The following is a 274219-nucleotide window of genomic DNA, read 5'->3' as shown; positions in this document are numbered from 1 at the left end:
CAGAGAATACCCCGAGTTGGAAAGGACTCCTAAGGATCATCAAGTCCAACTCCTGGCACCGCACAGGTCTATCCAAAAGTTTAGACCATGTTACTAAGTGCACAGTCCAATTGCTTTTTAAATGCGAACAGGCTTGGTGCAGTGACTATTTCACTGGGGAGCCTGTTCCAGTGTGCAACCACCTTCTCAGTGAAGAACCTCTTCCTGATGTCCAGCCTAAACTTCCCCTGACTCAGCTTAACACCATTTCCGTGGGTCCTATCACTGGTGTTTACAGAGAATAGGTCACCTGCCTCTCCACTCCCCCTCGCAAGGAAGTTGTAGACTGCAATGAGGTCCCCCTTCAGCCTCCTCTTCTGCAGGCTGAACAGGCCCAGTGCCCTCAGCCACCCCTCATACATCTTCCCCTCCAGGCCCTTCACCATCTTTGTCGCCCTCCTCTGGACACTCTCCAATAGTTTAATGTCCTTCTTGGACTGTGGTGCCCAGAACTGCACACAGTACTCGGGGTGAGGCTGCACCAGCGCAGAGCAGAGCGGGACAATCACCTCCCTCGACTGACTAGCGATGCCGTGCTTGATGCACCCCAGGGTACGGTCGGCCCTCCTGGCTGCCAGGGCACACTGCTGGCTCACATTCAGCTTGCTGTCAACCACAACCCCCAGATCCCTCTCTGTGGGGCTGCTCTCCAGCATCTTGTCACCCAGTCTGTACATATAGCCAGGGTTACCCCGTCCTAGATGCAGGACCCAGGACTTGCTCTTGTTAAACTTCATGTGGTTGGTGATCGCCCAGCTCTCCAATCTGTCCCAGTCTCTCTGCAAGGCCTTTCCACCTTCATCAGAGTCCACAGCTCCTCCAATTTTTCATGTGGTCAGCAAATTTGCTCAAAACACCTTCTAGTCCTCCATCTAAATCATTTATAAAAACATTGAAGAGGACTGGCCCTTACATGGAGCCTTGAGGGACCCCACTAGTGACCATTTGACAGCCAGTTGTGGCCCCATTTACCACAGCCCTTTGAGCCCTGCCTGTCAGCGAATTGCTCAAGAATCGTTTTTGTTATGTTTTTGTTATGTTGTAAGCTGGACATTTTTTCCAGTAGAATCCTATGGGAAACCGTGTCAAAAGCCTTGCTGAAGTCCAAAAAGATCACATCAGCTGGTTTCCTTGGATTGACTAGACGGGTGATCTTGTCATAAAGGGAAATCAAATTTGTTAGGCAGGACTTACCCCTCATGAACCCATGTTGGCTGGGACCAATGACAGCATTGTTCCCCAGGTGTGCTTCAATAACTTCAAGGATCATCTTCTCCATAATTTTACCAGGAACTGATGTGAGAACGACAGGCCTGTAATTGCTAGGGTCTTCTTTCTTACCCTTCTTGAAAATTGACACAACCTTTGCCAGCTTCCAGTCTACTGGGACCTCTCCAGATTCCCAAGATCATTGAAATATAATTGAGAGAGGTCCCTCGATGAATTATTTTTTTTCGCACTTGTTAGTAGCCATCTGAATTATTCACCAAAAAGTCTCCTTCACGCTTTTGCCTCAGACTCCTTTCTCAAAAATAAAATTAAAAAAAAAACATCCCTGAAAATGCAAAATATGACCGGAACACAGAACTCCAGCCCACTCATCAGAAGAAAAATCTACATTTGCTGCTAAGCTCTTGAGGAAAAAGATACCTTTTTTTCTTTGCCTTGTATCTTACACAGACCCCTCTTTTTTTTTCCTCCTGCTTGCTACTGTGTTTTCTGTATTCACCCTTTGCCAGCGCTCACTAATGTGGACTGAAAAACACTACTTTTACAGCAAAGACTGGAGGAGGGACCATAGCACCCTATTGAATGGGTGCTGCATATATCCACTCACTGCATGGGGAGTAAGCTCCACAAACGATGCACTGCAAAGAGGCAAAGCAAATACAGACTGACAAAAGCCTCATGAGTCCTGCCTCACAAGATACAGAAGGCAGCAAGGAAAGGGAAGAGCTTTTCTAGTTATTTCCTTCCCAGAATGTTCCCTTCACAGATAAAGGAAAAGACAATAGATTCAATAAATAATTGCTTCAGTTCAAAATGGCAGAGAACAAGACCGCTTTCTGTCCCTGCATTTATTAAACATTCAACTGGGTTTCCATAACATGGTTGCTAACTCGGAATCCACAAACATGAAGGCTTAGGCTAATCTGATGCTCAATACCAGGAAACAAACCACAAAGCACATTTGGCTAAAAAAAGACTCTCCTGTTCACAAAAGGCTTGCATTCAGAAAAGGCATCCAGCATTTTGTTCCTCCCACAAATTTTATCATCAGGTTGTGCTCCTAAGGTTTATTGCCCTAGTCCAAGCAAAAAATACGACAGACAAGGAGCTGTCCTCGAGTCAACGCTAGGTGTCACTTCTGCTTAAGAAATACAGCAGGAAAACAAACAAACAAACAAACAAAAAAAGAGTCAAAAAACTATCTGTTCAGCATCAGATTTTCAGGAGATCACTTAACTACAACTCTTCCTAAGGTCATGGCCAGAGTTCTGAGTTCTAAGGTTCCAAATGTCTGAAATCAGGCATCTAAAAGCATCAGAAAATACCAAAGTTTTGCTACACTAGGCAAAATGGTGATGGGCAAAAGGTTCTCTCCTTATCTGCCGTAGGAGCAGTGAAACACATGCCTAGGTAAACAAGAGATATGGGGAAGCTGCCAAAGTCTGCTCTGACAAAGTGTCCTTTCGTGCTGGCCCATCTCTTTTGCTGCAGGTGTGGAGCACTGCTCTGCTTTCTGTTCTTCCACAGCAACGACCTTGCCTGCCAAAAGATTTTTGAGGATCTGAGTCTGACTCAGAGAAGGAAGAGGCACGGTGTTTGTGTTCTGAGCCCTTGAAGCAAGTTGCGACATGTAGGATATTAGAAATAATACCGTAAAAGTGAAAAGATACAGAAGCACAGGGTACAGAGCTAGGGAAAGAGCTCCCCCTGGAGAGAAATGGGCTGTACAAGCGCCATCCTATTTAGAAAAGAGATGCTAAAGAAGGGAGTGAAAAGATCGATAAAACTACTGGAGGTTGACCCCAAGACCAATTATTTGCCACATCACACAGTACTAGAAGTAGGGGACCACAAGAGGTAACAGTCTTAAAACAAAGTAAAATACTTTGCATATCTAAATACAGTTCTTCTGTGCACCCACAGTGCTTTGGAGAGACCAAAACCACCAGCTGGTTTAAAACCTGAAGAGACAGAATAAATTCACCAAAGGCTGTTAAACAAACATCAGAAGTATGTAACTTCTACATCAGGTAGCCTTTAAGCACACATTCCTGGACAATAGTATCCACTATACGTTTGCCCTTAAGCTCTTTCCATGACTCCTTCCTCAAACTACTAATCCTAGAGCCTTCATTCTTCTAGAGAAGGGTGGCTCCGGGCCCCTCCAGAACTGAAAAGACACAGCACTCACAGACAAAAGCAGGAGGAGCCTGGGATCCAAAATGAGAGCTCAGAGTGCTGTAACTCAAGAAAACCCAGAATCATAACAATGATCAGCAGCTCAAGAAAAGGGAAAGTATATAATAGCAGTAAAGCCTCTATATGAATTTATAAAGAGTAATCAGTCAAAGTTAGTCTGGACTGGAGAAGCATGAAAAGCCTTTAAACAACTTAAATGAGAACTGATGCAAGCTCTGGCTTTGGGATTACCGGATCTCTCAAAACCCTTTTGGTTGTTCTCTCATGAGACAAGGGATAGCTTTGGGAGTACTAGCACAAAGATTGAGTCCCTATAAATGAGCAGTAGCTTACTTCTCTAAACAATTAGATGAAGTAAGTAAAGGATGGCCTGGATGCCTTTGGGCTGTTGCAGCTGTTGTTATCAATATACAAGAGGCTCGGAAGTTTACAATGGGACAGAAATTGACAGTGTTAGTCTCCCATACAGTCTCAACAGTTTTGGAACAAAAAGGAAACCATTGGCTTTCACCACAGAGATTTTTAAAATATCAAGCAATATTAGTAGAACAAGATGATGTGGAAATTGTGGTCACTAACATCATCAATCCAGCTTCTTTCCCTAGCGGAACTCTGGATGAACCCATAACCCATGATTGTATAGAAACAATGGAGACTGTGTATTCTAGTCAACCCGATCTTAAGGAAGAACCTTTAGAAGATGATGACAAATCTTGGTATACTGATGGAAGCAGCTTTGTGAAACAAGGACAACGTAAGGCAGGGTACGCCGTTACAACCACTCAACAGGTAATTGAGTCCAAACCATTACCCCCTGGAACGTCTGCCCAGAAGGCAGAGATAATTGCTCTTACATGAGCACTGGAACTAGCAGCAGGAAGGAAAATAAATATTTGGACAGATTCTAAATATTCATTAGGCATGGTACATGCTCATGGAGCAATTTGGAAAGAACATGGATTGCTGACCGCTCAGGGAAAACAGATAAAACATGCTGAAGAAATTTTAAAATTGTTAGAGGCTGTAAAACAACCAGAAAGGTAGCTATTATGCATTGTCGGGGACACCAAAGGGGGAATGCCGATTTTGAAATTGGAAATAGATTGGCAGATCAGGAGGCTAAGCGGGCAGCTTAAATAACTGAGGTGAAGGCATTGTCTTTGATATCAGACGGTAAAATCCAAGCTGCTATATACATGAACTAAAAGCCAAATTATACAAAAGAAGACTTAAAATTAATTGAAGATTTGAAAGGTAAAATGAAACCAGATGGATGGGTATATTTAAAAGATAACTGCTTAATAATACCCTCTAATTTGACATGGCCCGTAGTTCTTACAGAACACAACAGAACACATTGGGGAGCTGACACATTGCATAAGAGTCTGAGTCAGACATTAGCGGGATGAAATATATATGCAATGATAAAACAAGTAATTCAACAATGTAGCATTTGTTTACACAATAACCCCAATACCAAGAATAGAATAAAATTTGGAATAATCAGTAAAGGAAATTATCCGGGGCAACAGTGGCAAATTGATTTTTCAGAACTCCCTAGAAAAGGGGGGTATCGTTATTTACTGGTTCTGACTGACAGTTTTTCAGGAAGGCCTGAAGCCTTTCCCTGTCGAACAAACAAAGCAAGAGAAGTGGTTAAAGTCTTGTTAAATGAAATTATACCATGCTTTGGGATTCCAGTAGCAATGTCTTCTGATAGAGAAGACATTGCGCACATTTTTGTGCGCAAATGGTACAACAGATAAGTAAGATTCTAAAGATAGATTGGCAACTGCATACTCCTTACAGACCGCAGGCAAGTGGACAGGTAGAAAAAATGAACCATTTAATTAAACAACAAATAGCTAAAATCGGACAAGAAGCTAATTTGTCATGGCCTCAATCCCTCCTTTTAGCATTACTTAGAATAAGAGTTAAACCTACAACAAAAGAGAATTTGAGTCCCTTTTAAATCTTATATGGAAGGCCATATCAATTTCTATTTAGTGGAGAGGACCTAACGCAGTTAGGATATATAACTGAACTTCAGAAACAATTAAATAAAGTACAAAAATTTGTTTTAGGGACCACGGCTAGAGGGTTGGATCAACCAATCCACCCCTTTAAGCCAGGGGATTATGTATATATAAAGACTTTTTCAGGACAACCTCTAGAGGAAAAATGGAATGGACCGTATCAAGTGTTGCTGACAACTCATGCTGCTATCAAGATTAGAGAACAAGCCGCTTGCATCCACCATTCCTGAGTGAAGAAAGCTCCAGAAGCCCCCTGGAAAGTAATGCCAGGTGACAATGAACTGAAACTAAAACTTAGTCGAACAAAATGAGGACATTACAGTTGGGAGTATTTAGTAATATAGTTGGCAGAAATTTTGTTGATAGAATTGTTTTGTTTCTATGGCTTATAGTTGTAATTGTGATTCAAGAAGGTGCCTCTATGATAACAGAGAACGGTGAGTGGCCTTGGACCGAAGCCGTAACAACAGAGGATAAGAGCATTAATGGAAAGTTAGCAGTTATGGTCATCTGGCAAACAAATGGTAACCATTTATATACACCATCAGAATCGCGAAAGTTAGGGGAAGAGTGGACACACCAAAGAACCATAGGGGACGAACTTAAAATAGAATGCTGAATGATTAATGGAACAACCCACAAGAAAGTAATGGGGATTTTAGTAAAACTGATTTCCAAAAATGGCCAACAAGAAGGTTGTATCCGCCCAGGTAAATTAGATTGCTGGTATAATTTTATATTAACACAGAATGTAGTAATCAGCTGGTTTTGGACTAATAAGGGCCAAAAGCTCAAAATCAAGGAGGGTCAGGGCCTCATATTACCTATGCCCTACCCCCAACCAAAGTGGAATCCAAAATTTATGAAACAGGCCCATATGTAGTAAGGAACATAGGTCAACAACAATTGTTATTTAATCCAGAATGGTCTCTCAAGCATGTTGAATTGCTAATACAAATTAACGTCTTGGAAGTGCAACCAGACTCCTCTCCTTTCCTAAAGACATAATCTGAAGACTGGACAATATGGTCACAAAAGCAAGCACACCTCAGGGACAGGACGCAAAGAGACTTAACTAGAATGCTAGGAACAGGGTTAGGAGTTTTAAATGGTATTGATTCAGAAATATTAATGAATAAGCTAGCCACAGCAACTAGTGATTTGACAAAACTAAAACAACCCCTACAATCATCCTTATTGGCATTGGGAATTAGCCAATGGCAAGTTTCAAAGGTGTTACCGAGATGGGAAAATGCTGAAGACTAAGACCACAAACTAATAATAGATGCACTTAGTATGGTTCAAGATAATGTATCCTTAGCTCTTAGTTGTATGCAAGCACAGTTATGGCTGCAGGCAACAGCTGCCTTGATCATTAGGGAAGGAAGTGAAGGCATTTTTCCGGCGAAGTCTGAAAGACTGTTTGGGACAATGCCAATGATTTTGAGAAGAAGTTACAGTCTTGGTGGACTCTGATAAATTTTACCTATGATCCCATTGTTAACATGGCTACTGCCTTCGTGCTTACTATACGTAATGCCACAGTTTATGTTATCCACCCGATCATTGCACTAGGATTAGATCATTGCACTCGCTTTAAGTTGTCAAGCAACTTGGCCTTCAGGCCTTATGTACCCCATTCTTCCCGGATCGAAGAAAATCATATCCATCTCCTCTTCAAGGCCAATAGGGCCTGGGTCAAAAGGCACATCCAGGTCACCAGGGGGCGTAACAGCAAAAGCCTTCGATGGCTGTAGCAGCAGAGGGGCCCATGGCATAGCAGTCAGATCAGTAAAGGAGCCCGCAGCTCCCTCACTGTCTGGCAAACTACATGTTTCTGACTGTGTTCCCACATGGCTCTTTATGGCCTCAGAGATTGCTCGCCGGGTGCTGAGCAATCCTGCTGCAACCTTGTCGTTTTTAGTTGCAGAGTGCCACCCCTTGACCTCAGTTTGGTCCCATGTTTCAGGCTCATAAACTGTCTGATCATGAAGAAGGAGAATAAGCTGTAAGGTTACCAGGACAGTCGTTGTTTCTAAGGATGTATGATTCCCCATAATGCGCAGCTGCTTACCAGCGAGGGGCAGTTGTGTGCACGGGTTTGCTTTTCTCAGCTTGAGCTTCTTCCCAGCTCCGGTGTGCCCATTTCCAGCGACTTTCTGTATGAGCTTCTCTGAGCGGTTTGCTGAGTTTGGCCAAACCTATCTCCATGAGGCAATCAATGTGCCTTTTCCCATCCTGGTCTTCATTCTGCTATCCTGTTCCTTTTCATTCTTCTTTCCTGCTTCTTTATTGATGACATAACGAGGGGGGATGGGCTTAAGTTGAGCCAGGGGAGTTTTAGGTTAGATGTTAGGAAGAACTTCTTCACTGAAAGGATTGTGAGGCATTGGAACAGGCTGCCCAGGGAAGTGGTGGAGTCACCATCCCTGGAAGTCTTCAAAAGACGTTTAGATGTAGAGCTTAGGGATATGGTTTAGTCGGGACTGCTAGCGTTAGGTCAGAGGTTGGACTCAATGATCTTGAGGTCTCTTCCAACCTAGAAATTCTGTGATTCTGTGTGATAACATCATCGTGTTGCCCTTTTTTATTATCTTGAGGACAGGCTCCCCTCTTATGCCCTTCACACCATAGCAGTTCTTTTCAAAACAACTTTTCATTGGTCAAACAACTTTGCATATAACAGCAACAGCAAACACCCAGAAACTTCCATGCCTTAATGGCTGGAGAACAAGAAACTGGAGAGTGCATGGAGTCTCCAGAATCACCCTTCTTTGTTCCCTCTAAACTCTTTTACATTCCTGATGGCCTCATCCTTAAGAGTCTGACGTTATCACCAATCATGGGGCTTGTCGACCCCCATGGCCACACTCCCAAATCTCCCCCTTCTTTATTAATATCAACTATTTTCTCGAGACAAATTACCACTACAGGAGAAGTCCAGAAAAGGCCATGTTATCTGGCTATTATTACCCTAAGGTGTTGCAGCCCTTAGTAAACCTCTTGAACCTGAGTACCTGTCCTTTCTCCGGTCTTGCCCTCTCCCTGATACTTCTTAGGAAATGGTCCAGGCTTACACACCTGATGGTTCTCCTATTTGCGTTCAACTTTTCCACAAGTTAGCGGAGGCTTGATTCAAAGCAGATAACCAATCCTCTAGGTAGATTTTCCCCCCTATTCTTTTAAATGTTCAGGACCACGGTAATTCAAGATGTTGCAGGTATCTCTACCAGCGGTGGCACTCCCCCTATGGGGTTTTGGGGTCCCCAAACCCTTCTATTAGGGCCTTTATATGAATTTCCAATGATCGCTAATATTCTAATCAATACAAGTTTTAATATACATACAATTAGCATCCAAAGGGTAGCTATGCCCTGATATACTTCAAGTTATTTTAAGCTTAACTTTCAGATCTCCAGGAGTAGACTCAGCCTTCCAGGTTCTTGTTACAGGTTCCTTTATTCGCGATGCATGTGTCCACCCCTTTTCCGCTGTTCTTATAGCCATCTCTGTAGTAAGCAAGACAAGATAAGGACCTTCCCAATGTGGAGACAACGATTCTTCTTTCCAAGTTTTTATCATCACTTTATCTCTGGGCTGTATTTTATGAATTGTGAACCCCAAGGGCACATTTTGAGCCAACACCCCCTTCTCCCAAAGTTCTTTCAATTGTTTTCCCAGAGTTATCACATATTTCCGTGTCTCATAGTCTTCTATCAAAGAATGATCTAAGGGCATTCCTTGGGAATACGGCATACTGTAAAGCATCTCATAAGGTGATACTCCAGTCTCACCGTGTGCCATGGTTCTTATGTTTAGCAATGCCAATGGTAAGCATTTTACCCATAATAATTGTCTCAATCATCAATTTGGCCAATTGGTGTTTAATTGTCTGATTCATTCTCTCAACTCGTCCAGAACTTTGAGGATGCCATGGCTTATGATATTCCCATTTAATGCCCAGGGCCACAGTCAAACCCTATGAGTCCCCTTTCTTCCCAAATTTTCCCAAATGTGTGGACTATTCCATAAGCATATTTAGAGTCTGTATAAATAGTGCCACTTTTCCCTTTCAATAGGTCTAGGGCTCATAATAATGCATAAAGTTCACATGCTTGAGTGGACCAAGCAGCACTGAGTGGTCCTGATTCTATTAGGACCATACCCGCATTTACAATGGCATACCCTGATCTTTTTTCATCTACTACTCTGGACGATCCATCAATAAATAATTTTAACCCTGTCTCTAATTCTGTCTCCTCGAGATCGGGTCAGATTTTGGTTTGCAATTCAATCACTTCTACACAGTTATGTCGTAGTTCTGTTAGGGGTTCCCCATACAGAAATTGTGCAGGGTTCTGTGCAGTAGTTACTTTTAGTTCTAAATCGGGGGAGTCGATCAGGATGGCCTCATACTTCAGCATCCTACTATCAGTGAACCATTTTTCAGCTTTTTGCTGGAGTACTCCCCTAACATTATGTGGAGTATATATCTTCAGAGGTGCCCTAAAAGTGACTTCTCTAGCTTCCTCAATCAGTAAGGCAGTAGCCACAATTGCCTGTAAGCACACCGACCAGCCCCTACTCACAAGGTCTAATATTTTGGAACTATATCCCACAGGTTTCTTGATTCCTGCTCATTCCTGAGTTAGTACTCCATATGCGGTTTGATTAGAAGCATTTATAAATAAATAAAAAGGTATTTCTAAATCTGAGAGGCTCAGCTCTGGAGCTTCTATTAATGTTTTCTATATCAACCTCAACTTTTCCTCATCTTCCTTGTTCCACTTAACCTTTTCTCTGGTCAATTTTTCATATAAAAATTTTGCCTTTTCACTAAACCCTTCAATCCAGAGTCTACAATATCCCAAGAGGCCGAGCAGTTGCCTCACTTCCTTCTTCATTTTGGGTGATGATAGGGCTAAAATCCCAGATACCCTGTCAGGATCCAATTTTTTCTTTTCTCGGCTAAGCCAATGTCCTAAGTACCTTACTTTCTTTTCCACAAATTGTAATTTAGATTTTGAGACCTTCAACCCTTTTTTCCCTAAGAAATTAAGTAATTCAATAGTGGTTCTCTGTGTCTCTTCTTCAGTCTCCCCAGCTATTAATAGGTCATCTACATATTGCAACAATTTCACTTCCCCCTTTACCTCAAAAAGTTGTAATAATTTTTCTAAGGTTTGGCCAAATAAATTTGGGGATTCAGTAATTCCCTGAGGAAGTACGGTCCATCTGAGCTGTTGTCGCCTTCCTGTTTCGGGGTCTTCCCATTCAAAGTCAAAGTAATTTCGAGACCCTTCAATTAATGGACAGGCCCGGAAAGCATCCTTCAAATCTATTACACTATACCATTTATGCTGAGGTGTTAGGTGGTTTAATAAAGTATATGGGTTTTCCACCACTATGAATTTGGTTATGGTTCGTTGATTCACAGCCCTAAGATCCTGAACCAACCTACATGATCCATCAGCCTTTTTTACTGGCAAAATGCAGGTATTATGTGGGGACATACACGGTTCCGGCATCCCCTTTTGGAGCAACCTGTCTATAACTGGTTTGAGTCCTCTTCTCCCCTCCAATGGGATAGGATATTGCCTAATCCTTATTGGCTGTTGTGGATCCACTATTTCTACTCCCAAGGGTTCCATATCTAATTTTCCTGAATCTCCCTCTTGATACCATACCTGAGCATCTATTTCTCCCTCATCTTCTTGGGTTAGGGTATAAAGCTGAATTTTTAATTCTCCCGTCTGGCTCTTGATTTCCAACCCTAATCTTATTATTAAGTCCCTTCCATTAGGGAAGAGCACAATCTATTAGGATTGTGCTCAGCCTCAGGCACCAGCAATAGGTCACTGAGACATAGGTTCTTTTCTGATTCTATTTCTGTATTTTCCAATATAGGAACCTTAAAGGGTTCTTATAAGGGTCACTTTTTGCTCCTACTACCAGGGTATTCCTCTTTCCTTCCTTAACCCCTTTTGGTACTTTTCGAATAGTTGATTTCTCCACCCCAGAATCTACCAAATCTAATCTACACCTCTTCCCTCAGGACATATTAATAATTTTATCAAGGGCTCATTTGATGTTCAGGTCCCCAAAAGATATAGCCCCTGACACCCCTAGTCTTCCTTAAACATTTCTTCATCCTGTTGTGTTTTTTCTTCTACAATTCCTCTGAAGATACCCCTTTTTGCCACAATAGTAACAGATAGGGATTTCATCTTGTTGTCCTTTCCATTTATCCTTCAGTTCTCTTTCACCCTGTTTTCTCCCTGATCCTTTCCTGCTTTCCTGTCCACTTGGTTTTTGAGTTTCCCTTATTGCTGCCACAAAAATCTTTGCTTTTGCCTTCTGTTTTTTCCCCATCTCTCCTCACATAGACTTTTTGCGCTTCCCTCAATAATTCTTATAATCCTTTTTCATGCCAATCATCAAGTTTCTCCAATTTCTTTCGGATGTCTTCCCAGGATTTTGCTACAAACTGGGTTCTCAACAGTGCCCCTCCTGCAGGGGAATCAGGATCTATCCCCGAGTACACCTGAAGGCTTTTTCTCAGCCTTTCTAACCATTCAGTTGGAGATTTGTCTCTACACTGATACTCGTTAAAAGCTTTCTTTATATTTTGTCCCCTTGGAACTGATTCCTTTATCCCTTGTATCATTATGGTCCTAAGTTCCCTCATATTTTGCCACCCCTGAGCAGCCTGATGATCCCAGTTAGGGTTGGTATTTGGCTATTTCACATCCCCTGGAGGACCTCCCTGATTTTGTCTTTCCCACAGTCTCATTCCTGCTTGCCTGATCATTCCTCTTTCTTCTGTAGTGAAGAGGTTCCCCAATATGGACTACATTTCTTCCCAGGTATACATGTTCAGACCAAAGAACTGGTCCAATCTTTCAGCAACTCCTAAAGGGTCATTTAAAAGGCTTCCCATTTACTTCTTAAAATTTCTTACATCTGACATGTTCAAAGGAACCGCTACAAACCCTATTCCCCCTGGCTCCCCCCAAGGGGTACCTCCCTCAAAGGGTAAAGACCTCCTGAATCGTCAGTCCGACCTCGTGTTTCACTTTCTTCCCTTTCTGTGGCTCTTATTTCTAGTCCTTCATGCAGGAGGAGAGGGAGAGGGAACAGGGGCCATGGGCAATCAACTTTCAACAGGTGGTGGTTCTGGTTGCCATGAATAGGGAGGGGGTATATTACCCAGAGGTTCCCATTCTTCCTTTCCCCTGTCAGTTCTCGTATTTAAAGTGAATGTTTGGTTTGGGGGAAATGAGTTTGAGGCTCCTATCCATAGAGCCATGTATTCGCTTTCTTCTTGGTTAAAAGGCTCCTTAGAGTTAACATAGAAGTTCAATGCCTGACATACCCAATCCTCAAAGGATCTGAAAACTGGCCAAAAAACATGTGGCCTTAAAGGTTCCTTTGGCCATTTTATCATACAAAATTGAGCCGTTTTCTCTTTATTTTTTCCTTTCCTTGATTCCCAATCATCTCAATATTTTAACATTATCCCTAATGGGCTTTCTGGTGGAATGTCTGGGCTCTTTGAGCCTCTCAGGTCTGAGAATCTACTTTCCTCCTGACCCATCATGGAAGCTTCAAACAAGTTCCGAATTCCTGGAACCCTCAAAGAGGTTCTGAATCCCTAGAACCCTCAAAGAGGTTCTGAATCCCTGGCCAAATCCCTGGAAGCTTCAAACAAGTTCCAAATCCCTGGAACCCTTAAAGAGGTTCTGAATCCCTGGCTGTGCCTGTGTCTGGAGGTGTCTTGCAAGTGGTTAACCCACCCATGAATTCCTAGACCAATCACTTCAGTCGAGTCCCTCCAACCAGCCGAGTCCCTCCAACCAGCCGAGTCCCTCATGGGAGATCAGAACCACGGTTAGAAGACCTCCACGCTCGCTTCAGAACTAAGTTCCATCTCAGTCACACCCTTACACATAGACACACAGCTGAATCCCACCCAACCGAATGGTATACTCACAAATCCTCTTAGTTCAGGTCTTCGCATGCAGAATTATGGGTCACAAAGGGAGAGCTCTCGGTTCTTTACTTGCCTCTTATGTTCAAAATCTTGTTGGACTCTAGCGCCGCTATCAGCAAGGGCCACTAGGTGGGGTGCCTCCCTTTACCGGTCCAAGAAGATCACATCGGGGTCACCAATTTGTTATAAATAACAATACAACTCAATCTGAATTTAGTAATATTTATAAAAGGCAAGTAAATAGCACTGGGTGCACAGGGAGTCTACGCTCTACCAGCATGCACACCCAACCATCGAACTTTCCAAATATATATACAACATTATTTTACATATTCACAAGAAACCCGAGTACGCCTATACATATGTATATCTGTAGTGGGTTTACGTGGCAAGGTTTTGGTAGCAAGGAGCCATAGGGGTGGTTTCTGTGAGAAAGATCTAGAAGCTGCCCCATGTTTGGGAAGGGCCCAATTGTTTTCCAGATCCGAGCCAATAAGCGATGTTGTTTTGCGCTTCTGTGAGAGCATATTTAAGACAGGGAAAAAACGCTGCGCCAGACAGCAGCCGGGAGAGTCAAGGGAGTGAGAGAACAGCCTTGCACATGTCAAGGTCAGTGTAGAGGGAGGGGGAGAGGTGCTCCAGGCGCCGGAGCAGAAGTCCCCTGTGGCCTGTGGTGAGGACCATGGTGAAGCAGGATGTCCCCCTGCAGCCCATGGAGTACCACGGTGGAGCAGGGTTCCACGCTGCAGCCCGTGGAGGAGACCACGGTGGAGCAGGTGGCCCTGCACTGACGGAGGCTGCCGCCTGTGGAAGACCCCTGCCGGAGCAGATTCCGGGCTGGACCTGTAGCCTGTGGAGAGGAGCCCACGCAGGAGCAGGTGACCCGGCAGGAGCTGCTGCCCGTAGGGGAGCCAGGTTGGAGCAGTTTTCTTCTGAGGGATGGATCCCGTGGTACGGACCCATATCTGGAGCAGTTCTGGAAGAGCTGCTGCCTGTGGGAAGCCCACGCCGGATCAGTTCATCAAGGACTGCATCCCGTGGGTGGGACCCCACAGCACAGGGGACGAGAGTGACCGAGAAGGAGCGGCAGAGAAGAAGTGCTGTAGACTGACCATAACCCCCATTCCCCCGTTCCCCTGCGCCGCTCGGGGGGAGGAGGTGGAAGAGGGTGGATGGGGGGAAGGTGCTTTTGGTTTGCTTTTTTTTTTCCTTTGTTTTCTCACTTCTCTCGCTTGTTAGTAATAGGCAATAAATCTTACTATCTCCTTATGCCGAGTCTGTTTTGCCCGTTACAATAATTACTGCGTGATTTTCTCGTCCTTATCTCAATCCTTGAGCCCTTTTCACATATTTTCTCCCCATTCCTCTTTGAGGAGGGGGAGTGAGAGAGCGGCTGTGGTGGAGCTCGGCTGCCCACTCGAGCGGAACCACGACAATATCCTATCCCCACTTTGTATTATAATTCTCTTTGTGGCGGTCGCTGGGGGTCATGGGGATGAAGGCTCATGGTTCCCCCCATCACCACTAGTGACCTTTTGTTCCTGGATCTTTTCCAGACTGCAGGGGCGGCTTCGACTGCCTCCCTCTTCTTCTGCACATGCTCTGCCCTCCACAAGGTTCCCGAAAACAACAAAACCTGATTGCTTTTCCCGCGTTTCATTAACCCTTGAAACCACACTAAAAATATGATTAAACAACAAATTTTAACAGTTCGAACCAGCAAACCCCCCTGCAATTTCCATGCCTTAACAGCAGGAAAACAAGCAACCCCAGACGGCAAGGCTTCATCTTAATCACCCTTCTTTATTCCCTCTAAACTCTTTCCATTCCTGATGGCCTCATCGTTAAGAGTCTGATGTTATCGCCAACCTTGGGGCTTGTCGACCCTCATGGCCACACTCCCACATCTCCCCCTTCTTTATTAATACCAACCATCTTCTTTACATGAATTATTACTCCATATATCACATTCTGATCAGTCAAACATGTCTGAACTTGCTCTGCAGACATTTCTAATTAAGCAGAAAAATGTTCAGCCCGTTTGTGTATCACTTCTTAGTGATGTATATCCTGTTTGAACCCTCTCTAGATATCTCTTTCTAGAATAACACAGGTTACAAGCTTTCCTCATTCAGAATTCTGTTCAAATGTCTATTGGACTTTACTGTGGATACAAAAGAGACACTTAAGAGAATCTTATCAAGTAGAAATAGAGCACTGACAATATTAAACTAGTGGATGCTGCTTAATGTCTTTGCTAATTATTGTGCACTGTGCAAACTAAATAAAGAAGCCTTGGGCCCCTTACCAAGGTTAGTCTCTAGATAAGGGTGTGAACCTATCTTAAGAAACTGGCAGAAACTGGTCCTGCAGATGGACAAGAGCCAAGGAGCAACTGAGTCTGCGCAAAGACAAGAGGTCTACTAGCGGTGACGAGGAAGAGTCACCAACCTTCATCCCCACAACCCCCGGTGACCACCACCAGGAGACACTGCGGAAGCGCAGATGGGATGAGCTTATGGAAATGACTCCTTGGAACTAATTTTAACATGAAGTGGGGACAGGTTATGCATATGTATAGGTGCATTGTGAAACTTCATTCATATGTAACTCTTTGCTGCATATAACCATGGCAAATTGCCGCATCAGGTGTGCACGACTTTGGTGAGACTACCCCCCATGCTGCCCAGCACTCAATAAATATACCTACTTTACAATCTTACTGATTGAGGACTCCATTTTCCACAAGTCAGATAAGTAAGAATCCCTTCTATGAACGTTTTAAAATGATTGTTTATTTTGGAATCACTGTTTTTACTCTATATTTATGCTAAGCCTAGTTTAAGAGGGACTAGGGGAAACCTTATAGGGGCTTTCCAATACCTAAAGGAAACAGGAAAACTGGGGACGGCCTATTCATCAAAGAGTGTAGTGATAGTACTGGGAGTAATGGCTTTAAACTAAAAGAGGGGAGGTTTAAATTAGAGGTTAAGAGGAAATTCTTCTCTCAGAGGTGGTGAGGCACTGGAAAAAGTTGCCCAGGGAAGTTGTGCATGCCCCATCCCTGGAAGTGTTTAAGAGATTTAACTATTTAGTTCCTTTCTGTACAGTTAGCTTTCTCAGAAAATTTCTCTGTGTCCAAATTATTTTGGCCTAGAGTAGATACAATTTTCAGTGTACTTTGAATTGAGTTTTGGAATCCCTATAAAAGAAGATGTGTGGTGAGTAAAGCAAGGAAACCAGAAATTGTCTCCAAAGTAGTAAGAACTGTCCCATCACACATGAAGCCTGAATGATCACAGAATCATGGAATCATAGAACAGCATCAGTTGAAATGAGCATTAAAGATCATCTAGCTCCAACTCCCCTGCCCTGCCATCCACTAGATCAGGTTGCTCAGGGCCTCATCTAACCTGATGTGGAACACCTCCAGGGAGGTGTATATTTGTTTATTGTATATTTGCATCCACACACATGAGCCTGGAAAAGGACCACAAGTGACTGACGTTTGTTATAAAACAGGACAAAGCCCAGCAGATGATAGCACTGCATGCTGTAGATCTTAGTTCTAGCAAAGAACATACGAGAACAGAATACAGTACAAGAACAGAATCCAGGAACAGAATCGCAAACAGGAGCTCAGCACTCAGATAGATAAACTTTGCAATACAAAGCTGCACAACTGCCACAATAGGACTCGGCTGACATTCAACAATGATATTGCAGAACTGCAATTCTGCAGTCTCCAGGTAAACCTGTATATGGCAAAACAGTTTCTGAAATGTGTGATCCCACATCTTCAATAAGACCTTGCGTATTTCATGTGCAAACGTAATTAATTGCAAATTATCTTGAAAGTTATTCTGTCATGAAGTTTTCAGTGTGCCACTTTGGAAGTAAAGAGTAAAAATACAATCATAATCTTGAATGAACTCTGAACAGTAGATGGGTCATCCACCGGGCGCTTCTGTGGCTTGCAAAACACTGAACTACAGATTCTTCATCATTCCTTCTGTATCTCTCTGCTTCTGGTAGCTTGCATCTTCATGCCCTATTTGCCTCTTTACCCAACAAAAGGTGTCATTTGCGTTCAGTGATGTTCATGGAATTGGTAAAGAACAAAGAAGGACCTATTGGGATTCCTTGCATGCTTTTGGTGGTGATAAACCACATCACTACTCAGTACTTCAGAAGGCACATAGCTACCTGATCTAGCATTTCAGTCAGCCCTCTGATAGAAGGAGAATGTACCACATGGCCCTTCTCAAGATTTTTATAAAGGTTTGGAAGAAAGGGTTTTTCCATTCTGATTGAAACACTGTGATTTCAAAATAATACATCATCTCGTATCGAGATGAAGAGTTTAAAAATACTAGGGATTTCATATTGCAGTCAACCAATCAAATCAAATTTATCAGAAATTTCCATTTGAATATATATTTGAGAGCATTAGAAGACAATAAATTGTATGATCAGTGCCTTAAGACACAATCAGTACTGTGATCCTACAGTAAAGTTTCCAAGTTTGTGTTTGGCCATGATAAAACCATTATCAGTATGCTTACCAAGACTTTAAGTCTGGCTGAGTGTCACAAATGCAATTATACACTTCCCTCATGGAAGAGAAGCAGCAATATATTTATTGATATAATGCAATGCTCTAACTTAATCATAAATAAGACAGTGACTTAACAAGATCACCGTTAAGTAACATCACACTGAGTCATGTCTGAAACTAACGTTACTGACAAATGAAAATGGAAGAAAATAAAACCTTTCAGAAGACTTCAAAATCTTTTTCATGGATCTGACTGTGTGAACCATTCTCTTAACGCACAGAAATCTCATCATATATGGGCAATATTTATCTGTCAAACCACAAAGAAGACATAAAATAGAGCCATTGATGCCTGCAATATCTTGTTTATTGGTAACAACACAAAATGGAATAGAAAAAAAAAATTGCAGAGGTCATTGTGAAGCAAGAGCATTTTAAAGAAGAATATAAAGTCAGCAGTTCTGGTTATACACTATGTATGTGCTTATGCATATAGCAACAGAAGCAACATGCAACACTTTCACATTACATGGTCTAGTAAGGACTCTTTGGAGTAGGACTCTTTGGAGTCCTCGTTAAAAGTTTTAATAGGTTAGGCACCACAAGTTCATCTCTTATCACTGAGGTTTTTTTCGTATTACTAAATATGAAAGTTCTTGCATTAATTGGGATCATGGGGAAGGAGAACAGTGCCAGACAGGATTGAGAAATACACATCAGCAGCATAGCATAAAAGAGAGCTCTCCTGTTCAGTATTTCTATGCCACAGGGGGAAATAAAAAAAAAAAAAAAAAAAAAAAAAAAAAAAAAAAAAAAAGCAGAGAGATCTATGTTTCATCCTTCTTCCTAGGGCTACACCTACCCTTAGGACTTCAGAATTTGCTATCCATCAGTGACAATGCTTTCCTGGAAGAAGGGGACGCAGAAATGAAAGCTTGTCATTGAAATTGATTGCTTTATAACTTGGAAGGTGTTCATGCTCTCGTGCAATGTAGCGAAAACCACTTCCATCGCTATGTTCACACAACAGCCAGACACCTCGCTGCACTTTATGAGAAGACGCCATGTCATTGTCATGACCCCTAGCCAAATTGGTAGCTTCTGTTATCACCCTGCTCTTCCCTTGATATTGGTTATGTTCATAGATAGTGATCTGTGGATTGTGTAAATTTTCAGTAATCAACATCAGGGAAGAGATCTTGTCATTCATCTCTTTACCAACAAAGCTATGCTCTCCCTCCTCAAATACCAGTAACCGGCCTGTATAGTTCAAGTGTTCATAAGCCACCCAAGGCTGTCCAATTACTTTCACTGAGGAGATACAGTCATTCCAATCTACATCTTTCAGATTGGCAACGTTTCTGGTGAGTTCTTTTGAGTATCCCTGGAAGTTGGTGTTCTCATAAATGATAATTTTCCCCATCTCAGCAGTGTTTCTGTAATTTAGATTTCTTGCTGTAGAAGTTCAATGACAGCCTGCAGAAAAGGAAAACAGAAAACAAACAACACTTGTAAGAAGCCTTTCCACAAAAGACACAATGGAGAGGAAACAAGAAGAATGGGACAATTAGGACAGTTTTAGCAAAGAATGAATAAAACAGCTGTTGGATGAAACTGAGGGCATGATGTAGAAATTTGAATTTGGAAGAAAAAATTAAGAGTAAAATGAGATATGCATCAAATCTATCAGGTCTTAGTTAGTTGTGTAACTAACTTGGAGTAAATTTAAGTGACATAAAACTTTTCAATCAATCGTTTGGTGTTATTAATTTTTAGGAAATTTAATAAAATAGCTAATGCTATTCTGACAGAAATTGATTAAACCTTGCTATCGAACTATTTAAATCTTGTTATTTCGCAGAGGGCTGAATGGGCCATAGCATAGGAGAGAGAGAGGGAGACAGAGAAAGATAGAGGGAGAGGAAACGTCCAGATTACCACCCTGGGTTCCAGCGATGTCTCTGGTCCAGATCCTGTTCTGTCTGCAATGGTGGTGGGTGCACACAAAGCCCTTCTGAGTCGCACTATTTATGCGCCAGACTCAGCTCCAGTTCTCACTTTCTATACTAATTACAGCTAGTCCCCACCTCCAGTTCCTGCTTTGTATGGTAATATGTGCATCCTGTGTCCCAGAGCCTTCTTGAGGGGAAGGTGGAATATTGGGGGGGTGGGAGGAGAGATTGCTAATACCTTTCCTACCACAGCTGCCAGAACCTTGGATGCCAGAAAGTATCTCAGAAGGTTACCCAGGATAAGGACGTTGGCCTCAGAAAAGCACTATCCAGCCCTAGCAGGATCCTCTTTTCTAACCGTATCACCCTTTGATGCTGAGTTTTTGAGACATTCTTTTGTTTTAGCTTCTTTGTCTCTTACAACGAGTCTTTCAATTCATGACTGACACTGCATTTGAGAATTACTTTAGAAATAGGTGTGGGCTGTTTTGGCAGCATTTCACAACTCACAATACTGTACGTAAAAAACATACAATGTATGTAGTGAGGCATTCAATTAATTTCTAAATGAAAGTGAAATTTGTTGGTTGCTAGAACACTATTATATGACTTTAATGACTTTGATAATATTTAACAACTTATCTATCAGTACTACTACTGCTAGTAATAATAACATTATTATTAAATAAACTAGTTAATTTCTGACAACATACAGATTCTAGTCCCAACATTCTCTTGTTAAATATTTTATTTCACCCCTTGGAATTTCTGTAGCAATGTCTCCTTCCAAGCCCCCCCTTTACTAGGTATGGTTATCCTGTAGTGCTCTTCTCATTACCTGAGGGGTGCATCAAACTTCTGTAAATGACAGGCATCAGATCCACACATACAGGTTGTAGCTCTCATCCCAAACTAAAACATCTTCAACTTAATTTCATAGTAGCCACCCAAGAAGCCATTTAAAGTTTTCACATAAAAAAGTATGCATCTCACCTCAATGCCAGCTTCTCAGATGTGGAGAGTTGGCACTTCCTCCAGTCCGGCACTTTCAGTTGCAAGAGAAAATTCACCTAGATTTATAGCTCACACAGAAGTATTGTGAAACACCCCAACAGAAGTGAGAAGTAATTGATATCACCCTCAAGGATAAGGATTCTTGTTAAACCTAGTGAACCTATTTTGTTTTTCTATTTCTACTTCCTGCTCTGGTTCAAAAGTCCTTTGATCAGCAACAACCTTGATAAAATATAGACTCTTGATTCTTGTTTTTCTTTACTCTCTAGAAGTCAACCAGATCACAATAATAAAAGCACATCAAACATTTTGTGATGGATAGACTGTAGAAATTCTTTCTTGCTGCATTTTACATTTTTGCTTACTTGTGAAGTGAGTCTAATATGCAGTAGTCTTCCAAAGGGTTTCCATGTGACATATGTTGATAGCAAAAATATTACTATTTAAGATAGTAGAGGTCTTGCTAAGAAATTTGCAATAACTAAAACAATATTATTTGATTAAAAGCTAGCAGTCTGTGATTGTTTCCAATCCACACTTCTCAGCTAAGCTCATACTGGATGTGCCACTCTTACAGGCTCCACCAAGAGCCATCTCCATATTGTCACAATTGAGAACTCCTCAAGTACCTTGTTAACTGCCATCTCCCCCATGCATGAGTACATGCCTTGTTAACATGTAAGTTAACTTCTGGAATCCATCCATCCCAAGGATGTAGACCTAGCTTTGTTTGCATTAGAATGATTTTTTCTCCTTACCTCTTCCTTTTCTTTGAAATAGCATAGTCAGGTCTCTGCAGTCACCTGGCAAAGAACAGGGGTATAGGGGGAGTTGCTGTCTGAATGTGCTTTCAATACAATCATAGTTTAAAAAAAGCTTCTCTCTGACCTGTCCTACCTTGGACTTGCATTATTACTCACTTGGAGTCCCTATATTCTCTGACAATATTCAGGTGACAGAGGTGGCAGTTGAATAGCTTGCTTTAAACTCACTTTCCCCCTACCCTTCTACGTAGCCTTTTGAGAAGTCGCAGGGATGCAGAGCTAGTAAAGCAGAAGGAGGCAGCTCTGGCAGAGCTCCAGTAGGAACATTTTTACTTATTTTTTGAATTGCAGTTTTACTCTGAGACATGTTTTCACATATGTTAATTGGTTAGCGTGCTGACAATCTATGCTACTGTGGAAGGAAACAAGGAGATTGTTGCTAGTTCAAGAGCAATCCAGATCTTGCAAATATCCACAGCAGTGAAAAACAGAAGACTGTTTTTCCAGAAAATCCATCTGAGAATTTTGAAATCTAGTAATAGACTGATAAATTACAATGATGGTGTAAATATATGTATTTATATATATTTATAAAATATTAAAAAAAAAAAAAAAAAAAGAGAGAGAAAAAAAACCACACTGCAATAGTGGTAAAAGAAAATGAGTAAGTGTTTAGCTTCACTGAAAGATTTAGGATGATGTTTAAGTGACCCCTACTACCAGGTAGCATATTGCTGGAGAAAATGGGAAGCTGAGGCAGGGAGAGAGTTCACCTCCACCAAAAGAAGACGGCCACTAGCCTCACCCAAACCCTCCTGCTGCATCTCTTTTGTTACTGCTTGTCTGAGCCAATGGTGTGCCAAACTCACCGAACTAAAGTAGCACAAAAATGTGGGGTTTTATTTGCTTGGTAGATTTGGTTGTTTTGTTTGTTTGTTTTTTGTTTACTTTGGTTTGGTTTTCCACATGGTTCATTCCTTTGCTATTCTGCAGAGGTTGGAAGCAGAGCAGTAGGAATGTACATTCTGAGCTTTGGAAGAAAGCAGCAAGACCTCAGTTTCTCACCGCATCTAGCTGCGCAATCAGCTTTACCATGCTTTACTGCAATTTTGCCAAATCGCACCATTTCTTGTGCTGCAATGATCTCTCCCTACTGAACTCATTCCTGATGGAAAGTGGAAGTTCCCACTCTACTCTAGCCACTCTCTCACTCCTCTCTTGCCACTCTTATTTCATGCCAAAGAGCAGGGGTTTGAGGTAATTGTTGGGCTTCTCCATAAGTTTAACTCACTAGCACTTCATTTAAAAAAATAAAAAAAAAAAATAAAACAATCCACAACCAAAAAACAGAGGTTGGAGGTGGGAAGGAATTTTCTACTGTTCCAGAAAGTTACCAGGCCCATGGAGGACCCAACTTGCCAGTCTTTCGCCAATCCTGCTCAGCATAGCCTGCATGACACTCATGAGAGGATTTCACCCCCTCTCCTCTCCACCTGTGGCTCCTTATCACCCCTGGCAGGATGACTGTATGGTTCAGGGGATTTCAGAGCAGTTGAGATGTGGTATTTCTTGCTAGGATATCTTCTATTTAAAAAACAAAAGTCACCTTCTATATTTTCTATTCTGAATGCAACTGCACAAAAATTACTTGTAAACAGGAAAAGAACATTTGGTTAGCCTTATTCCTCTTTGAAATCAAGAAATATTTTATATGAAAAGTATCACAGAAACAGGAAAATCTCTACCATCAGCTAATACAAATTGAGATGTGCCAACGCTTTCAGCGAGATACTCAGAAGTGGATCTGAGAATCTACTCAAAGGCTCAGACAGCAAGAAAATCATCTGAGCACCCTCTCAAGTGCCCAATTTTAATACAACTACAGTTTGAGTGGGAACCAAAAGTGATCAAGGCCACTCATGGAGTCCACATTTACAAAATTTAGATGCTGGGGGGGATTAAGTAACAAGGGACAGTACTTAAGATTACTGAGGTACAGTAATTCACAGTAGCAGAAAGGAAGCTTGAGTTTTTAACTTTGTGAGGAGGACGTGGGCTCACTGGAAGGAGAAGCCAAAGTGCCAGGAATTGGATTTGAAGAAAGCTACACTTCTTCAGTTTTCCTTTCACATTTCCATTTGTCATGGAAACATTAAGATTGACCTGAGTGGAGAATGAAAGGGTTGGTCTGTGAGTAGAAGTACCGAAAGAAATGCGTAGCAGGAGCTTTACTGTAAGTGTGGCAGGTATTGGCAGCACCGAGATCAATGTCATCAAGCACATCAACATGAAGCTTCTCAGGAAATTCAGATTAGAAGACAGAACAAGCAAGGGACAACCTAAAACAAAGGGATGGCCTCCACCAAGACTAAATAAAAGGATGATCTACAGCACCAAGTCATTGTGGGAAGATAAAGAACAGGGGTGGAGCCATAAAACAGCTACGAAAGGAGACAAAAACGGTAAATCCTAGTGACTGGCAGAGGTAGACAGAATAAAAACAATGTCACTGTCAGCTTCAAAAGCATACAGAAGATGCATCCAAAACTAAGGGGCACTAACTTAAGGAGAATCCTGGAGACATGAAACCAGCGTCTTTTATGCTCCATGTCATCACAAGTAGCACACACCCAAAAACCAGGACAAATTTATCTTGGTGCTTCTGCAGCTGTAGCAATAGGACCACATAAAAACAGTCATTTCATTTTAAAACTAAATCAACCTTCCCCTCCTATGCCACTTTGCACTGAGTTTTATGTCATATGCTTTATGCTACTGTGTAGCGACATTACTTGTTCCATTCTCAGCTAGAAGGGAACCAGCCTGCCCCTGGGGCTGGGTTGGTTTCTGCTAATTTGCACTTGTTAAGTGAGTCTGAACATAAAAGCACGCCAGCATCACATCTTACTGGTGCGCTCCAAGATGAGAACTCTGCACTGGGATCTGACCTTCAGCAGCTGGAGAAAACGAAGGTCAGCTCCTCCAGCAGCAAAACAGCTTTATTTAGAAACTCCAGGTAAAAAAACTAATCCTGGAGCTCTGCAAGCCTCAAATCAACATCCTGGAAGCTCAGTTCTGTCTGAGGAAGAGGAAGGTTTTCCCAAATATCATTGTGAACCTATGGCTTTTCTTGTTCTGTTGATGATCTGTTATTTCTTCAAGTCCTCCCCTTTCTGTCTCTTCATCCCTCTGAGAAGAGACATGAGGAACTGATAGCCCAGGGCACTCTTCTCCAGCCCCCATCCCTCTCTTTCCTGCTCCCTGTTCAGCAGTTCCTGCTGTCTGTCCTCTTAGCAGCAGCTGAACTCCTTCCTATCTGGCTGGGCCTGCAGCCTAGCCAGCAGAGGCTGAAGGAAGAAAACTGTAGCATATGCAGCAAACGTTTTTTACACATTGACAACCTTTTTATTATTATTATTTACCCTATGATATATTTTACATTTGAAACTGCTTATCAGGGACTGCTGTATTATCCTACAAGCAATTGCTTCCATGGTAAATTAAAAAAAAAAAAAAAAAAAAAAAAAAAAAAAACACCACCCTGGGCTGAAAAGATGATTAAGGCATCTGGCATTTCTGTCATTAATATAAAGGAAAGCATTGTGCAAATTCCTCAGAGTAATATACACTATCAATATTTATTGACACCTCTCCCTCAGATATACCTTGTCATAAACAAGGTGTTTCACAAAGGTACAAGCCAATCCTGCTCTCCATGCATGATTATACTGATCTAAGTACACACATTAATTCATTTGATGATTTCTGCGCTCAGAGTCTGCTAGACAAAGTCCAGGGACCTGACCTGCTGTCAACCTTCACTGCACCTCAGCACTCCTCTACACACAGCCACTCATCCTCATTTCTCAGGAAATGTGCAGCCTCCCTTTCCTTTCCAAAACACTCTGCCTCGTTACTTCTCCCTCAGACAAGGCCAACTGAAGCACAACAGCCACAGATTGCTCCCAGATGTTCTCCCAGGGGTCTAGGTTGGACTGGCTCCTCCAGACTCACCTGGAGACATGAAAGGCCACCATGAGGGCTCCCACCTCACCTGACAAGAGTACAGGTTGGACAGACCCTCTGTGAAATCATGTGCTGGTTACTTGAGAGCATCAAGGTTGGCCACTCTGCCCCTGAGGATTTCCCTCACCACCTCCCCCACTGCCCAGAACAGCTACACCAGGAATGCAGGGCAGGCTCAGTGGGAAACAGGCACAAGCCGCTTCCTTGCAGGCCATGAAGTGCCCCTCCTTCCTCACGCCTCAGCACTGCAGGCATGTAATTGTCCCCAGCAGTTCAACATCAGCTAATAAAATGGACCCACTGCAAGCTCTTATGTATACCGTCAGACACTGGGGGGATGTACACTGACAGTTCCTCAGTTTGGATAAAACAGACAGAAGTCCCTGCCAGGGCACTACTACATCCTGGTTCTCAATCCTGCCTGCTGCTTCTATTCCAGGCCTCACCAGTACTTGGTCACTGGTCAGGTTAGCACCAAGACTTGGGTCCATGAGAGTTTAAGAGAGCGAAGATGAACCAAGGGCCCCACTCACTGCCAGACAAGACTGAGATTAGGTATATCCAAATTCATACATTCATTATCACTGATAGGTTCATTTCTGAATGAGCATAAGCCAAAAATTTACTTAAGCCAAAAAGCAAGATGCTGAACCCACACTCTTTATTGACAAAAGTGGAGCAGCTGCTGATGTTAACATCATGCAAGAGAAGCAGGATGCCCCAACATGCAGAGGCATCAATCCAAAGAAAGACCTAAAGACCCCTTTTTTTAGACCTTATTTTACCAAACATATATAACTAGTAATTTCTAAAGTATTTTGAAGAATATAGACTAATATTATATTTGGCTCCAAAAAGCACCGCTGTCAAACTTGCATCGTAACTCTGTTACGCTGCTGTCACATTGCTGTTATTACAACGCAAAGTATTACTTCATCACTAGCACAAAACAACCCTGCCAAACCACACAAACATTCCAACATTACAGAAGAGCACTTCAATACTTCCATTTTAGTCAACAAATGCAATATAAAATTTCCACTAACTGGGTAGCCGCATGATATTGGGTTACCTGAAATGGAAGTGACTTGCCAACCAAGTTCCTGACTTATTTTTTAATACCTTTGTACAAGAGAAAAATTAAAACACTAGGTATTTTCAATCATCTGGACTCACATACATTGAAAAATCATTGGCATATTTTATACTTATCTATAAAAAAAGATCACTCACCCTTTAGCAGGCAACCTCCATCCCAGCTACTAGCATCAATATCAACAGCTGTGTTTCAGGTATTGCTGTCACTACTAATTATTTAGAGGGCATTTTACTTTTTTTTGTGCAGAATGTAATGGTAATTTCTTTATGCAATGAGCAAGTTTCAGGATGCTGATCTGGTAGAAAACATCGCAAGCAAAAAGAGTGGTTTTGCGGCCTAAGCCACAGTGCCCACCATACGGTAAGAGAAGGGAGAATGAGCGCCCAGAAGGGAGGAAAGTTCTGAACAAAAAGGACTGAAATGGCTCAGACTAGGATGAATTTATGCTGTCAGAAAAAATATAAATTTTCTTGTTAGCATGCCCGTATGTTGTTTATTATGTTGCTTGATGCAGGCAACAGGGAGCTCCTATGTCCCCCACATTCTCTTTGCAGGGCACCAAAGCTGGCAGTGGGGCTTCTTGTGGCACTGAGGAAAATCAAAACATGTTACATATGAAATATGTTGACACAAAAGCTTGGCAAAGGATCTCTGTGTCCATACTTACGAGCTCATAAATAAAGAAGGTCTTTGTTTCAATGACCATATTCTCCATTGTTATGAGGATAAAAACAAAATGGATTTTCAAATCTCTCATCTCGTTTACACTGTGCTTTGTGCACAAGGAAGTAAAAGTCACTGAACATAGTAGAATACCACAAAGGAAGCTAAGAGTTGGAGATTGTTTATTAAATATTATTAAATATTGTTAAACATTTACAGTGTGTTTGTGTGCTGTTTTGTTGTTGTTGTTGTTTTGTAATGATTAATAGTAAAACCTTTTATCTTTTTTACTCTCAGTATCTCAATATTGATCTTAATATATTTATCGAATTTGGCAGGAGACTGTGACAAAAATAGTTTCTTTTTAACAAGTGCATTTTTTTTTCTCCCAGAGAGTCATTTACAAATACATCAAGACTCATGCATTTCCTTACTTTTATTTCCTATGAGATTGGCTTCATCTTCATTGCACTGTTGGAATCTATTTTCTGGTGGATTGAGGGGTGATAAAATAATCTAACGCTAAACTGTGGGTGGCATTCAATCTCTTCACAGTGTTGGAAAAGATAAAATGGTAGAAAAACTGAATTAAGCTTCATCCACCTCCAGACCCGCTCTTCCTTCTCAGTCCTGCCAGACCTTGCTAGGAAAAGTCCGCAGGCAGATCAGGCAGATCTTGGTTAAAATAAAATAACTTAAAATTAAAAAAAAAAAAAAAAAAAAAAAAAAGTAAAAACAAAAACATAATGACCAAAAATAAACAGAAGACACAAGACTGACCAATGACTGATCCTTGCTGAACTCGAACTGAGCAACATCATACAAGCCATTTCCAAGAAGAGGGAGTCCTCACCAATTAGCTGTGGAACGTGTAATCATTGCATTTTTGAGTAGCAGATACATCTGCCTGACTAAAAACGTTTTGCATATCAGCAAAAGTGTTTCTGGACCAGTCATCTCTGCTGATGAATAGAGTAGAATGGGAGAGTTCCACACATACAGCTTGAAAGTGGTCCAGACATCACCAGCAGCCCCAATTATCTAGATTTACTATTACATGTACTCTTCTGCAGGCTGAACAGGCCCAGTGCCCTCAGCCACCCCTCATACGTCTTCCCCTCCAGGCCCTTCACCATCTTTGTCGCCCTCCTCTGGACACTTTCCAACAGTTTCATGTCCTTCTTGAACTGTGGTGCCCAGAACTGCACACAGTACTTGAGGTGAGGCCGCACCAGCGCAGAGCAGAGCGGGACAATCACCTCCCTCGACCGACTAGCGATGCCGTGCTTGATGCACCCCAGGGTATGGTTGGCCCTCCTGGCTGCCAGGGCACACTGCTGGCTCACATTCAGCTTGCTGTCAACCACAACCCCCAGATCCCTCTCTGTGGGGCTGCTCTCCAGCGTCGTCACCCAGTCTGTACGTATAGCCAGGGTTACTCCATCCCAGGTGCAAGACCCAGCCATGGGGGTCAGAAAGCCCTGTGGTTGATGGTAACATCAGACTCTTAACAATGAGGCCATCAGGAATGTAAAAGAGTTTAGAGGGAACAAAGAAGGCTGATTCTGGAGACTCCATGCAGTCTTGGGTTTCTTGTTCTCCAGCCATTAAGGCAGGGAAGATTCTGGGTGTTTGCTGTTGTTGTTATAGGCAAAGTTGTCTGATCAATGAAAAGTTGTTTTGAAAAGAACTGCTGTGGGGTGAAGGGTATAAGAGGGGAGCCTGCCCTCAAGATAAAAAAAAAAAAAAAAAAGGGCAACACGATGTGATGAAGTTATGTCATCAATAACGAAGCAGAAAGAAGGAATGAAAAGGAACAGGCTAGCAGAACGGGGACCAGGACGGGAACAGGCACATTGGCCAAACCTATCTTCATGAGGCAATCAAACTCAACAAACCGCTCAGAGAAGCTCATACAGAAAGTCGCTGGAAATGGGCACACCGGAGCTGGAGAGAAGCTTGAGCTGAGAGAAGCAAACCCGTGCACACAACTGCCCCTCGCTGGTAAGCAGCTGCGCATTATGGGGAATCATACGTCCTTAGGAACAACGACTGTCCTGGTAACCTTACAGCTTATTCTCCTTCTTCACGATCAGAGAGTTTATGAGCCTGAAACATGGGACCAAACTGAGGTCAAGGGGTGGCACTCTGCAACTAAAAATGACAAGGTTGCAGCAGGATTGCTCAGCACCTGGTGAGCAGTCTCTGGGGCCTTGAAGAGCCATGTGGGACCACAGTCAGAAACGTGTGGCTTGCCAGATAGTGAGGGAGCTGCGGGCTCCTTTACTGATCTGACTGCTATGCCATGGGCCCCTCTGCTGCTACAGCCATCGAAGGCTTTTGCTGTTACGCCCCCTGGTGACCTGGACGTGCCTTTTGACCCAGGCCCTATTGGCCTTGGAAAGGAGATGGATATGATTTTCTTCAATCCGGGAAGTACGGAATACATAAGGCCGAAGACCGAGTTGCTTGACAACTTAAAGCAAGACGTATTGTTCAAAAGGAATAGAGAATGGAGACCTGTTGGTAATCAAGAAAAGGAATGGAAAACGGAGACTGTTAAGTCATGGAACTTAAAGGATTGTTTGTTACCTTTCCTAAGTGTACGTATGTACAGGCATACTCGCGTTTAGTATGTAAAAGCAATGTTCTATATGTTTAGAATGTTTGATGTTCGTGTGTGTGTTGGTGGACTGTAAACTCCCTGCAAAACCAGCGCTGTTTACTTGCCTTTTATACTTTTTATACCTTCTACATATAAATAAATATTAATATAATAATTTGTAATAATAAATATTACAAATTTCAGGTTGAGTTGAGACTTCATTTATAACACTGTATTCCCCCTTTGCCAGCGCTCACTAATGTGGACTGAAAAACACTACTTTTACAGCAAAGACTGGAGGAGGGACAATAGCACCCTATTGAATGGGTGCTGCATACTCACTGCATGGGGAGTAAGCTCCACAAACGATGCATTGTAAAAAGGCAAAGCAAATACAGACTGACAAAAGCCTCATGAGTCTGCTTGACAAGATACAGAAGGCAGCAAGGAAAGGGAAGAGCTTTTCTAGTTATTTCCTTCCCAGAATGTTCCCTTCACAGATAAAGGAAAAGACAATAGATTCAATAAATAATTGCTTCAGTTCAAAATGGCAGAGAACAAGATCACTTTCTGTCCCTGCGTTTATTAAACATTCAACTGGGTTTCCATAGCATGGCTGCTAACTTGGAATCCACAAACATGAAGGCTTAGGCTAATCTGATGTTCAATACCAGGAAACAAACCACAAAGCACATTTGGCTAAAAAAAGACTCTCCTGTTCACAAAAGGCTTGCATTCAGAAAAGGCATCCAGCATTTTGTTCCTCCCACAAATTTTATCATCAGGTTGTGCTCCTAAGGTTTATTGCCCTGGTCCAAGCAAAAAATACAACAGACAAGGAGCTGTCCTCGAGTCAACACTAGGTGTCACTTCTGCTTAAGAAATACAGCAGGAAAACAAACAAACAAACAAAAAAAAAAAAAAAAGAAAAGAGTCAAAAAACTATCTGTTCAGCATCAGATTTTCAGGATATCACTTAACTACAACTCTTCCTAAGGTCATGGCCAGAGTTCTGAGTTCTAAGGTTCCAAATGTCTGAAATCAGGCATCTAAAGGCATCAGAAAATACCAAAGTTTTGCTACACTAGGCAAAATGGTGATGGGCAAAAGGTTCTCTCCTTATCTGCTGTGGGAGCAGTGAAACACATGCCTAGGTAAACAAGAGATATGGGGAAGCTGCCAAAGTCTGCTCTGACAAAGTGTCCTTTCGTGCTGGCCCATCTCTTTTGCTGCAGGTGGGGGAGCACTGCTCTGCTTTCTGTTCTTCCACATCAACGACCTTGCCTGCCAAAAGATTTTTGAGGATCTGAGTCTGACTCAGAGAAGAAAGAGGCACGGTGTTTGTGTTCTGAGCCCTTGAAGCAAGTTGCGACATGTAGGATATTAGAAATAATACCGTAAAAGTGAAAAGATACAGAAGCACAGGGTACAGAGCTAGGGAAAGGGCTCCCCCTGGAGAGAAATGGGCTGTACTAGCCCCATCCTATTTAGAAAGAAGACACTAAAGAAGGGAGTGAAAAGATCGATAAAACTACTGGAGGTTGACCCCAAGACCAATTATTTGCCACATCACACAGTACTAGAAGTAGGGGACCACAAGAGGTAACAGTCTTAAAACAAAGTAAAATACTTTGCATATCTAAATACAGTTCTTCTGTGCACCCACAGTGCTTTGGAGAGACCAAAACCACCAGCTGGTTTAAAACCTGAAGAGACAGAATAAATTCACCAAAGGCTGTTAAACAAACATCAGAAGTATGTAACTTCTACATCAGGTAGCCTTTAAGCACACGTTCCTGGACAATAGTATCCACTATACGTTTGCCCTTAAGCTCTTTCCATGACTCCTTCCTCAAACTACTAATCCTAGAGCCTTCATTCTTCTAGAGAAGGGTGGCTCTGGGCCCCTCCAGAACTGAAAAGACACAGCACTCACAGACAAAAGCAGGAGGAGCCTGGGATCCAAAATGAGAGCTCAGAGTGCTGTAACTCAAGAAAACCCAGAATCATAACAATGATCAGCAGCTCAAGGGAAAGTATATAATGGCAACAAATCCCCAGCAGTATGGAAGCTGACTGCAGCTAGAGGTATAAGGGATCTCATAGAACAAACTTTCGTTTGCTGGTACCTCCTCAGTTGTGTATTCAGGAAGGCCAACACCAAGAGACAGGAGATTCTAGGACTTCTTGCAGCCTTAGGAACCAAATAAATAAAATACTGAGGGAAGAAATACAGAAGAAGCACAGCAAGAAGGTGAAATGACATGTATCGCACCGCCTTTCAACTATACGCCTAGTGCCCTTTGAAAGACCTGCTTTGTGCCCTGTGATGCCCATGTAATTGGTAAAGAACAAGGACCCTGCTTGGATTCCTGACGTGCTTTTTGTGGTGGTAAGCCCTATCACTGCTTCATCTGCTAGAAAAAAAATACAAAAACTAAAGATGGAAATTGTAGAGCAGAGTCGTTTAAGGCCCTCAGGCACCCTGATTTAGCATTCACATTAGGCCTATTGTGAGCAGGCGATTACAGACCTCTGAAGGTTCCTCACTACCTTATCTTTCTGTTAACCTAAAATACTCAGTGCCTGCTACCCACCTCCACTGGACAGCAGGGCTTAGCAAGAGAAGATGTGGATATGGATTAAAACGCAAACTAGGTTTTGTTCCCTCCCACCCATCAAGCCACTTAGAGCCCCACTGTAAATCTGTTTTCAAGGTGGTCAGAGATGTGGTGCTGCAGAGAGCAGACAAAAGGTGTAAACCAGAATGTAGATATCATTCGGCTGCTCTTCTCAGCACAAATACTCTGTTTCCAAAGGGAATTCTTAACAGGACAAGGTTAGACATTATCTGGACAGAGGCAGCTCAACCTTTACTCAGCCCTGGGAGAAAGACAGGCTAGTATCTTGGTGAAGATCTGACCATAGCAAAAGTAGCACAGATACTGTAGAGATTATTTAAGGTGGGAAACATGGTAGGAAGTGAGAACAATTTACACAGAAAAAGAACAAATGCTGACAATGACTCTAGTTGCAGAGGCAGTAGGGGATGCAAAGAACACAAAACACAAGGCCAAGAGAGCAAAATAGAGGGAAACAGACAAGTAACGGAGGAGAAAAGCAGTAATGGCACTTGGGTGAGAAAAAGAAAAGGTAAAACAGTGAGAGTACGAACAGAGAGGATCACATGAGGAAAAAGGCAAAGTACATGAACAGCAGGTTCGTGTACTTTGCACATGGCACTGTGCTGTACAGCACAGGCACTGATTTTTTTTCCACTGACCAAAGAAGGATAGAAACTTTTTCACTGACCAGAGAATGTTAGAAATCAGTAAAAAGCAAAAGGCACAACTTTGACTATGAGAAGAGTTGGGTATGTGAGCTGGAAGCAGAGGCAGCATTTTCCTTTCTTTCAGATGGCACAAGCAGCAAATTTTTTCACATGCATTAGAGCAATTTCAATATGGTGCATGCATGTTCAGTGCCACAGTGCTGGATGAGATTCAAGGGAACCTAGGGGATCTGAAAACATACAGCCAGTACTGCTCCCTCCACACACACTCTGCTCCTCAATGTTATTGCAGAGAATATAGCACGAGAAACAAGCTTGTAGGGTAGAAGTATGAAGAAACAGGTGCCTGGTGGAGAAGGAAGGATAAGTGCTCCTGGTCTCAACTACTGCAGCGGTCAGGTTCCTCCAAGAAGTGATAAATGTAACAGCTTCCCTCATATCAGATAACAATTAAAAAGAAAAAAAGGTGCTTCACTGACCCCTAAGCCTAAGCAGGGAAATAGTGTTTTTGGTACAGTGAAGCCCTTTTGCAGGCTCACAGAACTGAAGCCTCTGGCCACAGCAAAATGAGGTCCTTTTAAGCTTCATTTGCATGAGCTATCAGTAGAACAAAACCTGAGTTGAAATGCGAGACAAAAATGCAGATCTGTGTTTGGAAATCGAGTGGGCTTGTACCCTCAGAGATATACACTACCCACTTCATGCAGCTTCAACAGAGGCACAGAGAAAGATGTCATTTTGGCAATTTTAATTCTCCCCCCCCCTCTATTATACAAAATATTTTACAATTAAAAACATTTTCCCCAGTAGAATCATATACAGATATTTATAATTAACAAGATTCAGTACAGACAAGATGGGGAACTTCTGCACAAAGGAAAAACAATGACAGACGATCAAGTGAAAAATTAAAACTTGACCCTTTCCTCACTATATTCTGGGAGATTACATTTAGGCTTTTATTCCTATTGCATTGCCTCAAGTCTGAGCGCTAGGATCTCTTCTTACCCCTACAGGCTAAGGGCCTCCAGCCACGTCCCTAGCACAAGTACGACACACTGCTCTCAAAAGGCCCATGAAGACAGTGAGAAATTAGCATCTGGTTGTACCATGACTTTACTATTACCCCAAAAAGGGAACAGCTGTCCTCAGCTTTTTCTCTAGCAACCCACATATACACACATGCAAGCACATACATGGGGGAAGCATACTGAAAACCCAGAATTTTTCAGCGTTTCACCAAATGGCAATCCCACCCCACCAAAGCAACCAGCCTTCAAGACACGTCCAGCAGGTAGTCTCTGCAGAATGGCTATCGTAATGTCTCAAAGCCACGCTGGTTTACTACTGCAGATGCGCTCTGGCAAGACTTGGTGTTTTCCCACTTTGATCATCTGCCTAGCAGAGCGCCAGTCAGCCTCGGATATGGTAGTGTGAACTGCTCAGAGATGCTCAGGCCACAACAGACAGGTAGGGGAAGTTCCACACTTCAGCACGAAGTCCTTCAAGAAACGGCTGCCATTGGTCTGCCCTACCAGAGCACAGGTGTGTGTGAACCCTAGTGAACGTTTTCTTTCTAGGGAAGGTCACTGCGGGGCTGGGACAAACCTGCACTCACAGGGGAGCCCATCCCAGCGTCACTGCTGGAGGCCAAATGCCTGAAGCAGTGTGGGAAGATCATGGGCATCAGCTGCCCTGTACAGGTCACTCTGCCCCAGCATGGAGAGGGCCATGCGAAGGGTGCTCCAGATGTTGTCAGACATAGCGCCTTGCTGCCCCCGCGGACCTCGGCTCTTCTGCTGCATGTGCAAAGCCTCTAAGAAGTGCTCCACAGCTTCACTGTCAACATGAGAACATACAAACGCTTATTGGAGAAGATGCCACATCTCAAACTCCCCTCCCCATTTGCTTCTAAACTGCTACTTCTTCAGGGGATCTTTCCCCCACTCCAACCCCCTCCACCCGCAGCCCCGAGTTCCCTCTTGTCCCTCTTAACAGAAACTGAAGTCCAGATAGCCCCTAATCCAACTGGATCTGCCTGACATTTTGTTCTCAGGGCAGATTTCACACAACCTCTGTTTGCCTGTGCCATGGGAAGGCTGCAGATAGCACAGTACCGTCCTAGTAACCTGCTGCGGTCTCTCTCTGACACACATACACACACTCACAGGGCACAGCGGATCTGCCCATCCTATGCTCACCGGTGGGCACCTAAGTTGATGCAGCTGATGCCCAAGTTGTATCGAGAGCGGATATATCCTGGCTGGAGCTCCAGTGCCCGCCGATATGCAGCCACAGCTTCCTCGCTCCGATTCCCATTAGCCAGGGTGGCACCAAGCTTGTTCCATAGAAGATGGTCCTAGAGAAGGAGACAGAGATAAATGGCTGAGACAAACTGGTTCTTTTTAAGCTCTGAGCCAGCCCTCCCTAACCAACGCATCTGCCTCACTCCTCCACTTTCGAAAGATGTACCTCTCATATAAACAGCATCTCCACCCATAAACCTCCAGGTACCTCCAGCACCCCCACTCTGCCCTTTCTTACATTGGGGCGCACACTAAGTGCGGCACTGAAGCAATCCACAGCCTTCTCGTATTCGCCACTAAGGTTGAAAAGGACACCCAGGCCACACTGAACATCAGGATCAACAGTTGAGGGGTTGCTGCGCACAGCTGCTAAGAACAGCTCTTTCACCTCCACAAAAAGTGAGCTGCAAAAGCATGGAACAAGGACATTTGTACACGGTAGAGCAAGCTGACCTTGGGTTGCCCGCTAACATCTGCCCGGCCCAATCCCAACCCTCCAAGAAGCCTTTCAGCTGAAAGCTGAAATTGGTACACCCCCAACTCACTCAGACAGCAGAGAACCAAGCACACGCTTGGAATGCCCAAGGTTAGGCCCTGAGGCACTCTCCTCTGGCTCCTTCTCCAGCAGGTGAGCATATGCAGGTTTGTGGCGGAGCCACTCCCGCAGAGTCTCACATGCCTGCTTCTGCAAGGACTCGTTGGTGAAGCTGACCGCTAAAGCCATAAGTGCTGTGAGGTTCCCAGGCTGCAGTTCCAAGCACCTGCAGGTTATAGAAAGATAAGGGACTACAGTATTAAAGCAAAATGGGATATACTCAGATACAGGAGATAATACGATCAAGGCAGAGCACACAACGCTAGCCACACGGTCCTTGAGGAATCATGCACAAGACAAGAAGTGTGGCTCAGAACACATACTACAACACTCACTGTCTGAGAGCACTGATTGCCAAGAGCTCCTGTTCATTCTCTGCTTGGGTGGTTCCCAGATATTGCCAGGCCTGGAGGAGACAAAGATGTACTAAGACAAATTTCTTCAGGTCCAGAAAGAAAAAAAAAAAAAGCCAAAGGCACAGAGATTAAATTCACAGCATTATCCCACACATTTTCAGAGTGAGGCCAAGTATATGCAACTACACACGTTACCTACAGATGCATATGGATTTCCTAGAAAGATGTACACACTTCATGGTCCATATGCTCTCAAAGCCAATAAAACTGGTGTTGTAGTGAAAACAGGTGAATCTCTATCTGGAAAGCTACCATAACGCAACTGCTTGCAATTTTAGCACTTTTAAGTCCCATAATCTCCACATTTAGCTGCTAACTGTGGTCAAACTGCAGAGGAAGAAGGGAAAAGTAGATTTCAGGTTTCTTAAGAACAAAATAGCATAGCAGCAGTGCTAATAATGAGACCTTCAAGGTATGCAGCTGCATATACTTGTGCAGAGGCCCACTTGCAAGTGATAATTTCGGGGAACTAACCGTAAGACCTGAAAGTAGAAGCACTGTTGCTTTGTTGTTTCTTTAACCATGACACTAGAACATCAAAACAAAACTTCAGTTTCCAGGCTGCTGACATATGGAATATTTAAGGCACTAAACCTAAAGTACCTGTTCACTTTATGTTGATAATCACACCCCTTGGTCTTAAATAGGCTGCACAGTTGGCTAGGTTGTCAGCATGAAGTACTTGCTCACTGAACCTAAGTCACACAAAACATACTGCAATCGCCTGCACAAGCCACCACAAGTAAGAGGCAATCTACTGCCTCAAATCTCTAGTGCCTCACCTTACAACTAGATCCTACACAGAACTCACCAGTCATGCCTGCATTGGGTTCTGAAGTGAGGAAAGTAGAGATTGAAAGTAAAGTTGTGATCTGGACTGAGGGCACTGGGATATTTTCCTTCACAGAACGATTGTACAAGTCTGTTTGATCACTGTACCACCTGAACTTGACTTCTGCTGTACTTTTTTCCAGAGTCACGGCAGAACAATTTAGAGCAATTTTCAATACAGCTAGCCAGGAAAAGTTCAAGATTTCTGCTCCTAAGGTCTCAGCTACTTCTCCATTATACTCAGCCTGCAGCCCACACAGCCTCAGAGTATCAGATTCTTAAGGAGTACTAGCAACACACCTTTAAAGCAAAACAGCTTAAAGCAAAAGCAGATCTTCAAAACATCTGCTTACCTTTCACCTACTCCCAGTACCCTAGAAGATCAGATGCCTGTATTCCCAGCAGCCAAAAGAAATCCATTCCAAGAGGACTAACAAACTTGTTATTACAGAATCACAGAATCACAGAATTTCTAGGTTGGAAGAGACCTCAAGATCATCGAGTCCAACCTCTGACCTAACACTAACAGTCCCCACTAAACCATATCCCTAAGCTCTACATCTAAACGTCTTTTAAAGACCTCCAGGGATGGTGACTCCACCACTTCCCTGGGCAGCCTGTTCCAATGCCTAACAACCCTTTCGGTAAAGAAGTTCTTCCTAACATCCAACCTAAAACTCCCCTGGCTCAACTTAAGCCCATTCCCCCTCGTCCTGTCACCAGGCACGTGGGAGAACAGACCAACCCCCACCTCGCTACAGCCTCCCTTGAGGTACCTATAGAGAGCGATAAGGTTGCCCCTGAGCCTCCTCTTCTCCAGGCTGAACAAGCCCAGCTCCCTCAGCCGCTCCTTGTAGGACTTGTTCTCCAGGCCCCTCACCAGCTTCGTCGCCCTTCTCTGCACCCGCTCAAGCACCTCGATGTCCTTCTTGTAGCGAGGGGCCCAATCATATTATATTATAATATATTATTACCCCATCATATACAAATAGTAGGACTTGAATCAGGCACACAAAGTATTCAGCATGCCTGGATCTCTGAGGTCGGCACTCCAGAAGTGGTAGTACTGGATGTGCTTGATTCCTCCTCATCCTCCTGAGAATATCTATGTGCTCTACTTCTGGGGAAAGGTACACAGACTTTGATTTCTCGATCCATCCTGCAGAAGCTGAAGCGTTTCATGGAAATAAGTATTCACTGAATTAGCTGCTGGAACATTTTCTTCCGTATAAAAATCATTCTCTGGTCTACAGCTTCTGTGAAGACACTCATGTCATCTCTGTCTTTTTAGGTAACATTTTCTCCTGGCAGATGGAGATCCAAACCAGAATCTGTAGTTTAATGAGCTGCTCTAAATTAGTCTTCAATACGAACATTAAAAGCAATCATCATTACTACCAGAAGCATCTCCAGTCCTGAAATGCCAAGACTTCCACAGAAGCAACTTACACAGATGAAAGCTCCTTGTCTTGGCTCTGTGTCAGTCTCATGTGCTTTTACAGAGCTTCAAGCCAGAAGGCTTTGTGCATCTGACTTTAGTTATAAGCCCACAGCCCTCCTTGGGATTCACTTATGTCATAGAATCATTAAGGTTGGAAAAGACCTCAAAGATCATCTGATCCAACCATCTCCCTACCACCAATGTCACCCACTAAACCATGTCCCTATGCACCACGTCCAACCTTTCCTTGAACACCCCTAGGGACGGTGACTCTACCACTTCCCTGTGCAACCTGTCCCAGTGCCTGACTATTCTGACATTTCTTCTTTCTGAGAAGAAATGTCTCCTCATTTCTAACCTAAACCTCCCCTGGCACACCTTGAGGCCATTCCCTCTAGTCGTATCACTAGTTACCTGTGAGAAGAGGCTGACCCCCAGCTCCCCACACCTTCCTTTCAGGTAGTTGTAAAGAGATTATCAGCTACATATCCAGAGACAGAGAAAACCAAGATGTTTTCATGCACTCTGCACAGTTTGTAACATGGAAGTGAGCTTTTTACACACACCCTGACACCTCAGAGGGGAAGGCTCCAAGTAGCAGGACACCTAGCCAAGGCCTGTTACCTCTGGTCTCACTCACCTCCATATGATCTGGCTTCTGTTGTACTGCAGCCTCAAAGAGCAAGACAGCATTGGGGAGGTCGCCTTCTGCCAAGCGCTTCCGCCCCTCTTCAAAAGCATCAGGGTGATCTCTCATGGGATTATCTTCTTCAAACTGATAACCCTAGCAGGGAAGCGAAGCAGAGGGCTAATGCCAGGAGACAGGCTTAGGGAGAAAAGCGCTTTCTACAAGACATCACACATCTTGCTGCATCAGAAACATTCCAACTACAGAGTAGCCAGCACCTCAACCCCTCTGCTAGCTTGAAGCAGAACAGCAACTCTTCTACCTGCCCGCTCTGTCCTGAAAAATTCCTCCAAACCCGGACTACAGAAGACATGGAATAAATTGCAGCAGTGATGATATATCTGGTGTTCGTCTCATCAGATCTGTGTGGGAGTAGGTACTTGCACTCATTACAAGGAATCCCAGCACCAACTGATATTTGATGTTAGACAAGAACTAGACAGCATTTGCAAACCAGAACAAGTACAAACAGTAGGTTTAGCCCCTAGCTGACCTGGGATTAGGGTGCAAGTGACAGCGAATGATTGGTATGAGAAGGAACCCTAAGAACACAAGGTAGACAATCTGCCAGTTTCCTCAAAGCAGTTCATCACAGTGCTAGGAAACCCTGTTCTCTGTTACCTTGTCATATGAAGAGGAGCTGAGGTCTTCATAATCAGTGAGCCAAGGGTGAGCCTCTGCATCTCTCTTGGCCATCTCCTCCCATTCTGCCTGGAGTTTGTCCCAGAAGTCCACATCTGACTGAAGGAAGGACAGGAAGTGACTAGAGTACAGCTTTTAACTGAGATCTACAGACACCCCAGAGAACACCCTCTTAAGTGTCTCTAGACCTTCTCACAACATGCAAAGTAGAGAGGTAACCCTATCACAGGCTCTCAGACGGTACCCCAGCCCTCCTCCTCCTCCAGCTTTACCTCCACAGCAGTCTTTGCCTGCTCAAATTCCGTATCAAGAGCTGACACGTTCCCAGATCGCGTAAATTGATCCACCCAGGCATCGGATGCCCCCTGGGAGTTTGGAAACAGAAACACACCTTTCTTTTTAGGATTTGGCAAACTCAGTGCACATCCCAAACCAGCAGGAGGGTCTGTGATGACCACTCCTCCCCATCAGCAAGAACTGATGGCCTGGAAAGTAGAGATGAGTTCTTTTGGACACACCCTTCCTCCCAGGCACTACTGATGATGAGACCGCTCACTCTGCCCAGATACCTTCCCAGCTTCTGGCTAGACTCTGCTCTGAAGAGTCCAAGAGCCCCTCCCTGACCTCCCCCAGCCTAATCATTAGCAAAGCACTGCTGAAATTTGGACTTGCCATTCTCCCTTGCTCCCAGATTGTGCACTGTGCCAAAGACTTTTCCTCCTTCAGCGCACACATAGCTGGGGCTCCTACCTGCTGCTGCATAAACTCAGCTGCCCATTGCTCTGCCTGATCTTGGTCTCTGTGGGTCACCTTATTAGCTTCGATCGATACCCTCCCATCTCCGATCTGGCGGACAAACTTTAGGAACTGTGGCAGAGAAATGAAACAAGGGTGGAGCTGGGCAGATGCTTTGCCAATAATCCTTCTGTCCATGCCCCCCTCCTTCACCAAGAGGATTTCTCTCCTCAAATTGAGCACAGAAGGCCAGAAAAGGTGGGCAGGAGAGCACTTCAAAGTGATGTTGTAGAAAGGGACAATATCTGGAGGGAACTGGGTTCAACTTTTAGGAAGCACGGAAGAAATAGAAGCACTGGACAGCAAGATGCTGTATTTATTTACTGTCTTCCCCCTTCTCAGTTCCCCACACACCCTTTATGCATACCAGGTATCTGTCAGCCCCAGTCACAGAACTCCTCACCTCAGAACTGTTGAGCTTGGGATCATCCACTTTAGAAAGAAAATCACTAGCAGTTTTCTTAAGATCATCCTCCGGTTGATACTCCTCATACCTGCAGTAGCAGTAAAAGGGAAAGAGATAATCTGGTACTGGGGAACAGTGAACTCTCTCTAACAATAGTCCACACAATGGGGCACTAAAGCGTTGAGGGACACAAACCCTCTCCACAGACTCTAGGGTTCGCTGAAGTCATTCAGCACCTTTATTCATCTGGAAAAAAATTCAAATTTACTATCAGGTTAAGTCTGCAAATGACAGTAGTGGAAATGACTGCAGTAGTAGTCTGAAAAACAGTAGTGGAATAAAATGACTACTGTGCCAGCACAATTCCGCAGCACAGTCTGGATTACTTGGCAAGCTCACATGCTATCAAACGTTAGAAGTTTTAGCACCACCAATTACAAGGTCATACATTCAGGAAAAGAGAAAGCAGGTCATTCTCATGGAAGAGGAACAGCATCTTGGAAAAGCAGTGGCTGTGAAAAGGATTGAGGACTCATAGCAACCACGCAATTCAATGTGTTTTTTTTTTTCTGGTTTACAGCAGAATAGGACCAGTTCTAGGTGTTACCACTACAGAAAGTCTTGGTGAAGTCATTGAAACTGAGGGCAGTAACTCAGTTACATCCATATTTGCAGAAAGATATCAGGAAAGGCAAAAGCCAGGAGAAAAAGAGAATCCAAATATGCAAAGCCTGTTTTAGCTAAAGATCTAACCAGCTCAAACACTTGCCTTTGTTTTGCTAGCTTACTTGAAAGTATTTGACTGTGGTCCACCACAGCATCTACACAGAGAAGATTTTTAGTAGCAATAGACTGTTCTTTAATCTACCACACAGAAACGCATGAAAATAATGCCTGGAAGGCTGAATCTAAAAATATGCTAAGGAAAAGCTAAATGCTGTTTGCCAAATAGGGAGAACAAAGTGATAGAAGTTTACAGCTAGTAGAGTCTGGCACTTCAGATCTCTAAATCTAAGAAAGTATCTACTGTAGAAAACAAGTTCTGCTTGAGTAGGAGTTATTGAACTCACTCCTGAAATCACATTAAGGAGCTCCGCACTTCACATGAGATTAAGTTAGACTACACAAGCACAGTATTTGCTGGAACTAGAATAAAGGAAAACATCTCTTAAAAGATTCAGTGTCCAAGCATCATTTTCTCCCTTCTCTGAAACCAAAGGTTGGAGAACATCAGTCTAGGTACATGACTGCAAAGCATTCAAACCATAGCAGATTTCTTATCACCTATCCAGACTTAAACCACCCAGGTGCCCAACAGCAGTAACTAGTCTTGAAAATAGAGACGCACCATTTATCTGCCAATGACTGGTCTTCTGACTCCCCAAGCCACAGTTTTTCTTCTGACTGCTCTAGGTATTCTTCTGCCCACTTGGCAGGGGACACAGACAGTGGATCTGCATAAAACACCAGTACAAGGAAAGAATAGTAAGACAGGCAGAACTTCACTAAGAATAAAGTCAGATTTTGCTCTCTCTACTTTACACCAGGTTATCTAACACATACAGGAAAGCTCTCCTCGAAGAAAGATTGCTGATGTTTGTTTCTAACTGTTTTGATCTAAAACATACAAAATAATCAAGCCTTAGGTTCAGACTATCTATTAATACAAACGCTTCTGTGGTGGCAACATCAATCTTCTATTTCAATTTCACAACTTAACCAGCTGCTCCATGTGGGATATTATGTAGGTCAAGGAAATCAGCAACGCATTACAAGTCTCTGTCAAAACTACAACTTACAAAGCACTAGCTCTTCATCTGAACTCTCTCAGACCGTGGCATGTGTTGATTTATATTCCCAGGAATACAAAGAGGGATGGTCAGTGAGTGGGACTGTCTGACTCTCTACAGTGTCATCCATAGGGAACAGAATAGGATCTAGTTAAATCTTGCTCATAATTTGCAGGTGAAGCCATAGATGGTCACAGGATCATACCCAAGCCCAAGCTCTATGCACAAATACAAGATGGCTTTTCAGATAAACTACCACGTTGCTTAGAACAGACAGCTTATCCTCTGGTCCCAAAAACATTCACGTTTCACTTTTCCAACTTGCAAAATATCCACTTTTATTCTAAAACATTCCCCTTTCCCCCCAAACTAAGAAAAAATATTTGGCCAAAGCACTCTAAACAGTTTTTACCTTAGTACCAAAGGCAAACCTAGCCTTAACAAAGTGAATTAAGAGTATATGTAAGCAAGAAGCAGTACCAGATCATCTCCACAAGTTGCATCAGTTGAATCACAATAATTTTCATAAAAGCAATTTGAATAGCCTGATTCTCTCAAGTTCTCCAAGTAACCCGAACTAGAAATAAAAGAGCCTTACACCTGAAGAAAAGCTTCCACACCACTTTATGAACAATTTAGCTAATCCATTCCAAAGCAGCTTTTTTTTTTTTTTTTGCCTCCCTGTTAAAGCCACTCCAGTAAACACTGACTGCTGGTCCCAAAGCATTATTCCAGTCTCACATTCAGTAACTCTGCATGTGACTGGACAACATCTCAACGATAATTTCCAGAGCAGCCCTTCACCTGTCACTTCAGCAATGAACTCCTGCGACCAGTCAGTCTCATTGTAATCTGAAGAGACATCACCAGCATTATCTGCTGCAGCCAAGAATTCCTGGGTCCAGTTTTCAGACAGTGCCAAGGCTGCCACACCTGGAGCTAAAGAAAAACACAAGTGAAGATGGGAGAACTCGAAGACATTATTTAAGTGTCCCATGCTCCTTCAGATAACCCTCATCACCTCTGATCAGGTCCTTTTCTCTTTGTTAGAATAAAGAGACTTGTAGATTCAACTTGGAAGGAATCTCTGGAGGTTGTTAAGTGTTCGCAGAGTGGGATACCACCAAAGTTGCTCGGGACAGCGAACAGGTAGCTTCTGAACTTCTCCAAGGTTAGACATTCCCCAGCTTCCCTAAGTACCTGCTCCAGTGCTCAACTGCCCACCAAGGGAAGACATGTTTCATCATATCTAGCCAGTTATCATTGCTGCAAGTCATGCCTGTTGCCTCTCATCCTTTTGCTGTCTATTATCACAAAGATCCCAGCTATTGTTGCTGAAGACAACAACTAGATCCATCCCTTCCCCCCCAGAGACTTCTCTTCCAGGGAGCCACCCTGCTAAGAGTTTAACTGTAACACCATCATCTTTTCCAGTAACCACGTACTCCAGCTGCCCTTACCTCGCTGAGGGGCCTGTCGGAAGCTTGACTGCTCAATCTCCTGCATCTCAGCCAGCAGATCGTCCATCTTAAAGGTCTGCGGCGCGCGGGACAGTAAAGGGGCATTCTGCTCTTGCAGGAACTCTCCAACCAGCTACCAAAGACAGTGATCAGGATTAATGAACACAGCTTAAAGAGAAACAGGCAGAGCTATGGAGGATGAGAAGGGACTTAATGGAAGAATAAAAGCAGGTAAGGGGAAAAAAGGTCTAAGCGTTGAGGAGGAAAGTAGTAAGGAGATGGATGTGTTGGCCCATTCTTACCTCATCTTCAGAGGCTACTCCCAGGGGTTTGGATACCTAAAGGGAACAGTGGACAATTATCCCAACACCTTTGATCCCATACCCCTCCACGCACTCCGTGACCATCTCCCATCCTCCTCCTTTCCCCTGAGATTAGCCTCGCTGGCTGCCTGCTTATGTGGCAACTCGGGGAGCAGGAATATCCCGACCAACATTGCCCAACCTCCCCCCTCCCTGCCACAGCGAGGCCACCAGCTCCATCCCCACATCCCCTCGACCCCCCCCCCCCAAAGCACCGTCCCCCCTTTGCCCCCCCAGACCCCGACACTCACGGCAGCCGCCCCGGGAGCCCCGTGTGGCCAGGCCAGGGCTCCCTGCAGCCCTTCCTGCCGCAGGGCCTTGTCCTGCGTGAAGTGCCCGGCCAGCTGCAGCAGGGGGTTGGAGCCGCCGCACTCCGCTTCCACCAGCTCCCTCATGGCCATGGCGCCGGACGGGGACCCCCCCTTCCTCCTCCTCCTCCTCCTCCTCCTCCTCCTCCTCCGGGCTGCACCTGGCCCAGGGGGGCGACAGCGACAACGGGGGCGGGCGTCGGACGGGACGGGACGGGACGGGACGGGCCCGGCCGCCCCTTTCCTGCCGTCGTCCAGGCGCGCGCGCGCGCGCGCGTCCCCGCCGCCCGCCCCGCGCGCTCCCCCCGGCACCGCGCCGCGCGCGCGCGCGCGCGCCCCCACCGGCAGCGCGCGCGCGCGCCCCGCCGGCGCCCTTACCTGCCGCGCAGCGCTCGCGAGGCTGGCGGGAGGGGGCGGGGCCAGCGCTTAAAGGCGCAGCGTCCCCGGCCCAGCGCCTTAAAGGGACCCGGAACTTTGTGTGCTTACACCAAGCATGCTGTCTCCCATAAAATTAATGTGCTAGAAATAAAGCGTTTTCAGACCCCAAATCCCACCTTCTTCTTTTCAAAAGGAATATTTTCTTCTGCAGCGTCCCCTCCTGCCTTCCCAAACGCAGCTCATCCATCCAAAAGCTGCTGTCTGGTGCTGGTTCGGGCACTGCTCCTTGGCACTAAGTCTTTGTGACTGCTCTCCTCGTGGCTTTGAAATGCATGTGACATCCACAGCCAGGCCTGGCTCAACAGGAGCAAATCTCCAAAGTGATAGAGCCAGAAATCCGACACCAACACCAAATATGTTTGAGGAACTTTATTTGGGGTTATATTTTCCCTGGCCCTGTGGTCTGTTGGTTAAAATGCACTAGGTGTGCCCCTATGTACTGCTCATGTACCAGCCTAGTTCCACCTGGAAAAAAATCTAATTCACGCGCTGAGACTGTTCTACAACACAAATCAGAGCACAGCAAGTGAGGATGGCTGCAGGATTCACGCTGAAAGTACACTTCAGATATCAGCTCAGACACTGATGTTGAAACGTCCTGCATCTGGCAAGCAGCTGCATGAAGATGGCAACATTTGAAAGGACTTTTACACAAGGGCTCTTGCACACAAAGCCCCAGGCTGCGCATGGTATGTAACGCTGGCACAATACATCCCACTCTTTCAGATGTCTGCCTTACGAGACCACTCTCTACTTGCCTGTAAGTCACCGTCAGCCTAGCAGCATGACTGCACCGAGCTGACTCATCCGGAGTGAAGGATGACAAACAAGACTTACTTTCTATTATAAAATGCTAGTCCTGTGTACGTTCAATGGGGTCAAGGGTTAGCAAGAGCATTTTAAGAGAGCAAAAGGAGGAGGAGGGTTTTGGACGTAATCCTGAAGTACATTCAAGAAGAACAGACATACGGTGCTGCTCCTAGGAAAAAAAAAAAAAATAGACTGCCCAAAGACAAGGAGAAGGGGTGTGTAGGTGTTGAGATATGGCATGGGCAGAAATCCAAAAGCAATCAGAGACTGGAAAGTGAAGAAGTAAAGATTCAGCAATTTTGATTTATAAACATTTGTCATCAGTGTCTCGGGGTATGTCCGTGATACTGTCTCAAAGACTGATCTGTAAAAATGTCCCCACAGCATTCCTGTCTTAGTCTGAACAGCAAAAACAGGCCCCACAGGGAATGCACCCAGGCTTATTTCTGCTACGTGCAGGGACAAGACACACTAAAGAAAAATGTATCCTCTCTTTTTTTTTTTTTTTTTTCTCTTCCTCTCCCTCTCTTTCTCTTCTGGGAAGGTGGTGCCTTTTCCTTGGCTCTTGGTGGCCACCAGGCTCACTAAAGACTCTGGAAAAGCAGCATACACCGTTGAACCGGTTCCAACCTTAAGCAATCTTTTGATCTACTGCAAATGACATAGCATCATCTACAACAGTCTGAATACAGCCTGTAAGAGGCCTTGAGAGAGCATCTTCCATGGCTCAATCACGGTTTGTCATTGCCTCAGGCTAGAGTGGATGTCCCTCCACCTGCTGAAACAGAAAAAAACCTGCAGAGTGAGACTTTCTAGCCCTTAGACAAGAAGTTGGGTAGGTCCACTTACCCCTCACAGTCTCAAAAGACTGTGATGCAACTAGAGGAATCAGAAATGACTGCTGAGGCAGAGATCATTTCTGTTTGCAGGTAGAAAACAAAGGGTTTGATCTAAAGTCAAGAGGAAGAGGAGCACAATCAATGGCCCCTTACCTGCAAAGTGTAAATGTTTTGGCAGTAAGAACTGAAATATCATGGGACCTCAAAAATTCTTGGAGAGATGAGAAAAGCAGATTGTAAAGTTCCAGAAAAGGGTATGTTGTGCTCTGCATCCCTCCGTCACTATCAGTTTGATGGTAGCCAGTACTCTACAGAAGGTGCCGGGCCTGATGGAAACCAGTGAGAAAATGGAGGTCTCTGCATACCTATTCCCTATCCTAAATTTATGAAAGTCATTATTTTTTTCCAAGTGCAGAACTTTGCACATGCTTGTAATAAATGGTGCACTACGTTTTCAGACTCCTTCTCCCATTGATTAAGATCATTTTAATACTTATTTTGTCTTCCAAATTCTGTCTAAACATCAGGAAGTACTTCTTTACCATGCAGGTGACAAAACTCTGGCACAGGTTGCCCGGAGAAGTTGTGGAGTCTCTCTCGTTGGAGATTTTCGAAAGTCACCTCTGCATGGTCCTGGGCAACCTGCCCTAAGTGTCCCTGTTTGAGGAGGGTGGTTGGACCAGATGACCTCCAGAGATCCCTTCCAGCCCTAACCATTCTGTGTTTCTGTGATATCCAATCTTCTGTGAAAACCAATCTTAAAGTTTTCTAATCCACATCAAATTCTCCTACCACTATTTTCAATACATCTGGTTTCCCAAGTTTCCTAGCTAGCTTATAAGACTGTCGGATGAAATTGAATCAAAATCCTTAATAAATTCAAACTACTGTTACTTACTTATCCACTAGGCCTGTTACTGTACTGTGAAAGACTGGTTTGACTTTTTTTTTTTGGTGACAAATGGAAAATGTAAGTTGAAGATTTAATATGTATTTGTTCTATTACCACAGGGAAGGGCAGTAAAATAAACCCGGCTGGATTCCTTAGATTATCTTATTTTTAATAGCCAGTATATTTGGCCTTTTCCAATCTTCTGAACCTCTTTATTCTCTACAGATCTCAAAGAAAACTGCCAGTTGGTTTGATCTTGCTTCATCCAGTTCTTCAGCCATCAAAGGATGAATTTCATCAATCATAACTGGTGTGAAAGCATTGAATTTACCTTCGCTCCTAAAAATCTATTATCTCCCTACTGCAGAATGACTTTTTACCCACTTGTCATTGGTGCTATTTATGGTATTAGTCTAGTCTCTACCACAGTGAAAACAGATGGAAAATGCATGCAATTTCTTAGTATCACTGGTAGATTTTCCTTTCCACTGAACAGAAGGCCAATCCTTTTACTGGTTTTCCCCTTACTGCCTTTGTATCGACAAGCGCTATTTATGGGCTGATACTTCTTTTCTTTTCCACCACAGACAAGCTAATGATTTCTTTTCTATTTGAAGTGCTTTTGCATGCACTTGAAGCAAATTGCCACGTTTCTTTCCATTCCTTCCAGACTAAGCTTTTTTTTTTTTTTTTTTTTTTTTTTTTTTTTTTTTTTTTTTTTTTTTTTTTTTTCCCAAGGTTCCTCCTTGGAGGCTTGGACTCTTTATTCCCTTCTTTGAACCCTCCCCACATTTACCCATTGTGTAGCAGTGTGGTGCCTAAATTAGACAATCAGTCCTGTGTCACTCAGTACTGAGTGCTGAAGTCAGTAGTACTTTATTTTATCTGATCTACGGGTTATATTTATATATATACAAACTGATATCATAGAGTCATGGAATCATAGGATAGTCTGGGCTGGAAGGGACCTTAAAGATCATTTAATTGGGATGGCATCTACTGGGATGCCACCCACCAGAGCAGGTTGCTCTAAGCCCCATCCAGCCTGGCCTTGCACACCTCCAGGGATGGGGCACCCACAGCTTCTCCGGGCAGCCTACCCCAGCGCCTCACCACCCTCTAAGTGAAGAATTTCTTCCTTATCTCTGCTTTTGCCCTCCCCGGTCCCCAGGCTGCCGGCACCGCCCGGGCACCTCCTCCGGCGCCGGGCAGCCAATGCTGGGCGGAGGGCGGGCAGGCCGGGCCGCCACCCCGGGGTGCTTGCAGCGAAGGGTCGGGGCTGTGCCTGCAGATCAGCAGCCATGCAGCAGCAGCACAGCACCCTGCTCCACCTGGTCGCCGGAGGGTGAGTGCCCTGCGGCTCTGCCCCTTCTGCTGTGCGCTGCGGGGAGAGGGGGAGCCTCCTGGAGGAGTCACGGGAGCCTCAGCTGGGAGTGGAGGGGGAGGGAAGGATGTAGGGTGCTGGGTGAGGGGTAGGATGTGCAGCAGGGCAGCCAGCCCTTAGTGGCGGCTGGTGGCAGATTCCTGCGTGGCTTCTCTGGTTTTAAATAGCTCCGCATGGGGCTGGTGAGTCAGGGGGTTGGAGCGCGCATCCTGGCAGCGCCGCCGGATTCACAGCGTGCCCTTGAGCAAGGCCCTTCTCCCGCTGCACTTCAGCCCTCCTCACTTTAAGAACCGTCTTTCATTTCAATTGCAAAACAGTAAAGTGTTTAAAGTTGGTGATGTCCTAAAACAGAAGGTGTAACGGGTCCTCCAGACTCCTTGAGTAACTGCTGGAAGTCCCGTGTCCAGGCAAGCATCTAATCCGCTGCCCAGTTCCACCAGCCTGTTGGAGTCTGCATGACAGTAAGGCCCCTAATGCAGCCTGTACAATAAAACACGTAATTGAGTTGCACTTGATTCGTAAATTTCCAATTTTCTGCAGGTGATGCAGCTGTGCAATGTCAGTCTCTGCTTCTGTGTACTTGCCATGTCTGTTCCCCGTGTTATTTTGTATACGCTATTCTCTTTTGTTACTTTCTCCTTTGAATTAGATAGTCACAGCATCTAGAAGGCAAAGCCTTTTTCTTATACATGTCTTCATATTTCTTAGCTTTCTTCTTAACATTTTTTTCATCCTCATTTTCCACTTTGGTTCTTGAAAAATTAAGAGATTTTAGCTAGCAACAGAACATCTGCTAGTGGGAACTTTGTCAGGCTGTACCCTGTCCCAGCCAATTGAACAGTAATCTTTGGATTTCAATTAGTTAAAACCCAAGAGATAAAGAAGTTCAGGTTATTGCTGCAGTGTATAGTTAGTGATGCTGTTTCATCTAATTAAGCAGATCTCATTAATGAAGGGACAGTTGTTCATTTTATCTTTTAGGGACTATTAAATAAAACTTGAGGCACTTATTCAAAACTAGTGCAAGAACATAGCTTTTAACACAGTGTTCAGTTAAAATGGGGGACTCCTGGCCACAGGATATGAGAAGGCAAAAGCTTTTTAAGTGTCTAGAAAGCATTTAGACTGATGAATAAAAAAGAATGTCTTGAAGGCTATTAAATGCAATGCAACGCTTTTGGCTGAGGAAATTTCTGAGCTGAAAATTGCAGAGAGCTGGGAGACTATTCCAGAGAAGAATATTTCTTCTCGTACTCTTCTGTGGCCGTCGTTATTACCCTGTGTCTTAGACAGAATCCTGGTTTAGATGGAAATTTGCCTGACGTAATATTGCAGTACTTAAATGAAGATCTTCAAGTCATCAGCATTTTTGCCAAAGTAAGGACTGAGATGTGAATTACCAGTTAACCTTGTCACACCTGTGAACATTCTCATAACCTTTTCAGATCATTAGAAAATGTTAATGTTGTTTTTTTTTATATATATTTCTCTGTACTAATCCTTTTTTTTCTGTCACCTCAAGCTTTGCAGTGAACTTCACAAACTTTAAAATGTGAAAGCAAGATGCAGAAGCAAGTACTCTTTTCTGGAGTTAAATTATGTGCTTTCTTCCTTTAGCCCTTTTTGGCACTGCTTTGTTCTGGGAGTACGTGTTGTACTGGTTGTCCACTGCTATTTCCATCATATTTTGCAGGAATTGCCTCTGTTGCTTTTTTCTGGAATAGTGATTTCAGGGTTTTGTCTTTGTTAAAACAATCTGTTTATGCGGGGCCTAATGACCCTTGGTGGCTGCTGAGTTCCATGTTTTTTTTCATTGCTTGCCATTAATTGCAGCTTTGCTTATTATTTGCCACTGTGACAGTCTTTGTCACCCATGGATTTTGTCATGTTAAATGTCACCTCCTGTATTTGGTGGAAAAAAAAAGAAAATTATTAGGTCTAGTCTAGAAGTGATTAGACTCTTGCAGGGCCACTGCTCTTTGATTTTTTACTGACAAAATGGTTTAGGGGTAGGGGGAGAAAGTGAGGCTGATTTTTTTTTTTTTTTTTTAAGTGCATAGTAAGGCATTATAGTTAAGATTTCTTCTAGTTTTGAACAACTGATACATCTTATTTCCTTAGCTTTGTTTAGTCAGAGTTCTTGGCTCTTCAAAAAATGCTCTAGTCTTACAATGTAGCCATACTGGCTTAGGAAGAACATTTTACCTCAGACTCTTACTGCTGATTAAATGAACACCATGCAAAGGAATAACTTTTTTTTTCAGCTCTTACTGTTGTTTTTTGGATTCTTCTCTGTAGCTATACATGTCAGTAGCTTGAAGAACTTGAACTTAGGAAACTTTTCTATGTACTTGGGACACGGGTTCAAATTCATATCCTGACCATGCTCAGGTAGGGGCTTCTTGGAGAAATTAAACGTTGTAAGAACATTGCATAAAATTGTACCTCCTTATGTATCATTAAACAATCTTTAGGGTACCAAGCAACTTCTCTATATGTAGTCCTGTCACAGTGTTTGTCCAGCATTTAGGTGAGAAGTTGAAACTGCTTTATTTAGAGCATTTATTTAAACTTATTATTCTCCCACCACTGTACTCAGTCCTTTCCTGAGCTGGATAGTGCACTTCTGATCAAGAAAAAAACATACCTGTAAGTCTGGAGTTTCTACTGATTTGCCTGGTACAAACCATGGAAAAGAATAGAACTGTCAGAACCTTGAATGAGTATGGTTTACGTGGGAAAAATCAATGTGGCTTTTATAAATCATGACTCCTGGATCATTAAATAGGCTGTCTTGGTTTGCTTGATCATCCAGAGAACATGAGCCATGATGCTTACAGCTTCATGTTGTCTTCTGACTCCAAGTTAAGTTCTTTGGTCATGTTCTACCTAACTCCCACCACTTGCATCTGCTGGGAAAAGTTGCTCCTGATCAGCTGCTCTGCAAGTTATCACCGTTGAAGGTCTGCAGAGGGCTTGGCAAAGCAGCACGAGTGTAATGGAGTGGCATAACTAGTTGCTGGCATTGTGAAATGTGTAACTTGTCTCTAGACCAATTCATCAGCTAGATCTTTAACTCGTGGAATTCATTACAATAGGTATCCAGGCCTCTTTTTTTTTTTCTTTTTTTTTCCCTCTAACCTGCGGGTAGCAATAAATGAAGCCCCAGGAGTAAAGGCTATAAAAGCAATGTATTAGCTGCATAGACTGTTTCAGAATAATTCTTCAGAGCTCCAGCCATTCACTGACCTACATCTTCATATGCAGTTCTCTTGACAAACATGATTCTTCCCTGACACTTTGTAGTTCTTTAGTTGGCTTTTCTTTCTTTGGAGCAGAATGAGGGATTTTTTACCCTTTGTCTCTTATGAAACAAAGTGAGTTTGGCCATAGCAGATAGGAACACCTGTCTGTCAAGCCTCTGTCTGGCTACAGCATTCGAGTCATGGCTGTTCCATACAAATTCATCTAAAAAAAGTCTTTCATGTACTGAGCAGCCTGTAGCTCTCAGTTAAAGGATCTGAATGGGTAAAAGCTGAGAATCGAGCATATCAGTACTCTGGTTCTGATGTGTCCCTGTGTGGCAGAAAGGGGAAAAGGGGCTACGTGTCCTTTCAGTGTTACTGATTTATGGTTCATAAGTTCCAAAAATAGCTTCTGTCTGGTGAAGGTCAGGGTCTTCTTTCATTAAGCAACTTGGGCTGTGGGTGAGCGTGGCTGTTGGCAGGAAGTACAGGTCCTGCTTGTACAGCCTTGAAAACGTGGGGCTGAATGAATTACGTGCTGAAACACGCAGGCAGGCTGAGGGGTGGGAGAGTTTTGTGCTACCCTTGTCTGAGCCAATGCTGCTTTTACAGGGTATGAGGCACGGTGCCTGGAGATGTCAGCTGAAAGCACTGCAGGGAGACTGGGCAGCAGAACTGTTTGCTCTGGGAAATTCTGAATGCAAAGTTCAGCAACTTTGAGCTGAATCCCTATGAACTTGGGACTGTTTGTCTCAAATACTGGTTTCAGAGTTAGGCTGCCAGGAGATGTCCCAAGAGACGCCATTATTGCATTAATCAATATCAGAGCAAGAGGTCATGTGTGACGCAGGCCGGGGGACCTACCCTCCTCCTTTCCTAGAGGGGAGAGGCAGTGGAAAAGTTGGGTCGGAATTATTGCCCTGTTCCTGCACAGGGGTCATCTTTACCTATGCTGTTATGCCCTAGATGTGGTGGCACAGCAGGAGCCATCCTGACCTGTCCTCTGGAAGTGGTGAAGACACGTCTGCAGTCATCCCAACTCACTCTGCGGCCCCTGTGCCTCTCTGAGATTCAGCTGCCAGGGATGAGTGTGAGGTTGGTGAACCCCACACCACCATCCCCTGGAGTGCTCAAATTGCTCAGGTGAGTAGGGTAGGGCAGGGTGCCTGTTAGCAACAGGGAAGTGAAGGTTTGGCCATCAGGTGGAGAGATTAAAGTAGCATTTGGGTTGAAGCTCCGGAAACTGCAAGTGCAGTGATGTTTCATCAGAGCACAGGTACAGCTACTCCTCACAGCTGATCCATGATTTGAACCCTGATTCTGCAAGGCAGCTCTGGGGACTGTGTGAAGCTTCACAGCTAGTTTGATCAGACTCGGTGTGATGATGTCAATAAAAATAGGAATAAATGGCTGAAGGAGAGAAAAGTGGCATGAAAGAAAATGAGACTAGGGCAGAAAAGAATAACACTGGAGGTGAGGAGCAGATGCTGCAAGAAGTACTGAAGAAAGGAAGAGGAACCAAGAGAGCCTCCAGCTTTGTTCTGCTGACTCTTCTGTTCATTTCCTTCTGTAGGACCATCCTTGAGAAGGAAGGCATACGATCGCTGTTCCGAGGTCTGGGCCCAAACCTTGTTGGGGTTGCCCCTTCCCGGTAAGTACTGCTCCCTGAGGATTGCCTATTCTGAACACTTTATAAAGGACCTTCATGAAAGCTATTGCTCCACATTCTGAAAGCAGTCAGGGCCCTATGCCCACTGTGCCCCCATTGTACAAGCATTTTTGGGACCTTCTGATGATAGCTGCAGGATGACTGCTGTGCGCTGAGTGTAGGTGGTATCTGATGCCACATTAGACAAACTTGTGCTGAGAAAAAGATTTGGACTGATGCCCCACAGCAGTGCTGTCCCTGCTCCTTGTAGGTGAGCTATAATCTCTTTTGTATTTCTTTCCAACCAGGGCTATATATTTTGCTGCCTATTCTGGTGTTAAGGAGAAGCTCAATACTGTCCTTGTGCCAGAGTCCAAGAAAGTACACATGCTATCAGCAGCCTGCGCAGGTGAGCCTCTTCTGTCTCAAATCAGAGCCAAGGGGTCCTTCTGCGTGTGGCTGTAAACAGGTTTCATCCTTTCCCCATTGCTGCTGCATTCTGAAGCTTTGTCCTTCCACCGTCTGGAGCAGTAAGCTCCTTGTGCAAAGTGTTCTCTCACTCTTCATTCTTCTTAGGATTATTTCGTAAGGTTTCTCCATTCTTATCTGGTTCTAGTCTTTTCCCCTCCAGCTGCAATCAGGAAAAGAGCTCCATTCAAGAGTGCAGGTGGGAAAGGCAGTGTGTAATGTGAACCCCTCAGAATCATGTCTCTTGATGTCTTCCAATTCTCTAACAAAATCTTCCATTCTTGCAAGTTTAGCCTATTGTTTCTTGTCACCTGTAGCAGGGTGATGTAGAAGGCAGAGTTGGCAATTACTACCAAACAAAGGCTAGAATGAGGGAGGAGGGAAATCAGCCTACCCTAAATGTCTCCTCTCCCACAGGAGCTCAAGGTCACTCTCAAATTGCAACCTACCACAGTTTTCCAAGCAAAATTCAGAGAGCTGATAGATGAGCAACTCCTCACAAACTGCCAGTGTGATCTTGGCTCTCACTGCTGTGTTTCTCTTCTGTTCTCTAGGCATTACCTCTTCCACACTCACCAACCCTATCTGGTTGGTGAAAACCAGGATGCAGCTGGAAGCCAGGTAAGGCAGGCAAACAGTACAGAGCCATTCCACGTCAAACCGTGATTGTTTTGGGGGTGGGATTGGGAAGAGGTCTGTGACAGGTAATCAGAACAAGAGTCTTTTTCAAGGGCATGCCAGAGAAGAGTCTTACAGTTATGTTCAGAAGAGCGTTTTTGGTCAGTGAAGTGACATGCTATTCTAACCCTCCCTCCTCCCTTTGCCTGTATAGGATGAAGGGGGAGCTGAGCAGTAATGCCCTCCAGTGTGCCATGCATGTGTACCACACTGAAGGCCTTCGTGGATTTTACCGTGGAATCACTGCCTCTTATGCTGGCGTGTCAGAGACCATCATACACTTTGTCATATACGAAGCACTGAAACAGCAGCTGAGAAATGGCCATCATTCCCTTTCCACACCACTCACACTTTCACCAAACAGCCGTGACTTCTTTGGACTAATGGGAGCTGCTGCTGTCTCCAAAACATGTGCCTCGTGCATTGCATATCCGCATGGTGAGTGTGTCTGCACTCCTTGCTTTTGTTCCCCTTGATGGGAGATGCCGTGCCTGTAGGATCAATCTGCTAATACCAATTTCCTTTTTGTCTCTCCAGAGGTAATTCGGACACGGTTGCGAGAAGAAGGGTCACGGTATCATTCCTTTATACAGACTCTGCAGCTTGTAGTCCGTGAAGAAGGACCCTTGGCTTTATACCGAGGGCTCCTGGCCCACTTGATCCGACAGATCCCCAACACAGCTATCATGATGGCTACCTATGAGCTCATTGTACATTTGGCCTCTTCCACCTTGTAAGAACACTGTAGCACCTGAATGAGGTGCTATGAGGGACCTCATAGTTCTGAGACATGGTCTTTTCCTATGCTCCAAGATGTGGTGCTTTTCATCACAGACCAGGGCTGAGTCAGGCATAGCATTCTCAGGACATAAGACTGTTTTATGCAAAGTTTTCGGCTCCAATGTGTACAATGTCACCTTTGTTCTTTCTGGAGACTTGAATTCTACCAGTGCCTCAAGATTTCAAGGCACTGATTTGACAGTGCCTGCTCTTAGCTTCCTCTATGAAACAAGGACATGAAACTTACTGGAAAGGAGATAAAGGAGAAGGCATGTTTATATCTTAGCTTCAGCATCTTCATGCCATCTGGACCCATTAACAACCAAACATGGCTGTGAAGACAGGCTAGGGCTGAGACATCTGAGAGAGCTGGAGCAAGCAGAGATCTTGTGCTGAGACCTTTCATGTCCTTAGAGGGGCCGTTCAACTTTCATCTGTTGTGCTGTCCTTCAACTTTGACCACCCACAAATGTCCTGTTGCAGAACCTTCCTTTGGGTCCTGAACATGTTACTGCCATTACCCCAAGAAGCGTCAGGCAGCTGACAGCCTCTTTTCTCCCTGCTGGGTCTGAAGAGTTGGACCAAGTAGATCAGGGGAAGAAACACAACCTGCTATGAAGCACTACCCTAATAACTTATGCTACTGGCCTCATAGCCATGCCTTGACCGTATCTATTCTTTTTGCTTTCCCTCTTTTCTTAAGTAACAGAAGGAAGCACACCTTCCGTCAGAACTTCTGGGGCTGTTCTGTTACAAGCTGAAGTCCCTGTTGTGAAATACACTCTGTGCTGGTAGAGAAAGTGGATCATGTAAAAAGGTGGATGAAGCTGAGTATTTGGCCTGTTTCTATTGCTATATGGAAAGAGCCTTATTGTTTTTTTTCTGTAATCAAGGTTTTGCTGCATGTGTTAATGTTTGTGACAGGCTGGGATGCCTTCTGTTCCTCTGGTTTCATAGCCCCGTGTGCTGGGGAAGGCTACACTGTCTTTACAGAGAGAGTATTTTGACTCAAAAAGGTGTGGGGGCGAGGGATGCGGAGACGTCTCAATTGTTCCAACACATACACTTAAAAATACAACACATCTCCAAGATAAGGCAATAATTTGGTAAATATATGGTCTGGATGATCTCCAGTCTTACATTAACAGCTACGCAGGCTGCTTATTTCCCGGCTTATTGTGGAAAAACTGCAGAAACCCTGAACCTTTTATTTGAAATCCATTTATTTTAAAATCCACTTTGCTTCCTCATCCTTCTTATCATCATTCATTTAGTTTAGGAGTATTGACAATTTTACAAAGCGACACAAGCTGCAGTGTTCTGGTGTTTGTTTTTTTTTTTTGTTTTAGTTTTTGATATTTTTTTTTTTGCATGAAACGAGAATAAACCTCAAACGACAACATTGGAAAAATATACAATATATATATATAGTATCTGGGGAAGGGTTGTGAGAGAGCCCACTCTGAGCCTTGTGGCTGGCTCCTCCTTCCAATTTTCCGTTCTTTCCAAGCCCCTCCTTCCTCACCATAGTTTGAACTGTGCCACTCTCATGTGCAAGTGCCCAAATATGTGTCTCAGGAGAGCCAAATGTGGGGTCAGTAATGTGGGGGATGTCCACAATGAGAATGGCGGAAGATGAAGGAACACGGGAGGCAGAAATGACACATGAGGGAGGAGAACATGTACAAGGTGGGGGAAGGAGGAAGTTAAAGTAAGACACCTCCTCCTTCCAGCCATATGTTTTTGGGGATCCATTGGACGGGAGTTTTAAAGCTCCTAATAGCGGTGAGAGCTGTCACTTTTGCCAATGATGTGTCGGTCGTCCACCTCATTGCTGTCTGGGGAGTCGGGTGTCTCCGAGTCAGTGCTGTCATCATCTTCCTCCATGTCCTTATTAGCTCTTCCCTCACTGTTTTCTGCTGCCCTCTCCTGGCAGCTCTGGTAGGACTGTGGAGATGAGACATGTCGTAAGGGGAAGGATCTAGCAACCCAGGAGGCCCAAGTTTCTGTGATTGCTCCTTACCTCCATGGGGTTGACTATGATGGTAAGGGCTGAGTCGTCCCAGAACATGTCGCTATCTTTGCTGCCAGTGCTTGTGTGTCCCCCTGCAGCAGCCCCCGGGACCTCTTGCCCCATTCCCCTTCGGTGCAGGGAATGGATGCGCAGGATGCCCAGGATCACCATGAGTGCCAGGAAGCCCACGCACACCACAATGATGATAGTGGCTGCGCTGGGGACCACTTTGGAGAAAGAAAAGGTGTGGTTACCGTCTCTCACATAAACGTTTCCAACCTGACCAATGCCTAACCTGCAGGAACTGGAGCTGTTGGACAGAGTGTGGGGTTTTAGTCTAAGCAAGAACGTGTCCTGACTCTTCTGCTCCCCTGGGCGCAGGCAGTTCCTGCCTTTGGCTGCTCTATCCTTGCTCGATGTTTCCCAGGATGCCTAGGTCCAGGCATTTTCTAATGTCAGCTTGCCTGTAGACTCTGCGTAGCTTCATCTACAGAAGTTACCAGAATATGTCATATAGTGGTCATCTGTCATTGTATCTGCTCATTGGGAGGGAGAGGTTTTCACTAGAGAGAGTCTCTAAGGAGGACGGTTTTCATAGTGTGATACTGTGCAAGCAGCAGAGAAATAAGGAACCCAGAAGTGTGCTTTGCACGCAGGTCAGAATACTATAATAGCCTTCTAATTTAGTACCACAGTCAAAGCCTGGCTTCTCCACAAGAGAAAATTTGAAATTCATCTAAGAGCCTTAGACAAACTCTCTCCTCTTTGTTCTAAGCCTGTATGTCTAGCCTTCACTCCCTAGATAACCCCGTTTCCTGGAAAACTTACCCAGGCCCTCCATGGATTTGTTTTGGGGAACTCTATATAGCAGAGACAACTTTTCCTACTGCTTCTGCTGAGATCAAGCAGAGCTGGGGAAGGACACAGCAAGGGGTGATTTTTCAGCACTCTCCCAGCACGTGCTGTCCCAGCAGTGGTTCAGTTCCAGCTGCAGGGCTGGATCAGCTTTGGGTGAGCTGCTGCAGGAAACTGCAGTAAAAGCTAGAAACAAAGGTGCTTTCCATGTTCTCTACAACAGGGGGCCAAAACCAACAAAGGGTCCTCTTAAACACTCCTAGAGCTTTTCAGAAGAGCCAATTAGAATCATATAGTCATTAAGGTTGGAAAAGATCTTCAAAATCGTGTGGTCCAACCGTCCCGTTACCACCATTATCACCCACTAGACCATGTCCCTAAGCACCAGGTACATTTCCTTAAACACCTTCAGGGACGGTGACTCCACCACCTCCCTGGGCAACCTGTTCCAATGCCTGACTGCTGCTTCTGAGAAGAAATGTCTCCTAATTTCCAGCTTAAACCTCTGCTGGCACAACTACAGGCCATTCCCTCTTGTCCTATCACTATCATATTTTCTGCATTCGTTGATCACCACCTGGTCCCATCTCTCTTTGGAGCAGTGGCAGTCTTGACTGTCATTTGTCTCCCGCTGTTGAAACTTCCTTTTGAGACTACATTACCCAGCCCCAGAGAGCACTTTTGCAAGATGCATGAATGAAATAGTACAAGCTTACAGTTGCTCTTTTTAGACAAGTAGTAGGTTTCAGACTGCTTCTGCGTCAGGAAAGCAATGCACCAGAGGAGAATTATTGCACCAAGCTCTAAAACACAATTTGACACAGACTGCAGTCCATTTGCTAATGAAGAGTGGGACAAGACAGTAAGATGGGTAAAGGGAGTCTGCAAGCAATGCCCTGCTGTAAGTTCTAACAGGATATCACAAAATCAACATCCTGACCTAAAGGAGTAAAACCAAAAGTGTGTTACATACTAGCGTTGTTATGGGTGCTTGCCAAGCTGTGGCCAGATAGCTCTGGGGGTAAATGATGGCCTCGATGTATGAACTGCTGAGAACTCAGAATATGGTTAGGATGAGCAACTCGGTTCATGTTGTGGAGGACATTCATCTGCAGAAAGACCAGAGTGAGAGAGATTCAGCCCTGTGTTCACTGTGATAGAGTCTACACTGGGTGCATTCCTATCCACAGTGATCTCCCCATGCATGTACAAATGTATTTGTGCATGTATTGATCTTGTACCTCGACAGTAAACTCATTGCTGGAGTAGCGTCCATTCATCTCCGTGCAGGACAGGTGAAACTTCCTTTCATAAAGAGCAGCACCATGGTTTATGTGGTATGAGACCTGGCGTAGTATTTCCTCATAAACTGCAATGCTCTCTACCCCTAAAACCAAGACGAAATAATTGTTGTAGGGTCAGGAAGCTCCTGCTTGAAAGTCATCTGGTCTCATAACCCTGTAGCAACTAGGAGCTATAGAGAAATCCAAGGTTAGGTTAATGGGAAGGGACTAGAACTGGAGCTGTCTGCAAATGATCTGATGAAATCCCAGCTTGCACTGCTAGAACACACTTAAGGGAAGAAAGGATCAAGGACAACCACCCTGTTAAATTCTGCACAGTACGTAAGCATCGCAGCAGTCCACAACCTCTGGGATGTGCTGTCCCCCAGTCATTTCACACAGAATACTACTGGCATCTAAGAAAACCAGACCCTAAGGGCAATGGAACTAAGTCAGGAGGAGTGATACGAGCCTGAATCAGAGCTCAGATACCATATCCTAGCACTGTGTGCTGGAGGAGTCACCTCCTAAGGGAAATAGCCTGGGACTTCAAAAGCCAGGAGTTCAGCACATGGTTATATCTCAGTCTCACAAAGTACACCAACACATTGCCCTAAGTGCTTCTCCCTGTGATGCCTAACAAGTAGTGAAAGAGGCATAAATAGACATCGGTGGCCAAGGAGGACATACCTGTGATAGTGAGGTAGGCAGAGGTGTTAACAAGCTCCAGGCCCCGCTGCTGCAGCGCTGCCCCATCCAGGAGCAGATACTCCCTCTCTGGGTCCAGGTCATCTCCTACCAATGAGATCTCACAGCCATCCAAGTTGTGCACAATCTCATCTGACATTCGTGTGTCTGTCACTGAGATGCAAAAGGAAAGAAAACGGCCAGAAGCCAGTCAGCCAGGAATGAAAGCAGGAATGGTACCCACTTAGACATACTCATATCCTAAGTAATGACTTCTCTTTCTCTGGCTAGCACTTTTCTTGAGTAAAATCACTGACAGTCTAATTACTTGCTGGAAGAGTCCCCCTGGTTCTAACGACATTATTTGTGTACATGACTAAGTCACTTATATTTTGGAACAACATACTATTATGGGACTAGTTCATGGTAACATATCTTGGCTGTAATGACTGTTGGCACTGGCAAACTGAAAATTACGAATTTTCACACATTCACAGACCCTGAGTGCTCTTGAAAGCTTTCCATTCTCACAACTGCTGGTAACCAAGTTTGAGATCTTGTCTTATTTAAAATGGCAACCACTTTCTAAGACTAATCGCTTTCAGCAGGGGCAAGACCAACCTTCTCTAAGAAGCTCAAGCTGCTGAACAGAAAGCTATGAGCAAAAAAATCCTATTAGCAAAAGGGATGCAACTGGAGTGAAAGGATATGTGGAGCATAGAGTGCAGAGAAGTAATCCGAGGATGATGGAGGGAATTGAGGGAAAAGATAATTTAGGGTGTGAGGAAACTGACAGGGGAATTCAAAGGAACAAATGATACAGGAATCACAAAATCACAGAATATCCTGAGTAGGAAGGGACCCACAAGGATCATCATGTGCAACTCCTAACTCCACAGAGGGCAACCTAAGAGTTAAACCATGTATCTGCAAGCATTCGCCAAATGTTTCTTTAATGCTGACAGACTTGGGGCCGTGAGCACTTCCTTGGGGAGCCTGTTGCAGTGCCTGACCACCCTCTCAGTGAAGAGCGTTTTCCTAATATCTAATCTGAACTTCCCCTGATATAGCTTTGGGAGGGGGCAAAAAATAAGGGAAACAGGAGGAGACTGAGGAAGTGCAGGAGTGGAGAAAGTAACAGGCAAGACATCCAGTGCTGGATTCAGTAAAGGGAAATGTAGGTAAAATGTAAAACGGATTAGGAATGAGCATGGGAAAGATGGAGGAGAGAGTGAGGCAAGGAACTGGAAAATGTACAGGGAGGAGCAGAAAGGGATAAGAACCAATTAGCCTACATATTAACACACAGTGTGCCTTGCTTCTGTATTTATAAACTCTCTCCTGTTTTGGGTGCAACCAGGGGTTCTACTTCCTCTGCAGAACAGCAACACTTGCAGGTTTTTCCATTTTTTCTCTGACTCTCCCCATACTCCACTCACCAGTACCATGCCAATTCTCATCCTTCTTGGCCTCCACCTGGTGAGAAATAGAGCAGGTGATCTGGAGATTGGGGAAAAGGGGGACCCCATCAGGAGCCTCAAAGTCTGATGCAGTATGAGCAAAGTGGGCAGTGCCACTCAGTAGGATCTGGGGGGCATCAGGCTGTAGCACCACGACATAACCTTCCACATCAGGGATGGAGACACAGGACTCTTCACTGAAACACCTGAAGGAGAGAAGCAGAAAGCATCAGCTGGCCCAGCTTTCCACCAACATTGTGAAAGAGCATTGTGAAAGAGCATGCCCATTACTGGCAGCGAAGGCAATTTTTTTTTTTTTTTTTTTTTTTTTTTCTGGTAGTCTTCCCTGTGGCCTGCTGTGCCAGACAGAGAGGTATGGTAGTAATCACTGGCTTTCAGGTGACTTGGTCATATCGGCACACCACAGAGAAAATTAAAACCAGCCCACATGCCTGAAACACCATCAGCAAAGGCAGAAGTTCTGCTACCTCCATGGACTCTATTACCCCAGTATTAAAGTACCCAAATGGATACTTTAATAATTATTTCCAGAAAGACTCTTACCCATTTCAAGACCATCACTTAGAATTTAAATACAAGGTGAGGTTTAATTTTAGTCAGAAGAGATGTAATCCCCTTGCTGAACCTAGCCAGGGGTATTGCTTTATTCACTCACTTGACAGCAGTGGTGAGCCTGAGTGGGCGGACTCCAGGGGTAGCAAAGCGCAGTGAATTCATGTAAGCCACATGCTGGATTGCATGGTTGAAGGTTTCCACATCGTCACCCTCCAAGGTGAGCAAGGACTGAGAGGGGTTCACATGAACCTAGAAGCGGACAAGAAGAAAATACTTAGTATTCCCTGGCAAATGCCAAGAACCCAGGCTATGAGAGACACCAAGGAGAAAGGTGGGGAGCTGTCCGAGGTGGGGGAGCAGGCAAAGTCCTGGGAAGCAAGGCCAGGGAGGAGAGTGGAGGAGACCCATGCAAGTTGGGCAGATGGGCATACCTTCATCCCTTTGCCCAGACTGTCGAAGTCACTGTAATCAAGCCCCTCACGGCAGGCATACAGGCATTCAATAACCTCCCGGCTCTCCAAGCTACCAGGGCGCACAGTGAAGCCAGCCAAGTAACCATGGAAGTAGTGGTGTATCAACAGAGGATCTCCTGAGGGAAACATGGGACGTGGAGGGTGTGAGAGACATGGTGAGGAAGAGAACAAAGACAACAGAAAAGTGAGGGACACACAGTTGTCTCCCTTACGAGAGAGATAGAGAGACAGATGACTGCATGGGACACGGAAGAGCAAAGACAACAAAAGCCACAGTGTGAGGGACACAGAGATGTTAAGGGAGGTAGGAGAGAACAGAGAGGTGCACAGAACATAGAAATGAAAAAGGCAGTAAAAAGACAGACAATACTGAAGCGAGTAGATGACAATTTTTGGAATCCCAGGTAGGGAAAAGATGAACAGAAAGACCAGGGCAGTGACAGGTAGGTAGCATAGAGAAGTTTCTGCTAAACCACTGAATGCCAGATGGAAACAATTTCTTGTCCCCTTCTAACTCTGCTTCCTGTGAGGGCTTTCAAAAGAAACTGTATGTTCCACAGATAGTTAGGGATGAGGTGACATCTCCTGATGTCTCCAATGGCTATTGTGTTCTTCAGAGACCAACTTTAATGACCAGGCATGAGGACACTTTCTTCACATCAAAAGCATACTCCATTTCTCAAAGCAGGCTGTAGTCCTACCAGCATTTTCATGCTCTAGAGGTATCAAGGACCAATCTGCCAAATAATAAGGGTTTTCTTCCCAAAATGGCAGGAGGTGGCAGGACAGGATCAAGGAGCTGTATAAGGAAGGCACCATGCAAGAAGTGATATAGTCATGCATGGTGAAGAGGGGAAGAGAATCATCTTCTTTCTTTTCCCTACCTTGTACAGTATCAGTGGAATTCTCATTTCCCTTGATTTTCTCTTTGTTTTTCTCCTCTGTAAAAGGAGAACATTCAGACAAGCAATTATACATTGGAAGAGGGTAGTTACAGGGTCAGGCATGTTTCTACACAATTACCCATATCAGCCAGTGTGAAAGAACATCTCTGGACTCACGTACCAGGCAGTGCACCCTTCAACCCTAGAGACAGCACAACACAGATGAAAGAGCACAGTGTCCCCCTCATAAAGGGATATTGAAACTGTAACTAATACAAGAGGAAAATATAGGGCTTTTTTTCCTCCTTTCACAGCAATATCTATTCTAGGAATTAAGTGATTCCCATTTATGCAATGTGGTCCTTGCTGTGTTCTCAACAAGCCATGTTCTCCGCACTCTTTGAAATTCAGATGGTTTCAGAAGGGTGTCCCAAGCTGATTAGTATTTGTTGGATGCAAAAGGCCAGTAGAAAACAGAGCTGTGGAGAAGCAAGACTACATTAAAAGTTTGACCTTACTATCAATTTCTGCTGGAATGAAGTCAAGGAGCAGGCATATTCCTTTAGTTTTCATAGAACAGAATCATAGAATCATTAAGGTTGGAAAGACCTACAACATCACCTAGTCCAACCGTCTCCTACCACCAATATTACCCACAAAACCATGTCCCTAAGTTTTGTTCTGCTCCAGTCTTACAGGAAAACTGAAAGACATCAGACTTACATCTCCACAGAACTGGTTTTAATCTGGTAGTGGCTTAACTACGTTCTTAACCTGATCTTTCTTCTCCAACCCAGCTCTTGCACAGACTGCTTTGTGACTTCTCCATAAAGAAACTCAAGACACACAAATCACCATCAATACAACCAGCAGCATAAATAATGACCTCTGCTCTCTGGTGAAAAATTTTGATAGAAAGGCCAACACCTGAATGAGGTATAGATTTTCAACTCTCCCCCGCATGAAAGCTAGTTAACTGTCATCACATGTTCTACTGCTGCTGTCCACAAAGCTGCCATTGGCACCTGAGTTATTATCAACACGGCCTGCTGGCTTGGTCCATAAGGAGGGAAGGAACCACACTGGCTTTGGTAACAAGGAGAAAAGATGGCTGCAATGTGGTTTGCATCATTTAGTATTGGACACCATTTTTCATCTTTTCTGGCTTTCCCTCCACTCCCTTGTTTCCCACAAGGAAACAGCACAGCTCAGGGAGTGGGCACTCACCAGTCCAGCAGGCTCCAATCATGAGTGAAGGCTCCTGCCGTGGAGGATGGATGAGGCCATTGTCATGGATGAGGGCAGGGTCATAGGAGACGCCATCCACGTAGAGTGTGACAGTAGGGAACTCAAGATTGAGGGCATAATGGTGCCATTCATCATCACAGACCTATGGCATACAGCAGAAGAAGGAATCAGCAAGGGGAAGGAGGAGAAAGAGCACAGAGAAGAGGTTAACATTTCCTCACCTGCTCAAGCTTCCAGAGGAACTTCACAGGCCTTGCACTCTCCAGCAATGGCCAGTAGAGGAATGCAATTCGGCAGCCATGCACAGCCAGAGAGTAATGTGAGTAGCCATCCTCTGCCAGAGGACAAGCAAAGGGCATTACATACAATACTTCAAAGCCAGAGCCCAGAAACACACACTAGACTGCATGATTGGCACTCAGCACTGTGTGTTCACAGTGGGCTTGGCTGCTCCTAGGAAATGTGGAGGCTGAGGAAGCTATGTTCCTAAGGAGGGACCCCTTCCCAGGCCCTGCTCTGGAACACAGGGATTTCCACCTGCATGGACAATGCCTTCTAACAGCTCAGCATCACCTCCCCAGGAAAAGTGTCTCACCGCTCTGCACTGTGCTGCAGATCACCGTCTCCTCTTCCCGCCTGCCTTTGCTGGGCACTACAGCATGTTTCATCCAGACGGACAGGGTGAAGTGGTCGCTCAGCCCCTCATGGGCATGCAGCCCGTTCATCACAGGCACCTGGGCAGCCTGGCTGCCATTGAACCAGTAGATGAGGCTGCTGTCCTGGCTGTAGTGCACTGAGAGCCGTGCAGTCCAGTTTGCCGTGGGGCTAGGCACAGGCAGCAAGTCAATCTCTCCTGAGGCGGCACCTACCAAGAAGGGAAGGAGTCAGGAGTCAGGAGGACAGGAGTCTGAGAAGCCTGGGATCTAGGGCACAGAAGAAGAGGGTGGCAGAGTGCTCATTGTAACGTCCTAGGGCACAGGGAGAGGGAGAGTGGCCTATAGGCCTTCTCCTGTCTGGAGGAGGAAGGTGACTTTTCCATCTGTGCCAAAGGATATATCCCATAGACTCTGCATAATGCATAATGTCTGCATAATGAGACAATGCACATAAACCTCCGGCTTCCCAGAAAGTACAGGGAGCCCTTTACAAATACAGGTAGGGTGCCCACAGGATGCCTGTGCTCGATACAGCATGTGAGCTAGGTGTCCTCACCGCCCTGCTGACTACAGCAGATATGAGGAGTGTGTCCCAGCAGCTCTGCTGCGTGAGGCACAAAGGTATCATCGTGAATCCCTTCAGGGAAACAGGCAGGGTGCTTTGCTGCCATTGCCCTTCACTCAGGAAAGACTTGATTCACCACAGAGTTTGCGCAGTGACTTCTCGGAGTAGTTATCCCGGTCACAGCCCTTAGCCACGTGGTTGGTCTGCAGCTCCACCGTGGCCTGGATGTTCCACAGGGGCTCATCGCAGGTCTCCAGGTGAATGCTGGGGAAGAGCGCGAGGCTGCCTGCACCCGGTGTGTACTCAATCCTCTTGTTCCAGCCTAATGAAGAAGAGTGACAGAGAAGAGAAGGGTTAGGTCCTGCCAAGGACCCAGGGCCAGAACGCTTGGCACACACAAATGGCATCTATGCACCAGCCCATAAACAGAGAGATTTTTGGCCCCTTCTGCACTGAAAATCAACTTTATGCAGCTGGCATCAGTGCAAGGGAAGATTTCCTGGAAGCACAGAAAGTCCAAATTCTCATCTTCTACAGCTAGTGCCAGTGTAGCATCAATCCCTGGATTTTCAGTCTCTCATCAGGCAGAGTTGACATTTAGCTGTGTTGATTTCCCCTTAATTCCATTGACTTAGCTGACCCTGTAGACAGACATCACCTCTGAAAAAGCCAAAGATCCTCAAGATGAGCAGCCTCAAATGCAATCTACATTGAATTCTATGAGGCTTATCAAATACATAGTAGTTCACAGTAATCTAAGAAATGCTTTTCCCATGTTCAATTGCCTTCCAGTAGCTTTGCAGTACCTTAGGCAGGATTTGTGGTTTGGTGCCAGAATTTAACCATGTATATATATACAAATTTATATGTGTATACACAAACATTTTCAATCAGTAGGATTGAGTAGTTCAGCATAAAGGCAAGACAAAAGTATGTCTGGAGGTTTCATACCCTGCCAGCTGGGTTTGCAGGTGGGTTTCACTTGGATTTCCACTTCAGCATCATCAGAAGCCCGCTTCTTTCCACAGTCATAGGCGGTTACTGTGAATCTGTAGAGACGATCTCCACTGTACTGTAGCTTCTCTGTGTTCTCAATGTTCCCTGGTTAGCAACACAAAGAAATCAAGTAAGAAGAAAGTCTCTTCAAACACGTTGCTTCTAGAAATCACTCTATTTTTGATCAGCTACAGAAACAACCAAATGAAGGCAGAGTTCCCCCACAGTGACACTCTGCTATATGCTATAGCATCCCACAAAATGGCTGCTGAGTCTCTTCATGAGAGAGATGAGCGGTACTAGAGGAAGTGTGGTTCATGTATCACAGTTCTGCCAGCAAATGGGACTGGAAGAGGGAGAGCAGAGAAGAAAAGGGAGAGTGATGTGCTCGTGGCAGGTTCAGATACTTACCATCATTGTCAATCAGAAAGGGAATATTGGGGGTCAGGATCTCGTAGTAGCAGATCTGGCTGTACTGTGGTGAGCAGTCTCCATCAATGGCTTCCACGCGCAAGATGCGGTCATACAGCTTTCCCTCAGTCACTGCGACACGATACAACTTTTCCACAAAGACAGGAGCAAACTCATTCACATCATTTACTCGAACGTGCACTGTGGCCCTGATGCAGAGAAACATCAGTAAGAAGTTATTGCCTGATTAGGAACCATACACCACCCAAATTTCAGATTACATCACTCCCATAAAATGTACCAGTCTGACTTCCAGATGTCAAAGGCAAGGACAAGGAAAAAGACCTGGATTTCAGCCCAGCAATGTTGGTACATATAAGCTTGTACTATGGTTTCCCATCGCAGAGGAAGAGTAAAAGGACTGATAATGTCATCTGGACCTTCTGCCTGTATTCAGTAATGTAAGGCACCACTCAGACACAACTGTCAAGCAGTCCTGGTTTCTGGTGTATTTACTCGTGTGACTCAGCCAGTGCACAGGGCCATCACATTTTTGTTTGGTCATATTCACATGTCGAGTTACAGCATCACGGCTAGAAAAAAAATTAACCCGGGCTAAAGGAAGGGCTCCACAGCATTTTTCACTTGCATTTATGTGACAGATGACATTTTGTAACATGCAGTAACGACTGCATGGACTTACTTGTGTGATTTCTTGGTATTGGCTCCATCAGGTCCCTCTCCACAGTCATAGGCCTGGATGGTGAATGTGTGCTCTTTATGGGCTTCACAATCCACTGGTTCCTTGGCCCGGATCAGTCCCTCACCTGTAGCTTTGTCGAGGATCACAGCTTCAAAAGGCACCCCTGCCCCATGGATCCTGAAGCCACAGATTTCACCTGGCACCCACAGGTGGAGAGGAAGGGAAGAATAAAGAGCACTGAGGAGAGCACAACATGACCCTTTGCTTCCCACTCCCTGATTTTCTTCCTTTCTAACTTACACTCTCCTTTCTCCTTCATTATCATCTTATTGTGGTGCAGTTGCTGGTTTCCTAGGAGTTCCTCCTACCAGCTCTTACAGACAGACATCCATGATGTAGATTGCCCTCTACTGGAGACTACTCCCACAGCAAGATCTCTTGCCCAGCATCAAGGAAAGCTGGAGGCTACAAGGCTTAAGCTGGGGGTATGAGGGCTATACTGTCAAAGTACTGAGAGAGCACCTTAGTCCATCTCTCCACCCCTCAAGGAGGCAAAACAGGCCATATATTTCAGACAGACATCCAAAGCATGAAGATCCATGATGCCCCATCCTTCTAATACGGGATGTGCACAGTATCTCAGGGAATTACAGATAAGGTCACCTAAATCTGAGACCTCAGCTCACAGGGACCCCTTTTCCTCTTCCAAAGCTGAGGGGGCTTGCATGAAGAAGCTCCAGCCATGGAGCAAACACTAGGAATAAAAAACCTTGTAAAAGCATCAAAGCATTAGCTGTACTTTCAGGGATTCGTGCTTCCTGTGAGGGATGTGGAACTGCCAGCAAATTGTGCCCTACCAGCTTCCTCCAGCCCTCACAGACACAGAGCTGTGCATGTGATCTTTGGAAATAGCAGAACTGCGTCAAAAAGTAGCTGGCTCCACCCTCAGTTCCCCTCCCTAAGGGAAACAGCTCACAGGATCCTAAATCAAGCTGTGCCCAAATTGGCTCCAGACTTCACTGGGGACCTCCTCCGAAATGAGGTTTGGAGGTGATCGTTTCCTGAACAGAATCCAGCACAGGGATGAATGTGACCCTGCCTCTTTGGAGGTCTCTCCCTGCCTCCCACCCTTCCCAAAGCTGCTGCCCACCTACCTGCATAGCGCAGTGGAGCATCTTTGTCCAGTGCAAACAGCGGTGGGTTGAGCAGGACTGTGTTGTCATTCTCCATGATGATGCCCTGATATTCAGCTTCAATCCAGGGTTTGTGCTTATTTGCTGAGACAAAATTTGGGGTAAGGGATGGAGCACAGGATAGTATTAGCCAAAAATGACAGGTTCAATAGAAAAAGTGCAGCATATCATCCAGTGGCAGGTAGCAACCACCCCTCCCCACCTCCTTCTCTGGAAATAAAGAAAGCTGAAGTAGGCTGAGAAGAAACAGCTATTTTTCTTCAGTTCTGTTCTACCTCACTCCTGGGAGACCTCCCCCGAACCGATGTGTTCCTTCTGGCCTTGTCATTACTCTCGTTAGAAGCACGTGGAGAGGCATTTGGGTGCCCAGGAAAGCTGGAGCAATTACAAAAATGAGAGCAATAGACACGAGTAGTCTGACTCTGGAGCAAGATTCCAAATGCTAAAGCCTTTGGCTCACTGAAGCCATAATTAAAGGATCCAGGAGACACCTTCCCTTGGGGTGTCCCCAGGGGATAAGTCTTGCACGCAGCCATTACCACCTATGCCTTCCACCCTCTGGACTAAGGCCAAGGATCTTGACACATATGTCCAGGTACACTTTCAGACAGTCACCCTACACGTATAATATAATCTGCTGAGTCCCTTGCTCCTTCCTTCCCCACTCCATGGTGAGCACCATATTCCTTTGGCCCCTCCTTGCTGATCCCGTTGGCTGGAGCCCAGCCAGACTTGGCATGGAGGCAGCCGCCAGCAGGAGGCTCTGAAAAATGTCACAGGCCCAGAAATAGCAAATTAATCTTTATCACATCGGCTCCAGGGCAGGGAAAGGGAGAAATAAAGGGGGATGGGGCGGGGGGGGGGGGGGGGAGAGAGAGGAGAAAATATCGTTATAAATTAAAAACCCCTCCCCCATGCCCACTCCCTGCCAAATGGGCCTCAGAGATTATATTACATGTCCTAGTTACAACCCCCATTCCCAGATAATCCCCCACTCTCCCACCCCCCTGGAGACCGAGATTTATTACAACCAAGCCATACTCTGAGCACAGCATGGCTGGTGGGGAGCAGGAGACCGAGCCCTTCCCCTCAAGGGCACTACTGCCAATATGTGGATTCAGTCTCTGCAGCACACGTACAGCCACGGCGTCTGTGTTGGCTCAGAAGGGACAGCATCCCCTCCCATCGATCGCTCCTGCCCATCAGGCCCAGGACGTGCTGCTGGAGCTGGGTGATGGGCCAGCAGGCAGGACTGCAGCTCAGAGCGGGTGGCCACAGCTCGGCGTGGAAGCGAAGAGTGTGGGCTGGCATTTCTCTCTCCCCATATTGATTAAGATTATAGAGCATTGCGTAGGAAACCCAGAGCAACATCCACCCTGCTCAGTATGCAGGAGGAATCCTTCCTGTGTGCGAGTGCCCACGTCTCACGCCACCCCTCCGCTGCCCCCACCAGATTCCGCTCTGTGCCAGTCCCAGCCCGTGCACCACAGCACCGAGGTGGGAGTCCAGAGCCACAAATGCCGAATGTGCCCTGTTGCTGGGGTAACAAGCTGGTGGTAGAGACAGAAACCCTTTGCTGCATCCACCTGCAACTTGGGAATCACCAATCTGATTTCTTGGTATGCGAGTTCTTGGGGATTAGAAGTGCATTCAGGGGATATTTTTAGGATACAGACTCCCACCAGTTTCAAGAAAGCTCCTACAAAACCGAAATCATTTGCCAAAGGTGGGTACATATTTCAGCGTGTCAATTCACAAAGGTGAGAGAAAATACAGAGCACAAGGGGCCTTGCCTTGCAGCTGGGTCCCTTGGAGCCCGAGCAGTGCAAAAAAATGCCCCTGCCAGTATCAGTGTACACAGAGCCCTGTGCTGCACACTGTCTGTAGCTCTGTCCAGAGCACCGAAAGCACACTAAAATGTCACATTCCCTGATGACCCTTGCGTGTTTCAGATTCCCCCACCCCATCCGATTATTGTCTCGCTGACTCCCCTAGAATGAATTTCTCGTGCCTGTGTCTATGGCCACAGATCTAGTAACCTACATCCTTCTCCATCACCCTACGTGTTCAAAGAACATCTGCATGCAGAACGCTAGAGCTGTAGCATTTGGTTTTGGTCTTTTTTATTATTATTATTATTTTATTTGGCACATAAGATACTGCCTTATATAAGCAACCTGCACAATTAACACGTAACCGTGGAATAATTCCTATTGACAGATTCTAGATGCATGAACTAGAATTGGAAAATGGAGATAAGAGGATGTGTTTCTGAGACAAGAGGGATCTGTGGAGATGCAACACATCCCCTCTCCGCATGTTAAGGAAGGAAAGCTAAACCCACACGGCAAGAACTGAAACAAAAGCAAGGCAAGCGGGTGGACATGGGGAAAACGAGGAGGGAATGCTGAAAGGAGAGAGAATATACGAAAAAAAAAAAAAAAAAACAGGTGGCAAGAGCCGGGTGGAGAAAGTAGAGGGAGGGGAATGGGATGAGGGCGCTTGGAAGGGCAAAGAAAGCCCGAGAGGCTGGGGACCCTCGGAGCCCCCCTGGCAAAACGTGAGAGATGACAGCGGGGAGCCGCACCGCAACCGCAGATGGATGGACGGACAGATGGACAGATGGACGGATGGATGGACGGATGGACGGATGGATGGATGGATGGATGGACGGATGGGTGGGTGGGTGGATGAGTGGATGGATGGGTGGGTGGACGGATGGATGGATGGACGGACGAGTGGATGAACGGATGGACGGCCGGACAGACGGATGCACGGCCGGATGGCGCTGCCAGCTGCCGCTCTGCCCGCCGCGGGGGGCGGCCGGGGAGGTGTGAGGGGGGGTCTCCTCTCGGAGCTCGGCAGCCCCTGCCCCGCCGCCGCCGTCCGTGCCCGCGGCGCTCCGCTCACCTTTGTTGGCGGCGCCGCCGGGCAGCGCGGCGCAGAGGCAGAGGAGCGGCAGGAGGACGGCGGCGCGGGGCCGCGGCTCGCCCATGGCGGAGGCGGCGGCGGCGGCGGCGGCGGTGGGGGCGGCGGCGGCGGGGGTCGCTGCCCGGCCGCGGTGCTGGACGGCGGGGGCCCGGCGCGGGCTGGGCACGCCCTGAGCTGCCGGCACCCGGCCCCGCTCCGCTCCGCTCCGCTCGCCCGGTGCCGCTCGGCCCCGCCCCGGCACTGCAGCGTGACGTCACGGGCGCGGCGGCGAGCACGGACGGGGGGGGGGGCGCGGGGCCAGGTGCGGCGGGGGCGCGCCTCTACCTCGGGGGCGCGCGGCTCGACGGGGCGCGCCCGACGCCCGCACCGGCACCGGAGCCGGAGCCGGACACGGACACGGACACGGACACGGAGCCGCCCCGACGGGCTGCGTGTCCCCGGGAGCGGCGGGGAGGAGATGCCCCGCTGCTGTCCCCCGCCCCCCCGGGGCCGGGCGGAGGTGCGGGAAGCGGGGGCAGTCCCGTTTTTTTCCGCGCCTCCCCGAGCTGGGACTTTTAGCGCAGCGAGGGGCCCGGCGGCTCGCCCCAGCCCCGCTCCGTGCCGGTCCCCGCTCCCCGCTCCGCTCTCCGCTGCTCCTAGCCGTCGGTCCCGCCGCTCTGCCCCGGGATGCCGCCCAACCTCACCGGGTATTACCGCTTCGTCTCCCAGGAGAACATGGACAATTATCTCCGGGCACTAGGTAACCCCGTCCTCCTTCATCGCTTTTACTCCCCTCGGTCCCCAAAAACGTCAGCCCGCGGGATCTGGGAAGGGGAGGACGGGATCTGGGCAACCCCAAAGCTTTGGTCGTTCTGTCTGCCCCCGTCCCTGGGAGGGGGAGAGGAGGTACCCCCAGAACTGGGGCTCCCTGGCTAAAGAGTGAAGCAGCTCTGCGGGGGGGCCCAGGCAGCCCTCAGATCTCCCCGCCGTCTTGTCCTCCAGATATCAACGTGGTCCTGCGCAAAGTGGTTTGCCTCCTGAAGCCCGATAAGGAGATCATCCACACGGGAGATCACATGGTCATCCGCACGATCACCTCCCTTCGGGACTACGTTATGGATTTCGACCTGGGAGTCCAGTTTGAGGAGGACCTGGGGCCCGTGGATGGACGCAAGTGCCAGGTGAGAAGCCCACGCGGGGCTGGAGGAAGGCAGACCGGGGTGTGCTAGGACCTCAGGGACTTGTCTAGGTTTTGGTTCACAAACAAGGTGAGAGCCCAGGTCAGAGCTGGCCTGCCCCGGCAGGTCCAGGAGTTACTGATTCTATGAGTACATCACAGCAAAGGGGATGAGCACCACACAGCCAAAGGCCCAGTACTTTGGGATCCAGAGGGTACTAGTCTTTTGGGATAAAGCCCTTAAAAAGATAGAAATAGCCCATTTGTCAGTGCTCAGTTGCACATGGGAGGCAGAGGGACATCCATTCCCCACAAAGAGTCAGTCCTGAGGACTACCAGAGTGCCAAACTCCTACCATCAGTCCTAAGGAGCTACCAAAAAGACAGCAGATCCCGAAATGCGTTTGAAAATATGTCTGATGGGAACAGTCGATGTCATCGCTGGAAATCTGTACTGTCAGGACCTGCTTTTGTTGGGACCGTGCCTTCCTCCATTTGGGTTTATTTATTTTGTTTTTTTTTCAGACAACCGTGTCCTGGGAGGGTGATCAGCTGGTGTGCGAGCAGCTGGGAGAGAAGAGGAACCGAGGCTGGAGGCACTGGCTGGAGGGGGACCGGCTGCACCTGGTGAGGGGGCAGCGAGTGGCGGTGGGCGCACACGGTGCAGGTGCTGGGGGCCCCGAGCGAGCCTGCGCGGCCTCCTTCCAGCTCCTCTCGGGCTCCAGCAGCTGCTCCTCGGGAGCAATGACCACCTCCCATAAACATCCGCCTGCAGGGTTCAAAAGTTGACGGCCGTGCCCCTTCCGAGCCCGCGGGGTGCCCCGACGGGGGGATGGGATGGGGGGAGCAGGCAGGGCCGCAGCCTGAGCTCCGTCTCCTCCTTCCCCCCCTGCAGCGCATGACGGCCGAGGACGAAGTCTGCGTCCAGGTCTTCCAGAAAGTGAAGTGAAGAGGATGGATGCCCTTGGCTCTCGAGTGCGAACCGCCGCGGATTAAAGCAGCAAAACACGGCCGGAGCCAGCCGAGCCATGCGTGGCGACCTCCTTCCTTCTGCGGGGAGGGACGGGACGGGACGGGACCGGGGGGGGGCCCCCGGGGCCGGCGGTCACGGCGGGGCCAGGCCCGCGGGAGGGGAGGGGGAGGCGGCGAGGGTGGGGGGAGATGGGCACGGAGGCTCCTTTCAGAATAAGAGCCGGGAGGGAGGCAGGGAGGGCTGGAAGGAGGCAGGGAGGGAAGGAGGGAGGGAAGGGAAGGAGGGAGCGGGACGGGGGCCGCCCCACCGCCCAGCACCGCGGGTCCCCGGAGTGCGGCTGCGGGCACTCGGTGCTGCTGATCCCGTTCCGGCCCCTCGCAGTCCCCCTCCTTGTTCCCCTCCTGCTTCCCCTGGCCGAAGCAGCGCCCAGGCAGCCCCCGGCCCCCCTGCGGAAAGCGGCTGTGGTGCCCCGGGGCAGTGAGGATGGCTGAGGCTGCCCCTGCTGCGGCCGCCGATGGGGATCCTTGGCTCATGTTGCTTGCAGGGATGACGTTTATTCTCAGGGTACCAGGGTCCTCAAGCTATGAAAGAGAAATGGGCCATCGACCGCGAGGATTTGGGTGTGAATTCCAAGGGCTGGGGCAAGGGGACTAGTCCTGTGTTCACCATGTTCACTGCACTCGAGAAAATATATAGGGGGAGGGAGGCTCGGGCTGACCTCCAGGTGTAAGAAACCACTGCCTCTAGTCCCAGTACCCCTTGCACTGCCCCCCTTGGCTCTCATCGCTCCACAGCTCCTCTCTGCATTCAGAGACCGAGGGAGAGAATCAAAGGCGGTGAGGTCCCCTGAAAAGAGGGACCAGTGCCAGAGACAGAGGTGTCCTTTAGTGAGGACAACTGATGGGATATGCAAAGACAGGAAAAAAAATCACATACCTGCACCTATAGAATCATTAAGGTTGGAAAAGAGCTTCAAGATCATCTGATCCAACCATCACCTTGCTACCAATGTCACCCAAAAGCCCTCGGGGAGTTCTTTCTGAAAGAAACTTGGGGTTTCCCCCAAACAAAAGATTGAAATGTTCACTACTCAGAAATACATAGCTACTGGCACTCAAAGAGCCATGAAGTAGGCAGGTTTTGAAAATACAGGCCCTTTTCAAGATGAGAAATAATACAGGCCCTTTTTCAAGCTCCTAAAGCATAGCCCTTGAAAATACAGACCCTTTTTCAAGCTCCTGCATTGCATACAAGGAGTCCTTCTGAGCTGATTCTGATCCTCAACACCAAGCTCACTTCACCACATCCAAACCTGATATCCTCTGGGCTGTGCAATCAACAGCTAATTTCAGGCTCTGCACCAAAAGCTGGCCAAAACAGGCAGGCCTATGGGGCATGTGTCTGGCTGCTCCAGATGGACGCGTCTCAAGCTATCCACCCTTGCTTTGTCAGCTGAACTACTCTCCCAGTACTCCAGATGGTGTCACCAGGGTGGAGGGCAGCAAACACATGGGATATTTGCCATGAAAATGCCACCAGGAACTCCTAGTAGTGACCCTTGGATATAAGATTCCTGTCAAGAACACACTGAAATGATCAGCTTCCTTAAAAATGATCCTAAAACACTTCTGCCCATCTATTCTTTGCACGTGAACATCCTCTTCCCACCAGCAACCTGTTGGTAACACATCTCTCAGTAGTTTCTAGTGCTTCTCAGCTTCTTTTCAGAAATGGTGGTCTCTGAGTAAAAGCTTCCCTTCTGGTGGGACAGTAAGCCACAAGAACCTGCTCTAGTGCAGCACAGAAGTGAGGCTGCCCAAGAGTTGTTCATCAGGCAGGGGATATATTCAGAAACCAGGAAGTATCAATGTAACATCCCCTGCTTAATCTTAATTCTGATGTGTGAGGCCATGCACTATTGCAGGAGCACTAATTACATGTTTATGTGCTCTTTTCCAGATAATAACTCAAAGACATTTTGATGAACAGTTTTTTGAGTCTTCAATACACTTCCATAAATATCCTGGGGAAAAAAAATCTTCATTCTTTTTAACACTATTTTCATACCCATATTCAATATGTTTTTGTAGCTGTGGATTATTCCCTATAATTTCAAAGCAAGAATGTCATTAACTTCTCTGTATCTGTAATTCTAAGGAAAAACACTAGAATGCTGTTTTACCTGTTACTCCAAAATCTGAAAGCCATAAAATTTTAAACTTCATGAAGTTGGTGGCACACAGTACAGGGCTTGGACACTGTCCTGATAAAAGCCTGAAATGTGTTTGTAAATCACTATCTTTTCTCATTCCCTCATTAAATAATGAAGGCCTTATCTGTCTTGTTTCTCCTAAAAATGCTTCAGGCTTTTGCAGAACATGCAGTGAAGAGGCCTTGAAAAAGGACTTGTTATCAGAAGGTTTATAATTCTCCAGGTCTGTTCATTTCTATTCATACCTATTCAGCTCAGAAGTCTGAAGTTTCTTGCTTTCCCTGAAGAAGCTACCAGTTCCCATCACAAAAAGTTAAAATAAATAAATAAATGAAAATAAATGAAGCACTCTTCAGCAAACCAGAAATTGTTTAAATTAAACAATTTGTTAGTACTATAATTTCTAGACTTCTTATGCCAGAAGACTTCCAAGAAGGAGTGGGAGAGGCTATAGGACGGCATCTTTAGGAGCAAACAAACTCTTAGCAGCTGCTAGGATGCAGATAAAGTCATCGCCAAAGGTCTCCGGTAATCATTTTTCCGCCCTTTTCTGTAGAAGGGAAGGATGGCATCTGCCTGGCCGGGATTTAACAGCCCCCAAAAGCCCTCTGAATGTTTCCCAGGTCGGTGCCCGCAGCCGAGCTACAGCAATTCAGCAGCAGAGGGCAGCAGGCTCCGGGATAAGAGAGCCTCGTCCCGTCCAGGCTGTGTGCATTCCGACTTTTCTCTTCCCACCCTCTGCCTCTTCCCACCTCTGTCGGGGCGAAGGGCTTGCAGCCGCTCGGAGCTCCGGCCCGGACAGCAGGCAGGACGGGAGAGCTGTGGGCACCCCGGAGGAGCGCATGGAGATGTGAGTGTGGCCAGCTGGGGAAGGGGGACACACGGTGACATCTTCCCGGGAGGGAGCTGGATGATCAGACTGTTCCAGGAAGGAGGTCAGAAAGGCTAAACACATGCTCACTAGCTCTCCATTAAAACTTTGCTAGCATGTACAGTTTAGGATCTTCTTGGCCAGTCTTTTCATGAGGTCTGAGCAATGAGCATGTTTTGGAGGAGCACATAGTCCTGCTCCCCAGAGAGGGAGAGGGAAGGTCTGCGGGCTGAGAAAAAAAGATGAAAGCCAATTTTTGAAGAAGGGGGGCTCAGGCATGACCGGGTAGTATTGCTCCTTAGCAAACTGAGCTTGAGACCTTCAGACCCTGACCAAGTTAACTGGGCAAAGACCCTAAGCTATCTATTAGTAATCAGAAATGACCCACTGGCCCAGAGCCAAGGGGAACCACACTTTTGCTGGTTCCAAGAAACTGAGCCCCATGACTGGTGGCAAGAAACAGCAATTGCTCAAGGAAATCAGCTACGTTTCTTCAAACTGCTTCTTGGGCTGATGAATCTCTTTGGCTTAGATCGCAGAGCCTTACTGGAATTACGTGCTGTTGTCTTCATTTCAGTGATCCTGAGCGATCCAAGCCAAAATCTGGACCTGCAGCTAGGCCTCCCGTGTTTTTGCATTCTGCTAGGCAGTGTGCAAGTCACTTGCAAAGTCTCCCCCGATTTCAGATGACTGAGTTTTGTGCTATGTCATGATGTAGTTGCCATGTTTACAGGCACAGTCCTTTTCTCCTGTGGGCCATCCTCTTTTTTGGAGTGACCAGTTCCAGTCCAGTGCCAAGAAAACTTTTTGGGGAAATCCGATCCCCAAATTATCCCAAGCCATACCCCAACAATAACATCAGCAGCTGGGATATCATTGTCCCAAAAGGCTATGTGGTGAAGCTGACCTTCAGATACTTTGACCTGGAGCCGTCTGAGTCCTGCTTCTATGACTATGTTAAGGTATGTGGATAGATCCCTGGGCCAGTGGGGAGATAGAAGTGGGAGTCTAGTGACACCTGCATGAAACCACTGCTCATTCACAAGGCCTCCTCTCATGCTTCCCACAGAAGGAGGGAGCTAAAGGTGGTAACGGGGGAAGGAGGCAAGTTGTGGCTGGGTAATATTGATGCATAGAGAAGACTCTTATGAGGCTACAGAGATTTCCCCTTAACTCTGACAGATCAAAGCAGACAAGAAGAACTTGGGCCGATACTGTGGACAGCTTGGGTCAACCACAGGCAATCACCCGGGAAGAAAGAAGTTTATATCTCAGGGAAACAGAATGCATGTGGAGTTTCACTCTGATTTCTCCAATGAAGACAATGGCACAGTCATTCGCTACAGAGGCTTCCTTGCCTATTACCAAGCTGTGGGTGAGTAGGAGATACCTTATCATGCCTATGTGGGTCCTACTAATTTCCCTCCCTGACAGGCAAATCAAGAGAAGCCTTGAGCAAGGATATGGATCTCTGTGTCCTTTCAGTGTCCAGCAGACAGCTTTGACACTTCACCCCCCTTATCCCAGCATCTCTTATCTTTTCAGATCTGGATGAATGTGACCCTAACACTGCTGCTGAGGACAGTGAGGGGCCTCGGTGTCAGCACATTTGCCACAACTACGTGGGCGGCTACTTCTGTTCTTGCCGGCCTGGCTACCAGCTCCAAAGTGACCGCCACTCTTGCAAAGGTAAACTGAAAGCTTGAAAGATCAGATGGACTAAGGAGGGTTCCAGGGCAGGACCCCTACAGCCAGGAAGGGTGGGGATGCAATTAACAGGGCAGCAGGTGGTACAGCCCCACATTGTTAAATCTGTTTTCTTCCCCTACCCCAGTGGAGTGCAGCAGTGAGTTGTACACAGAGCCATCTGGGTACCTGAGCAGCCCTGAGTATCCCCAGCCCTATCCTGAAGACCTCCGATGTAACTACAGCATCCGCCTGGAAAAAGGCCTGTCTATCATCCTGAAGTTCCTGAAACCCTTTGAGATTGATGACCACCAGCAAGTTCATTGTCCTTACGATCAGCTCAAGGTACTGGTCATTAGCAAACCCACCTTCCAGCCCTGCTGCCAGGCCTGGGCAGGAACTGTGAGACCACCACTACTGGCACAAGAAATTTAGAATCAATACAAGAAGAATGCCCCAGAATGAGAAACTAATCTGTTCCCTTGTCCCTCCCTCAGCTCACTTAATTGCCATTGTCCTGAGATCAAGAGGCCCTAGGTCACAGGCTCCTGGGAGCCAAAAATATCACCCTTCTTCCAGTTTTATCTTCCTTTGCTTTAGTCTCAGGATTCAAAGGGCTCTGATTGTCATGACAGAGGAGAAGCAGAGCTTGTGGTAGGTCAGTCCTTTGTTCTGATCTGACAGTGCAGACATCAACAAAGATGAGTCAGACAGACAGCCCTGTCCACCACCACGGGCGCTTTGGCAAACTTAGTCTGGATTGAGAGAGGGGAACCAGAGCAAAGCTGTGTATTTTTCTGTCCCCGTGATACATGTCTTCATCACCAGATCCAAGCACAAGGGAGAGAGATCGGTGAATTCTGTGGCAAGGAGTCGCCCGGCAGCATTGAAACCAAAAGCAATGAGGTGGACATACTCTTCCTCACCGACGAGTCAGGGTTCAGCCGTGGCTGGAAGATCCACTACACCTCAGAGAGTAAGATGTTCTTCTCCAGAGACTACTACAGCCTATGTACAGCATTTGTTAACACCCACTCACCTCACCCCATTTTCTAACAGAAATACGGTGCCCGCAGCCTGTCCCACTGGATCAGTTTACTGTCATCAGAGACCTGCAGCCTGTGTATCGATATCAGGACTATTTCATCGTCACCTGCAAGACTGGCTATAACCTGATGAAGGTAAGACCCCTTCTCCACTCCCTTCAGCCATTTCCTGGCATCTCTTCAGTCTGAGCAAGTCCTTAACTTCCAGTAAAATTTTCTTTGGAGATTTCACTCCCGGCAATCTTTCGGTTTCTGTTTCCCCTTGCCTATTCAGGCTTTTTTTTTTTTTTTTTTTTTTTTTTTTTTTTTTTTTTTTTTTTCCCAGTGTTTTCTCTTTTCCTAGCCCCCTTCTTTGTGCATTTACTTTCCCACAAAGAGGCAAGCCCTGGTAGATGAAAGAACAAAGATCCCAAGAAATATTTGTAAGCAAGAGTCTCTCTTTGGAAGGATATGAAATCAGACTGGAAGCAGAAAATGCTACCTGCCTCCCTACTCGTCCCAATGCCAGGACTGGGTAGCACCCCAGACCTGTCACGTTTTTAGGGTTGCTGGCTGCTTATACCTTGGGTTACTATGAATAATTTGTAGCCTGTGGCAAACACAGGATGGAGGAAAGGCAGCAAAGGGAGAGGCCAGCAACTGGAACAGTTTGCTGCAGGGAAACTCTTGGACAGCAATGGGAAGATGGACAGATAGGATAATATATCTACGTGGAGAAGGGAATATAAGGCTCTGCACAGCCAGCAATATTTTGTTTGTTTGTTTCTCTTCCATGCAGGGCAGCCAGAAACTGCTGTCCTTCACTGCTGTCTGCCAGGCTGATGGAACATGGCATCAATCCATGCCCCGCTGCGAAAGTGAGTGAGCTGGGAACTGGGGTGGTCCCCCTTGCTGTGCATTGTTCTCCCAAGTACATGGGGGTGTTCAGCCTCAGAGACACAATTTGTCTTCAGACAGAGACTCATTCTGATTGGAAGGATCTGTGAAGGTTATCTAGTCCACTATTAACTTTTGTTACACCTCCTGCTTGCAAAAACTTGTGTTTTCCCTCCCTTTCAAAAATGCATAACATAACACACACACAAAAAAAAGTCAACGCATAACATTTAAAAGCAAAAGATCCCAGTTTGGGATCCATTTTGGAAAAGCCACTCACTGCCCCCTGTACTAACTGGTCCTTTCCATCCTTCATATCATGGCCACAATCCAAGTCAAGCCTAAACCTGCAGGTATTAAGTCTGTCTTTGTTTCATCTTTTTTTTTTTTTTTTTTTTTTTTTTTGTAGTTGTGAAATGTGACAATCCTGCAGAATTGACCAATGGGGTATTCAACTATGTTAACAAACCTGCAAACAACAACTACCAGTCAGTGATCGAGTACCAGTGCAATGAGCCATATTACCACATTGTCACCAGAGGAGGAGGTGGTGAGTCCCAATCCCACACAGATAATGAAATATGTTAATGAAAAGCCTGCTCAGATATCCAGTTAGAATTGTCCTAATCTCTGCTCCCCAGGCTTAGGGCTCTTGCTTTCCTCCTGAAAAGACTCTCCCAACCTTTCCTTGGCTCTGCAGCATAGGTTCTGAGGCTTGCTCTCTCAGCCCATTCCTACCCTGCTTCATTCCTAGAGACCTTTACATCTCTCCTCCAGGCTCTTGTTAACTTTTGTGGAAGGTCCTAGTCATGATTCTCATATTAGCCATCTATAGTCATGATTTATTTTTCTCTGGTGGATTTCATTCTTTCACTGAAGCTTGAGGTAATCAATAATATGCTGAAACTTGATCACAGAAGTCCAAATTGCTACAGATACAAATAAATAAACTCAAACTCCACTCCACTGTAATGCTGTTTACTCTCTCTGGAAAATTGTCCAACAGTAGAGACATCTAGGGACTTAATAACATACATGCAGAAAAATCTATTTTTATGTAGAATGTCAGGAAAGTTAAGGCAATATTCAAAACCATTCACTTACCTTCTTTTTGCACCTGAGACATGATTTGATGACACAAGAGCTTAGGTTACAGGAAAAGTATAAAAAGTTCATGATTTCCTCACCCTGACTGCTCATGTAGCCTCCACACACACACACACAAAAGAAGTAAATTTTTAACCTGATTCAGTTCCTGGATATGGTTGCCAGCACAGACTTACAAACAGTTGTGCAGCATGCCTCAGGGAGCTGCACACTGGCATTGGGGTCAGGATCAAGCAGCTGAGGGGTGCTTTAATTTGGTACTAATGTTGAATTTGATTAGTTTTGCACCAGAGTTTAACTCCTTACTATAGAGTCAGAGCTCAATCTGAACAGGAGCAAGTAAATATCAGCACTAGCACGTGTAAAATTCTGATAAAAAGTGATTGTGGTTTAGTCAATTTTCAAAGAGAGCAGCAAAGAGTTTCTTGGAAACATTTAATACAGTAAACATTGTATAAATGGCATATAAATTATTTTTAGTCACTGACACAAACTTTCTAAGAAAAGCAATAATTTTGGAGGTTGTGGAATTTGCTTTGAGAGATGACCTGCAAGTTAGCTGACCTGCAATACTGCCTCAGAAGTAGCTACTGATTGTGTACCCTAACAGATTAATCTTTTTCCTGGTTCTGGAACAAAACACTCTATCCTATTCTTGCAAACAGCAGCAACCAGAGACTTGAATCTGAAATCCACGTCTCTACTTCTCTCCCTTCTTTGGGCTAGATAAGGTCAAACAGTGCTCTGTAAGCACATGAAGTTCACTCAGCTGGCTTTTTAGGCATTACGTCTCTAGAAGCGGTGCCTGAACTTTCCTGTTCTTCACTTGGAAATGAAGTGCTTTGAGATACACAGGCTCTTCCATATGGACACGTTTCAGACTACACCACAGGCTTTTCCTGGGAAAGGGTGCCTCTGGGATCTTAGGGCTGAGTGGGACACCTTGAAGAGAGGAACCCCTTCATTCTTCCCACCCTGTGGTGACAGGGCTGGGCCTCATTCACTCCTGTCTCATCCTACAGGCAGGTTCACCTGCTCTCCTGAGGGAACCTGGGTGGATCAAGCCGGCCAGGGGAGGATTCCTGCCTGCTTGCCAGGTTAGTAAAAAACTATGATTTTTGACTGGTTTTTACTAATCCATACTTATCATCAATACCAAGCAGGGACAACATGCAGGAAGGAGAGTGAGGATAATGTTGTCAGTGAGGAAGGACAGGGAAATTCATCCAGGGAGGCAAAAGTAAGGTGATGTGGAACAGTGGTGGTATAGGAAGGAGAGAGACAAGCCAGGTCAACGAAGGATGTCATGATCTCCTTGTCTCTCTCTACAGTGTGTGGGAAGCCAAACCATCCTGTTGCTGAAATCCAGCGGATCTTGGGCGGCAAGCAAGCAAAGAGAGGCAGTTTCCCTTGGCAGGCTCTGACTGGCATCCATGGACGTGGAGGTGGAGCACTCCTGGGCGATCGCTGGATCTTGACTGCTGCCCACACCATCTTGCCCAAAGCGTCAGGAGGAAACGACATAAGCCTAGACCAGCTAGCAGAGGAGGCTAATGTTTTCCTCGGCCACACAGATGTAGATGAGCTCCACAAGATGGGTAACCACCCTGTGCGCAGGATCTTTATCCATCCAGATTACAACCCTAAAGATGAGCACAACTTCAACGGGGACATAGCACTGCTAGAGCTGAAGCACCCGGTAACCCTGGGCCCTGACGTACTGCCCATCTGTCTCCCAGATACTACCAACACCACTTTCTACATGGATGGGCATATGGGCTACGTGAGCGGCTTTGGTGTGGAGAAAAACTTTCTTTCAAATCACTTGAAGTACGTGAACCTACCAGCTGTTTCCCGGGAGAAGTGCCAGAGCTGGCTGGATAGTAAGAGTGGACGGATGCCTATGGTTTTCTCTGAGAATATGTTCTGTGCTGGCTTCCTCACAGTCAAGCGGGATACCTGCCAGGGGGACAGTGGGAGTGTCTTCACAGTGCTAGACTCAGGAAGTGGACGCTGGGTGGCTACGGGGGTCGTTTCTTGGGGTATTGGCTGTGCCCAAGGGTATGGCTTCTACACCAAGATCCTCAACTATGTGGACTGGATCAAAGGGATAATAAGGGATGATACAATCTAAATATTCCTGTGTAGCTGAAGAATCACTGATACCATATAGATTTCCAGACACAGCAAATCATATCCAAAGCTTTCAATGATGTCCTAAAGGCTTTTCAAACACAGAGACCATGTAACCTTCATCATGAGCACTTCTGAAAGCCAACATATTGTTTGGCAAATTCTTGGTAACACTGTTACCAAAGGGTGTGTCCCATTAGCAGTTTGTGGGTGTTCCAGTTCTTCCAAAAGCAATCTTATTGTTGGATGAAGCTTTAATATCAGAAATCTCATGACAGCAAACATGCTATTGTGTGAAGTGCTGGCAATATCATCAGACTACTGCAGTCTACATCTGTAGTCCCCATTGTGTGGGAAGTTTGTAGTGCAGCAAACCTTCTTGAAGGCTGTGGTGCTTTGTGCTGAGTACAGTGTGTATATGCCCATTGGCAACAGTAAGATTCTATGAATATTAAAATAATTGCTGGAGAAACCAGGTGTGTTATGCTTTTCTGTCTTTGGTTTTTACAGCTACTAAATATTCCCCATAACTGAGAGCAACTTATGGACTTTATCTATATAGGGATTGCTCTATCTACCGCTATCGTGTTTCCAGCTGTGCAAAGGCAAGTGGCAGTTACTCATCTCTCACAAAGCTACCATTATCTTACCCGGTCTGAAACGCTAAATGGCCCCAAGGGAGGAAAAAGTCATCTGTGTAATGCCACATTCAAAAGGCAAGGAATACAACAATCAGTCTTGTGGAGAAAAGATCCAAGGAACATTTCCTGATCAGAATTTGCCAATGGGTTTTTTGTGCTATATGGAATAAAGCTCTGACTGCAGGACAGTAGCTCTAAACCGACTGACTCAGAGGGATGTGTCTACTGTTGTGGGTATTCTCTGCAGTTGTGTCTTAACTAGTTTTGCTACTGCAGAATACCCTACCTTTTTATTCTGACAGAGGAACCCTGTGAGGTCATAGTTGCCTTCTCACTTTGTTTTCTGTGAGATCCACCTCCAGATCTTCTCCAGCGTCAGGATGTCTCATTTGATTTTAAGATAATATACTGTGGGGAGTGATCTATGATATTCACACCTTATATAAATTCACCTGTGATCTCCAGGAGTCCGTACTCTGTTGATTTTGCGATTTGTATGGGCAAAAGGGAGCAAGAGCATGTAAACATAAGGTGTCCAGTTGCACAGGAGCAAAGGATAAACCACAGTCATTGGGGTAAGAAGGGAGACTGAGGCATATACAGTTGTGGGTATTCCATATTCCAGGAACAGAATTTATGGGATGCTCTGTGAGTTCAAGTGACAAAACCATCAATATATTCAACTCTTCAGTCCATGTAAAAATTGGGAAAAAATATGAGAAGACATCTTAAGAATCTCCTGCTTTGCAATAGGCTAAGAAAATTTGGGATCTGAGGCATGGAAAATATACAGTTTCCCCAAGTCTCTATAGAAACTGTGACTCTCATAGGAATAGCAATCCCAGCTAAATAGGTTTCTTTCCTGTTTCCTGCTCCTGGATCATTCAACCACACTTCTTTTTGTCTTCTCCTCTGCTCTCCTGAATTGATTTCAGCACTTTGTCTTCTTGTCCTTTTCCAAAAAGATTGGAGTTAATCAGTGGGCTAGGGAGTAATCATGCAGTGTTGCTTGCCTGAGTGGTTTTGTAGTCATAGAAGCTAAGAAAATGTCATACCTTAGACTGAAGGTCATTTTTTCAGAGCTTCTACTGGATTAAATTTTCCAGTATTGTACATTATTGGGCTATTTCTTAGGCTATTATTAGGTGCAGAACCTTTCCCTAACCCCCAGTCTGACCCTCCCCTGTCCCAGCTCCGTGCCGTCCCCTCGGGTCCTGTCGCTGTCCCCAGAGAGCAGAGCTCAGCGCCTGCCCCTCCGCTTCCCTCGTGAGGAGCTGCAGGCCGCCATGAGGCCTCCCCTCAGCCTGCTCTGCTCAGGGCTGAGCAAACCCGGGGACCTCAGCCACTATTCATATGTCTTCCCCTCTAGACTCTTCACCATCTTTGTTGCCCTCCTTTGGGCACTCTCTAATAGTTTTATGTCTTTCTTATGTTGTGGTGCCCCAAACTGCATACAGTACTTGAGGTGAGGCCGCACCAGTGCAGAGCAGAATGGAACAATCACTTGTCTCAATCAGCTAGCAACAACAATGTGCTTGATGAACCCCAGGATAATCTTGATCTTTTTGGCTGCCAGAGGACACTGTTGATTCGTGTTCAACTTGCGATCAACCAGAATCCCCAACATGGGCTAAGACTACAGCCTGAATTGTCCAGGATGGACAATTCCCTTTTGTGCTCCAAAAGATGAAAGCTGAGATGAGCCCACCTACCTAACATTTTGCTTGTTACATGTATTAAGAAATTTAAGGTGTCTGAGTTGAATGCAAGATTCTATATCAAGTATCCCAAGAGTTGCACACATCCTCCTCACTATTTCCTAGACTCATAAAAATTTAGGCTGGAAGAGGAGGTCTCCAATCCAATCCTGTGCTGACAGTAAGAACAACTTCAGAGCTTCAGGGCCTTGCCTGGGCAAGTTCTGAAGATATCCAGGGACAGAGATTCCCCAGTCTTTTGTAGCACTTGTTCCAGTTGAATGAACTTTGAATATCTTATGCTTAGCTTGATTCAGAAACCTGAAGCCCTTGATGCTGGTAATGGTTGGTTAATGAGCTGCAACCAGCTCAGAAAAACTTCTTAAAGACTCAGGTAGAGGAGTAAGGTAGCAGAAGTTACAGCTTGCCAAAAGCTGTCAACATGTTGGTTCAACATGTGACTGGACTCTTAATTAAGTGAGTTTCAATGAGAAATAGGTCTAGACTGAGAATAAGACAATACACACATGGGAAGCAAATTTGGACATTCTTTAATGCTGTTAGATATTCTGAACAATACAGGAAATAAAGGAATCAGAAACCAGGCTTTGAACCTATCCTGGAAACCAACAATTATTCTCTCTCGTCTTCATCGTAATCTCCCTGTCAGGTAGGGCATGAGTAGTTCTTCTCCAAGCGGGAAAAAATGGGATAGAAGAAATGAGAGGAAGCAGAAGAAGGAGGCTCCTTATGCAGAATAGCATCTTCATGTTATGTTATTATGAGTGGAAGAAGTAAGAGAAATTCCTTTCCCAGTCACGATGACAGTGGGGAAAACCAATACATATTCCTGACTCCCCACTCAGCACAGACACAATGAGTTGTCCTGTTATACACAAAATTGAACAGGATTGTAGCCAGCCTTCCTACCAGAACAGGTGACGATCACATTTAGGAAGCGTGACTGCGCTAAAGGGAGAAAGAGCTAATCCTGTAAAGCTTCTGTATTCTCATGCTTACTCATGGTCTCTGTAATCCAGTCCAGGTAACGTACTACCTTGGTGTAAAGACCAAAGGTGCCACATCTTGGTCCCCAGGAGATCAGCCCAGCCACATAGTACCGGCTATTATCCAGAGGATCTTGGATGGAGTAGGCTCCACCACTATCCCCCTTACAGCTGTCCTTGTCACCACCAGCACAGATCATGTTGTCAGTGAATCGGTAAGCACTGGAATCAGCAGGGCCCTCTGGCTTCACAGAACGGCACTTGTCCATGTCCACCACAGGAATCTGAGCCTTCCAAAGATAAATAGGTAGTCTTCCTCTCTCTTTCTGTCCCCAGCCAGCTATATAGCCTAGAGTCCCTTTTTGTAGCTCATATTCAGGTGATTTACCAGGAAGACAGAGGGGCGAGATGTTTGGGCCCATCTTCACGGGATCCTTCAGCTTCAGTAGTGCAATATCATTATCAAAATCGGTCCTGTAGGTGTCTTTGGACAGCTTCTTCCAGCCCGGATGGATGAACGAAGCCTCTGCAACCAGCTGCTGGGCATCCCGGTACAAAGATTCTCTACCGACATTGATTACACCAATAAACATGTCAGGCTTGTCAAATCCCTCCAGCACATGAGCTGCAGTCATCACCCATCTTTCAGAAATAAGCACACCAGCTCCTCTTGGGTGATCAAAATACACCTGCCAGGGAAAGTTGCCCTTTTCTGCACGAGTGCCTCCAAAAATCTTTGCTGTCTCTCGGACGGGATTACTGGGCACCCCACAGACTAGAAGGAAAAGGAAAAGAGAGGAACCAGACGAGAAAATTAGCAGTTACAAATAGGTTTTCTTTGGCACTACTAAAAAGCCCAGTCTCCTCCTTCCTCTGTCTTCTAAATTATTCTGATGCTGTGTAGTCTTTGTTTATATTCTGTCATAGAATTTGCAACAAACATTTACAGAGAAATTCAAGAAAATACAAGCAAAAATCCTATGAACATTCAATTGAGGCTGAAAATGGTTGTTCTCAAATTCTTGGTCTGGAAAGTCAAATATTCACACCGTTGTCAAACAGCAAGGGTTGGGTATGTCAAAGCTCACAATTTCATTGCACTCTACTTAGCATTTTTATTTTGCTGAGTTACATTCCATAGGTATAGGTAAATAATTTTAAAATATTAGAAAAAAATATTTGTTTTAGTTCTCAGAGCTATGACACTACTATTTAAAATGATTTTTTGGGGAGGGAGGGGGAACTACAGATAGTCTCAGTTTAAGTGCTCAAATTTGTTATTGAAGTTTTACCATTTTCTCTCTATATTCTTTTAGTGTGTCAAATCTTAAGCAAGGGTTCAAAGGAGATCCTATCTGTGAGTCTTGTTGGTGCAGAGGTGATCTGTGCTTTTTGAGTAAAATGTTCTATAAGGTCTTGCAGAAGGTGAGCATAAGGGCAAGAATAAGGCTGATTATTCTTACATAGCTAGGAAACTGATTGCTTTACACATCTGCTGATTTACATTGAACTCTGTGTCATATTAACAGAGATCAAAGAATTATAGCTGGTAGGTAGCTTCCAACTTAAATGAAGAAGAAGAAGGGACCTCTCAATGTCTCTAGTTTAACCCCCTGCTCATCCCTAACTGCCCTTCCCCCACCATCCTATCTGTAAACCAGGTTGCTCAGGGGGTTTGCCAAAGTGGCTTGTGAGTATCTCCAACGATGGTTATTACCAAGCCACTCTGGCCAACAGTTCTTGTGCTTTGGGGGAACATTTTACCTTAAATACGGTCAAAATTTACTTCATTGCAACTTGTGCTCATTGCCACTTATATCACCGTGTCCTTCTAAGAAAAGTCTGTCTTCACACCCTTTGTAACCCCCTTTTAGGTTGCAAACTCCCTGAGTTTCATTTTTCAATTTGTCTTTTGCACTATGCGCTGTCATAGTCCAAGTCATATTCAGCTGAGTCTTGTACTTTAAAATGCCCATGAGGTTTTGGGGGTTTGGAGTAGCAAAAACGCATCACATACAACTAGCAGTAGGGATGCCGCCTCCTCTAAGAGTGGTTGATAAACTGATAAACAGTGTCCAGAATATATAAGATTTTAAATCCTCTTTATGAGCTGGAAGTTAAGCCCCAGCTATAACTACCAGCAGTCAGGAGCAGTAGTACCCATGCACTTTCCTCCTCAATTTCCCTCATATGTACAAAGAGAGGGTGAGAAAGTCCTGGACAGGGATATTGCTTAAGTATTCAGACCCACTGAGTGCTACTAAATACTGAAGGACATGTGCTCTTTTAAGCATTTAGGCCTCAAGTGAAAGCATTGTAAGTCTTTTCCTTGTAGTGCTGCATCATTAGTGCTCAATGGACAGCTGAACCCAGGGAGGGTTTGAAGAGAAGCTACAGCTCTCAGTGTAGCTTAGGAATGACTGAAGAAAGAAAGGTCTGACATTGTTGGACATCTCTTTTGCCCCCTAAACCTTTTTGATACCTTCAAAACTGTCAGAGATCTAAAGCACCGAACAACTTGAGAATGTGCACACTTGAAGGAGGGAAAACAGGTGCAGGAACAAAAAATTAATGAAGTAGTAGTCTTCACATACTACATGCATATATGCACAGATTTTGGTAGTACCTGCAACACATTTTGGTAGCTCGGTTCCCATTTCTTCGTTGATCCATTGTCCACTGGCTGAACATTCATACACCACTTGGAAAACACAAGAAAAAAGAGTGCAAGAAAAATACAATTGAGATGAAAAGAGGGTAGATAGTGTTACTGTATAAGATGATGTATTAACCTTCTCAACTCCAAAGCAAACACAGCTTGCTAAACATTGCTGAGATCTCTCTAGAAGTTGACAACCCCACCACGGGGCTTCTGCCCCTGTTTTGGAGAGACCTCCTCTAATATGCTTCTTGAGTCATTTATTTCTCCACCAGAAATGTGTGGCAAAAATCTCCATGGTTCATACAGCAGGCAAATGGAGATAGAACTTGCTAGTAGGTCTAAGGTCAACAGCCCAACCATAGGCAATATGACAGTGTATTGAACATAAAGGCAACACAAAACTACTGCCTGCAACCCTGCACCAATAAGAATCTTTGTCTAGTCTTGACCTGATGGGATATAATCCTAGTCCCGTGGCAATGCCAGTACCATTTCTTAGGCCTTTCACCAAATAAATTTGTTTATGTAGCAGACACAATACTTACCTTCCCCTTCATTTTTTAGGGTATAGTAAGGTGCATTACAGTGATACCGGACAGCAGCTTTGTACAGAGGCTCATGAATTTCAGAGACATATTCAACTTGTCCATTCTCAATAGGAAGTGGTTCACCACAGTTCACAGCTGTAGAGAAGAAAAACAAATGATCAAAGACAATTGAAGGGGCACTCCACCCAACAAGCTGTATTATTCTGTAGTATGGGGAACTACTCAGCTCCTCTGGTCCCTGTATGGTCATCCATGCTTACTTCCTTTGTTCTTTCAGCATTCTTACATCCCAGTCCTTCACTGTCCTACTAGTGTGAAGACGTGTCTAGAGCCTAAACACTCCATTTCAGTCTGCTTCCCACAATACAGAGAGAGTTCACTTACGAATACAGCTGAAATGGGAGTTGCTCCATTCACCATTGTCCTGACAGCTGGAGTAAAATGTCCTGATGCTGTCTTGTTTCTAGGGAAAAGAATATGACCTATGTAAGTAACTGGCCATGAAATATACCTGAAATGGGCATGGGCACTTCAGTGAAGGGTTCTCAGAATGCTGCAGTGTCTGGAAGAAGTTTCCACTTCCTACAGGTGTGGCAAAACCTTTGAGTCCCAAAGGTGCTCAGGACACCTGATGGGAAATAGCAGCAGGAAGCTGCTGAGAGGGGCAAAGAGGGTATATGCTTTTGTGTGTAACTTACCACTACAATTTCATAGCCTTCCACACAGGTCACCTTCACACTGTCCTCGAAGGTATACCTGTCCTTCTTTGGGTCAACAACAGAGTTGGAGATGACACTTGGGGGACAGGTTATGGCTGTGAAAAGACAAGAAGAAAACAATGATTCACTGGTTCAAGATTTACTCTCCCTCCAGTTCCCAACTTCTTTCCTACCAGTGATTATTCCCCCTAGTTAACAGGCACCCTCAGTTTAGTTAATAGTTCCTCAGCTCTGACTAGCAAACCCAGCACGTGTGAGCATGTTAACATGATGTTGTACCATGAATCTGATCTGGAGCAAGGTCTCCCTAACTCAGCAGCAGAAGGAATACTTTCCCAAGTGTTTACTCACGATCTGCATAGTAGCGAATTTTCCAGCCTTTATGCTGTACTGCCTGGTCTGTCTGGAAGATTATGTCAAGAATGTTGTTCCTAGTCTTGATTTCAGAAGGACCTGGGAATGTGTTGCCACAATAGGGACCAAAACGCTTCTCTCCAGAGACAAGCTGTGAAAATAACAAACAAGAATAAATGAAAAAATACCAAAAGTATTCTCAAGAACTTCAAAAGACAGAGTAGATGAAATTAAAGTTAAGCAGTCAGAGAGTCTTCTGAATATGAGGACATCGAGGGGAGACCCAGAGCATCCTGTCTTCCACCCTACACCTACCATTAAGCTGTCACGGCAACTCCCTTCTGAGTCAGCTGGTTCCACGTCGAAGTCCTCGCTGCGTATGGTCAATGCCACAAAGTAGCCTGGCCTCAGAGCCACTCGGTAGTCGCACCGTGAGTTCTCTGGGTACTGATTGGGATAGTTTGGGCTAGCAATCTCCCCTGATAACTCAGTGAAGACATTTCCACTGCAGTTCACTAGGATTAAGGGAGGAACACAGTGAGGACTCAGAAAGGAAATGGTTCACCTATGAAGCAGACAAGTTTTCCTTCTTTCACTGCTTCTCCAGTCTACCCAGTCACCTGCATTAACCACATCTCAACACTGCATCTTTCCAAGAAATTGAACACCAGGGCAACTCCTTATCCAGTTAGCTAGGGACCTTAACTTCTAGTGGACTGAGGTACCTTGACTTCCTGTCAATCATTTGGAAGACAACTTCTTGGTGTTCTCAGTACTAGCAAACAGCTTCAGCATATCATTAATCTTGCTCAGACTTGCATAATTTCTTTTAGTATCCTCTATTTCTCCCTCCACTTTTTGTTGTTGTTTTTGTTTGTTTTTTAACCTTCCATCTGTGATTTAGGCTCTCTTCTCTCTTGTGCAGGTTCTCATCTTATACCCCTTTCAACATATCGCATTTGTGACTTTGCAATTTTTTGATTTGAGCCAACGAGCACCTTGGCCATTGTTGTATCTTCTTTGAACTACCCTGCTTTGTCAGGAATTAAAAGATTCACAGATAGCAGTATGCTAAGAAGGGTTTCCATCACAGACTTTAGAGAAGGTCATTTAATAGTTTCTTGATTCTCTTGATACAATAAATAAATGGAAATGTTAAGAATATGTTAATAGAAATTCACAAAGTCTACCTCCAGTTCAGATTTGCATTGGGATGTACTTTTCTTTAAAATATATCTGTCATGGCTGGTTGAAAAGGCTGATAGAGAACGTCTTCCAAGTACAATATCTCACTTGGCCTAAGCTAACTCTTGCTGTTTGCCACCGTTCATGTAGATCTCTCACCTCCACATGTTTTCATATCCTCATAGAGGAAATACTCTGGTGGGCAGGTACAGAAGTAACCTCCAATATAATTATTACAGTAATGACTGCAAGGTTCCTCCACAAAATCTGTGCACTCATCCAAGTCTGCAAGTGTGAAAAGAAAAGATGTCAGCCAATGTTAGTAAAATGGGAGCTAAGGGCAGGGGGAAAATGGGAAAGTGAAATGGGAAAGATTCTGTTTTAACCTTACCTACTGCAACATAGTAGGCTGCAAAACCAGTGAAATGCTCCTCATTGGAAAAGTCTGATTGGAAGGTCATAGTCAGGGTGTTATAAGGGACACGGAATTCCTCCACAATCAAGGAGCCAGGGACACGAGGTTTCTTTCGCCCACAAAGCACGCCTTCAACATGGCCACTAGACAGGATCTGTGAAAGAATGCAGAGAGGTCTTATCTTGTTACTGGAATATATGTAATTACCAGTGCTTGAGTCTTTCAGCTTACAAGCAGCTAACTAAAGGCTTCTAAATTGCATGCATTTGTCACAATATCCATGTAGATATCCCAGGACACAGCAATGTCACACAGATAGCAGAAGGGCCCAAGACTACTTTGTAATCCACAGATCTGGCCAAGGTTGGAAGACGGGCAGACAGCATTCAACTGAACAGAGTCCCTAGAGAACAAGTTTTGTGTCATTTGTAAGATGCTTGGGGTGTGTTCCCTATTGCTAACTTCCCAGCTCTGAAATACCTGTCTTCATTTTCCAGATACAAATTAAGTGAGAGTTCTCTGTTAACAGCCTTTCCTCAGGCCCATTTGTATAATAATAATAATAATAATAATAACAACAACAACAACAACAACAATGCTTTGTTTCAAAACCCATCACTGGCAGGCTGCAGAGCATCCTAACAGGTACATCGGTTTGTTGCAAAGGACATGTTATTGCATCTCTCAGCAGAGCCCATTCATCCTGCAGTCCCACCTTGGTCTTTCTCCAACGCCTCCTTCTGATGCTGCGCCTGATCTTATTGCCCCTTTTCACACTTAGCTATTGCAGCTGGGATGGTCTTTTTGTGTGGAAATGCTTTATGTTTTGTGCCCTGTAGAACAACATGGAGCAGGCACAGTGGAGCTCTGAGTTTTAGGAAAACTGTGGTGCATAGATTGTGACAACAGGCCACTGCACTTTGTCTGAGTACCCACTATCCATACCCAGATCTCTTGATTGTTTTTAACTTCAGTCATTCCCAATAATTATCCTCTTGCATTAAATTGTCTAAGTCCACTCACTGATTTATTCTGAATAATTTCATGGACAGAAAATCAATGCCCTTTCTACAAAAATTGGCTTTCAAACCTATGGCTCACTGACCTTGCGATATGTGCCTTGCAATAGCGATGTAATCTTCCTAAGGATATAGGAGAAACATGAGGATGGTGGTATAGACGGGACACTAAGTTGGCAGACAGTGCTTGTGTAGTTAGGAAGCAAACTCAAGTCAATTTAGGGATGGCTAGTGCACAGATATGCAGTAATTTTCAGGCTTCTTTGGGCTCACATCAGGAAGGATGCATCTCTTCTTCCAGCCCTGGGCTTTGTACACAGCTTTGCTGATCTATGCTATACCTCACCTTCTTGTCTTTTTCTCACTTGATGAGAATAGGGACAGTACCTTCACAGAGTCGTACTCGCAGTTGTGCGATGGCTCAAGATCCATATGTGTGAAATAAAGGTGAATGCCATATCCTGGAGGGACCTCGATTTCCCAAGATTCCTGCAGATCATTTGGATACACCTGAGGATAATTGGGTGACAAGATCTCACCATACATGGAGGCTGCATCAGCCCAGACAGGGAGACAGAAGAAGATAAGGTACCTGAGAAAAGAGGAAGATGATATTGCAGAAGTCTTCTCCGTCTGCATATGAACACAGTACCTAATGAAAAGGCATGTCTTTGGCTGTCTGTAGCACGCAGCACGGCTCCTGGCTTTGGAGTTTTAATGACCAGTGCTGTGACTGTGTGGGGTTTATCCTTCTCCTGTAGCCTTTCAAACAGGACTACATTCTCCATCCTGCTCTCTGCTCCTCTCCAGCTGAAGAGGAACTAGTAATGCTGCAGCAATTGAACAGAAGGGTCTTAAATGCTATACCATACTTCACTACCTTGTTCTGGAAGCTGCTTGGGCTACAGATACATTCAGATTTGAGAATCAGTACAATACTACAGGAAAAACACCTAATTCATAAAATTAAATTATTAATAAAACGGAGTTCCCCGTGGAGATTCAGTAACTCACCACATCTGGAAAAAGCTGATCTTCCTTTCTGAAAACTTTCAGGAATTGGACTTTGGAGTTATGGTCTGGGACAAAAAAAAACACAACAGTGTGATTGATTAACGTTGCCTGTGTTTCTGTGTGTCTGCTAGGCAGGTCAAAGGCCCTAACACCCCAGCTTGTGGAGAATTCACCAATGATTTGCCTCAAAAGCAAATTTATATCACCGCTCGCTCTTTCATGCATACAGCAACCCCAAGCTTCAACAAGGGATGCTAGGCTCAGTGCTGACAAAATGGGGCAGGTATCTCCAGCTTGTTAGTCACTGATCCTCACCTTCTCCCCTTATGTTCATCAGCGCTTCCAAAGATCATGTAGGTGTATAGCAAATTGACAGACAGCACCTCCCCTGCCCCCGAAGTACCCAATTTGTTCTCCCCAGCACCCCAAAAATTATGCTAAGACCCTGGGCATGGGGGAAGCATGCACTGACCCTTCTAGCTGTCAGCGACACTCAGGAATATTTTCCTTTGCCGTTTCTAATGCTTGCAATATTTACCTTCTCTCCCTAGTTCGTGTCTGCTCTTCTCTCTTGCCTTCTCTTTTCTCGTTTTCTTTTTTTCTTCCTGTTCACACCCTCCAAAAGGATCCAAGCCCGTGGTCTGGGTAAGAGAGCTGTAATCTGCAATAGCGCAGCACCCCCTAGCAGCACGATGTAGCTTCCAGTTTTCTGTGCCAGATGCGATGTGGGGGAAAAAAGCTTGCCGGCTTTCGGCCGAAAGGGGAATTACCAAAACAAGTTGCACAACCTCGTTGGCTCAGGCTACGTGGGGGCGTGCACCGATTTGGTCTGTGTTACGGATTTTCGGGAAATCAGATGACTTTGGGGAAAAAAGGAGTTGAACGGAGTTTTGGTCAGCGTCCCCTCTCTCCCTCTCCCTCCTCCCCTTTGAAAGTCATGAACAAAATTCAAAGGGTGTAGCAAAAGGAAAGACCACATGAGCACAAAAAAAGTTTAATCATCCATCCCAGAGACCACTTTGAGGTAATCTACTCTGGGACTGCAACCTGGTGGTCACAGGGCTGCTGCCATTGTTCCTCATCTTATGCTTGAGACCCATTTAGGGGGAATAAAATAAATAAATACATAAATAAAGACAGTGGCCCTTCAATATTGTGCCTCTCTGAGGCTACCACCAGGAGTTAGGATGCATTGCTTGGCTATTTCTTTATTATGGCCTCACTCATATAAGAACTTTACTAAGAACACCTACCCATCTCTTTATAACGATTTACCAAGTGAACTTGATGTAGAAACAACTGTTCATCAGGTTTAGCCCTGGAGAAAGTTAGATCTACGACCTTTAAGGAAAGGAGATTCACAATTTGTGCCAGGTAGGGCCCTTAAATCAGCCAATGACCACAAACTAAGCCAAGAACAAAATACAAGCACAAGCTAAAAGACCTGTCAGTAATACTCTAAAAACCCCCTCCTCCTCACAAACCAGCTACACTGGGACAGGACTATAAACGGCCGTGTAAAACTCCATTACACATGCTACCCTTTACAGGCTGCACATCCACTCCAGAGCTTGTTTTGGCCAAGAGAAAAAAAAATCAAGTTTCAACAGGCCATGGGTAAAGTGTTCTAGCAAAGCCCATGTGAAAGGCTCCTTTATATTGTCAAGGGAGAGAAACACCTACAGATGAATCATAACTGACTTCATTGTAGTCAGCGAAAAGGTTTTACTTGAATAACGTGCCTAATCTGTTTTCTTTGTCAAACTGAGAATAGGTAGAGAAAGAAAATAATTTGTCATCTCACCTCTGATGTCTCTTGGGATCATATCATGATGTTTCTAACTGGAGTTTTGAGAACGGGGAAAACAGTAATGAAAGACACACAACAAATATCAGGGAGACATTTTCTCCTCTGAACTGGGCAAAGACACTGCCAGTGACTCTCTGAGTCACAATGTCATTCTAAAATGGCATAGCAGAAGTAAAACAAATGAGTGCTGATATATTTTGCATGTCATTTAACCACAAGGGAATTGTATATGTTCATAAGAACCTGACTCAACTGGTCTGTAGCAGTGGTAAATTGATACGTGTGTGAATATTAATAATTCTTAGAAAGCCAAACGCCTATTAAGAAGAAAAAAGATTGCTAAAGTTAGTTAAATAAAGTGGCAGCTGCACTCTGCATGGGTACATGTCTTTATAATGCCAACTATTTATGCAGAAGAGCAGTGATATTGATGTGTATTTTTAAACTGAATAAACATAAAGCATTTGTTTGCGTTTGCCTTGGTCTGTGTTGCTGTAATGATTCATAAGATGAAACAGGTAATATATTTTACAATTCACTGAAACTATGTCAGAAACTACATTAAATAATAGTTTAAAAGAAGCAAAATCATAAAACTGAGGTCAATAAATGATACTATTAAGGTTGCCAATGCACTGTAATTCTGCTCTTTTAAATTCCTAGGTTATGTGACCACATACTACTTTTCCCAAAGCGCTGCTGCTTCCTTTATTGTGTAAGACAAACCTTTTCTTAAGATGACTCAGAGCTGCGTAGCTAAAACTTTCCTGCCAGATGCTCTGAAGAGTAGTAATGTTCATGTTTTCATAGAATTACCATCTCGAACAAGCTTGACTGGCTTGTACACCACCACCATCTTTCCAGGAAGACTAGAGAAAAAAAAAAAAAAAAAAAGCCCCTGATTTCTTAAGAAAAGCCACATTTTTTCCATTTGGAATCACCGAGTCAGTACATAAAACAGAGGGAGTAAATATGAAAAGTGAACACCTAACATTAATTAGGTGAAATCCATCAGCAGGGAGCCGAGGATATGCAAGTCCCCGAGACGAGCCAGCCCCGCGAGAGGGCAGCAGAGACCGCCGGGTGCATCCCCGCCTGGGCAAAGCTGCGGGAAAGACCCGAGAGCTGTCAATGGAAACGAATTTGCAGAAGCTTCAGCAGCTACATGGCTCTATCAACAGCTGAGCTTATGTGGACTTGAGGTTTGACGCCGATGCCAACAGAGCGTCATGAAATTGCTATATTTTTTTTTTATTTTTTTTTTGGTTATACTTACCCAAGCACAGCAGTGTCTTGACCATTAAAAGTAATAATAACAATGAAAAGTAATGGCACTCTTCGTGATCCGAGTCTCGAAATCTGCTCCTATGCTCTTCCCCGGAGTGGTTATCTAGCACTTAATCTAAACAGGTCAAATGTAGTTAGTTTCAAGCAACTAAAAACAGAACTTTCCAGCGGAAACTGTTAGGCAATCTCAGCAGCAGATGCTGCTTCTGAAACCCTTCTGTGACAACAGCAACTTGCAGAAACAAGTCTAAATATCACTATACATATAGCTAACTGAATATAGGTCTATTTAAACACTAGAGTGCTTTCTATTTATTTTACAAAGAGTGGACATCTCAAATAAGTCACTCTGTGCACTAAAGGCGTGTTTCATAGGTTTGTTTCCTGAGCTACTTCAAGAACATAAAGGACCTAGACCAGAAGTTTCTCCAGCCCAGCATACAATGCCTTAATGCTCCTTTTGTCTGCAATTGCATGTCACAGTTGTGGATGGACTGACGGAAAACTTCAGGAGAACACCAGTGGAGAGAGACCGCAGTCCAGAGCCATTTTTGCTGGCTGCAGATGTGGCCTCCAAAACCAGGAGGAGCATCTTGTCCTTCTGAAAGCAGGGGTTTGCATCTGCTGGGAACAAGAGTTCTGTCTGGTTGGGAGATGCAGTCTTGTGGGCAGAAAGCTAAACTCACCGTTGTAAGCCCTACTGGCAAGCCCAACAGAGTAGAGGTGGCCCAAGGAAAGGTAAGGCATGCCACAGAAAGAGTGGCATCGTTGGTGCCAAGTTACAGCCTGACCTCCATAGTGAGGCCATTGCGACAGAATCTGCAATAATCCTCCATGTACAGTCTCAGGTTTTACGGAAAGGGGTGAAAAGGAGCAAGGAAAAGGAAGGAATGAGGAAAAGGATAGGATGAGGGGAGGAGAAGGGAGGAGAAGAGAGAGATGGGGATTTAAGGATGGTGTGTAAAATGCTAACATCTGGTTATCTTGCCCTGGGATATTCTCCCATTTTCAGCTATATAAAGCTGAAAGACTCTCTGAGCCAGAAGTCATATTTGCATCTTACTGTTTACATGTCCTCAGTGGGTCCTTCTTACATGAATGTTCTCATCACTTTTTAACATGTACTTTTAATGACATGACAATAACAATCCCTTATTGGTCACCAGTACACTCAAGCAGGATGGAAACTTTAAGAGGTTATAACCCCGGAAGGGTTAAATCTGTAGGATAATTTAATTTTATCAAACATTGGAGGAACTTTGCTTATGGAGTGGACTCATTCAGCAGTGATGCCAGCAGGCCCCTCTCTCCAACCTGGCTCTCCATTTTCATGAAACTTCTGCAAACAGAGCAGTTTGAGATGCCCATTCCTTGTCAAATATGACCAGGGGTGGGACAGAGTCAATATGCACACGTAGACCTCGTTGACTTGAGAAACCGGTCCAAAAAACATAAATGTCCAATTAAACAGTCAGTGCATGGACTTGCAAAAAGTTTGGCTAACAGTGACCGGTTAGGGTGAACAAATACAGTAGCCCATTTGTAAACTCAAAATTTGTAAACTCAAATAGGCTACCCAGGATTGCTTCTAAACACCTGCTGACCCTCCTGACCTGCTGCTCCACACCTTAAGTTGCCTTCCAGGGACTTATGGAAGTCGTGGGCAAGATCTTCCCTTCTTCACACGCTTTCTTACTGCATCGACTACTTTTCAATTCCATTTTTCTCACCTTCTGTCTGCCTCTGGGACTTGTTGAGGTGTCTTCTGTACTTCTCCAAGGCTGAAAATTTCCCAATCTCTCTAAGCACCTGTTCCCCTGGTGAACCACTCTTCAGTCCAAACAAAATTTCCCTTGTGGTAGTTTGAAGGCATTGCATCTCACAGTTTCACTGTGGACGTCTGAAGGGAGTCTGGCTCTAAGTTCCTTATGCTTTTAAGTTCCTTATGTTTGTAAGATATCATGTCTTTCATCTCAGGCCCACGGCATTATTTTTTCTTGAGCTGTGTGAGGTTTCTGTTAAACCATTACTTCACCCTTTGCTCTCCTTATCTAGGCTAGTTTCCGCACTCCCACTAACTTCTGCTGTACCGCCCGTTGTTTGGGGAAAATTGCTTCCTTTCAATACCATTTCTTCTTCCTCTTCTGCGTCTCTGCCTTTGCTGCTATGGTGCAGAGAAAGGAAGACACGAGGAGGGGGGGGAATATAGTGTTTAAAGCGATACCCTGGTGAAACAGGTGGAGCCAAATGATTATTCCCTTCCATGTGGCGCTGATAAAGCGGTATCTGGGTGGCTGTGCCTATTATGGGCTCTGCTGGGAGCAAACTGGCCACCGCCCAGCGGAGGACTGGTGAAGCAGTTGGGGGGCTGGAGCACATGATATGATATGATATGACGTTATATGATAATATTTGACGTGATATGACGTGATATGATAAGATATGACGTGATATGACGTGATATGACGGGAGCACACGACATACGATGGGTGAGGAGGCGTTCAGCCTGCCCCACAAAGCACAGGAGCACGTCGCCTGTTGCTCCCTTTCCCAGCCGGGCCTGGCGAGGAGCCAGGCTTATCCCCTGACAGGCGACAACGCGCCTGTCCCTGTCACGGTCCCTGTCACGATCCCTGTCATGGTGCCCGCTCCCCCCCCCCTTTCAGGACCGTTGGTCTCGCGCCGCGTGCCCGCCAGTAACCCCGCGGCCCCCTCGCCCCGCCCCCTCCCCCGCCCTGCTCTCTCCTGTCCCGTCGCAGCCAATGGGGAGCCGCGCCCCGCCCCTCCTGCCCCGCCCCCCGCGGGCCGGGCCCCGCCCCCTCACCCTCACCGCCCAATCCCCGCCCGGCGCGGGGACATCCCCGCGGCGCCTCCCCCCCGCGGGGTAACCTTTGCCTTAGTGAGCGCGGCGCCCCGCCCCTCCTCCAGGGGCCGGCCAATCGCCGCGCGCCGCGGGGGCGTGGCCGCGCGGGGCGCAGCCAATGGGCGGCGAGCGGCAGCCGGGAGCGGTGTGCGGGGGCCGCGGGGCCGCGGCTGCCGGGTTCCAGGCGCGAGCGGCCGGCGGGGCGGCCGGCGGGGCGGCAACATGGCGGCCGCGGGGTCGGGCTCGGGCTCGGGCTGCGGCCTGGCCCAGCTGGCGGAGGCCCTGGGCTCGTCGGAGCAGGCGCTGCGCCTCATCCTCTCCATCCTCATGGGTGAGGGCGGCCTGCGGGGGGCGGCGGGGCCGGCAGCGGGGGGCTGGGGGTCCTGGGGGGGTCCTGGGGGGGCGTTGGGGCTGGTGGGGAGGGCGTTAGGGCTGCTGGAACGGCCCCTCGGGGGGGGGTGTGGGTGCCTCTCTGGGGGTGCCGCGGGAAGGGCTGCAGGAAAAGGGTGATTAATGGGGTAGGCAGCCAGGGGGAGGGCAGGGAGGGCTCTGCTCCGAGCCTGAAGGCTGTCCGTGAGCCTATGGGCTGTCTAAATGAAGTGTTTTGGGCTAACGAAAAGTGCACCTTCTGAAGGAAAAGTCATTCCGCTTCATAGCCGTGGTCTGGAGCACGCTCGTCTAGGCTTTAATTTAATTAACTGTGTAAATGAACTGTAACGTTCTTCACATCGACGGTAGGTACAACAGACTGAACTCAACTCAGGCTTTAGTTAAACCATCTTTTTTTTTTTTTTTTTTTTTTTAAATAAAGTAAAGGAAACGCATATAGGACATGCATCTAGGTCAGCGTGAGTTAATGTAGCAGCTCTCCACATCTGTCTCTGGCACTTTAATTACGAGCTGATTCAGTTTACTTGCCTGGCAGAAACCTAAACCAGAAAAAGCAGATGGGTTACTACCAGGCTAGCCAACCAAACAAGGGACTAGTCTAACGAGAACAGATGCAGAAAAGGTGTTGGGAAGTGTGTGTGTGTATATTCAGACACACACTGTAGACACACATTTGTAGCAGGTGCCCTGAACGTGTTCTCAGTTTCTTCTCCCTTTTGGAAGCAGTTAGCTGGAATGAGACATCAGGGGGCTCTGTTTTCTGCTTGGTGTCCTGTGGGTAAACAAAATCTCTCACTGCTTTGAAACGAACAGCAGTAATTACCATCTTAATGGTAAGAAGAGATGCCCACTGCAGTCAGTAGATTGAGCCCAAGATTTGTGGGCACCGCTGGAAATGTTCCATGCACAGTTGCATCAAGTCTCAGTGAGTCCTTATCATTTGCATTAAGTCTTGGGATCGGGAGCTGGGAGCACACTCGCATCTCTTTTTCCCTGCGTACCCAAAACGTTTACCAAACAAGAGGCTGGAGTTGCATGTTTCCCTCTCCTTTCTCCCTGCCTCAGTGTCTCATAATTGCATTCAGGAGAAGACATAACTTCAGACAGAAGGCTTACGGGCATGCAAAACAGCCTAGCCCATGGTTTTGTACTCATGCAATTCAGGTAGGCAGCCAGGCAAAGAGGACCGGCTCCAGCTTTCCCACTTAGTGGGTAGGTAGTAAAGCATTACACTATTATACTCAGAGTGCCAAGCACCACTCTAGAGCAACATGAGAGTGAGAAGAGTTCCTGAACCTGTCACGAGCCTTTCTTTTAATGCCAATTTCATTGCAGCTTAGCTTACAGCCCTTTTATTGTGACTTATGGTTTTAAGCCTCTTGGTAATGAAACTGGCACTGATGACCACTTCATAGGAGGGGTCATGCATTTGAAATGCATTTCAAGAAGCTGGAAATTGTGTTAGAACAGGCAAAGCTCTGCTTTTTCTGGACTTCCTCCATTTCAGGTGTGTTCACGGATTCGGGAAGAAAGTTATTTTTATTGCCTGCAACTAATACTCCGCAGATTTGCAAAGGACTTTGCAACTTCTTACGTTAATTTCCAGAGAATGCTGAATTATCATTGAAAAACTATTCTGAATGGACTCTTGATTCACAGTAAGAGTGTTCAGTTAGGTGTGACCTGAAATAGCTAAAATGTCATTTAAAACTGTAAAAAATCTATACCTATTGGGGAAAAAATAAAATAATAAAGACAGGATAGAATGAGAAGGGGGAAGGAAGAGCAAAAGAGAACAAAAATTTGTGTAGCCCTAAAGGGCAGGACACTATCTCAGTAGGCAAGTGGAGATTGTAACAGCACAGTGACTAAAATCCCCGTAGTCTACTCAGCAAAGCACTGTATTTAAATCAGAGGCACCTTTTTTACATCATACACCTTTGAAACAAAGACTAAAACTAGAATGGGGTCCATTATTTAGACCATACAGTATTAAAAACAAATTTCAGATTTAGAGTATAAAAACTGTATTTAAAAAAAAAAAAAAAAAAAGTACAGTCCCAAAGAATTAAAGGTGCAGGTCTGGCCGTACAACCACACAGCATCTTGCAAGCTACCTGGCACGTTCTGCTGCCTCCTATGGAGGGGGGCCAACACACTGTTTGCAATCCCGAACCAGAACTGACCTGCTGATCAACCCAGACCTGCCAAGAACAGCGCTGGGGAAAGGTTTCCTAATCTACACACATAGCAGTGACCTGCAGAAATGAAGATTTTTTTTTTTCTACAGGTGCCAGAAATTAGCAGCTTTGCTTGCAACTGGGTCTGATCTCCTCATCTTCCACCTCACCAATTTTTGACATCCTCTGCTTCCACCTGCTCTCTGCATTTTGAAGATTTTTAGGCGTGCTGAAATTTCTGTGGGTCATTCGTAATTGATATAACTTATCCCAAATCAAGTCCCCAGCTGGTCAACCAAACAAGAACCTTATTGAAGGGGAAGCAAACAGCTAGTTTCAACATGTACAAGCCAGCACCGTCCCACCATGGGTGCTAAAAGGTACTCTGTGAGACTGTACCCTTGTGCTGCCTTTTCAGTTCAGTTTCACTGTAAAGGAATCCCATTCACATAATTAGTGGTGGTTCTGCTGTGTACACACTAAAGCACCACAAGTGGATGTCAAAAGTATGCTCCAGTGCTGAATTAAACTACTCATGAAAATGCACTCGTTGTTGAGCAAGATGTGTGATTTTTGCAGTATTATAGACAGAAAAAAGAGAACACCTCTGAAGTCAAAATACTAGGGAAGGCTTACATTTGAACATGCCCTTTTTCCACGTTGTCCCCTTCATTTTCTTATAAGAGTACTAAAACTAAAAGGAAGACAATTCATCTGGTAGATTTTAATTAAGTGGAGTTAACTGATCAGCAAAGGGGAAAAAGTGGAGAAAAAAAAAAAAGTATCATCTAAAGTCTTGAAGATGAAATGGAGTTAGGACTGACCATATAGAAAAAGGGAAATAAAAGGAACAGGAAAAAAAATGTTTCTGGTTTTCTTATTGGCAGCTTTATTTCTGGAAAAAAAAAAAGACAGGCATCTTAATCACATATTCTACAACACAACAAACTTAACGATGCTGTTCTTGCTTACAATTAGTCCTCCCTCTTGATGGTTTACTTTGTTTGCTCAATTGTATTTGTAGATAACCTGGATGTTGTGCAGCAATCCATTATTTTCCCAAATGCCTGTGGCAAAGAAGCTATTTCATTCCAGCTCCAGGGTTCTCTTAACCATAGATTGTCCTCTTGTTCCTTTTATTTTTAATAAAAAGAAAGCAAGAAAGAAAAGAGGAGTTTATCATCAAAGGCATGTCTTGGCTAACTTGTCACACTTACATCAATTGCTAATTCTCTGCTATAAAAAGTCTATCTGGAGGCAAAAATCGGCTCTGTGTGCAGGCAGCTTTTCAACCTCATGTTGCACAGAAAAGGAGAACTACCTTGGACCAGAAGGTCACCTTCTGTTTTCTCCAGGAGTGTGTTCCAGCTGGTTTCCTGCCTCAGTCATCTGCCCAAAAAAAGCTGTGAACAATGAATTTGGCAGACTGGGAGCTGGTACTCGGGATCTCTCGAGAGCAAGGAGCAGGGATTCTGTTCCTGTTGTTTCTGAAGGGTGAAAGAAAAGCTGCGTGGCGTCCTGACTGACATATCTGACAGCAAGCTTTCCACATGGCAGCGGCAGCTTCAAAAACAGCTTTCTGGCTTTTCCTGTGCTAATTCATGCTCTTTGAAGGATGCTGTGGTGGGGAGGGAATACTGCCATTGTATCAGTGAGAATAGCTAATTATTTAGTGGCTGGTTTGGGAGTGCTCCGAAATACACAGACCACAGTGAAGTGTCCATTGATGCTCAGTACCCACTGCCACGTGTGAGTTAAAGTTTGTAGCTGCAGCGTGGAACTGGTGCTGTTGTAAAACCGAGAAAATGATCTACGTGCAGCAAAGCTGCAAAGTCCAGAGTACCAGCAGGCTGCTGGTTATCAGAAGAATGTGGGCTGACCTGGTGACTTTTGACCTGGAACAGCACCCGTGTAGCCCAAGACTGAGCTTTAAGCGTGTAGCTTTCTTAAAACCTATCTCCTGTGCATATCAGGAGCTCTCCATTTCCAAGGGCCTGTAATTTTGTTTTTTTTCTTTGGAACAACATTACTCAAACCATGATACGATTTCCTATGTGGAGTTAAAGAGAGGTAGGCGTGACAAGTGAGATAGTCTGTGCTTTGTTTGCTTGCTTGTTCTAAATAGTAGGAACACTAGTTGAGGATGAGGAAAAATGGATAACATTTCTGGCTTTTAGAAACTGGAGGTACGTTGCAGTGTTTAATTCTGTCTATAGAAATGGGTGGAGACCCACAAAAAACACTTTTTTCTAATGAAAATTGAGCATTTAGCCAGGTTGCACTGATTTTAGAGAGAAAACACTTTAAAACCATGTGTCAGCGAACAGCCATAAATTGTACTTTGTCTGTATTTCTGATGTGATTTTTCTTCCTCTTTGCTCAAAAGGGGAAAACATTTTTCCACTGTAAACTTCAGTATTTTAACTTTCAATCTAAAGCAATGGTAATGCTTCTTTATTTATTTTTTTTTTACCACTTTCCATTGTACAAACCTGTGGGCAGTTTTTAATATATTTATTAGACTTCAACCAGTATCTGTCCCAGGAAAATTGAAATCAGGAAGAAGACTCTCTACCTATGTGCTTCTGAGTATGAGGCTGATAGGCAATACCTTATCTTTTTTTAATCATGCGAATTGTTGTAGTTGCTTGAATTACTCTTGCATCCCAGAGAGCCTACGTGATCAACTCTTTGATGGTTACTTCTGTCCTCCTCAGCTGGCATTCAGGGATCGTGGAGGAGCGTGCCTCTGACTAGTGCTGAAGGGTGAATGCCGTGGTGGAGGGGAGTCGGGGCTGGAGCGGGACAAAAATAGCTGGTCACCCTGGGACATGGCAATAAGGGGCGAAAGAGGTGAGAAAAGAAACACGTACTAAGAGCAGGAGTCTAGAGAGGCGGGGAAATGGGGAAAAAAATACAAGAAGGGAAAAGGAAGCTCTGGGTAAGGCATGGGAAATTGGAGCTGTTTGTGCAGAAGGGAAGAGCAAGACTGAATGAGCATCCAGGAGCAAGGTTGCCAGGGTCTGTGGGCAAAGAGTTGTGGAATGTGGAGGCTGGACAGTCATTCAGCCCGATAAAGAGTCTGCGGAGTGGAAACTGGTGCAGGACACAAAAGGAGGAAGGAACAGAAACAAGGAGGAAAGGAGGACCGAAAGAGAGACGGCAAGAGGCTGAGGAAATGGGGAAAAGCAGTTTCGTTTCAGGAAGAAACAGGTATACATTTGGGCTCGGTAGGGCACGCTGCCCTCTAGGATCTAGAAGGGAGCCCAAAAGTCCCAAACGCTGTAATTCCCTCCCAGCAGATTTGGGGCAGAAGGGAAGGACCATAAAACATCTCTAGTTCCCACCTGCCAGCCCATTAGTGCTGACAGGCTGCAATACATACATTTGACATAGCATGACAGAGTTTCTCTTTTCCTCTTATAGTAATGACTAGTTGTGGCCTTGCCTATTGGAAAGCTTCCATCCATCAAATGCTGCTCAGCAAAGCCTGCATTTCATCACCTTTTATTATTGCTGCATATAAAGCAGGACTACCTACTGCTACTATTACCCCATTAGTTCAGGTAGCAGACAGCTGCCCATGGTTACACACTTCAGCTGGGCTAATAAGCAGTGTGGGTGCCACTACTGTGCAAAGTCACTCCTTTTATTTTTTTTGGTAGGATGGATTTTATTTTGTTGAACACAAGCTTGCAAAATAAAGCAATCCTGAGCCATGAAATGCCAGAATTAAGGTTGCTTCTGCTATTCCAATCCAGCTCCCTTATGCATACGCCTTTAAAAACAGCAATTGCATGGTTAGACTTCAGATACTCAGGAGATGGACAACACTTGCTGCATCAATACGTATGAAAACATAATGTACTTATTGTCTAATATGTGGCAATGTTTATTGCATGCTTTGTGAACCTCACCTAAACCCTTAAGACAACAGAATTTAATTTACTTATGGGATTCTGTGGGGCCCTTGTCGCCATCCTACCAGAGTGCTTCACAAATGTTTACTTCTCTCTGGAGCCACAGATGAATAATCCGTAGGCATTCCTAAACTGGGTCAGGATCTAACGTGCAGAAAATGCAAGGAAAACACCTCCTTCCACTTTGCTGTTTGCTATGAAATGCTTCTGATTTTTTCAAAGTGCTACATGCATAGTCCCAGTGGATTTTAGTTACAGCTTCGTGTGCCTAGTACTTAACAAATCAGATGCAAATCTGAAGTTGGAGAGTCAGAAAAAAAAATAGAATATAGTACTGGAAGTCACTTGGGGAACACTGGGATTAAAGTTACTCAGCTCATTGAGGGGAAGCAGGGGTTGAATTTTGCAGGACAGTGTGATGTTCTAAACTATAACATTTCCTTCCTTCTTCTTCCTTTTTCTTTTTTTTTTTTTCTATCTGTCTCTTTACCGTAGTCACTGTGAATTTGGAAATGAGTCAGAGTAGTCCACTGAAGTCTGATTCATGTGTTTCAGCATTACCCATCCTCATGTATTCACTAATCCTGGAATTTCTTACACTTCAACATCAACTGTGATATAATAATGTTCCTGTTGAAGTATTCTGTAAGAGTAAGTCATCTGGCATTTATCCCCTGAGAGGGAAATAAAGTATCAGGAATGTATACCGTGACCTTTATTGATGATGTATCTATGTAAAGTACATGTTCTTAATAACATGTTCAGCAAAATTATAATCTGGACCATTACAAACACCACTGCTTGTCTACACTAACTTATAACTCTTCCTTCTTTTTCCCCCTTCTCCTCAGGGTATCCTTTTGCCTTGTTCCAGCGCTATTTCCTCTTCCAGAAGGAGACCTACCTCATTCATCTCTACAATGCGTTGACAGGACTCTCAATTGCGTACTTCAATTTTGGTAAGATGAGCTTGGGAAGAGAGAGCGACCTGTCCCAGGGCTGGCTGCAGTTTGGGAGGACTTGTAATGGGGAAACGTCATTCCTGCCTCATCCCTCTCACTCGCTTTCTCTCTCTCTTCACAGGGATGCAGTTCTTTCATTCCCTGCTGTGTGTTCTAATCCAGTTCCTCATCCTGAGGCTTATGGGCCGCACAATCACTGCTGTCTTCACCACGTTCCTCTTTCAGATGGTAAAATTCCCTTTCTTGCTGTATCAGTTTGTAGAGAAGAGCCTGCTGTTCAGTTTTGGGCTTCCCAGTAGTGAATGTGGGCGGAAAAGTGGGGACAGATCAAAAACAGCTGGAGGAATTAGTTTAAGTAACACAAACAATGGTTTCTTTCAGACATACCTTATGGCTGGATATTACTTCACAGCCACAGAGCATTACGACATCAAGTGGACAATGCCACACTGTGTCTTGACTCTCAAATTGATCGGTGAGTTGGTACCTCCGTCCTATCTTTTAGACTGTGCAAGCCATGGCTCAGGTAAAAGAGGGCTGCTTGCTCAGGTCTTCAAATGGTTGTTTCTCACCTCCAGGTCTGGCCATCGATTACTATGATGGAGGAAAAGACCTGGTGAGTAAAACACCATTTCTCCTTCACTCCTTCCTTCTTCTTTGCTGTTCCAATGGTGTAGAGGTCAGAAAATCAGGTTTAAAGGTTATAAGTTATTAAGCTGCATCCATTGTTTGGTAAAAGCCATAGCTGAGAGGGAGAGCATCTGTGAGTATCTGAGGGCACTGAATTCCAGAGTGGAAAGAGACAATTTGGAACAGAGGGAGTAGTGATTACAGATGGACAAAAATTGCTTCAGCACTGAATTGTGTCAGAATATTATTCTGCCCCCTTCCAAATTCCCCACCATCGCCTCCTTCCATATCCCTTGCTTTAGATCCCTGATCCCTAGTGCTCTGTCTTGTGGGTAGTATTCCTTTAACTTGCAGAGCATCAGCAGTAGATTTCAGTTTCCATCTTCCTTTCGTCTAGTCATATCACATCCTTGTGGATGGTTACTCTTTACCATGTGTTAGGACCCTATTACTAGGGCAGATGAAACGGTGAGATAAGTCACACAGCACAAGGTGTGGGAAAGGACAGAACACTTGCTACAGTTTCTCAGTGCTACTTCAAGTATTTGTGCTCCCCACCTTCTGTTTGGAGCCTGACCCAGTGTTCAGCATCCATGCAGTCACTGCATCTGAAAATCTCCTAAGCTGAAGTTTCAAATAGTTAATGGCAATGAATTCTTGCATCAAGAGGTAGGAACTGTAGGACAGTAGGGTCTTGGTATGTGACATTTCAGTAAGGGACTAGAAAAGCGGTTTTACAGTGTTTTTACTATGTCTGCTGTGCAGGTGGGGATGCATGTTAATAGATCTTTCCCTTGTTTTGAGCTTTTAGGGGAATAAAGATGTGTGCAACTGGTCTCAACTATTGGATCTTGGTAATTAGAGGGGGCTGAGAGTAGAGAGGGGTGGGGAGGGGAATGAACAATGAAGTACAAAGCCATATACATGGGAAATAAGAATTTAGGCTGAGAACGTAACATCCAGAGCTAGTATGAGATCCCCTAGGATGATGTTAATGCCACTCACTTTGGTGCAGGAGTTCCTGACCCCTGAGCAGCGGCGATTTGCTGTCCGGGGAGTTCCTACCTTGTTGGAAGTCTCAGGATTCTCCTATTTCTATGGTGCCTTCATGGTGGGACCTCAGTTCTCCATGACAGACTATCAGAAACTGGCAAGGGGTGAGATGACTGACGTTCAAGGCCAGAGACCCAATAGGTAATGAGAGCCACTTAGTCCCTCGCTTTCCTAAGATCCCAGAACGCTGAATCCCCCATGCGCTCCTTGCAGCAGAGTGCCTTCTTACCTGGACTGAAGTACTGTGACCAAAACTGATTTATAAGAGAATGCAGTCATTCAAAAGTTGCTCATAAACTCTGCATAATGTCCTAGCGTTGTTCCAGCATGTATGTCAACAACCATTTGACATGTTTAGTACAGACTCAGTCCTGACCTGGCAATATTAGCATCCCATCTTTCAGATGGAGGCACCTGCTGCAGTGGAATACGGTGACTCCCTATCACTATCTCCCCAAGCTCCTCATCTCCACTTCTGTTGTTCAAATTATGAGTTTGAAGGTCTCTTTCCAGGGCTTTTCTTTGACCTTCATATTTTTCTTTCTCAGTTTTGTACCTGCTCTCAAGCGCCTCAGTTTGGGTCTCTTCTTTCTAGTGACCTATACTTTGTCAAGCCCGTACATCTCTGATGAATACCTCATCTCAGATGATTACATGGTATGTATATATTTGACAGTTCTGGCATGTGGAAGATTCTACTTCTTGCGAGGGCACTAGATCTACAAAAGTAGAGGAAGGAATTATTTTTTTAGGTTTGCTTCAATTTAAAAAGGAGATAAGCCAGCAGCTAGTGCTATGCCTTCCCACAACTGATTTGGCTTTGCTGCCTGTCCTATAAATTCAATTTGATGCAGAACAGGAGTGTGTCATGATGAACTGAACCAAATGAAAACTTTTACAAATAGAAAATTCATCTTAGATGTTACAGTTGTTTTTGGAATCATAACATACATATTTTGTCACTTTTTAATAACCATCTGTTTAACAATTACATGCAAAGAACTCTGGCAGAGTAACTTGCAAGGCATTTTAAAAATTGAAGGTGGAGATTCATCTTGTAGGCTTGGTAATGCGAGCTACCCTCGAGCACAGATCAGCTCTAAAAGAACAACTAGATTTGTTTTTCTCAATAGTGTTGTTTTGCAGCAGCACATTCTGCAGATTGACATATTTGAATTAGAAACTTACCAAAATCTTTAAGGTTCTTTGAAAACTAAGAAGCAATTCCTGCCTGCAAATTATCTGTGTTTTCTCTGTCAGTGTGAATAAATGAGGGTATCAATGCCAGCAATGATTATGCTAATCCCGGAGTATTCCCGAAGTATTTATTTCAGTACAGCCAAATACTATCAAAGAAAATAAAATCATATATGAATCAACACAATCCAGTAGCCTGGCAGTCCAGTCATTATAGTAGTCTCAACATATAGATCAGGTTAAAATGAAAAACAGTGTTGAGATCTCATCTGCCCTGTCTCGTTATAGCCGGTAAACTCACTTACTTTGTTTCACTCTTATCCCTGCAGGAGAAGCCTTTCTGGTTCCGTTGTGGCTACATATTGATCTGGGGAAAAATTATACTCTACAAATATGTAACCTGCTGGCTTGTTACGGTGAGTCAAGTCTTTCCAGAAATAAGACAAACAAACAGATGCAGTGTCTTTGCAGCCTACATGGTGTGGTCTTGGAATGGAAGTAGTCCAAATATCTAGAGATGAGTGCAGATCACAGAATGGTTTTGGTTGGAAGGGACATTTAAATATCTAGTTCCAAAGCCCCTGCAATGCACGGGGACATTTTTCACTAGATCATGTTGCTCACATCAGTGTAGTTGCGGTAAGTTAGCAACTTACAGCAGGCATCAGGCTTTTAATCCATTTTCTCCATCTGCAGTGGCACTCTCCACTGAGCACAGAGTCAGAACTTCCCCCCCCAAAAAAAAAAATATTTTTTCCTTATCTTTCTTCTGTGTCTTTTTTTGTAGGAGGGTGTCTGCATCCTTGTGGGCCTGGGGTACAATGGCAAGGACCAGAACGGAAAGCCTATGTGGGATGCCTGTGCCAACATGAAGGTCTGGCTGTATGAGACAACACCTTTGTTCACAGGGACCATTGCTTCTTTCAACATCAACACCAACGCTTGGGTGGCCCGGTGAGCAGGAGAAACTTGTGTCAGTCACGTCTGTGTCAAGAGAACCAAGGTCCTAGGCTGAGAAGGGAGTACTAGATGCTGTTTTTCAGTTCTTACACTATGCCTTCCATATTTTGCTACTGGCTGCTGTCCTGTTTGAAACAGGCTACTGTGTTGGATCGATTTTTTTGATCCAATCTAAAAGGGCAGTTCCTTAACACAGGCAAGAAGTTGAAGATGGTAGAAGCAGGAGGGCAGAGTGTAGAATGGAACTACAGTGAGACCACAGGGATATATGCAAAGGTGTATGGGCCCCGGGCCTTGCATCTCTGACACGGTGAGGGAAGGGCAGACAATAAACCAGCAGCACTCTGTTTGTTTCTTCTCTGCTCTAGCTACATCTTCAAGCGTCTGAAGTTCCTGGGGAACAAACTGCTGTCACAGGCACTGGCCCTGTTCTTCCTGGCCATTTGGCATGGGCTGCACTCTGGCTACCTGGTGTGCTTCCAAATGGAGCTGCTCATAGTCATCGTCGAAAGACAGGTGCGCTTTGTCGGACCTACCCAAAGGGGGTCACCTGCGTTAGCCTTTTCCCTCAAGTCTGGAAACTACCCCACTGAAGGCTTTAATGTCTGCTCACTTTGGAATTGGTGTTCACGAGCAGTACTGTTCTGTTCTTGAGGGATCAGTAGGTCGCTGGCTTCTGTATGGCCAAGTCATAAGTCTCCTGTCAGCTTCTACGGTAAAAGTGGAGAACTTGGCATATGAGTAGAGGGCAACGGCAGTGCTTGGCAGCTGGGAAGGCTGGAAGACAAGCACACGAGCCAAATACCTCCACTAGATCTCCCACTAGTGAGAGAACGATATTCTATATTTAAATCCTTTTCATAGAATATCCGAGTTGGAAGGGACCCGCAAGGATCATGGAGTCCAACTCCAGGGTCCCCAAACGACCACCCAATAAAATCATGGGTCCGAGAGCACTGTGCAAATGCTCCTTGAGCTCCGTCAGGCTCAGTACCGTGACTGCTTCCCCAGGGAGCCTGTTCCAGTGCCCAGCCACCCTCTCTGAAGAACCTTTTCTTGATATCCAGGCTTTTTTCTGATTAAAGCTTGAAGCAGGTTACTACTTAATTACTTTTTTAGACTGACTGTTCGCTAAGATTAATTTAACACAGCTAGGTGGATGCTTTGGCTGCAGAGCACACGTACACCCATAGGACATCCAACTGAGAAAAAGCTTTCCTTTTTTTTCCTTTTAAATTAGGTCATCAACCTCGTTCGGGACAGCCCTCCCTTAAGCACTTTGGCCTCCATCACTGCCTTGCAGCCTATTTTCTACGTGCTACAACAGGCTAACCACTGGATGTTTATGGGTTACTCTCTGGTGCCATTTTGCCTTTTTACATGGGACAAATGGATGAAGGTATTTACTAGCCATAAGCAGACAATCCACACAACCAACCCCTTTTCCTTGCTTTTCTTATTCTTAGTTCAGCTCTGCTTGCTGATTCTCAACCGTGCCTCTCTCTTTACAGGTGTACAGGTCTATTTATTTCCTTGGCCACGTGTTGTTCTTCACCTTATTATTGGTGTTGCCTTATATTCGCAAGTTAATTGTGCCACGAAAAGAAAAGCTAAAAAAAGCAGAGTAACAGCCAAAAGGTAAGGCTATCCTATGTTTAGGGACATGTGGTAGGAATCCCACACTTAGACTAGGAGGTGAAGTGGTGCAGCAGTGTTACAGCCCCAGGTGAAAGGGGAATGTAAGAACAAATGAAACAACTCTAATAGCTTTTTCTCTTTCAGATTGTACCACCTGTGCATTTGTAGGAGTTAATTTAACACTCCAGAAGCAAAGCATCACCTGCCAAGTTTGCTGTGTTGAAGTATAACTTTTTTCAACGCGAGGAGGGGGAAAGAGAAAGCACAGGGTCAGAGACCCAAAAGGAGGGGATTGGAGTCGGTCTCGTTCCAGAACCTCCACCTTCTGTATGTTGCCTTATCTCTCTGCCGCCCTCCAGTGGACACTCTTGTCTCCCTGCTGATATCAGATGATTGTAAGACACTCAGCGCAGGCACTATATTGGAATGGAGCCACCTTCTGACTTTTCTACGTTTGTCATCCAAGATAAAAGTTGCTCCTGTTCTTTTTTTTTTTCAAATCCGCTTCAGCTCCTTTCCTCTTGGGTACATCAGTGCGGGAGTTAAAAACTGTCACGTGCTGCAGTGCAAGAGCTGCAGGTCCATCAGGAATTTGGGCTGGGCCCCTGCTGTAGGCAAATCCAGCCTATTTATGAAACATGAAGTACAGTACACAAACACTCTTATCAAAAGTTACCTTTAATAGGGAGGAAAAAGGGTTGATAGGGCAGTCGATTTAAAGTCACGTTGTTCCAGAAGCTGCAAGGACAAAATTGAAGCCTTTTCCCTTCCCGGAGTCCAAAGTTGCACCAGGCCCACACAGAAGTAAAAAAGCCTCTCCAAAATCTGGAGTCACTGTAGAGTAGTCCACCATGACAGCAGACGAGGCAGAAGCTCATACCACTCCCCAGACTTCCTCAAAGGCAGTAGTAATTTTAGCACATGTCAAGGCAGCAGAGAGAGGATAGTTGCTGATAGAAATCATTTTTTCTGTATAGTCAACACTGACCTGGGAGAAAACAGGAAAGTACATATTTATCTGCATATCAAACCATATCTTATCACTTAGTCCCATCTACTTCCATTGCTCAGAGAGGCACACCATTACTCCTACGTGCCTGTGCTTCATCCAAGACTTGACATAGCCACAGCAAAGCACAGCAGGACAACTTCTTGCCCTTACTATTTTCCTTCTCTCCAGAGGTAGCAAGGTCACAAGTGTTAAAAGACAATTTCTTTGTTGGACAATTTCTTGCCAGGCTTACCTTAGAAGAAGGACTGGGCAAGGAAAAAATGCCCAAACAGAAGATAGAGTAGGAAAAACACTCAGAGTAACACTGAAATCTATTGTAGCAAAGATTTTTCCAACCCCAGGTAAAGAATACATGTACGTACCGAACCATGGGCAAAAGCTCCCACAACAATAGTTACTGGCTCTGCTGCAGGAACCAGTTCACGCAGGTCTGTCACCTTTGGAACTGAAAAAGAGGTTCCTATCTTCATACAGCCCACAGGGAGATGGTCATTGATGGGATTTTTAATCACCTCGAGAAGACAGAAAAGTTCATGAGTGCAGGGTAAGTTACGTGATAGGGACTCTAAGTTCACTGTATAAACAATGCACTTACAGCACATGCATTACTAGCTGCAAAGAAGGAACACTGCACCATTACCTATAACCAGTCAAGGAGTGTTTACCTTCAACAGCTTCTGAGGCCCATCAGCTGCTCGGACACTGAGCTTATGCAGCAACTGAACTGACGAGAGAAGAACATTAGTTAAGCAACCTGTTCTCTGGCTGGAACAATCCTATACTCTACCTAGTGATGACAGCTAGAGAAGTAGTTCCCCGCGTCTTCTGAAGTAGCCCGATCCAAATTTTATTTTTATAAGATCCAAAAACACTGATCAGGGAGTTATTTTGCCAGTAAGTGCCATGCAGACAACTCCCAACTGTGTTAAAGAACGCATATTTGAAATACGCATCTATAAATTCACACAAAAAAGTGTTTTTCTTCCTCTTCTCTCACTTTTCCATTTTTCATGTTGTTGCTTTTTTTTTTTTTTTTTTTTTGACTCTTCATAATGTTTTTTCCATTCCTAACCACCTTCCTGTATTATTTCATGATGGCTAGAAAGCCTGAATCACTTACCCATTAGACCACAGAACCGATCAAAAGTTCTTGGGATCCTGGTCTGCGGGTTGACCTCGATCAAGACATTCTTCTGGGTATGGATGTAAACCTGCAGAAGACCAGCCCGATTCAGGGGGCTATCCATGAGCATCAGGAGACTCTGAAAAAAAAAATTATATATATATATATATATCACAGAATCACAGAGTTTCTAGGTTGGAAGAGACCTCAAGATCATCGAGTCCAACCTCTGACCTAACGCTAACAGTCCCCACTAAACCATATCCCTAAGCTCTACATCTAAACGCCTTTTAAAGACCTCCAGGGATGGTGACTCCACCACTTCCCTGGGCAGCCTGTTCCAATGCCTAACAAAACATATATATATAAAAAGGGTAGTAGTTGAATTAGAGAAAGGGGAAGAAAGGAAGATTGGAAAAGTTAAGGTTTAGAACATGTGAATGTAGAAGTAATGCTGAGGCAAGGAATACCATACTTAACTATAGAAATTGCTACTGTAAGAAGATAAATCTAGACACAAACTTAGAGGAGTTATTAGACATTAGCACAGTGAGCAAGGCCAAATTCACCCCCACAAGCCCCCAGACCGCCCCCCAGCCTCCAGGGGCCGTCTCCCCCGACCACTTGCTGCACACAGCAGACCCCAGCCCCTCTCCCCCTCGGTACCTGGTGGGTGATGTCGGGCCGCACCCCCGCGGGGTCCCGGCCGCTCCTCAGCAGCATGGCCTTGTGCTTGTCGCAGTTGAGCAGCTCGAACGTCTTCCCCACCTGCGGGGAGGGGGCAAAGCTCACACGGACACGCACCGGGCACCGCCGGCGCGGCGGGACGAGGCACGGCGCCCGCCCTCACCTTCACGGTCTCCAGGCTCGCCCCCTCCAGCACCACCAGCAGCCGCCGCTGCCCCGCCGCCCGCTTGGCCGCCGGCGGAGCCTCCTCGGCCGCCTCCCCTCGTGGCCCGCTGGCCGCCGCCATTTTGCGTCCCCGCCCCGCTCGCCCGCAGTCCCCGCCCCGGGGCTGCCGCCGCCAAGATGGCGGCCGGTTCCGGAGGCGGCCCCGGGCGGGAGGAGGGGAGCGGGGCGGCCCCTTCCGCTGTCCTTCCCGGCGCGGCCATGGCGCAGAACCTGAAGGACCTGGCGGGGCGGCTGCCGGCCGGGCCGCGCGGTGTCGGCACCGCCCTCAAGCTGCTGCTGGGCGCGGGCGCCCTGGCGTATGGCGTCCGCGAGTCCGTCTTCATCGGTGAGTGAGTGCCCGCCCGCTCCTCGGCCCCGCGCTGCCCGCCTGCCTCACTGACTGACCGAGTGACTCCTTCTCCCCGCAGTGGAAGGCGGGCAGCGGGCCATCTTCTTCAACCGCATCGGCGGCGTGCAGCAGGACACCATCCTGGCCGAGGGGCTGCACTTCAGGTAGGGCACGGCTCCCTTCTTCCCCCTCCCCGTCCCCCCGGGACGCCCCGCACCGCAACCGCGCCGGGCACGGCTCCGCCTGACGGGGCGCCCCTCGCCCCCTCAGGATCCCCTGGTTCCAGTACCCCATCATCTACGACATCCGAGCCCGGCCGCGCAAGATTTCCTCCCCCACCGGCTCCAAAGGTGAGAATGGCCCCACAGGGCGCACCACGAGGCCCTGGTGGCACCCATGTGCTGCAGGCTGGCACGCCAGCCCCGCTCACGTCTTTATCCATCTCCTCCTCAGACCTGCAGATGGTGAACATCTCCCTGCGCGTCCTCACCCGCCCCAACGCCGCGGAGCTGCCCAGCATGTACCAGCGCCTGGGCCTGGACTACGAGGAGCGAGTCCTGCCCTCCATCGTCAACGAGGTGCTCAAGAGCGTGGTCGCCAAGTTCAACGCCTCGCAGCTCATCACACAGAGAGCTCAGGTGACTCTCCCCGAGCAGGCTTCTGCCCGCCTTGCAAAGGGATATTTAAACCCTGCATGCTGGCAATGTTATAGCAGGATAAGGATAAATACATAAGTTTTGTAGTAAATGCATCCAAAACGGAAAGAACACAAAAACACTTACTGATTACAGTTCAATTCTGGTACAAACACTGAGGCTGTACCACCAGCCTCAGCAAAGAAAATCACATTCATGATATATAGCGTCTATATAGAAATATTCATGATATATAGCACTATATAACATAACACTGGGGGAGAAAGAGTTGACTTACATTGTGGTACGTGTGTGACAGTAAAATTGGCTTTAAAAAAAAATTACCTGGTCCTTCATGAGTATCAGAAGAGCTACAGAGCAAATCAAACGCTTTGAAAGGATCTGAAGAGAGAAATGGATGAACAGTTAAAAGAGTTGTAAACATTAAGTGATAAATGCTACAGAAAAGCGAAAAATATTTCTGTTTAGAAAAACATGGAGGGCTATCTGGGGGAGACGGTGTTCAAAACTATAGAAATAATTAATTTCTAAAAGCCCATACCTGAAAGTTTATGTTCTGATAATTTGATTGCCAGGGATTCTGAGAATATCTGTCACCTATTCCAGATGAGGGAGAGAGAAATTGCTGATCTTCTTTTAAAAGGCTTTAGAAGAGATCCTACTTGAGACTGCTAAAGAGGATGAGTTGGCAGAAAGATGAAACAAAGCACCTCTTAACTTGTTTCAGATCCACAACAAAAAAAAAAAGCAAAGAATAGATGAGTGCCTGGATTTTCTTGTGAGAATTCATCCTTAATTTCAGGGGTTTGTCCTCTGTCATGTGGTCTGCATTGAGGAAATTATTTATTTTTTTATGTCTTGTATAAGGAGAATTAGTGGAAAGGGACAATATAATAAAAAAAAACTGGTTGCAAATGATTTAGATATTGTGAAGTAAAGCAGAGAATAGGTATCTCTGAAAGTTCAGAACAAACTAAATCAAATTTCATTCTTTTCGTATTTCCAGCATTACTGTAAAGGGATATGTACGGAAGTAGTTGATAATCAGAAGAAAATGAAGTGACTTTACATGGTTACATGGTTGCAGTTCACTCAGTAAAGGGTTCTGTCATCATTTTAGAATTCTGCTTAGAAATAGCTGCAATAAAAATAAAAGCAAATACTAGACGGGTCAAAGGTGTGATACCATAGCAGTAACTTTTATTTAAATCATTATTTCGTGCAGGATTTATCAGCCTATCTGAAAATCTAAGGAGATAGTCAAATTCCAAACAAATTCAAGATGGAGAAGGAAATACTTATTGCCAGATCATGGATGAGAACATGGAACTACACAGCATAGGATGTGAAAACAAAAGAAAAAAAAACACTTTCAAGGTTTTTTTTCCCCAATATTAATTGTATAGTGTGGTTAAATGATAATTACAAATAAGCTGTGATTTGGCTTTGTAAGCATTATAGCTGTGAATGTGCAGAGTTATTTAGAGGTGACAGATTCACAGAACAGGCATTAATGTCCATGTTTCAAGCTTTGTTTTAGGGAATGTCTCTCAGGTGCGGTGTGAATGAACTGCAAAGAGCAGTTGTGCTTCAGTTTTATAGTGCACAGGAAGGGAGAAGCAGCCTGCGTGTGGTACTCTTTTTGCTATACTTGTGTTTCAGGTGTCTCTGCTCATTAGGCGAGAACTGACGGAGAGAGCCAAGGATTTCAGCCTCATCCTTGATGATGTGGCTATCACAGAGCTGAGTTTCAGTCGTGAATACACAGCGGCTGTGGAAGCTAAGCAAGTGGGTGAGTTCAATTTAGGCCTGGAAAGGGTGGGTTGCTTTTGCCTTTGTACTGAGTTTTTAAACAAGGTAGCGAAGTTGAGTTAGTATGTCACTGCTCTTGCATTGATACAGCTACAGCATTGCAAATCTCAGCTGGCTTAGTAATGGAGCCAACTAGGTTATTTCATGAGTATTATCAAAAAACCTTGGGCTGTAGCTCGTGGAATAGATCATTGGTGGGACTGTGTTCCCAGAGCTGTAGGATTCCTTTTCAGGGTGTGACTACCCTTTACTCTATGGGGATTATGTTTAGAGGGCCTGGTTGCTGTTGGTTTTACTTTTTTTTTTAAAAAAAAAAAAAGGGTGTGTGCATATATATATATCCCTAGAATGCGATCAGTTCTGTTGGAAGCACGAGCTCCCCAGGCCTCAGATACAGAACCCTCGTGGAGAGTTCAGGAGATGGGATCTGCTTTGAATGCTTTTGTCTGTTCCCTCTGTAGCCCAGCAGGAGGCACAGCGCGCACAGTTCCTGGTGGAGAAGGCCAAGCAGGAGCAGAAGCAGAAGATTGTTCAGGCTGAAGGGGAAGCTACAGCTGCTAAGATGATATCCTGCTCTGGGGTATTTTGCGGAATGTCTTGTGAGCTTGGCAATCCTGAGAATCTGTTGCAATGGGTTCATGTTCATCAGACTGATGAGATGATAGCTTCAAATAGGTTGCTATTTGTTTTCTGTTGTTTGTTTTTCTCCTTGCAGTTGGTTGGAATGGTATTTGTCTGAGGTTACAGCTCAGAGCAGAGTAGACCCTGAGCCTTCACTCCCTGTTGTTAAGGTTTAACTCCTTTTGGCTGCTTGTGGCCATAACCCTATTGTTCTTGATTTAGGAATGCAACAATGTCCCTACCCAAGAGGCTCAAGTTACTGGAATAGCAACTGCATTTTTTTCCTCTAAGATACTTGTTGATACAGCATAGGAGGAATTTACTGAATGCAGGGGGCTTCTCTTAGTGGGTTTTTCCTTAACTTTTGCTCTCCTGTACCTCGGTGAAGCTCTGAGCAGGAATCCCGGCTACATCAAGCTACGTAAGATACGAGCTGCTCAAAACATTTCAAAGACGGTAAGTGGTGGGGCACAGAATATCCATCTTCCTATTGCAGTCATTCTGCTGTGCTCCCTGTGCAGTGGCCTCATGGGCGAATTTAAGGTGAATGTGACCTGCCCTGTACTGATCTTTATTTCTGCCAAGCTCTTTTCTGTTCAGATAGAGCTAAAGACTTAGTTAGCAGTGATCAGCACTCATATATGGTGATAGGAGTTTGTGTTTTTCATATGACAAGGCCAAATCCAAATCAGATCCCATCACATGCACCCAGCTGCAGCCACCAAATGCTCCTGGTTTCCTGCACACTGAGAAAAGGGGACAGATAAGCATGGGATCAAAAGTCTGTCTGATAAGGAAACAGAATATGAGCACTTCCTTTAAAATGTCTGACAGTATAAGGAAAGGAAGTCAGGAGATGCAGTTGATACAACAGAAGGCAGGGATGCCATCAAAGGGACCTGGACATTTTGAGCATTGGGCCCATGTGAACCTAATGAGAACCTCTTCTCTGCGGAAGAGAAAGCTCCGGGGGGACCTCACTGAGAGCTTTCAGTACTTAAAGAGGACTTACAGAAAAGATGGAGAGCAACTCTTTGCTCAGTCAGATAATGATGAGACAAGGGGGAATGGTTCTAAACCAAAAGAGGGAAGGTTTAGATTAGAGGTTAGGAGGAAATTCTTCTCTCAGGGGGTGGTGAGGCACTGGAACAGCTTGCCCAGAGAGGCTGTGGATGCCCCATCCCTGGAGATGTTCAAGACCAGGTTGGACGAGGCCCTGAGCAACCTGATCTAGTGGGTGGCATCACTGCCCATGGCAGGGGGGTTGGAACCAGATGGTATTTGGGGTCCCTCCCAACCCAAGCCATTCTATAACATTATATTGTTGGTTTGGGGAACTAAGATCTTAAGTGCATACAAACAAGACTGCTGTGTGTAGAGGGAGTGAGAGATTCTTTTTTAATGCTATTTTTCCTTACGTATTTATACTCCTTTATACCACCTCTATTTTTCAGATTGCTGGTTCACAAAACCGCGTGTATCTCACGGCAGATAACTTGGTACTGAACCTGCAGGATGAGGGCTTTACCAGGTAAAGGGGACAGTTGTTGTGGGTGGATTTACCTGCACCTTACCTGTGAAGCTGCTCTTCCATCTGGAGCTCTCTCAGGATCTTTCCTCTGAGAGGAGCCTGATGCTAGAGGACAGACAAGGAGGCTGCAATCCTGCTTACTGCAGAAGTTAATTTTTTTCCACTCTAATTGATTTACTCTTCTTTTGTTTTTTTTTTTCCTTGCCCCCTTGACCCTTACTGCATCTCCTGGCACAGAGGAAGGTAAGACACTGAACTTTGTCTTAATCCTTTTGCTAGTACTTGGAACAAGAGTGTTGATGTTTGCCTGGGTGTTGCTTGGGCCTTTCCATCTGTCAGGAGTTTATTCTATCTCTGTCTCGGTTCCCATTTGTGATGTGAAGCTTGAAGCCTTTCCTTGCAGGGGCCACACAAACATCTACATCAAGTAGGAGATGCTCAGTAATCGGAGCTGTTTGTGTGGGGAAGGCAGGAGTAATATCCTGAGGAGTGTCCTCTGGTCTATCTTCCACGTACAGGGCAGTCTGCATTTACGGCAAAGAAGACTCAACAAAAGTAGTTAGATGTTTGTAGGAATTTGTGTTGATCTGGGGCAATGGTAGCTTGGAAAATGCTCTTGTTCTCTAAAAGCTTTCCAGTGCATGCTAGAAAAACTCATTCCCTGCTTTCAGAGCTGGACAGGGTTTGGTGGCTTTGGTCTAATCTGTCTGTGTTTACTGGGTAATGGAGTGCCAGCTGAGTTTATAGGATGTAGCTAAAAAGCTTAGAATGAAGAAAGGAAATCAGAGCTGTCTTCTTTTTTACTTCCCTGGGGCATCTCTGATCTTCCTTGCCCCTGTTTGACCAGATTCTGTCTTATGTGTTCCAGCAGACCTAAGGGGATTTTGGAAAAAAAATGACTTTAAAGTTGTCCTTTTGGACAACTTGTTTGGGTGAGGCACCCCGTAGCCCCAAATCTGTAGTAAGGGTCTGACTTTGCACTTCCTGGACTGACTCACTTCTGTCTTCCTTTCAGTGACAGTCTCCTACTCAAACAAGGGAAGAAATGAAAGAACTGAAGCCTCCTAGAACCGTCGGTGCTGACCAGGAGAAGATAAGATACGAGTGAGGAGCTTTGAACTTCCTGCACTGGCATTGTTTGCCCTCACTTTGAAATTGTTAAACCAGTAACTAGATTTAGTTCCCATGCCCCAGCTCCATCTGTGGTGATCCAGTTGTGGGACTGGGCTCTACCACAAGGTACCTGTAATCCCTTCTTCACCTCGCTAGTTAAATCTGGGGAGGGGGCAGAGGGGGGTTACTGGTACTAACCCATGCAGATATAGTAATTCACCTCTAATTGTCATTAATCTGCGGATTTCTGTAGGGTAAAATTAGACCAGTTTTTTACTTTTTTTTGGCCAAGTGAGGGTGTTCTGCCATCAGCGTGAGACCTTCTTCTAGTAATATTGGTTTCTATTTCACTGTCAGTCCCAAGACTGAATTCAGGATAATGTCATTCATTGGGTGCCTGTCACTGCTGGAATATCTGTCACTGTGTGCTCAGTGATTTTCTCAAACATTTATAAAAATTAAAAGCCTCAAAATTTATACTGTGTGTAAGTGTGCTTAGTTCCTGAAAAAGAGGTTATTTTCCATTAGGGGAAAATGGAGTAGAGCTCTTCTTTGGTTGCAGGCACCTTACCAGCTCTTAGGCAGGTACATCACCTTGCAGGTTCCCTGGCTGTTTCCACTGAATTACAAGCTATGTGGGCTAGAGCTCAAGGTATGTCTCATTTCTTCTCTTTTCTCCCCATTCACCCATCTGGTTTTGTGCTCCACATTGATAGGAAAGAATGTGGTCCTAGGATCCCTGCACCAAAGCAGGGGAAAATTACAGCTAGGTTTCTCAAGTGCTCACTGTGGTCTGGTGTCAGGTGAGAGTGATGGATTATTCAGTTCCCTAAATGCCATTGTCTTCATACACAGAGCCTAGATGTGTCTCAGACCAGAAGAAATTCTCCCACATTTCCAGGCATTCTGAGTCCTAGGTCACTTCGTGAATTTCATCTCAGACTTTCCTCTAAGTAGGGACTGAGCTCTTCCACTTATCAGCTCTAACCAGATTCTGGTCCAGGCCACCTCAACAGTCTTTGAGTATCAAATGCTCACAGATCAAGCAGTGCCTGTAAATTAAAGGTTCCCCAGCATGTCTGTTACCTAGTCCAGCTGCCACAAAAAAGTTCGGGTCTGACTTTTTGCAGATAACACCATAGCTTTATCCAACCTCAGCATTCTCCCACATTTTCTAGGTACAGCTTATGGACTGGGGCCTAGTTCTAACTGGCATGACTAAAAGCCGTGCTGAGGCTCATTGCCACCACCACAGGCAGGCTACAGTACTTGGGAACACTCACCAGCATTCAGATTCATACAAAATGGTGGCGGGAAGGGGCCTCAGGAGGACTTTAGTCCAGGTTCCTGCTGGAAACGTGCCAGCAGTAGATCGCATGGGCTGTGACTTTGTCCAGGCAGTACTGAAAAGCAGCAAGAACAGCATTCCCGCGCTGAGCTTCTGTTGGAATGGTGCCTGACGAGGAGATGGGTGTTCAACCCGAGCCTCCCAAGCTGCAATTTGGAACCACTGCCTCTGGCTCCACTGTGTGCCACTGTCTTCGTGAGGCTCCTCTGTTTAGTTGAAAATGAGAACAGCTTACTCCTCAGCCTCCTCTTTACCGGACTAAACAAGCCAGCTCCCTTAACCCCTTGTAGGTAACTGGCTGTCATCTGTGAAACCATGGTGTGGCCATGCTCTGGTCTGCCTTCTCTGCAAAGATTCTTGCAACTACACAACTTTTCCAAATACTAAAACATAGCTGTGACAAAGTCAGGCACAGACTTTTGCACCTGACTTCCAGTGATGAGACTTGACGGCTATAAACGCTCAAGTCTCGCAGTAAGACGCCACCATAAAGTTGCCAGAACTGATGAAAACTAAGCTAGAGCTGTTGTAAGGCTGCAGGACTGTAAATGAAAGCAGGAGAATAGCTATACCCCAATTCTAGAGAAAATTTCCAGGTCAGCATTCAAACAAATACATTTTTATTTACAAACACAAGTGAAAACATGGCCATCACATCAAATTCTGGCATATTTACAGGATCAAATAGAAGAGGGGCTGGGGGGTAGAGGGTCAGGATAAAAAGAATAGGCAGTTACCTGTTGAATTACAGGCAGGCTAAGCTGAAATGATGTATTTTAAAACAGGAGCCCTTGGGGAACGCTAAACAGGCTAAACTCTTTAACTCACGGGCAGGTAGAGATGTAGCTTCTGTAAAGCTCTTCTGTAACTCCTCAAGAAGAAGAGCTGCTGAAGCAGGGGGTGAGTTTAGGTGCCAGTGTACACACACGAAGGGAAAGAAGGGCGTGATTTTTTTTTTTTCCTGTTAATGAATGATGAAGCACAATGAGCAAGTTCACAGGCCTGTGTGGGCGAGGGACGGTGAGGTCAGCTGAGCTGTGAAGCAGCCTTGTTCAGAGCACTGGAAGATGGCATGGAAGAAATGGGGAAGGCCTAGTTCCAGTCCGTGAGGTGGGAATGTGAGACAGGCCAGCCTGGATCCAAGCTCCGGTTCTGCACTCTGTGTTCAAAACCTGCTGATTGATGCTTATTTTTTCTTTAGTGAGCCTTTCAGCTTCTTGTCTGCGGAGAGCTGTTTCCGTACTTTCTCCTCCTTTTTGCCCAAGTTCTCATAAACTGTTGACTCCTCGTTCTGCCTGCTAGACCAGGAAAAAACATCAAAAAGTGAGCAGAAGGGAAAAGCCACTGAACCAGCAGGGAGAGCACTGCCAGAGGGTCAGCACTTACTTGGAGGCTTTTCTTGAGGCCTTGGCATGCGCGTTCTTCATTGCAGGCGGGTAGGCAATGTTCCCATACTCAGACTCAGTTTGCTTGCTTTTCTGAGACTACAGGAGAGAAAATGCAAGCTGAGAAGAGTACAGGCTGGGAAAAGTGTGCGAGGTACCATAGGAGAATTCTGGCTGTTAAACCATGCATCATGCTAGGCTCTCAGTGGATTTTGGTGTTGACTGAAGTCCTCAGGCTCAGTGTTTTCTGCCCACCCCTAGCCCAAAGGTGAACGCACCTGTGTTCTCTTATAGGAGTGAACTGTGGGGCAATGAATTTCTGGAGACACTGACATGCCTCATTGTGATGTGTTTTGGCTCACAGGATAGGAGGGTCTGCTTTCTTACCTGCATAACCTCCAGCTTTTTCTTGGTTGTCTCTATGAACTGGCAGATGGCCATGTAGATGAACTTGTACTGGGCCTCTGTCTGCACCATCCCTGAGCGCTGGGACCTCACCATCTGGATGGTCTTCTGGATGTCAATGTCACAGTCCAGCCCTAGCAAGGGGCACCAGAAAAGCTTTGCACATGTTTGCTGACACCCCCCTCTCCCAGTTCTGCACCAGCAGCAGTCACAGTGGAGCTCAGTCAAGAAGCTTTCAACTCCCTTACCCCTCTCTATGGACCTCCCACCCCTCCTTCCAAGTATCTTTCAAGGCACTTTTCAAGGCACTTTTTCAAGATACTTTCAGTATCTTCCAAGGCACTCTGAGGTCCTCTTACCCTTGGTGGAGATTGCTTCCACTATCATATCGATGACGATGATCGTCCCCGTGCGGCCAATCCCAGCGCTGTAAGGAGAGAACAAGCAGAGATCAGAGCTGCCTGTACATCAATACCTACACCCCCCCAGCTGAGCACAGGCTGAAACAAAACGCAGCTGTTTCTGAGGCAGCTGTTTCACGCAGCACTCATAGCAGCTGTTTGTTGGTGCCATGAAAGAGTCAAGGATTCAACAGGCAGCAGGGTTTGGTTTGGGGACATGGAAGAGGAGGAAGGGTTGGCATGTGCTTCGCTCACATGTCCTAGGGAACGGCTGGTGCAGCAGGACAGAGACTTTACCCCTCAGACCCTAGGGTCTGTACCAACCTGCAGTGCACCAGAATGGGCCCAGCAGCTGGGATGCTCTCCTGCTTCTGGTTTATTTGGTCGAGGAAGCTCAGCACTCCTCCTGGCTCACTGGGGACACCGTGGTCAGGCCAGCTCAGGTACTGGTAGTGCCAGATCTCACGCACAGCATCACCCTGATAACAGAAATACCCCACTGGTAAAACTGCAACCCAGACCCAACCCTGTACCAAAGAGAGCTATATTTTAAGCCAAAGTTTTGTGCACCCCTTGGTGATTCCACCAGTGCCCTACCCAAAACAGGAGGGAACAACAACCCTGGACTGATGCAAGAGCAGCACCACCACAGCACCCAGCAGGCTCCACGGCAGCCCCCAGCCAGGCACACTCACGTTGTTCTTCGGGCACACGCAGAGGTGGCGGAGTTTGTATTCCAGTGCATCGTGCTCCCCGATGTTCTCCACGAGGTAGGGACCGTATTCTTTTGTGCTGCCCATCTCCGGCCAGTAGGGCACGCATTTATTCTGCGCAGAGAGACAGGAGGGTGAAGGCAGGCAAAATGCAGGAAAGAGAAAATAACCAGCCATGGTTGAAGGGGAAAAGGGGGCAGCTCCAACACCTGCAAACAGCGACTTACCCGCCCTTTTTCTACCTCCCGCGTGGTCATCACAATAATGCGAGTGTTCTCCTGCCACACCATCTGCCAGAAGTCATTGACTGTGGCATCCAGGCAGCCCTGGCTCGCAATGTAGGTCTTGGTGCACTCGTCTGGGCTGATCAGATTGTTCTGGGTGTGGACAGGGGAAGGTCAGGAGGGCTGCAGGAGTTGGCAGGCCTCCCCCCCCCCCACCTTGGGTGTACTGCCAGCTTTCAAAAGCCTCACCTTGACGTAGTTGGCGTTGATATAGTCAGATCCGGGGATATTTGGGTCCCTTCCTTGGAGGATGACTCTAGAATGATCAACTAGGGGTGCAGCAAAGGAATAAACAGAGTTATGAGGTATTTGGTGCCCGGTGACATGAAGCTCCTTCACTGCCCCATGCCATCTCACCCACATTACCCAATGCACACAGTATGGGTCTATTTTCATACCCATTTCATAGATTTACATATTTTCAACTCCTTCTCTGAAGTCAGACCAGTTTTAACATGTGTTCCCGTTTCTCTCCCCCCATGACAGACCATAATCTATAATCCAGTCTGCTGTAAACTTCCTTTCTTCCTTCCTTCAAGGTCATGAAAATGCTGTGACCTCTTATCAGCTCTTAAATCCTCAAATTAAGGGCCTCATAATCCACTCTGGAAGACAGGGCAGGCCGAGACAGGGCCAGAAGTGATTTGGACACCTCTCCAGTCTCTGTCTACTTGCCTTTTTTATTTTATTTTATTTTATTTTTTAAAACAGCAAAGGAGCAGGACTCACAGGGCAAGATGTTCTTGTATCGGTTCTTGCTCTTGTTTTCAGGTCTCTGTCCCTCATGACGGTCAAACAGCTGCTTGGCTTCCTGTTTTTGCAGGCTCTGAAAAACAGGAGAAAGTTATGGTAAAGCCACAACATATGACAGGGAAGGTGGACACTCAAAGGAAGGGTGGCAATTCTTAGGACACATGGGTATGGTTGTGGGGGAGCAGAGAAGTGAAAAGGAAACCTAGACTCGAGAAGTCCAAGGTTCGTGTCCTTACTGTCTTGGTGACTAGTTCTATCCATGAACAACTACATTTCTATCTCACTGGGTTAAATCACTTAAAGATGACGCTTATACCCCACCCACACCCCACCCCCGAGGAAATAGACTTCTCTCAGAGATAAATCAGCATGGATTTGCAAGACTTCCTGAGAAGTCTGTGTCCAGAAAGAAATCAGGGATGGAGAATGAGGTGGTGCACAGGAACTCCCCCCCAAATTTCCCCAAAGTAATTTCCCCAGCAGTTTCTTACATCAAATTCCTCCCAGAATCCAGCCTTGGATGTTTCTTCAGATACACTCTTCTTGTTCAGTTCGTGCACTCTGTTCTCGATGTCAGCAGCGTTCACCCTTGTAGCATAGTAGGGCTGGGGACAGGAAAACACAATGGGTTGGCATGAGAGAGATGCTGCTGGAGTTCAGAGTCTCCTTTGTGTGCTATGGAGGAGAGGGACACAGAGCAGAAACAAACAGCAAGGGGGTCCCTCCAAAGGATCCCTGAGAAACAGAGGAGATGGGATTTACCTGCTTCAGGTACACAAAGGTGCCAGACACTTCCTCAATTCCAGTCCTCTTGAAGTGCTCCACCAGATCGGCCAGGCTGTCAAACTTCTCAGCACCTCCAACTGTGTAACGCCCATTCTAAACGGAGGAAGGACATGTTACATCCCACAGCATCCCTACAGGCAGAGCTGGCAATGCTCAGGAGAAAGGGAAGGCTGAGGTGCAGAGTCACAGGCACCACTTTGTGGCACTCCCACCCGCTCACCTCACACATGATTTTGACGTGGGTGACTTTGAGACGGGCCCCGGAGGCGCTGCTTGCCCCAGCTGAAGGAGCATCAGAGCCAGGTTTCAGTTGGTCGGTCAGGACGGACAAGACGAAATCCCCGGGTTTGCTGAGGCTCTCCCGCACCAGGAAGGTCCAAGGTGTGGCTTTGACCTGGAGAAGTGACTCAGCGGCCGCGCCTGACAGATGCCCATGGTACCATCTAGAAAAATAAAAACAGGAAAAGGTCAGGAGAGAGGTGGAGATGCAAGTGGATGCCCTCGAGCATCCACTCGCTGAAGAGTACAGGGCAGAAAGCTGTGGAAGGAGAAGCTGTGGGGGGAAGAGAAGGTTTGAAGCAAGAGAGGAGAGGGGGAGAAATGGAGGAAGGATGAACGGAGGGAAACCAAGGGAAGAGCCTTACAAAAAGTAATGCTTACTGGCTTTGAGATCAGCTCAGGGAGGGCACTTGTGGGTTTTAGCACCTCTCAGTATTATTGGGACTCCAACCTTACTGCTGCTGAGTGCTTTGGAAACTCAAGCACTGAGGGAACAAAACTGACGCGGTCAGTCAGAAACTCTCCCGTGGGATTATCAGCACACAGAGGGCTGCGGTGAGATCAGACCCATTAAAGAACCAACCTAGGGAAGGATACTTTCCTTGGACCTCTAGCAGCATCCCCCCTTTCTGAACCGCTTCAGTCAGAGGATAATTCCCATTCCCTGAACACATCACACCGCAGCAACCAGCCTAGCCATGGGGGTGAATGCCAGGAGCCACCTGGAGCCCACATTCTGCTTCTGGTGCCTTCACTACTCTTGATCCACGTGCACAGTCCTGCAGACTGAGGCGTTCTCTGCCCTGCTGCAGGATGGCTCAGGGTGCAGAGGGACATGAGCATGGTGCAAAGGGCACAGCTACTGCCAAGCCCCTTCGCACGTGTGCAGGTCTCAGGGAGGTGCGTGCCTGCCTGGTGGGATCTGGCAGCACCCCGGGGTGGAGGAGCACTGCTCCCACTTGCTGCTCTGCTGCGTCTGGATCTGTCTCAGCCCTGGTGCTTCTGTCCAAAGGCCGTGCTCACCACAGCTCCGTCCTGCTTCCACAAAGCTCCCCTGGCAGCTGCAGCCACAGCCATTTGGGCCATCTCCCCGGTGAGCAGCATTTCAAAAGCAGGTAGCTCTTGCATCAGACCGACTTGCAACGCTTCTTCCTGCCGCTGCTCACTTCAGGTACTGCAGCAAGCACCAGGCACACTCCTTACATCGCTGCACACGCTGCAGCCAAGGCCAGGCAGGTGCTTAGATGCGCCATGGTAGCAGGTTTGCTGCTGTGGTATGATGAATTTGGAATTGTTACAGCTCCTCTGCTGCCTATTCCCAAGAAGTAAAATCTAGCTCAGGAGGCCATGCCACGGTCACAGAAACAGCTGGGCGTTCACTCACCCATCCTCTGCACTCCAGCCAGAGCAACCCACTCCTCTACGCAACCTCTAGGAATCATTTTGAGAGCAAGATGTGGCAGGCAATTACTGTGTCTCAGCTAGTGCTGGCCAGCTTCAGTTTCTCTTCATCTTCACCTCGTGCACTGCAAGCAATAGCTGCTGACTTCCACAGCATGGCAACCCCTCGTTTCTCACCCTCTTCCCAAAGAAGCGAGCAGCCACCACCTGCCAGTGCTGAGATGTCCCCTGGGGAAGGTTTGGTTCCCCTCCTGCCCAGGAAAGAGGTCTCTGGGACCCCCCCTCCCCACGTAGGAAGGAGTCAGTGGGTCCTGTCCCCCCTTCCTCCCCCCCCAGCAGAGCCCAGCTCTTCAGAGCCACGTGATGGAAAATCACTTGGGGAGAGAGTGAGAGGAGCTTTCGTAAGAGCCTTGAGGGGGGGGAGAAGTTTCCAACCGCAGGGGAGGAAGAGAGGAAACTGCAGGGCCACGGCGCAACGGCCTCGAGTGGAGAGGACAGCCGGGACACAGACACTGCCCGCTCTGCACCACTGCCCCTGAGCACACCTGGGTGTCCCCAGGCACGTCCCGAGCAGCGTGGCTGTGCCCTGCTCCCCAGGTGCACCGGGGGGACCTGCCTGCCCCCACCCCTGAGCCTGCCCCCGCCCCAGGGCACAGCACGACTGCTCCCCGGAGCTGCGTCAGGCAGGCTGAAAGCACAGCGCTGAGGGCAAAAACCACCTGATTTGATTTAACTTGGTGTCAGAGACGTATGCAAAGCAGGGCAGGAAGGAGGCTGAGCGGGCCAGGAATAGCAGGTGAGCGTGGCCCCGCTCAGCCACATGAGCCAGCCAGGCCTGGGATGAGCAAGGAGGTTTGGGGCTGCCCCATGCCATGCCACCCTGCCTACCGCTGTGGATGCAACTTACACCACAAGCGTTGCTTTTGATGAACGCTGCCTAAATAGCAAAGGCACCAAAAAAACAAAAGTGTAAATAGAGCCCTGTGAGGTCGGCTGTGGTGGGATAAGGCATGTCCAGCTGCTGGTAGGGATGCGGTCCCTGGGGAAGCACAGGGAGCCAGGAGACACTTTTTGCAGGGTGCCCTGTGGGGACGTGGGCAGGGCAGAGAGGCCATGGAGCATGGAGGAGGTCTCATCACAGCCATACCAGCAGCTTTGCTTTTCACCATACCTCTCTGTAGTGGGGTCAGAGCAGTTGAGCGGGTATCGCAGGTCGATGATGGTTCCATCCTTGTCCTGCAGCGAGCCCTGTTGCTGTGTGTAGTACTCCACCAGCTCTGACAAGGTGGCAAACTTCTCCCCTCCATACAGGTCGTAGAAATCCCCGGTATTCTGGATGCGGATGTGGGTTACCTGGTCACCAACCCTGTGGAATGATGCACAGAGAAGTCCAGTGAGGCAGCTGGATAAGAGGCATGAAATTTGAAGGCTCTGCCTGCATCACCTCCTGCCACGGAACCATAGCAAACTGTCCCAGTGGAAGGAGATGGTTGGGAAAAGAAGCTCCTGAGGCAACTTAAGCGAGGGTCCAGAAGGTACTGGGGAAGCTCAGATCCTTTTACGGCATGGAGAGAAGTCAAAGGAGTAAGGAGATGATGAAGGAGAGACCCCAGGGCTCATGAGGACCTCTACATATTGTACATAAGCAAACCTGGAAAGACAGAAGTTGGGCTCCAAGTTACCTACCGAACTGAAAGGGAAAAATCCCCCTGATTTTTCCGGCTGGGTCTGGCTAGGAAGCTCCCATGGACACCTCGTCCCTTCAGTAAGGCTTCGGCTTCCAGCCCACTCAGGTCACGGTGAAACCACCTAGCAAGGGAGATGAAAACAGAACCAAGTAAACGAGAAATCGCAGGCACTCTTGTGGATACATACAGTGAAGAATGGTCCCCAGTCAGCATCCCTAGAGATACCTCTGCAGGTGACAACCAGCAGCAGCACGAAGGGTTCCTTCGTGCCCGTTACCCCCCACAGCCTGTGAAAGGTTTCCACCAAGATCCAGCTACCAAGGTGATCCCCTCCGAGCTGCCCTACTTCGCTGGTTCCCCTCCCCACGCACACGTTTCTCAGACCCTCTTACCTCACCATTGTGGAGGGAAGAAGAAGAGGAGGAGGCCAAGCAGCTACCACCAAAGCGACTCAGAAAACACAGAGGACAAATCTCTTTGCCCTGGTGAGAAAAGGGAAGTTGGAGGTCCGCGACGGAGCACCCGACGCCAAGCTCTGTCTGCGCCCCTCGGGAGCTGGCCATGCATCACTCCTGCTGTCCACTCCTAGTCCATTCGGCCCCTCTCCATCAACCTGCTCCTCACTGCGTGCCTGGATCCCGTGGCCCTCTGCGCACCGCTGCAGGGCACGGGCAGGAGCAGCCCAGCACAGCTGGGCACGCGCAGCTCCAGGAACAGGAAGCGCTCTGAGCCATCAGCTCCCCAGCCCCAAGCTGCTTTGCACACACTTCTGCTTCTCCTTTTGCGTCTTTCCTCCCCAGCCCCCCTGTTATTCTTGGGTCCTTGCTTTTTTTTGCTTTTTGCTTTTTTTTTTTTTTTTTTTTGCCTTTTTTTTTTTTTTTCCACATCGGTTTTGACTCTACCAGTGTTTCTAAGGTTCCAGCCATGGCCACAAAATTCAGTTCTGCAAGCCCTCTCTCTGTTCCCCATCTTTTCCAAGAGGTTAGTAAGGAACATGAGTGTTTCTTACCCCCGAATCCTCACGGTGGTGCCAGGGGGACCACGGCTGCCTAAGGTCAGCCACGCATCTGCAAGGCTGAAGCAGGCAGCACACGCACGCAGCAGCGAAGCACCCTACAAGTTATGACCGCACAGACACGCAGCTTGGTTCTGCTGGGCCGCCCTCAACTACGTAGCCAAAACCTCTGTGACCCTGTTCACTGATGAACCCCCTTGGCAGATAAATATCCCATGTGCTCTGCACAGCCACGGAGGGAAGCTGTGCAAACCTGGGCCTGCAGACTGTGAGAGGCCCAGGCTAGCACCCCAAGCACAGCACAAGCATCCTGAAAACAGCCTGCCTGGAGGATGCAGCCGTGAGAGAAGCATGGGTAGCTCCAAAAGGCTTGGGGGCACGGGTTGAAGCTGCCCAGGAAAGCAGGCAGAGAGCAGGATGATCAGCTCTGGCCTGTGGTGGGCCCACACAGCATCAAGAGAGCTTAGCCTAGGAGCTTCGAGATCCCAGTACAGCGTACCAAGGCCAAAGCTGTAAATCTGTACACCCAGAGAGAAAGAAAGAAAACTAACCATTTCCAGTTAACTAGCCGCTTCCAGCTACAGCCTGTGACTACACTTTTCCATAGCACTGATTTTAAAGCCTGCAGTTCTTACGAACAAATGGGAGCAATGCAGTGACCACAGAGGATGATCCAGGCGGCAAAGGAGCCCGACTCTTCCTTGGAACCATCTCAGCTGCCCTGTGTGGTGGCTAAGACACGTGGGGTGGGCAGCAAGAGCAGCAAGAGATTCGCTCATTTCAACTCTTTGCAGCTGCAGACTTCCCTACACACCACCAGACTGGGAAACCCTGCAAACAGCTGAACTGTCTGCTAGTAGTGGCCAAGACATACAGAAACCAGCAGCAAAGGGAAGTGCAGGGGACTCGATCTGAGAAACTAACTTCATTGCTAGAAAGTCTGCCCAGGCAGCTACAACGCCTTCCTTCAAAATGCTTCCAGTTTCGCACAGATGACAAGCTGGGATGTGGTGAGCTGCAGGAATCCAGCTGTATTGACTTAAAACCGATACTAAAAAAAAAAAAAAAAAAAAAAAAAAAAAAAAAGAAAGAAAGAAAAGAAAAGAGAAAGACTTTAAAGGCACAGAAACCTGCAACTCAAAGAAACCAATTTTACGCAAAAAATGGACTACACCTAAATCAGAACCGCTGACATAGAAAACTGGCCCAGAAAACAAATATTGTTTAGTGATTAGACAGAAACTTCTGGGCAAAAGTCCCCAACAGGAATTCCTGCTATATTAGATATAATCTGATTGGATATTATTATTATTATATATTGGATAATATATACCCCAGTCTGTACATACACCAGGGTTGTCCTGTCCCAGGTGCAGAATCCAACACCTGATGTTGTTTAATCTCATATTGTTGTTGATAGCCCAGCCCTCTAACTTGTCCAGATCTCTCTGCCTCTCTACCCTCAAGGGAGCTGACAGCTCCTCCTAATTTAGTGTCACCTGAAAACCTGCTTTGTATTCATTCAAACCTTCCGTCCAGATCATTTATAAGACCATTGAAGAGAACTGGTTCCAAAATGGAGCCCTGGGGAACCCCACTACCAACTGGCTACCCACCTAATGAAACCCTATTAATTATAACCCTATTAATATATAACTGTATTACGTATTTTTCTATCTGTATTCTGGACATTTTGTCCAGAAGGATACTGTGAGGGATGGTATCAAAGGCGTTTGCTGAAATCCAAAAAGATTACATCTACTGGCTTCCCTTGGCCAACCAGACCAAAGACACCAAGGTAACTAATTAAAAACTACCAAGGAGAAGTTCCAGCTGGTAAGGTAGGGAAATATCACAGCAGAGAAACAATTGTTTGTTATCTTCCAGGTTGTCCTCTGGAATGGTCAGAGCATGCAACAGACTCCATAATGTAATTAACAGGTCAAGAGGTTTGAGCAAAGAGGCTGCTCTTGTGATGTTGTTTGGCTTTTAGTCCAACACAGATGGTAGAACCTCATCATGTAAATTCTTTGTGGAGCAAAGCCACAGCTAGTAAACGCACAAGTTTAGAAGGAAGGATAAACAAAGGGGCTAACTAAGAGGTACATACATCTGGACTGCTGTAAAAAGGACACCAAAAACAGGCACAATCCAGCACAGGGCCATTAAGGCAGTGAGGAGCTCAGTGGCTGAGAGCAAGGTTTGTTCAGCCTAGAGAAAAGATGGTTAATAAAGGGATTTAAACAGCAGTCTAAGAGTATCTAAAAGGAGAGTGGAGGTTTTAGAGATGACGGAGCCAAATTCTGCTCTGTGGGACACAGCAAGAGGAAAAGAGGCAAGAGGCTTAACTTGCATAAAGGGAAGTTCTGATCAGGTATCAGGAAAAAAAGCACATACACAAGGGGTGGTTCAGCAATTGCCACGCGTGTCCAGAGAGGCTGAAGAATCTCCACTCCCTAAGATGTGCAAGACTAACCTGAAAAAGGCTCAGAGCAACCTGATATAACTAACATTTGAGACAGCTCTGCTGTGAGCAAGGGCTTGGACTAGGCCATCTAGAGGTCGAAATGGCTGTCAAAGGAAGAGTAGAAGGAGAGGTTACGCACAGAGATCAGCACCATCGTCGTTGTCATCGTCATCCCGCCCTCGCATGCTCCCTAAGCCTCTATGTGCAGCTACCGTAGTCAACTGTCAAGTCCATAAGAAACTGAGCAATGAGTTCCACTGCTAAGCCTCAGGACCAACATCTCCTTTGGCTTGCTTATAACCTGTTTCCTGCCCATTTTTATTAACACACGGTTGTTGTAAAGAATAATAAATCAATGACCAACTCCTAATTCATACTCACCCCACCCAAGCTGCTCATTATTTTATAGACCTCTAACTTCTGTATCCTTGCTCAGCTGTTCCCCAAGCTGAACAATCCAACCCTGTTTAGATGGCCTCCATACACAGCTATCCTGCGCTTCTGATCATTTCTGTCGTCCCTCTTTGAGATGTTTCCAACTCTGTTGTATTGTTTTGGAGATGAGGGCAAAAGGTGACCCAAAACTGCACAGTGTTCAAAATACTGCTGAGACATAAGCATACAAAGACACAACGATGATTTCTGCCATCATTCACCACAACCATGCATAAAGCAAACATTTGCATGGACTCGACGGTGACGGTCTTGCTACAGGGAGGTTACAAGTAGTTCACAGATGTTTTACATATAAATTTTGAGCTATTTTTCTCCACGAGAGCAAACCATGCCTGAGAAATTTGGTGGCCTTCTACAATGGGGTTATGGCATTGGTGGATAAAGGAAGAGCAACTGGTGTTGAAAGTTGTAGAGAGCAAGGATAGTCGCGATCAAAGAGTTGTGGTCAATGGCTCAATGACCACGTGGAGACCAGTGATGAGTGGCATTTCCCAGGGGCTGGTATTGAGACCAGTGCTGCTTAATGTCTTTGTCCATATTGGCAACATGGACAAAAAAAAAGTGGGATTGAGTGCACCCTCAACAAATTTGCCAATGACACCATGCTGAGTGGTGGCAGTCAACATGCTGGAGGGTTATTTTTTTCACCTCACTATTCAAGCTCTATTTGGTCATTTGGAAATATGCTGAACAGCACATGGTTCAGCTCAGACCCTTACATGTCACCACTGATAACTTCCCTTTGCTGTAAAAACTGAACATTTATTCCCACCTTCTGTTTCCTATTTTCTATAAATTATTCACTCAAGAAAAGTGTCAGCTTCTCTCTTATACCATAGCTTCAGCTCTGTTTAGACTGACATGAGAAAATCTGGTCAAATTCTGTTTTGGAAAGACCGTCCTCCCTTGTCCGCAAGCTTGCTAAGTTCCTCAAAACATCTAGTTCTGCAAGACAGGATTTGCCTTCACAAAAGCAGATGTTGATTCCTTCTTTGATATCTTACTCACTGCTTTCTCTGTTACCTCTTGCCCAGATATTGACTTAATTGGTCTGCTCCACTCTCACGTTTGGGGGAATGGCATCTGTGACAGTTGTTAGTGTTAGTGCCAAGTAAAGGCCAGCTGGTGCTGGTCAGTGGGCATACAGACCATCGCCCTGTAACCTGCCCTAGCCCTGTGCTCTGCCAGGCCATGGGGCCACAGGACAAACAGATTCTACCCATGGGCTAATGAGAATCCCCTTTCCTTACACCACGCCACTACAGCCCCCAGGGCAGAGCACCCATCTATACTGATGGCAAAGTTTTTCCTGTCCTGCTGTTCCATAAAGACTGTAGCAAAACAAAAGTCACCAGGATTAAAAAAGCCAGCCACCTCACCTCTCTCTGTACAAAACCATTGTGAGGTTCTGCAGCTTCAGGGCTCGCAGAATAACTGCAGTGAACTGGGCATCACAGACTGCTCTTTCTTTATCAAAGCAAGGATGAGCAACAGTAACAGCAATCTAAAACACTAAAGCTCCAATCCTCCAGCTCTTTTTTTACAGTATTTTTTCCCTTCTGTGCTCGATTCCTGCTGCCAGCAGTTTAGTTTTTCCCACCAGCTCTGTTTCCTTGCTCTAAGTAGCACACGCAGCACTCACCCACAGGATGGCATCAGGCCCGTGACTCGCAGGTCCCCGCTGACGGGGAATTAACAGCAGCTGGTGGAGGAAGAACCACAGCCCTTAGCCAGGGCGTCCTACTGAAAAAAAAAAAAAAAAAAGAAGAAGAAAAAAAGCAAGACTGGAAGTAGCAGGGGGTGACCTCACACCCTCACAACATGGCTGGATGCTCAGAGCAGCTCATTCCAGGGCTGGGGCAGGAGCAGCTGGCAGTGCCCTGGGTGTGCGGTGCATCCTGTGACTCACCTGTGTCTGGCCCGCACAGGCTCAGCCCTGAGCCCTGCCTGTTTCTGGGCAGGCTGAGGGAGGTGGTAGCTCCAGGCTAGGTGAAATGCAGGCCTTGGGCGGAGGGCTTAATTTTCACCATTTGCAAAACGCTTCCTGGGCTGTAGTTAATAAATAATTAGAGGGGTGGGGGAAGGCCAAAACCAAACTGGGGGGGGGAGGTAGGTAGTGACGGAAGGGCCTGACTGCTCTTCCTGCCTCCTATCCGCTAGGTTCACGCCCTCGCTGGCTACATTCCTACATGGTTTGTAACCAAAAGGCACAGAGTGCAAAACCCAACGCCGCTCTCACACCTGGCTCCCGGGCTTCTTCACCACCAGCCCTTCCCAAAGGCTGCAGCACGCCCAGGGGAAACAGGCACACAAGCCAGGTGGCTACAAATGCTCAGATGCATCCGGTGCCCCTTCATCTGGGAGGTGGAAAGGCAGAAAACTTCACAGGGGAGAGAACCTGCCCCTCTGCCTTTCCCTCTCTTCAGTCCCAGAAAGTGCAGCACACGGTTATACATGTACAGTATTCGCGTTGTTCTGATCCCTCCCTGCTGCCAGTCCTTGCAACATCCTGCTGCTATTTTTGTCTTTAGGTCTAACACCTTTGATCACACAATCAGGCGGAAAAGAGCAATACAGCCACAGAAGCTTCTGGTAGGAGCACGTGAGAGTTAGCGGTACTGACCTGTTGGTGACAGCGGTCTGGCTGCAACCGCGCGCTGAGCAGCACCACGTTGTGCTCAGGACCGCGTTACCTGGCACGTTTCAAGGAGCACTTTTATAAACGCTTGCTCTTGCAGGGAGATTTTGGCAAATCAGAGGGCTGGGCTATCAACAACCCTATAAAATTTAGCAACAGCAAGTGCTGGATACTGCACCTGGGATGAGGCAACAGTGACTGTACACACAGAGTGGGGGAGGAGAGCCCGGAGATCAGCCCCACGGAAAGGGATCTGGGGTTTTGGCAACAAGTTGAGCATGAATCAAGTGTGCCCCGGCAGCCAAAAGGGCCAACAGCACCCCGGGGTACATCAGGCATGGCTTTGCTGGCTGGCTGAGGAAAGGGATTGTGCGGCTCTGCTCTGTGCTGGTGCAGCCCCACCATGAGTGCTGTGCTCAGCTTTGGGTGCCACAGGAGAGGAAGGACGTGAAACTATCAGTGTCCAAAGGTGGGCTGTGGAGACAGGAACGTGTCTGGAGGGGAGGCTGTATGAGTTAGGGCTAAGGTCACTTGGCTTATTCTGCCTGGAGCAGGCTGAGGGGAGGCCTCCTGGTGGCCAGCAGCTCCCTCAGGAGGGGAGCGGAGGGGCAGGCGCTGAGCTCTGCTCTCTGGGGACAGCGACAGGACCCGAGGGAATGGCATGGAGCTGGGACAGGGGAGGGTCAGGCTGGGGGTTAGGGAAAGGGTCTGCACCCAGAGGGCGGTCAGGCACTGGGACAGGCTGCCCAGGGCAGTGGTGATAGCAGCAAGCTGTTTGGTCTTCAACAAGTGTTTGGACAACACCCCTAGGCACATGGTTTGAGTTTTGTGTGGCCCTCTGTGGAGCCAGGAGTTGCGCTCAATGATCCTTGTGGGTCCCTTTGAACTCAGGATGTTCTGATTCCAGATGAGGCTCAGCATCTCTCAAATGACGTTTAAAAAATTCAGTCACTGAGATACCGAGCCTTGTGCTTTCATACTAAGGTTTGCAGTAGCAGCTGCATTCCTGCATAACTTGGTGCACAGCAGCCCCTTGTAACAGTAGCTCAGGTTTCATCAGGTAAAACTCCAGAAGGAGCGAGCATCACTCTACCTGCCCCTGCGTCAGGGAGTGGGATCTTTACCCGAGGATCAGCTCACATCCATTCATAAACCACTAAGGGCATTTTCAAGGCGTTTTTTATTCACAAACAGACAAACAACCATGCACAACGAAGCCGATTCCGTTCAGATCAACACCTCCCTTGTCCAACCTCTCTGTGCCGCAGGGCTGGCAGGCCAGCAGCCCCTGGCCACGTGAAGACATCCCCGCTCGGAGCACCGCAGACCACCGGGGCCGGCGGAGCTCCAGGTTTCACGAGGCGGCCACTCCGCCGGTGCCGGCGCCGTGCGGCGGCAGGGTCATGGGCGGCAGGAACATGGCCTTGAGCTTGCCGGACATACTGGCGATCTCCGGGTCCTGCGACTCGTAGGACTTGATCAGCCGGGCAAACTTGAGGACCCCTGCAAAGGGAGCGGGCTGGGCAGCGGGCACAGGGCAGGGCTGAGCCCGGGCGGGGAGCCCCGCACCGCACCCACCTTCGCCGTCGCTGCTGAAGCCGTAGGCTTTGATCACGTCCTGCTGGATCTGCGTGGCCACGGGCAGCAGGAACTGCAGCATCTTGCCCATGTCGTTGCAGGCGTTGTCCCGCGCCTCCTCCATGCGCTGCGCGTTCTCGGGCGCCCCGAAGGCCTTCAGCACCTCGCCCAGCACCACTGCGGGCACACGGGGTGGGCTCAGCACCGGCACCAGCCCCGCCGCATGGCCCCCGGCACCCCCCGCTCCCCCTCACCCTTCGCCTGCTCGGCGCTCAGCGGCGCGGCCGGGCCCTGCGCGGACGCCGCCATCTTGCCCCTTCCTTCCCCCCTCTGCCGCACGCTGCTGCGCATGCGCAGCCCCGCCCTGTCATTGCACCGCCAGGGGCGGCTTCCCGCGCGCGGGAAACCTGCTGGACAAATACTAAAAGAGCTGAAATCACTGTGGAAGGGCCCGCCCGCGCCGCGCCCATACCAGGCCCACCCGCCGCCAGGTCACGGTGAGGGAAGAGATTCCCGTGGGGTGTCCCTCAGGAGGCTCCCCGTGCTCCCCCCAGTGCCTGGCACCGCTCGGTCCCCGCCGCAGCGGCCGCAGCTCGGCGGAACGGGGCCCCGCAGCGCCGCACCGGCCGTATGCAAATCGCGCTCTCCCGATTGGCGCAGCGGCGGCGGGTGTGTCGAGGCGAGCGCCGCGATTGGCTGGAGCGGGGCGCGGGGCGTGGCTTCGCGGAGACCCGCCCCCCAGCGGCGGTGGGCGGGGCCTGGCGGCAGCGCGGTCCCGGGGGGCGGGGGGGGAGGGGGCGAAGGGATGGGGGAGGGGGGGGGCGCTGCTGGCCCCCGGCAGCGATAAATGAACACAACGCAGGCTGCTTCCCGAAGGGTTTTTTTTTTTTTTTGCTTTTTTGTTTTTTTTTTTGCTCATTTGTTTGCTTTTTTAAGAGCTTCATATATATATTTTTTATATATAAATTATTAGAATGTGGTTATGGGGGTGGGGGGGGGTATCAGGAGTGTGCAGGGTGGGGGGGTGGTGGTGGTGGTGGTGGTGGTGCGGGCGCGTTTGCAGAGCTGTGCTGCTGCCGGGTGGTTTTCTCCTTCCGTTTAATGGATAAGTAAATATATATATATATATATATATAGGGGGCCGCTCGGGTTATACAACCGTGAGGTGGGACACGCACGCGGGGCGGGGGGGGATAACAGGGATTGGGGAGGAGGGGGGGGTCACAAGTTGCTACATAAAACTGCCACGTCTATAACAGGATGTGCATGACTTAAAGTACACCGAGGAGAAAGGGGGCGAGGGGCAAGGGGGTCGCCGTGGCCCTGGGGTGCGAGCTGGCGGCCCCCCATCGGCGCTCCCGGTGGGGCTGGAAGGTCCATGGGGGGGTGGCTGCTCGGGGAGGCCGGCGGTGCTTCGCACCTCGTGGCCCCACGCGTCCCCTCGAGGCGCCGCCACCTCGCAGGCAAGTCTGGGGGTGCTTTGCACCCAGCTGGCCGGGACCAGCGCCTTGGCACCAGGCAAGAGAAGCCGGTTTTGGAGAGGGTCCGGTAACGCCGTGGTTGCATCTGAAGGGATGTGGGAGATGTGGAAGCCAGGCTGGGAAAGTTCCGCTTTGTTTCTCTGTCTCACGAAGCAGTATCTTACATGTAAAGTGTGTGTTTGGGGGGGGGAGGAGGCGTCTTGAAAAAAGGCTCTGCTGGGTTTTGCATCGTGAACGTGAGGTCCTGCAATGCGCTGCGCTTTTTGCTTGACGTAACTTCCCTCAAAACACAGGATGGAGCTGCTGCAATCTCGAATTCACACCAGTCCTTGTCTTTTGGGGCTCTTCACGACGCTGGTTTCAGTCACTTCAGAGCCGTGCTGAAATCGCGTGCCAGTCATTTCGTGTTGGTTGCTGGCGTTTCAATCCCTCCCTGTTTCCTTTTCTCCACTCTCTGCTCCCAGGATGCCATCCTCCACTTTGGTCCCATCCTCTCTTGCAGTCTGCTGCCTGGTAGGATCAAGATGTGTAACTCCGCAGCTTCCCCTCCCCCGGGATTTGGCTGATTGATTGCTCCTCTTCAGAGAAAGACATGAGGATGTCGTGTTGACACTAGGAGTCCATTTAAAGGGGTTTGTCACTTTCTTTCTTCAGGTGACTAGGATAAAGACGAACAAAGTGATTATGAGAGACAAGACACGGGGAGAAAAGACGTAGTATTGTGCACTGCCTTTTGCCAGCCTAGTCCTGCATGACAGTGCAGATTTGGAAAACCCTGCAAATCTTTAATGTAAGAGGTGCTACCCAAAACATAAAATACTGCATTTCTCTCCCAACATGCTTCCCTGTGCACTCGTGAATGTCTCATCTTGGTAAAAGCATGCCAAAGTGAACATTTGGTATTTTGGCACAGGTATAATTCACAATTGTATTATCACGTGTGAAACGTGCTGGTTTCCCCCCTGCTGAGGATGGGAGCTGAAACCCCACAACAACCTCTGGCCAATAGCGACCTCCCTTAGGGGGCTGTGCCCCATAGCAAGCAACCCCTGCACCCAGTGTGGGGCCACGCTAGAGCCACCCACCCACCGGGGGGGTCAGGGGCACGTTCCCCTCTTCTGCCCTCCTCAGGCCAAGGCTGGCCAGCATTAGGATGTGAGCAAAGAGCGTTGTGTGAGCAGGTCACGCACCTGTAGTAATCCTCCTGCGTGGGGAGCGGCACTCCGTGCAGAGGGTGGTGGGCGTGCAGCCACTGCTGCTGCTCCAGGGCCAGGCGCTGCAGCTCGGCTGACTGCGCGTGCATGGCCTGGAGCTGGTGTGCTGCTGACATGGGCGCAGAGAGAGACCCCGGCAGGTCCCTGTAGGGTGCAGCTGCAACCACAAAGGAGAGAACGAACAAGTTAATGGAACAGCTCCGTCCTTGCCCATGGTCCCACAGCTCAGTCCAAGCTCTTAATCTTCCAGCCCTGCCAATGTGCAGGACTCGCTCATCCCCTGATACTGCACGCCTGTCCTATGCCATCCCAGAGCTCTGTCTCTCTATAATAAACCTTCGCTGGGTCTCACAACCCTCTCGCAACCACCCTGCCCCTTGGAGCTCTGCTGATGCTCTTCCAAGGAGACCAGCAGACCCCACCAGCACTCTTACCAAAAAGCTGGTGGCGCAGCACTTCGTTCTCATGTAGGGGGTGAGGGAGGAGGGGGTTGGGGATGGTTCCAGCTGGGTACGGTATCCGAGTGAGATGCGATCCCGAGGCAAGTGGGTCGATAAGAGGGTGAACAGAGGCTGAGGCTGGGAAGGAAAGACATCAGAAATCAATTGTCCCATGCTTTGTAAGCCACACAGGGAAGGAGCAACAATGAAACAGATGTGGAGATGGTCATTTTGTCTTAGGGGTGGAATGAATGACTTCAAGGCCAGGCAATGGAGTAACATCTCCTTTTCCCTGCACTGAATTTCACACGAAACAGTCTGGCATAGCTCTGTTCCCGTAATCCTCAGGGAGAAACACTGATCCCTAGAGCCAGTGCTGCAGCGACCTGCAAGTCTGCACCCAAAAGCAAAATCCTATTATATAAAAAAAACTACTCTTTCTAGTGTTTTGGACTCGCTGCCAGGCCATTAATTTGTACCTGTTGCCACCTCTGAGTAGTGGTGGATGATGAGCATGGGTGCCTGTGACTCAGCTACCAGACCCCTCTGCCATCTCCCAGTACCTCAGCAGGCACAGCCCTCTTTTATATTATAGTCTGGACTTTGTTTCTGTGAGATTTGCATCACTAAACTGTTTTCGCCCCACTGCCCCGTAGGACGAGGAAATGGGACTACACCTCACTTCTGAGGTCGGTGTCTTTGGCGGGATGGGAGTGCGGAGGAGGCCAAATGACCATGAAGTTGACCCTTCCTGGCTGACGAGGTGGCCCTTACCTGCGTGTATGGCATCCTGCTGGTGGAGGTGGAGGTGGGAGTGGATGTGGGAATGCTGATGGTGATGGGGCGTCACGTTGAGCATCTGCAGCCGGGCCAGCGGGTCGTTGCTGAGGGCGGCCACCCGCTCGGCATGCTGCCGCTCGGCCGCCAGCCGCTCGGCGTAGGACATGTCGGGGCGCAGGGTCGGGCCGGCTGCCAGCGCCAGCCTCTCGCGCTCCAAGTGGCCCAGCCCTGGGTGGAAGGGAAAAGCGGGATGAAGGCCGGGGGCCGTCTGCAGACTCAGCCCGCCGTGGCGTGGGAAGGGATCCATGGCGGCAGCCGGCACGGCGTGGAGCTGCTCCAGCTCGGCCGGCTTGACCTCAAACCCAGGCTTGAGGCGCTCGCGCAGGTCGCGGTCCCGCAGGTCCCGCTCGCGGGCTTCCCTCTCCCTCAGCTCTCGCTCCCGCGTGGCCGGGTCGCTGCTGTAGATGGCCGGCACGTTGTAGCCCAGCAGGCCCGGGTCGACGGCGCCCAGCGGCACGTAGAAGGGGTGGTTGCGGTTGCTGGGGGACATGACGTGGGGCCGGGCGTACTCGCTGAGCGTGCGGAGCGCCGGGGTGTCGGGGCCCAAGTAGGGCGGCACGGTGGCGACGGCGCTGCCCTGCTCAAAGGAGGGGCGGTGCGGGACGGGACCGAGGGACGAGCACTCCACCGGCCGGCCCTCCTGGGCCATCTTCTGCAAGACAGCAGAGAAACAACGTCAGGGTCCCAGCGGGGAGCCACCAAGGACATCCTCGAGCGTGGGTTTTGCCCCCACACCTACCACGCTCCTCTCCAGCTCCCGCTCCTTCTCCCGCTCCCGTTCCTTCTCTCGCTCCCGCTCGCGCTCCCGCTCCTTCTCCTCCCGCGCCTTCTGCTCGGCCTCTCTCCGCACTTTCTCCACCAAGTCTGCCCTCTTCTTGGCCAGCTTGGAGCCGTCCAGGGGCACGAAGTACAGGTCCGTGCGGGAGCAGGAGTTGAAGCCACGGTCCAGGTGCTTGTTGAACCTGGGAACCAGAAGGGAAGCGTGTGGGTACAGCAGGGGGACAAGGCATGGGGACGGGGACGGGGACCCCGCTGTCCCCACCTGGCCGACTGGCTGGCGTGACTCGGCACGTCCACCACCTTGGGGGGCGGCGAGGGGCTGCGAGCGGGTGGCACGGGGCTCTCCGGGGGCTCGTACTCCTCCGACGGCTCCTGCTTGATCTGGGCAGCACTGAGCGGCAGCGGGGGCGGCGGGGGGGCTGGGGCAGCCATGGTCCCCGCCAGCGGTGGGCCAGGAGGGGCTGGCGAGGGGGCTTTGTAGCCGCCGGCCACGGGGGAGGAGGCCACACGGTAGCCTGGAGGGGTTGCTGCCCGGAAAGGGGCAGCCGAGGAGGCTGGGGGCGAGCCTGGCTTGTAGGGTGCAGGGGGCTGGAAGGTGGGGACGGGGGAAGCCGCCCGCTTCCCGTATGGGGCCACGGCTGAGGGGGGCACTGGGGGTGAGATGGTCTTGTAGGGGGCCGTGGAGGGGGAGGCCATGGTGGCGATGACGGTGGAGAGGGTGGTGGCCGCGGAGGTGACCGGAGGGCCAGCCCCGTGGGCTGGGGAGGGGGGCGGCGGCGGGGGGAAGGTGTAGGTGGCAGGGCTCTGCCCCTGGGGGTGAGTGCACATGGCAGGGTAGCTGCCCTGGGAAGAGGTGGAGGACGAGGAGGAGGAAGAGGAGGAGGAGGAAGAAGAGGAGGAAGAGGAGGAGGAGGAGGAAGGAGCGGTGGCAGAGGGAGCCTGGCTATAAGTGGCCTGGCTGTGGGGAGGGTAGAGGCGCAGCCCGTAGGTGGCATGAGAAGGGTGATGGCTGCTGGACTCCAGGGCGTGGGGATAGCCCCCTGAGGATGGTGGGGGGGCCGCCGCTGCTGCTGGGGAGACCCCCCCGCCGCTCCCGTGGCCGTGGTGGTGCTGCTGGGGCGGCTGCTGGTGATGGGGAGACTGACTGGGGAAGGAGGCAGCGGGGTGGGAGCTGGCATTGCCCAGGGGGCGGCTGTAGGGGGGTGGCCCCTGGCTCCAAACAGGCTGGGAGGGCAGGGAGGGCTGCGTGTATTTGGGGGGCTGGCTGGACACCGAGAGACCACTGGGCGGGGGGAAGGAGTGCCCGTAGGAGGCCGTGTAACTGGGCAGGGGCTGGGCTGGGGAGGGCTGAGGGTACTGCGCGGAGGAGCTGGAGGTTGGCAGAGGTGGAGGGGCGTAGGGGTAGCGCGAGGGGGCCAGGGGCTGCGCCTTGTCCTGCCCCATGCCATGGGGTGACGGGAGGTGCCCGCTCAGAGCCTGCCCCGCCATCCCCGGGGAGCTGGAGGCGGCCCCCACGTTGTTGAGGGGGCGCAGGGCCGGTGGGGGTGGCAGGTTGGCGGAGACGTGGGGGAAGGAAGGCGCCGAGGCCGGGGGAGCAGCTGGGGGGTTGACCGGGGACGTCTTCTGAGGGGGCAGCCCCCCAGCCACCGAGGCCAGCGAGATGGGGGTGGTGGGCGGCGGGTTGTGCTTGGTGCCAAGGGTCTGCTCGCGACCCCCTGGTGCTGAGAGCCCCCCTGCGCCGCTGGCTATTTTGGCCCCAACCTGAACCACGTTGGCCGTGGGGTAGAGAGGAGTGTGGGTGGAGGAGGAGGAAGAGGAGGAGGAAGAAGAGGAGGAGGAAGAGGAAGAAGAGGGGGCAGAAGAGGCTGCAACCGCAGAGGAGGAGGAGGTGGGTGTCTGTGGGGCTTGAGCCTGGAAAATTCGGGAGGCCTGGCCCTCCAGCTGGGGGTGGTAGGGGCCCACAGGGGGGCCCTGGGGGTGGACCTCGCCTGGGAGACCAAAGCCAGGCTCAGGTGGCCGGGCCAGGTTGTCGGGTGTGGGGGCAACCGGAGGGCTCTGGGGGAAGAGCGGAGGGTGGTGGTAGGAGTGCGACGGCCCCTGGGACAGCACGGAGGAGGAGTCGGAGTCATTCTCCACACTGCCGGGGCTGTAGACGCTGGGCGAGGTGCTCCTGTTATCCTGGTCGATGTCCCGCGGGTCGCTGCTCATCTCGTCGTTGAAGCTGTGGCCATCGAGGCTGTCAACATCAGACGGGGATGGAGGACAGGGTAGCTCCTGAAGCAGAAGGAGGAAGCAGAAGTTAGGTGGTCTCCCAGACCACACACCTGAGGAGGAGTTGATGCGTGACTTATATTCGGAGGTGCAGGTAAGTGTTAGAGATGAGGCTGAAAATTATCACATGTAAAAGGTCCCAGCACCACTGGGAATGGGCCATTGGCCAAGGCACAGCCCGGTGCTACCAGCAGGTGGCACAAAGCAGCACACACGCAGCCCCTAGACCCACAGTGGCTCTTCCCCTTCATGCAGGGCTTTCCTCATCACCTCCCTTCCTCGGCAAGGAGACCTGTTCCCGTTTCCCCCCTGAGCATGTCCTCTCTCTGCCTCACTCCTTACCAGCTCTTCTGTGCTTCCAGTTCCCCACTCCAGTTCCCTACATGAGCTGAGGCTTCCTCCAGCTGCCCGATCACTGACTCAGCCCAGCGCTGGCCTTTCAGGAAAGCCCTGCTTTAACTACGCATAGCGCAGGGCTGGGCAGATTTTGCACATTTTGGGGCTGGTACAACACCCCCTGGAGCATCTGTGGTTTGCATTGTTCTGCAGGAGCAATAGAGGTAGAGTCCAACCTGACAGAAAGCTGCATGCAGAGCCAGTGGGTGACCCAGCTCCTGCCACAGAGGCAGGGCACACAGCAGTTCCCCTCAGACAAGGCTAAATAAAGAAAGAGAATTTCCATCTGCTTGGTTATCACTTTTGGTGGCTTTTCTGCAGCCACATGTCGCTTAGGCTCTGCCTGTAGAGCAAAACCCGAGGTGCCAGGGCTCCCCAGCAGCCAGAATCTCAAGCTATGCGGGTGTGAGCAGCACAGGTAGGGCCCAGGACGTGCCAGTAACCACTGCAGTCAGAACTCACCTCAGTTTTGGTCTTTTTGGGAGCATTGCTGTCCTCCCCCTCGCTCTCCGAGATCTCTTCCGTTCGCCCCTGCTTGCTGCCTTTGGGGGTGCAGGATTCCTCCACCCGGCCTTTCTGTAAGGGAGAGCAGGAGAACAGGGAGGTGGGAGGGCCACAGGAAGACTTCCCACCCTGCCAGGGCTTCCCAGCCCACAGCAGGAGAGACACAGCCACCACCACGCCTGTGTTGCAGAGCTTAGCAGACAGAGGGGCATAGTAGGATGCAGCAGTGAGCCAGAGAAAGGCAGAAATCAGTACTAAAAAGAGCAGGTGAGACTGAAAACTGGTTCGTAGGAAATATCGGGAAGTGCAGGGTGCTGAGGACAAAAGGGCTCCACCCATTGCAGGTAGCTAACCCAGCATGGGCTGTATAGTAGATCCCATATGGTCCATATGGCTGGATCCCCCCCAGGCTCGCCTCCCAGCTTATACTACCTTTGTTGCTTGTCGGGACTTCTCAGCTTTGCCATCGCTGCTGGAGGTGCTGACGCCGCCGGGGGAAGCTCGACCCCGTGTCCTGAGCTCCTCTCGGGGCCCTGGAGTCTCTTTCTTCCGTCCACTCCGCATTGACATCTAGGGAGGGATGATCAGATCAGTCCCGCTTTGCACCTTGCTCCACTCCCGCCCCGTCTCCTAGCCTCCCAAAGCCCCGGACCCTTGGCCCTGGGACTCCACCACACCAAACTCAGGGTCACTGTCTTTGCTGTGAGCCTCAGTCCCACCCCACTGCTCCTGCTGGGGTCCCAGCTCCCTCTCCCACCCCATGTACCGAGTCCTTGTTCTGTCGGGTCTTCATTCTTTTGGGTGCGGGACCCCCATTCTCCTTGGCCCGGTTTGATGAAAACATAAATTTTTATCGCTCTGCAGCTCCCTTCTGCTCTTTCTGGGGAGACTGAGATGGGAAAGTGCAAGTCTTCTGGAACAGAGGGCTTACACCAGCAGGGCAACGAGATCCTGGTGTGTACTGAAAGGCAGACAAGGAGATAGGAGGGGAGAAAGAGTGAGTATGCTGTGGGACATCCTTTTGTGGTTTGTTATAGTAGAAACGTGACAAAATTATTACTGCTTCTTTTGTTATTATTCACAGATGCAAGGATCTTTACCAAGAATGCAATAAACCTTCCCATCAGTAGAGGAAAAGATTTGGCTGCTGTCATCTCTGATTTCCAATTTCTAGGACTGAGACACAAAACGCAAGGCAGTCATGATGCAAGAAGAACGTTTTGGAGGAAGCAGGGAGGAATGGTTATCAGTATGTTGATTTTTCCCTGAAAACATTTTAGCATTTCCATTTCCTTGTTTATTTGATCTTAAGAGAGAGATGGTAAAAAATAAAATAAAAAAGGAGAATGCTTTAAAAAGATCCTAATGGCTATTTTTCTAACTTCAGAAGCCCCTTTTTGCACTCATCGTTAGTGCAGTAAGTTACACTATCCCTAACTCACCATGTGCTGTCATTAGCTAACTCTGTAATGAGCCCCCCAAAGTCTTTGCTGCAAAGAGTATTGTACAGCCCTGGCCTCCCTAGAGCATACGCATATGCACACATGTACCAGCATCTTATGCAGAAAATGTGACGAGTCCTGCTCATGCTGTTCAGAGTGCAAAGTACACAAATAGGTGCAAGAATTATACATTTAGCTTTGACTTTGCATGATGCGAAAATAATCAACACTAGGTTGGAGCATCTCCTTGGGCCTCCTTCCTCCCCGTACACTGGGCTGTTTCTCTGTGTACCAGAAATGCACAGCACATCCTTGCACTTTGCAACAGGAGGGAGATTCCCAAGCTCCCTCTGAATAAGCCTGAAAATTTGTGCTGTGTCCTGAAAGTGCAGGTATTTAGATATTTAACACCTCATGATGCCACACAGCTCCTAGTTCAGAGTATGCAAGCACCATGATGGTGTTAGCCCAGGAATTGGGCCAGGGTGTTTCAGTACTGCTGCTACTGAAACCAGTTTGCATGGCTCCAGTTCAGGACCCTTTGCATTGCCCCACACAGCAGAGGTGGAACCAAAAACACTGTCCTCCCCCAGCCTGTTGTGTGAGCTCCCCTACCCAGCATCTGGGATGGACAATCTGCAAGATGATGAAATGTGTCCCACAGATGAGGCATCAGGAGAACATATCCACTTACATCTTTTGTGTTATATGCTCTGCCCTGGAAGCATTTGGAGTAAGTGCAAGACCACCTGAAGGTTGGGACTCCTAGAGGCCATGCCAGATCTTAAAAGATCGGCTTCTAGCCAGCCAGTGCTGGAGTCTGGATGCATTTCTCAAAAGGGAGCCGAACCCAGGGATCAAAGGAAAGGTATGGCATGGATGGGAAAGCCCCTGATGCTGCTGTAAAGTAATTACCCTGACCTGCCTCCTATGGGGTTCCTCATCTTCCCTGGCCACCACCAAGACACACTCATACAGAAGGTACTTGGGAAGAATGGGGGACTGTTTGTTTTAATTTCATTAATATTTTATCTGACCCTCACCACGAAGGCCACAGGGGACTCATCCAGCATTAATTCCCCCACACAACAATTCATTAGCTTAGATCTCTTCTTTAATAGCAAAATAGTTCACATCGGTTGAAAACTGACCTAGCAGAGACAGAGCACTCTCCTGATCCCTGTGAACTGCCATCTTTCAACACCTTGCTTTTCTGACATAATATGGTCTTTGGTTGCTAATTCAGCCCGTTACACCGCTGCTATACCCTATTCTAGATAAGCACCTAGATTTAACATTTCTGACGTGAAACGAGCACGATAAGGTGACCCAAGCTGCAGACAACCTCGGCACACGCCATGTTGGCAGCCTGCTGGTATCGGTTCAGCTCCGACCGAAGGCACAGCACTAGCAACAGCGCATTACTGACGCCTTGCTGCGCTTTATTTCACATTCAGCAGCGATGCCACTCGCAGATCCCACTCTGGGCATTGTCATGGGGTGCAGAGGTCTCACTTCGGCTCTCCAGTAGCTCCATAACAACAACGATGGTCTTCTGTCCAGAGAAGTAAATCAGAGAAATAATATGCAGGCAGCCACTTACTGGAACTTCCCTTTTTAAAGGAAATACCAACCCAGTATTTTTCTCTGCCACTGCATACAGAGTACCAACAAAGTCAGAGGCAAACAGGTATATTTCAGTAGACAATAATTAATCACCGGGGCAGAAGTTTCTGCTACTTAGAGGGTTAAGGCTTTTCTAAAGCAGAATTGACCCATGCGCTATTTGGCGCAGCGTAGCATCAGCTGTGTCAGAGGTCAGAGCAGAGGATCACAGCGCTGCTTCTAATCTGAATGTGTGTGAAATAAAAGCAGTATGAGCCCTGACAATTAATAAAGTGGCAAAACCTGGGTTACACCTAACTTCCCATTACAGAAGATCCCTCTAAACGCCTCACGAGTTCTTACCGCTCTGTGGTTTTGGAAAGGAAATACTTGGCAGTGGTGCTGCCCAAATGGATAACCTTTTCCTGGCCCCGTGAAGCCCTTTATAGGCTTGATTGAGTTACGAGGCACTGCGAATTGCTGTTTTCTGTTTGTGTTTCACATAGCCCAGCTCGGCCTGGCACCCTGCCAAGGCCCCTCCATATTCTCCTGCAAGCCCTGGTGCGGCCTCCTGCACGCTCAACAGGCATCCCCCATGTGTCACCCAAAATGGATCCCTCTCCTCCTCCCTGCCCAGCTCCAGATGGGGCTCACCCCAGTACTGTCCAGATGAGGGGCTGCTCTGCTCTTGTGGGACCCGACAGACTCTGCCCCTCACAGCACGGAGTGCCTCTTTCTTAGAAAGTTGCCTGAATGTCTGTCCGTGTTTCAGTATAGCATTTGCACATCAGATTGCGGTTCTGAGAAAATAAATGTTTATAGATGGCAGCAGAAGCAGAGGAAAGGGAAACAGTACCAGTTTGTCTAGGATGGGGGCACATGGGTATTGCCTATTTGTCATTTACAACCCCAGCCAAGCAGGGAGGCAACTTCAAGTGAGACAGGGAAGCCTGGGAGATGCCCCCAGGATACACCCAGGGCTGAAAGGCTTTGTCACTTTGGCTTGTGCCCAACAGGAGGGTCAGCTCCAGCACAGGCAGCCCAACTGCAGGGCTCCAGTCTGCCTGAGAAGGTTAAATGCCAGATGGGGTCCAGCTAGTCCTGCCTGGGTGTAACGGCAGGAGAAGGGAGGGCTGAAGCCTCCCAGTATCCACACCACTTAGGAAAAAGAGCTACCACAATTGTTACTTTATCAGCTTAACAAAATCAATCTGATCTTTTAGCAGAATTAAACAGATTCTCCTCTGCAATTCATTAGCTCCCATGTTCACATCCCTGTTTTTCTCTCCCTCCTTCTGCAAAGGGACAGGTCAGCACTGGAGGGAGCAATCAGGGTGGCAAAATGAACACAGCTGCCTTGTAACACATTGCAGATGCTGGCAACTGTCCTGAAAGCAAGATGGAATGATGTCCAATGGATCCCTCACGGCAGGTAAAGACCACTCAGAAGTGAGCGTCCACTGGAGCAGAATAGCCAGGGGACATGAACCTGAGGGTGAGAAGTCAGTAGCTGACCCATCTTACACTGCCCAGTGAGTAGTGATCCCAGGCAACACATTTTTAATTCCTGTCCCCATTTCCCTTATCTATAAAACGGGGAGAGGATTCTCAGATTTAATTGGTGTTAACTGAGTGGTACCTTGAAAATATAAAGTTTTATCTACAGTACTGCTGTTAAAACATCCTGACGTATGACATTTCTGAATGGCTAATTACCTGACTTCATGCTCAAACCCTGGTGTTTCAGCATAGGGCATGCAGGAGAGAGGGAAGGGAAAAGGTGCTGTTCAGTGTTAGATAGCAATAAATGAGTAGGTCAGGGTTCAGGCTGCATGTCACAGCCTTGTTGTCAATCCTTTGATACGTAGACTAAGTGTGACTCTACCGCAAAAGTGAAAACATTTGTTTGAATTAACACATTAGGATGCCAAAATGGTAGAATACCAAGATGGCAGTGGGCAAATGCCTGTGGCTATCTTGGTTGTGAATATTCCCATGACTTGCAATTTTATTTTCTTTTAATGTAGTAACTTTTGTTATGAAGAAATATGTTTACGTAACACTGAATGAAAGGTAGCTATCGATGCAGACATATTTCTGTCTCCTATAGAGTAATTAATTACAACACTTGGTTGCAGGGGCTGTGAACTCAGGCTGGAGAGCAGATTAGTGAAGGACTAACATGGCAGACCTGGTCAAATGATCATACTCCAGTTAAAATTCTTGTCCAGTGGGAGAAGTTTAACTTCATCCCCCTCTCCAACATTACTGTGAAACTGGGGGATCCGTCTTGAGCCCAGGCTGAAGCCTAGTTTACAGCCCTCCCCACCCAAACTGCCAGGGCATCACAGCACCTCTGCAGGAAGGCTTGGCAGCACCGTGTTGCATGGAAAATGTAGACTGAAATGCCACGCAACCACCGCCTGCGACGGACGTGGAAACTGCTGTTAGTGCTCAGAGATCAGGGTAGGTGAATTCTGTATAAAAACTGAGATGGTTTTCAATTTTTGTCATCTTCTGTAAATAAATCAGTTTTATGTTAGCAATGTACTGGAATTTCATTGCATTCTTCTAGGTAAACTAAATTCACCAAAACATCACTATAAAATAGGTCACTATGAAATGTTTTAAAATAAACTTAGCCAGTACATATAAATGTGAATTTTCATAAACTTCCTTCTGTTCCGAAGCTTAAATTACACAAATTTTAATACAAATTGTGATTGAACACTCTAGGGTTTAGATCTACCTACGTATGTCTAAAATAATACCTCCCATATGAAGCTGGAGCTCAACCTCAGCCAACAGGTTTGGCCCTTGTGTTTCATAACAACAGTGCTTGCTGACAAATTCACTTGTCATGCGACTGTAAAATAGTAAATGAAAATTAAAATGCTCCCGTTTCATGCAGTAATGCCAGATAAGAGTGCTAAAAGATAAACTTTCATAGTGCTTCCAGCCTAAGGAGATAAAGCCAGTCTACTTTTTATTAAGTCTACGTTAATATTTTCTTTTCTTAATCCTGCGCAACCATGAGGTGTTAAAATGTTAGTTTGGGTATGAAAGCTGTAATTCTGCAACTTCTATTCAATGAAAAACATATCTGAGAATAACAAAATATTTTCTGATGAGCAGAGTGTAATAGATGGAAACAATTAGAGCTAGAGCAAGGTAATAAATAATAAAAACATTCATGCATTTAACAATAGCTTAATTTACAGTATAGAAGAGGATATTAATTTTTGCAAAAGCAACTGAAAATAAAATTTGATTCACTAAATGAAGGTTGGATGTACTAAAGAAGGTTACATTAATCGTAAAATGATTCCTGAGGGCACACTAAAATGACTGTAAGTATGCAACAGATTTACTTTAAAATCTCAGTAGAATTATACAGCCTCCCCAGAGGAGGGACTCTGGATCACTGGGAGATACAGGCTGGCAGAGGCCAGCGGAGGACCACAAAATGCAACACTGGAAGTGGGATGGAGGCCAACACATGATTCAGAGAAAGGACACACCACACTCTCCATGTTCATTATTTTAGGAAGCGTAGCACCATCTTTATTTGCAATGCCTGAGTAAACCTTACCTCTGGAACTGTTTAAGAGTCTACTGTAACATACAACCTCCCGCTCTCTCTATATATAAATTTCCCTTTACGAAGGAATGCAAAGTAAATCACTCAAAGACATCGGAGGCCAGCTGCCCAGGGACAGAGAAGATTTCAGCTGGAAGGGACCTCTGGAGGCCTCTACTCCAAACCCCTGCTCACAGATGGGATGGGCTGGCACCAAATCTAGACGGGGTTGCTCAGGACCCTCTCCAGGCAAGTCCCAAATAACGCAAAGCGTGAAGCTTCCCCAGCTGGCCTGGGACACCCATTCCAGTGCTGAATTACCCCTGGAGGCAGGAGAAGGGGTTCATTATCTCCAGCTATAAATTCCTTGTTGCAGCTTCTGCTGCAAGTCTTTACACTGAGGGAGATTGCTGATAACTTAGCAGCTGCAGGACATACATACGAACACAGTCATACCATCCATCCAACCCTTCCGTAACAGGCCAATGGATGTCAAGCATGGTCACTCCTTTCTGCAAAGACAAACGTTGTTCTGAAGCTGGCAGAGGGAGGCCCAGGCCAGGATATGACTCTCTGCTCAGACCCTCAGTCCCAGGCAAACTAGTCAGTGTGGAGAAGAGCTCAGGAGCTAAAAGGATCAAACTCTGTAAATGGATTTGAATGAATGAAGTGCTGAAAGTATCAGGATAGACAGAAGAAAGGATGAGAGCTGACTGTGGAGAACTGCAGAAGGATTTTCCAAGAGGAGTGACTGGGCAAATAAATGGCATGTGAACTTCCATCTAGGCAAATATAAAGCAATGTACATGGCAAAAAAAACAATGCCATCTCCACATATAAAATGACTCTGAACTGACCAGTGCCATTCAAGAGTGATACCCTTGGGGTATGAGAGGCAGACCCATGAAAATGTCACCTTGGCATTCAGCAGCCATCAAGAGAGCAAACTACATGGTAGAAATTCCTGGGAAATGAACTGAAAAACAAAACAGAGAATGCCACTGTGCACTTGCATAAACCCATGGTTTGCTCGCATCTTGAAACGTGCATGCAGTTTTGCTCTTTCCACGGAAACTAGAAAGGGCATTGAAGAGGCATGACTGAGTGAGCTAGACATCTCTGTCCAGAAAAAAAAAGTTACCGAGAATGTGATCAGGGTCTGTAAAGCCACATATGAAAAGTAGAGGTTGGTTATGAAATATTTACTGTCTTTTCCATTACAAGAACTGAGGACCATCAAACGATGCTACAAAGTTCAAAGCTAAGAGAAAGAGATTGTTCTTCTTGAAATGAATGGTTGACTACATAATTTCTCATCAAAGGACATCGTGAGTGCCATACGTTTGCATAGAGTCCAGGGGAGACTGGAGAGTTTCATGCAAGAGGGAATAACTGAAAATGGTTGGAAGCTGTAGGAGTATCAGGGGAAAACAGCATATGAACTTGCCTTAACTTACACTTTTTCCTAGGTATTTGACAGTGACCACTGCTGGGGCAGTGGGTTCTGGACGAGGTGGTCACTGGTATTTAAAAAAAAAAAAAAGTTCAGCAGCATGAGGAGCTAAGTGATACACCGAGGAGAAGCAACACACACATCTGCCATAAGAACTTCTCTCTGAGTCTCTGTTATGTACAAGACCTATAAAGACATTAGTTTGTTAACAGAACAATATAAAAGCTGAGGTGATGCAATTATTGTCTGCAAAACAACAAAAATTAAACACAAGGTAGTTAGAAGGGGTACGTAAGCTAAGGGAGGAGGTTGGTATAAGAACAAATGGGTATGAAAGAAGCCACTGACAACTTTAAGATGGAAGTTAGAGGACTCTCAGACATTTGGTGAAGCTCTGAAACAGCTTTCCCTAGAGCATAATAAAGGTAAAATAAAATCTTTATATTTAACAAATACATATTTTTGATTCCCTGTTTCTACGAGTTTGTGACCAACAACGAAGCCAACGTGACAGCCATTTGTGCGAAGGCCAAGGCACCGAACAGGAAGAAGTCAGACAGATGATGATGCAGAAGGGAGGGAGAGAAATAGGGCCAAGGAGATGGGCACGTGAAGAGTTGTACAGCAGGCTGGAGACAATGATAAGCTTTGAGTCATTCCCTTGCTTGGGATCCCACAGCTCGCCCTTGGTCTACAGACTTAGCCAAGTGAAATGGTCCTGCCCTCACTGTAGGGCTGAGAGAAGGGAAACCCAACAGTGTGTCACAGGAACGTTTACAAGGGAAGAGATCTTCGGAGGTCTCCACCCAATCCCCCTGTTCATAGCAAAATGCAAAGCTATGTGAGGTTGTCATGAACATCTCAGAGAACAGCTTCCACTGCCCCCCTGTGCTTGCACTGAACCACCCTTGGGAGGGAAGCAGAGGTTTTTGTCTTACATACATCACCAAGTTCACGGTGAACAACTGGCTTTAGTTCTTATGATTTTATAAACACATAAAACATGATGATTATGGCTGAGTCAAGGTCATGATACAACAAAATACTTGAAATCACAAACATCTAGAACTCTCTCTGATCCACAAAGAATTTAAAGCAATCAATTCGTGCCAAAATGCTGCCATCTACAGACACAGAATCTGCCTTACAGAATCACAGATCTAGGCCTCCACTTTTCACGTGGCCAGCTGAACCTGTAGGCATGGTTTTTACAGAATTAAGCCCAAACTGGACAGCCAGTGGAAAAGGCATAATGGCAAGTGAAACCAGTGCCCGAGATACTTTTAATGCCTTGGGTAATCTCTGTAAAGCAGCGCTTGACAACCTGTGAGCTGAAACTTGGTGCACACCTATGGCATTGCATGACCTGTCGTGTCAAAAAGACCTTGTGGTGGATCCACTACCAAAAAGTAAGTACCCCAAAGCTCATCGCTGACAGACAACATAGAACGTGGTAGCTGGTGAAGGCATTGGCTGAACAAAGTTTGCAGAAACATGGATAAAGTTTACAGGTGGTGCTGAGGCAGGTTATACAGTAAATGATGGATGGGAAGCTCTGGCACCAACCAGTCGGCATTACTGTGGCAATGAGGTTGCATGGAAGACAAGCACATTGATTGTGGAAGATTTTTACATGAAGAACAGAAGAATGTAGAATGCTTTCAAGGATGAAGATTCAAGGATAAACAGAAACACTGAAAAGGCCTTGTAATTAACAACTGATAACAAAATGAACACGAGTTCCCAGCACAAGACTTCTAAGGGGGGTGCTCCTGAATGAATGATATCCACCAGAGCATAAAGACAGGAATATTCTTCAAGAACAGGAATACAGAGATGATTTTAACCTGAATATATATAGGATTGGCGGGACCATTATGGAGTAGTATGCGCAATTCTAACCTGCATACTTCAGAAAGGATGCTGACAAATTGAAAGCTTCCTAAAAAGAACAATAAAGAAGATATGAGGTCTGATAACTCACCTTCCCCTTTACAATAAGAGCTTTAAGAAGCTCTATATATTTAGCTTATCAGAGAAAAGGTTAAAAGGTGATAACCATGGCCTAGGAGTATTACAAAGGAAGAAGATTTCTGATAGCAGAGGGCTCTTTAATCTACAAGCCAAAGACTACAGATCCAATGGATAGGAGCCGAAGCTAGACAAATTCCACACAGAAATAGCGTAAAATATGAAAAGTGGGATAGATTAATCACTTGAAAAACTTGCATAGGGATCTATCATAACACTGGAAGTCTTTAAAGAAGGTTTTTGTGTGTTTTTTTTTTTTTTCCTCTAAAAAAATGTTCCAACATTTTTTTTGAAAAAAACTCCAGGTGACATTCCCTTCCTTGTGCTGAGTAGGGGAGAGGACCAGCCAACTAACCAGAACAGGTTCTTTAATGTTAAAATCGTTAGAAGCCATAGAGAGGTTGAGCAGGGGCTGGTCCTGGGTGAAACTGTACTTTGAAAGCAACAGTTGAACGACACATAAGGAAAGCTTGACAAGATAATCATGAGTGGATAAACCACTGTTCATAGAGAGTGGACTGTCTTAATGAGGTTGGCAAACTCTGAATAATTCTGAGGAAAATCACTTCATCGGATGCACTGCCTGAAAGAAAAACAGAAATGTATCCAGTATAATATCCTATAGATGTACTTTATATCCGATACACTACACTATATATATTCGAGTTAAAATTTAATATACAATACATTACAATGAGTATCTTATGTGATATATTATATATACTATTTTATGTATACTGCGATATATACACACAAATATATACATATAGTGTGTGTGTGTGTGTGTGTGTGTGTGCATCAGTATATATGACCAACTGCACAAAGAGAGAGATGAAGGTTGTTCAAACATAACCTTCACTTAAATGATCTATAACACAGAGAAACCTTGTGGAAGAAACAGGGTATCGCCAAGTGCCTTGTAAGGCAGGCAAGTACATGACTAAAATTTTCCAGCTAAACTGATCTATGATGAACAATGTCACCAGGGCAAGAGACATGAAGATTGAAAGCAACCAGTTACTCTTCCTCAGCAAAGCCCAGCCAGAACATCATTGGCTAAAATTGCTCGGAGAAGATATTGCTGTTACCCTTTGGTTTGTAGGTGAAAATACTGCCACAACAATCAATCAAACATTGATATTTTTACGGGAGACAATAACAAGTCTGTGTTTGCTGCCACAACAAACACCAAAAACAGACTGTAAGGAATTTCTGCAGGAGCATCATCAGAACTGGAAGGACAGCAATGCTTCTGAAGGGGTCATTTCCTCACGATATTGACTTGTGGGAAACTTTTAGCATATACAAAAATCCTCTCCCCCAAGAGCTCTAAGCACAAATTACCCACCCAGACTAAAGCAAAGGTGAAGCTCAAACCACCTGAGCTGGAAACATCCCCTTCACTGCATCATTCTCCATGCACTTCACATGGAGGGTATGGGCTGCAGGCCCACAATTGCCCGCCACGCGACTGGAAGGACAAAAAGACCCTTCGGTGTTCACCGCGACACAAAGAACAATAAGACATGTACCTGAGCAACCTGGCAACAGGTACACGACTGGGGGCCACCACGGCTTCAGTAACTCGGGCAAGGCTTTGATATGGAGCACCTCGTGTTCAAGTTGACCCCACATGGAGTGCTGTGTTCAGCTCTGGGGCCCCCAGCACAAGAAGGACATGGAAGTATTAGAACGAGTCCAGAGCAGGGCCATGAAGATGATCACAGGGCTGGAGCACCTCTCCTGCAAAGACAGGCTGAGGGAGCTGGGGTTGTTCAGCCTGAAGGTGAGAGGTGAGAAGGCTCCAGGGAGACCTTCCAATACCTAAAGGGGGCCTATAAGAAATCTGAGGAGGGACTCTTGGTCAGGAAGTGTAGCAATAGGACAAGAAGTAATGGCTTTAGGCTACAATAGGGTAGGTTTAGATTAGATATAAGGGGGAAATTATTTTCTGTGAGGGTGGTGAGGCCCTGGCACAGGCTGCCCAGAGAAGCTGTAGATGCCCCATCCCTGGAAGTGTCCAAGGCCAGGCTGGATGGGGCTTTGAGCAACCTGTTGAAGTGGATGGTGGCCCTGCCCTTGGCAGGGGGGTTGTAATTAGGTGATCTCTAAGGTCTGTTCCAACCCAAACCATTCTATGATTCTATGGTAAGTTAAAATATTCACTGTGAGCAGACTCGGGCTGTGATCTCATGAACTAATTCTGCAGAAAATACTTACCCAAGGTGTAGCACAGTAGTTAAGACAGTGACTTTTTCAGAGTCATTAAGACAATGACTTTTTCACTTTTAAACATACTCTGAACTTGTGTTACCTTCTCTTTAGGATTACCAGCCCTTAAGAAATGTATAAAGCATTACTGTACTTCAATAGTTCAATAGCAACAATACTCAGGAAGTAAAGATGGAAGAGATGAACTGATAAATGCAGGAAATATAGTTGGCACTTCCATAGCAACTCCTAATGGAGGAAGAAAGAAGTCAAGAAAATCCACCAGAGGCAAGAAAATGGTTCATTTGTCCAAAAGAGAACACTGTTGGGAGGAAAAAAAAAAAAAAAAAAGACAGAACTGGGGAAGATACAAACTGACAAAGGAGGGAAACAGATTCTCATACAAAAAGGCAGATACCCAAAGAGGAAAAAAAAAAAAAAAGATTGGGTAAACGTGCAGGTAGATATTTAAGGAGGGGCAGTGTTGAATAAATGCTCAGACAGATTGCAGAGACTGCATTTGCAAAGGTATTACAACCCAGATCTAACAAATAAATAATCCTTCCCTACACAGCTCCAAATCCCACGGTGGGTGCTCCTCTAGATTCCACCTCCATCCACCAGAAAAATGCTGAAGAATGTGAGAAAGATCAAGTAGGAACCAGGAAGGCATATATATGGACTGACAGAAGATGAACTCTGGGAAGAACAAAACCTGCCTCATCCATTCCAGCTGCAAATAAAGGCTCACCATCTTAAAGAAATGTACTGATCAGGTTGCTCTTTAGCATACAGATTCTGCTATGCTACAGTTCCTTGCACGCCCAGTTTTATTTTGGAATACAAGTGTGCCCACATGAAAACTTGACTGTGATTCCTTCTTTAGACAAACGCAAAGGTGAGAATACAAGAACCTTTCGGAAGTATCCAAGGGGTACAAGATCTGGGGCAGGAGGTAAATTCATATGGAAAGACATAAAGGCAGGCCACTGCAGCAGGTTATACCTGTTGCTCTCCTTCATTAGGATTCACTGCACATTTAATTTTCAAATGTTTGAAAGGGTTTTATTGTTTCCAGCAAGAAACACGGTACCATAAATTCACTTCTTCACAGCCATACTTGAAAAGCTCCACCATGAATCACAATGAGAAAAGTCTGTTTTGAAAGACCATATTACTCCCAAGAAATTGGGAAAATGCAAAAACAATTGGTTATGCAGTCACCCACAACAAACATAACAACAACCTGGCCAAGAGCAGGGAAAGACGGATGAAATTCATTCCAACAAACAATCTGACCATTTACATTGACAAGTGTCCCATCCATGGGCAATGATTTTGGAGCTTCAGCCCCTCCACTCCCTCAAGGGTGCACGTGCGGCATGGCAGTGATGCACTACACCCTTGAGCTTAGAAGAACAGAGGGTCTAGCTTTCAACTCAAACAACTGTGGGATTTGTGCTCGTGCAACTGAGGTAACCATGCAGGCATTGGGCTGATGCACTGACACGGACACGTTGTTCCTTGGGGGAAGTCAGGACTGAACTCAGAACTGACCTGCATATAGGATGAAGGATGTATAACCATGTTCCACCATTCAGGTGGACATGAAATGAATGACATATCTAACTCCTCCTCTGCTCTCTTGCTATACACCTTAAGGTAATGGCCTACGACTCTCCAGTGCTAGAAAGCACCGAGCTTCCCATACAATCCAGCCCAGGAAAGGTAATAAAATAGATTTGAATGGCTAGCTGGATAGGGAGATGCTGTTCACCAAGAGCCACAGTACTGCAAAACAGACTGTACAAACAAAAGCCACGCATGCCAGTAGCCATACTGGCAACCAACTCCTTGCAGAAGTCATGGCAGCCACAGCGCAGCACTGAGAGACATGCAAATGAAGACACTGCCTCTTTCAAAAGCAACTTTGGGAACATAGCACAGCTATCGACAGATCTCAACTGCAAGCAAAAGCAACACACAAAGTGATGCCACAGTGACCAAATGGCTGCCTCTTAACAGCACAGTGGCCACTTGGCAAAATACAGCTGGGCAACAGCCACCAGAGCTCCACAAACCAGCAACCTCCCGACGCCAGCAGAGCGCGACGGCTCAATGGCACAGCCAGAAGGACAGCACGGGAAACACAGCACGCTTCTCCCAGAGCCCCGAATTGCCACTGAAGGGCCAACTCAACGCACTGGAGGGATCCCAAATGCCACTGCGATGCCACCCGCTCGGATGGGCCTCGCCTGCTCCCTGGTCCCTGTGTGAGGTCCAGAGGAGAGGGCAGCGGGTCCCTAGGCGGAGGATGGTGTGACCGGGGGGAATCCTAAGGATCAGGGAGGGAGCAGCCACACTCCAAAGCACGTTCCCCACTCAGACCCCAATGCACTGTGCCCAGGCGGTCTCGCTGCCCGCTCCCCGCTGCACCTGGGCGCAGGGGCACAGACAATACGCGGCTCTCCGGGCGGAGGGGATTTCGCCGAGGCTCTCCGGAGCTGGCAGCAGCGGAGCCTGCCCGGGAGGCAGCGAGCGGGCTGACTCCCTTCCAGCATTGTTTCATTTTCATTCCCGCACCGTGCCGGGCCGCAAACCCCCCCCCAAACTCCGCCGTCTCCTCCCGCTGCCCGCCCGCACCCACCGCCCCGGGGGGCAGCGGCGGCCCCGGCCCCCGCCGAACTTTCCGCGGCAGCACCGGGGGGCAGGGGGGGCTCCGCGGGGGGCGTCCCCGCCCCGGGACCCCCGCGGTGGGCACGGAGCCCCCCCCCCCCCACCTCCCCTCCCGGCGCCGCTCCGGAGGCGAGGCCGGCCAAGGCAAACAAGCCCCGGGCTGGGGCTGGGGCTGGGGCTGGGGCCGGGGCCGGGCAGCGCCCCCCGGTGATTTACGATCGCTCCCGGCGCCGTCCGAGGGGCGAGCCCCGGTGGGGAGCGGGCTGTGGCCGCCGCCCCCCCCCCCCTCCCTCCCCAAGGAGCCACCGCGCCCCGGGGCGCCCCGGAACCGCCGCCCCCCGACGGTGCCGGGCGCCCCCCGAATCGCCGTGCATAGGGAGGGGAGGGGAGGAAAGGGGGGGACCGGGGGGTACGGGGGGGAACGGGGACACCCGCGGAGGGACGCGGCGAGCGGGGGGGCGATGACAAGCGGCGCGGGAGTGGCCGTGAGCGGGCGAGGGACTCACCGGCGGCTCCGGAGGGGAGGTCGAATGAAGGGAGGAATGGAGGAGGAGAGGAGCGGGGGGCAGGGATTTAAACGCTGCTCCCCCCCCCCCCCGCCCCTTCCCTACACACACACACACACACACACACCACCTCCTTTTTTTTTTTTTTTTTCCCTTTTTTTTTTTTTTTTTTTTTTTTTTTTTTTTTTTATATCCTCCCTCCTCCTCCTTCTCCGCGCTCTCTCTGTCCTGCCTCCGGAACAACGGCTGGGGCGCTGGGGCAGCGGCTCCGAGGGGGTGCCCCCTCCACCACCACCACCACCAGCAGCAGCAGCAGCAGCACCGAGCCCTCCGTCCCGCTCTCAGGCGCTGCCTCCCACCGCCCCGCTCCGCTCCGTCCCCCGGCCACCTCCCATTTCCGAACAGCCCAGAACCAGCCCGTCCCCGCCTCCCCGCCGCCCAACAGCGCGGACCGGGCACCGGGGTTGTTTTTTTTATTTTTTTTTTCTGGGGGGGGGGGGCTGCATTAACGAGAAGGGTGGAGGGGAGCGGGGGGAGGACACAGCAGCAGCAGCAGCACGGGCAGCCCCGGGCGGGGCGAGGCGAGGCGGGGCGGCCGCCATCAGCATGCGGCCCCCCGCCCGGCGGCCTCCCATCCCCCGCCGGTTACCAGGCAACGGCACAAAGGGAGAGCCTCGTGTGGAGGCCGCGAGAGGCACCGGCAGCCCCGCCACAGGGGGAGGCCGCCGCCTCACGGCCCCGCACCTCATTTTTTTTTTTTTTTTTTTATTTTTTTTTTTATATCTTTTAATAAAGCGTAGTGCCGACGGAGCGGGCACGCGTGGGCCCCGCGGGAGCTCCCGGAGGGGCTTCGCCGGCGGGTGGTGCTGCTGCAGAAATGTGCCTTTAGGACCCGAAGGAGCCCTGCCATAGCTGCTGCCACAAAGGGCTTAAATTCGCCCAGAATGCTAACAATCTGAGAAATTCTCGCTTCTCTCTCCCCCCCCTCACCCCCCACACCTCCCACCGTGCGTGGGCTCCTCGCTGTGTCAGGAAAATGGGCTGGCTGCTGCCGCCGCCACTGCTCTCCGTTGTTCGCAAAGTTCAGGCTGGCTCCAGATGCGAATGGCCATTTTGGAAAAGTTGTGGTCATTTGGGGATGGGAATCAGGGGACGGGGAGCTGGTTCGGTTCACCAGTTAGCAGAGGAGCCAACCCAAGCACAGACTTTGGGTGAGCACGAACCAGGGGGGAGAAGCTAGGAGCGACTAAACACCGCCCTTAACCGACTGCCTTCGGTTTCAAAGCTAAGGCTGGTTGTATAAGCAAAAACCAAGATGCAGGCATGTGCATCCGCACAGCTGGAACGAGAGGGGCTTTGCATGCACGCGGGCAAGCCCTCTTACTGCATTCTGGTAGCCTTCAAATATGCAGTCACAAAATACTTCCTCAGCAGGGCCTCTCTCAGCAAACAGGCTGGATGGTGCTCTCTTGACAGGCATTTATTTAATACTTCTTATTGTCCATTATGTGCCTCCAAGCATTATTTACTGTACAGCATCCAAACCCGGCACTGAATACAGATGTAATAATCTCCCCCGTGGGTTCCTCTGTATTGCTAATCGCCGCTGCACCCAAGCATTTTAAAAACATCCATAACAATGTCCCTGCAACATCTTTACAAGCTAATGGCTCCCTATGCTTTTGTTCCACACCCTCTTCCCAGCGGTACTGTACCACTGCAGGGCATTCTTACTTATCCTGGACACAGCACTGCTCTTGGTGCCTCTTGCTCCAGCGCCAGCTCCACTGGCACACAGCACTCCATTGCACAATATAAGCATGCCTCCTGTCTCCAGTTGTCGTTCATTTTTTCATCCGTGCTTCTCCTCATCCTACCTCTTTGTCTTGACCCTCGCTCAGAGCCTCCACCCTGCCAGCAGTGATCCTTGGATGCTTTTCTTCCCTGCTACTTTCTGTTTTCCCTACGTGGAACAGAGGATTGAAAAAGCTATGGCTAACATTTGCAAAAATATATATACATATTTTTTGGGTCACCAGTCTGAAACATTTCAGCATATTGAGTATGTCACAGAGGTGTTACACTGACAAGAATACACTTTTGATCCCAAGCACAGGTGTAAGCATTAACTACTCTAAGAAGTGTCTCACCAAGGAGAGCTCTGGAAGACAAGAAGTAATATTATTACTGCTGTTGAGGTAGTCGTGTCTGCAATTGTCACTGCTGTTTCAAACTGTCACCTTAGGAGCTCGACAGCCTTGCATCCCAAGCCGATAATGAGTGTGATCCTTAGAGGCCAAAGTGATAATTCAAGAAGGGAGGAAGATCTTGTCAAAATCCCTGCTTTGTGGACACTAAACACAAATATCCAAATCACTAAGGTAGCCTGTTGTCACCTAGGGAAAAGCTGCTGTGAAAGCTACAAAATGAGATGAACAATGGCTGTTATTGCTTCAACATCTCCATATTCCATCTAAATAATCTTCTTGTATCAGTAGCAGCAGGCAGCCCAGTGACCCCAAGTTTATTTAAACACAAAGCCAAGTCCCAGGAAGTATTCACGTCATCATCTTCCATAACTAAGTCAGTGCCTGAGATCAAAATTTTAGTTTAAACAAATTTCATTATCAAGATGTTAGTGTCCCTATTTACTTCGGGGGACAGGCAGACACCCCAAGACCTCATGAAAATTTTAGTAGGTTTAGCGCTGTTTCCAGAAGTTGCTGAAAGGTGGTGGCCTGACTCCTGTAACGCCTGCAATCTTAGTTTATGAAATGACATCAGAGACGTGATTCAAAAGAGAAACAGGACTGGAAGCAGGGTAACAATTTGCATTTTGTGTAATCCTGACTTCTGAGGTCTTCATTGTGGACAAGAAGCAGCATCTCCAGTAATGAGGCTGAGCTTTTCAGTGAAAGGGAGTCCAATGAGGTGGTTAAGGTGCTGCAGCCCGTGGCATGAAAGGGGAGGCTGAAGGAACTGATTCTGTCTGTCTGGAGAAGAGAGAGGTTAAGGGGGAACTAATTGCTCTCTTCAGCTTTTTGTTTGGTTGTTTTATTGGGGGGAAGTGGGACTGAGGAGGTTATAGCAAAGTCAGAGCCAAGATCTTCTGCCAAGATGGACAGCGAAATGGTTTCAAAATTTGCAAGAAGGAAAATTCTAACTAGATAAAGGACAAACCTCCTCCCTGAGAGTGTTTCAGCATGGGCACAGGTGCCCAGAGGGGCTGGGGAATCTCCCCTTGGAGATATACCCCTGATATACCCCTGGGGTCAGCCCTGCTTCACGGAGGAGCTTGGCGTGGAGATGCCCAGACATCCCTTGCCATCTCAATCCTTCTGTGAAACTGTGGTTCTAAAAATACGCAGAGCCCCAATTCCCCTTTGACAGTACAGACACACAGCACGTAGTAATATCCTTCATGAGAAGAAGAATCAAGCAAGCCCTCTTGCCTGTGCTAGGCCTGGGGAAAGGCTTTCTGTCATGCAGACCCCACCTAGGGCCACACCAGATGGCGTCTCTTGGCGTGTTCTCCACGGCTCATACAAACGACACTTGTGAGCTGCTGTTTATTGGTAAATGGAACACCAAAAAGGTAATAAACTTCATTGCCTCGTCTAAACAACCTCCCAGCTATGGCTGTCCCACGGTGGAGATGGCGTGGTGACACCAAATGGAGCAATGACCTGCCTCAGTTTCCCATTTCATCAAGCTAATTGGTCCTGGGCTGCAGCTCAGGGAGCTGATAGCTGTGGAGGTTCATTTCATTCATCTGGGGTTCTGGCAACCTCTAGAAGTGAGGAAGTGCAGAATGGCAAGGGTGGCAGCCTCACCCATCGCCCCAGTTCAGGTGTCTCACTGAGGCATAAAATGCTCTGGTGAGCTCTTCTTTGCCCAGCAAAGCAAGCTTCAGGATATCCTCCTGTGCGACCTGCCTGCATTTAGTCTTCCAGCCACAGAACCGACCACTCTTCTTCACCTGTAAGGTGCTGAGCTCATTATAGGAGCTACCCAGCACCCAGTTTTTTAGAGCTCTTGTCAAATGTTTAACAGAAAAATGTCTCTGACAGCCTCCTGTGTTAAAGATGTTGGTTTACCAAGGTTTAATACCACTCCATCGTTCTGGAGAGAGACAAAAAAAACAAAAAACAGAGAAATTCAGTTGCTGCACATCATTAAGGCTTCCCTGTGTACCCCACAACAATCCTCATTCACTAACATTTCCCCTTCCAGCTCCTTGATGGGCACGCACACCTATTTACCCCTGAAAGAGCGATTCTGCAGGCTTGGGGGGGGGTAGTGTTAAATTATCCCTTTAACAGCTAGACACTGCTCCAAAAGCGACATCTAAACAGAATATGGTTTGGGAGTTAAAGGAAAACCCACCCCAGAAATGTTTCCCTTTACATGGGTATATATATATATACACACACACACACCTATACATTTCTGTTACAAAGGGACTATAACCAAATCTCCAAGGCAAAGGGAATGTGATATATATATCATGATGTGCTGGCTGTTTGAACGGGCAGTGCAGGCTACCTGGGGGACTTCACTTCCCCGTGAAAATGGAGCTTTCCAGCGGCCGTGCCCGAACTACAGCTCCCAGAAGGCGATGCAGAGGGCTCGGGGTGTGCGCTGAGGAGGCTTGCAGGAGCTGAGCACGCAGAGGGGCTGCTGACTGCTTTTTCTCTCCCAAAAACCTGCAGTTGCAGTTTACCAGCACTAGGTGTCAAGTGGGCAGCTGGCCTGCCCGGGGGTCTGGTGCATCAGTGCAGGACACGGTTAAAACCCCTGCCCAGCAGTTCTTCGTGCAGTGTGGTTTTGGGGAGGATTGGCACCCTCCCACCTGCCCTTTCCTCGATATTCCCCTGTGAAAGGAGCAGGGGAGGGGTGCCTGAGCCTCGCCTTTCTCTTGCCAATCCCTTCTGCTTGCTTCAGTTACCTTTCTGCATGATCCTCCTCTGCTCTGATGGCAAAATGTTCCCATTCCCCAGATAGTGACATAAGAGAGAGAAACATCAGGCCAAGCCAGGCATCTGAGGTGTGAAATACATTTTAATTGAGTTTAGGGTTCTGTAGTCTGTTGCTCTGCTGAGCAGGGGCTGTCCAGAAGGTAAAGCAGACAGAGGTGGAGGAGAGGGTGAAGGAGTGCAAGAGGGATGGAAACACAGAAGGTCAAGAGAAGCGAATGAGAGCATGTTATTTTTTTTTTTTTTTTTATGACTGTGTTTTAATATAACGCCCCACGGTACTATGCGCTGACCCACAAGACCTCACAGAGCCCGGAGACTGACAGCACACACACAGACAGCCAGAGACGGACAGTGGTGCACTTCAACACCAAGCTGCTGGCAAGCACAGCTCAACACAGCACAGCACTCGGAGTGGAAGGGAGAGACGCTTGGGTCCCACCACGGCTCAGCACAAACACGCCTGGGGCACGATGACGCTGTAGGCCAGTACACGCACACCTACACACATGCACGATGAGAGCGAGCCACTGGCGACACTCGTCCAAACACAGCTACAGGTGCGACACTTGTCCAAAGACACCAGCCGACGCACGTATGTTCACGGCACATACTTTGGTGTACAACGTAAGCGCACTGGGCAGCACGCTCCCATAGTCTAATATGTGAACAGAGTGACTCGGACATGGCCCCGCACAAAAATAAAGGACACAAAATGCCTAGATCCAGAAATGCTTATGACCCCAAAGCAAGGGACAAGGTGCAGACCTCTCTTTCAACCTTCACCTGGGTACATCTAGCCAGGGATACCTGAACTCATGCGGCTCTGAGGTGAGAGGAAACCAGGTGACAGAGGGGGAAGAAAGAGCAAAAAAGGAAGCGGTGGAGGGAAGGGGGATTCAGAGTCTGTGATGTGGGAAAGAGCAGCAGGGTGGCTGTGCCCTGGGGACAATGTTCAAAGAACACTTGGGTTGCGAAAATTGTGTCCAGCAAAACGTGCTTCATCACCAAGCTCTTCCTCAATCCTGCAGGAGAGAGAGACAGCAAACATCAGGCCCTTGCTGTGAGGGAGCATCAGAGTCACCAGAGTGTCTGAGGGGTGGAGTGCATCAGCCAGGAAGCTGAAATGGGACAGAGGAGCTCTGTTCCCACCAGCTGCTGGGGACGGGGGGAGCACACCACCATGCTAAGGCAGAGGGAAGGAGTCTGCTCCAGAGATCTCCCCAGGTTCCTACTTTCACCTCTGTACCTTGTCTTCTTAACATTTCCCCCACAAGCTCCCCCTCCTGCCCTTGAGCTTCCAGCTTCTCCCACACCAATTAGTTATTCCCCATTCTCTCTTCTGTGTTTCTGTCCCTGCAGCCCCTTACCTCATGAGCTGGTTGTATTTAGCCAGGCGTTCGGACCTGCAGGGAGCACCCGTCTTTATCTGTAAAGCATTTCCCAAAACAAAACACCGTAAGCCACACCTAGGACTTGCACCAGTTTCCCCATGGGGGGGAGCAGGGGATGCTGTCTTCACACCTCATTTTCCTCCAAGCCTGCGCACAGCCTGGGTTTCACCTACCTGCCCAGTGCACAGTCCTACAACCAGGTCAGCAATGAAAGTGTCTTCAGTCTCCCCAGACCGGTGACTCACCATCACACCCCAGCCATTCTCCTGGGCCAACTTGCAGCTGCAAGGAACAAGAAAGGCAATCAGTAGCTCCCACTCCACTACCCACCACCTGCGTAGGGGGAGATCCAGACACCCTCTCCTCCCACCCTCAGCATCCTCGCTGCTAGAGACACAGGTTTATTCATCCAACAAATAGCATGACACCCTGCTGCGGTTCTCCACCAGCCCTTTGACAGAACAGCAGTGGCAGCAGGGTGGACTCACGCTTGGATGGCCTCTGTGACGGATCCAATCTGGTTGACTTTGAGCAGGAGGCAGTTGCAGGCCTTCTCTTCAACAGCTCGCTCAATGCGCTTGGGGTTTGTCACTGTCAGGTCGTCTCCCACTATCTGAATCCCAACATTGGCTGTGAACTTGGACCAGGCCTCCCAGTCATCTTGGTCAAAGGGATCCTCAATGGACACCACTGAAGGGACAACAGAAGAGACAAGAGTCAAAACTCACTTCTCTTCCCATCCCCAGAACATGAAAGGGATGCACCTGTTACGTATGCAACACCAGTGCTAATTCCCTACTGCCAAGCAGAGCAGCTCACCTGGATAATCACGTACAAAGCTTTGGTAAAGGTCACCGAGCTCATCTGCAGAAATGTAGCGGCTTGGGTCATCTGGGGACTTGAAGTCCAGGTCATATTTGCCATCCCGGTAGAACTCAGAGGCTGCCACATCCATACCGATGACAATTTTGTCTGTGTAGCCAGCCTTGTCGATAGCTTCCTTGAGGAGCTCCAGAGCTGGAAGGAGGAGAGTTGCATTCAGGAGAGTCAGCTCATGCAGAGAGCTCTGACTTCCAGTAGGAACCTCCCCTAGGAAGATCCTGAGAGCCAGATAACAATGACGGTCTGATGGTGTGATGGGAGAGGGAGAAAGGAGCCCAGAGCACAGCATGAACATGCCACGGGGCTGTGGATGCTGCATCCAAAGGGATGAGCAAGAATTAAAATACAATACCACAGCTCAGTGACAAGTCACGGAGAAGCCTTGGGAAGGTCTGCACATGTATGAAAGATTTGTATGGAGAGTCTGTGAACAGATCAAGGTCACCCCAAGGAGGAGGAGCTTAGAAGCCATCCCCTAACACAGGAGGAGGTCCACGTCCTCAAGGCATCATACTTTGAACCAATGTTTGGGGAATGCTGTGAGCTGGGTGTAGAAAGGCATTGGTCACAGCACTGCAGGCAGGGGTACCCCACCACTGTGTGGCTCTCACCTTCACTGTTTTCCAGGATGTTGGGGGCAAAGCCTCCCTCGTCACCCACATTGGTAGCATCCTTGCCGTATTTCTCCTTGATGACACTCTTGAGGTTGTGATAGACTTCAGCCCCAATGCGCATGGCATCACGGAAACTTTCAGCTCCCACAGGCAGGATCATGAACTCCTGCATGGCCAACTTGTTGCCTGCATGGGAGCCTCCATTGATCACATTGAAAGCCTGGAAGAGCCCAGAAGAGAATCAGAGCTGAAGCAACCCATCTTTGTACCACCTGGGCAAGGTTCTTAGATGGGTAACTATGTCCATTCATAGCATACCATACCCCACAGAATAACACAACACATCAGCTGCAGAGCATCAGACCACAGCCACATACAGCCCAGGATCCTCCTTCTAACAGTGGCTCAAAGCAAACGACCAGAGAGGACTTTCCCACCAGTTTCCCTCTAGGAGCTCTCCCAAGCTGTATGTGTCTATCTGTGCATTCGGCAATACTACATCAGCCTCTCATTCTCCTTGAGCCCAACGAAAAAATTAGCATCTATAATACCCTTTGTGAAGGAGCTTCAGAGGGCAGCTACCCTTTTCTTGAACCGTGCCCCAGAGGGTTCACATGATGCCCCTCTGGTTCTTGCACTAAGAGGGAGTGGTTGATCCTCAATCAACCTCCACCACAACGTCTGTGTCCTCCTCAGCCCCTCTTTCCATATTGAAACCTCCTAGTTTACATAGTCTTTCCCTTTATGAAAGCTGGTCCACATCTTTGATCTCTCTTATTCTTTCCTGAGCCTTTTTCAGTTCCCCTCTCCCCTTGGGGTGATGGGGAGGGCAGAACCTTATGCACCACTCCAGGAACAGGCGTTTTGTTCTTGAGTCCTTCCCTGACAAATCTCAGGCTTTAGCTTGCTTTCCTGACAACACATTCAGCTGATGTTTCAGTCCTGTATCCCTTCCTTCTCTACCTCCCAACACATTCTTAGAAGTTTCTTTAGAAGTTTCTGAATGGGGATGCCAAGGACAGAGTCTTACTGGCACAGGAAGGATGAGATCAGAGTTGCCAGCCAGGTCAGCAATATGCCGATACAGGGGGACATCCTTCTCTGCAGCTCCTGCCTTGCACACAGCCAGCGAAACTCCCAGGATAGCATTGGCACCAAACTTAGCTGTGGGCAAAAATTAGGAGTTAAGCTTCTCTAGTGCCTCTCTCCTGCCCCACAGGTCCCCTTGCCAAGCCAGCTTTGGTCTCGCCCACTCCAACCCTCCCTCCGCCCGCCTGTGCTCTTTGATTCCCAGACCAAAACAAATAAAAAAATTACATTTGTTCTCTGTGCCATCCATCTCAAGCATCAGATTGTCGATCTTCTCTTGATCTACAACAGAGAGACCCTGCAAGAAAGAAGGAGCTCCTGAGAAGGGGAGGTTGGGAAGAGTTGTTGACTCTCCTCTGTGAGGAAGGAGATGTTGATGCAGAAGCTGGGGGGACATGGACTTTTTTTTTTTTGGCTTGTGGGGGAATATATACACACAAAGCTCTGGATATCAGTGCCTTGGCATGTAGTCGGATTAGGTAACCAGGATGATGTTACTGCAGTGCGCTGTAGGTGCACCTGCGTTGGGTGAAGGATTGGCAGCAGCCCAGGCGAGGCCACACAGAGCTCAGCACACAGGACTCACTTGAGGATTTACCCAGCCTTTTGGCAGCTTCCAGGGAGCTTTGTGGTGCTATGGCTACACAGAAGCTTGGCAAAACAGTACATGCTCAACCCCAAGCAAGCGAATGTAAACTGGAGGGAGCCGTGCCCGGGAAGGAGGTGGAGAGCAGGGTGAGGCCCGACGTGGGGAGCCCTCCACCAGGCTGCACATTTCTCAGGGCTGAGGGGAGCTGGGCTCTCAGCCAGACCCCTCGCAGGCTGCACGGGGTGCGATGTGTGGCATTAGCTCAGCTCTCTTCAGAGCAGGCTGCAGGTCTTTGCTTGTGAAGGGCTTACGGATGTGACACCACCCAGCGCCCTGCAGGGCCGTGGGCCGTGCAGGGGGTGCTGCCAGATCGCCCACCACACCGTGAGTGCTGCAGGAGAAGAAGGTGGGACAGAAAGGGTGTGAGGCTGCAGACGTGTGGGTGGTAGTAGGTGCTTGAGGAGGAGCACATCTGGAAGAGGGAGAGAGCTCTACGGGGAGCGCCAAGGGCGTTAGTTAGGCCGTACAGATGCTGCAGTGGACCAGGTAGGGTTAAATCCTTTCTGCTCAGAGAAAAGATCCCTGCGGACACATACAAGCATGGAGGGCAGGAGGGGTGTGCCCGGGTTCACAGAGAGCATCACTGTGTCTGTCAACCCAGTGAGATGAAGAGAGGCAGAAACAGAGATCAGGTGGAAAGAGACGGAACAGAGTAAGCGTTCAACAAGGGAGAACAAAGAGAAATCCTTACAGAGCCCACGAGAGCTGGGGCGACAGTGCTGTTGATATGATCCACGGCCTGCAGGACCCCTAAAGAAAGGAATAGACAGAGAAAGAAAGAGAGAGAGAGAGGGTGAGGCAAAGAAGAGAATGGAGAGAGGGAGGGAGAGGACCAGTAGAGAGTCTGAGAGAGGGAGACAGCAAGGGGAGGATCAAGGCCTGATCTTTCAGTGACACTAAGCCTGTGCCTCCAAGGTCCCACGGAGGGCACATTACGTTAGCGGATGAGCAGTACCCTCTGGTGGAGCCCCACGAGCAGGCAGCCCCGGACACAGGGTGCAGAGCAGGCACCTCCCCACCTTTTCCAAGGAAACGGGACTTGTCGTTGTCTCGTAGCTCCAGTGCTTCGTAGATACCAGTGGAGGCACCGCTGGGGACCGCTGCTCGAAACATGCCTGAGGGAGGGCAAAACATTTGTGTGAGCAGAGCAGAGGATGAAGAGAGAAAGCTCTCATGCATTCTGCTTCTGGCAAAAAGACACAGCAACCATGTATGCCAACAGCCCCACTGGCTGCATATGGCTGGTCTTGTCAGAGGTGGAACACCAACATAACAGAAAGAAATCCACCCCGAGTTTCCAGACTGGGAAACCTGGATCTCAGCCACTCAGAGGTCTGCGCTGTTCCCAGAACTACAAATAACACGCAGAAATCTGGCTTTTCAGCCCTCGTCCTGGTACCCCTACCTGCCCCTTTCAGGAGGCAGACTGACACACAGCTGCCAGACTGGGGCTGGATTTTTACCTCAGTGAAGAAAGAAGAGACTAGTTGGATACCACACAGCCTCCTCACACCTCTCAGCCCACCTTAGCTTTTGGCCCAGTGCAGCTGCAGCTCTTCCATTGGAGACACATATATGCCTGCACAGAGATCTCAGGGACAAACCTTGCCACAACTCCACGAGCATGGCCACGGATGTACTTCCAAACTTGTAACGTGTCCCAGGAGCAAAAGCACAGCTACAGGAGGGCATTGCGTGGATAGAACATTAATATATATATAATTATGTCTACGCTAATGAAGCTAACAACCCCTGCTACTATCAGACACCTGGGCCAAGCCATCCACACGGCACTCAGCTGCATGTGTCTCACAGAGTCACAAGCAGGCACCAGATTTGCCTCTTTCCTGGGATGCTGTCTGCTGGGAGCTCACTGATCCCACCTGCTCTTGGCCGAGACTGCTGTGCAGACCCAGCCCCTCTGGCATGGGCAGGACTTACCTGCACCTCTCGTCCTCACCTACGTACCTTTGTGTGTGTACAAGTCCACCTCAACAGTGGGGTTCCCACGGGAATCCAGGATCTCTCGGGCATGGATCCTCTCGACCGCCATGGTGACTCTGTGAGCAGGAGAGAAGACATGCTCAGCTCTGAGAGGCCTCAGACTGCACTCAGAACCTGGTGCTCACCCTCCTAATGTCTGGGCAGCAAGAAGGATGCTCTGGGAAGAGCTCTCTTAGGGGCCGGAGCTCAAACTCCAAGCAAATTTAGGCTGGAGGGGAGATGTGAAAAATGCAGTCCAGAGCCCAGAATATGGGAAACTGCCCGTATTTTGTCCAGGAGCTGATGCTCCGTTTCAGTCCACCCAGACAGCAAACAGGGAGCACCCCACTCCTGCCCTGTGCAGCAGGTATGTGCCGCCCTTCCCAGGGCTTACAGTGGGAGTCAGGGCAGCAGGCACAAAATACCACAGAAGCCCAGGCAGCAGAGTGGGAGGGCTGAGCTGGCACAGCCCCAGCCTGGTGCCGGGGCTCCCAGCACCTCACTTTTCCCCACGGGGGGTGAGGAGCATCCCCAGTGGGCCCAGGGGAGCCCATGCTGTGCCTCTGCCTCTCCTCACCCCTCCGCAGAGCGAGGGGAGCTGCCCCAGGAAGGCACCATCCCCTGGCAGCCTGGGCAGCCATTTTGCGTGCTGACACAGAGGAGGAACAGCTCTGAGGGCAGAGGGAGGGAAACATGGCTGGCTCAGGTGCTGGGGCTGCCCAAAGCTCATGGCCCCACCGTGCCTGACAGGATGGAGGAGGCGTCTCCGTCTGACAGGGGTGGGGGGGTGAGGGAGAGGGAATCTGACATTTTGGATGCACTCGTTGAAGCCCGAGGAGGAAAACATGCTCGTGGGTGAGGATGGCCACTTGGGAGAGCTTCTTTTGCTGGAATTTGCCCTCTAGGGTCTCCAGAATAGCTCTGTCCACCCCATCCCACCTTCCTATTCTCCCCAGACCGGCCTTGCACGTCTCCCCACGTCCCCCAGCTAGCTGCAGGGCTGTGCAATGTCAGGGAGCAGGATCCTGCCAAATGTCTGCCACTGCCACCCCCTGCCTTCACCAGGTTTTCTCCCCCTGGCACCCCCAGACAATTCATTTAAAACCAAGTGGAGCTGGAACCACATGAACTCGGTGCAGGGGGGGCAAGCCTGGGGCATCAGGTGTTTTTTTTTTTTTTTTTTTTATCTCAGCCAGAATCGTGCCTCTGTCTGTGTGCGTGGGGTATGGCCAGCACGGGAGCTTAGCCCATGCACGTGTGTTGGGGCTGCTGCAAAAGGGCATCATGGCAGGGAGAGGGGCTAAGAAACAGGATGGGGAAGGCAGGGGCAGCTCCTGATCCCGCTGCCTCTGGTGCATGGAAATCAGAGGGCTGTGAGGAAATCACCCTGCTTTGAAGTTTCACCCAAAGCTTGCAGTGCTGGGGAGTTTTGGTGGGGGAAACCAGGACTCTCTGAAGCCTGCGCGGGGGCCCTTCACGGTGTCCATCTGGGCTGGGATCCCCTCAGCCGTGCTGGCAGCGCTCCTCACGCCATCTGGCACGCACCGCAGGAGCTTCCTCCGGAGCCGTGCCTGCGCAGCTGCGAGCTGCCTTCGCAGCAGTGCCCTGGCTGTGCCCCAGCAGCCTCCGCAGGGGAGGGAGGACCAGCACCCTGCTAAAGTGAGTTTTGGCACAGCGGGGGCCTGACGACAAGACCTCTGTCAGATGCTGTGCCCCTGTTTATGTGATGATGTTTCCCCTGTCACATCCCTCTGCCTGCATCCCCCTGCTCTATTTTGGGGCAGCTCCAAGGAAGCCAAATGACAACCTTGCTAGCCCCACTCCATCACTCGCTGCATCTCTTCTTCCCCCTCCATTCTCTATAACCTTTTCTCCACTTCTGCTGCCTCCCCTTGTCCCCCCTGCTGTTTGCCCTCTGTGGAACAGTGCACAGAGCCACCCGAAAATCCCTGGCATCAGCTGCACCGCCCTGAAAGGAGGTCAGAGGCGGATAAGCTGGGATAAGGGATTGGGACAGAGCCATAGCCGGGAACCCGTTGACACAGTGAGGAGGAGAGGGCAGCCTCCCTCGAGCAGAGGGCACCCTGGCATTGCTCTGCTGCATCGTGGGCGCTGCTTCGTGGAAACCCCCTTCCCCACCAAGCAGGCCAGCACTGCACCTCTGCCCCAAGCCACCAGCCCTGCCTGCTGGGGCCCCTGGTGCTGCTGCTGCGGTTCCCCCAGGCTGGGCACTGCTGCCAGGAAGCCCGCACTGCTGCAGTGTCGTGGCTGATGCAGCTCCCTCCTGCTCGCCTGTCACCTCCTCTCCCGGCTGCCCCCCCTCCCTCCGTGCGGTGTGGGGTTGGGATGAGAGGAAAACGTTTCCCCTCCTCCCTCCTTCTCCCAGGAAGACCAAGGGCTGTGCTCTTGTGTTGGTATCAGCACCTCGGGAGGCTGGGGGGAGTCTGCTCTCAGCCGGGGTCCTTTCCCCCAGCGGTACCCAAACTGAGCTCTGCCTCTCCCCACTGCCAGCCCCTTCCCCCAGGGGAAAGCTCCATCCCACAGCATCTCCCTGCAGTGCCCTTGGGAGCACCACCTGTGTTTGCTGGTTGTGGTGTGTCCCCCCCCAACCCCCTTTCCCCTCGAATTTGCCCAGATTCGCATCTGAAACGGTCCTGAAACGATAGGGAAGGAGGGAGCACCTGAAATTAAAATACGAGAGCAAAGTGAGAAGGGTGGGGGGTGAGGAGAAATCGGTGGGAGGAGCAGGGGGGAGGAAGCGAGGGGAGTTTTGCTCAGCCGTGGTCCTCCCCTGCAGGGACCCGGGTCCCTGTGGGGTTTGGGGGGCACGGGGTGCATGCAGCTGGCCACGGGGAGACACTTACCTCCCGAGGGCAGGGGTGAACGAGAAACTGAGACGGTGCTGGCAGGGAGGATGGAGCCGAGGAGGGCTGCGGGACCTCAAGGGGAGATGCTGTGTCCTCTGAGCCAACAGCGGCGGCAGCAGCAGGATGGAGCCGCCCCTAATAGGGCCGGGACGGCAGCATGTGACCCGGAGCTGCGATGAGTCAGGATTCGGCACAGCTTTGCAAACAGCACGTAGGGGATGGAGAGGGAAAGGGAGGGAGGCAGGCAGGGCGCAGACACAGACAGACGAGGGTGAGGGAGCCGGGGAAGAGGAGTGGGTGGGCAGGATAAACAGTGCCAGGCGCTCCGGTCTCATTAATTATTTTTATTCAAATCAGGAGATCTTGTGGGATTTTTGGAACCATAAAGCAAAACAGACAACTTGTAACTCTCCCCTTTTCCCTCTTGGGCCCGCTTAGCATACATGCATGCAGTGACTGCAAAAACACTGCAGTAACTCAGGGCAGCGCCCGGGACCAGGGCGGGTAACCCTGCTCCCTTCGCCAGGGGCAAAACGAGGTGAAGGTAGCGCTGACACCTGCAGCTCTTGCTTTGCCAGCCACACACGTGGGGGAAGGCATCTCCAAATCTTCACAGGAGATGGGTATTAAAACCCGGGGTCACTCAGTCATATCACCCTGGAGAGATCCCTCCGTTTCCTGAAGAAGGAGAAGAGATGTTAAATGCCTGACTTCTTTTTCCCTTTCACCTCTCCCTTGGTGCTATTGGGGCCAGGAATGCCAAGCAGGTTGTGAAGCCCACTCTGTTGCAGGCTCCTCTGCCCTTGGGACTGACCTCCCTCAGCCCTTTCATCACGTAATCTAGAGGAGTGGCTTACCAGCATGTCTGATCCTCTGTCTTTACACACTTCTTACTCCCCACCCCCTGCCCTGTGCTGTTCTTACCTTCTCCTCTTCCTGCCTTTTCTGGCGGATTTCGTTTGCCTCTGCACGCTCATCTTGCTCGAACGATTCCTTGTCGAGGCGTTCCAGGCGCGGCAGCAGGACCAGGACCTCCAGCCGGTAATTGGGTTCGTCGGAGCATGGATTGTCCAGCAGCACCAGCGCCTTCAGCATGGGGAGCACCTGCAGTTTTGCCACTTCCTCGAAGGCGCTGATCCCATTGTTCCTGAAGAAAAGGGAGCACAGTGTGCAGTAGAGATATATGTAAGTAGAAAGGTCTCTTCAGAGCAGTAAGCTGACAAGACAAAGCAAAACTTAGCAGCGTGATACTCTGATCTGAGATCTAGATCTGTCTGGAGCTCCCCAAAGTGGGGGACAAATCCAGCATCTCTGGATTTCTCTGTGCCCAAACAGAATTGTCTGGTATTGCCATTTCCCTTTATAGCAAATGCCTGGAAGTAAAGGGCACTTGTGCTCAGGGCCAGTACACGAAGGAAAAGTATGATGTGGGATCGGAGAGTGACTGGAGAGGTAGAGCTTTTCTGAGAAGCCTGAAAAAGACCTGGCTGTTACAGTGCTAGACAGCTGAGCCCTGAACGCTAGCTAAAGGCTGTGAAGATCAACCCATTCGGCTTCCAGAGAAAACAGAAAACCCTAAGGACCTAAACGGGAGAACGGCCTGATGAAGGGAGCTCCAGCCCCGACATGAAGCAAGGAGGACCCACCGTAGGTTGAGGTACTGCAGGCACTTCATGCTGCTACAGAATCCATCCAGGGCTTCGAGCTGATTGTCCCGCAGGTGCAGGGTTGTCAGCTGCTCCAGCGCCTCCAGGCCCTCAAGGCTCCTCAGGGCGTTCTGGGCCTCAGCAGGGAGACAGGAAAACAGCAGGAAAAAGAGGGCCACACAGGAGAGGGAACAGCAGTTATTTCTGGCCTGTCAAGCTCTTCCTAGCCTTCAGGCTCCCTACCACTCCTGAGCAGCCTTCTCTGAAGCTGGGCATCACACATACATAACAAAGGAGGGAAGAAAAAAAAATGCATTGGAAATTTTAGGGATAGAGGATGAAATACCTTGAGAATTTGACTGCAGCTCTAGGCTTGCACCTCTGTTTAGGATCTTTGCTGCCTGTTAGACTCACAGAAAGTGAGATGGGAAGGGACCTCTGGAGGTCTCTGTCCAACACCCTGCTTAGAATCAGGCTAACTCCAAGGCTGTGTGAGGTTGCTCAGGGCCTTGCTCAAATGAGGTCTAAGTATTCAGGTTCAGGGACCAAGTTTGCTGTAAAAGAGTTTCCCATACCATCTCTTGGTGATTAAGACAAAAAACACCCCAGATGAGACCTTTTTTTCCCAACACAGCTTCTGTTTATGCTGGTAGAGACATGCCATGATTCAGATTTACCAGGGCATGTAGCACTGAGTCACCTGCTCTACTGCCAGCACAGCACCCCCGTCCATGGCAGTGCCTAATCTGAGCCCCTACGGCCTCAGGGAGCAACTGCATGGAAAGCAAGGACCTGAGCACAGCACAAGTGTATTTAAGGTGTGAATCAGCAGCCCCTCTCAGTTCCAAAATCTCCTGCCAAGAAGTCTCCCCTTCTAATCCTCTAGAACGAGAGGCAGGCTGCACGATCCTGGCAGAGGATCTAGGGGCTGTTGGTTGGTTTAAGTGTTTCTTACTATAATATTTATTAGCTCTCCAAAAGAACAGCTTCTTGCAACAAATCTGACAATTTTATGGCAGGAAGTATTTGTCTTCCCAGTTTAAAATTCCCCACCATTGACTTCATTCACTTCACTGTGCTCTGCGTTATGAGATAGGGAAACACAAAGTTCTTAATTTCAGCAATAGTTTCACAGCACATTTTTGGCTGGAAAAGACCACTAGAGGCCTCCTGCCCAGCCCCGGGCCAGCAGCAGTGCTAGCATCAAAGCTGGATCAGGATGCTCATGGTGTTGGGCAGCCAAATTTGGGAAATCCTAGGCAATTACATCATCCCCGCCACATACTCCAGCCCAGAGCTGAGCAGACTTCACTTGCAACTGTGGCTTAGGGCTGCAGTCTCTAAGGATGCAGATACGGGAACAGGAGACAGGGAGAGAGGTACCACCTGTCTTGGGAGAGTTCATTTTCTCCATAGTGGCTGGAATGGTGCCGTGTTTAGGATTTAGGAGGAAAATAATGTTGATAACACACTGATGTTTTAGTTGTTGCTGAGCAGTGCTTGCAGAGTCAAGGACTTTTTAACGTCTCATACTGCCCTGCTAATGAGGAGCTGGGGGTGCACAAGAAGCAGGGACACAACCAGGATAGTTGACCCAAACTGGCCAAGGGGGTATTCCATACCACGTGATCCCTTCCCTTCCCTTCCCTTCCCTTCCCTTCCCTTCCCTTCCCTTCCCTTCCCTTCCCTTCCCTTCCCTTCCCTTCCCTTCCCTTCCCTTCCCTTCCCTTCCCTTCCCTTCCCTTCCCTTCCCTTCCCTTCCCTTCCCTTCCCTTCCCTTCCCTTCCCTTCCCTTCCCTTCCCTTCCCTTCCCTTCCCTTCCCTTCCCTTCCCTTCCCTTCCCTTCCCTCTTTATCTCAGCCCACAAGTTTAAATCTTTTTCTCACAATTTTCTCCCCCAGTCCTACAGAGAGGGGGAGTGAGTGAACAGCTGTGTGGTGCTTATCTGCCTGCTGGGCTAAACCACAACAGTGCCACTGTGCTCTGTGCCTTTCTCACACCCAGGCAGTGATATGGTCCATGCCCACGTTTAATCAAAGCGGCACAGTCTGAACTGGTGGGATGGGAGAACAGTGCGGGACAGGGTCACTTTGGGAAATGACATTTTGTACAAAAGGAGGACTTCAGTGGAAATTGGACAAGGGAGACTCTGGACCTGCTGGGCCAAGTAAAGAGGATAATTTGATGCGAGAAGAAGGAAAGACTGATATTTAGTGAAGGTAGTGTAAACAAATTAAAAAAAGCCAGGATGGATTTGTAAATTTCACTTCAGAGGAAATCAGGAGTGTGCGTGGGAATTGGCGTGGGGAGCTCACAGACCACTGGGCTGTGAAATGAATAGCAACCTGCTATCACTCTCGCTTCCTCCGTTACACCAGTGTGAATAGTTTCAAAGGCTCTGGCCCTGCAAGCACTAACAGGACAATGAAGAAGGGATTTTTCCCCCTTTTTTTTCCTTAAATCAAAGAACATTTCAAACGACACCTTTAATTAAATGATCACGTCATCACCTCGCCTAATATACCAGTTCCTCACATGGATGTGATGCCACCATTTCATAGGGAAAGCTATTATAAAATGTTGCCCATGGCTCCCTCTCCACTTCTTGCGTACCCCGACCTTGCTGTAGCTAGTCTTTGTCACCGCTGCTGGACAATGAAGAGGAAGCAACACAGCCCTGCTGACAGCAGTGATCTGGAAGCTGATGCAGTTTGAAGCACCACACTTCAGCTCCTGGTTTTCCAGCTAGTGCTGTGACTTTGTGAATTCCAAGTTTCATGAGTAACTGCGTCATACATTAACCAAATTTGATTTAGTTCCTTTAAATTGACCTTTGAATTCCTAACGGATGGATGCCTTGAACCCTGTCCTTGCGGCATCAGCTTCAGCTACCTGTGGCTCTGGTAATACCAAAATCTTTACACAGGAAGCAAAGCAGTACTGAAAGAGATTCCCCTCCAAAACAGGTTGGTAAGCAGGTGGACTTGAGAGACAAATTCAGGCCCACAGGACTCCTGAGACATTAATCAGTTGTTCTAGTTTTAATAATCATGTCTTGCAGTTTGCCTGCCCCAGATGTGTAGCTCAGGAATTCCTTAGCCATGTCAGGAAATTTCTTTAAATATAGATGCTGCTTTTCCTTCCCCCCAATCACCCACTAAAGTGACTGTTTTTACTTAGAAATTGCATATTGTATCTAGTGACTTATCCACTTCCTCCCTTCTTCCAGCACCTGTAGCCCTAAGATCTAGTTTTTCACCGGAAAATGGAAGGCAATCTCAGCAAGCAATCTCCTCAGTGCTTTCTGTCAGGGAGTATTGACGAAATGAAACCCTGTAGTTTTTGAAAACCTTTATCATCTTTAATTGCTTTTTCAGAGGTAATGACTCAGGACACCAATCTAGTCTTTGCAAGTTGTAGTGCTGTGTGATATATGGGAGTAAGCTAACATACTTGCTTCACTTGTGTCTCTAGGAGTGAATGTTCCCTGAGGCAATTGTTTATGATATAAGGAAATTGCTTCTTCTATCTTAGTTTCACTGTGATGTTTAATCGGTTTCTTTTCTGGCAGCTGAAGAGACAGATGAATCATATCACTGTGCTGTTGTTAAACTCATATTTGATTAGGCCCATCAGAGAGAAGAAAGAGGCATCACCTCCCCCTGTGCCACCTGGAGCACACTGCTAACCTCTGAGGTCCTGCAGCACATGGAGTGTGACCTTGCCTAACACTGCCAAGAAGAGAAAACTGCTGTCCCTTAGGCGGCTGGGAAGGAAGAACGCAATGCACCGAACATTGCCAACTTCCCTGCTCTCTGCAGAGCAATTAGTGGTCAGCTGCTACTTCTTTTGCACTGTTTGAGCAGACATAATAGAAGGATCTACCCAAAAGGAGAGAGATTTGTTTCTGCAGCTCTCTGAAATCCGTTCCTCTCATGCTGTGAAGACTGAACCGAATGGGCTAGCATGTAAATGATGCTGCTTTGAAGGGGACAGTGTTTCCCCTCCTCCCACTGCCTGAAGATGCCAGGGTTTGCGGCATCTCACTCCCGTTTCCCAAGCTGGCTGCTCCCTTACCAGATAGAGGCTCTTCAGCTTGGGCAGATTGAGCCCTGCAGTGCTCTCTAGCTTGTTTCCTCGCAGCTCCAGGTTATGCAGGCTGAACAGCGCTTGACTCAGGCCCAGCGCTGTCCGGATTTTATTTCCTGAGTGCAGAGGAGGAAGAAACAATGAGAGAGAGTTAATCCCACTCAAAGCGAGCTTCCCATGTGCACAAGAGCAAAGAGAGGTGGTCTGTATCACCTTTAAGGCTGAGGTTGGCTAAGCAGGGGTGAGTAATGCCTTCCATATCCTTGATGTGGTTGTGAGCAAAGCTGATGATCTGGAGGTAAGGCAGCTCCTGCATGCGGGCACTGGTAAGCAGATTCCCATCCACCTTCAGCCAAAGCAGGTGGGTTAGGCTGCTCAGTGGAGACAAATCTTGCAGCTTGTTCTCTGACAAGTCCACATACCGCAGGTGAATGAAGCATTCGAGGAGGCTGATGTCTGTCAAGTCCCTATGGGAGAGAGGATGTGAATAAAACACCTCTCATATTCCCCCCCCCCCTGCTGCCAGCTCCTCACCACGCTGGGAAGGAGGGCTTCCTCCCCTCCCACTTCCCTGCTATCCTAGGAAGCCTTGCGTGAAGGAGGAAAAAGGCAGGCAATAGGGACAGGCCAGATATGCTGTAAACAAGGCTGAATGCCAGGGAGTGGACCTGTGTTCCTGGCATAGGGATTACTTCTTCCCATTGAACTGTAGCTGTCAGGAGAGGGAAGAACCAGAACAGAAAAGAGGATAAACCTGGGGGGTGGGTCTGTTAGACAGCAGTGGCAACACCGAGGACTGCGAGTAAGGACTTTCCTAGTGGGAAAAAGCCAGTCTAGTCACCTATAGGGCTGGTCTTTCTGAGGTCTGTTAGCTCTAGGATTATTTGGATGGGGCGGAGGCTCCAAACTGCCCCAAAGCCACCATGGCACCGTACTTACAAGTGCATATTTTAAAGTTTAGCAGTTATCTGGAGTGGGTATTTCCTAAAGTGTCTGTGAGAGGGTGCCCTGCTCAGGTGCCCATAGAGACCACAGTGTAGGGCAAGGGATGGGCTCCTCTCACACTGTGGGGACACCAGTATCCCCTCAGACACCAGTGTTGTGTGCAGGCTTGGGGCAGAAGCACAGACTGGAAGCAGGGCAGTGTGGTGAACATGTCCTGGATGCTCCCGCTGCTCGAGGCCAGCCACCGATGGCCAGTGGCTGCGGGGAGGAGGCCTCCTCCTCCTGCGGCATGTCGGGCACTCACTTGTACTTGGCCTCAAACTTGACATAGGCGTGCGCCAGGCCGTTGCCGGTTTTGCAGAGGAGGGAGAGGCCCTCCTGCAGCATCTCCTCAGTCAGGGGGCACGGGACCAGCTCCTGGGGGACAGAACACCAGTAAATGGCGGAGGCGAGGCGAGGCGAGGCCGGTTGCCCCCGCCAGCTCCAGCACGGGGCCTGCCTCACCTGCTTTTCCTCCTCCTGCTCCGACAGCGCCTCCTCCTCCTCCTCCTTCTCCTCCTGGTCCTCCTCCTCCTCCTCCTCCTGGCGGAGGTGCTCCTCCTCGCCCAGCTCCTCCTCCTCCATCTTTACACCCCGCTTTCTTCACAGACCCCTGGCCTTGAGCTGTGGCCGCTGCGCTGCCATGGGAGCCGGGGCGGGCCCGGCGCCTCTGCCATAGCAACCGTGCTGACCGACAGCGCCGGGCCTCGGCCCTGATTTTCCCACATTTTCCTGTATTTTCCCGTATTTTCCACACAACCCCAGCGAGTGCATGCTGGAATCAGTACCCTGCTTCCCGCGGAGCGCTGCTGTGCCCTGCTGGGCGATGTGAGCTGCCTATGGCTTCTTTCCTCGCCGCCCTTCTGCTAACAGCCCTCCCGCCTGATTCCCGTGGCTCGCCGCCCTAACTGCAGCGCCCTGTCACTTTTAGTAGTAAATCCTGTCTGGAAAGCTCAGGGCACGCCTCAGGCTTCTCCGGAATCACTTTGAGAGCCCCCTCTACACTCCCCAGTGCTCCCAGCCCTTCCTAGCTCAGTGACATCCACAGCTCATAGGAGCGCATTCAGAGAGTCGAAGGGTAATTTTGGAGGCCACTCATCCAGCCCCGGAGCTGTGGTGTGTGATGCTCACCCCATGGGCCAGGGAGTGAGCACCGGCCGATGGTGCACAGCACCCCCAGAGCCAGGAGCTCTGCTCGCAGCTGATGGCTGCCCGTGTTTTGCAGCGAGTGCCAAAGTCCAAGGCCCTACCCCCTTCCTGCACTTTGTTCCCTCACAGACCCTGGGTAAAGTCCCTGCAGGGTCAGTGCCATGCTGGCTCTGCTGCTCAGCGTGTGCTGCTCGTGTGGTCAACACATGACTGCCAGGCATGAGAGTCTCAGGCTCCTGCAGCTCATGCATCAGCTGCTGTTCCTGCTGCAGAGCACTCCTCCGTGCTCAGGACCATGAGCAAGCCACCACCAGTGTCCCGTCTCATCCCTTGACACCCCAGTTTCAATCTCTTACTCCACCTGCATTAACCCACACATTATTATTATTATTTTTTACCATTATATCTCCTGCAAAAACAACCCACCATACTGAAAGCTTTCCAGTTGTTGCTTTTGTTTTCCAGGAGCTTTAGGGAGCTCTTCAGTGAATCCTTAGAGTCAGTGCAGGAAGAAAAGCAACGACATGTTTTTCTTCCCATTCCTCTCTCCTTTATGTTGAAGAATGGACTGGAAGAAGTAATGCGTGTCTGTAGGCACATTTTAAGTGAGTCTTACAATAGCAACATATGGTTTAGTTGTCTTGTTTCCAGATGACCAAAGACCTTTTTTAGACAGGACAAATTATAGAGGGAAATTGAAATCTTTAAAAGAGAATTTTTATTCAGGGTATACAAAATAAATAAATAAAACAAAATCCCAAACTACTGATCAGTAAGGAGGCAACTGCTAGGTTAAGTAGTAAAAAAATCCTCTGCACACTCAGAAAGGAGCACAGAGAGACAACAGCAGGAGGGGGAGGCAGAATGGTACCCTGGCTATTTGTAGGTGTTGTCCCAGGGAAAGCCCCAGGGTCCACGTGTGGGTGCCTACCTATGGATGTGTTTGCTAGTGGCCCCCTGTCCTGTTCAGCCAGAGGGGCATGGGACAAGGCTGCCAGCACTGCCTGGGTTCATGCGAGTGCTCTGTTTTACCTGTGTGACCATCCATGTGCATATACACATATGTGATGTACAGGTGTGTTCATGCTTGTGCCTACTGGGAACGAAAGCTCAGCCTGGCCTCTGGTTGGAGCTGGGGCTGTCTCATCTGGCACAGTATGCTCTCCCCCTAGCAGCATCACATTTAAGATCCAGCTACTACGATTCTCAGTCAGGGTGAGGATCTGGCAGCATTTCCACTCGACAGAGCTGTGGTCCTTCCTGCCAGAAAGCGTGCAAAAAGAAGAAAGCCGAGGTTGCTGCTGATGCAGAGATTATTGTCCACGGCTCTATTCCTCATTAAATGTTTTTGTGTGCCTGTGTTCCCCTGAAAACAGCAAGAGCGCTGCCCCGCTCCCATCTGTTTTGTCTATGTAGGTCACTTTCCTGGGCTCTTGCCGAGCTGCTCTTCAGGCAGGGCTGGGCAGCAGCAGAGCTGACAGCGGAGCCGCAGCCTGAGGCTCGTCCTGCGAGTGCCCCGGCACGCCGGCTGCTGGCAGCCTGCAAGCACAGTCCCTGTCCCTGCAAGTCCCCAAATGCTCTAATTGTGGCAGGGCCAGATTGAGGCCGTGCCCCAACAGCCGCTCAGAAGCGCTTTGTTTGCAGAAGCGAGATTTCAAGATTTTTTTTTTTTGTTGTTGTTGTTCCCTTTGAAACGTCCTTTTCTGCACGCCCCTCCGGGCACCTAGAGCACGTAGCAGCCGTCTCCGTGCTGCTGTCACTGCCTTCGTGCTCAGCCTGCTGCTCCCATCACTGCAGGGGGGGTGTCTCGGACAGAGGCCGGGCACCGGGGGGCGCTCCGGGACCGGCCCCATCCCTCCCCGGAGCCGCTGCTGTGGCTGCAGCGGCTCCAGAGGACCTGCAGCATGGCAGAGCTCCTCGGATCCTCCTCCTCCCACAAGTACCGCAGAGCGGACAGCGTGAGGTGGGAGAGGATCCCTCAGGCACGCATTAACCGCGTCCCCCTTCCGCACGCCTGCTGTGTAGCAGCGCGCTGCCCACACACCCAGTGATGCACCGCCTCGGTTAAGCTCCTCCTCGCCAGGCACTTCCATTTTCATTGCCCTTTGCGCTACCCAAAAGCTCCCAGCTCTGGTCTGGCTTTACTTTCCTATCCCCCACCACGTGGCTGTGAGCAAAGTCTCAGCACACAGCCTGAAAATTTCCTATGCGAAGAGGAATAGGCGCACACAGAGAGAGCACCACGGACCCAGAGAGCTGCAAGGGGAAGGATGAAAGGTGCTTTGGGGCATGCCCGAAGAGCTGCAATGGCAAAGTACAGGTTGAAGCTGTGCAATGCCTATTGGAGCAATTTAGCAAACAAAAGAAACCCCAAACCACCAGCCACAAACAAGACCAAAAACCCAAACCCTGTTACTCTCTTGCAGCCAGGAGCGAGAGCTCACCAGGAGCAAGTATGCCAGTTCTGGACACACCTTGTCCTTAATCACTCCTGAATAAGATCCAAGACACACCTTTTTTTAATTTCCCTTTCATTTATTGTTCAGTACGGGACATCGGTGAGGTAAGGTGTCTCACAAAGGTCTAAGCTACCAGGCCCCTTGCTGATGGGCCTGAAGGATGCAGCACATGGTGGTTCCTTTTTCCTCCCCCCATACTAGCGGCCATCTCTACCCGTAGCACTGCGGACAAAGGGGGAGGCAACGGCCAAGTTGACTGTGGGCTCAAACAGCTCAACAGAAAACCGAGGATTTTGCCAATTCAGAAACTGCTGAGACAGGCTGACACTAACAGGACTCCAACAGGGTGGTGGGGGTTAGCAGCACAGCTAGAACAATGACCGTGGTTGGGGGGGAAGCCTCAGAAGAGGCCTCTGTACTTAGACATGTGCAATGAAAGGTCCCTTCGTGCTTCCGTTTCTTGCTTTGAACCGTTAAGGGACTGCTCCTCGTTGGAGCTTCAGTGTTTGGCGTTGATAATATCCACAAACTCTGGCTTGAGGGAAGCTCCGCCAACAAGAAAGCCGTCCACGTCATGCTGAGAGGCCAGCTCCTTACAGTTGCTGCCAGTGACTGAACCTAAGGAGGGAACAGGATTTTAAGAGATGAGCAGAGTGGTATTTTTAACAGATCTAGACAGCCTGAAGCGCCAACAGTTAGGGCCTCACACTCTGCCAACCTCCTATTTCCTCATTAGCAGAGCAGTGAGGTACAGCTGCAGCAATAAGCAGAGATCTAAGTGCTTCCTGCACTGAGAAGGGGGCTTCAGACTCCTTTACCTCCATAGATGATCCTAGTTGATTGAGCAACAGCATCAGATACGTGGCTTTTGAGCCATCCCCTCAGCTTCTCATGAACTTCCTGGGCCTGCAATGGAACAGAAGGAGCCCCACTGAGGACTGGGCCATCCTGCGTACAGCTCCCTTCCAAAGAAGGAACTGTCTTGTTCCATCATCTGGCAGGACCTCTGGAACAGGGTCACTCAGCCATCCTGTCAGCCACCCTTCCCTTGCTCGTACCTGCTGGGGGGTTGCAGTTTTACCAGTTCCAATAGCCCAAACTGGCTCATAGGCAAGAACCACTTTACTCCAGTCCTTCACGTTATCTGTGGAGAAAGGAGAAGGTGTAAGAAGTAAGCACAGTCCTTCACGTTGGGAAGGGTAGACCTGGAAAGCTTTCTGGAACATGCAGAACTTTCATTAACATGACCATTACTGTGTGAACACTCACAGCAACAGATCTACAAGCCTTCCAGAAAGGCCATGAACAGTCAGTTAAGGCCGTAGCAGCCATTTTCCACATATCTTAAGGGTAAAAAGTCCATTTCCTTCCCTTACCAGCAATAGCCTTGGTCTGTTCAAAAACCACTTTCTCTGTTATGCCAGCTTCTCTCTCATCCAGCTTCTCTCCAATGCAGGCAATGACACCAAGGCCCTCAGCTAGAGCATGAGCCACCTTCTGCCCAATCAGCTGGGAATGGAAGAGAAAAAGGCAAGTGACAGTCACACCTATTCATGCTCCTGTCTTTCCCACAAACTGCTCACCCCTCCCACCTTCACAGACCTATCTGATCTGTACCATCTCTCCATCCCACGGCCTCTCACCTCATCGGACTCTCCAAAAACATGCCTTCGCTCTGAGTGGCCCAGGATCACCCATGCAGCTCCAATATCTTTGATCATTGCTGGGCTGAGGAGAAAGGAGGTGAGAGTATTAATTCACATCTGGAGGCACCAAACTTTGCAGAGCCACGCTGGCCTTGCACTTCTCTTTGGGCTCACCTAATCTCTCCTGTGAAAGCACCCTTTGGCACCTTGTAACAGTTCTGTGCTGCAACTCCAATCTTTGCATCAAGCTTCTGACGGGCAAAGTCAAGGTAGATTGAAGGAGCTCCACAAACCACCTCTGGAAGACAGAGAAAAATGCCACTTTCAGGAAGAGCCAAGGGCAGAAACTGCACCCAACCCTGAGCCTGATGACCTAAGAGGTCATCATTTCCTTCCCTACCCTCTGCTGGGAAGGCTCAGCGTGCATGACATTTGGGGGACCTGCTGCAGCATCAGAAAGCAGGAATATCCCTGCTATCTGATGCCTCGACAGCAAGGAGGAAACCCTTTCCAGCAGCCAGATAGGTGAGACCAGGCAGAGAGGCAGGCCCCTCAGCCGGTTCACGCAGGGTCCCTTGGAAACGGCCCAACCAAGAAACCGGGCAGGAATCCTGCCCTGCTGCAGAGGCTATGCTGAACCGGGGGGGAAAAGGGCAGCATCGGGTTACACCTGGGATTATAACAGCACGCTCTGGGGGCACAGCTTGAGCGACCCCAACTGCAGTGCTGCACTCTGCGCCCCTCAGCGGGGCAGGGGGGCTGCAGGGGGCCTCCTGGAGCGATAAAGGAGGGCAAAAGGGCTGCGGATGGCCACGGGCCCGCGGGGCAGGGCCTGGCGGGGCCTCCTCAGCGCCCTGAGGGAGCCCCGGGGGAGGAGGCCCGAGCCCCAACCCCACGGGGCCCGGCTCCCCCCCGCTGCCCACGCTACCGGAGGCGGCCGGGATCCGGTGTCGCGGTATTTTTAGCGCGGTCGCATTTATTTATACTTATATTTAGGGCCCCCCACCCCCCGCGGCCGCCCTCTGACATTTCCCGGGGCTGCCGCGCGGGACGTGCGCGACGTGCGGCCGCGGCCGCGCCCTCACCGGTGTCGGCCGAGAGCTTGGCGCCGTTCAGCGTGTGGATCAGCTCGCCCAGGCTCTTCTTGTCGCCGTTCATCTTCCAGTTGCCCCCCACGAAGAACTTCCTGGGCGCCATGGCGGGGAGCAATGAGGAGGAGGTGGCAGCGAGCAGCGGGTCCCGGGCGCAGCCGAAGGTCAGTGGCGGCTCCGAGCCTGCGGCCGCCCCTTTTATAGCCCGGCGGCGGCCGAGGCCACGCCCCCTCCCCGAAGCCACGCCCCCACCGCTGAGGCGAGGCGGGCGGCGCGCGCAGCGGCCGTTAGTGGCGGCGGTGGTGGGGGAGGGGCGGGGAGCCCCTCAGCGCCCCCTCAGGCCGGCGGCTCCCGTCCCCGCAGCCCCCACAGAGCGAGGCGGCGAGCAGCGGGGGCTGATTTCGGCTTTTTTTTATTTCGTCCCTCGTGTATTTTGGCAATCCGCGGGGCCCCCCCGTTGCCTCCCGCGCCGCTCGGGGTACAAGCCGCCCGCACACGCAGCCCCCCCCCCCTTTTTTCCCCCCTTCAGGCAGCGAGGCGCCATGGCGGCGTGTGGCACAGGGCGGGGGCACCGAGGGCATCTCCTACAGAAACTGATTATTTTCTCCCTCCCCCCTCCCTCCCAACCCCCCTCACTCACGTCCCCAACCCAGGGGGCTCCGGCCCCCCCAGTTTCCTTCCACCTTGGTCTCCACGGGGAGAGCGTGAAGGGAGGAGCGGGGTAAGAGGAGACGGACCCTGCTCTGATCCTCACCGCCCCCGCCGCTGCCCCCCTCTGCCTTCAGCCCGCTTTCCCCCTCTCCGCAGGCAGCAGGAGGCCGTCCTAGCTGGGGATCCGCTGGTAGAAGTAGATGTAGCCCAGGTCCTTGGGGGGCTTCTCAGAAGCACAGACTTTCTGGTCGTTGTAGATCACCCACCTGCAACAGGCAGAAGGGGGGAGCTCAAGGATGCTGCTGCAATCCCTGAAAGTCCCTGCTCGCTTCCCCCCAAAATGTCTGAGGAAACGGCGGAGACAATGATTTAAGTAAAGCTTTTCACTTATGCTGTCAAAATCCCCCTTACCTGCCATCTTTCTTGATGTGACAAACGTAGTGGCCGCACATAGTCGAAGTGCCCATGTGGCTGATGAAGGCAAACAGCTGATATTCTTGACAGGAAGAGGGAAAAGAGGAGTTATCAGAGAAAGAGGAAAGGCTTCGCACCCCCAACAACCCTCCCTCTAGGGAATTCCTGATGTGTGAGACCTGAAGGGTCTTAAAAATGGGACCCTGTCAAGTGTGACACTGAGAGCTTGGTCTCAAGGCCAAACGTGACAGGAAACAGGAGATGGCAGCTTCCATTCAGCCTTCTCCCTTCCTAGTGTTCACTTGGCTCAGGTCTGTGGGATGAGTAACAGTGAGGATTCCACCTCCCTACGGTGTCCAGCTGCCATGCAACACTGGGATCAGTTCTGCAAATGGACTGGAACTTGCTTTTAAAATAGAAGCCTGAGGATCAGAAAGGCCTCCAGGCAAGACGGGGAGAAAGAAGCACAATCTTTCACTAGATGTCTCTTCCTTTGCCTCTCTCTTACAGCTTCCAGTAATGCCCGGCTGGAGGGGTTAGGCCCAACATTTGCCATCCTTCTATTCCTCCCAGCTCTCACCACCAGCTCAGTCCGTGGGAGCTGCTGCTGCTAAAACCTATGGGTTTACTGCATTAATTAGGGAGGATAAGGCCATGCTGAGTTTGCATCCCAAAATTGACATTCCCACTGCTTGGAACTCACTTCCAGGCCCATCGCGCACTTTAGGACCAACAGGGACAGACTCGGAGATGGAGTCTGCTGCCGAGCGCCCCTCTGAGATATCCATAGCAGCTTCCGCGTCGAGGTCATCAATGTGACTGAAGATCCAATCCACAGCACGCTCCAGGCTGTTGTTCTGGAAGGCAAAGGCAAAGACTGTGAGCTTGCAGATCCTGAGAGCACCATTTCGCTCTGATGCCAGCCCTGACTCTCACCGTTGCCCTAAGCGCTTTCATGGCCTGGTCCCGGGAGAAGCCCATGGAGACAATGGTGGCCACGCTGTCTTCTGAAGGAGGGTCTGGGCAAGCAATAGTTGACCCTGGTCCACTGGATCCCGGGAGAACTAATGGGTTGGCAAAGTCTGCAGCGGAAAACAGAAGACAGAGCGGTTAGACGCCTCCAGAAGGGAGGCAGCCTGAGGTTCAGACCGCTTTAGGTTTCCACTGCTGAAGTGGGTCAGGAAGTGCAAGGACCCAGATGCCGTAAGCTGTGTCGTGGCCGCGTGGTCTCATACCTGGATCATCCATGTGGGACATGACCCAGTTCATGGCAGCCTCGACCCCGCTGTTCCCCGTGTAGTACACGGCCTTGCGGCAGGCGTCCATGGGAAAGCCCATCTCCACTAGCTGGATGATCACTGACTCATCCAGCATGGGGGCTGTGGGAAGACACAGGTTAGAGACACCCTCTCCCACCCAAGTCCTGCCTGCTCCATTTTGTGCAGTCCCACACTGTCCCCCAAGCCATCATTTCCTGACTTTGTTTCATGCAAATTCTGGCTCTGCTCTCCTCATCCTTTACAAACTTTCTTCTTCAAAAGTGCAGTCTCACTCGCAGGGGGATTTACTGCATGAACTCAGCAGCACTGGCTCTTCCCTAACCTTCAAGCCCTACCCTCTGCTGTGTTTTGTGGAAACAGAGTGCCTCTGCCAATTAAACCTCGTATAAACCTCAGCTCTGCCCCCTCTAAATGCACCAGACGTGCCACATCCCCATCTTCCACGGTATAGGAATCGACAGACTCCCCTGCATAACAGGCACGCAGGGGAGGCAGCCGGCATTCGCTGACAGAGGGACAGGGAAAGTCTGAGCAAGTGGAAACCGCTAGGATTGGAGACAAGACAGGGAGAGCAAGGAAACGAGTCAGGCATCAGGAAAAGAGGAGGAGAATCACTAACATGTCGGAGAGGAGAAGTGAGGGGAGCAGAAGGAGTCGTCGTCCTCGTTGCCATAGAACCCCAGGCTACCTTTGGGCTCGTCTGGTGTCACCAGCGGGGGCGCGATGTCTGGCATTTCTTCTTCTCCATCTTGCAGCCCCGTTCCCTGCAGCGCAGAGATATCCAGCTCCTCGGGCATTTCAATGGAGACATCTGCAAGACATGGCGCTGCTCAGCCTGCCGTAAGGCCACAAAGAAAAGACCCCGTTGGGAGATCTAGAAGGGTAAGCCTGCCCTGCTGGGGATACAGCATGCCAGCCTGCAGCTCCTTTTGGGGTAGTTTCTTTCCTTTCTGCAGTCACAACCACAATACCCACACATGACACCCAATACCTTATATGCTCTGTACTTCTTGTCCTTCTTACCAAGCTTTTTGGGCACCCAGTCCAGACCAAAAGTGAATTTCTTGATCTGGATCACCAAATAATCTGGGAAAGAGGCGAACCGCGTTGTTCTGAAAGAGATTAACATCACAGCTAGTTTTTATGCTTTGTCAGCACTGATTGAGGACATCTAGTTGGTTCAAGAAATCAGTCAGTGGGGTGGAGGGATGCCCTAAGGCAGAGAGAAACAAAACCGCGCAGCTCTCCTATGCTGAGCTTACAGCTCCTCAAGCACAAAGCAACTTCTAAAGCAGATGCTCCGACCAAACGAGATGGAATGCAGCATTTACAAAATCTTGGGGGATAAGGAAAAAATAGCATGTTCTCTGTCTCTCAGTCCTGCATTTTACAAGCTTCCTCAGATTTCAGTATTAATTAAAATAATTAAAGTCTAATCCTTAAGGAACGCAGTGGAAATAACATCTTTTATTAGACCGACAGGTAACGCTGCAAAAAGGGACCACCTTTCATGTGCAAGAGCACTTCTTCAGATACGAAGTGGAAGCAGCAAGTTTCAAGCTAACAATGACTGAATTTGATTGAATGCTTAGTTAGACAGTTTGAGGGAAAGGGTGTTTGGCATCTCTGAAACAGAGGGGAATGTTTGTGAAGGGAGAAACAATAGTAAGAGAAACAGATACTTATTATCAGGGAATCATTGTAACATTGTAAAATTAACTCAAGCCATGGTAGTTGTAAGAATGTAATTCTTACAAAGTGCGTGAACACAATTCTCTATTTAAAAGCAAAACAATGGTATTTTTCAAAGTGATCGTTTTACTGACGGTTCATTTTTAGTAGCTATTGCTTAATAGCATTATGTTTGTTGTAAAAACACATTCCACCGTATGGATTTACTGGATTCTTTGAGGACTGCTCTGTCATTGCAGAAGAGCAGTCAGTAGCATTGCAGAAGGAAGCTGCTGAAGTCTGTGAAGTTAGACTTTTGCACTGCTGCACGTGCTGCTGACAGCAAGACAAATCAAAGCTATGTTTCAAGGCCTGCTATTAGCATTTAAGCTAGCATCCTTTAAAATAACTCAGGTGGTGTCCATTATGCCCAGTGTTTTGCTCAAACTTTACCAGCTAAAAACTTCCCTTACAGAGGGTTGGAGACCATGCAGGGCTGGTGCTGCCACACCCTGTACTGATTTTAAAGCTAAATTCTGGATTTAGAATAAAAGCTGCCAGTTTTCTGGAGTATCAGTGTGTTTTTGTAGCCTCTCAGGAGCTGAAATCTGCTGGTCAGCGTTTCACTAGCACGGCTGTTGTGCCCACTGTAATCCTTCCAGGGCAAACACTCCGGCATTGATCAACTGGTTCGCTTCTGTTTCAGTGCTCTACGGATACAAGGCTTGGAGGACTGCAACATTTTGGTAATGCTCCTTCCCCAAACAATACAAAGGAGATCCCGAGGCTGTCATAGCCTAGCTAGCTGTACACACACATACACACACACTCACTTGAGAGCCACAGACTTGGCCTGCAAGGCTGTGCTCCAGAAATCATCCACCTGTTCTGGAGCTCCATAGGCCTCTAGGCAGGAGCTGAAAGGCACCTTGGCTCGCACCAGCTCAGGCAGTGGCTGCTTCTCCTCCTCTGCCTGCCGCTTCTTCTCCTCGTATTCCAGCAGTTCATCTAGACAATAAGGCACGGGAGTCAAGGACCACCTCTAGGTGCTAACAAAATAACTGGTGTAAGCTACACCCAGAGGCAGCAGAGGCCTGCAAACACATGTCCTAAAGAACGCAGCACAAAGTTGGCTGCTTCTAGTTAAATCACAGCCCAGCTTGAAGTGTAGGAGGGAAAGGCTCTGAAGAGGTATCACTGCGTTGTACCACCCCTGCAGAAATCAGCCCAATCCCACAAAGACAGGTGAAGGATCTGGCTTCAGAAGTGGCAAAGCAATACCCTGAGGAAGCCCCTTTCCCATTTAAGGAGCTCTGTAAGAAATGTACACTATCCATCCATAACGTTTGCTGCTATTCCGGCCTCAGCACATTACTGACCTTTGTTGAGTGCAGCGTCCATGGGCACAGGCAGCTGCATGATATAGTCCACACGCTGGGTGTATTTCACCTTCTCTGTGGCCAGGCACTTCAGCTTTTCCTCCACCAGAAAACGAAAGACCTCATTGGGGTTCTCCGAGCTGCGGCAGTTCCTCTGGACAAGGGAGAGGTTAGAAGGGCAGATGTAACACAGCTGAACATCTCTCTTTCTTCTCCCACGGGTGCTACCTGCCCCTTTTTCCTCTGTTCTCTCCCTCTCTCTGCTCCAAATGCCAGCATCTCACCTCCATACCTCACCCCTTTCTTACAGCAGGAAAACAAAGCCAGGCTTTTCCAAAATTAGCGATACACACTCAGCCGTTACCTCCACCATGTTGATGAAGTGCAGAAAGAATTCCTGGGCGTCCTGCTGTCGGTTAGTGGAAAACTCCGGGTGTCCCTTTCCGATCAGGGACTTAAACATGCGGGGAGCAATGCCGTTTTGCACACCCTGCACAGAACAAGGTGGAAGAGGAAGGCGGTCACGGTTTGCCAAGCGTTTGTGTCGTGGCACGCGACACTCTACTCCTAGCCACGCTCTTCAAGTGACAGAGCCCCACGACACACCTTTAGAAATGGTCCTCTCTCCCCCCATCACACGGGTACCGCACCCAGGGCTCACCTTCTGATCAGGCTGCTGCTCCCCTTCCGCAGAAACCGGCTTTGAATACTCCCCAGACAGCAGCCCGTGGCCCAGCTTGGCTCTGGAATGATGAAGTCACCGTTAGCACCCACCTATCTTCTTCGACCCCTCACGCTCCAGGAGCCACAACGACCCCTCCAGCTTTAACACCGACACGACTGCCGATGCCACAGGAACCAGCTTCCTCAGCTGCACCAGCCCAGATTGTCTGCTCTCTGGTTCCATGAGACATCCCCCACTGGGAAGTTACTAGGACTTCTGGGCATGAAACTCAGCCATTGTTTGCAGCGTGGGGATAAAGGAACAGCTTCCTTTTCCCCGCAGAAGGGCAGCCAGCGCCGAGCCCTACAGCAGCCGTGCAACAGCCAAAGGATTCCGCAGCCTGACATGGGTACAGCAGCAGTGTATCTTACAGGCTGCACAGGAGACAGCAGGGCACGCTGAAACTGCCTGAGCCAGAAATAGCATTGCTGCGAGCAGACTGATCACATTTTCCCAGGGGGAAGGTTAAGAATAACTGCCTGAGGCACTGCATGGACAGCAGCAACGTTCAAGTCATTTCCTCCTATGCCCAGACCCTCCTTTTACTCCACCTCACTCCAGTTCTTCCCCATCACTGTTGCCACTCGTCTGGATCCAAACCCAACCAATCCATCCCTTTGCCCAGGCAAAAGTCTTTCTCAATTCCCTCCTAACTGAGCACCTCACCCCCGACTGTCCAAATGTAGAACCTCCCCTTACCTCTGGACTCTCTTCCACAAATACCCCCTTGCATTCCTCCATCCCAAACCCCCACACACTGCTTGGCTGTTTTAGAGCAGATGCAGCAGAGCATCCACGTATTTAAAATCAAACACCCTCTGAAATCCTGCGCTCCTTCTGCTGTATATTCTCCTGCTGGTGTCTGCACAAGATCTCTTGCAGGAAGCCTCCTTAAGCATATGTAAGTTATCCATAGAGAGAGAATTTTTCTAAATCTATGTATTTCTTTGCTCTTAGCCCCCCATTGCAGAATGCCAGCATTTTTTTTGCTGTTAGGCTGACAAAATATGCCTAGGAGAAATCCCCCCGTGGTAGCAGACGGTACTGCATTCCCCACGTCCTACATTTAAGAGCCTCTCATGAGCACTGGGGTAACCCCTGTCCTCTCCATCTAGGGCTATCAGCGGAGGGTTCCTGGCTCAGATCCTTATCGATCGCTGAGGATCAGCGTGTCTGGTGATGGAAAGGAACCCAAGAGGCAAGGCTTGAGGGAGAAACCTGCAGCAAAGCAGAGGAGACGCACCCAGGCAGCCTCGGCCTTCCTTCTCCCACCAAAAGTCTACGTACACTTGTGTGCTGAAGTCCTGTGTGGGGTCCGAAGGTGCGCTTTGGAATATCTTCTCCAGCTTGTCCACGTACCTGCAAAACAGGACGGAGCCATCTGAAGGACGCACGGACTCGTCCAGTAAAGACACAGCTCTGAGTCTGAGTCCTGCACCAGAAGCTCACAGCTCTAGGAGACTTCTGTACTGATCCCAGGGGATCCCAGGCCAGTGGAAACGAGAGGTTAAGCTCACTTACTTTCTCTGGAAGTCTGGGATACTGAACAGCACCTGCATCACAGAATTGAGGTAGCAACTGTTGCCCAGGTTACGGATGCCAGTGTACCCAGGCCCAAAGAGGGGCTTGAGCTGCACACCAGACTCCTGGATGAGCTCCCACTCCCCGATGCGTTGATTCATGTCTATTTCCAGTTCTGTCATCGTCTTGTCTGTCTGTGGAGGGGGTCACAGGAAAAAAAAAAACTCTCAGTGAAGACCCAAGTGAACATCTGAGGCATGAAAAGGGCAGCAGCAGAGAAACTTAACAGGTTGAATTAATCCTGTTTGATTAAATTAGAAGAAGAGGAAGATATAATAATTCTTTTCAAATATTTGATTATCTGGGAGAGAAGGAGGAATGCTAAGAAACACGAGAAAAATTTGAACTATCCTCTAAAAAGGGGCATGGAAATCGTGCACCAGCACTATGGAACGGTTCTGCATAGCTGCAGAAAGCTGGGATCCAGCTAAGAAATCTTAGACTTGCTTCTCTCCCACTCTGGGCCTACGCAGGAACTCCCCCTCACCTTCTGCATCTTGAGCATGTCAATCCCAAAGTGAGCAAGGTGTTCTGCCAGGTTGGGATCCAACACCATGTCATCCTCATCGTAGGAGTAGACATCTACGCAGGGACACAAAGGAAAAGGAAAGACTGATGGCCTGTGATCTAAAATTCACTCTAGATGAAGAGAACTGGGAGTTTTGACAGAGTGAGCAGTTGGATTTTCCTCTTTTTTTTTTTTTTTTTTTCCAGGGGAGTAGCCAACAGAGAGAATATTGAAATTCCTCCAGAACATGTGACAAGACAAACAACTTTCTCATTGATCAAGATATAGAGTTACACGTATGCCTGGAGTAAGGAAAGTGGGTTACTGTGCTACTCCACTCAGGTTTTCGACACAAAATCCTTTGATAAATTTAGGTAAATGCCACCACACCGAGCAATCTGGATAACTTCTAAAATCCTTTAAAGTACAAGCGAGGGAAGGAGGAAGGCAGGGTTTTATCTGCTGGTTCTTTGCCTGCCACAAGAAGCTGTCAAAGTGGGAATGGTTCATGGTATGCCAGACTTCCCAGGTCATAACACAGGCAACACCAGCCTGGTACCTGGAAATCCTCCCTTACGCGCCTGGTCAGAGCCCACAGCCAGCCTGCGTGGGCATCTCTACCCCTCCCTGCAGCCCCCTTCTCACCAGCCCCGTCAGGAGTAATGGTTCCCAGCTTCACAGCCAGCGGGTAGCCAGTCTCCCGGTAATGCTCCACCGCGTGGTTGTTGCCCCCACTGCCATCGAAGTAGCGCCGGCCGCAGAGGATGGCTCCATCGGTCATGTTGAGCCACAGGTTCTCCCTCATGTCACACTTGCTGCACTTCCAGCCGCTGTTGAGAAGAAACGGAGGAGAAGAGCTGTTAGGGTGAAAACCTTTGGGTTCTACTGCCCACGCCCTCTCCGTCACTACCCACTGGCCATAGCACGAGCAAAGGTTTCTGTGCTCTCAGTTCTCTTACTTCAAAACATTGGACATCCTGACATGCCTTAGTTTGCCCCTTCCCCTGAATTTACTACGACAAGGCACAGGGCAAGGCCTCACAAAAGAAATCCCATCTTCCACAGTTCCAGGACAGGAGAAGAAGGCGATCAGGGTGGATCGGGGACACAGAGCAGTACAGCTGCTCTCAGCGCTGCGCTCACCATGGTGGGATGCGGACGTCGTTCTGAAGCTGGTGCAGGGAAAAAGCGTGTTTGGAAACGCGCCGAACCTCCCCATCCCAAGCCTGCACCTCCTGCTTCCGCGAGGCTGAGTCTGCCGTCAGGATGGCCTCCACCGCACTGGCAATCTACAATTAGAATAGTGGGGGGGAAAAAAAATATGAAGAAAAGCATTTTCTTCAGAAGAAAAGCAGCCTCCAGTGCCACAGCACTCCGCATTTAGGCTCAGAACCACAAGTCGGCTGCAGAAAGGCAGTGCTTGGGAGCCTCAGCCACAGAGCAGGACTCTGTACGACAAAGCACTGCCTAAGTGCTTTATAAAAGTGTTGAGTAATCCTGCTTACTTCAGGCTGAGGCTTCGCAGCAGCTCTTTCACCGTAATGGTTCACCTCCTCCCCGCCAAGAGAAATCACCGCCCTTCATCTAAACGTACCCTGTCTCTGACCATGTCAGGGAGCCCCTCCAGCCCATCACGGGGAATATCCAAATGCTCTGGTAAAATAACTATTTTCACATCTTCATCGTATTCAAACTTTTCCTCTGTGATGTCAAATCCACCTTCCACACCTACAGGAAGAAAAAAAAAAACATTGTGGTAATGGGCAGAACCAAACAGCTTGCAATGCTTCTTTGCCCACAGCTGACATGAAGTAAGGCAGCATGACTAAGGCAAAACTCTGATTTAGTGATCCACAAGCTGTCTGGATCCTAAAATTGCTGCCATAGGTGTGGACTTCACAGAAGCCTAGTGACAAGGGGCTTGCTTTGACCAGCTGTTTTTATAGATGCTTAGAAGGAAACTCCAGACCCCGCCTACAAGCAGAAAAAGCTTATTTGCCAGTTGCCAAGAGTCACCAAAAGTTACATTTGCAATGGAGAGAACAGTCTCTGATTTCTGTAGGTACTCCCAAAACAAACAAACAAACAAACAAAAAACACTCTTGCAAAACAATAAACAAATATCAAAAACAATTTCTCTTGCAACTCTCCCTCAGACACCTATAATGTTTAGACTACGCACAAACAGCCAAGCACGAATGCAGATGCTGCAAGCCTGAACGACTTTAGAAATACCTGAAAAATCACAAGCATGACACAACAACATATGCAAATAATCCATTTCTGCGCCTCTCCAGCACATCCTAGAGAGATCTCCTGTCATCGCTTCACAAAGTAAAGCAATACACAACCCTTCAGGACATCACACAGCTCCTGAACTCTAAGCAAAGGGAAACAGACTGCTGAAATCCACCAGGACTGCTACGCAAGGCAGAGCTAGGGAAAAAGTGAGCAAGAAGCAGGACTGACGTGGTACGGGTTCTGGATTTCCCTCTAGTGGTCAGTCTCCACCAGGCCAAGGACCTGTTACTGCTGAGAATGTTCCTGTCCTCTCTGCTTTACAGATCTCTGTAATGGTTCAGAAATCACCAGCCGAGACTGCCCCAAATAAGAAGCATCTTCACGGATTCCTGTGACAGCTTTTTCAGTTGGTGCAGAAGAGTAATGGAACATCAGCACTGCCCTTCCCAAAAGGGACTTGCTTTTAATATTTAAAGTCCTCACGTACGTCCTCCAGTACCAGCCTTGTGTTTCAGAGAGCTATCTAGACAAAAACCTTCACACAGCATTTGCTAGTCGTTTCTTCCCTTTTTATACCAATAACACCAGTTCAAATTTTGAGAAGTTTAAAAAAATACTTTTTCTATCAGAAACTTCAAACCAATTTTTTTCACACTTACACATTATTTTCCAATTCCCTTCTGACCCACGCTGGATACATCCCCATTAACCAACAGCCCCCCAAGGCTAATGTGCACACCCAGCTGAGTCAGGCACACGGAGTTAAGAGAGAAGCCAAAATGCTTTTATCTACAGAAAACACGATGCAATTTTGAACGCAGAACAAAATCTCAACACCCATTCTGCAGTCACTGCCCACTTGAGACGTACTAGAAGACCTTAAGTCTGAATTCAGCTGGGGATGCTAGCTTCGAGCAGCCTAGCAGAGGAGAGGGAAAAGAGTCTTGCTACGCGGCCAGGCAGCTCCAGAGGCCTGGTCCGAAAGGAGAAGCAATGTACGGCACACGGGTGCTTCCTTACCAATGGCCAAGCGAGTCGGTTTTTTCCTCGGGGGGTCCCCAGCACTGGAGTTAGCATCTTCTTCCTTCTGTCTCATGGAGAAGAAACGGGGGGACAGGGTTATGGGGGCGGGCACGCTGCAGGACTTAGGGATTGACGTTAAATTTGCGTGAGGACGGGACGAGGCCAGGCTGAGGCTTTCGGGACAACCCCAGCGAGGACCCAACAGGAGCGGGGCTGCAGACCGGGGGCACCCCAGCTCCCCAGGGGGGATAAGGGCTGTGTGCAGGGGTTGCACCTGGCTGGCTCTGGTTTTATTTCTTGTGTTTCTTTTATTTTGTTCCTTTTATCCCCTTACCGGCTTGCGCGTCCGCTTGAGGTGCAGGTAGACCCGCTGGCCCGTCTTCTGGAAGTGCCTCTCCACGTAGTGCTTGCCGAAGCCCAGGAAGGTGTTCATGCAGATGTACAGCCCGCCCGCCGACTCCTGGGGGGGAGGGAGGGGAAGGGCGGCGGCCGCGGGGCCACCCCCGGTGAGGGCGCGGACCCCCGGGCGCTGCCATCTTAATGACACAGCCGCCGCCGCCCCGGGACTACAGCTCCCGGCATGCCTCGGCCGGGCGGGGCCGGCCGCGGGGCGCGCTGGGAGTCGTAGTCCCGTCCCGCCCCGCTCAGCGCCCGGCCGCGCGCCGCCCCGCCCGCCGCGGGACTACAAATCCCGTGCTGCCCCGCGCGGGCGGCGCCCCCCCCCGCCGGCCGGGTGGGCCGGGAGCGGGAGGGAGCGGAGGGGAGCCCGGCGAGCGGCGGGGGCCGGCGGCGGGGGGCGCTTACCGGCGTGTCGAAGGAGAAGGCGCACTCGTCCTTGTGGACCCGGTCGCCGGCCTTGGGCACGCGGATGGACGGCAGCACGGAGAGCAGCGCCTCGCTCAGCTCCGCCATGACAGCGGCTCTCTGCGGCCCCGCCCGCGGACACACCCCGACCAATCAGCGCCCGCCGCGGCGCCGGCCAATCCCGGCGGGGCGCGGGGGCGTGGCCTGGCGCGGAGGGGCGCGGCCCGGCTCCCGGCGCTAGCCAATGGGAGCGCGCGGCGGGCGGCGCGCGGGAGATTTGAATCGCGGCGGCCGCGACCGCGGGGCCGCCATGGGCGCCGCCGGCAGCGCCCCCGCCACCCCCGCGCCGCCCCGCGGCCGGCGCCCGGAGCACCTCCGCGACCCGCGCTCGCCCAGCGCCGGCATCCTGCGCACCCCCATCGAGGTACGGCACCGCTCCCCTCCTCTCCTGCCCTCCCGCCCCGCCCCGCCTCACCTCACCGCACGCTGCTCCCCTCCTCCCCCCTTTGCAGGTGCTGAGCTCCCCCGCCGCCCCCAGCCCGCAGCCCGGCCCCGCCGCCGACCCCCGGTCTCCGACGCCCGGCATCTCCCGCACGCCCCTGAAGGAGGCGCTGAGCGGTGAGTGCGGCCGCGGGGCAGCGCCCCCCCGCCCCTCCCCACCACCCCCAGCAGCCGGGGGGGGCCTGGAGGGGCTCTGACCGCCGGCTCCCCCCGCAGACAGCCTGCAGCGCCTGGTGGAGCAGCTCAGCGAGGCCTTCGGCGCCCAGAGCGAGTCGCCGGTGGCTGCACGGCCCCGCCAGGAGCCGGCCGCGGCCCCCCGGGGAGAGGCGGAGCGGCCCCCGTCGCCCGCAGGGTGCTACGAGGGCACCCCGAAGGCTGCGCGCCCCGCCGGGACGGCCCCGGCCGCGGGTGAGTGCGGGGATGGGGTGTGGGGGGCACTGGGCTGTGGGGGGGACCGGCTGCTGCCAGTCAGGGCCCTGGGGGTCTCCTGCAGCACGCACAAGGCTGGCTGCCTCACAGGCACCTGGCCTTTGTCCCTTCCTTCCAGCTCAGCAGCCTGTCCTTGCTGCTCTGTAACCATTAGGCTGGAGGCTCCCTGGGGGATTGTGCTCCTACAGAACTGATTTCCATCAGGAATTGAGAAGTTGCATCTGTAATCTGCAGTCAGAACTAAAATCTAAATGTATAGAAGTGTTCTTCACCTGTCTGAGACAGGTTTGCAGTTCTGGTGATTTATCCAGCGGGCCCTTACAGATTTTCCATGGGGAATTGCTGGGGGTAGAAGGCAGGAAGCACATCCAAGTGTTGTGAGTCTTTCGCATAGATCATGCTTCAGAAAACTGTGGAGCGTCTCATATGAGCAAAGTCTGAGAGTGGTGGGGCTCTTCTGTATGGAGCAGACAACGCTCAGGGATTTTCTTTGATACGTGAAGGGAGGGTGTAAAGGGGATGAAGCTCTTCTCACTGGTGCTCAGTGCAAGGATAAGAGGCAATAGGCACAGACTGAAGCATGAGAGGTTCTGTCACTGGAACAGGTTACCCAGAGAGGTTGTGGAGTCTCGCTCCTTGGAGATCTCCAAAAGCTGCCTGGATGTGGCCCTGGGCAACCAGAAGTGTTCTAGGTGGTCACGCTTGAGCAGGAGGGTTGGACCAGATTGTCCCTAAGGCTGGAAAATACCTTCAGATCATCTGGTCCAGCCATCACCCTACCTCCAATGTCACTCCCTAAACCATGTCCCTAAACATCAGGTCCAGCCTTTCCTTGAACACCCCCAGGGACGGTGACTCCACCACCTCCCTTGGCAACCTGTTCCAGTGCCTGACTGCTCTTTCTGAGAAAAAATGTCTTCTAATGTCATCTCCAGATGACCTCCAGAGGTCTCTTCCAACCTCAGCCCTTTTCTTATATTGATCCTTCTACATTTTGGATAACATTATTTGTGGAAGCAAGCAGACTAGTTTGCATCTGTCAGGAGGCACTTGAAATCCAGGACCCAACAGCTTTTTTTGTACCACACTGACTTGTTTCCTTCTCTCATTAGGGAGCAAGTATGCAAGACGTAAGGCTGGTAACAAAATCCTGGTAACATCTGGAGGAAATGGCCGCTCTCCCTTCAGCGTCCTACAAGATGATAATTCCCCCAGTGCTTCTGCCCCTCGCCAGGTAAAGCTTAATGCCTTGTACTGTGGGAGGGAGAATGGCCTGAAACTTTTTAATTTTCTGTGTTTTGTATGGCTCTAGTCCGGAGCTGTGGTCTCCTGTGGAACCTGGTGACTTTCCAAGTATTTTTCTGTGGGACAATCTTGTCCCTAGATCCCTTCAACACTTGTTCAATGTCTGTATCTTCTACCTTACCACAGTATAACCCCTTTCAGTGTATCCTTTATTATGCTCTGGAAAAGAGTCTACTCTCAAATACTGGAGTGACAGGCATTGTCAGACTAGCTGGATGGCCTGAAAAGGGATTATATGTTTTACTGAGGATTTGTTAACTTTCAATTGTTTCACATTGTTTTCTTTCTCCCTTCTCTAGGTCAAGAGGCACGTGTTGGGAGAGAACCTCGGAGAGAAGGAAATAGTGGCAGCGGATCTGAGCAGGAGCCTCAAAGCTGGGAGCTGTCCTTGGAGCGACTTGAACAAAGAGAACCAGCAGTGTCCTTTTGTGGAGAACTAGAGACTTCCTTTCCCAGGGTCTTGCTGTAATTTGCTTCTGTGCTTTGAGTATCTTCCTGGGAGAGGAATCCTGCAACAGACTGGAACTCCAGACTTGTCACTTTTTACCTTTCTGTGTTGGGGGAAAAGGGAAAGAGCATTCTGTCATAGTTTTGCATGTGTTGTGTACAGTACAGGCTTTGGCTCTCTGTATGTTGGCTGTATTGACTGTACAGTTCTTACCTGTAGCAAATAAATTTATATACCCTTGCTGTGACTGTATCTGTCTTGATAGAACAGTTGGAGCACCCTGCTTTCCCAGTGCACCATGTCATCTGTGGACCAACAGGCAGGAACTGATGGTTCAGCCTTCCATTAGCTCTAATACTCAGCTTTGCCTGTTTGTAACACCCATGGTAGGGCTGAAAGTAGTGACAAGGCATCAGGACTAATGGATTGCTCTCACCCAGAGCATAGGTGAACGCCTTCCCCGCGGACTTAGAGGTAGAAGAATGCCCTGAGGTATGAGATGCTCTCAGAGGACCCGTAGGCAGTATTCACAGGAGGAGAGCTTTGTTTGCAGTAGCTCACTGCTACCCTGGGAATAACATAGTCAGTGGTGCTTATGTCAGCTTTCTTTATTAGCCTGGGTTACAAAGATCTAGAACAGACTTGGAAGTAGTGGCTGATGGCTACTGGTTTGACAGGGTCACCACACAACACAGGGATGAGGCAAACAGAGAAGGAACAGCAAGAAGCAAACAATAAATAAGAATAAATAACATTCCCTGGTTCTGGCAGGTCTGAGGGCTACCCTTTCCCCCATTTATGCATAGATAGGACTTGAGCTAAGTTTTCCCAATGGGGAATGAGCCCAATTTATACTACCTGTTTGGTAGAGGCTGCATGACATAAATCTCAAACCCCATGTGTCTCTGGGGCTGTCTGCGGGGAGCTGACAACCACATGGAGAAGCTAGGTGAAGTCAAGGACGGGGGTGTTGGATAAGGGGTCTTCAGAGGGATGGGTGTCAAGTATGGGTAGAGGTCTCTGAAGGAAGATGCGGGATCTGAACTGCATTGTGAAGTCCTGAGATGTAACAAACAGTTGTGTTTTGCAGCCTTCAAGCCCCCAAGAGGTTAGGAACTGCTGGGCTTGTTTGGAAGTGGAGAGAAGAGGCAGTGTGTGTGCTCCTGCTTCCCCATCCCCTGACCTCTCTTCCTTTCACTCTAGGAGACCCCTACAAGTTGTGTAGAGACGAGCGGGAGTGACAAGTAGGCGTTTCTGTTGTGCTCAGCTGGTGATGCTCTCTGCCATGGGCTGTGCTTCCGCTGCTTTTTCCCTCTCTTCTGTCATCCTCAGTTCCAGATCTTGAGGAAGCTGTCCCAGGAGCCAGTGGCAACAGCCATGCCATCGGCTGTCACCCCCAGGCAGCTCACTCTGTTGTCGTGGCCAGAGAGGATTCCTAACAGGAGGGGAAGAAGAAAGATTAGCAGAAGAAATGGGGCTGGGAGAGGCGAAGGGCTTGACCAAGCTCACCACAGGCTGTGTACCTACTGCCCTGTGTGTCAGGCTGTCTGTCCCTACATAATGTGGCTATACAAACATGTTCTGCATAACAAACGAGCAGAAGAACATTTGTGCATGGTGTACGGCTTTGGGATCTCACCAAAGAACAATGTTTTTGGGCCAGCTAGCTGAATCCTCAGCACAAGAGAGATTGCTGCTACATACTTCCCCCTAGAGCTACTGTCAAATGGGCCTACAAAACTGAGAAATAGCACTGCCGTTGCAGATCAAAAGGTGGGCTAGGGTATTATTTTGCAGAGGCTAGGAGCCACATCTGGAATTAAAATGGTATTTGGGTGTATCCTTTGCATTAGCACCACAAAATATCCACGCTCAGTTTGGTGCCCGGCCACCAAGTGGCACTGTGAGCAGCTGGAACAGGCAAACAGCAGAGGATAGGAGAAAGTGTGAAATAATGATGCTTGAGAGTAGTTTAGCTAGTAGGAATATTGATACTCAGTTCCTTTTTGAGGCCATGTTTTCTAAATGCTTGACTGCAGATCTTTGATTTGTATAGGATGTATCCCTTTTAGAAAAACGAGGGCCTTTTGGGGCCTTTTCCTTGCTTTGGAAGGGATATGTGACCTTGCAGAGAACGAAAGCAGGGCCTCCAGGAGCCACTCACCCACGCGTTCTGCTTTCAGGGAGTCCCAGATGTTGCAGTTGAAGTCGTCGTACCCGGCAAGCAAGAGGCGCCCGCTGCGGGAGAAGGCGACCGAGGTGATTCCGCAGATGATGCTCTCGTGAGAGTACACTATGAGCTCCTGGTCGGCCCGCAGGTCGAAGAGGCGGCAGGTGGCATCGTCTGAGCCAGTGCAGATGGCTTCACCATTAGGGAAGAACTGAGGAGAGCACACCGTGTTTTAATCCCTCCGTGTCTTACAGGTTTCCTCAACACCTTCGTCCCTCTGCTAAGCACCAGAAAGCCAGACTGGCTGGGCAGTAAGACAAGGCAATGGATCTCAAAATGTTAGGCTCCTGAAGCTGGAAACTGATGCTTCTCAGAGCGAGTAGACCCTTTCCACATTAAGAAAGCCAATGATCAAGGGGCTAGAGCTATTACAAAATGTCCCAGTGCTTTAGGAAGGATTATTGTCTTTTTAACTCCATCTCCTAGACTTGGGTTTGGCAGGCATCCTCCCATTATCCCTCAGATGGGGTCTGGCAAGGTTCAGGGCTATGAGAGCAGAATTCTGCTCACTGGGCTGTCTGAACCTCATGGTCTTCCCCACGTCGCTGTGACAGCCTCTTTCAGCTTTGACACTATTTCATGCTGGCCCACCCTCCCTTTTCTTCGTCCCCCCCCCACCACACAGATGGCATACGTACACAGATGGCGTTGATATCAGACTCGTGCCCTGAGAAGGTCTGACGGCAGGTACCCTCCCGCACATCCCACAGTTTGGCAGTAGCATCGCAGGCCCCAGAGATGAACAGCTTGAAGTCCGGGGAGACCGCCAAGCTCATACAGTCTCCGGTGTGGCCCAGGAACACCGTCTTCTGCTGCCCTGTCTCAATGTCCCAGAGCGCACTGTGGCAGAGGAGAGAACTTCTCAGAGCCAGGACAACTCTATTAGCTGGGATGAAGAATTGTCCTACTCACAAACAGGAGGAGGGAAGTCACGGACCTGGCTGCCACGTGGGAAGATGGGCGAAAATATACAGAAGGAAATATGTTCACAGCTGTTGCTGTTCATACCTTAACCCAAGCAGGGTTAGACTAAGGCTGAGGGGGTGCGTGTCGTCTGACAGGGTTCCCATAACTGCAACAGCTGAAGGGGGATGCTGAGAGGAGGTAAGAGATACCCAAAGAAAAACAGCCAAAAAAGTCTGCCACACTTGTTGGATGCATGGGACACGGTCACTGGGATCACGCCACAGGCAGGCAAATGAGTCCCTTTCTGATGGAAATGCCACGTTCCAACTCACCCTCGTTCAAGAGTTTCCTTCAAAGCTGGTGTTGGGATGGGGTGGGGGTGAGTAAAGGCTCAGAACTGCTCAGTCACAACACAGAGATACTGGAGAACCAGGAAACAAAGGATTTAGGCACTGGCTTTTTGCTATTTACTTTTGAAAGGGATAGGATCTGAGAACAGGACCACATAACGTAGGCTCCATGCAAATTTAAAATGCTTTTTGTCCTGGGATAAACAACACTGTGCTTTGTGAGAGCTGGGGACATGGGCCCTGCTGCTTCACCAGTAGATCTGCATCACGACCTGACCTCAGCAGGGAAAAGCAGCACCTGCTCTGCCAAGGGAGGAAGAAGGTATCCGGCTTCCTAATTTGCTTTGTGTGGCCTTCAGGTAAAACAATTCGTCCTTACACCTCATGGGAAGGAGGGTGCTGCAGAGGAAAACAGCATCGTGCTGAGCTCTTGAAGCCAGAGAGGCTGCACAGTGTCCGCTCCTAAGGTCACGCCTGAGGTGGAGTTTTCCCAAAATGCAGTATGCTGGGGGATCCATGTGAGTTTTTAGTGTGAATGTTTGTATCTATAAGATACAGAAGATAACACTCACCACGTGGTATCTCCAGAGCTAGTCACAATGTTGTTGTCATCGAGAAATCGGCAGCAGGAGAGGTAACCTGGGAAGTGGGGGCAATCAAGAGTGAGAAACAGGACGGGGCTAAAAGAGTGGGGTTTGGAAGCAGAGGGCAGCCAGGCTGCAGGAGTAGGCACACCCACCTGTATGGGCTGAGAGCTCTCTGCTCACTTTGACATTGCCTTCACGAGTCTTGAGGTTGTAGATGGAGCACATGTTGTCGAGGCCCCCGCAGGCCACAAAATTGCCCGAGGGGGCATAGGCACAGGTCATAACCCAGGAAGAACGCAAAGGGATGGCATGGACCTGGGAGGACAAGAAGCTGTGTCTGCACTCTGGCAGTAGAGGATTTGGGGGAGCAGGGCGAGGGCACTAGATCTGAGGGACCCACTGCAGTTTGCTGCATCCACCCGCCCCTTACCTTGTTAGTTGTGTACGTGTCCCACACAATCAGCTTCCCGTCTTGTGAGGCACTGACCAGGAGTCTGTGAGAGAGGAACAAGAGCATGTTAGTAGCTCTCTTCTCATCAGAGCCTTCTTTCCCACATGCTTCTGGGCACCCAGCAGCTCAGCAGCATCTCTCACTTGGAGTCCGTCGACCAGTGCATGGCATAGATCTTGGCCAGGTGCCCACGCAGGGTCCTTCGGGTCCGCATCTGAATGCGACCAACAACCTCCACACCGGCCACGATCTGAGGAGAGAGTAGGGGGAGGGAAAGGATTAATCTTGGACTGACAGGGGCTGGATTGCTCCCCACATCCCTGCCTCCTGATTTCTTGCTGGCTGGAGAGAGTCCCCCTTGGAGTGATGCTATTTCCCCACATGTAGACTCACCTGCCAAACGGCCCCAAACCTTACCTGAGCAAGTGTTGTGTCTGCACAAGCTTTCCGGGCATCCTGGGGAAGAGACAACAGAGCATGAAACAGGAAAAAGCTTTGAGACGAAGGCAACAGCAAGTGAAGTTCAGGGACATTCGCAAAAGGCTCATTTAGAGTAGGGGCTGCAAGAGGCAGGAGCTGTGGTTTTGCAGGGTTTCAACTGTGCTCAGCACAGGGGGCTCCTGGCCTGTGAGCAGGGCTCCTCAGCACCAAACAAACAGAGAGGTGAGTCACAAACTGCTCAGCACCCAGTTCCCTGTGCAACATTATTTCATGGATCATTCAGCCTGGCAGAACACCCACTGTCTCCCAGACGGAGGAGGCCTGGGGATGAATTACAGTCTGCGCCCCTGCAGACATGATGCCCATGTCCACTTCCTTCTTGCCCTTACAGTGTCTCCTTGTCTCTCCCTTCCCCTCCCCTTCTTCCCCCTGTACTGTGAAGATATCCTTTAGCACTTAAAGGTCTGTGCAGAACTGCAGAGGGCCCCAAGGATGTACATGGAGAAAGCTCAGCTCCAAATTGAGGCTGAGGAGGGGACCTTGGAGGCTTGGATGCAAGGAGTAGACACTGTCAGCAGTTTCACGATTGCTGCCAGCATTACCGCAATCTGCTTCTTCAGCTGCTCAGCCTCCTGCTTCATCTGTTCCATTTCCCCCATCTTTCGGAGCTAGAGGTGGCTCTTCCGCGTGGGACAACCTTGAATCTGGGAAGACAAATGAAAGGAGAGAGGTGTGAGGTGGAAAAGGGCATTTATATGACTGCTCAGTCATGGAAATGTAGGTGCCTCTGATAAGGCCTGAGCAACCATTTCTTGGTCGAATGATTGGAAATGTCGTGCTGTATCTGGTCAAAGCCCTTTGCATTTGGGATGGTCATATGGACCTGATCAAAGATCCATTTGATACTGTGTCCTGCTTACATGAACACTGGGAAACTGAAGAACTCCAGAACCTCTTTCTGAGGTTCTGCTGCACTTACCCCCTCGTTTCTTTATTTATGACATCTCCGTGTAAGGGCTTACAAAGCCCTGAATCCTCTACCTGTCCATGTCCAAGTTGTCTATCTCAGTTAAAGGAGGAGGAAACTTGAGAGGAGCCCGGTGACTCTGGGACCGATTTCCTATTCTTTGTTGTAGGTAAAGCATTAACAGGCAGAGATCACCAGTTCTTTTATCCATCATGGAAATCTGGGGTCTGTTGAAGTGCTCTGTCAGTGTTCCCTTCTAGCTTACAATTAAAAAAGGAAAAGGAAATGAAAATGAAAAGGAAAAGGAAAAGGAAAAGGAAAAGGAAAAGGAAAAGGAAAAGGAAAAGGAAAAAAGTAGATGCCTAGGGAAAGATCTAAGAATAACATAGGCAGAAAGTGGTATTTCTCCTACTTCCCTAGCCCCAGATTTTCACTGCTTTCCAAAGCTAGAGGCAGCATTACTGTATGCAAGTCCTTGATGGATTTTTTTCTTCTATGTTTTTGTCCAGTGACTTTTTGTGCCCTTGCCAAAGTTTCATATCCTCAGTGATACCGAACTTTGACAATGGTGAGGACTTCCACAGCTTAGTGGCAAGCTCTGTGAAGAAGTTCCTAGTTCTAATACTCCCAAATGACACTGGTTCCACTTGGCATTTTCCAGTTTTTGAGTTGGAAGAACTAGCAAATAACTGGTCTCTATTCACCCCAGTGTCACACAGTATTTCACAGATCTTTGTCATAGTCATCTTCATACATCTGTTTTGCAGACTGCGGAGCACACTTAGTCATTCCTTCCATGTGAGCTGTTGCATCTCATCACCTCCGTTGCTCTCTAAGCCCTTTTCAGTTGTTTGCAGAGCACAGATGATGTGCTTGCATAGTGAAGGCAATGAACCAGAACTGTAATTCATATTCAAGATACAGGAACACCACATGATTACACAGCATTTCGGTTTTGTTCTCTCGTTCTTTTCCGTTAGGTGTACTTAAAACTTCACCAGTGATCCCAGCATCTTCACTCTTATAGACAAATATGCTCTTTATTACTTCAGTCTTTCTCCTGGGTAGGCGTGTGTGTCCAGATGTGCTCCAGGTGTTCTTCATCATTAAAACCGGCACTTTGCCCTAGGGCCAAGAAGACTCCAGCAGCACCTGCAGAATTTCTCCTTCTACTCCCCGTGAGGCACGTTGTCTCTAGCCCCTCTGGCCTGTTGCCTGAAGGCCTTGCTTCTTCTATGTGAGGCTGCTCCCTTTGCTGTCTCGCCCAGCTCCCCTAAAAGCATACATTTGTCCCAGAGAGAGGCTATTTGAGATTATAACTCGCAGAGAAAGGCTGCCTGCAGGCCTGGCTGGAGTTACAGCCCTGCTGCCTCCTTCCTGCCCCACACTGGAGGTGGCCAGCTGGCTCCAGCATGTGGTGATGGGGCAGGAGAGAGGCCCAGGGCTGCACTGACAGAGCCTGGAGGCACATAACACAGAGACGGCCTGAGGCTAGCAGCTACTCTGAAGGGAGAGATCAGCACCTGGGCTGTCCCCTTTCCACTGTTTTTTCCTATTTTTTGTTTTGACAGAACAGCAATGATGGGGTTGCTCTCAAAGGGGACAAAGCTGGACCTGGTTGAATACCACTGCTCCCCAAAGCCCACCTGAATGTGCTTTTTTGGGAAGTGTTTGGACACCTCCCTCCATCTCTCAGATAACTGGCAGACTGGGGGGATACTGGAGAAGGCCTTGCAGCTTTCAGTAGGAGGCTCCGCAAGATAACTTGGTGTTTGTCCCTCAGCTTTGGAGTACAGTCAAACTCCAGACGCCGTGTCCACCTCTGGTCACTGCCTTGCAGCACACCAAGTGGCAAACCTGGATTTTCAGCCACTCTTTGGAGACCAGCTCTATCATTACGGTCCAAACCTTTCCCTGTCTATTTTCCCCAGGACTGATCCTACCTCCCCAGCACCATGTCTCTACAGCCCTCAGTGTTGGATGCCTTTTCTTGCTGGGCCACCTCTTCCTGCTCACACCCTCCTTCCAGTCTTCTGGACTTCTTGTGGACTTCTGTTTCCATCTTTTTTTTTTTTTTTATAACCAAATGAGGGGCTTTCGTTGCTGACAGGAAGATCAAAGGGCAGGGGCGTGATGTGAAGGACGGATAAAAAGGGCTAAATATAGAGAAGGTGCAGCTCGGGGTCAGGACTCCGTCCGAACCTTTAAATCCCCTGGAGGGAACAATCTAAATGAAGTTGGGAATTGTTCTCAGCCTCGGAAGGACAAGGAGCCACAGACAAACGATAATAATAGCTCCAGCGTTACCTGTCATTTCCACCCATCACATCCCAATGAAATTTGTTCGCAGTGAGTTACCTAGCCCCCCGTCGAGTGCAGCTGCCTCCCCGGAGGACCACAGCAGGTGTGCAGGAGAGCAGCTTGCCATGTAAATGTAGGGCAGGAAATGGGGGAATGGAGTCCAGCAGGAACAGGGAAAGTGGAATGGAGGTTGGAGCCTGGCCAAGGCATGTTACTGCCCTGATGGGGATGCACGTTGCTTGTGGACCTGCAGCTTGGCTCAGGTAGCTGCCCAGGCTGTTTTTATGGGTACAGACTACCAAATGGTGCACTCTCCCTGCTTTCTGGAAGTAACAGCTCTTCAGACAGCAGTGGAAACCAAGTTGTTAGGTACCTTTGAAGAAGCAGTTTCCTTTCTTTTGCTCTCCAACGCAATGATGACACTGAGCTCTTTTCCCTCCTGCCTTTTCTGACAAACTTGCTGGAGGCACCCGCTGTAGCACTTCTGTGGGCAGCCAGACCCGTCCGGAGCCCTTTGGGTGCCTGCTCACAGCAGACCAAATGCCCCCACCTTCTTCCTCCTCCTGCCTTTTTCTGCCTCACCGTGACTTTGCAGGGCAGCAGCTATATCCCTTGAACAAAGTCAGAGCAGGGGCCCGTGCTGCACCGTGGGGAACTGTCCTGCCAAGGCACCTGCATTGCTTCCTCGTGGGAAGGGGGGTGCAAGCAGTGGGTGGGAAGAAAGGGGAATTGAACCCCCTAATTTTATAGCCCCTGGATATAATTTTTTTTTTTATTTTCCCCACACTAAGGAGGGAGCGGTCTCTCTGTGGGATGCTGGGAGAGGGCTGTAAATAGAAAAGGGAAAGGTGCAGAAGGGAGGACTGAATATTAGCAGACAGCATCCCTGGGTCTCTGTGTAATCCCCTGGCTGGCCTTGCATGCTCGCCCTGGTGACCCTAGGCTCCTTGCAGAGCCAGATGCAGAGATGATCCCCTTCTCCTGTCATGGAGATCAAAGGCCAGGGTAAAATTACCCTGCTCTGTTCCTCTCTTTCTGCAGGCTGCTTCTCCCTCCAGAAAAGCATCTGGCTGCAAGGAGATGTGCAGGAGCCCACCAGGAGCGCAGGACTGCGTGTGGGTGGCGAGTGCCAGGTTGCTCAGGGGAAGCGTTGACCCCCTCTTCCAGTCTGGACGCTGCTGCAATTCACCTGCCAAGGGGAGAACGAGCAACCCCATCCCAGTGCAAAGCCTACCATCACTGTAAAGACACATCAGCATTAGCCCCAGCTTCTTCTACACCACACTCTTCCTCCCTCATCTTCAGACACTTGCACATGGAGCCAGTCCTTGTACAAAGTCTCCACAGCATCAGACCAGGAAACCTAGGATCCCAACTACCAGATCCACCAAAGCGACCTCACAGATAACAAGGTGGCATCCTTACCGGGCTCTGCAGCACGAGATGGGTTTCAGTCCCACCTGGACGGGACTCACGGCCTGCCTCCCTCGCTGAGAACAGCTCCCTGCTGGCCAGAAGCTCCTTGTCCCCTTGCAGTCTCTGGTCAGCGCTGCCCGCCCAGCCAGCGAGCCTCTGGCTCCCTCTCCGCTCCTCAGCCTCTCCCAGGACTTATCTCCCCATGGGGAGCTGGAAGGCTCTGGACGGGAGGGGCTGGGGGAGGGCTGATTCCAGGAGCAGCGTCAGGCAAATTAAATCAGACACCAGAGACTTGGGGAAATCGGATTGGGACATAATGCAAAGCAGGTGGATGGGGAGGGGTGAAAAGAGAGAGTCACACACTGCTCCTGGAGGGGAAGAAATCATCACGGGCAGGTTTGACTTCCTTTGTTTAGATTAGCAGCAAACTAATAAAGCGAAGATTAGCCAGAACCATCTAGGATTATAAACCACTGGGGCAGGGCTTGCTGCACCTCGTGGTCCACAGGAATTCCCTTTTTCCCAGAGACATTGTGCCACTTATGCCCTGGGCGAGATGAGAAGAGGGGACAGTGTCACCCGTGGTGGCCCTGCCAAAGGAAAACCCGCAACATTTTCCCCGTGGGAAAGCAGCCTCTCTGGGCAGCAAGCTGAACTCTGCATGGGGAAAACAGAACTGGGCGCAGGGGCCAGGGGCAGCGAAAGATTTGGTGGCATGCCTTTTGGCAGCCACTTTAGTGGGATGCTGCGAGGGGATTATCTTGGCCTCAATCTCTTTTAATCTCTCCCGCGGCTTTGGCCCAAGCCTGAGATAAATACCTTTTAACGGATCTCATCTGACGTCAGGAGGCCATCACTCTAATCACCCGAGCCACCTTTGGACAGAGCAACCTATGCTGGTCCCACACCCCTCCAACAGGGGCTTGTCAAGCGGGTGCCATCCAGCACCCCCAGATAAATCATCGTGAGGGACTGTGAGGGCTAGGACCTTCTACTAGGAATGGGGAATTTGAAAAGCATGTAGCACATTTTCCTTCTCTTGGGGTCTTGTGAAGGATGTAAGGTAAAACCAGGTGCTGGTGCAGGTTTCCCCAGCTTGCATGGTAAGGAAGTGCCAGGATGCAGAATGGGGAAAGGCTTCCCTGCTCCAGTTCTGCTCCTCCAGCATTGCGGGGATGGGGCTGAGCACAACAGCTTCCACTGGGCAGGGGCCTTGAGCTGACAGCAATGAGGGGAACACCTGCATGCACACCTTAAACCACCTGCCCTGACTCTCCAGTTCTTCCCTTCCAAATCATGATTGCAGTCTCCATGCATAGCTCGCATCGAGGCCTGTTTCACAGCTCTGGTGCTTCCCAGGAAAAGGGTCACTGCTCATTTTGATGCCCCATATCCACCTCATTCAATTCCTGTTTGGCTACAATATAATCCCATCTCTGGACACTAATCCCCTGGGCAGTGACAGCAGATTGTCTTTATATCAGCATAGAAAATGGTAAACAAAATATCTCTTCTGCTTTCAGGGACAATTTGGTGAATGGAGAAGAAAAAAAAAAAAAGAAGGAAGAGAGGCCTTGCTACAGTGAAATGTGAGTGTACAATACTTTTTCTTAAGGGTACTTCACCCCATTTCCAGTGGGTTAGTTGTGGCAGCAGTTAGAGCTGACTTTCTCGCCCTCCCTTATTGGAAGTATCTGGCATCTGGGCAAATACTTTGTTTTCTCTCACTGAGGGCTCAATCTCCTTCTGTTGTTTAATTTTCACCAGGATCCCGTCTACATGTGTCCCCTCATGGTGTACAGACTCAAGCTCCCACCACACGTATCTGGCATTTTGCTTTTATTCCATATATATTCACAGTCCCTCATCTACTCTGTCACATGCCAATCTCGAGGTTCTGGAGTTTGCAGGCACCGAGGAAATTCAGAGGCTTCTCCTTTTTGAATTCCTGAATGTGAGACTGCCCTTGCTCCTGAATGTCCCCAGGCTCCTCCTCCAGCTCTTGTCTTTGTCCCTGTATGACCAAGCTGGCTCTGAGAGGAGCAGGGTGAGGGGAGCCTGTGCTCTTCTGAGTGACACAAACACGTTGGCAGGGCATTAAAGAAAGATCCAGGAGTTGCTAACCTTAATACACCGTCCCCGCTCCTGCTTTTCAGCTGCTGGGATGTCACAGAGAAGAAAGCTGCAACCCTCCCCGTCGCTACGGCTCTAGCATGCTAATAAACTGCTTTAGGCCTTCGTGGTCCTCGTACTACCAACACCTGCCAGCCCCCTGTGAGTGCAAGTCCTGCCCTGGGGCCCTGCATACTCAGAACTCATCTCTGGCCCTTGTCTGCTTGGGGTGCTGCCTCCTGTCCGAGCCAGGCTTGTGCCGCCGGCTCACGGGCCCGGCTCTGCCATCGGGAGCGAGGGGCTCTGAGGAGGACCTGCTGCTGTGGTCAGCGCCCTGATACTCTTCTCCTTCAGGCTGGTTCTGCTCCGTGGCTCTCTGCTCCATCAGCTCCTCTGCCTTCGCCCGCTCCTGCAGCCATGGAGAGAAACGATATGAACCCCTCTCTGCTAGGATTTCAGACCTGCTCGCAGGGGCTAACACGACAGACCTCGTCTTTGCCACATCCATCCAGCCCCACTGGAGCCCTTCCCTCTTGTAGGACCCACCATTGTCTGATCCCTCCACCAAGTACCTTGTCAGAGAACAACTGCTGCCCCATGGGAAGACTCAAAACCCATTCCCCAGGGGATCTGATCTAGCCTGGAGGAGCTTGTACATGTTTCTCCAGCATGGTCCTTTACCTGCTCAGCATGCTCCTGGGAGTGTGTGTACCAGAGAGCGATGGCGCAGCGCCTACCACGGCTCACTGCCCGCACGCCGTGGGGGTTCTCCTTGCCAGAGCTGAAGGCTACCAGCCTCCCACACTTCGGACGCACCTTGGCCTGCCACGAGAGAGAAGAGACAATGAAGCCAGAAGCCCTTGCTCTGGGGTACATTGTCCTTCTACAAAGATTATCTTGCCTCTGGGAGTGTGCAACAGCAAAGAGCCTCCAGATATCCACTGCCAGAGTATATGAGCAGAGTAGGCCCAGGAGGGGGACAGAGAAAACCAACGGGAAAACAGAGGTCACAGACTCCCACAGACTGGAAGAGCCTGGAATCTCTCTGCTAGAAAGGAGTTAATCTCTCCCCTGTCTGAGATTTGCCTCAATTTGCCTTTAGCTGCCTCTATTTGAATCTCTCACAGCACAAGCACTGTTTTGTTTTTGGAGTAGTGGGATCCAATAACCAACTGTTTTCCTCCCCACCCATCCTAAAAATCACCCTCAGTCCTTTTTCCTTCCTTTGGCCAGTCCCAGACTTACTGTGACAGTCACAGCGTCCATTTCAGTGAAGAAAAGCCCCCCACCTTGGAAGTCATCATTGAGGTAGAGAATGCCACTGTGGACGAAAAGAAAAAGGACATATGGACAGTGAAACACATCTGTCTGAGGTGTTTCCCCACTCTACTTGTCACAGGAAAGCATGGCACCCGATTGATGCCAGAGGTTCAAAAAGTGCCTAGACCAGTTACCAGAAGAATCCTTTTGGGGATTTAAACACAGCAGTGCCTATCTTAGGGGAGTCCCTGAACTGCAAGCCACTAGAAGCTGGAAGCATACTCCATGGAGTTAGCTCTACACACTCATCCTGATTTATTTATTTATTTTTAAATACTCTGCTGCATGCATCTGTGGCACCGTTGTGACAATGCCCTGTGCTAAATGGACCTTGGTTCTGATTTTATGTTTTAATATTGGGAATAATGCCTGGAAGAGGAGATTAATTAACAAAGAAAGTTACATCTTAAGAATCAAGGAATAAAGGGTGATATAACAATGGTCAAAAAGAGGCTTGATGCATGTGGAAAAGAAAATTAAAACAAGAAATTTCTTTACTCATACTAGACAAAAAGAGAAGTTGTAAGGTAAGTGTGAGATGCAGGTGAGGCCACAGTCAACTAAATGAGAAAAAAAAGCCTGAGTTCCTCTTGGTATTCAATTAAGCTGACAAAGAACGCCAGAGGAACAAAAGAGGCTCATTAATGGACTCCGTGTATGAAACAGATATCAACACTATGGCTGGTGAAGCAAAATGTTAAAGATATAAGGACAATGACAGGATTACCAACCCTGAAGTCCAGAAAGTTACAGATCTTCTCCCCACAGTGTTTTTAAAAAGACTGAAGTCAGGATGGTGACACGACTTGAGAAAAGCAAGGAGAGCTCTCAACTGTACAAAAGGGCAGGAGGATAGCAATATTGGCTGAAGCATAAATAGGCCCATCAGCCTGACCTCAGCAGTCTGCAGGGCTTTCAAATCCATTTCTCAGGAGACAGGTAATTGAAGGACAAGAGGTAAATGGAAAATGGTTTTAAAATGTAACATGGGTGTACTAAAAGCAGATTGGGGTAGTTACACAGTCTTTGACAAAACAGTTCATTTCCCAGAGAAAGACAACGTGCTCTGTTTCAGGAGTTTTGGACTCTGTTAAAACAAAGTATTCAGAGCACTGCCACTAAAGAAGTTATTAATGAACACAGAGAAGGTGAAGAACAGCGTGTGAACAGCACACACTGAATATTGCACAAGTGGCACTGACAGCAGTACTGTTCACTGGGAGGAGGATTACGGGAACTCTTGGACTGCTGGGCCCAACTTTGTTTAATATTTTGATTATCGTGACCATAGCACAAATACACAGAACAGATCGAGGAAGTTTTAAAATAGTGTTTCTTTGATCATCTTGTGCATAGGGGCCTCTTTTAAAAAGACAGCTGAAGAGCTCAAGCCCTTGTTGAGTTGGTTGGTCTATCATACTTCACTCTGCAAGAGAGCAGGAATATTCCGAGAAACAGCTCGGTGGCACAGTTCCAAGAAAGACACTTTAATATGCATTGTGGTACAAGTCAGAGAATCGTACTGTCCAGTGAGGAGTAAGGTGACAGGATAACCTTCTCACAAGATAAATAGAGAGCTAACCAGTCATGAGATGGAGCCTTGTAACTTTATGATCTGACTATACCAAGTCAACACCCATGGAAGAAGGGAAATGGAATTAATGATACCAAACAGAATTACCTCTAAGTCCCACATTCCTACTATAGACTGCACAGAGAAAAATTCTGCTCTGGGTTCAGATGCCACTCAAAGAAAAGGCATGTAAGATTTTTGGTTGCCTGGTGAATATTTGGTTGCCTGAGATGTTGAATAGTGAGAATAAACTGTAGTGACCTGGCCTCATCCGGTTGCGGCGTGCAACACTTATTACCTTGAAAATGTGTTTGTTTGTTTCACAGAAGTGTAACAAAACCTACTACAAGCTGGAACAGCCTCTCGCATGTAATGAAGAATCCCAACACAAAGTACTGACAGTGAATCCTCAGAGATCAATGGGAGAACAGCCACCAAAATACAATGACAGCTCAAACAAAGGAAATCCAAGGAGCCTGGTTCTCCCTCTCCTATAACGTGTGGACAATGGAGCAGCTAGGCTGTGAAAGACAGAACAAGATTGAAAGAAATATCTTGTCTTAAGGGCAAGAAGTGGACGGTAGTATTGTGATAGACAAGTAGACAAGACAATTTAATATCATGGTTCTAGGTCCAAGAAGCCTCCCAGTCTCAACCTGCTCTCTGTTGACGCTGGATGTGGAGAGGGAGGAGGTGTAAAGGGTAGATCTTCCCAGCCTAGAGGAGGAGTTTTACAGCTCATTCTGAAGCCACTGATGGAGCCTTCTGTCTGATGCTACAGCCCTGGCTGGCTTTGGCCCAACAACCCAAACCAATGGCCTAGTTTCTACAGGCTGAGCTCATCCTCTTTTGGGGCCAGGAAGACATTTTGATCTCCACATGATCCCCTTCTCTTACCTGTAATCCCTGTAGACATAGGCAGGTGGTTCTTTCCAGCACTCTTTCCCCTCAGGATCCAACAGACAATTATCAGCATGGACAGGATGACTGAGATCCATGCGACCTTCCTGCTCCTCTGAAAAGGGAAGTTGCAAAAAGGAATAAGGGCATTTTAAATCTCAAGAGAGAATAAGGAATAGAGTGAGGGGTGCGTTGAGAGTAAAGGGATGAGAGTCTCCTGAGAGCATGTGGCTGGGGCTGGGAAGGAGACTCTCCAGGAGAAAGGGACTATCAGGGTGAAGCATTCTTTACCTTCTACGGCTGTGCGGCACACAAGGTGTGTGAATGAGAAATGCAGTTTCTTTCCAGGAGTGAAATAGGATTCTATGATTTTCCGTGATTTCTCACTGGCCTGCAGAAGCAATTTGGCATCTCTCCAGTCCACGTCCCCATTCTGGGCCAGCTACAAGTGAAAAATAAGCCTGTTAGAATACTTAGAGACACTCTAAGAAATGACACATGTACACAGCACAGAAGAACAGATCTGCATGAAGTCCTGTGGTCACACAGAAAAGAAAAGAACTTGTTTTCCTCAAGAAAACATGTCAGGAGTGCACCTATATGGTGCAGTGATTCTTGCCCTCTACTCAGCATATGAAACACATCTGGAATGCATCATTTTGTGTCCCCCAGTACAGGAGGGACACAGGAAAACTGGTGTGAGTCTTCAGTGGAGAGTCTTAAGACGGCTGGAGGCTTGGAGCGCATGACTTAGAAGAAACGCTGAAAGGGCTGCATTTCTTCAGCCTAGAGTCGAGAATCTTCCACCTTAAATTATTCCACAATTCTAAGCTATGCGTGTCTTTAAGACTATTGCATGGGGACAAATAACAATCCCAAAATCCTGCCCCACAAGAGAGAAGGTGCTTGTTAAGCCCTCCGCGTACAATATGCCTTAACGTGAATGTGGAGGGTCAGGAGAAGCTGCACGTGTTCTTGTAAGGAAGATAACACACCCGTGACCCTGTCCAGAGAGCACTTCATGGAGAAAAACGCTTGGGTGGTAAACATGCTTTATGGACAACCAAGAAGACTCACAGAGCCACTTACCTGTGTGGCCTTCAGCACAGTTAACCCTTCAAATCTCTCATGTGGCGTATGAGGGGACCGCCTCGCTCGGTAGCCATCTCCTGTTCCTGCCGCTGCCTGGAGCAGAACAATGCAGAGGACACACATTAGGTTGCCTTTTCTCCTCACAGCAACATTACAATCTTGCCTGCTGAGGAGGGAAGGACATACACAGCAGCTCCTACAACATCCAGGCCTCACCTTCGTCAGCCGGAGAAGGTCTTTGCACTCAGACTCCGTCAGGACTCTGTCAAACACAACCCTGTGGGTTCCATTCATCTGTCGGGAATCCATGGTGACAGTGATACCCTCAAAAGGCAACGGACCTGTAGGAGCAGGAAGCACAGACAGAGATGAGCATGCATTGGATAAGAAGCCCTCAGACACCAACCCCCAGCCTAGACCAGGAAGTAGAGAGACACTATACATTCTCTGGGAAGACAGGACACTTCCCCAGAAGTGCTAATTCCTCGCAGATCTGGGCCACCTGCACCCCTCACATGCTTCAGGGGAACCAGAGCATCAGCTGGGGGAGCTGGCCTACAGCAAGTGCTTCAGGAGCCAGCAGAAACGTGGGGCTTGCTGGGAGAGCAGCAGGGAGCTGGGGACAGCTGAATGCACTGTGGATCGCAGCAGCAGAACAGGTCCAGCCTCCTGGGGTGAGGCTCTGGAGAAAAGAAGCAGGTAAACACCTCCATCAACCCTCCTGTCTATCGTCCATCTTACCACAGAAGTACCTCCAGTGCATCTTCCTAATTTCTCCAGTCCCAAAGAGAAGTGATGGGTATTAGGTAATAACTTAACCTTTTGATCTTTGGTCTTCTTCCCCCCTCCCCTCCTCTCACCTCTGAATGGTAAGAAGTGCCAATGCACTCAGGCTCTCAGAATGACCTGCTTTCACATGACACAGCAAGAGAATCGCTTGGGGCTACTTCAAGCAAAGACGACAAGAGTCCTGCAAGAGTACAGGACCAGCAAGAATGCAGGACTCTGCATTGCAGCCTTTAGCATTCAGCCACAAAACATTTGGAATGGTGTTTTTCAGGGATAGACTTGCCCAAGCTGAATAGTCTGGTTCCAGTTTCCATTCCCCCCTGCCTTCTCTTTGTCCCCTTCAGAAAAATGCTGTTTGAAATGGGGTGGCGGAGTTGAACCAGGTTTCGTGCAGGTATCGCTCCTGCCTGTCCACACCAGCTGCACTGAACAGGGATCTGCACGTCCACAGGCTCGTCAAATATCCAGGCAGCTTCTCCAACCACAGTGCTCTTTAAGTTCCCATCCCAGAGAGGTAATGCAGCGAGATTTTTCAAGATACACATGCATCACAGATAGAGAAAAGAAACAGTGAGAAGATGTGCCGAGCCATTCGAGTCAGTCTGCATGTACGCTAGCATTCAAATGTCTGAGGATGGAAGCAAAGACAGCATTTAGCTTAGCTGACTGCATCCAAATCCTTCTTCATGCTTTTACTCACCCCTCTTCTCCCTCTCTTCTACATCCAGAGTTTCCTGCTTTTGCTTCTCTTGATCCTCTCTCGGGAGCAAGGGAAAAAATACAGACCAGGGCTGTCAGCACAGAGCTATGTCAAACCCTCCTCTGCAGTCAGCATTTCACTTGCTATTCCTGCTTTGCCAATCCTTCAGTATTGCTGTTCCTTATATCACCCCTGCCAATCTGCCCCCATCCCCTACTTCCAAACTTCATTTTCAGTCCTAGTCAACTCATCCAACCTTACCTGTATTTCTGCTTTAGGCTTTCAGGAATCAGCTCATCTGGAGTCCAAAGATCCTGTAGGAACAAATACAGACGGCTCACCAAAAAGCAAACTTCTCCCAGAGCAGATCAGGACAAACAGATAGTTCCTTGTCCCCCTTCTCCATGGAAGATCAAACCAATGGTTCTGGTCTGAAGCTGAGGAACATCAGATTGGGCTAATGTATATGCTTACTACAGCAGTTTCCAACCAGCTTCAGTTGTGAAGCAGCAGAAAAGCCTTAAAAAATCCACCTCACAAGTACTTGGGGATCCTGCTCAACAGCATCTGATCCCTTCTGGATCAGGTGCTACCGAAACAAGATCAAGCTACTGTCTTGGTGAAATCAGGGCAGTAGGATTAAGATGGTATCATTACTTACAGGGTCATTAAAAGTTCCTCCTAGATGCTCCACTGCATAGTAAATCAACTTCTTCTCCATCAGAGATCTCTGCACATAATGGTGAATATTCTATGGAAGCAAAGAGGCTGTCAAACAACCACTCCACAAAAGGGAACCCCATCCAGGGCAGAAACCTTCTGCCACACACTGCTGTTTGCTACGAGGGCCTGGTTCTGTCCCAGAAAGACCCTGCTTGGTACAGAGTAAAAGCAAACTCAGGTTCCAATGTCTTCACTCTTGGGCTTGGCATACATCTGCATTAAGACACATTTCCCTTTTTGTCTCCTAGACCTGGGATCCTGTTGTATGGGACAGGGGAGGGCCAGAAAGTACAGACCTGGGGTTGTAACTACCTCTCTTGCCGTGACAGTTGTGTCCTCTCCGAGCTCTGTTTGGTACTGCTTCATTTTCTCCAATACTGGCTCATCCGTGGGATAGAAGAGCAAATAGGAAGCAGCACATTCAGCAGCCAGTGCCTGGTTCCCAACTAGGGCAGGGACAAAACAGAACAAACAGGTATGTCTCTGAAAGACTTGGCGTTAGCAGCAAATATGTATAGGCCAGCTGCAGCCAAAGTCCTGGTCAGGATCTGGCAGTAGGAGGCCTAGCACTGAATACACACCAATCCCTGCCTTGCTGCGCCTCTGCTGAGCAATGGGCAGAGAATACAGGGAATAAGCCAGGCAAAGAATGGGCCCACTTTCAGTATTTAGTGAGAGCTCATTTAGAGGAGACAGAGAAATAAATATATTTTTAAATAAATATTTTTCCTATAGATATTTAATATATTTATTAAATGCATGCCTTAAATATAATATATATACATGCATGTATAAGATATATGAAGAAGGACAATCCCACATCCCTCACCAAACAGACATGATGAGGCAAAGAAGCCTGAAGGCTTCTTTGAGATACAAGTTTTTCCAGTGGTCTGACAGAGGAGATGACAGGCAGTTGGGTGAGTATAAAAGGGAGTGGAAGTGTCCAAGAGAAGAGATGAGGCGCAAGTAAAAGTGACAGAATGACCAGTGTCAGGAGAAGCCATCATTTCACCTAGGGCCAGCAGGGCTGACTTGGAAGGAACACCACTGTTGACAGGAGATGCACGCGTATGCTCTAGATAAGACATGGGGGCCTGACATGGGGTGAGGACTTGAATTAAAGAGTGCTGTAGGAAAGATTTTTCCACACACACAGTGGAAACAGCCTTATGTTATGGAAGCTGCACAACTAGACTGAAGCAGAGAACAAGAGACCTCTCCCAAGGTAGCTACAGACTCAGGCTTGGGCTTGAGCAAGAGAAGAGAGGCTCTGGGCAGAGCAGGGGAGATGGGGGCAGAAGAAGGGAAGAGGTAGAGCTCAGGTAAGTGGGTTGCTTCTCCCTGTGACATTCTGCCCTCCAGGTCCAGAGACAAGTGGCAAGCTTAGGGGTGCCACAGCATCACCCACTGGTTTGTAGCTGCGCTCACCTTGGTCGTAGGCAAACTGTAGCAAATCAAGATGAGAGGGTATGAAATCTTCTGTGGCAGAAATCCGCCCTGGCTTCGTGGCAATATCAAGGACGCACTGCTGTCTGCACTTCAAAACCTGAATATAATGGGCTGCAAGAAAGAGAAGCAATGAAAGCCAGCAGCTCTGCCAGATATGAGCACTGGAGAATGGGGCATGCCCACCATAGGAAGATACGGCCTTCCTACCCATCCCTCTGTGCCTCTAACACTACCTGCAATGGCTTCATAGAGGCCAGGCTGCATCTCCTCCTCCTCCTCTTCCTCCTCTTCCTCCAAAGGCCCTTCACACAGGGCACGGCACTCTTCTAGTGCTGACAGTGCCTCTCTGAGCGACTCCTCCAGTCTGTCCACAGCCTGCAGGTACTCATCTGCATTGTAGTGCTGCACGCCAGCCTCATACGCTTCCTACAAAGGACAGACCCGGGCTCCTCGTTAGCGTGGGTGACACGAGAGGACTCCCTGAGACTTTGAGTCTGAGACTCTGGATAGGTCCTCTAATACCTAGGGGCCTGCCCACCATACAGTGTGATTCCTCTGGGGTTAAATGTACTTCTCCAAGACCCTGCAGCCTGCTGTAATTGTCAGTGTAAAACCTCTGTGTCAGAATTGTTATAGCGTGGCTTCGCTGATGCGTGGTACCTCGTCTCCATGCACCCCTAGGATGTGGTACGAGCCGCTGATGCCCACTTCTACACCGAAGCCTTACCCAGTGCGGAGCGGCCTCCAGGTCTCGAAAGTTGTCCGCCTTCACCCCCGACATCCGCCGGTACTTCTCCATGTCCTCCCGCATCTGCAGGTGCTGCGGGTTGGCGACGAAGAACGTGTGTGCAGCCGACACGGCCTGATCCAGCTTCTTCAGCTGCGGGGAAAAGCCAGCGCCCCTTAACCCCCCTTCCCCACCGCCTCGCTCGCACCCTCCCCAGCCCCTTGAGCAGGGGGCTGGCGTCGCCGCCCCACCTGGAAGAAGGCGACCTGCAGGTAGTTGTAGGGCTCCCTCTGCTCGAAGTCCCTGCGGACGGCCAGGCTGGCGCGGTGCGCGGAGGGCGCAGCGCCCAGGCGGCCGCCCAGGCAGTGCTGCAGGCAGTCGGCTCGCTGCAGCACCCGCTCGAAGAGCGCCGCTTCCCAGGGCCCGGCGGCCGGCGGATCGCCGAGGAAAGCGGCCTCCCGACGGCAGGAGGCCCGGCAGGAGCGGCGGGCGGCCCGCAGCCCCGCGTAGCTGTGCAGGGAGCGCTGCAGCAGCTCGGCCGCCCGCCCCCAGTCGCGGGCGAAGTACGCCCGCACCCCGTCGGCGTACAGCAGGTCGTAGGGGGCCAGGCGAGACGGCGGGGACGTGGCGGAGGCAGCGCCGAGGAGGAGGAGGAGGAGGAAGGAGGGCAGCGGGGCCATGGCCGAGCCGCCCAGGAGGACGAGGAGGAAGAAGAGGAGGAGGAGGAGGAGGCTCCGGGCACGCCCAGCGGGGCGGGCGGCGAGGCTGGAGGTGGTGGTCGGTGGGGGCGGCACGCCACCGCGCGGTGCGCCCCGACCCGCTGTCTGCCACCGGGGAGGGGGGGGGATAGTAAAACACAACTTCACGGCTCGGGGTCTTTCCGGAGATAACATGTTTTCAAGACAGAGGTTGCCTCAAAGATCACAGAGGCAAGCTCCCGTTTAGCTACAGGCAGCCTAAGTCTCCCCTGACATGGAATCTCTTCACCCCATCACAACTCCTCAACACAAGCCTCCTTCCCTTTCCCCAGGCTTTTGGCAATCCGCTGCCCTCCAGACGCACTGCTGCGGGAGGGAGCCTTGCACGTTTGGCGTCTTTCCCTTCCAGAAGCCAGCTTAGCTTCGTTAAGCGTTGGGCCAATCATTCTGTTTCCGTGGAAACAAGATTATTGCTAATATATTATTTTAAAAACAGACACGATCGACACTCCAAATATAGAATTTTAATACCATTCCGTGCCTGCCTCGTCTCTCAGGGCAGAGCGAATGTGAGGGTGGAGTTCACAAGGGGACGGGACCGGCAAGGGTGCCAAGTGGCTGTGGCGGCGGCGGGTGCCTCTGTAACCTGCGAGCAGGCACAGGTCCGTGTCCGTGTCTGTAGAGCTCCGTTCTGCAGGTCTGTCACACTTCTTTTACCCCACCACCACCACGGGGTGCCGCGTTTCCTGCCTGCTGGCGAGAAAGATGAGAATGCGAATTAGTACTCGGGGTCCCGGGACTAGGGGGACGTCTGGAGTTTCATTTAAAAATCGTGATGGCACTGCACGTTTCCGATGCTGTCTCTCAGAGTTTGGGCTCCTGGAAGGTCTGTGCCTCGCAGGCCTCAGGCGTCCTTTCCCGTGGCGCCTGCTGCCCGTCCTGCCGATGCCAGGCCTCGTTGCCGGCCAGCGAGCAGCGCCGCGGCCGGTCGGCGCTCTCCTCCTCCCTGCTGCCGAGGGAGAGGCGGCGCTCGCGGCGCGATGCCAGCGGGAGACGGGAGTGCCGTGGGCTGCAGGCTGGGGTGGGCTGCGGCGTCTCGTCGATGAAGGTGGTGATCTCATCTCGGAAGAAGCAGGCGCTGGAGCTGGACACCCGCGGCACCAGCCCCCCCTCCAAAAACTGCCGTAGGGTTGTCAGCTCGTCTTCCGGGGGCCGCCGGCGGTGCTGGTAGTCATGCAGCTGAGGAGGCAAGAAGCTGGGGACTCCAGGCTTGCGGGGGGTGGAAATGCGGATGTCGTCAGATGAAGACCACTTGTGTAGGAAGGATGGAGTGGAGCGGTGGGTGGAGAAGATGTTAGTCTCATCATGTGACATTCTCCGGGAGATAGGGACCTGGGAAATGGAGAAGGAGGCAGGTGATTGATGGAAGACTTGGAGAAGAGGCAGAACGGAAGGGGAGTATCTGAGGCCTTCCGAGAGAGGAGAGTCCACAGAACACAAACATACGGGAGACCGACAGGGAAGGAGGTGGGTCGTGGGGCTGCCCCGACAGCCGGCAGCTCACCTGCAGATAATGCACCTTGTCCTGGGGCAACAACATGTGGTGCATGGGTAGCAGTTTGATATCCCGAGAGTCCCGCTTCACAGCTGCAGCACCGTTGGCATCAAATCTCACTTTGCAGATCCTGCCATCACCGTAATCGTCACACACGCCATCTGTTGGCAAAGAGAATGACAGGCAACACTTCTCAGACAGAAGATGAGCATTATCAGGACACCTTGATGCCATCCTAACGCTTGTCTGACTTCTGCTGCACTACTTGCAGCCATCAAGACTCGTCTCTGAACAAGGACCTTTTCTTTCTGCTGCCAGCAGGGCTAAAGGATACAAAGACCACCTTGTTTCTTCTGTCTCACTTTGCAATCTCTCCCTGCCAGAACTTGGACCTTTGTATCAGCAAGTTGGGCTGAGGCCTGGGGGTGTGTCTCTTTCAGTGTGGTTTGACAGCTACACATCGTCTCTACTCTTTTATCTAATCTGTAGGTTGTTGCATTGATTTTGCTGGGATGCTAGCGAGTCCTAAGGCAGCAAGCGAACGGCAGAGCCTGCTCCAGAATAAATTTTCAGAATAAGTTTCTAAATAATACCTGCTTACTGAATCCAAACTCTAACAGGAATCCCATACAGCCGCCCACAACATCTCTCCCAGTGCCATTATGTCCCTTTCCCAAGGCAGGCCACTGTAGTATTTTGGGAAGGGGGTTATTGAAGAAAGGTGAATGTTGGACAGTGAGGGGCTTACCGTCATCTCCGTCCTCCTCAGACATGATAGCCACGCACTGCTCCCACACGGTGCGGAGATCCGCTCGGTAGCGCTCGCAGGACCAGATGAAGGAGGGGAGCAGCAGGGTCTGCACCATGGAGCACCAGAGCACGGCGAGGACCATCCAGGTGGGGGCCGTGTCATAGCGCAGGCTAAAAAAGCTCACAACCTTGGCGGTAGGAGAGAGAGACAAGGCCAATAAAGGAGACAGAAATGGGGATCAAAGGAGAAGGATAACAAGAGTCACTTCTGTAGTAGAATATCATCTGTCAGTAAAGGGTTCATCAAGTTAATACCCCATGCCCCTTTGAAAAATTGTTCATGGTTTGCTGGAGCGTATTGTGCACTGTGATCTCTCTAATATGAGACTTGGTGTTACCATCCCTTCTTCCCTGTGCTCATTATGAGCTGAAGCTAAATAGGTACAAAGAAAAGACACAGAGACTGGAAAAAAAAATATATGATTAAAGCCTCTGTTCTCTTAATAGTTCATTTTAAGAACTTCCTCAGCTCTCCAGTTTTGCAGAGAATCGACCAGCCAGTCAAAACCTGAATGCTGACTACAAACACACTAGCAGAAGGAAAAAAGACAACTCTCTACAACAGCTGTTAAAGCTGGTGTATCTGTTCTCCAGAAGCAAACTGGAGAGACAGAAACCTCATCCTTTTTACAAGGGTAGATGCCCCTGTGCATTCCTGTACATTTGCAGAATAATCTCCTCTCCAGTCTCTTCTTGGCCACTTAAAACTTCCACAGTGCTTTCGGCTGTGGTGTGTATTTCCCAGGGTCGGACCTGTCTTAGGAAAATGTTCCTGTGGAAGGGCGAGAGAACTACCTCAACCTTTTTTAAAATCCCCCCTCAGAGTAACACAAGATTCAGATGTGGCAGCTGTGTGGCTGGTGGACGGGAGGCAGAGCTTCTTCTCTAAAACCTGAGACAGACAGAAATCTAGTTTAGCTGCATGCTTTGCAAAGGGGCAGGGAGAGCTCGCTGCTTACCAAGATCGGCACCCCGGTGAGCGTGTCGTACAGGAAGACGATGGCGCTGATGAGGTTGGTCATCTGCAGGGAGGTCTTGGCTGACTCAGAGCCGTCCAGCGAGGACCTCCTTTTGCCCCGCACGTCCTCCACCACAATGGCTGGCACGTTGAAAGTGTTGTGTGCTGATGAGCAGGACGATGCTTCCTCTGCCCTCTGATGGCGGCACTGCTGGAGCCTTCTGTGCGCCCACAGGGTCTGGTAGAAGGTGATCCCCACGCACACCAAGCCCATGACGATTCCTCCGAGGAGCAGGAGGCTAAAGCAGACGCCAAAGCCCAGCCCGATCTTGCTGACAATGAACTGGCAGCCGCGGGCATAGTACCGCTCGCCGTTGTTGTGCCAGCCGATGGAGGGCAGGGTGGAGAGGATGAACGACACCATCCAGATGCCCATGACGGCGTGCAGAGCCTGCTTCTTGGCATTGCTCAGCCGGTAGTTGACTGGCCACCTCACCATCCACATGCGGTGGTAGGAGAGGGAGGCCACCGTGAAGCAGGTGGCCAGGGCCAGGGTGTAGTAGGTGGAGACAAAGACCTTGCAGATGCTCTCGTTCCAGTCATAGTCGGAGGACTCGCGCCGCAGCTGCACCACAGCGTAGGTGGTGAGGGGTACCGCTGCCATAAGGATGTGAGTCCCAGCAAGGAAGCAGAGCAGCAGCTCCAGGGGCTTGTGTTTCTGCTGTTTGGCTGTGATGCTGAGGATAATCCAAGAGTTGGCCAACAAGGCTAGCATCCCGCATGCCAGCCACCACAGTGAGTTGTTGTGCAAGGTGGACTCTGATTCAGAGTCCCCCATGCTGCCGCCCCTGCTAGGCTGCACCCTGTCCCTGCCACGGGGTTACTATAAGAGGGCCAAAGGGACTCTGCACGGGGGGAACCACGTCCCTCCTCATCTGCGCTGCACGCACGCTGGGGGGTTCCTCAAGGCATTGTTACCAGCTGCGAGGCGTAACAGCCTTCAGCTCTGTCTCACTTTCAGTGCCCCCCTTCCCTTTTGCTTGCTTATATTTCTTCCACTCGCTCTAACTCTTTCACCTGTTTTTTCCGTTCTCTTTCTTTCTGCCACCTTCGTTCCTTCTCATGAACACTTGTCGGTGCTTCTTCCCTCAGTCTCTCATGCTCACTTTTGCTTTTCCTCTCCATCTATTTCATTACCTTTCTCTACTCTTCCCCCAAAGAAAAAGCTCCCCTTACTTCACGTGCTGCCCGGACACCTTCTGCAGGCACTTTGGACAGTCTGACAGCAGTGGGTGCCTGTTGCCCAGTGCCCTAGTGAACGAGGAACTAGCAAAGAGTTTCAGAGAAGATGAAGGTCTCACAGAAAAGGTGAGGGTGGTGTATACACAGTGTGTAACCTCCGTCTGACCAAATGCCACACTCGTGGCTAGGTAGAGGTGCTGGCAAGAGTGTCAGAGAGCCATCGACGGAGAGTGAAGGGTGAGGAAGAAGATTCAGGGAGTTTCCTAGCCCAGACCCCGCAGCACCCTCACTGCATTGTCCTTTTTGCTGTCCTCCAGGGCTCAGCCTGCTCTTTCAAGCTTCCCTGCACAGCGCAGGGCAGAGCTAGCAAACAATAAGGAGATGGCGGGGAGGGGAAGATCCTTTACAAAGGTTCCCTTGGAGATTCAGGGCAGGAGGTTCACTGTAGAAGAGAGAAAAGAAAAAAAAAGTAATTTAAGATTGTACCATCTTCCTAGATCTCTCTCCTTGCCCACACAAACACATTGTCATGACTTAGGCTTTGCAGAGCTCTTCCTGTGTCTTTCAGGGAACAGAAGACCCAGATTTGTGCCGGTACCTGCATACCTCTGGCCCTTCCCGAGCTCCTCAGACACCCTGTTCTCCCTGCTGTTCCAGTCCTAGGCTCCCCACCCAGCATATTAATAATGCCGTCTTTTAAACCGATGCCCTCATCTGCATTGCTCCCTGCCATTCCCAAACACCCGTGCCAACACCCCCTGCTCCCGATGTGCAGCTCCCACCGCCACGCCAGCCTTTGCACCCCTGCTTCTCGCTGTCAGCACTCCGGACTCCAACCTGCCCATCCCACCCGACCCCAGCACCGCACCGAAACCCCGCGGCCCTGCAGCACAACACACCTCGCACTTGTGCCCTGCGGGGACGGCGGCCTCACCCTGAACTGACCCAAACTCAGTCCCCCTGAGACCCCGAGGCCGTGCGAGCTGCTCCCATCTCCTCCCCTCCCCTCCCCATCCTTTTGGCTCTCCCTGATTTCTCGCTAACCACCTGCGGCTTTCCCCCGCTTGCAGCAGAGCACCCCATGGTGGCTTGTCGGAGCTGTCCCCGCTCCTCTCAGCCCTATTTACCCCCCACGACACCATCACACGTTTGCAGCTAGGCCTCCCCGCTAACCCCGGGGGGCCGCATTTCCTCGCAGCGCCCCCCCTCCCGCCGCCCTCCCCAGCCGCAGCGCCCCCGGAGCAGGGCGTGCGATGCTCGGCGCTGCCCCGCACCTCGCGGGGTGCCGGGGGCGGCCGAGCCCAGCCCAGCCCAGCCCAGCCCAGCCCAGCCCAGCCCAGCCCGGCCCATCCCGGTGGAGGCGAGGCCGGGGGCCGATCGCGGTGGCGGTGGGGGCCCCATCCTACCTCTGCCGGAGCTGCCATGGCGACGCCCAGCTCCGCCGCCCCCGGCCGCCGCAGCGGCCGCCGCAAGCAGCAGCCCCGGCCCCTGGCTCCGGCCATCCGCCCGCCGGGCGGGGCGACGGCGGGGGCCGAGCAGCCGGGGGGGCGGGCAGGCAGCGGCAAGAGGGAAGGGAAGGAGGGAGGGAGCGGATTCAGGGCCTGCCCAGCGCGATCACCCTGTCAGATTGCACGCACCGCTGTCAGTGTTGGCTGCATCCATCCCAAGAGCCTTGGGTACCAGAGAATCTCATCAGCAGGAGAAGAGACCCTTGGGCAAGACAGCTCAGGCCCAGCTCTCAGTGGAGAGGCAGTTCCAGAGGTGCTCTCCCTACGACCTGCGTTAGCTGCTGTGACTGCTCCTTGGCATGCAGGAGCAGTCCGGTGGAACAGCCCCGTGGTTGTTCATCTCGGCAGCTGGTCTACCAGGAGCCAGAGACGTGTAGGAAGGGACAGCCACGATCATTTCGACCTCTTCAATCACTTCTCAACTCCTATCATTTGCAGCAGGTTTATGCCTTGAAGGGAGAAGGTCTATATCCCTAAATGTAAACACTCGTGCAGCTCCAATAATGTCATTTGTATGAATTATTTAATGTGATAGCTTCCACGTTACCGTCGTGATTCAGAAGTTGAGTCTCCGTAGTGTGAATTGTAAGCCCGCCTATGTGGGTGAATAAATCCTCTTGTTATCTCAGGGGAACTGCAAGCCAAGCTCCTGGCACTTTCTGCGCTGCCTTCCTGCCTCAGCTCCCTGCAGGTGATAGCATCCTGTAGCCCTTTTCGTGGCTTGGGCTACACCTGCCCAGAGAGATGTGAGCAAAGCTGGATGGGGACAGGTCCTGCTTTCTCAAGGGGGCTTCTGGTGATTGAAAATGTGCCTGGGTTCTTAGCTTGCATGGAAACACAAAATTGAAGATTTACTGTGAAGTGGTATGAACCCTCTGGTAAGGAATGCATTTAGCCTAGGGCTGTCATACTCCGAAGCAGATGCTAGTCCATTTGTCCATCTCATCTGAATGGATTTCTCTATGGTTTAATCTGTGTAAATACACAAGTTGTGATGAAAATAGGTTTTATTTGGTGCTTTGACCACCTCTGAATAAAAGATAGAAATGCTAGAAGTGAATCCCCCCGGACTCATCTCCTAGAAGGACTTACAGAGACTGGAGTGATTTCTAATGCCTACAAAGTCAGGCTGGACTCCAACCAGTGATCTGCTGTCCAAAGGCTCGGTACCCTACCAGAATATCCTAATACGTCCAGGCCCAAAGAAACACTGCTGTTACCATGCCAAATTGTAAAATTGTTTTCTGGAAAAGTTCACTGCATATAGATCAGTTCTTTCTGGACAGCAGCTCTGAAAAGCAAGGAAAATGCTGTACACAGTGGTTGCCTTTTATGCCTAAAGGAACAGATCTCATTAACAAGAGACAAGCACCAACATCATAAAAGCAAAAGCATTAACAGAAGCATTAATGGAATAACCAAATCCACTTCTAATGGCAGGGCTTTGATGGTCTGCAGCTCTTCCTTGTGTCTTTGCTAGTGACCATGGGAAGCTTCCCATGTTTCTTACAGATCATGTATTCAGTTAAATCCAGGCGCAGAGCCCCAAAGCAAACTCTAAGGTTTACACAGCCACTTGTGAGGCGATACGGGTATGCTTGCTTGCAGGTTTCCTGGCATCCTTTCTGGCTCTTTGAGCAGGGTGTGGTTAATGGCTAACAGTAAGCCAGCCAAGCAGATACATTAGCATATTTGACCAGAAAAGACAGCAACTGCAATGTAGATTTATCATATCCAAACCTTAGGTTCTATTTCTAGCACTGTATGAAAAGATTTAACGAGATTTCTCGGTTAATTCATCTGCAAAATGGGCAAGTGCTAATAGCTCAGCTCGGGAGACAGAAGACATTGTCTAATGCTGGTCATGAGCAACACAGAAATATTAAGGGCTTGCCATATTAAAAAAAAAAAAAAAAAAGAGGATTCAAACTTGTGAATGCTTGTTTTCAGCTGGATGCTTTGCCTCAGGTGGGCACATTCTAAAAGATTCTTTCCTCTGTCATTCATAAATATTTGTACTTAAGATTTTCCTTGAGAAAAGGAAGTACCAGCATAGGCTTGTCAGACATGTGGTGGTTATAAAGCCGCATGCTCTTTGGCAGAGGTGTATATATACTCCCGTTTCCCCTACGCCCAACCTGCCTGATGTCATGCTTTCTATGTTTTTGTCTTCTTTATTTTACTGACCTCTTTTTCATCCCTTCTGTGCTTTTGGCCTGAGGCAGTGAGTTCCTGTCCGTAAGGGATGTAAAGATGTCATTTTAGAATGTAATTGTGCTACTTTTTAAAATCCCCAAACACTACATGGAGAGAATAACTAGAAGTTCCTGACCTGTTAATCTGGGAACCTATAATGTCAGGAGGGAGCCAAAATGATTTCTTTGCTTCGTATTTGTAACACAGAATTACAATATTAATTTTACTACCAATTCTCCTAGCTTGTCTAAGCATGTCTGAGTTATCTGAACATCAAGAAATCACTTAAAAAAAAAAAAAGTTCAAAAATAGGTTGGGATTTCAGCAGTGAGATAAAGTGAAATGAGGAGAGGGTTAAGCACACAGCGTCCTCCCTTCTAGACCTTGGGGACACGGAAAGAAACACATGGGGCCATTTGGCTCTGAATGCTGAGGGATGGGAGCGCTTTGCTGCAGGGAGCACGAGGCAGTGGGGCCTCACACTGCAGTCAAGGGGGAGGCATAATAAATTGGGGAGGCAGGGGAGACAGTTATAGAAGAAAAAGGGTCTGGACAACAGAGGTTGTTGGTTTTGGCTGAGGGGAATATTCCAAGCACTTTGGCATAATCGTTACACTGAGCACCCCTGACACTGTGCTCATTTCCCTTCTTACAGCTCTGAGAGCTGACCTCTCCTTAAACCCCCATCCTGTCTTGCTGAGCAGACTGATGGGCATCAGCTGGCACCCGAGGCAAGCTGGCAGTTCAGGGACAGGACAAGAGCAAGAGTGTGTGCAGGGTGTGGACTGGGGTTTTTCCAAAACTGGACACCGTAACAGGCTTCCTGGTGAGGTGGTGGCCCCACGCCTGTCAGCGTTCAGGAGGCATTTGGATAATGCCCTTAACAAGATGCTTCAGCTTTTCTTTAGCCCTGACGTGGTCAAGCAGTTGGACTCGATGACCTTTGTAGGTCCCTTCCAACTGAACTATTCTTTTCTAAAATCAGTGTAGTTTTGTGTGCACAAGCACAGACTATGGGAAGGAAAAAGACATCGGTGTGCCTTCCTCGCACCGTGTCGTGTGAAGACGGTGGTGGAGGAGCCAGCAGGGCACTGGTGGTGGCTGCTCAGGGGCTGGCCCACACCTGCTGCCACAGCTGTGTCCCCTCTGCAGGGGCAGCAGTGGCTGTGGCAGCTTTCAGACAGGGAGGGTGACTGGTAGACTTCCCCCAGCTCACAGGTGGTGGCTCTGCCGTTGTAGCCACCTGTGCTTTTTTCAACTGTGCCCTGCTGACATGATGGTGACAGAGAAACCCCCTCTAGCACCAGCAATCCCGCAGAGGGTTGTGTGTGGGGACAGCACTGTGTCTCTTTCTGCCTCTGTCCAGCAAGCCTGGAGCAAATTAGCAAACCTGGAGTACAGTCAGTGACAGCTGTAGGACCTTAAGGCCTCTATGACCCATCTCTAGCAGAACGGAGAATTACCTTATACAAAGACAAGACTTCTGTCTACCTATTTTAACAGCATTTTTCTTTCTTCTGCTTCCATTGTCAATTTCCTGGGCTTTCCAGTCCCTCTTCTCATTTCTTTGAGACAACAGAGAGACATTTCAGGGAGGGCTTTCCCAAAAGCATCTGCTGGCTTACGCAGTCCAAATATCCTTTGTTCCACAAAATTCTTTGTCACCCCTTTCCCCAAACTTACTTCCTAGACCAAAGGGAGAAATGCAGGTTTAAGCCAGAAGACTGTCCCTCAGGAAAAAAATAAAAATAAAAAATTAGTCCAGCTTGAAAAACAAACAAACAAACAAAAAACAACACCACAATCCCAAAGTAATTTATTGTAACTCAGGTGGATAAAAGAAGCATATAAAATCAATTCCACAAGACGGACAAATTAAGTGCATGAGCAAAATACAAGCATATCTATATATATATACCCTTCTATTCAGTGTCCCTCCTTGTAGAGCTCAGTCGTAACCCTTAAGGGTTTCTTGTCTCGTGCATTGGCTCCTCATCAGACGACTTCCCCCCATGGCATTATATGGGGAGAATAATGAAGGCATAAGGAATGGTATCAAAATAAGAGAAGGGGAGGTGGATTCACAGAGCACTATGGGCTGGCAGGTGGTTAGGGACAGTCAGAGACTTCGTCAGCCTGCAGTACTACTTATTCATCCGGCTGCAAGAGAAAGGCATTGCATTAGTACCAATGTCGCAGAGGTGATACCCTGAAGCCAGCCAGCCCCCATGCCTTTGCCCAGTGTAGAGAGGTGAATTCTTCCACATGTTATGGTAACCAGCTTTTCATCACATGCACATCCTAACTATGAAGTAGTATTTGCCAGTTATTCATTCTCACTGAATTCTCAGTGACGGGGAAAAAAAACATAGGTGAAACTATCACAGTTATCCACTGTCACCAGTTAAAGTCGAGCAGAAGTCAAGGTCTGTGTGTTTCCACCTCTTGAACTGGTTCATGCAATTATTTATACTGTCCTTAGTTCTCCACTTGCAGTGGTAAGGTAGCTGCCAATGTTTCTCCACAGCTGCTTCTGAGACCTGATATCACACAAGTTTAAAGACCTGAAAAGGGCAAACCTCTGCTGAGAAGTCCTTGCCCCCGTGAAAAGGGCTAGGACATGGTGATGTATTTCGTATCACCCAGTGTATTAGGGAGAGGGAATGGCTCACAGTGTTCTGTGAACTTCTCTTTCTTTGTTCCCAGGAGGTTATTGGTGATTTTCACAGATTGCAGTTCAGCACTGTGATAGCACAACTGGAGCCATATTATGGGCATAATGGATTTTTAAATTAGTTTTTTTTTTTTCTGTTTTTCTTTTTGTTTGTTTGTTTGTTTGTTTTGTTTTGTTTTGTTTTGTCCATGTGGTTGGTTGTGTGTCTTTCACCTTGATCTTTACAACCTTGATATCCAGGTCCCAGATTTACTGATAGCCCAGATTCTATAGCTCCTGCTTGGGTTTGGCCAACATGTCTCAACATCAAACTCATTCAAGTGAAACTTCTGCTCAAAAGCTTGCCAGCACAATACCACCATGGGTTTGGGATATAACAGGAAATTCATTAAATGTAGCTCATAACTCATACACATAACATGAGAAAGAGCTGAGAGTACTGAAATGCAGCTGTAGTGTAGGCACCAAGCAAGCTTATGCTCCATTGCTCCCCACTTGACTTCCCGTCTCCCCTCTCTTGAAACCAGTCCGCCCATTCCAGGTGCCCTCACTTACTGCTGACATTGACACGTCTTCTTTTCCAGCAAGTACTGTCTTGCTCGTGCCATCCTTTTTGCCCGTTGCTGCCAGGAGAGAAGGGATAAATAACGATTGGATGTTTTCATGCTTAAATTATTTTCCACTGAAAAGGTACTTTCTGACATTGCCACTATCTGCAGACTGCCCATCTCTAACCATTCTCTTTCAGTGTAAGGATTGACCCTTTATCTATTCTGCCCTATCTCCAGGGAGAAAATCAGATTCCTCCTATGGTCTGGGGAGATTTTTCTCTCTTTATCCTTCACGGGAACCAGGGCACTCACCCTTCTCCGCTGCCAGCTCATCCCAGCCATTATGCCCAGGCATGCAAGGACAAACATCAACACACCAGCTCCAATAATCACTCCAATTACTGTATAGCTCATCCAAGCAGGAGCTTCTTCTGTGGAGGGAGAAAAGTCATCAGAGACAGATAGAAAGAGAACTTTAAGGCTTTTGGGTGGAGGTGGGGATACGATGCTCATTTCCATACCCACGGTGTAATTAAGGCTGAGTTTCATGTTATTGTCTTCCATCAGGTGACAGTTCCACATCCCGGCAGCAGTGACCTTCACCTCCACCTTTGTTTCACTCTGTTTTGACTTCTTGCTGTCCATCTTAGTCCCATTAACACGTTCCCAGAGCAAGTGGACATTAGGTGGGATGGGACTGGACACCTGGCAGAGCAGTGTCATCTCAGCCCCTTTAGGGAGTGGCCCAGGAGGGTTAGCAGACACTGGAAAGATAAGAAAATGGTGAGTGAGAGGATGGGAAGATTGGTCCATGCATACTCTTGCGGCTTCCAGGTTTCTTCATCTCCTCATCTCCTAATCCACTTCTGTTTCTCTCACCTCGCATCACCACCAGCTCTGTCTTGCTTTGTATATATCTTCTGTTGTACAGCAGCTGGCACGTGTACTCCCCAGAGTGCATCAGCTGGATTTTGAGGATTTTCACTCTTACAGCGCTGTCACGTTTCATTTCAGGTATCTCAAGCAAAGCCTGGCTACGTTTTTTAGTTTCACGCAGCTCTCCATCTGCTGTGGCGTTGAAATCAAGTAGCTCATGAGTGATTGCATTTCCCTGTTTCCAATTCAGTTGTCCTGTGAAAAATTCTTTCCACCCGATCTTCTGGAAGTTCAGATGCCATGACAAGGTCACGGTGCTGTCAACAGCTGCATACATTCTTTCCAAGAGTGTCTTCTCAAATCCTGAATGCAGAAGAGACAGGAATACAGAGGCAAGGAAAGACACAGCTGTCCTTCCCCATTCGGACCCTTGGCCTGGAGAGATGCACCCTGTGCTCAGCTGAAAGAGGACTCAGAGGAAAACCACAGGATATCTCAGGGAGGGTAAGCAGTTAGTGTCTGAGAATAGGTTTAAAGAGCCAAAGCTGAGAACAGATCCCAAGCAGAGGAAGATCTTTTAGGCCGAGCCTGGAGAGGGAAATGGAAGGAAGTGTAGGACAGAGCTGGAAAATGATGTCTTGGCTCAGGAACTGGAAGGAACACCATTTCCAGAGCCTGCACGTAGGTTACATTTTTGTTGTCACATACCTAGTACTTTCACGTTAAAGGAGATGTTCTCACTAATCGATGGAGAGTCTGAGCGCATGTTACATATCCAGGTCCCGCTGTCCGTAGGCTGCAGTTGATTTACCTTCAGGACGTATTTTTGAGGGACCTCATTTTGCAAGACGTCGGGTGTCACTATGCTATTGTGACTGTTAAACAACGTGATGCTAAAACGGGGCTGAGAATTGTGTGAGTTGTGCATTAAAGTCAGCTCGAGGTCATCACCTGGCAGGAAGTGCCCGTTTGAAGAGATGGTCACTGTAAAGAGAAAAGGCCCAGGCAGTGAATCAACTCCTCCTCATGCAGGTGAAGGACAGGCGTCACAGCAAAGAGAGCACTGAGACTTCGTGACCTGGCAATGGAGGGGAAGTGAGCTCTGATAGCCCAGACCTGAAGACGTGCATCTGGATAAAGAATGCCAGCAGAGATGTTTCTCAGGGCTTTGTGGTCTCCTCCCCCCTCACCTCCTTGCGGATACCGTCCCTGCAGTCACTCACATTTAACGACATGCAGTGAGATGCTGTCACTGTCGGAGCCATATTCACAGATGTAGGTGCCAGCATCAGAGATCCTCAAGTTTGACACCTTCAGATACTTGCTATTCTGGTTTATTTCAGATCGATCTGACATTGGAGCTCTGCCTTTTGGAAAAATAAGCTTGTTTAGGAGGGAAGAGATTTCTTAGCCACGTACTGGGGAGAATGGGTCTTGAATTGGAAGACTTACCTTTAAATACCTTCCTTGCTGAAAGCTTTATAATAGTAGTAGAAGATCCTGCATCATTCTTGTACTTCCAGGTCACATCTTTGTCATGCTTTTTACAGTTCAGGATCACCTCCTTTCCCTCAACCCCAATCAGTTGTTGATGAGCCATAATGTGGGTCAGACCTGAAAGCCAATATGCCCTAGAAATTAGCATACATTAGCTTTCTGAAGGATGGTTCAGTGAATACTTCCCATTGCTCCAGGAAGATGCAGATTTCTCTCCTCCCTTTTCCAGCTACTGAGAAGATTACCCTCAGTTTCTGACTTTTTCCTTTCTTTATCTCATCAACCAACCCCTTTCCTTTTCAGCTCCATAGCTTCCCTCCGCTCCACTTCAAGGTTTTTATCTGACTAATTGCTATTCTGTTTTACATATGTTAGAAACAGGGAAAACGCCAGTGGTTATGGTAGATTCACCAACACTCACAATTCTGAGACATCAACAGTTTTACTGAAACAATTGTTTCCTTCTGGACAAGATTAAGTTGTCATGCTGGCAGCGAAAGCAGGGCTGCATGTACCACCTCTCCTTCACTCCCTAGTCAAGATGAGGCAGTGCTGGAAAAGTTGGTCACCCCTTCTTCCAGTTTTTACATGGAGTAAGATTGGAAGCCCAGGAAAATGAAAGGAAGGAAAAAAGAGAGAGAGAGAGAAAGGAAGGAAGGAAGGAAGGAAGGAAGGAAGGAAGGAAGGAAGGAAGGAAGGAAGGAAGGAAGGAAGGAAGGAAGGAAGGAAGGAAGGAAGGAAGGAAGGAAGGAAGGAAGGAAGGAAGGAAGGAAGGAAGGAAGGAAGAGAAAATGATTTGTCTAACATCAGGTTCCTGTTCCAGGGTTGAGGGACATGTGAGAGTAAAAGAAGTAAGATGCCTAAGGCTGAAGAAATGTTAGGAATGATTTTGTGGAAGAACCAATTCCTTTCCTTCACTGGAAAGAAAATTTGGCAGGAGACTGCCAGAAGGAGATGGGGTTGCCAGAGTTATGACTGGAAATGAGGGGGTTGTGGTCTCCTGCCTGACTGCTGGTGAGCTCTCAGAACTGCCTCACCTGCATGGGGCTGCAAGTCTCTCAGTTGTTCTAGTGCTGGAGCACCCAAAAGTGTAAAAGGAAAAGTTTACATGAGTTTAAGTGAGGGGTTTCCACAAGTTACACATTCCCCCAAGAACGTGGATAGTTTGCAGCATTGCCAATAGCAGTTGTTTCAGTAACCACACATTGGGTAATGGAAAATGATTAGTTGGTCTAAAATGGAGAAATTATAAACTTTATTAATACGAGTATCTTGATGTCTTTTGCCATACTTTTGGCTTTAGGGTGCATAAAAGAGTTTCAGACTTTTCACTGCTACCAGAAGAATCAAAGCTGAGTATTTTAGAAATGCAGATTTGGCCTTGTTCAGTCACCTTCCATTACGGGGAAAAGAGCACTAAAAAGTTCACCAATTGCAGTAACATTAGCAGTCAAACTGAGCAAGCTGGTAACATCAAATCTATGATCAGAAATGCACAAGTTTTTGCCCAGGCAGTGTTTTGCACCCTGTGCTCAGCATGTGGGACCTGGGCTGTGGGAAGTCTGTAAGCATCAGCAGGGTGTTTTCCCAGAGCAGATGGGGACTTACCCAGCTGCAGAAGCACGAAGACAACGCGCATGCTGCTCGCTGCTGTACCACACAGCTCCATCCTCGAGGGAATGCTGCTCCCTGCTGCAAGCCAAAGGGCTGGAGATGCTGTCGGTACCAAGGAATGCTATCCTGGAAGACCCAAATGTTCTGTTAATAGTGGTTAATTTTCAGGCCTTGTGATATAGTTTTAGAGTCAGTCCAAATGTAAGCAGGAGGTTGGGCTGGAGACATGCAGAGGTCTCCTTCCATCTATCTCTTTGTGTGTGATTTTATGGCTGTATGATTAACGCCATCTTTAGGCTCTTATTTGTATGTTTTTTAATTGTTTTTGTCTACTTATTTCTTACCTTAAAAATCTTGATAGCCACCCAGTCTGATGTTCTTGGAAAGACGTGCTTGAATTCTCAGGTCTATTCAACAAGAGGTCTGAGGCAAAGGAAGGAATGAGGTCAGGAAGAAGAAATTGCATCGACGGTAACAAAACCTTAAGTGGAAAATCCTGGAACAACTTGTCCCTGGCATCCATGGTCCCTCAGACAGGACCAGATAGAGTGCAAGAGTTGCAGAGTGTAACGGAGAAAGTGGTGTACAGAAGTAGTGTAAATCAGGAACTGGGCAACTCAGAGAGCACCAGGGGGTTGCACAGGAAGCACAGGCTCCATCTAAAGCAAGAGAGGCTTAATACTAAAACAGAACCTGTATGCTGACATTAAAAGGAAGCACATTTTAAACAAAGACTGGGGAAAATCCAACAAATATAGATGAGCAAATTACGTGAGCTACAGCATCCAAAACATGAAAACTTTGTGTCCTCAAATGAAGGGCTGGACAGAAGCTGACAAAGCTCAGAGGACACACAGTGGGGAGTGACGTGAACAAACCAGATCCTGTTTTAATGGAGTATGGGAGAACACTCTGGCTGCTACCAAAGGAGAAACTCAGATACCAGAAGCAGGACTAGTATGTAGTGGGGACATGAGGAGAGATCTAGATCCATAATGAAAAAAAAAATAAATCACAGCAGTTTTCACAGAAGTCAGCAGAACAGCTGATGGGAAGGTCACTCAGCTATAGCTGGTAGCAGTGTGGTGGTTTTACCTTGCTGCGCAGCTAAACCACCACAACCATTTTCTCACTCCCCCTCCTTAGAAGAAGAGAGGAAGAAGAAAGTGTGCTGAAAAGACAGAAAGACAGAAAGAAAGAAAGAACAAAAAGAAAACGATATTTTTTTAATACTACATGTATGTGTACTATGTGCAATATTAAATATAATATATTTCAGTAGAGGATAATTTAATATTGAAATTAATTTGAATGACCAGAACACATCAAACTATCAAAGAGAAGATGAAAACATCAATGTAATGTTTACACAGAGATCAGGTGACTGGCAATCTGACAGCTACATAGATGAACACAAAAAATACAGGTGCAAGAGCAAGACAGCAGCCATGTGCACCATCAGAAGAGAAATAGAGGGCAAAGGCACAGTCAGAGAAAATTTGCAGCTTGCCTCGTACAAAGTAAAATAAAATAAACATAAAAAAAAAATCCATCCCCGGGGAATATTTGCGTGACCTATATCATCCTGAGACCATAGAGGAAACCTAGTCCTTGCTGCAAATAGTCACATCACCTTCTTCCACACCAGCTCGTCTTTGGGCATGTGGGGACAGACCGCTCCTGCGCCATTAAGATTTCCTTCTTGAAGAGCACCCAGCCTTCCTGGACTCCTCTGCCCTTCAGAACCACCTCCCAAGGGACTCTACCAACCAGTGTCCTCAGCAGCACAAAGTCAGCCCTCCGGACCAGCCCAGCGGTTTTACTGGTCCCCTTCCTGGCCTCACCAAGAATAGAGAACTCCACCATTTCGTGGTCACTCTGCCCAAGACAGCTTCCAACCACCACATCCTCCACCAGTCCTTCTCTGTTTGTGAAGAGAAGGTCTAGCGGGGCACTGCCCCTGGTAGGCTCACTAACCAGCTGTGTCAGGAAGCTATCTTCCACACTCTCCAGAAACCTCCTAGACTGCTTTCTCTGGGCTGTGTTGTGCTTCCAGGATATGTCAGGGAAGTTGAAGTCTGCCACGAGAACAAGCGCTGACGATTTCGCAACTTTTGTCAGCTGCCTGTAGAACTCCTCATCCGTCTCCTCATCCTGGTTCGGCGGTCTATAACAGACCCCGACCAGGACGCTTGCCTTGTTGGCCTTCCCACTGATCCTAACCCACAGGGACTCAACCTTGTCATTCCCAGCCTCAAGTTCCACGACATCAAAAGATTCTCTAATATAGAGAGCCACACCACCACCCCTTCTGTGCTGCCTGTCCCTTCTGAAGAGCCTACAGCCAGTCGTTGCAGCACTCCAGTTGTGAGAGTGGTCCTACCACGTCTCCGTGATGGCAACCAAGTCGTAGCCTGCCTGCTGCACGATGGCTTCCAGCTCCTCCTGTTTGTTACCCATGCTGCATGCATTAGTGTAGATGCACTTCAGTTGGGCCATTGCCTTCTCTCCCAGCCTTGCCATTGTTCCCCCTGGCACAGCTCTAACAAGCCTTGTTTCAGCCCCATCCCCCTTCTTACCTAGTTTAAAGCCCTCTCAATGAGCCCCGCCAGCTCCTGGCCTAGGATCTGTTTTCCCCTTAGAGATAGGGACCCATCTGCGGCCATCAGGCCGGGTGCCGAGTAAAGCACCCCATGGTCAAAAAAAAATAAAATTCTGTGTTTGCACCAGCCTCTGAGCCATGTGTTTATCAGGTGGGCTTTCCATGTCCTCTCTGTACCCCTCCCTGCCACCATAGGGATGGACGAAAACACCACCTGTACGCCCACTCCCTCCACTAACCGTCCCAGCCCCCTAAAGTCCTGTTTGATAGCCTTCAGGCTTCTCTTTTCAACGTCTCCACTGCCAGCCTGGACTATCAAAAGAGGATAATAGTCAGAGGGGTGAACCAGGTTGGGAAGCTTCCTGGCAACATCCCTGACCCTGGACTCAGGGAGGCACCAGTAGGAGAAGCAAGAACCCACCCTGCAGTGATATCTACAGATGAGAACATGCCTCAGTGCTGGGTTTCAAATATTTTGAGGCATTAATCTTTATATAAAGCCTGGAGGTGATCAGGTAAAAAATAGCAAAATTGCTGAGTCACGTGCCATCATTTTATGTTTTATCATAAATTATCATAATATTATGTTGTATGGGAATCTCCATTTTCCTGTCATCTTATGGCTTCAGTTTGTTCTTCACCTTCTTTCTCTCTGGTTGCTGAACAAAACCCCACAACCGAAGCACGTGCCATGGTACCACTGAACTGCTGACCTTGCGCAGCTCAGTAGATGCAGGTTGAGGCACCTTTCATACATCGTTCTGCTGTTTCTTCCCATGATTTCACATATATATATATATATCCATTCCTTTTCCATTCACACTAATCTCATCTGTGGCAGGTATCTACAACACGGTGATGACCACCTACATATGATGAGTCAGTGGGGAAAATGGGTTGCCTCCAGCTAGCGTTTCTTTAATATGCCTTCTCTCTCCCTGTTTACTTCGGCTTCTCATTCGCACCACTTCTCTTTTTTTTTTTTTTCTGTCTTTCCACCTCCTTCTGTATCCCTCCATGTCTGAGTGTGGGCAGTGGCACTCAGGGGTTCGCAGATCTTAGCGAGTACACCCGCTATGCCAACTTAGCAAGCAGGTCTCATTAGCTGATGCCCGTAGCAGACCTGCAGCCTCCTTACAGGCAGCCCAGCTGTATCTCCTGGTGGCAGTCATAAATTAAGTGGTGTCAGGGAACGTCTCCAGGCCCTGGAACGTACCCACCAGCCCTGTTAAATCACTAGAACATTTCCTGATGCATTTTTGGTCCAGGACAGCTCTATCCCTCCCAAGCAAATCCCAGGATCCATTTAAGTATTGAGATGGGCCAGCACCACTCCCATTAGGCAGCTGGCACGCAGCCAGTTCGTTTTGGAGGTTAAGTGAGTTTAATAGCCCAAACCATCTCATGCTAGTCAGACTCTGTGCCAGAAACAGCCTGCACACACCTGATTTATTAGCACGTCTAGGAAAGGAGGAGCAGGGCTCCCTCCCAAGTGAACATTGATTTCCATTTCATTTTAACTTCCCCCTCTTACTAAACTGCTTTAATTTCCTTCTTGACTTCTTTTAATGATCCCTGCCTCCCCAGGGGATGGGGAAAAAGAGAACTGTGGAAGCAAGTGGATTCAGTGAGGGAGTGATGCCTGCTGGACCAAGCCTGGCCTGAAGAACATCTGCTCCAGAGGGCCTCACGGGGTGGTGGCTGCAGAGAGCTGTCCCCAGGCTGACACCAGCATGACACTGTAGGAAACTGAAATTAAAGAAAAAAAGAAAAGAAAAAAAAAAAAAAAAAGAAGAAAGAAAGAAAGAAAAAAAAAAAAGAAAGAAAGAAAAAAAAAACAGAAACCACTCCTCCTGCAGAGTAGGCCGTCTCTTCCTCGGTACGTTTGTGAGCTGCTTTCAAGTCTTGTGGTTTCCTTGTTTTCTCCCCTCGCTCTTGCTTGTGGCTGTGCTTTTGATCTTGCAGCAGCAGCAGCAGCTCCACAGCAGGGCAGGGGCCTGCACCCAGGCTCCCACACCTCAGCCCCGGCTGCTGCAACCTGTTTCCCCTGGGGCTGCTGCCAGACAAGGGCTGAGGGATGCAGCTGCCTCTCACGACCGTGCCTCAGTTGGGTGTGAATTTGGGGCTGTGGGGTGCAGCTGCTCAGTAGGGAGCGTGTCACTTCTTCTCAGTTTGAACATCTAAAGCAAAGCTGATCTGGCTCTTTTGCTAATCAGTGGTTCCCTTGAAAATGCTCATTAACATTAAGGCATGTGTGAGCAGCAGAGAGGGTAACAGACCAAATGCTACAAAAACAGCCAGTGAAAGCAAAGAGACAACAGAATTGGAGGTCATTTCATGGGATTCGTGGTCCCACTAAGCCCTGGAGCATGAACCAGCCCAGCTGTCACACAGCACAGATGAGACCAGCTGTGACCCTGCCTTGATTTCTGCTCAAGTGCACTGCCATGTCAGACAAGCAGCGACCTTTCATAGCTGCTCCTAGGAGAATTTGATCGAGCAGGATCAGCTGCCTCCCCTCCCAAACCCCCCGAGGGAGAGGTCCCACCACCAGGATGGGACAGGGTGTCGAGGCCACCACGTGGGAACCACCTAAATTTCATTTGGCCACAAAGTCCTCATGCTCTGGCTGTGTGTCTGGGCCCACACGGAGACCACCAGAAATGGCTCCATATCTGCAGCCCAGAAGAAAGGAAAACAAGACCTCCCTCTACATCACAGACATTTCAGCGTGCAATTTCTGAGCTTTTCCCTTCTGCCTAGCCCCCTTTCTTTCCTTCTAGCCCTCCTCCTTTTGGCTTTGCATGCAGTTTTTGTCCACAAGTTCACAATTAAAGCCCAGGGGTGACTTTCAAGGAGGCCGTGACTAGCAAACGGCACAAAGACATCCCCCAAAGGCAGGCCCTCCGTTGCCCTCCCAAGCCACGTGCACACACAGCATGTGGCCAGGTAGCACTGATGCAGCTGCCGAAATAGCAACATGGAGATCTTACAGGCAGGCTACTCGATGTGCAGCCTGGACTGGAAAAGGGTCTATATACAAACTGATAACAGCAGCGCAGCAAGGCTGCGTATACCAGCCCCTTCAGAGCAAAAATGTGCTGCCTTATACATGGGGTGGCTAGGAGACGTGGTTCCCCCATTAATACACAGTCCCCGTGTGAGGCTGTGGCAGAAAGGGCATGTCTAAGAACAGCGAGTGGGAACGGGATGGTGATTTTGCCCTGTTTAGGTGAGAAAAGTGCTGCTGCATCGCAGGCAGTTTGGGCAGCCATGTTTGTGAAACGCTGGGGAGGATAAGGAAAAAGTTTGTGAGCTGAATTGAGGGTAACGACTTAAAAGGACTGCTTATTTTATAGTGGAGAACATTAAGCAATAACCTGAGCTCAACTTCAATGTACCAAGTAGCGGAATATTTTGGGGTGGCTGACAAAGCTTGAGCAGAATTCACCATCCGAAACATGAAAAATTTACCCAGAAATGAAACTCCGGTTTTTAACAGTGCGGCAGCCCATGAAGGGGTAAAGCTTTTCTGGTGTCCTTAAATTGAAAGGACTCCTCTTTCTGCATGAGATACTGCTCACCCAGCCCTGAGCTAGTGGATTAGGCTGCATCTGCAGTCTGTGTTACGCAGTGAGCCAGGCAGATGAGATTATCAGAACAGACCTCCATTGTCTTGGTACGTACACATTTAAACAGGCTTCCCTAGTAAGCTAGATATTGGCATCCTTTTATTTTTCAGTGTTTTTTTTTTTGTTGTTTGTTTGTTTGTTTTTTGTTTGTTTGTTTTTTGTTTGTTTGTTTGTTTTAGAATAAAGTTCACCTTCCTGAAGGGCATATGGAGAAGGTGATAGCAAGTGGCAGCTGGTGGTGGAAGGCTGCTCCCTGGTGCATTTCCAACCCTTGGGGATATGTGGTCAATGTGGTCATCAGTGATGAGCCCTTCTGTAGGGCATTTCCCAGAACTGTCCCTATACATGTGTGTAAGAGATCTCTGAGATACCCAGTCTACAAAGCATGTTGATCTTTTCGTAGCTCCTTTTTTTTTTTTTTTATCCCCCTCCTTCATGGAAAAATCCAGGCAGAAAAACACTTCTTAGTTAAAAATAAAAGGCCTTGAAGAATTGCACAGACAGAAGCATTATCAAGCCAAAGGTTCAAGAAGATTTTGCATCAGAACTTTAAGTGGGGCAAGACCGATCCCTTCCTCGTCCTGGCCGAAACAGCAACTCGTGTGAAATAGTAAAGTTTGTTACAACATAAAAAAAAAACGAAAACAGATCAACCTCTCTTTTCAGAGAAAAAAAGAAAGAAAGAAAGTTTCCTTACCTCTTTTTCTCCCTCTCTGCCTGCGTGTTTCTGTCTCCTTCTGGTTGTCACCTGCCGTAAGTGATCTGACGCAGCTACAACTGAAAGAAGAGAAGAGTGAAGCTGATGTTCAGCAAGCTGCTCAGCAGATGTTGGCCTTTGTCTCCTCCTCTTCAGCCAGAGCATCAGCAAGGTCTCATCGCCAGCCCCGGTTCTGCTGGCATCTGTGAGCTTCTCTAGGTGGATGGTGACTTTCCAAACGCATGTGATCTCGCTGCTGGGTGTGAGCAGAAATGCAGACCATAACGGAAGGCTATGTACTGCGATGCCTGGGGAGAATGAGTGTGTAAAACAGAGAGAGCCTATTGGTCATAGGGCAACTGGTGAGAGGCCATGACAGGGCTGAGACTGAAAAGTGAGCAGTTAGAAACCTGTCCGGCTCTATTGTCATAGAAAGCTTGCAGATTAACATGTTAGCTGAGTGGATCCAGACCTCACCCAGGCCTCTAATGACCTATGAAAGAAAGCTGACCCCTGTTTCCAGGCCTGTCGCTTGCATTGCTGCTAAGAGGAACCATGTTTGAGGAGTGGTCCAGGGGCCCACATCCCCAGGGGATACTCAGAAAGATAACAAAGCCATGCCACCAGCCCAGCTGGGGCTTGGCCACCAGGCCTAGCGGTTTAGAAATGGCCAGGGTTGGTTAGGGCAGAGATAAGGGGGACCCCTTGAAGGTGTGTGGGGGTCATCCGTCTGGAGTACAGCTGAGATTTGGGGTGAGTTTTTATTTCTTTAACTTTGTTGTCTTAGGTAATCTATACCACTACTGAATCTCAGCTGTTTCCCTTCCCTGTCGGGTGGAGGAGGGGGGCTTTTGTGGTTTCCCACCCACATTTGGTGTCTATCTCTCTGAATCCCAGCCTCAGCCAAGACGACGGAAACCCACTGAGCCCCAGACACAGCTGAGATTTCATCTCTGTGCCACCCACTCTTCTCCTCCAAGCCGTCACTTGCCCCTTTGTCTAGAGGATGGGGTTGAGAGGCAGAACCAAGGCTCTGGAGGAGCAGGGGCAGTGCTGAGGTTCTCAAAGTAACACCAGGTGTAAAGGGAACACTACCGATCAGGCCTCAAGTGCAACAGCTGGTCCATTCATCGTATCTTTGGAGAAATACGAAGTTGGCCCATCTCAGGAAAAGGCCCACCTGCAAGAGGCAGAAACTTCCCAGAGGCTGGATCGAAACTATGGGACAGGCTGGGATGGGGTGGGTGACAGCCTGGGCAGTGCCCAGAGCATCTGAGAGCCTCATTTGGAGACATGGCTTTCCTGCGAGACCCTGCCACATCACTTCAGTATCTCCCAAATGCTCTCAGATACCCAGATGTGTCCCTTCTGGGCCTACCTGCCAGAGCAAGGCTGTCCTGGGGAAAATGGAGCTCAGCAAAGCTAGGCTGTGACTGTGGCACCTCAGGGCTTGGATAGGGCATCCTGGGGCACTGAGATGCTGCTGCAGCTCGCACGTATTCTGGTTTGCATTTTGTTTCTCCAGCATGCTGTCATGCAGAAACACCAGCTTGTTTTTAAGCAGTTGGTTTATGTCACTGCAAATACCAGCCAGTAATAGCATACCCAGAGGGGGTCAGGCTTCCAAAGCACACTTGAACTCGCTGCAGGGTGGCAAGGAGAAGTGGGGCTGTGGTTATGAGGTGACAGAGCTGCAGGCCTGGCCCCACATGGACCTGTTCTCGATGCAAGGGGAGTTCAGAGCTGATGCAGCAGTACGGTGAGCAGCCCTCCTCTGCCCTGCAGGTGCCTCTGGGACTGGGGGTCACAGCATGTGCCAACGTGTTTGTATCGCTTTCATCCAAGCATCTCAAAGCACTTTGCAAGCATTAATTAAACATCAGAATCCAGGAGGGATGAATAATATTAGTCAGCCTTTCTTCTGAATATAATATTTCTCATAAATATTTAACTTTTTTTTTTTTTTTTTTTTTTTGATCCATGTTAGCCTGGTTCTCACCTCACTGGGGCAGTTGCTGTACTGCACCCACGGGGGAACTGGGGCCTATCCAGCATCACACATGGACCCAGTGGCTGAGCAGGATGTAGAGACCCAGCACCACACACTGCTCCCCCACAGACAGATCTGTGACTCTCATTTTCCACATTTTCTCCTTTGCAGAGACACCCCCCACCCACCCCATGCTGTCTCCCTTTGTTCTAATCCCAACTCTAGCAGTATTTTTTCCAGGCTGGGGTTGGTGAGTAACAGATCCTCGTTGACCTCAGTGGAGAGAGAAGGCCTCCAGGTTATGCTAGGTGGAGGTCCCTGTCTGTAGGCATGTGAAATCTCTCCAAGAAGGTGCAAAAATAGGAAAAGGGGAAATAGGAAAGACAAGAAACCTCCAGAGGTGGTCATTGATACAAGCCAAATTACCTGCATGTTAGTGAGGGCTGGGAGTGTGCCTAGTAACTCTGTCAGGTAGTATATCAGATACCCAGATATACCAGAAAACTGATGATCTCTCAGTGAGTGGAGAGAGGGAAGGACACAGTGTGAAAATCGTACCTTCAAACACCTGAATGTCACAGTCTTCAAAGACCGGCATCCTTCTCTTTGCAACAGAATAGCTGACACCTGTTGAGTTGAAAAGCTCCTTGTTGAGTTGAAAAGCTCCTTGAGGGGCTTTTCTGCCACCAGACATGGGGAGCTAAAACACCCCAGCCATCTGGCAAGAAGGCCTGGTAGTTTGCCCCAACACAGCTATAGGAATGGAGGAAGGCTCCTGGGCTGTGTTGTGGGGAGATCCCTGTCTGCAGGCACTTGGGGACTCTCCGAGGAAGCTTAAGCTTGGAAGAGAGGATTCTCTAAACAGGTAGTATGGAAGTTAATTTGCTGATTGTAGTGGAAAATCAGGAGATCTCCAGAGGTATTCTTCACAAGCAAGAGGTCGCCAGTATTTTAGTGAGAGAATTATCAAATGTGTGTGTCACCAAAAATGAGGGGGACTAAAGCGAGCCTAGACAAAAACAAGCTGGTGTTAAAGACATGCCAGAAACACCACCAGCAAGAAGGAGGTGGGGGTGGGAGATTTTAAGGACGTGCATGGGGCTGCTCTTGCTTACTGCGTTCATGAATGAATTTGGGAAGAGGAAGAGGAGAGCAGCTGGTGACAGCAGCTGATCGGATGGATGCACAGCTGGAGGCATCTCATCAGTTTGGGGGGATCTGGAACCCTGCACTGAGAGTACCCTGAATTCAACAGCGTAAGCAATACGCTCATGCTTTTGAGGAGTAACTGCGAGAATTTTTGCTTTAACTTTCTTAGCCGAAATCAGATGGATAGAGGGACCTGGGTGAATGAACCGGTCATTGGGCAGCTGGGCCACCGACGGTCACGAGCCGTACCGTGCAAGTCCCGTACAGAGGGGAGGGAAGAGGTGGGAGGCAGGGGAAGAAATCCCCACCGTCTTTGGACACTAGATGTCAGCATAAACTCGGCCGAGGAGAGAAGGTGCGGGCTGGGCACGGAGCAGCGCTGCCCACCTCTGCGCGGCGCTCCCGTGGGATGCACACCCCAGGGATGCAGAAGGGATGGAGGGGTCTGTGTGTTGGTCAGGAAACCTGGGCTGTCTTCTGTGGAAAAAAAAGGTAGGGGCTATCTTGTGACAAGAGAGGAAGACACGCAGTGTTCATAAAAGAAGAGGAACATGAAAAAAAAAAACAAATCAATTATAATGAGAAATAACAAGGGCTTCCAAAAGCAACCCTTGTGCATCCCCTGTCGTTTTTCATAGACACCCCTGTGTCCTATGTTCTCCTACCAAGACCCCTGAAAACCCATCCCTTTAGGTGGGAGTGATGACCATTTCAGAGCACATTGTACAGCAGCTTTTGAAAACTGAAGAACGACTTGCACCAAACTGACATGTCATCAAAACAGAAATCTAGGGGTAGAAATTCTGCAATGAAATAGCATTAACAACCATGTAACAACCATCCCAGATGCCTTGGATATCAGTGTGTGGCACAAGAAACAAGCTGAGGTAGTTACAACAGCACTCCTGTAGGTAGATTGGTTTGAAGGAACCTTAGAGGGTAGCATGAATGACCCCAGATGTCTTGGCTTTATTCACCACTTCACTGAAGTGCTGATGAAATTCAAGCAAAGCAGCAATACGTGGTTTTCTTTTGCAGAATTGCTGCTGATATTGCTTCTACCCATTTGCCAGGCAGTTATAAAACTCGGTGTACTTTAGTGTCATGGACCATTTGAGATCTGATTCTAATGTTTTATTGTTTTTAAAAGTCTGTGCAGAATATAGCAAGATGAAAATGGACTTGTTCATAGAATTGTTGAACGGTTTGGGTTGGAAGGGACCTTAAAGACCATCTAGTTCCAGCCCTCCTGTCATGGGCAGAGACATCTCCCACTGTACCAGGTTGCTCAAAGCCCCATCCAGCCTGGCCTTGCACACCTCCAGGGATGGGGCATCCACAGCTTCTCTGGGCAACCTGTCCTCACCACCCCCATATTAAATTCCTTCCTAATATCTCATTTAAATCTCATCTCTTCTTGTTTAAAACCATTACTCCTTGTCATATAATTACACTCCCTGACAAAGAGTTCCTCTCCTTTCCTGTAGGCCCCCTGTAGGTACTGGAAGGCCACTTTAAGGTCTCCCTGGAGCCTTCTCTTCTCCAGGCTGAACAACCCCAACTCCCTCAGCCTGTCTTCCTAGGAGAGGTGCTCCAGCCCTTTGATCATCCTTGTGGCCCTCCTTTGGACTCATTTTAATACATCCATATCCTTCTTGTGTGGGGGCCCCAGAGCTGAACACAGTACTCCTGGTGCGGTCTCACGAGCACAGAACAGGGAGTATCACCTCCCTCACCCTGCTGGCCATGCTCCTTTTCATGCAGCCCAGGATACAGTTGGCTTTCTGGGCTTCAAGAGCACATTGCCAGCTCATGTTAAGCTTCTCATCAACCAACAATCCCAGGTCCTTCTCCTCAGAGCTGCTTTAATCCATTCTCCACTCAGCCTGTGTTTGTGCTTGGGATCACCTCAGCCCAGGTGCAGGACTTTTCACTTGGCCTTGTTGAACTTCATGAAGTTTGTGCAGGACCACCTCTCTCAAGGTGGACTTGTTGTTTCCAGTTATTGTTGCTCTGCTTGTAATTTCTAGTTATTTCTTTGTCAGATTGTACTATTTGCCAGCAATTTTTTAGCCTGCTACTTGAAGTATCTCAAAAACAATGGATGTAGAACATCTGGACCTATTTTTTTGTTGTTGTTGTTTGCTTGGTTGTTTTGTTTTTGTTTGGTTTGGTTTGTTTTGTCTGTTTTGTTGTTGTTGTTGTTTCTAACAGTGCTGGTCTTTCTTTTCAGAAAAGCTCAGAGAAGATTATTTTGGGATTAATGACCCATTCTTTTTGGAGGAGTCAGATGCAAATTAATCAGAGCACTGGAACAGGCTGCCCAGAGAGATTGTGGAGTCTCCTTCTCTGGAGATATTCAAGACCTGCCTGGATGCTTTCCTGCTCAACCTACTTACTGTAGTACTTTTAGCAGAGGGCTTGGATTTGATGATCTCCAGAAGCCCCTTCGAATTTCAGATTATGTGATTCTGTTATTTGTAAGCATACTACTTTATTTGCCTTCCTTAGTTTTTCCCCTCTGCTACAAGGAAATCCAGTGGATTTCCTGTGTTTTTCTGAAGATTTCTACCTCTGGTACATTGAAAATACTTTTCTGTACACCTGTAGCTATATCCTTGTGGAAAGCCGTCATTTTTCTTTCCATATTACATTTGCTTTATTTGCTGCTCATGCATTTTGACTCTGCTTGGGGCAGATTTCTAGATGTGTTTGCTTTCCTCTATAGACTTGATCCTTCTGCTTCATTTGTACCAATTTGCCTTGTGCCATCTTGATTCCCTCAGCATTCAGACATATTTTCCTACTTCCTAGTGTTTCACTGATCTTTTTTACTGCAGCATTTGAGAGGGAGAGTTTCCAGTGGCCACAGAGTTATTTCTGCCTTGGTGTCAGCTGGCTTTTGGGTATTTTTCCTTGGTCTGTCAAACACAGCAGCTCAATGGCCACACTTGTCACTTCTGTTGGTACCTGTATTTTGTCAGTAATGCTTAAGGTTGCAACATCTGTGAAGCTTCAGGTGTCATTGTTGGCACCCCAGAGCTGGTGGAATTTATATTTGGCATAAATACAACCATGTCTGAGGCCTTGTAGCTTTTGCAGATGGTGTCACCTTAACCCACACAGACTATACATCTCAGCCACCATAGTCCTGCTCTCTACTATAAAGTCTTTGCAAGATGGGTATTATAATCATTATAGTGATTATAATGATTATTATGACTACTGCATGCTCAGGTCTTGGAGCGTAACCACGTATGACTGTGTATGTACACATAATTACACATAACTGTACATAATTGTGTATCTGGTCACACTGGCTCCAGGCATCAGTTCTCGGCGAAGATTCATGAGGCAAGAGTAACTGAGTTGTTGTAGATAATCCAGTGCTTGGCTTGAGTTTTGCATCTTTGAAGAGTTCTCACCTGTGGAGCCACAGGGCTAACCAGGGCCATGGACTGACCTTGCAGGGGTGCAGGTAAGAAAGCCCTGCTCTGCTCCTGATGCCAGCTCAGCGGTGGGAAGCAAGGAGTAACCAAACCCAGCTGTCAAAGGCAGCAAGGGGGCCAGCAGTTCCTGACTTAAGGTGTGATTTACTAGTGTTAAGGAGGTAAGCAGGAAAGGGCTAAGTGTATAGATGACGTGAAGCTATTTAAATTCATCAGAAGACAAGAGAATGACAAAAGCTTTGGAGACACTTCAGAAAACTGTTGTCGTCAGTAACATGAAGGCAAATGAAATTCAGCATCACTGCTCCCAAAGTCATGTAGCTGGAGGGAAAATATAAACTAGGCTTTGGCTTACTTTTACCTTCCTGTGGAAGGTGAGGCACACAGCAAGAAGGCCTCCTCAGCTGACTGCTTAAATACCAACAAGATGGCCTGGTAGTGAAGTCCTCTATTCAAGTCAAGAAAATAATCCTTTCCTAAGCAGAGAGCTTAATTTCTGTACCAATGCCTCCTTGCTTGAGCAACCACATACGGGTAACCCATATGGGAGAAGATATTTGTGTAACTTTTTGCTAGTGAGCCTTTCCTCTAGGTTAGCATTCATCCAACGGCTGTTCGAGAGCAATATTCCAGTCCTCCGTGGCCGTTCAGACTGGAGGTGAGGAAAATCCTCTAATCAGATGAAACCTAAACATATTGAGGGACATGGGAGATGGGATCTGGTGGACTCATGTTAGTAAGTGCATCCTGAGCCTGAGGAGAATGACAGAGCTCTAACATCAATGAGGAAAAAGTGAGTACTGAGAGAAGGAATAAATGAATGAATGAACAGGGAGAGTCAGACAGGAAAACCAGAACAAAACAAAGCAATGAAGCACAGCAAAAAGGAGAGGCTGAGTCTTCGATCCTTTCTTCTCCGGTAGCATATAATTTCCCCTTCCCCACCATTAAAATGTCAGAAATTAACAGTCAACTTCAGTTAAGCCAAACTGAAAGAGAAAGAGAAGGCAGCAAAGTCCTTAGAAGCTGCTTCACACAGACAGAGGTTCACCCCACACCGTCAGTAGGCATCCTCCACAAGCACACACAGGGCCCAGAGAGTTTTTTGACCGACGTTTATTTTATGTTCCTGAATGAGTTTCTAATAAAATAAAACGCTCAAAATGTGCAACGAGTACGGTCCTCTGTGGGGTCCCCTCTACCGCTGAATGAATGCTGGAGCAGGGCAGGCAGGGGAGAGGGAGAAGGAAGTGGGCATGGGGAGAAAACACCAGCTGGCTGCCAGGGATCTGGGCTCCGGCCACCTCCTGTGTGTGAGCGTCCCAGCTGTGAAATGCTGTGGGAGAGGGCATGAAGGAGGAGCAAAGGCTGGGAGAGAGAAGTGAAACTGAAGCAGATGATAGCTACTGGCTTGAATACTTCCCACAGCTCCAAAGCGTCTGTGCTGCCGGCCCCATTACTGCAGCAGTGACTCTCATCTTGCCTTGGTATGCAGCTTCCAGCCCCTCTGAAGGTGCAAAGCTCCCGTGGCCTCCTGCAATGTTCATGCCATCCCTAGACCCTCCTCAGAGGTCTGCGTGGTGCTCATCTCTCTGCAGCGTGGCACACAGAGTTTCATCTTCCCATGCAGACCAGGCCTGGTGTCCCTGCTCCCATCAGCACTCAGTTTGCTGGATTGTCTCTTTCTGGCTCTCCTCCACATCCTTCTTATTTGGCACAGTGACTGCAACTATCCCTTCCAGTGCTGGGTAGGAAGCGGGAAGGCGTGCCTGGAAGAGAAGAAAGGGACAATATTAGGTGTTGGAGGGACACAGATTGGCACAAGGCTGGGCTTCCCCCTGCCATGGAAAACACAGTCCTACTGCTGTCACCCACGAGGCTCCCATTCACACCTTGAGTCAGGGAAGAGCCCCATTCCTGCTCTGAAAATATGCAGCTTCTTCTGGGGAAGACTGGCTCAATCCTATCATCTCTGTGGTGTCATAGGCATACGGAATAGCAAAGGCAGGACGTCTAAGAATGATCTGGGCAATGGTCTGGCTGTTGTCAGGTTCAACATTAAGCCTGACTTTACAGTACCTTTTCCGAGAGAATAATTAGAGGCATGAAGGTCTGTGCAAAATGAGGTAAGAACCAATTTAAGACAGACCCTCTTTCACATCTTGCTTTAACAAGAGACTTTTTAGACATGGGAAAGCAAGTGGATCTACAAGACCCACTTGTTCCTGGTGGTGATAAAGTATATAGTGCCACACAGACAATTAATACAACTGGAAAATGAGATTAGAAGAATGGCATTGTAGGTGCTATCTCATCTAAGAGGAAGGAACTGGGATTTTGCTGGTAAGTTTCTACCAGGCTTTATAGAAATGGTAAGTATGGGTCTTCAAAGCTTGGTTGTGGCAGCAATCATTAATGGCACAGAGAGTGTGAAAGCACTGATAATGAATTCTGTAGATGATACAAAGATGAGGAGCCTCATTTGGCAGAAGGAAGATGAAAATGTTACCGAAAACCAGGTATTTTAGGAGAATGCAACAGTAAGGTGAATGATGGTGAATGAAATGAAACAGTACCAACTGCGTGTTGGTAGGCTCAGGAGCTCAGAACAGGAATGCCTGCTGTGTTGGCAAAAGCTGATGAAGGCATATCTGCAAGCCACCGCTGTACAACCAGTGCAAGAAGAGCAAATGTAGCCTTAGAGGATGCCAGCAAAGACAGGGAGAAAAAGAGAGAAGAGCTTTTTTTTTTTTTTTCCTCAACCTTATCTGCATTCTCACAAAGGATGAGCCGAGTAGGGAGTATGTGCAGAGAAGTGCCTGAGGGCTATCAGTGGACGGAGGACCTGTGCTGCAACAGAGAAGGCTTGCTTACTTGTCAAAGAAAGGCCATCAGGGCATGTACCAATGCTCTGAGGCAGTGAATACCCTGGCTGGATTAGAGCTGTTAAAGCTAACTGAGCTGGACACCCAGGTATCCTATTTTCTGCTGGCTGAGGATTTACATTTACACTGTAAAAAGGTTCCTGTCCAAGGTTTTAGGCCAGAAAGAGGGGTTTTGATCATCTTGTCCCACCTTGCACAGTCTAAAGAGTCACCCAGGGACCTGCAGAAACTGGATTTCTCCCTCAGACTCCCCTTTAACATCAGTGCTGATTAAGAATGGGTGACAAAGAACCAGTCATGAGTCGCACTGGCACTGCTCATGGTGTTTTTTCAAAGCCCATCTTGCTTCTGTTCTGATGCCGCATGCTTTAGCTTCCAGCCACAGGGATTTGCTGGAAATCTGCGTCACTGCTGTTATGTCCCTCCTCTAGCTCGGGGCAGGCTCGAGTCACCCAGCCTCCTCACTGGGGCGAGCGCCCCCACTTGAGATTGCTCCGAGCCCTGGGCTTCCCTCAGCACTGGAAGGGGATTTTCACAGTGGGCCCTTTCCAAGAAGCTAGGTGAAAGGCAGCTACATCACAGCTGCTCACGAGAGGTGTTCCTCGTCAGCAAAGGGAAACACAGATGTGAGAATTTGCCATGTAATTCATTTGCAGAGAAACAGCATGAAAAATGCAGAGAAACTGCATGATTTGTTTGCACATTTTTTTTTTTTTTTCAGTCGTGTGCAGGGAAGGTATCAGTTCTGGACTGGTCAATAAAGGCAGGGCAGTTTTCTGAAGAGGAGAACTGGAACAAGCTGAACAAATGAAGGGCAGTAAGTTGCCGGAAGCGCACAGCTGAGACGAAGTGCTGAGCCAGCAACAACAGACCTGCGTCGAATCAGCGTCTGGGTACCAGCAGGCATTTGTATGGGACAGGAGACTGCTGCATCAAAGCATCCAGACAAAGAACAAGAGAGAGGACACCTACGAAAGCCTGGAAATTAGCCCTTCTTTGTTACAGTGTGGCTTCATCTCTGCAAGAGTAAACAAGGAGCTTTTTGAGGCTGGGCTCCTACCACTCCTCAGAGGTACCTAACCCGCACCACACGAACCCTGGGATTAGCCAGATCTGGTGATGCTCAGGATACAACCACACATCCATGCATGCTCAGCAGGCTGCCCGAGTCCCATTCCTTCTACATTTCCCAATTGATCCTCCTGCTGTCTTGTCCTTAAGACGCTCCATTGCTGGCTCTAGAGTACCCAGGGGAAGGTCAACCAAGGGGTGATATACAGCAAAGGTAACAGAAATGGGATGATGAACACTTACCCTTTTCTGTAGGGCCAGAGCCAGAATACAGACCATAAGCAGGAAGAAGAGGGTGACTGTGAGCCCAAAAGTAACTTGCCCACTGAAGATGGTGGGAGGGCTGGAGACCTGGGCACCTATGAGGAGGAAGCACAGTTAGGAAGGAGGGAAAGGTTGATTTTTCACTGGAGCAAGACTAGGACTGCACAAAGAGAGGCAAAATGGAAAAGGATGCAAGGAAATGGAAGGAGCAGCAGGAGGAACTGAGAGATAGATAGGATGACACTAAGATGGGATATAAGCAGCCAAAGGGGAGAAGGATGGGGTGAGAAAGAGAGAAGAAATGACAAGGCAGTTGAACAGGGTGAGAAGAAGGGATTGGTTACAGATGTGCAGGAGGTGGTACCTGTGATCTGCAGCCCATATTCCACTGCTCCCAGTCTGCCTTCTGGGCCATACACACTGCATTCCCAGATGCCCACATCTTTTTGTGACACCTGGGGTATGTCCAAGGTGGGGCCAGTTTGGGATCTGTGGTCCTTCAGGTTGTGGGAGGTGAACGTAACCCCCTTCTTGTTAGTAGGGGCTGAGCTGAGGAGCTCCCACTGGAAACGTTCATGCCCCTGGAGGTGTGTGACACCGCACATGACCAGCAAGTGAGACCCCTCAGAAATTGGTCCAGGGATACTTGGGGTAACTGCAGAAAAGGAAAAAGCTACTGTCAGGAAAGGCAGCAGGCAGGTCCACTTGTCTTCCTCATTCCTCCTATTACAACCCTCCTTCATTACCTCTTCTAATTTATTTTCTTTTTCTTCCTCAGTCTTCAAGAAGAATAATGGAGTTACCCAGGAAAAAAAAAAACAAAACAAAACAAAACAAAACAAAACAAACAAACAAAAACAAAACAAAACAAACAAACAAAAAAAACCCACACCTGCTTTCAGCAGAGTGCAGTGCAATGCAATGCCCTTCTTAGCCACCCTGGGGCTGGAACCCACGAGCAGGAACAACCCACACTCAGAGCACTGATGCACAGGAAGACTTATCAGAGAAGGACCCCAGAGAGATGATGCACACCCCTGTCTCTCTTCTCACCTCTAACCACTGCCAAGGTCACATCCCTCCTCATTGTCTTGCTGCCAACAGGGACTGCACAACTGTACCGCCCTGCATCGTCTGGCCCCACTGCAGGGAGATGAAGGGGGAAGCTTCTGCTGCTCTGGTTCTGGGAGATGACCCAGTCTTGTAAGTGTCCTCCTGCGAGGTGGCTCCAGTGAGCTGCCACCACATTGATCCCAAAAGCACTAGGCAGGTAGCTCAGGGTGCATGGCAGATCGGCTGCAGAGCCAGCTGCAGCATAAACCACAGGGTTGGCAGGGCCATCGAAACCTGAGTGAGAAAGAACACAATGCTGAAATGCTCTTTCCAGTGGTGGTTGGAAAGAGCTCCACCTATGAAACGAGGGCAGGATGAGAGCTGGCAAGCTGAAGCTGCTGGTGTTGGCCAGTGGCCACACCAGAGGAAGCAACCTGGGGATGCTGGAGTTGCAACGTGGAGGCTAAGCTTACCTAGAATTTGCAGGTCGTGCGTGGCAGAGACGACCACATTATCGGAGTATCTGAGCTGGCAGTGCCAGGACCCTGAGTCACTCATGGAGGGCTGGAGGATGGAGAGGGCCCCATGCAAGGAGTAGAAATTCTTGGTGGTGGGGACCGGGCGCCCGTTGTGGAACCAGCGTGTCTCCACCAGGCGGGCCCGGTGGCTGGAGTTGCAGCTCATCAGGAGAGGCTCACCTTCCACCACAGGGCCGGGTGGACTGAGGGTTACTTCAACAAAGAGAAAGGAGGAGGTGGAAACTGATCAGAAGAGGGCCACCAAGCCTTCTTTGGTGCCCCTCCTGTCCTAGCGTTGTCCCTCTCTCCAGAGCCAAGAGCAGACAGCAGGACGCTGTGTGCTTTAGGGGGGCTGCTGCCCGTATTTTAACCCCCTCCCTTACAGCCTCCCTGGTACTAAAACCAAGGTTCTCCGTGGTTTCCATCTTCTCCTACCTGTAACAATCCCCAGCTCCACCTGGCAGCTCTGGACCTCTGTGCTGTACGCCACCTGTGCCTCGTAGAGGCCGGCGTCCCCGCTCCTGACGGGGTCGATCCGCAGCGAGAAGTTGCCGCTGCGTAAGGCAGAGTCCTGGACCGAAACCCGGGGCCTCATGGGCAGCGCCGTCTTCCTGAGGCCAGTGTACTCCACCTCCAGCACCACGTGCGGCTCCTGGTGGGCGCTGCAAGAGGGACCAGAGGGTCGAAGGCCAGCTGAGGGGATGTGGAGGCAGCGCAAGGAGGCTCAGAGGGGCTCCCACCCTCCCCAGTCCCCACGATGAGTTTTTACCTTCCCCCGTGGCGCTTCCACAGCACCGATGTCCAGTCAGACGGCTGTTTCCAGATCCTCCCCTGCTTCCTGGGGCTCAGGTAGCAAGGCAGCACGGCCGAGCTCCCCTCTCTGGCCCACACCTTCTGCTCCCCGGCCGCTGCTCCCGGGAGGATGTTGCCAGCTGTAACGAGACAGGAGGTCTGAGCAAAGGGTGGCAGGCACGGAGCAGGGGGCGATATCCAACCATCGACGGTGGGCGTAGAAATAAATAAATAAATAAATAAATATAAAGGATAAAAAATACAGGTGTGTCAGGGACAAACATCCAGACTGAGCTCACCCAGCTACTCTGCCCTCCCTTCTACCTTCAGCCCCTCTTACCACTGAAAACCAGCAGGGTGAAGGTGAGGAGCAGCACCAGGGACACCAGCCTCATGATGGCCCCCAGGAGAGGCGAGAGGCAATGTCTTCCCCCTCGGATCCGTGCTCGATGGGGTCCGAAGCTTTAAGGGGTCAGCAAAAAACGAGGCATGGACAAATGGCGAGGTGCTGGCATGGGCGGATGAACCGAGTGGGGGGCAGCTGGGCTTGCTTGCTCTTGTGATCTCCGTCTCTTTCTGATCAAGGTATTTCCCTAGATGCCCTTATATTGCGAGTGGGCAGCTAACTTCCTTGTATCACTAAGAAGATGCGTCACGACTAAGAAACCAGTGCAAGTCTGAGGCACGTGAAGGCAGAGATAAAGCCAGTGAGAAAGGGGAGGGAGGGACCAGAGACACTGCTCTAAGCATCTTTTAGTGGAAATTCTTTTGGTCGCTGTTGTTTTTCTTACAAGTTTTGCTTCTACACAGACAGTGGAAAAAGTGTAGAAGGCACTTCCCAGCAAGTGCCCTTCATGTTTTTCTTTTATCTCTTACCTTTTTTGGTTTGATCTTTCCGCCTCTCACAGCTTCTCTCTAATTGTTTCAGGGCTTTTCAGAACATGTTGGTCTTTTCTTTTTTTTTTTGTCTTTTTTTTTTTTTTTTTTTTTTCTAGTGGTTTCCTCCCTTCTCTGCTCTCTTTCATCCCACAGATGTGCTGATTTCTTGGCTTTTTCTTGTTGGTCAGTTTGCAGGCAGCATCAGGGAAGGGTCTATGGTGATTTACATGCCACTCATCAGCCCAGAGCCTAGGGGGCTGATGGAGCTGAGGTGGTCTGAGAAGACAGGGTAGGGTCATCCACATGTAAGTGACCATGGTGGGAGCATGCAGGAGAAGTCAACACCATCAAGGAGGGGCTGCATGCTGTGACACTGCGAGGGGTGGGAGGAGGAGATCCTTCTCCTCCAGTGGATTTGGGGAAAACCCACCTGAACTTGTGCAGTGAGGGGGCTTGTTCTAGCTCCCACCTAGCTCACAACCGGGCTTTGCACAGGCTAGTATGTTTCCACTCCTATGCCTCATCTCGGGGCCCCTTTTGCCTGAGAACCCCCATTGCTGTGGCTCACACTTTCCAGCAACCCACTGGCTCTGACTCTTTCAGGCTTAATCAACCTTTTGTGACAGGTGTCAGACACCCAAGCCCCTCAGCTGCTCGTCCCCGAGGGCCGGGCTGGGGCTTTTCCAGGGGGTGAGGGAAGGGAGGTGACTCAGTGTGGCCGCTTTGCTGCTGAAGGATCCTTGCTCACTCTCTAGCTTCCCTCAGCTGGGTGGAGGATAAAAGAGACCAAACCATGTGCCTCACTTCAGCAGCTCCCTGTTGTGGTGACAGCTCTTTGTTATCACACGCGGCTCTTTGGTCTTCTGAGGAATGGGGTCAGTGTATGGCAACCTGGCACAACCACACCATTCGTGATGTTCCCTGGGGGGGGGGAAACTTCTCAGCACCCTTTCGTGCCCTCTGTGTCACACAGCCCATGGGGTCGCACAAGAGAGGAAGGGAGGAGAGAAGATGGGGGAGAAATTGAGGCGGTTGGCGGGAGGGGTGTTTTTTCCTCCTGCTTATGAAAAAATAGTTTGTGGTGCCCAGTCCAAGCAGAAAACATCAACTTCTCTTTCCTCTGAATCAGCAGTGTGAAGATGGTGTGAGTGTGTGGGTGAAGACGAAAGAGAGCAGGGAGATGGAAGCATGGTGGGGCGACACGTACGGCTCCGCAGCACGCTGCCACTTGCTGCCCTTCCCGTGCCGCTGCCCTGGGGACACACAGCTCCCTGCAAGCTGCTCCTAGAAGCAGCTTCCTGCTACAATTCCCACCAGTTCCCCAAACCATCCTTAGCTGAAGCCATGCCTGTGCTCGAGGAAAGGCTTCTTTCTCGTAGGAACCAGCAAAGGAGAGAGACAACATGCTCTTGCTGCTGTCGCTTCCCAAGAGAGGCAGTCACGGGGGGCTGGTGGGGAGCCCCAGGCATTGTCCGGATCCGTCTGGCACCAAGGGGTGTTTAGGGCTAAGGGATTGTTATGCTGAGCGAGCATGTTGTGAAATGAAGGTTTTGGAGGCACTTTTTTACTCAGCAGCAGGCTATCTTTAGCAGACACCTGTGACGTCTTCGCCTAACGACACACTTTAAATGCTGACTGCCTTGACTGGCATTTTCGTCATCTCCCAGAACAGGACCCCGCTGCAGAAACAACAGTGGAGAGAGCAAGATCAGCACGGGGACACCTTCTCACGGGTGTCCTCCAGCCTGACTGGCAAAGTGGCTGATAGAAAGGGTGTGAGACTCGGGCAGAGCTGTGGGAGGCAAGGGGCAGGCTACGACTGGCGTAACCCAAAGCTGGGGCACAGAAGCCCAGCTCACTAAATCCTCCTTCATCTATCTTAGACGTTAAATGACTTCAGCCAGGTTCCAGATTTACCGGCAGTGACCTCACTCAGAGCCTTTACATATCTCTTTTCTCGTCTTGCTTGGCATGCTGCATGGTTGCAAACTCCCCATGTGAAGAAGAAGAGAAATAGAAAACACTATTCTGCAGTATCATTGAGTTAATCTTGCTGAAGGAATTTTCCGTTGCATTTCCAGATTTCTGTGATATCATGTTTTTCTCTGAGTGATTCCACTTTCATGTTTTGGTCCTTGTAGCGCCAACTCTAAGGCTGGTCGCAATTTTCTGCTTTGTGTTGACTTTTTAAGGTGGTTTATGGTTTATCTGCAGACTTTAATTGACCTAAGAAGCTGTGCTGTGACTTGAAGATTGCGATATCAGCTGCACGACTTGAGATCAGCTGGTCTGAGTGCTCACCAAAAAGGAGCTCATTTAACGTGTCCTGATTGCTGTTTACCCAGAGCTAACAGCAACAGCTAGCAGCTAGCACCTCGTATCTGGTCAGCATTAATTGTGGAGAAGTGTGGAAATCTGTGGTTTTTCAAAAGCACTCCAGATCCCTCCTAGAAGAGAGATGGGATGCTGCTGGATCCCCTTTGGACATTCACAGCTACCTATAGAGATGGTGATGGGTATCGGCACCTTGGCCAATGCCTAGTTAAAGGATATCTATAATGCCACAGGATGTGGTTTTGTAACCCAGAGGGTAATGCTGACAGTGGAGCTGGGTGATGGAATAGCAGCGATGGTGCCATGGGTGCCAAAAGAGAGAGAGGCTGATCCAGATATGCCAGGCACAGATCCCCAAAGTTGCTGTTGCTTTCAACTGACCATGCAGTGACTGTGCTCCTCAAAGCAACGCTGCTACAGAAGGATGTGCGTTCTGCTCACGGGGCTCAAATCCTCTCTGTCTTACTCCAGGCAGTAGTGTGGGTCTCTCTGACACAGAAGAGGCACCTTGAAAATGTTTCAGATGCTGAGGGATGGGCATTGCATGGGTCACAGGGGGCATCTGGCTATAGACTTAGTCACACGTGTCCCGAGGAACTGTGAAAAAGCAGATTTGGTCCATGTGCTGTGTTTCGACAGAGCATCATGCCAGGAGAACATGAGTTTGTAGTTTATGGTACACTGGAGCTCTGAAAGCTACAGACAAATTCCACTTATTAATAAAAAACAAGCTTTTTTTTTTTTTTTTTTTTTTTTTTTTTTTTTCATTAATAGGAAAGCTAGGAATGAGATAGAAAAAGATGGGTAACTAAAGGAACATGCGATGCTATGAAAAATTATTTGCAGAAGAATGCAGCCTCTGGGAAGGTTCACGTGGATGATGGCTCAGCAGAGAAGGGGAGCAGAGCAGTGCTTCAGAATACTGAGAAAGAGAATAAAGTTTTTCTGCTTTGATGATCTCCAACCACTTTGCTTTGAACAATGCGAGGGAGGGAGATGGTGCATTTTTAAACTGAGAGGGTTAATTGTAAATCAAAATGGATTTTTTTTTTTAATGTTTTAGTTTTCAATTCTCTGATGTTTATCAGTGTTGACAAAATGGAGGCAGCAGGAAAGAGATGAAAGGAAAGATGGGTTCACCCCTTTCTGCGACGCTGCATTTACACTGGATTAACATGGTTGTGTGATAGACTGAAATTCGGAGTGTGGTGGCAGCTGAGCTGGTTTTTCAATTTCTTCTCCATTTGACACCTCATGGCTGGTAGCAGCCTGCATCATTTGATAAGATTGCCTCAACTGCCCCACTAAATAAAAATACAAAATCAAATAAGCCCACCTGTTAGTCACAGAATCACAGAAGGATTCATACGGAAGGGACCTCAATGGGTCTCCACTCCAACCTTCTGCTCCCAGCAGGCTAACTCCAAAACAAGATCACATTGCTCGGGGCATTGCCCAGGCAAATCCCGAACATCTCCAAGCACAGAGATTCTGCAGCATCTCTGAAAGCCTGTTCCATTGCTGAAACACACTTACAAGAGAGGCTTTTCCTTGTGAAGTCTGAAGTTCTTTTTTTGTTGTAGATAGAACTGGCTCTTAGTTATCTTCAAAGGAGGCTGCGACAAAAAAAAGGCTGTAGTTAAATATCTATGTAAAGGGGCTTCAAAATTCACAACAAGGGGTGGGACTTCCCATGTCACAACGAGGTCTGGGAGAGATCTAAGTTCTCCAGATGTAGCTCCAACAAACTAAATTCATAAAAATAAAGGATGTTCTGTCAGGAGTTAGTCAATGGGATTTAGCAATTTACCAATTAAGGTCACATGGGGAAAACATGTCTTTAAGCTCATTTTTTGGGGGGGTGGTGTAGCTTATCATTTTTCCTAGTTCTAGGAATTTTTTCTTTGTAGATGTTAGCTCCTGTTCTCCAGGAGGTGAATGACCCATGCTGAGCACCATTCACTCTGCTGGCTTCTCTGTCCGGCTTTTCTCAGAAAGCCACAAGAGACCAAAGGACCCTCCCTGGCTGTACAGTGTGCGTGAGAGTATAAGACAAAGTGGCTAATGTTTTTGTGTCATGTGTAGATACTTTAGACCCTTTGCTGGTGAAATGAAAGAGGCCCTGAAGTTCAGACTCTCTGTGCTTCCAGTGCTAGGCTGCCACATGATTTGATCAACATCCAAATGATTTCTGATGTCCATGGCCGTTGCATGCTGCCAAAATGTGGTTAGGAGGGCTTCACAGCTCTGCAGGTGTGACTGTCTCTCCTGGCATGGTGTACACTTCATGTTTGGCAAGGTTAATGGGAAGCAACTACCTCGTAGGACCCCTGGTAAAATCACACTTGGCATTAAAACGTAAGGTTACATGTGGGGGAACAAAGTATGGGGAACACACTTCCAGAACAAGATGCTGAATCCTGGGAAGCAAAGACTCCAGGGAGGAAGGCACTTGACGACATGGTGTATAAAATGGGATCTCCAAGAACGAACAGATTGTGTTACCTCTGTTTACAGCACAAGCTACTGGAACGTGTCCATAATTCAAAAAGGATGTGGAAAAATGGAAAAGGATTTAGCAGAGTGATATGAAAATAAAACCTGACTTGGGGACTAGAAATCTTGCTTTCAGATGTACAAGGCTTGAGGAGTTTGATGGATTTTGCCTAATCCAAAAGAACTACTGGTGAGCTCAGGCAAGTTTAGTGCAAACAAGCAGAAATCCATTTTACAAATCATATAGATGGTAGAAATATTTCCAGAGGTGCCATAAAGGCCAGGAGTATAAATGAGTTCAAACAGAGACTAGGTAATTTGCGGAGGATCAATTCTTCACTGGCTTTTGAATATAACGGCCTGGGTATGACTGCCAGCTCAGGATATCTTTAACTCTGGTTTACAGGAAGCTCCTATATGTGTCTTGTCTCTCATTGCCTCTTCTTCAGGACTGTACATCAGGATTGTACATTATAGCAGAGCACCAGACCAGAGAGACCACAGGTCTGATCCAATACAACCATCTTCATGCTCTTACATTTGCGATCTACCATCCATATTTTCTCCCCATGAATGAGAAGATGTAAAATACCGGCAGGTTCTCTGCTCTGGTAGATGAGCACTAGGACAACCAGTGGCTCGAAGTTAAAAACAAAATCTGGCTGGAAATGAGGTTCATGTTTTTCACAGCAAGGCTCTGACATGGGAATAACTCTTGTGGTGGCCTCTTCACCACCTGCAGACTGATAACATGAAAAATGATTGAAGCATCCTCTTGCTCAGCCCTAGGATATGGGACTCCCTGATGAAACACGGAAGCCAAGCAAGGTGATCACCATCATGAGCATAAAACACTATCTATTCATATTTCTCCAGGCTTCTCCCTTATTCACAGCCCTGACTGGAGGTCCTCTCTGGTGGTGCATGCAGGCCCTTTTTAAGCCTAAAAAAAAAAAAAGCCAGCTGGTCTTGCTCCACAAGAAAACACCAAGCACTGGGCTTGGAATCTGCAGAGGAGCGTGATTGCTGAGCTGAGGCACATAACCCAGGGGGAGAAGGAAGGGTGAGGGATCATGGACTCAAATGAACTGAGGTAGTGGTATGTGGGTGTGGGGACTTTCCCCCCGAGTTTAGAAGGGAGATGCTGTTTTTTCCCTAGCTACAGGTGGTCACAGGGCTCACTTGTTCCAGACCCGAAGAAGCTTTAGGGGTTTCTTTCTTTCTTTCTTTCTTTCTTTCTTTCTTTCTTTCTTTCTTTCTTTCTTTCTTTCTTTCTTTCTTTCTTTCTTTCTTTCTTTCTTTCTTTCTTTCTTTTCTTTCTTTCTTTCTTTCTTTCTTTCTTTCTTTCTTTCTTTCTTTCTTTCTTTCTTTCTTTCTTTCTTTCTTTCTTTTTTCTTTCTTTTTTAATTGCTATTACTGCAGTTTTCTTCTGTCTGTTCCTTACTAATTTAAGATAAATGCACTCTGAAAGACTGGTATACCCAAGGGTTCTCTGTGCCCACTGTAAGAGCAGATCAATTTGTGCAGAGGGGGAAATATGGACAACATTGTCCAGTCAAGAGGCAAGGGAAAGCTCAGTATCTTTAACAGGAAAGGGTGCTACAGTCAAAATAGCTGTGAAGTCTCAAGTTCTTTTATTTACACTGGCACAAGAATTAGGGAGGGGAAAAAAAAAAAAAAAAAAAGTGAAAAAAAATAGCGCACCAAGACTAACAGCATTTCCTGCCCTGGTTTGTGAAAAACAAATGTTTGGGTGGGTGTACAAATATGACCTAGAAACCTCCCCATGTGCTTGAAGGTGGGAATCCAATCTAAGACACTCTCTTCCAAGTTTGCCTTCCCATCCCAACACCACTGGGAATGACTGCCCCTGCTTTACATACTCACCCAAGCATGCGGTGAGTGTACTCCAAGACTCTACACAGGGGATCCAATGTGGGAGGGAATGCTCCTGGGTAAGAGTCTAATACCAGCTACAGATGAGGAGACTGCAAGTGACTTGAATGTATACATGTCTTTCGGGTGGAGGGACTTTTGGACTTGCGTGGGTCCCTCCCTGGCTGCAGAAGAAGAGGTGTGAGTCCTGGGATTACTAGAGCCTTCCCACAAAGTCTTTTAAGGCTCCTGAACTTGTGCAAGAGGCTCACAGGAGCTGTTCTGTTCAGCCTTATCTTCCAGACAACCTTCCTCTGACAGCAAAAAACGAAACAGATGAAAGAAGGGTATAGTTACACTGCGCCTGATGAACCTGATAGTATGGTACAACCCCAAAGAGATTGTTTTTTGAGAAAGGACACACTGAATGAAACGTCCCTTTTCTGACCCAGAATTGTTCTCATTCCAAACAAAAAGCTTAGTAAGAGCTGTGCTGGGCCAGGAGAAAGCTCTTGGAGCAGATGTTAGGAAAGTAACACACTGTCTCATTTAATAGAAGTAGATCCGAGTGAGGATGAGTCTCCTTCCAGATTCCCTAGACCTTCCTTGGGCTCTCTAGGCAAAGAACTGTTCCTCCTGGAAGCCCGAGAGCAGCCTCTGTGCATCCAAATCACTCTGTGGACAACTGGCCAAGACAAATCTGATGTTAATTGACCACACGGGAACTTCTCAGTTACTCAAGTTTGACTTAGGCATGATCAGAGTCGTTCTTGGTTCCTCCAGCAAGTGAAACTTAGCTGGCCGTTCATAATTTTTTGTACTAAACATCCCAAATTCGTTGCCACCAGGGGGCACCTTAGGCAGGAAA

The 274219-nt window shown here is 48.4% G+C and overlaps 22 protein-coding genes and 2 long non-coding RNA genes across 46 annotated transcripts; 7 read left to right on the top strand and 17 right to left on the bottom strand.

Annotated features, from left to right (window-relative positions):
• Window positions 1-18404: 18404 nt before the first annotated feature.
• On the bottom strand, window positions 18405-20810 carry LOC311425860. The gene is made up of 2 exons (XR_014686460.1): window positions 19994-20810; window positions 18405-19531 (listed from the first exon to the last, which is right to left on the bottom strand). It is a non-coding gene; the product is annotated as an uncharacterized lncRNA (long non-coding RNA).
• A 13393-nt stretch (window positions 20811-34203) lies between these two features.
• Window positions 34204-45778, bottom strand: PEX5 (peroxisomal biogenesis factor 5). 4 transcript variants are annotated; one of them, XM_084514653.1, is made up of 16 exons: window positions 45454-45748; window positions 45143-45178; window positions 44841-44973; window positions 44185-44319; window positions 42939-43044; window positions 41588-41678; window positions 41140-41256; window positions 40662-40754; window positions 40369-40488; window positions 39700-39843; window positions 36707-36777; window positions 36322-36537; window positions 36015-36180; window positions 35672-35829; window positions 35079-35309; window positions 34204-35001 (listed from the first exon to the last, which is right to left on the bottom strand). In XM_084514653.1, exons 1-15 carry the CDS (start codon window positions 45601-45603, stop codon window positions 35108-35110), a joined length of 1938 nt encoding a protein of 645 aa, XP_084370779.1. In that variant the 5' UTR covers window positions 45604-45748; the 3' UTR covers window positions 34204-35001; window positions 35079-35107. The 4 variants fall into 4 exon arrangements, with proteins under 4 accessions (XP_084370779.1, XP_084370782.1, XP_084370781.1 ...); XM_084514654.1 differs by having other exon boundaries at window positions 34862-35001; window positions 35089-35309; XM_084514656.1 differs by having other exon boundaries at window positions 34204-35309; window positions 45454-45778.
• A 3931-nt stretch (window positions 45779-49709) lies between these two features.
• Window positions 49710-57833, top strand: LOC311432474 (solute carrier family 25 member 33-like). The gene is made up of 7 exons (XM_084510923.1): window positions 49710-49834; window positions 54085-54261; window positions 54692-54769; window positions 55075-55175; window positions 55789-55855; window positions 56067-56350; window positions 56450-57833. The coding sequence occupies exons 1-7, from the start codon at window positions 49791-49793 to the stop codon at window positions 56647-56649; spliced, it is 951 nt and encodes a 316-aa protein (XP_084367049.1). The 5' UTR covers window positions 49710-49790; the 3' UTR covers window positions 56650-57833.
• Window positions 57834-57897: 64 nt separating this feature from the next.
• Window positions 57898-73813, bottom strand: CLSTN3 (calsyntenin 3). Its single transcript, XM_084510912.1, has 18 exons — window positions 73607-73813; window positions 70658-70780; window positions 69504-69699; window positions 68801-69009; window positions 68345-68494; window positions 67530-67715; window positions 66768-67037; window positions 66394-66506; window positions 66152-66314; window positions 64925-64981; window positions 63999-64156; window positions 63668-63816; window positions 62971-63197; window positions 61535-61705; window positions 60803-60948; window positions 60535-60670; window positions 58716-58933; window positions 57898-58639 (listed from the first exon to the last, which is right to left on the bottom strand). Exons 1-18 carry the CDS (start codon window positions 73689-73691, stop codon window positions 58469-58471), a joined length of 2928 nt encoding a protein of 975 aa, XP_084367038.1. The 5' UTR covers window positions 73692-73813; the 3' UTR covers window positions 57898-58468.
• A 352-nt stretch (window positions 73814-74165) lies between these two features.
• Window positions 74166-75807, top strand: RBP5 (retinol binding protein 5). Its single transcript, XM_084510931.1, has 4 exons — window positions 74166-74366; window positions 74609-74787; window positions 75308-75409; window positions 75678-75807. Exons 1-4 carry the CDS (start codon window positions 74294-74296, stop codon window positions 75729-75731), a joined length of 408 nt encoding a protein of 135 aa, XP_084367057.1. The 5' UTR covers window positions 74166-74293; the 3' UTR covers window positions 75732-75807.
• A 2619-nt stretch (window positions 75808-78426) lies between these two features.
• On the top strand, window positions 78427-86158 carry C1R (complement C1r). 2 transcript variants are annotated; one of them, XM_084510895.1, is made up of 11 exons: window positions 78427-78817; window positions 79557-79800; window positions 80021-80213; window positions 80384-80527; window positions 80673-80869; window positions 81353-81500; window positions 81584-81705; window positions 82349-82427; window positions 82856-82996; window positions 84576-84650; window positions 84885-86158. In XM_084510895.1, exons 1-11 carry the CDS (start codon window positions 78465-78467, stop codon window positions 85685-85687), a joined length of 2499 nt encoding a protein of 832 aa, XP_084367021.1. In that variant the 5' UTR covers window positions 78427-78464; the 3' UTR covers window positions 85688-86158. The 2 variants fall into 2 exon arrangements, with proteins under 2 accessions (XP_084367021.1, XP_084367022.1); XM_084510896.1 differs by having other exon boundaries at window positions 78429-78817; window positions 79572-79800.
• Window positions 86159-88558: 2400 nt separating this feature from the next.
• On the bottom strand, window positions 88559-97769 carry C1S (complement C1s). Its single transcript, XM_084501881.1, has 12 exons — window positions 97486-97769; window positions 96948-97012; window positions 96321-96525; window positions 94891-95068; window positions 94659-94784; window positions 93630-93829; window positions 93312-93465; window positions 92940-93055; window positions 92626-92704; window positions 92239-92376; window positions 91658-91732; window positions 88559-89806 (listed from the first exon to the last, which is right to left on the bottom strand). Exons 2-12 carry the CDS (start codon window positions 96950-96952, stop codon window positions 89010-89012), a joined length of 2073 nt encoding a protein of 690 aa, XP_084358007.1. The 5' UTR covers window positions 96953-97012; window positions 97486-97769; the 3' UTR covers window positions 88559-89009.
• Window positions 97770-103072: 5303 nt separating this feature from the next.
• Window positions 103073-116309, top strand: LPCAT3 (lysophosphatidylcholine acyltransferase 3). Its single transcript, XM_084531578.1, has 13 exons — window positions 103073-103238; window positions 110249-110356; window positions 110481-110587; window positions 110741-110834; window positions 110938-110975; window positions 112005-112183; window positions 112591-112699; window positions 113569-113655; window positions 114027-114193; window positions 114568-114715; window positions 115440-115598; window positions 115711-115837; window positions 115982-116309. Exons 1-12 carry the CDS (start codon window positions 103130-103132, stop codon window positions 115825-115827), a joined length of 1422 nt encoding a protein of 473 aa, XP_084387704.1. The 5' UTR covers window positions 103073-103129; the 3' UTR covers window positions 115828-115837; window positions 115982-116309.
• A 188-nt stretch (window positions 116310-116497) lies between these two features.
• EMG1 (EMG1 N1-specific pseudouridine methyltransferase) lies at window positions 116498-119011 on the bottom strand. The gene is made up of 6 exons (XM_084531613.1): window positions 118823-119011; window positions 118639-118740; window positions 117970-118111; window positions 117515-117573; window positions 117212-117361; window positions 116498-116825 (listed from the first exon to the last, which is right to left on the bottom strand). The coding sequence occupies exons 1-6, from the start codon at window positions 118943-118945 to the stop codon at window positions 116712-116714; spliced, it is 690 nt and encodes a 229-aa protein (XP_084387739.1). The 5' UTR covers window positions 118946-119011; the 3' UTR covers window positions 116498-116711.
• Window positions 119012-119050: 39 nt separating this feature from the next.
• On the top strand, window positions 119051-125422 carry PHB2 (prohibitin 2). Of its 2 annotated transcripts, none has more exons than XM_084531589.1 (9): window positions 119051-119209; window positions 119292-119376; window positions 119483-119562; window positions 119666-119850; window positions 121531-121660; window positions 122142-122245; window positions 122680-122757; window positions 123756-123832; window positions 124848-125422. In XM_084531589.1, the coding sequence occupies exons 1-9, from the start codon at window positions 119083-119085 to the stop codon at window positions 124879-124881; spliced, it is 900 nt and encodes a 299-aa protein (XP_084387715.1). In that variant the 5' UTR covers window positions 119051-119082; the 3' UTR covers window positions 124882-125422. The 2 variants fall into 2 exon arrangements, with proteins under 2 accessions (XP_084387715.1, XP_084387716.1); XM_084531590.1 differs by having other exon boundaries at window positions 123756-123844; window positions 124854-125422.
• Window positions 125423-126896: 1474 nt separating this feature from the next.
• PTPN6 (protein tyrosine phosphatase non-receptor type 6) lies at window positions 126897-140395 on the bottom strand. 12 transcript variants are annotated; one of them, XM_084531509.1, is made up of 17 exons: window positions 140236-140395; window positions 139969-140066; window positions 134781-134870; window positions 134387-134509; window positions 133872-134066; window positions 131241-131463; window positions 130997-131113; window positions 130726-130839; window positions 130211-130307; window positions 129671-129750; window positions 129425-129574; window positions 129180-129311; window positions 128809-128963; window positions 128443-128510; window positions 128066-128217; window positions 127680-127777; window positions 126897-127591 (listed from the first exon to the last, which is right to left on the bottom strand). In XM_084531509.1, exons 3-17 carry the CDS (start codon window positions 134786-134788, stop codon window positions 127480-127482), a joined length of 1824 nt encoding a protein of 607 aa, XP_084387635.1. In that variant the 5' UTR covers window positions 134789-134870; window positions 139969-140066; window positions 140236-140395; the 3' UTR covers window positions 126897-127479. The 12 variants fall into 12 exon arrangements, with proteins under 12 accessions (XP_084387635.1, XP_084387629.1, XP_084387628.1 ...); XM_084531503.1 differs by having other exon boundaries at window positions 126897-127588; window positions 139969-140069; window positions 140236-140389; XM_084531502.1 differs by having other exon boundaries at window positions 126897-127588; window positions 140236-140389.
• A 1730-nt stretch (window positions 140396-142125) lies between these two features.
• LOC311423086 (protein C10) lies at window positions 142126-142979 on the bottom strand. Its single transcript, XM_084496687.1, has 3 exons — window positions 142797-142979; window positions 142543-142719; window positions 142126-142467 (listed from the first exon to the last, which is right to left on the bottom strand). The coding sequence occupies exons 1-3, from the start codon at window positions 142891-142893 to the stop codon at window positions 142319-142321; spliced, it is 423 nt and encodes a 140-aa protein (XP_084352813.1). The 5' UTR covers window positions 142894-142979; the 3' UTR covers window positions 142126-142318.
• A 644-nt stretch (window positions 142980-143623) lies between these two features.
• On the bottom strand, window positions 143624-151276 carry ATN1 (atrophin 1). Its single transcript, XM_084501815.1, has 9 exons — window positions 151235-151276; window positions 150901-151038; window positions 150427-150540; window positions 147560-149571; window positions 147257-147479; window positions 146452-147169; window positions 145672-145815; window positions 145214-145394; window positions 143624-144681 (listed from the first exon to the last, which is right to left on the bottom strand). The coding sequence occupies exons 1-9, from the start codon at window positions 151259-151261 to the stop codon at window positions 144648-144650; spliced, it is 3591 nt and encodes a 1196-aa protein (XP_084357941.1). The 5' UTR covers window positions 151262-151276; the 3' UTR covers window positions 143624-144647.
• LOC311425843 lies at window positions 149055-155079 on the top strand. The gene is made up of 4 exons (XR_014686445.1): window positions 149055-149185; window positions 149450-149662; window positions 151333-151465; window positions 151553-155079. It is a non-coding gene; the product is annotated as an uncharacterized lncRNA (long non-coding RNA).
• Window positions 155080-171015: 15936 nt separating this feature from the next.
• On the bottom strand, window positions 171016-180581 carry ENO2 (enolase 2). 2 transcript variants are annotated; one of them, XM_084501827.1, is made up of 12 exons: window positions 180424-180581; window positions 177545-177636; window positions 176596-176691; window positions 176268-176326; window positions 175156-175225; window positions 174869-175002; window positions 173836-174058; window positions 173162-173359; window positions 172831-173032; window positions 172516-172624; window positions 172319-172377; window positions 171016-171973 (listed from the first exon to the last, which is right to left on the bottom strand). In XM_084501827.1, the coding sequence occupies exons 2-12, from the start codon at window positions 177627-177629 to the stop codon at window positions 171904-171906; spliced, it is 1305 nt and encodes a 434-aa protein (XP_084357953.1). In that variant the 5' UTR covers window positions 177630-177636; window positions 180424-180581; the 3' UTR covers window positions 171016-171903. The 2 variants fall into 2 exon arrangements, with proteins under 2 accessions (XP_084357953.1, XP_084357954.1); XM_084501828.1 differs by lacking the exon at window positions 176268-176326.
• Window positions 180582-180755: 174 nt separating this feature from the next.
• On the bottom strand, window positions 180756-187867 carry LRRC23 (leucine rich repeat containing 23). 4 transcript variants are annotated; one of them, XM_084501849.1, is made up of 7 exons: window positions 187611-187867; window positions 187411-187523; window positions 186375-186628; window positions 186150-186277; window positions 182073-182203; window positions 181351-181573; window positions 180756-181104 (listed from the first exon to the last, which is right to left on the bottom strand). In XM_084501849.1, exons 1-7 carry the CDS (start codon window positions 187728-187730, stop codon window positions 181066-181068), a joined length of 1008 nt encoding a protein of 335 aa, XP_084357975.1. In that variant the 5' UTR covers window positions 187731-187867; the 3' UTR covers window positions 180756-181065. The 4 variants fall into 4 exon arrangements, with proteins under 4 accessions (XP_084357975.1, XP_084357973.1, XP_084357972.1 ...); XM_084501847.1 differs by having other exon boundaries at window positions 182073-182209; window positions 187611-187737; XM_084501846.1 differs by lacking the exon at window positions 180756-181104 and having other exon boundaries at window positions 181113-181573; window positions 182073-182209; window positions 187611-187737.
• Window positions 187868-190808: 2941 nt separating this feature from the next.
• Window positions 190809-193689, bottom strand: TPI1 (triosephosphate isomerase 1). Its single transcript, XM_084501800.1, has 7 exons — window positions 193485-193689; window positions 192574-192697; window positions 192397-192481; window positions 192130-192262; window positions 191812-191897; window positions 191572-191659; window positions 190809-191371 (listed from the first exon to the last, which is right to left on the bottom strand). Exons 1-7 carry the CDS (start codon window positions 193594-193596, stop codon window positions 191253-191255), a joined length of 747 nt encoding a protein of 248 aa, XP_084357926.1. The 5' UTR covers window positions 193597-193689; the 3' UTR covers window positions 190809-191252.
• A 197-nt stretch (window positions 193690-193886) lies between these two features.
• USP5 (ubiquitin specific peptidase 5) lies at window positions 193887-206004 on the bottom strand. 2 transcript variants are annotated; one of them, XM_084501766.1, is made up of 20 exons: window positions 205767-206004; window positions 205297-205422; window positions 204960-205026; window positions 203293-203426; window positions 202842-202987; window positions 202344-202528; window positions 201678-201772; window positions 201131-201324; window positions 200897-200968; window positions 199547-199628; window positions 199250-199375; window positions 198886-199039; window positions 198340-198514; window positions 196859-196947; window positions 196455-196646; window positions 195791-195934; window positions 195492-195637; window positions 195259-195412; window positions 194553-194637; window positions 193887-194407 (listed from the first exon to the last, which is right to left on the bottom strand). In XM_084501766.1, the coding sequence occupies exons 1-20, from the start codon at window positions 205872-205874 to the stop codon at window positions 194314-194316; spliced, it is 2568 nt and encodes an 855-aa protein (XP_084357892.1). In that variant the 5' UTR covers window positions 205875-206004; the 3' UTR covers window positions 193887-194313. The 2 variants fall into 2 exon arrangements, with proteins under 2 accessions (XP_084357892.1, XP_084357893.1); XM_084501767.1 differs by having other exon boundaries at window positions 196524-196646.
• Window positions 206005-206010: 6 nt separating this feature from the next.
• On the top strand, window positions 206011-208689 carry CDCA3 (cell division cycle associated 3; the record flags this gene model as incomplete). The annotated part of the gene is made up of 5 exons (XM_084501805.1): window positions 206011-206190; window positions 206279-206384; window positions 206484-206675; window positions 207809-207930; window positions 208301-208689. 5 exons carry the CDS (start codon window positions 206011-206013, stop codon window positions 208439-208441), a joined length of 741 nt encoding a protein of 246 aa, XP_084357931.1. The 3' UTR covers window positions 208442-208689.
• Window positions 208558-219019, bottom strand: GNB3 (G protein subunit beta 3). The gene is made up of 10 exons (XM_084501786.1): window positions 218108-219019; window positions 214017-214118; window positions 213391-213429; window positions 213117-213223; window positions 212953-213016; window positions 212675-212837; window positions 212508-212574; window positions 211318-211519; window positions 210614-210830; window positions 208558-209884 (listed from the first exon to the last, which is right to left on the bottom strand). Exons 2-10 carry the CDS (start codon window positions 214071-214073, stop codon window positions 209778-209780), a joined length of 1023 nt encoding a protein of 340 aa, XP_084357912.1. The 5' UTR covers window positions 214074-214118; window positions 218108-219019; the 3' UTR covers window positions 208558-209777.
• Window positions 219020-219920: 901 nt separating this feature from the next.
• P3H3 (prolyl 3-hydroxylase 3) lies at window positions 219921-230182 on the bottom strand. Of its 2 annotated transcripts, XM_084500121.1 has the most exons (15): window positions 229738-230182; window positions 229487-229639; window positions 228993-229185; window positions 228739-228870; window positions 227620-227753; window positions 227246-227335; window positions 226846-226898; window positions 226585-226643; window positions 225312-225436; window positions 225093-225188; window positions 224295-224445; window positions 224001-224118; window positions 221456-221531; window positions 220892-221032; window positions 219921-220619 (listed from the first exon to the last, which is right to left on the bottom strand). In XM_084500121.1, the coding sequence occupies exons 1-15, from the start codon at window positions 230164-230166 to the stop codon at window positions 220407-220409; spliced, it is 2163 nt and encodes a 720-aa protein (XP_084356247.1). In that variant the 5' UTR covers window positions 230167-230182; the 3' UTR covers window positions 219921-220406. The 2 variants fall into 2 exon arrangements, with proteins under 2 accessions (XP_084356247.1, XP_084356248.1); XM_084500122.1 differs by lacking the exons at window positions 219921-220619; window positions 220892-221032; window positions 221456-221531 and adding an exon at window positions 221945-222362.
• Window positions 230183-230688: 506 nt separating this feature from the next.
• GPR162 (G protein-coupled receptor 162) lies at window positions 230689-236281 on the bottom strand. Its single transcript, XM_084501755.1, has 5 exons — window positions 236156-236281; window positions 233509-235191; window positions 232488-232677; window positions 231749-231900; window positions 230689-231576 (listed from the first exon to the last, which is right to left on the bottom strand). The coding sequence occupies exons 2-5, from the start codon at window positions 234343-234345 to the stop codon at window positions 231049-231051; spliced, it is 1707 nt and encodes a 568-aa protein (XP_084357881.1). The 5' UTR covers window positions 234346-235191; window positions 236156-236281; the 3' UTR covers window positions 230689-231048.
• A 3971-nt stretch (window positions 236282-240252) lies between these two features.
• CD4 (CD4 molecule) lies at window positions 240253-252872 on the bottom strand. The gene is made up of 11 exons (XM_084501744.1): window positions 252597-252872; window positions 246010-246088; window positions 245660-245791; window positions 244007-244168; window positions 243778-243921; window positions 243263-243538; window positions 242558-242917; window positions 242200-242442; window positions 241991-242109; window positions 241683-241750; window positions 240253-240613 (listed from the first exon to the last, which is right to left on the bottom strand). The coding sequence occupies exons 3-11, from the start codon at window positions 245718-245720 to the stop codon at window positions 240598-240600; spliced, it is 1449 nt and encodes a 482-aa protein (XP_084357870.1). The 5' UTR covers window positions 245721-245791; window positions 246010-246088; window positions 252597-252872; the 3' UTR covers window positions 240253-240597.
• A 7412-nt stretch (window positions 252873-260284) lies between these two features.
• LAG3 (lymphocyte activating 3) lies at window positions 260285-266394 on the bottom strand. Its single transcript, XM_084506454.1, has 8 exons — window positions 266108-266394; window positions 265745-265907; window positions 265411-265637; window positions 264931-265188; window positions 264458-264751; window positions 263769-264059; window positions 263384-263499; window positions 260285-260953 (listed from the first exon to the last, which is right to left on the bottom strand). Exons 1-8 carry the CDS (start codon window positions 266160-266162, stop codon window positions 260840-260842), a joined length of 1518 nt encoding a protein of 505 aa, XP_084362580.1. The 5' UTR covers window positions 266163-266394; the 3' UTR covers window positions 260285-260839.
• Window positions 266395-274219: the final 7825 nt, after the last annotated feature.

The sequence above is a fragment of the Aythya ferina genome (assembly GCF_964211825.1).
Source record: "Aythya ferina genome assembly, chromosome: 1".
Taxonomy (NCBI): Eukaryota; Metazoa; Chordata; class Aves; order Anseriformes; family Anatidae; genus Aythya; species Aythya ferina.
The sequence above is the reverse complement of the archived record's forward strand: the minus strand, read 5'-3'. Positions and strand labels throughout refer to the sequence as shown.

Bases quoted from the DNA above. Each gene is read 5' to 3' on its own strand.
- C1R (XM_084510895.1), top strand. From the start codon at position 78,465: ATGCAGATAAAGTCATCGCCAAAGGTCTCCGGTAATCATTTTTCCGCC. The intron at 80,870-81,352 runs GTACTGGTCATT...CTTCATCACCAG, and splicing joins GTCCTTACGATCAGCTCAAG to ATCCAAGCACAAGGGAGAGA. The intron at 81,501-81,583 runs GTAAGATGTTCT...ATTTTCTAACAG, and splicing joins GATCCACTACACCTCAGAGA to AAATACGGTGCCCGCAGCCT.
- LRRC23 (XM_084501846.1), bottom strand. From the start codon at position 187,730: ATGGAGGAGGAGGAGCTGGGCGAGGAGGAGCACCTCCGCCAGGAGGAG. The intron at 187,524-187,610 runs GTGAGGCAGGCC...TCTGTCCCCCAG, and splicing joins AGCAGGAGGAGGAAAAGCAG to GAGCTGGTCCCGTGCCCCCT. The intron at 186,629-187,410 runs GTGAGTGCCCGA...TCTCTCCCATAG, and splicing joins AAGTTTGAGGCCAAGTACAA to GGACTTGACAGACATCAGCC.
- ATN1 (XM_084501815.1), bottom strand. From the start codon at position 151,261: ATGAAGACCCGACAGAACAAGGACTCG. The intron at 151,039-151,234 runs GTACATGGGGTG...ATCCCTCCCTAG, and splicing joins CCCGACAGAACAAGGACTCG to ATGTCAATGCGGAGTGGACG. The intron at 145,816-146,451 runs GTAAGGGCCACC...TTTCCTTCCCAG, and splicing joins GCAGGATGCCATACACGCAG to CCTCAGCCTCTGTTCACCCT.
- CLSTN3 (XM_084510912.1), bottom strand. From the start codon at position 73,691: ATGGGCGAGCCGCGGCCCCGCGCCGCCGTCCTCCTGCCGCTCCTCTGC. The intron at 64,982-66,151 runs GTGAGTGCCCAC...CTCCTTTTACAG, and splicing joins GATTGGAGCCTGCTGGACTG to AGGAGAAAAACAAAGAGAAA. The intron at 63,198-63,667 runs GTGAGTGAATAA...TCTCTCCTTCAG, and splicing joins AGGCTCACCACTGCTGTCAA to GTGTTTCAGTGAAGAGTCCT.
- LAG3 (XM_084506454.1), bottom strand. From the start codon at position 266,162: ATGAGGCTGGTGTCCCTGGTGCTGCTCCTCACCTTCACCCTGCTGGTT. The intron at 265,908-266,107 runs GTAAGAGGGGCT...GTCTCGTTACAG, and splicing joins CACCCTGCTGGTTTTCAGTG to CTGGCAACATCCTCCCGGGA. The intron at 263,500-263,768 runs GTACCACCTCCT...TCCTCCTCATAG, and splicing joins ATATGGGCTGCAGATCACAG to GTGCCCAGGTCTCCAGCCCT.
- PHB2 (XM_084531589.1), top strand. From the start codon at position 119,083: ATGGCGCAGAACCTGAAGGACCTGGCGGGGCGGCTGCCGGCCGGGCCG. The intron at 119,563-119,665 runs GTGAGAATGGCC...TCTCCTCCTCAG, and splicing joins CTCCCCCACCGGCTCCAAAG to ACCTGCAGATGGTGAACATC. The intron at 119,851-121,530 runs GTGACTCTCCCC...CTTGTGTTTCAG, and splicing joins TCATCACACAGAGAGCTCAG to GTGTCTCTGCTCATTAGGCG.
- GNB3 (XM_084501786.1), bottom strand. From the start codon at position 214,073: ATGGGGGAAATGGAACAGATGAAGCAGGAGGCTGAGCAGCTGAAGAAG. The intron at 212,838-212,952 runs GTAAGGGGCGGG...TTGTCCTCCCAG, and splicing joins ACACGTACACAACTAACAAG to GTCCATGCCATCCCTTTGCG. The intron at 211,520-212,507 runs GTGAGTGTTATC...CCTCTGCCACAG, and splicing joins AGCTCTGGAGATACCACGTG to TGCGCTCTGGGACATTGAGA.
- LOC311423086 (XM_084496687.1), bottom strand. From the start codon at position 142,893: ATGCGCAGCAGCGTGCGGCAGAGGGGGGAAGGAAGGGGCAAGATGGCG. The intron at 142,720-142,796 runs GTGAGGGGGAGC...GTGTGCCCGCAG, and splicing joins GAGCGCCGAGCAGGCGAAGG to TGGTGCTGGGCGAGGTGCTG. The intron at 142,468-142,542 runs GTGGGTGCGGTG...CTCCCTTTGCAG, and splicing joins CTTCAGCAGCGACGGCGAAG to GGGTCCTCAAGTTTGCCCGG.
- EMG1 (XM_084531613.1), bottom strand. From the start codon at position 118,945: ATGGCGGCGGCCAGCGGGCCACGAGGGGAGGCGGCCGAGGAGGCTCCG. The intron at 117,574-117,969 runs GTAAGTGATTCA...TTCTCTCGTCAG, and splicing joins TCGGTTCTGTGGTCTAATGG to TTCAGTTGCTGCATAAGCTC. The intron at 117,362-117,514 runs GTAAACACTCCT...TGTCTTCTCGAG, and splicing joins GGCCTCAGAAGCTGTTGAAG to GTGATTAAAAATCCCATCAA.
- PEX5 (XM_084514656.1), bottom strand. From the start codon at position 45,603: ATGGCCATGAGGGAGCTGGTGGAAGCGGAGTGCGGCGGCTCCAACCCC. The intron at 44,974-45,142 runs GTAAGAATGGGC...TGTCTTTGGTAG, and splicing joins GAGTAGCCTCTGAAGATGAG to CTGGTTGGAGAGTTCCTGCA. The intron at 43,045-44,184 runs GTGAAGGGCTGC...TGTTTTATGCAG, and splicing joins GTTCATTGCTGAAGTGACAG to ATCCACTGTCTGTGTCCCCT.
- LPCAT3 (XM_084531578.1), top strand. From the start codon at position 103,130: ATGGCGGCCGCGGGGTCGGGCTCGGGCTCGGGCTGCGGCCTGGCCCAG. The intron at 110,357-110,480 runs GTAAGATGAGCT...CTCTCTTCACAG, and splicing joins AATTGCGTACTTCAATTTTG to GGATGCAGTTCTTTCATTCC. The intron at 110,835-110,937 runs GTGAGTTGGTAC...TCTCACCTCCAG, and splicing joins CTTGACTCTCAAATTGATCG to GTCTGGCCATCGATTACTAT.
- GPR162 (XM_084501755.1), bottom strand. From the start codon at position 234,345: ATGGGGGACTCTGAATCAGAGTCCACCTTGCACAACAACTCACTGTGG. The intron at 232,678-233,508 runs GTAAGCAGCGAG...CCTACCGCCAAG, and splicing joins TCACCGGGGTGCCGATCTTG to GTTGTGAGCTTTTTTAGCCT. The intron at 231,901-232,487 runs GTAAGCCCCTCA...CTTTGCCAACAG, and splicing joins TGAGGAGGACGGAGATGACG to ATGGCGTGTGTGACGATTAC.
- TPI1 (XM_084501800.1), bottom strand. From the start codon at position 193,596: ATGGCGCCCAGGAAGTTCTTCGTGGGGGGCAACTGGAAGATGAACGGC. The intron at 192,698-193,484 runs GTGAGGGCGCGG...TCTGTCTTCCAG, and splicing joins CAAGCTCTCGGCCGACACCG to AGGTGGTTTGTGGAGCTCCT. The intron at 192,263-192,396 runs GTGAGAGGCCGT...TTCCATTCCCAG, and splicing joins TTTTTGGAGAGTCCGATGAG to CTGATTGGGCAGAAGGTGGC.
- ENO2 (XM_084501827.1), bottom strand. From the start codon at position 177,629: ATGGCGGTCGAGAGGATCCATGCCCGAGAGATCCTGGATTCCCGTGGG. The intron at 176,692-177,544 runs GTACGTAGGTGA...GCCCTCCCTCAG, and splicing joins GGACTTGTACACACACAAAG to GCATGTTTCGAGCAGCGGTC. The intron at 176,327-176,595 runs GTGGGGAGGTGC...TCCTTTCTTTAG, and splicing joins GTCCCGTTTCCTTGGAAAAG to GGGTCCTGCAGGCCGTGGAT.
- LOC311432474 (XM_084510923.1), top strand. From the start codon at position 49,791: ATGCAGCAGCAGCACAGCACCCTGCTCCACCTGGTCGCCGGAGG. The intron at 49,835-54,084 runs GTGAGTGCCCTG...GTTATGCCCTAG, and splicing joins CTCCACCTGGTCGCCGGAGG to ATGTGGTGGCACAGCAGGAG. The intron at 54,262-54,691 runs GTGAGTAGGGTA...TTCCTTCTGTAG, and splicing joins GGAGTGCTCAAATTGCTCAG to GACCATCCTTGAGAAGGAAG.
- CD4 (XM_084501744.1), bottom strand. From the start codon at position 245,720: ATGGAGCTGTGTGGTACAGCAGCGAGCAGCATGCGCGTTGTCTTCGTG. The intron at 243,539-243,777 runs GTGAGTGACTGC...TTCTCTTTACAG, and splicing joins CTCACTGCATGTCGTTAAAT to TGACCATCTCTTCAAACGGG. The intron at 242,443-242,557 runs GTGAGAGAAACA...TTATCTTTCCAG, and splicing joins AGAGCTGGTGGTGATGCGAG to TGTCTGCTAACCCTCCTGGG.
- RBP5 (XM_084510931.1), top strand. From the start codon at position 74,294: ATGCCGCCCAACCTCACCGGGTATTACCGCTTCGTCTCCCAGGAGAAC. The intron at 74,788-75,307 runs GTGAGAAGCCCA...TTTTTTTTTCAG, and splicing joins TGGATGGACGCAAGTGCCAG to ACAACCGTGTCCTGGGAGGG. The intron at 75,410-75,677 runs GTGAGGGGGCAG...CCCCCCCTGCAG, and splicing joins AGGGGGACCGGCTGCACCTG to CGCATGACGGCCGAGGACGA.
- P3H3 (XM_084500121.1), bottom strand. From the start codon at position 230,166: ATGGCCCCGCTGCCCTCCTTCCTCCTCCTCCTCCTCCTCGGCGCTGCC. The intron at 229,186-229,486 runs GTAAGGCTTCGG...TGTCCTTTGTAG, and splicing joins TGGAGGCCGCTCCGCACTGG to GAAGCGTATGAGGCTGGCGT. The intron at 220,620-220,891 runs GTAAAGGACCAT...CCATGGCTGCAG, and splicing joins CCCAGGAGCATGCTGAGCAG to GAGCGGGCGAAGGCAGAGGA.
- USP5 (XM_084501766.1), bottom strand. From the start codon at position 205,874: ATGGCGGAGCTGAGCGAGGCGCTGCTCTCCGTGCTGCCGTCCATCCGC. The intron at 196,948-198,339 runs GTGAGTGTGTGT...AATCTCTTTCAG, and splicing joins GCCAAGTCTGTGGCTCTCAA to AACAACGCGGTTCGCCTCTT. The intron at 195,413-195,491 runs GTGAGAGTCAGG...TTTGCCTTCCAG, and splicing joins TGAAAGCGCTTAGGGCAACG to AACAACAGCCTGGAGCGTGC.
- PTPN6 (XM_084531501.1), bottom strand. From the start codon at position 139,725: ATGGTTTTGTACAGAGAGAG. The intron at 128,964-129,179 runs GTGAGTGTGCCT...TTCTGTTATCAG, and splicing joins GCGTGTGCCCGAAGAACAAC to GGTGATGCTGTGCGTGAGAT. The intron at 127,592-127,679 runs GTAAGTGCTGAC...TTCCTGGTCTAG, and splicing joins GCCTCAAGAAAAGCCTCCAA to CAGGCAGAACGAGGAGTCAA.
- C1S (XM_084501881.1), bottom strand. The intron at 94,785-94,890 runs GTAAGGTTAAAA...TCACACTTGCAG, and splicing joins AGCCTACTATGTTGCAGTAG to ACTTGGATGAGTGCACAGAT. The intron at 92,377-92,625 runs GTAAGTGAACTC...TCTTCTCTACAG, and splicing joins CTCCCATTTCAGCTGTATTC to CTGTGAACTGTGGTGAACCA.